This window comes from Gopherus flavomarginatus, chromosome 2 (assembly GCF_025201925.1).
Source record: "Gopherus flavomarginatus isolate rGopFla2 chromosome 2, rGopFla2.mat.asm, whole genome shotgun sequence".
Taxonomy (NCBI): domain Eukaryota; kingdom Metazoa; phylum Chordata; order Testudines; family Testudinidae; genus Gopherus; species Gopherus flavomarginatus.
Window position 1 is genome coordinate 135,211,177 of NC_066618.1, and position 224,053 is coordinate 135,435,229.

At 46.6% G+C, this 224,053-nt stretch overlaps 4 protein-coding genes across 8 annotated transcripts; 1 reads left to right on the forward strand and 3 right to left on the reverse strand.

The window, feature by feature from the left end:
• Positions 1 to 60,091: 60,091 nt before the first annotated feature.
• On the reverse strand, positions 60,092 to 78,027 carry ATPSCKMT (ATP synthase c subunit lysine N-methyltransferase). Of its 4 annotated transcripts, none has more exons than XM_050937558.1 (5): positions 77,793 to 78,027; positions 68,671 to 68,968; positions 66,953 to 67,090; positions 65,118 to 65,168; positions 60,092 to 60,687 (listed from the first exon to the last, which is right to left on the reverse strand). In XM_050937558.1, exons 1-5 carry the CDS (start codon positions 78,002 to 78,004, stop codon positions 60,487 to 60,489), a joined length of 900 nt encoding a protein of 299 aa, XP_050793515.1. In that variant the 5' UTR covers positions 78,005 to 78,027; the 3' UTR covers positions 60,092 to 60,486. The 4 variants fall into 4 exon arrangements, with proteins under 4 accessions (XP_050793515.1, XP_050793519.1, XP_050793518.1 ...); XM_050937562.1 differs by lacking the exon at positions 77,793 to 78,027 and adding an exon at positions 77,656 to 77,786; XM_050937561.1 differs by lacking the exon at positions 77,793 to 78,027 and adding an exon at positions 76,829 to 77,317.
• A 68-nt stretch (positions 78,028 to 78,095) lies between these two features.
• On the forward strand, positions 78,096 to 179,882 carry CCT5 (chaperonin containing TCP1 subunit 5). Of its 2 annotated transcripts, XM_050937481.1 has the most exons (12): positions 78,096 to 78,213; positions 81,189 to 81,249; positions 81,347 to 81,511; positions 82,018 to 82,216; positions 84,379 to 84,571; positions 84,799 to 84,948; positions 85,282 to 85,401; positions 85,878 to 86,063; positions 87,088 to 87,225; positions 88,128 to 88,308; positions 90,574 to 90,697; positions 179,872 to 179,882. In XM_050937481.1, the coding sequence occupies exons 1-12, from the start codon at positions 78,109 to 78,111 to the stop codon at positions 179,873 to 179,875; spliced, it is 1,626 nt and encodes a 541-aa protein (XP_050793438.1). In that variant the 5' UTR covers positions 78,096 to 78,108; the 3' UTR covers positions 179,876 to 179,882. The 2 variants fall into 2 exon arrangements, with proteins under 2 accessions (XP_050793438.1, XP_050793437.1); XM_050937480.1 differs by lacking the exon at positions 179,872 to 179,882 and having other exon boundaries at positions 90,574 to 90,865.
• Positions 131,552 to 144,546, reverse strand: LOC127043577 (serine/threonine-protein kinase SBK2-like). Its single transcript, XM_050937537.1, has 4 exons — positions 144,435 to 144,546; positions 133,827 to 134,001; positions 133,208 to 133,410; positions 131,552 to 132,808 (listed from the first exon to the last, which is right to left on the reverse strand). Exons 1-4 carry the CDS (start codon positions 144,540 to 144,542, stop codon positions 132,239 to 132,241), a joined length of 1,056 nt encoding a protein of 351 aa, XP_050793494.1. The 5' UTR covers positions 144,543 to 144,546; the 3' UTR covers positions 131,552 to 132,238.
• Positions 179,883 to 206,951: 27,069 nt separating the features above from the next.
• Positions 206,952 to 219,291, reverse strand: LOC127043605 (carboxymethylenebutenolidase homolog). The gene is given in 6 exon segments (XM_050937588.1): positions 206,952 to 207,182; positions 209,135 to 209,226; positions 210,358 to 210,500; positions 211,543 to 211,650; positions 214,661 to 214,875; positions 219,153 to 219,291. Coding segments are annotated over 5 exon segments (738 nt in total). The 5' UTR covers positions 219,153 to 219,291; the 3' UTR covers positions 206,952 to 207,002.
• Positions 219,292 to 224,053: the final 4,762 nt, after the last annotated feature.

The window sequence follows — 224,053 nt, forward strand, 5'->3', positions numbered from 1 at the left end:
ACTTGGGGCACCAACAGCTCCCCAGCAACAGCCACAGTAGCCCCAGCAGCTCCTGGTGGTGGTGATCTGGTGTCCAGGCAGGAGGGACCCTGCTCAGATGGTGTCCTCAGCAACAAGAGCTGGGGTCCCTCACTCCCCTCCTCTCCGGAAAGCAGGCCAGCAGCCGCCCTCCCTCAAGGGACTGTAGGTGGAGTAACAGCAGCAACCGAGGGGGGAGGAGGATCTACCACCCAGCCATCAAGCAGACAGCAGAGAAAGGAGGTGGGTGGTGGTGTCTAGCCCAGCCAGGGGAGCAGCTGGAGCAGTAACAGCAGCAGCAGCAGCAGCAGCAGCGAGGTCCCAGCGCCCAGCAGAAACACCAGCAGCAGCCCTCTCCCTCCGTCCTCCACATCAGAGTGGTCCTATTGGTATCCAGGAGGTGGGTGGGTGAAGCCTGCCCACTTCTACAGGACCTCCCCTCAGCCTAAGGGGAAGATCCACAGGTCTGTGACACCAAATAATTCTGTGGGACAACTAATGAAAAAACAGGATCGGGAGTGAGGTCATAGGGCTAAATGAAGGGAACCTAATGGGGACACCAAGCAGAGAACCCCGGACAATGCCCACTTCTCCTCGAAGGCGTCAAGGGAGCCAGTGGACACCACCCAGAGGAACTCTGCCCAGATGCGTGAAAGGCAGAGGAGCAGAAATAGGCCCCACAGTCGCAGGAAATCCCATCGGCCAACCTCCTCTCCCTGGTTTTGTAGATGGCTAGTTTGACCAGGGCCAAGAGGAGGTTGATAAGGAGATCCCGCTACTTTGTGGGGCCACGGATGGGGAGTGCATAGATAAACAGGTGAGGGAAAAGTGCAACCAAAAATGCAATAAGACATTGAAGAGGAGCCGGAACAGGGGCTGCAATCTGGGGCACTCTAAATAAATGTGCACCAGGGTCTCTTTCATGCCACAAAAAAGGCAGGTGTTGGGGACAGGGGTGAACCATGCCAAGTACACACCCGTGCTCACAGCCCCATGAAGGAGCCGCCAACTGACATCCCCAGCAGGCCTCGGGACCAGAGCAGAGTATAAGCTGGCCCATCGGGGCTTCTCACCCTCGAGAGGTGGCAGGAGGTCCCGCCATTTGGTATCGGGGCGAGACGCGAGGGTGAGGTAGTGAAGAGTGTGGAGCACGAGCGTGTACAGATGTTTCCTTGGCGCGGTGTGGAACAGAACCGGCTGCAGATCGTGCAGCCGGCTCGCAGTGAAAGAGTGGGGGGACCAGTTGGGTCCATGGGGCAGGGGCCCGATAAAAATGTCCATGGGGCCTGGGGTGGAGGGTGGGACCCGGTCGAGGTAGGCCTGAGCAGCGAGCTGTAAAGCGGCCTTCACCTCCTGAAGTACGCACTGGGGAGTACGAGGGCTGGAGAGCCCCATGCGCTGAGTGAGCGTCAGGGGATCCAGCCAGTCTCCCCGATCGTAGTCCAGGAGGTCTCCGACCCTGGTGACTCCCACCAAGACCAGCCTCTGGCACACCGCAGGGGACTCCACCACCTGCACACAAAGCTGGGGGTTGTGTAGCAGGGGCTCCGCAAGGAGATCAACCCTCACGGTGGCTGCCACGGACCTGGTCATTGAAAAGAGTTTCCAGGTCTGGAAGAGGTCTTGGTAGAAGACCGGCAGCCCGGAGAGGTCTCGCGGAAGACCTCTCGGATGGAGGTAAAAGAGCTGCCGGTCGTATCGGAGCTCTCGGAAGTGGCGGAGAAAGGTCTGCGCCAATACGCCCCATGCAGGACTACCTGCACCATACAGGAGCCTCTGCAGGGCTTGGAGATGGAAGACATGAACCTGAGTGCGTAGGCACTTCGGGCCCTGACCCCCCTCCTCCAGGGGCAGATGGAGGACCCCGGCAGAGACCCAGTGCATTCCTGGCCAAAAGAACTCCAGAATCGCTGTCCGGAGGTTGGCCAGGAAACCCAAGGCTGGGACCAGAGTGTTGATCCAGTACCAGAGCATGGACAGGACCAGTTGATTAAGCACTAGTGCCCTCCCTCGAAGGGAGAGGCACTGGAGTAGTCCTGTCCATTTCCAGAGCCGCTCCGTCACCCTGGCCTCCAAACCATGCCAGTTCTCCGGCGGAGACGGATGCGTGGCAGAAAGGTAAATGCCGAGATAGAGCAGTGCACCCATGCTCCACCGGATGGCCTACACAGCAGAGTGGTAGAGGGCAAATATACTGGTCATTGGATGAGTAGTTTTCTGTTCCCTGGGGCTGCACTAGAGTAATCAGGAAAGTGCTAGAACCAGTTAAGGCAGACAGGCTGATTAGAACACCTGCAGCCAATCAAGGCAGGTTAATCAGGGCACCTGGGTTTAAAAAGGAGCTCACTCCAGTCAGGCTGGGGGGAGCCAGAGGAGAGGAATTGTGTGTGAGAAGCTGGGAGCAAGAGGCACAAGGAGCTGAGAGTGAGAAGGTGTGCTGCTGGAGGACTAAGGAGTACAAGTGTTATCAGACACCAGGAGGAAGGTCCTGTGCTGAGGATAAAGAAGGTGTTTGGAGGAGGCCATGGGAAAGTAGCCCAGGGAGTTGTAGCTGTCATGCAGCTGGTACAGGAGGCACTATAGACAGCTGCAATCCACAGGGCCCTGGGCTGGAACCTGGAGTAGAGGATGGGCCTGGGTTCCCCCCAAACTTCCCAACTCCTGATCAGACACAGGAGGAGTTGACCCAGACTGTGGGGTAGATCACTGAGGTGAGCAAATCTGCCAATAAGCGCAGGACGCACCAAGGTGGAGGAGGAACTTTGTCACATCTGGTGTCAGGAGTGGGATTTGGTGTGCACAGTGCAGCAGACGAAGGAGGGTGATTTAAAAAAGAAAAAGTAGAGGGTTTTTTTTTCTCCACCACAATGGATGACTTAGTACGGGCATTGATACAAGCTACGGCGGCCCAGCAGGAGGCTACTCATATCCAGGCAGCTGCCCAACAGGAGGCAGTGCGGCTGCAGCAAGAGACTAATTGCCTGCTAATGGACCAGGCTTCTCAAGACCGAGCTATGTTGCGGGAACTGGTAAATCAGGTAAAGACCCTTACAGAGCTGAACTGCGGCCATGATGGGACGCAGATCATACGGGCCAGCTATTGGCTGCAGAAAATGACACGGGAGGATGATGTAGAGGCAATCCTTCTAGCCTTTGAGAGGATAGCCCTACAGGAGGCCTGGCCTCGAGATCAGTGGTCTGGCATCCTTGCCCCATTGCTGTGTGGGGAGGCCCAGAAGGCCTACTGTGATCTGCCTGAAGAGACTCCAGCAGACTACCCCCAGCTGAAAGCAGAGATCCTAGTCAGATCTGGGGTAACGACTGCAGTGCGGGCCCAGCGGGATCACTAGTGGAGGTACTATGAAAACAAAACCCTGCGGTCCCAATTGTATGACCTCATCCATCTCGCCCGAAAGTGATTGTGAACGGAGTCCCGGAGTCCGGAAGAGATACTAGAGGTTCTGGTCATGGACCGATACATGAGGGGACTACCGCCAGACCTTCGTGCCTGGGTAAGCCAGAACGAACCCTCCACCTATGATGAAATTGTTGCACTGGTAGAGAAGTGAAGGACGGTGAGGGAGCTGACCCGACCAGTTAAGGAAGAGGCACCCCGGGTTAAACTAGCAGCACCAAGCCCTAGAACTCAGGTGACTGGGCCACCAGGAGGGCCCAGGTGGAAAAAGAGAGGGGATGAAGGCTCACCAGAAGCCACAAAGAGTCGGAGCACTGAAGGAGAAGAGGATCATGATGTTAGATTGCCCAAACCAAGAGACCGGGGAATGCCTAGGGCTCCATACAGATGTTCTGCCTGCGGGGAGTGGGGACATATAGCTGCACAGTGTCCCAGTGCTGAGTAGCTGATGCAGTGTAACCTGGGGAACTGGGCAGACCCATGCTCCCTAATCCACCTTGTGGGGGTCTCACTAACCCCACATATGTACACCAGACCAGTAAAGCTAAATGGGGTAGAGACCACAGCACTGGTTGATTCGGGGAGTGCTATCATGCTTGTCTCGGGGAAGCTCGTCAAGTGTAGTCAGCTGCTGCGGGCAAAGCGTACAGGGATAACATGCGTCCATGGGACAGTTGGTTATTACCTCACCATCCCAGTAAAACTCGAGATTCAGGGGAACACTACTGAGGTAGCAGCAGGTGTAGTCCCTAAACTCCCATACCTGGTGCTCAGAGGGAGGGACTTCCCAGGGTTTGGAAACTTACTCCCAGTAGGAGGATTGGAGGAAAAGGGGAACCCTCAAGTTAGTGAGGCATCCACAGTAGACTGTGAACCCCCAGTCTTCTCTGAAATATCCCCCGATTTATTTTCCATTCCCAGACAGGGTAGAAAGTCGAAAAGGGAAAGGAGGGCAGCTAAAGCCTTGGGAACTCGAATACTGAGTTAAAGCCAGAGGATCGCTCTCGTAGGTAGGCGGACCTGAGCAGCTGAAAAGGAGGCCACCCAGGAGGGAGAATCACCTGAGTCTGACCCCATCCTAACGCTTCTGAACCAGTAGAGGTGACAGAGACAGGGCCCCTAGATCTTGGGTAGATTAGCCCCAGGAGAGGAAATTTTGGACAGGACCAGGCCGAAGACCCAAGGTACGACAACATTAGGAAGGAGGTGACTGAAATAGATGGGGTCCCCGTGGAACGGAAAACCCAGGGACCAGGACCCTACTTCATAATGAAGAAGAATCTCTTATACCGGGTTGCACCAGTACAGGGGCAGAAGGTACAGCAGATCCTAGTACCTCAACAACACCAGAATGCTGAATTAAGTCTTGCTCATAGTCATCTTTTTGGGGGGCATTTGGGGGTAGAGAAGACCCTGGCACGAGTCCTACAATGGTTCTTCTGGCCCGGAGTACATGAAGAAGTGCGGAGGTACTGTACATCCTGCCCAGAGTGTCAGCTGCACAGTCCCCGTCCCCACCTGAGGGCACCTTTAGTGCCCGTTCCCATCATAGAGGTCCCTTTTGAGTGAATAGCCATGGACCTAGTGGGACCCCTGGAGAAGACGATATATACTTGTTGTTTTGGACTATGCTACTCGCTACCCAGAGGCCATCCCCCTGCAGATCACAGCCTCTAAAACGATAGCCAAAGAGCTGGTGCGGATCTTTGCCCGAGTGGAGCTATCAAAGGAGATATTAACTGACCAAGGAACCCCATTTATGTCAAAGCTAATGAAGGACTTCTGTACGCTGCTCCATATACATACCCTGAGAACTTCAGTCTACCATCCGCAGACTGATGGATTGGTAGAAAGGTTTAACCGAACCCTCAAGGCTATGATACGGAAGGTGGTAAGTCAGGATGGGAAGGATTGGGACACTTTACTACCCTACTTTATGTTCGCTATCTGGGAGGTACCTCAGGCCTCAACTGGGTTTTCCCCCTGCGAGTTATTATACGGGCATCACCCCCGTGGCATGCTAGACATCGCCAAAGAGATATGGGAAGAGGAACCCAATGAGGGGAGAAATATAATAGAATATGTAATACAGATGCGCGACCAGATAGCCCATGTCACCCCTATTGTACGGGAACATTTGGAAAAGGCACAGGAGGCCCAGAGAACCTATTACAATCGCCAGGCAAAAGTCCGACAGTTCCAACCAGGGGATCGAGTGATGGTGTTGGTACTCAAGGCAGAAGGCAAGCTTCTGGCCCAATGGCAGGGGCCCTATGAGGTGGTTGAACCCGTGGGGGAAGTAACCTACAAGATGCGGCAGCCAGGACGCCGAAAACAAGAACAGATTTATCACATCAACCTTCTGAAACCCTGGCATGCACAAGAGGCGTGCATAACTATCCAAAAAGACCTAACCCAGGAAAACAAACCTTCCAAACAGGTGAAAGAGTCTCCCGATTTAACACCAGACTAGAAGAATGAGGTGCCTGAGATGATCTTCCAGAACCAAGATGTGTTCTCGACAAAACCAGGTCGAACAACCGAGACATATCACCACATTGTCACGAACCCTTGGGCCAGAATAACAATGAGGCCCTATCGGGTGCCAGCGGCCAAAAGAGAAAATAAAAGCAGAAGTAAAAAAATTGCTGGAGTTGGGGATCATCAAAGAATCCCACAGTCAGTAGTCCAGCCCAATCGTGCTGGTGCCCAAACCTGATGGCACCACAAGGTTTTGCAATGACTTCCAGCAACTAAACGAAGTATCCCAGTTCGACGCCTACCCCATACCTTGCATCGATGAGCTAGTGGACCGTCTGGGAAATGCCTGGTACTTGACTACTCTAGACTTGATAAAAGGGTACTGGCAGATTCCCCTTGTGGAAGACGCAAAGGAAAAGACTGCATTCTCTACACCAGAGGGTCTTTTTCAATATACTGTCCTCCCTTTTGGACTACATGGGGCCCCGGCTAATTTCCAGTGCCTCATGGACAAGCTATTATGCCCGCATAACAGTTATGCTGCTGCCTACTTGGACGATGTGGTCATTCATACCCCAGACTGGGAAACTCACCTAGAGAAGGTGGAAGCAGTCCTTGATACCTTCAGGCGAGCTGGCCTTACAGCAAACCCTGCCAAGTGTGCTGTAGGGTTTACAGAGGCCAAATATCTTGGCAACATTGTGGGAAAAGGTCTGGTAAAACCCCAAGTGAACAAGTTGGAGGCCATCCAAAATTGTCCCTGACCACGTCGCAAGAAACAAGTCCGGGCATTCCTAGGTATAGTGGGTTATTACTGACGATTTATCCCTCACTTTGCTACAAGGACAAGCCCCCTGACAGACCTAGTAAAAGCCCATGGACCTGATCTGGTGAGATGGTCTGACGCAGCAGAGGAAGCATTCACAGACCTAAGGACTGCCCTCTGCAGTAACCCTGTACTGATAGCCCCTGATTTCACCAAGGAATTTATCCTGCAGACAGATGCATCGGAAGTAAGGTTGGGGGCTGTTCTATCACAGATGGTCGGGGAGGAGGAACACCCAATTCTCTACCTCAGTAGGAAACTCCTTCAGAGGGAACAAAAATATGCAGTGGTGGAGAGAGAGTGCCTTGCCGTAAAATGGGCCGTGGAAGCATTGTGCTACTACTTGCTTGGGCGCAGATTTGTCCTCGTGACCGACCATGCCCCTCTTCAATGGATGCAGCGGAACAAGGAGAAGAACACAAGGGTGACCAGGTGGTTCTTATCCCTCCAACCTTTCCAGTTCCATGTGCAGCACAGAGCAGGGAGCCGTCACGGCAATGCTGATGGCTTGTCACATGTGCACTGTCTGGCATCCCAAGCTGCCCAACCCCTTGGTGTTGAGCAGGCGGCAGGGATATGTGACAGACCCAAACCAGTGGGGTACAGGAGTCTGGTAGAGGGCAAATATACTGGTCACTGGATGAGTGGTTTTCTGTTCCCTGAGTGACCAGAGCAAGGGCTGCACTAGAGTAATCAGGAACCTGCTAGAACCAGTTAAGGCAGACAGGCTGATTAGATCACCTGCAGCCAATCAAGGCAGGTTAATCAGGGCACCTGGGTTTAAAAAGGAGCTCACTCCAGTCAGGCATGGGGGAGCCAGAGGAGAGGATTTGCGTGTGAGCAGCTGGGAGCAAGAGACACAAGGAGCTGAGTGAGAGGGTGTGCTGCTGGAGGACTAAGGAGTACAAGTGTTATCAGACACCAGGAGGAAGGTCCTGTGCTGAGGATAAAGAAGGTGTTTGGAGGAGGCCATGGGAAAGTAGCCCAGGGAGTTGTAGCTGTCATGCAGCTGGTACAGGAGGCACTATAGACAGCTGCAATCCACAGGGCCCTGGGCTGGAACCTGGAGTAGAGGATGGGCCTGGGTTCCCCCCAAACTTCCCAACTCCTGATCAGACACAGGAGGAGTTGACCCAGACTGTGGGGTAGATCGCTGAGGTGAGCAAATCTGCTAGTAAGCGCAGGACCCACCAAGGTAGAGGAGGAACTTTGTCACACCATGAAAAAGGGATGCTCTTAAAGCCATATTTTGTCAAATGTTAGATGACTCTTCTTTTGCACTGGAAACGCCAATCTTCTAGGTATGATCTGTTTTTGAGGAGACACAGTATCTCCAATGATTCCCTGACTAGCTGGTGGCACTGACTCAAAACGCAGCATGAGTAAACCCATCAAATTTGGAAAAGATTGGTTAACCTATAGAAATAAATTATAACCTAAGTAGAGACTGATGTTCAGAACAATCTGAACTAAAAATCGCTGTTTTTGGTATTGGAGCCCTGCCAATTAAAGCTCACTTATTCAACTAATTATTTGTGGATCAAGAAATTAACTTTCTGAGTATTTGTGAAACTTAGCTATACAAGGGTGATTTAACAGTCCTTACAGTCCCTGCTCACCAGCTTCTTTGTTGGTTTTTTAATCCTATTCCTTGGGAAGTGAACATATGGCGTGGGGATTGCATTACTTCTGAAATCAGTTTTTCTACTCTCTCAGAAACATTTATGGGCATTTATACATGATTGTTTTGTGCCTCTCTCTTTCCCAGTTCTGAGTATTTACCACCACCAAGGCTCTCTGCTAGATTTTCATCCAGTGTCTCTGAGCTTTGGATAGATGACGTATTTCCATATTTTCAATGGCTCTAGTGGTAGGATATTTTATAATGCTTGTAGATGATACTTCAGATTACTTTCCTAATTTCAGAGCTGTTTGATTATTTTAATTTAATTCAGAACATATTGAGAGCCACATGCTGGATTTGGAAATTCTCTTTTTCTGCTTTTCAGGGGCTTGTGTATCTTTTTTCGGTGAAGCTGCCCCCTTTTACATTGTTTATTCTGTTTCTATAATGTATCGTCTCAGGCAGCTCTTGGATCCTAGCTGACTGATTTTATTGATTTCTGATGCTGATCTTGCACATCCTATTGCACTGCCAATGCTACACCACACAAGCTTATGCTGAGCAGCTACATGCTAGTATAGATGAGAGAGATCCCTGTTAGGACTGTGATCCAGCATCACCCATGCTGCTCTCCTTAGCACACTTCTGCTTCGAGGGCATTAAAAACAGATGGGAGACACCTTGAAGTAAAACAGCATTCTGCACAACAGAAGACCACTGAGATATAGAAACAGCACATTTTAAAATATCATGATGCTCCTGCTGCAATAAGATGTCTCAATTCTTCAGTCTTATCACTAGAGGAGGAAACTGCCCTGCAACCCTTTTTTAGAACTATAATCTATTAAACTTGGTTTGCAATAATATCTTCAATTATTTCTTCAATACACTTCAGACACGGAGAGCAAACTGTATATTTGAGACAGTTTCCTAATTACTCTCCTCTGTCTTTGAGTTTCTAAACTTGCCATCCAGGGAATCTGAGTCATTTTAATAAGGTTTCTGCATGCGATACTGTAGATGGGATACATGGCTTGAGGGTGACAACGTGCTCTGGTTTCAATTCTTATTTTGCTGCTGAGGGAGCATTTAACTCTCACAACATCAATTATTTAAGGGATAGTGAATCTCTCATTGGATTATGATATTGGCCCATCTAATCTTCTTCAAGATTTAATAACTTCTTTGCTGAAGAAACTTCCTCAACAGCGAAGGATACAGTGGGCCTGATTCGTCCCACCTTGCTCCTTGCATAGCAATTTACACCATTGTAAAATGAGCGCTAAGAGGATGCAACATGTTAGCAGTAAATGGCAACACAAGGGTATGTGGCAATGGAGAATCTGACCCAGGATGTCTAATTTGTGTCTTGTTTCTCATTTGAGTTTTTTATGTGAAGAACTGGGAAAGATAACATTTTTTGCTTCCACAGAAATTTGATTTTTCATGCACGGGTGTAGTAGCGTGATTACCTGCTCTGACCCTGACAAGGTTAACGCCAGCCCTGGGAGCGGGCTGGGGCTGTAAGGAAAAGCCCAGGCTGGTTAGGAAAGCAGGCACAGCTGAGGCCATGCCCCAAACAGAGCACAGCAGGTCCTTATAAAAGGGCTGCTAGCTTGGCGCTAGTAGTCTTTCTCTAGTCTTGGAGGGAGCAGGGCCTGGCTGTCTAGAGAAAGGGTACCTGGGAGTGAAGCAGGGCTGGGGAAAGGCCAGAGGAGCAGGGGAGCACCAGGCTGGCGACTCCCCAGGATGCAGGGCCTGGTCCTAGGCCCATCCCTGAGGTACTGGGTGGTAGAGGAAGACAGCAGGTCCTAACCCCTTGCCTCTGATGACTGGCTCTTATACTGCTGTCTGCCCCAGGGAGTAGGGGCTCATTACTGACTGGCAGTAGCCACCAGCTGAGGCAAGATGGGATTAGTGAGTTGGGGTCCCCAGGAAGGGGAGACCCTGAGAGGGAGGGGTTACTGCCAGGGGGCAGCACCCCAGATAACAGGGCAGTGGGGTCTGGGGGGGGACATGGAGGGAACGAGCAGCAGCAAGATGTCGGCCTGCAGAGGGCGCTCCAAGGCTGGGAAAAGGGCTAATTCCCAGGACACCAGCAGGAGGCGCCACAGGGGAGAGTCTCGCCCCATTACAATGGGCCATACGAGAAAAGAAGTGGGGAGAGAGACATGCTGGGAAAGCGTAATATAAGAGAAAGAAGAAAAGTGGCAAAAATAGACTATTTTGAATTACATAATGTCAGTGTAAAATGTGGTCTCATAACAAAATCATCAACAGTCTACATTTTCATTCTTGTGAAAAGGTCATGCTACTTATATCCCTTTTTGGTCTACACTATAGAGTTAGGTTGACATAAGGAAGCTTATGTTGATCTAACTATGTCAGTGTCTACACTACAGCTTTGCTTCCACTGATTTAAGTGCCTCACTATACTAACATAATAACTCCACCTCCACGAGAAGCACAGGGCTTATGTCAGTGTAGATAAGGCGACGTGGGGCTGTCTTGTCAATTTTACAGCTTCCCAGGGAAGCTGGGATCCCATTGAAGCTGGGATCCCAGGGGGGAGCAAGGCTCCCTAGCCAGGGTGGCTACTGGGTCTCTACTCCAATCCAGGCAGTGACCCAGGTTCCCAGTTAGGACTGCTCCCTGCTCCCCACTGGGACCCTTGCTGCCCCTGGGGTCCCAGCTCCACATTCCCCACTGGGAGCATGACAGCCCACTGGACTCTGGGTACAGATCTCCTTGATGGAGGCAAGAAGCCCCAAGCAGCTTCCCCACTCCCCGCTCCATCCCCAGCAAGTGGGAAGATGAGAAGTCCCAGGCGATGAGACCAAGAGATGGGGGCATCTGGGCTCCAGGTGGGGAGCTGAGAGCTCTGGATCTCAGCTCCCCCTACTGCTCCTCTTCAGTCTGTGAAAGTCTTCCTAGTGAGGATCTAACATAGGTTGATTTAAGATTGTAATGTACAGGACCAGCTCTAGGCCCCAGAAAGCAAGCACATGCTTGGGAGCAGCACATTTCCAGGGTGGCATTCCAGGCCGAAGTCACAAGAGGATTAGCCCAGCCTGACCTTACTATAATGCCCCTGGGCTGAGGGAGACTGGTGGAAGCTGGTGCTGCATCAGCGCCACAGGACTCAGCGAGGAACTGGTCGGTGGGAGAGCGTGGAGGGGGATAATCTCCTTCTGCCAAGCATCCCGGGCCCTGCCCTGCTCCACCCTGCCCCAGCACTAGCATGGCATGCGCCACCTGCAGGGCCAGGCCCCTCCATGGGCAGATACCGCAATCCACTGCCAGGTGGGCTGTGCTGGGCAGTGAAAAAGCGAGGTTGTTGCTCTCTCGCCCGATTGGTCAAAGAACCCTCCAATCAAAGACAGCCTGCTCGCCTCTCCCTGAGCGCCCTGTCCCTGAAAGTTGCAAATTCCCGTCCCGCCATCCCCCACCCCCCCGTCCCCCGCACCTCTGTGCCAGGCAGGAGGATGGGGCACAGCTGTGCCTCTGTGCTCCCATCATGGCAGCAGCTGCTGCTGGGAGAGGCTTTGTCACTGCAGCTTCTCCTCCTGCTGCTCTTGCAACTGGCAGAGGCTCCTCCAGCCCCTGTCAGTGCAGAGAGGAGCCTGGTTTGAGGACCCGATCTGGAAGCAGAGCTCACAATGCCCCTCAGGTATTTCTACATCCAGGCAGTCAGTGCAGCTGGACAGAACTTCACTTGCTCCCCCCTAGGGTGACCAGATAGCAAGTGTGAAAAATCAGGACAGGGGGTGGGGGGTAATTGGTGCCTACATAAGAAAAAGCTCTGAATATCGGGACTATCCCTACAAAATCGGGACATCTGGTCACCCTACTCTCCCCCCCCACACACACACATACACAGAGGTACTGTGCATGCATCTGCACTTTGCCCCTGCCCCTGGTTGTGGCTAGGGTGACCAGAAGTCCCGATTTTATAGGGAGAGTCCCGAGTTTTGGGTCTTTTTCTTATATAGGCTCCTGTTACCCTCCACCCCCATCCCGATTGTTCAGACTTGCTTCTGGTCACCCTGGTTATGACTTTTGTTCTCCAGGCTGTGATCTGAGCTGCAAGCCTGGCTCAGGGGGGTCTGGGGCTGAGAAAACTGTCACTTGAAGGAGTTGACTCAGGATGAGACGCAGATCCAAAGAGCCTTAAGTTTTTCTCCCTGCTCTTTCCCCTTTTCTAGCGCCCAAGGCACTTTGGTGTACTCCAGTAACCCAGGATCAATCACTACTGCTTTTTCATCTCGCAATGTCAGACGCATTTCACAATAATACACGTACTGTGACAAAGTTCCTCCTCTACCTTGGTTGGTCCTGCGCTTATTGGCAGATTTGCTCACCTCAGTCGGGATCAACTCCTCCTGTGTCTGATCAGGACTTGGGAGGTTTGGGGGGAACCCGGGCTCACCCTCTACTCTGGGTTCCAGCCTAGGGCCCTATGGATTTGCAGCTGTCTATAGTGCCTCCTGTAACAGCTGCATGACAGCTACACCTCCCTGAGCTACTTCCCCAAGGCCTCCTCCAAACACCTTCTTTAGCCTCACCACAGGACCTGCCTCCTGGTGTCTGATAACGCTCATACTCCTCAGTCCTCTAGCAGCACACCCTCTCACTCTCAGCTCCTTGTGCCTCTTGCTCCAAGCTCCTCACACACACTTCCTCTCCTCTGGCTCCTCCCCATCTGACTGGAGAGAGCTCCTTTTAAAACCCAGGTGCCCTGATTAGCCTGCCTTGATTGGCTGCAGGTGTTCTTATCAGCCTGTCTGCCTTAATTGGTTCTAGCAAGTTCCTGACTACTCCAGTGCAGCCCCTGCTCTGGTCACTCAGGGAGCAGAAGCCTGCTTCTCCTGTGGCCAGTAGTGGAAGGAGGGAGAGGGCTGCTGCTGCTGTTCCTGCTGGGCCCTAGGCCCTCACTGCTGCTGCTGTTTCTGCTCCTGCTGCTCCCCTGGCTGGGCTAGACACCACCACCCTCCCCTTTCTCTGCTATCTGCCTACTGGCTGGCTGGTAGATTCTCCCCGTCGGTTGCTGCTGTTACTCCACCTACAGCCCTTGCGGGGGGAGGGGGGGCTGCTGGCCTGCTTCCCAGAGTGGGGGGGAGTGAGGGACCCCAGCTCTTGTTGCTGAGGACACCATCTGAGCGGGGTCCCTCCTGCCTGGACACCAGACCATCACCACCTGGAGCTGCTGGGACTACTGTGGCTGTTGCTGGGGAGCTGTGGGTGCCCGGAGGAGGAGGAGGAGGGGTAGGAGAGGACCGCCTGCTGCTGGGAGACCACGTGAAGACCACTGTGGAGGGGGCTTTTCTGGACTGAGTCTTTTTCGAACTGTGCTCTCGTGGTGGGGTTTTGGACTGTGTCTGCTGGGGCGCCGGGGGTGTGGCATGGAGCCTGCCCCTGGTCCATCCATGTCCCCTTTCGCCCCCACCACCATCGTTGCCCCCTCCACCACCCCTGCTTGCTGTTTTCCTTCTGCTTTGGACTCCTGCATCTGGGACTGAGCTGCTCGCCTAGCTCGCCATGCCCGCTTCCATCGTTTGGGCCTGCAGCAGCAGCAGCCTAGCATTGACTTTTGCACAAGTGCCTGTGGGCGCACCACCTCCCCCTCCTCCTGGACTGACCCCCTTCCCTTTGCCACATTTGTCCGCCCTACCTATTTCCCTCTGCGACCCTGATAGTTCTGCCCCAGCCCTGCAGCTGTCCCCGTGGTCCCTCTACCCCATTCCCAGCTCGCCCTTTTCCCCCCACCCTGTGCTCCCCCAGCCCTGATTGGTCCCTCCTCTTGTGCGCCCACGCCCCCTCCCATGCGCTTATGCCCTTCCCCATTTGGTTTCCCCTTGTTCACTGCACCCCCCCTCTGCCGTTGTCCCCCCTGATCCCCTAGTGCAACTAGAGGAACCGGAGCTCCCCTCTGCGTCGGTGCCCTCAAACCCTCCCACTCCTAGGTCCTTGGTTGCTCCCCACGCCCCTTTAGCCTTCACTTTCTGGTGCCCTCCTCCCCTGCCTGCAGCCTAGTGGGGAGGGATGGTTGCCTCCTCTCCTTCCCCTCCCCTCGCTGTTTGTTCCCCTTCCCGCTCTCGTTATGGCTGGAGGCGCGACGGGGGAGACTCCTCATGATGCTCCCACCGCCCCTCCTCCACCTGCTCCCGAGTCCACTGCCCAAGCCTCTACCTCGGCTGCCGCTGCCGATCCACCTACCACCGCCCCTGCTGGGGCACTGGCAGTGGCGAGTACTGCGGAGACCTCCGCTGCTGCCATGTCCCTCGCCCCTTCCGATCTATCTCTGGATGCCGAGGCTGCCGCACGTGCCACAGTGACTGAGCCCGGCATCGTTAGGGGTCCCCTTCCTACTTCCCAGATCCCTGAGCCTGGCCAGGAGGAGCCAGCGGCTCAACTATAGAGGCTCAGGATCCTGCCTCTACCCCCTTCCCAGATTCTCTCCCTGATCCCCGCCCTACTCCTGTTAGCCCTGCCCTTGTCCCCCCCACCTCCTGTGATGCCAGTGCCGCCCCTGGGAATATCCCCCAGGGAGCAGCTTCACTAGTTTTTCCTTGTCCCGACCCACCAGGGTCCCGACCCACCAGGGGGCTGCTGTTCTCCTTCCACCGCCCCTTGTTGAACCGGGGAATGGGGCAGGTCACGTGGCGTCGGCCCATCGGACACCATGTCGGGGGTCTGCCCCCTGCCTGCCAGCCTCGGTGGGCCACGGGGCTGTGACAGGGGCCCCCCTGGGGGACAGTCATCGATCAGTGACCCCGCTACCCCTATGTGCTGAGGGAGGAGCTGCGGGAGTTCCTTGAGGACGTCCGTGGCTCCCGTAACAAAGTCCAGCTTGCGCTCGGCAGTGGGGGGATTTCCATCACGTCCTCCGGGCCGCGAGGGCCCTCACGGGGGAGGGTAAGAGGACCGGGAAGCAGGCTGCTGCGGCCTATCGGCGGGACCGCATCTTCCGTGACTCTTTACTCACCTACGGGATAGGTCACGGATTGCTGCGCAGCCTGCCGGAGGCCGTGGGCAGGTCTGCCGGCGAGGATCCCCCGCAGCCCTCCTCATGGCGCCGATCATCTTTGCCACTTTAAACACCCGGGGCTGTAGGATGGGTCTCCGCAGGAGCCAGGTGCTCTCCTTCCTCCGGGAGGGGGGGTACTCTGTGGTTTTCCTGCAGGAGACCCATACGGATCCGGCCGCTGAAGCTAGCTGGCAGCTGGAGTGGGGAGACGGGACCTACTTTAGCCACTTCTCGTTCTGTGCGGCTGGAGTGGCGACCCTGTTCTCCCCCGACCTACGGCCCGAGGTGCTGGGGGTCGCCGAGGCTGTGCCAGGTTGCCTGCTGCACCTCCGGGTCTGCATGGAGGGGCTTGTGGTTAAACTCATCAATGTTTACGCCCCGACATCGAGCCCCGAGAGGTTGCATTTTTATCAGCAGGCGCCCGCCTTCCTCGGCTCCCTGAATCCTCATGAGTGCCTGGTCCTGGGAGGGGACTTTAACACCACCCTCGAGGAACGGGACCGCTCGGGGATCGAGCAGTGCCCAGCCACCACGGATGTCCTCCGGGAGATCGTCGAACGCCACTCCCTGGTGGACGTCTGGCACGACCACCACCCGGACGACGATTCAACGTTCACCTTCGTCTGGGTGGAAGCCCATCAGTCGCGCCACTCCCGGCTGGACCGTATTTACCTGTCACGTTTCCACCTTTCACGGGCCCACTCCTCCAGCGTTGGCTGGCCCCCTTTTTGGATCACCACCTTGCCACCGTGACGGCCTCTCTCTGCGTGGAGAGGCCGGGGCTGGCCTATTGGCACTTTAATAATAGTTTGCTGGAGGATGCGGGCTTCGTGGCGTCCTTCCGGGAGTTCTGGCTGGCCTGGAGAGGGCAGAGGTGCGCCTTTTCCTTGGCGTGGCAGCAGTGGGATCTGGGGAAGGTGCACGCCCGGTTCTTCTGCCGCACTACACCAAGGGCGCCAGCCGAAGGAGGGATGCGGCGATAGGGCAGTTGAAGCGGGAGGTCTTGGAGCTGGAGAGGCGTCTGGCCGCCAGCCCCGAGGATCCATCCCTCTGCAGAGCGTGCCGGGAGAAGTGGGAGGAGCTCCAGGTCCTCGAAGACCATCAGGCCCGGGGTGCTTTTGTTCGATCCCGCATCCACCTCCTTCAGGAGATGGATCACGGCTCCCGCTTCTTCTACGCCCTGGAGAAAAGGAGGAGGGCCAAGAAGCACGTCACCTGCCTCCTGGTGGAGGACGGCACCCCCCTCACGGATCCGGTGGAGATGTGCCAGAGGGCCAGGGCCTTCTACGCCACTCTTTTCTCCCTGGATCTGACCGATCCTAACGCTTGCAGAGTGCTCTGGGACGGGCTCTCGACGGTCAGCACGGGCGACCAGGACCGGCTAGAGCTGCCTCTCACTCTGGCCGAGTTCTCGGAAGCCCTCCGTCGCTTGCCCACCAATAAATCTCCGGCCATGGACGGGCTGACCGTGGAGTTCTACCGCGTGTTCTGGGACATCCTCGGCCCAGACCTGGTCACTGTCTGGGCCGAGTCTTTGCAGGGTGGGGTCCTCCCTCTCTCGTGCAGGTGAGCTGTGCTGGCCTTATTGCCGAAGACGGAGGACCTCCGTGACTTACGGAATTGGCGTCCCGTCTCGCTCCTCAGCACACACTACAAAATCATTGCGAAGGCCATCTCGATGCAGCTAGGGTCCGTGCTGGCGGACATGGTCCATCCAGACCAGACCTACACCGTCCTGGGCCGCACCTTCTTTGATAACTTGTATCTGGTCCGGGACCTTCGGGAATTCGGGTGTAGGGATGGTCTGTCATTCGCCCTCTTGTCCCTGGATCAGGAGAAGGCGTTCGACAGGGTGGATCACGGGTATCTCCTGGGCACTCTGCGAGCGTTCGGCTTCGGACCCCAGTTTGTGGGTTTTCTCCGGGTGCTGTACGCTTCTGCGGAGTGTCTGGTCAGGCTCAACTGGACCCTGACCGAGCCGGTCAGCTTCGGGCGGGAAGTGCGGCAGGGTGTCCCCTCTCGGGCCAGCTGTACGCTCTGGTGATCGAGCCCTTCCTCTGTCTCCTCCGCAAGACGTTGATGGGGTTGGTGCTTCAGGAGCTGGAGCTGCGGCTGGTCCTGTCGGCGTACGCTGACGATGTACTCCTCGTGGTCCAGGACCCGGGCGACTTGGTGCGGGCGGAGGCTTGCCAGGCTGTGTACTCGGCGGCCTCCTCCGCCCGGGTCAACTGGGTCAAGAGCTCTGGCCTGGTGATCGGGGACGGGTGGCAGGTGGGCTCCCTCCCACCCAAGCTTCAGGCCATCCGGTGGAGCGCGGGTCCGCTGCTCTATCTCGGCGTTTACCTTTCTGCCACGCATCCATCTCCGCCAGAGAACTGGCAAGATTTGCAGGGCAGGGTGACGGAGTGGCTCCGGAAATGGACAGGACTACTCCGGTGCCTCTCTCTTCGGGGGAGGGCACTGGTGCTTAATCAACTGGTCCTGTCCATGCTCTGGTACCGGCTCAACACCCTGGTCCCGGCCCCGTTTTTCCTGGCCAACCTCCGGACGGCGATTCTGGAGTTCTTTTGGCCAGGGACGCACTGGGTCTCTGCAGGGGTCCTCCACCTGCCCCTGGAGGAGGGGGGGCAGGGCCTGAAGTGCTTACGCACTCAGGTCCATGTCTTCCGCCTCCAGGCCCTGCAGAGGCTCCTGTTTGGTGCGGGTAGTCCGGCGTGGAGCGTATTGGCGCAAGCCTTCCTCCGCCGCTTCCGAGGGCTCCGATACGACCGGCAGCTCTTTTACCTCCATCCGAGAGGTCTTCCGCGAGACCTCTCCGGGCTGCCAGTCTTCTACCAAGACCTCCTCTGGACCTGGAAGCTCTTTTCAACGACCAGGTCCGTGGCGGCCACCGTGGGGGTTGACCTCCTCGCGGAGCCCCTGCTACACAATCCCCAGCTTCATGTGCAGGCGGTGGAGTCCCCCACGGTGCACCAGAGGCTGGGTCTCGGCGGGCGTCACCGGGGTCGGAGACCTCCTGGACTATGACCGGGGAGACTGGCTGGATCCTCTGACGCTCGCTCAGTGCCTGGGGCTCTCCAGACCTCGTACTCCCCAGCACGTACTTCAGGAGGTGAAGGCCGCTTTACTGCCTGCTGCTCGGGCTTACCTCGACCGGGTCCTGCAAGAGGGCACGCCCCGCCCACCCTCCACCCCAGGCCCCGTGGACATTATTATCGGGCCCCTACCCCGTGGACCCAATCGGCCCCCTCACCCTTTCACTGCCAGCCGGCTGCATGATCTGCAGCCGGTTCTGTTCCAGGCCGCGCCACGGAAACATCTGTACACGCTCGTGCTCCATACCCTTCACTACCTCACCCTAGCATCCCTCCCCGATACCAAATGGTGGGACCTCCTGCCACCTCTCGAGGGTGAGAAGCCCCGGTGGGCCAGCTTGTACTCTACCCTGGTCCCGAGGCCCGCCGGTGATATCAGTTGGCGGCTCCTTCATGGGGCCGTGAGCACGGGAGTGTACTTGGCGCGGTTCACGTCTGTCCCTAGCACCAGCCCTTTCTGTGGTGAGAAGGAGACCTTGGCGCACATTTATTTGGAGTGTGCCAGGTTGCAGCCCCTGTTCCGGCTCCTCTTGAATATTTTCTTGCGTTTTTGGTTGCACTGTTCCCCTCACCTTTTTATCTACACGCTCCCCATCCGTGGCCTCACAAAGTCACGGGATTTCCTTGTCAACCTCCTTTTGGCTCTGGCCAAACTGGCCATCTACAACACCAGGGAGAGGAGGTTGGCTGCCGGGATTTCCTGTGACTGTAGGGCCTATTTCCTTTCCTCCGTCTGTTCACGCTTCCAGGCAGAGTTACTCTGGGCGGCGTCCACTGTCTCCATTGACGCCTTCGAGGAGCGGTGGGCGTTGTCCGGGGTTCTCTGCTCGGTGTCCCCATCAGGTTCCCTTAGTTTAGCCCTATGACCTCACTCCCGATCCTGTTTTTTCATTAGTTGTCTCCCGTAATTACTTGGTGTCCCAGACCTGTGGGTCCTCCCCTTAGGCTGAGGGGAGGCCCTTTAGAAGTGGGCAGGCTTCACCCACCCACCCCCGCTGGATGCCAATAGGACCCACGCTTCAGGCCATCCGGTGGAGCGCGGGTCCGCTGCTCTATCTCAGTGTTTACTTTTCTGCCATGCATCCGTCTCCGCTGGAGAACTGGCATGGTTTGGAGGGCAGGGTGACGGAGCGGCTCCAGAAATGGACAGGACTACTCCGGTGCCTCTCCCTTCGGGGGAGGGCACTGGTGCTTAATCAGCTGGTCCTGTCCATGCCCTGGTATCGGCTCAACACCCTAGTCCCGGCCCCAGATTTCCTGGCCAACCTCCGGACGGCGATTCTGGAGTTCTTTTGGCCAGGGATGCGCTGGGTCCCTGCAGGGGTCCTCCACCTGCCCCTGGAGGAGGGGGGTCGGGGCCTGAAGTGCCTAAGCACTCAGGTCCATGTCTTCTGCCTCCAGGCCCTGCAGAGGCTCCTATATGGTGCAGGTAGTCTGGCGTGGAGCGTATTGGCACACGCCTTCCTCCGCCTCTTACGAGGGCTCCAATACAACTGGCAACTCTTTAACCTCCATCCGAGAGGTCTTCCGCGAGACCTCTCCGGGCTGCCGGTCTTCTACCAAGACCTCCTCTGGACCTGGAAGCTCTTTTCAACGACCAGGTCCGTGGCGGCCACCATGGCGGCCGACATCCTCGCAGAGCCCCTGCTACACAATCCCCAGCTTCATGTGCAGGTGGCGGAGTCCCCCGCGGTGCACCAGAGGCTGGTCTTGGCGGGAGTCACCAGGCTCGGAGACCTCCTGGACTACAACCGGGGAGACTGGCTGGATCCCCTGACGCTCACTCAGAGCATGGGGCTCTCCAGACCTCGTACTCCCCAGCACGTACTTCAGGAGGTGAAGGCCGCTTTACTGCCTGCTGCTCGGGCTTACCTCGACCGGGTCCTGCAAGAGGACACACCTCGCCCGCCCTCCACCCCAGGCCCCGTGGACATTATTATCGGGCCCCTGCCCCGTGGACCTAATCGGCCCCCTCACCCTTTCACTGCCAGCCAGCTGCACAATCTGCAACCGGTTCTGTTCCAGGCCGCGCCATGGAAACATCTGTACACGCTCGTGCTCCACACCCTTCACTACCTCACCCTTGCATCCCGCCCCGATACCAAATGGCGGGACCTCCTGCCACCTCTCAAGGGTGAGAAGCCCCGGTGGGCCAGCTTGTATTCTGCCCTGGTCCCGAGGCCCGCCGGGGATGTCAGTTGGTGGCTCCTTCACGGGGCCGTGAGCACGGGAGTGTACTTTGCGCGGTTCACCCCTGTCCCTAACACCTGCCAAGGTCTCCTTCTCCCCACAGATTTATTTGGAGTGCTCCAGGTTGCAGCCCCTGTTCCGGCTCCTCTTAAATGTCTTATTGCGTTTTTGGTTGCACTTTTCCTCTCACCTTTTTATCTACACACTCCCCACCCATGGCCCCACGAAGTCGTAGGATCTCCTTATCAACCTCCTCTTGGCCCTGGCCAAACTGGCCATCTACAACACCAGGGAGAGGAGGTTGGCCGACGGGATTTCTTGCAACTGTAGGGCCTATTTCCATTCCTCCGTCTGTTCAAGCATCCGGGCAGAGTTCCTCTGGTTGGCGTCCACTGGCTCCCTTGACGCCTTTGAGGAGAAGTGGGCGTTGTCTGGGGTTCTCTGCTCGGTGTCCCCATCAGGTTCCCTTAGTTTAGCCCTATTACCTCACTCCCGATCCTGTTTTTTCATTAGTTGTCCCACGTAATTACTTGGTGTCCCAGACCTGTGGGTCCTCCCCTTAGGCTAGGGGGAGGTCCTTTAGAAGTGGATGGGCTTCGCCCACCCACGCCCCGGATACCAATAGGACGAGACTCCTGCACCCCACTGGCCTGGGTCTGTCACAGTACATTTAAACAAATAAAGTCTCACTCTGTGATAAGCTCACCGAAAACATTAAAATCCTACATTACTCTTCTACGGGCCAGTGTGTCTTTCCATGCAACCCTGCATCTTATCTCCAGTTTCCTAAATAAGAGGAACAAAACAAAACAAAAAACATTGCAAAGTGCAAACATGTAAAAGCCAAAAAAGGGGGAGGGAGACAGCCAAAAATGTTACTTGGGGCAGCAAAAAACCTAGAGCCAGCCCTGCTGATGTAGACATGGCTAAGTAAACCCAGAGTCCTAAATAGACTTTACTAGCAGTCTCTTATCAACTCTAGAATGTGGTTTTTTTTCCGGAGGAACTTGAAATCCACATGATTAAATACAGATGACAGGAGATTTTTGTCAGGTGTGATGAAATTGCATCTCCTCACCACGGTGTCTGAATTCACACATCCATCAGCATCTGAAGATTCAATGCAAAGAACTCTGAAATTGCTGTTGCATTTTAACTGAGATAAATTAAGACAAAAGAACTGATTGCAGATATGCCTTGCTGCATAGAAATAATTTGTATGTGAATTGCATTTTGCACAGAAAATTTGCTAGCAATTGAGGATTATTTTTCCTTAGATATTTTTTATTACATTTTTTCCATCAAACCAGGATAATCATCCCCTCAATGTTGAGCAAACTTTTCTATTATCACAATCAAATACTTAGGGTGTGAGCTAGCCATTCTGTTTCGACTCAGCAAAGGCCTCCTATTGTATTTTCATAATAAACTTTTTTGTTGAACACATTTCTCTCCTTTCAGCAAGTTATATCTTTATTCAGTATATTAAAAATGTAAGTTTAGTCCAAGTGGATTATACATCAATTTCACAGGCTGAATTTCCTGTGTGGCTTTGGAAGCTCATTTTGCAAATTTACATTTCAGACTATTAAAAATAAGGTGGTATGCTTTTTTTAAAAAAAAAATCTTTTGATTGCAGTATATTATTTCACTTTGTACAAACATCAAGGAAAGTTAATTAACTGGCATGTTGTACTGGAAGATAGTTAAAGGGAAATCAAGAGAGTAAACAAGCATCTGCAAAGAAAAGTAAACTTGGAATAAAGCCTTTTGTATTTTAGATGAGGTATCAATCTTGAATACAATTACAATGTAGTTGTTAGTGTGTCATTCAGCAATATAGTAGATATTTTAATGTTCTACTTTTCAAACTATGATGGGAAACTTTGGTAATAAAGGACAGTTTGAAGAAATGGAAGACCATAAAATGAAAAATGTAATACCTCATATCTGCAGAAGGGAGACAGACAGGCACATGAAGCATTAAATGGGACTGGTGTCATTGTAATATTTTAGAAAAAGGCAAAATATCTGGTTCAAAGTCTCAAGATAATTGGGTAATACAGTGATTTTGGCTATACCAAGAAAAAAAGGACTTCATAGAATCATAGAAATGTAGGGCTGGAAGGGACCTTAAGAAACTGTGAAGTCCAGCCCCTTGCACCAAGGCAAGACCAAGTACAACTTAGCCATCTCTGACAAGTGTTTGTCCATTTTGTTCTTGTAAACATCCAATGATGGGGATTCCACAAACTGTCCTGAAAACCTATTCCAGAGTGTAATTACCCTTACAGTTAGAAATTTTTTTCTTAATATCTAACCTAAATCACCCTTGCCGCAGAGTAAGATGATTATTTCTTGTTCTTGGGGAAAGATATTAAGAAAGGATAAAATGTGTAATACAATACAAAATAGGGTCAGACAATAGGACCATCTCAGCAATTATGCTATGACAAACCCATGTAGCATCAAGATTAAATTATCCAAAAAGCCAATAAAGTTTTCTAGGCATTTTTCTAGAAGTGATATTTTTATATCACTCAGCAACTTCATAGTTGTCAGGTGACACACATATCTCTCTCTGGTGGTAACAGTACACTTTTGTTTATGAAAGATGTTTATTTGATTAACCTAACAAAAAACTGCAATGAACAGTACTGCGCAGCCGCCTACCTAGTAAATAATCCACTAAATTGATGTATATGGAATCTTCTGAGATTATCAGATGTAACTAATTCACCTAGAGAGAAAAGATAATACCACAACCTGACATTTATTTCTCTCAATATGAACATTCCAAAAATTAAACTATGATTTTTCTTATTGAGTGTAGTACGGATCAGGAAGCAATGCTTAACAAAAGGGGGTGAGAGAGAATTTATTAGCTTCAGTGTGGAAGCTAAATCACTTCTCTGCCTGTCACATGACCTTCAGTTATAAGTGTATCCATTCACCAAGGTAATAGCTAGCCACACTCATGCTCTGTGTATCTTCACAATCAGAACTAGAAAACATTGGGCCAGTCTGGTGGCACGATGACCAGTGATGGATTAGCCATTGGGCCAATGGGGTCCATGCCCAGGGGCCGCAGCCAATTGGGGGCCCCCCAGAAAAATAGGCACCTCCATGCCCCGACTTGTTCCTCCCACCCAGCACTTCTAACAGGGAGCGGGGTCAGGGCGCAGGGGCTTCTCCTGCTCCACCAGCCCATCTGGCACTCCTGCTGGGGAGTGGGTCGGGGTGTGGACACTTCCCCTACTCCTCAGGTAGAAGCACCAGTTGGGTGGGCAGAGCTGGGCAAGCCCCCACACTCCATCAGAAGCACTGGGCAGGGGAGCAAGCCACCATGTCCCGACCTCACTCCCCAGCAGAAGTGACAGGCAAGGTGGGGGTGGGGAAAGCCCCCACACCCCGACCCTGCTCCCTGGCAAGAGTAATGGGAGGTTCAAGGGGGCCCCCCCTTGCTCTGGCCCAGGGCCCCACAACACAGTAATTCCCCTCGGAGAATGGCAAAGCAGATTGCTGCCAAATCTGGGTACTGAGTTTCCTGGGTTGACAGAAGCTAGGAGTGTTGCACAGACACCACATCAGCCTCTGGTGGAGGGGGGAAGAAACCCTGCTGAGTACCAGACAAACACACCTTCTGCCTGTGTCACTGGGGGAGAAGATTGCCTGAACATGGTGCATCTGAGGGACACAGGACAATAAAAGAGAGAAAAATAAGGAGACACTAAAAGCTCTTTAGAAGCAGTGAGAGGACACTGTGCCAAAGAGAGAGAAGTGTGGTTTAGTGGCATGAGCCTGTACACTGGGAGCCTGGAACTTCCAAGTTTTTATCCTGGCTTTGCCACTGGTTCCCTTTGGTGGTCTTGGACAAGTGACTTAACCTCTCTGCTCCAGTTTTCCTGTTTGTAAACAGGAAGGTAACACCTATTTACCACACAGGCATGTTTGAAAAGTGCTTCGAAAATGAATAGTGCTATATAAGTGTTAACTATTATCATTATGGAGCTGAAAGCTAACTCGTTAGTAGCTAGCACTCAGGCTGTCTTGTTCTACACCTATATCCATTTAATGGTTCTATTTTCCTTCAATGCATACCTGCAAATTCCTTCAGCATTAAAAGGAATGACGTGTGCTCATCTAGGGGAGAACAGACCTACATAGTTTCTCTCTCATTGCAAACCAGAAATCCTAACTCAGTAACACTGGCTTATTCTCTGCCCAGTGTGCTTGCATTGGATTACTTTTACATTTTCATCCATCATATGAATGTGTTGTAATAATAATCCCTTTCATATGGCAGTATCAAGGCATTGCTACAAGCCGCAGGGAGCAAAGCCTGCTATAAGGAAACAAGAGCAACTGTCTATAGTCTTCTAAATTCCTTTACTTCCCTCCTGTCTCCCCCTTTATCAGACCAATTGTGTGGAGATCAGTAGCATCAAGCATGTTGACTTCAGCAGTCTGATCAGTATAATTTCTAAGCTGTTTTAAAAACTGAACTATTATGAATTACAAGCAATTTATGCTTAGCAGAATAATGCATGGTTTCTAAAAGATGACGTGTGAGAACATTTTACGAAACATGACCAAGCAATGTTTTTAGTGCTCTTATAATTGTTCATGCAATCTATGCCTTGTATAGATGTGTGGAATAATGTCAATGTCAAAAAGCAAATATATTTCTAGCTGTTCCCACATGTTACTGTCCACGTGATTCAAGGGAAGTACTGTAGAATTTATTGATCAGATATTGTTACATTTTATATGGTCTGTGTCACTGAATACTAAAATGGTAAAATATAGTGCAGAGTAAGCTACATGCTTAGAAAAAGTTCCACTTGAAAGATTCTACCAGTGCTAAAGGATTTTCCCATTTTAAAAGTAGGGAATATGGCTCCAGTCCAACATAGAATCGTAGAATCATATGCTGGAAGGGACCTCAAGAGGTCATCTAGTCCAGTCCCTTGCATTCATGGCAGGACTAAGGCCTACTCTACACCAGCAAGTTTCTGTGCAGTAAAGCAACTTTCTGTGTTGTCACTCTCGAGGTGTACACACTGCCAAGCCACATAGTGTGCAGAAACTGCACAGTTGCAGCACTGTAAAAAAAACCCACCCCGAGAGGTGTACAGCTTTCTGCGCTGTGGCTACTGTCATAGTATCTTTCCCCAATCTGAACCTTAGAGTCCAGAAGTTGGGGTACTAGCATGAATTCCCCTAAGCTTAATTACCTGCTTAGATCTGATAAGCTGCCACCAATCAGGAATTCGAGTGCCTGATACACTCTGGTCCCCCCAAAACTTTCCCTGGGGACCCCCAAGACCCAGACCCCCTGGATCTTAACACAAGGAAAGTAAACGCCTTTCCTCACCGTTGCCTTTGTCAGCCTTCCCCTCCCTGGGTTACCCTGGAAGATTACTGTGATTCAAACCCCTTGAATCACAACACAGAGAAATTAGGTCTCCTGGAGAGAGAGACAGATTCACGCTCTGTGAAGCTAAAACAAAAGGATTCCACCCTTCCCCTCCCTTCTCCTTCCCTGTTAAGTACAGACTCAATTCCCTTGAGCCTCAACAAGTGGGGAAAAAATCAGACAGGTCTTAAGCAAAACTTTTAATAAAAAGAAAGAAAAAAGTAAAAGGTCTATCTCTGCAATTTAGATGGTAAAAAGTTACAGAGTCTGTCAGCTTATAGAAACTAGAAAGAAGCCTCCCCCCACAGCAAAATACAATTTAAAATATTTTTAGCCAAATACACATTAGACCCCTACCAGCCAGATACACATTTGCAAATAAAGCAAAAACAATCAAAGAGACTAAACCGCCTTTCTACCTTTTGTACTTACTAAATTTGAATAGAAGATTAGAGAGCCTGTAGGTACGTGTGGTCACTCTCAGAGCCCAGAGAGAACAAAGCAAAACCCAAAAACACAAACAAAGGCTTCCCTCCACCGAGATTTGAAAGTATCTTGTCTCCTGATTGGTCCCCTGGTCATGTGTTTGGTTCCCTGTTTGTTAACCCTTTACAGGTAAAAGAGACATTAACGCTTAACTATCTGTTTATGACAGCTACAGCACTGCAGTGCCAGTGTAGACACCCTGGTTGATTACAGCACTGCAAATGGTCTCTGGGAGGTGTCCCACAATGCCTGTTCTCACCTCAATTTGAACTCTATGCTCCTGCCCTCAGCTGACCAACCACCATCCCCACCCATTAAATTCCTTGGGAATTTTGAAAGTCCCCTTCCTGTTTGCTCAGTGGTGCACGCAGTGGTCTCAGGGAATCTTTCCAGGTGGCCATGCCTGCTCTGTGCACCAGGCAATCCCCCGCTTGGAGCAATGCCGAGCTGCTGGACCTCATCAGCATTTGGGGAGAGGAGGTTGTCCAGTCCCAGTTGCGCTCCAGCTGAAGGAATTATGATACCTACAGACAGATTTCATGATGCATGACAGAAAGGGGTCATCACCGGGACACATTGCAGTGCAGGGTCAAAATGAAGGAGCTGCGGAACGCCTACCACCAGGCATGGGAGGCAAACCGCCGCTCCGGCGCTGTGCCTATGAACTGCCGGTTCTACGAAGAGCTGGACACAATACTCATCGGTGCCAATATCATGAACAGATATCACACAGGAACACACAAGCTCCCACTGAAAACTTGGCATGATGCTTGGCACTTTTTCAATCAGTTTTTCATGTCTGTCTTCCTCATAGTGTTTATAACATTTATTGATGGTTGTTCTCCATTCAGATCTGTCCATGGCTATGTCTTCAAAGTGATCAATACTTATGCTGCATGAGATGAGATTCTGCTTCAGGGTCTCTTTGAAGAGTGTTCATTGACCACCACTCCTGTGCTTTCAGAGTTTCAGAGTGCCACTTTTTGTGGGAATCTATCATTGCCCATTCCAATAACATGACTTGTCTATCTAAGATGAGCTATGATAATCAATGCCTCAATGCTGTTTGGTTTTGTTCTTTTAAAGATGTTCGAGACTTTGTCTGCCAATGGAACTTCAGAATACAATGAAGACAGCACATGTGAAATTTTTCAAGTTGCTTAATGTGTCTGCAATAAACTGTCCATGTTTCACACCCATGTAAAAGGGATACAATCACTGCTGCGTTGTATATCATCAGCTTTGTTGACTGTTTGATGGTTGCATATCCTATGGTGAAGTCTTCAGAAGGCCTGGCTTGCCTTTAATGTTCTATTTGGATATTTCTTGATCCAGGGAACCATCAGTTGAGAGGGTACTGCCAAGGTAAGTAAAGTGATTGATGTTCTTTAGTTCTATACTATCAATGGTGATGTTTGGCAGAGGACTTCAGTTATTTTCCAGGCTGATGGTGAGTTCAAATTGTTTAGTTGCTTCTGAGAACCTGTCATAGATAAGCTGTAGGTCACTCTCATTATGACTAAGTAGTGCACAATCATTAGAAAAAGGGCTTCACATATGAATTCCTCAAGCACTTTTGTCTTTGCAGTAAGACTTTGGAGGCTGAAGCGTTTTCCATCAGTTCTGTACCTAGACTCATAGACTCACAGGTCAGAAGGGACCAATATGATCATCTAGTCTGACCTCCTGCACAAGGCAGGCCACAGAACCCCACCCATCCACTTTTATAACAACCCCTAACCCAGGACCGAGTTATTGAAATCCTCAAAATTGGTTTGAAGACCTCAAGCTGCAGAGAATCCACCAGCAAGTGACCCGTGCCCCACGCTGCAGGGGAAGGCGAAAAACCTCCAGGGCCCCTGCCAATCCGCCCTGGAGGAAAATTCCTTCCCGACCCCAAATATGGCAATCAGCTAAACCCTGAGCATGTGGGCAAGACTCACCAGCCAGCACCCAAGAAGGAATTCTCTGCAGTAACTCAGTTCCCATCCCATCCAACATCTCCCCGCAGACCATTGAGCAGACCTATCTGGTGATAATCCAAGATCAATTGCCCAGATTAACGATCCTATCATAACATCCCCTCCATATACTTATCAAGCTTTGTCTTAAAGCCAGAAAAGTCTTTTGCCCCCACTACTTCCCTCGGAAGGCTGTTCCAGAACTTCACTCCCCTAATGGTTAGAAACCTTCGTCTAATTTCAAGTCTAAACTTCCTAATATCCAGTTTATACCCATTCGTCCTCGTGCCTACATTAGTACTAAACTTAAATAATTCCTCGCCCTCCCTAACGTTAACCCCCCTGATATATTTATATAGAGCAAGCATATCCCCCCGCAGCCTTCTTTTGGCCAGGCTAAACAAGCCAAGCTCTTTGAGTTTCCTTTCATAAGGCAGGTTTCCATTCCTCGGATCATCCTAGTAGCCCGTCTCTGAACCTGTTCCAGTTTGAATTCATCCTTCTTGAACATGGGACACCAGAACTGCACACAGTATTCCAGATGAGGTCTCACCAGCGCCTTATATAACGGTACTAACACCTCCTTATCCTTGCTGGAAATACCTCGCCTGACGCATCCTAAAATCGCATTTGCTTTTTTAACAGCTGTATCACATTGGCGACTCATAGTCATCCTGCTATCAACCAATACCCCAAGGTCCTTCTCCTCCTCTGTCGCTTCCAACTGATGCGTCCCCAACGTATATCTAAAATTCTTATTATTCATCCCTAAGTGCATGACCTTGCACTTTTCACTATTGTATTTCATCCTATTACTATTACTCCAGTTTACAAGGTGGTCCAGATCTTCCTGAATAGTATCCCTGTCCTTCTCCGTGTTAGCAATACCCCCCAGCTTTGTGTCACCCACAAACTTTATTAGCACATTCCCGCTCTTTGTGCCAAGGTCAGTAATAAAAAGGTTAAATAAGATCGGTCCCAAAACCGATCCTTAAGGGACTCCACTAGTGACCTCCTTCCAGCCTGACAGTTCACCCTTCAGTATGACCCGCTGGAGTCTCCCCTTTAACCAGTTCCTTATCCACCTTACAACTTTCATATTCATCCCCATCTTTTCCAATTTAACTAACAGTTCCCCATGCGGAACCATGTCAAACGCCTTACTGAAATCGAGGTAAATTAGATCTACCGCATTTCCTTTATCTAAGTAATCCGTCACCTTCTCAAAGAAGGAGATCAGATTGGTTTGGCACGATCTACCTTTAGTAAATCCATGTTGCAATTCGTCCCAATTACCATTGACCTCTAGGTCCTTAACTACTTTCTCCCTTAAAATTTTTTCCAAGACCTTACATACTACAGACGTCAAGCTAACAGGCCTATAATTACCCAGATCACTTTTATTCCCTTTCTTAAAAGTAGGAACTACATTAGCAATCCTCCAGTCGTATGGCACAACCCCTGAGTTTATCGATTGCTTAAAAATTCTCGCTAACGGGCTCGCAATTTCATGCGCCAGTTCCCTTAATATCCTCGGATGGAGATTGTCCGGGCCCTCCGATTTTGTCCCATTAAGCTGTTCAAGTATGGCCTCTACCTCATTTGCGGTAATATCCACTTCCATATCCACATTCCCGTTTATCATCCCTCCATCATCGCTAAACTCCTCACTAGTCTTATTAAAAACTGAGGCAAAGTACTTATTTAGATATTGGGCCATGCCTAGGTTATCCTTAACCTCCATTCCATCATCAGTGTATAGCGGCCCCACTTCTTCTTTCTTTGTTTTCTTCTTATTTATGTGGCTGTAGAACCTTTTACTATTGGTTTTGATTCCCTTTGCAAGGTCCAGTTCAATGCGGCTTTTAGCCTTCCTCACTTTATCCCTACATGTTCTGACCTCACCAAGGTAGCTTCCCTTACTAATCCTGCCTTTCTTCCACTCCCTGTAAGCTTTCTGCTTTTTTCTAATCCCCTCTCTGAGTTGCTTGCTCATCCAGCTTGGCCTACAACTCCTGCCCATGGTTTTTTTCCCCTTTCTTGGGATGCAGGCTTCCGACAGTTTCCGCAACTGCGACTTAAAGTAATTCCAGGCCTCCTCCGCATTTAAATCCGCAAGTTCCTCCGTCCAATCCACTTCCCTAACTAATTTCCTTAACTCTTTAAAATTAGCCCTCGAGAAGTCGAAAACCCTAATCCCAGATCTACATTTGTTTATCCTTCCATCTAGTTTGAACTGAATCAGCTCATGATCACTCGAACCAAGGTTGTCCCCTACCACCATTTCTTCTACGAGGTCCTCACTGCTCACCAACACCAAATCTAAAATGGCATCCCCTCTCGTAGGTACTTCAACTACTTGATGAAGAAATCCATCCGCTATCACATCCAGAAAAATCTGACCCCTATTATTCTTGCAAGCACTCGTCCTCCAGTCTATATCCGGGAAGTTGAAGTCTCTCATAATCACACATTTCCCCTTTGTGTTTACTTCATTAAAGACATTAAAGAGGTCTCTATCCATATCCAAATCAGATCCCGGCGGTCTATAGCACACCCCAAGCACTATCTCAGGGGAAGCTCTAGTTGCTTTTTTACCCAGTGTGATTTTTGCCCAGACAGACTCTGTCTTATCCATTCCATCGCTTCTTATTTCACTACAGTTAATCTCATCATTGATGTACAAGGCTACTCTACCACCTTTGCCTTTCTTCCTGTCTTTTCTAAACAGCACATAGCCTTCAATACCTGTGCTCCAGTCATGAGTACTATTCCACCAGGTTTCGGTTATCCCTATAATATCTGGTTTCACTTCCTGCACCAGTAGCTCCAGTTCCTCCATCTTGTTACCTAGGCTCCTCGCATTAGTGTACAGACATTTTAATTTTTGGTGTTTGGCGTCAGTGACATTCTTTCCCCCGTCGTGCACAGACCTTCTTCCACCAGCATCACCCGTTACTCTGGTTTCTACTCCACTATTCCTCCTTGGATCAATTCTTTGGTCCGCAAGGATATCCCCTCTCACTTTGTTTACTTCCCTCTCCAGGTTATATTCCGGCATGGAGATCTCCTGAACATCTCCCAACCATCTCTCCCAACTTCCTAGTTAAAAGCTCTCTTGATGAGGTCGGCGAGCCTCCATCCTAGAATTCTATTTCCCTCCTTACTTAGATGAAGTCCATCCTGAGTGAACAGTTGTCTATCCGTAAACGCTTCCCAATGACCGTACATCCCAAAGCCCTCCTTATAACACCAATGCCTGAGCCATCTGTTGATCGCCATAATCTTGTCACTCCTTCGTCGCCCTGCTCTAGGAACTGGCAGAATCCCACTGAAGATCACCTGAGCCTCGATTTCTTTGAGCGTCTTCCCCAGTCTGGCATAGTCCTCTTTGATACAGTCCAGCGAGTAACTAGCCGTATCATTCTTTCCCACATGAAGGATAATCAACGGATTCTTTCCTGCTCCTCCTAGGATCGTATTCAGCCTCAGGTCCACATCCTGTATCTTAGCCCCTGGCAGACAGCACACCCTTCTGTTCTCCCGATCAGGTCTAGTTACAGGCCTGTCTACTCTTCTCAGTAAAGAGTCTCCAATCACGTAGACTTGCCTTTTCCTGGCGACAGTGTGATTCTCTGGTCTATCCCTCACACCAGCTGGCCGCAATTCCTCTCGATTTGTATTCACCCTTACAATCCTCCTAGGGCTCGTACTTGGTGTCGCCTCCATTGACTCCTCCCCTCCTTCTGCAGGACTAGTTGCTCGTCTCTTTTTCCTTGCCCTCTCTCCTTCAGCAGCCTGCTGTGCTCCATCTTCATTTTCCAACTCAGCAAACCTGTTCCTGAGTTCTATTTCTCCATCGCTGGCCCGTCTTTTCCTCTGCCTGGTTCTCCTAGTCACATGCTTCCACCGTCCACTTTCCTCACTCAGCAGCCCCTCCTCAGAGTTCTTTGGTCCTGCTTCTATCCACTCGTCTGAGCTTATCCCCTGTGCCTCATCATGTCTGTGTTCCATCATCTGCTCAAACCCCCTTCTAAACTCAGCCAGAGTTTCCACCTGCATCTCCAGTCCTCTTATCTTTTCCTCCAGCAGCTCTATCAGGCAGCACTTCATGCAGACAAAACTCCTTTCAGGTGCCCCCTCCAGGACCATGTACATGCCACAGCTACCGCATCCGGTCATCCTCAGTGTGTCTGTACCTGCTGCCTCCGCCTCCATCATACCCTTCCAACTCTGTGCCTGGCAATCCACGCCTCACACCGCACCGCAGGCCACCAACATGCGCTGGGCTGCTGGCAGACCCCTGCCTCTTCCCTTGTTTGACTTCCTGGTTTCTCTGCCTTGGTCTCCCCTGTGACCTCCCCCTGGAAACTCCCACATAGATGCCCTTCTGAATGTTCTGTTTTGTATAGAAAGGTTCCAAAGAAGAGACCAAAAAGGGCTAGTGCCAGCGTACAGCCTTGTTTCACCCAATTAAATATGGGAAATGATTTAGAAAGGCCACCATCTGAGAGTACTTGACCAATCAGGTCTTCATGGAATTGACGTGTGATGTTAATGAAACTGGTGGGGCAGCCAGACTCTTCTAGAATTTTTGGGAGGCCTTTTCTGCTCAGTGTCAAACACTTTTTTTTTTTTAGATCAATGAAGACAGCATATAGTTCCATGTTTTGTTCTGAATCTGATTTTTCCTGAATCTGTGGTGCTCTAACCTGATCTGAATCCACATTGGTTCTCCGGCAGAAACTTCTTTATATTGTTCTGACAAGCCAATTGAGCAAAATATGAGTGAGGATTTTATCACCTACATATAGCAAGGAGAAATCCCAGTAGTTCCCACAGTCACATTTTGTCACGTTCATAGTTGTGGCCTTTATTTTTGTGTAGTGTAATTATGATTATAGCTTTGAAGTCCTGAGGAATTTCCTCTGCTTTCAAGATATCTTTAATGATTTCACATAGATAGGTGACAGTTTGGGGTCTGCAAGTTTAAACATTTCAGCTGGCGTGCTGTCTTTGCCAAGTGATTATCTACCCCATTCCAATCTGGCCAGTTTACTGCAGTTGGTATATCATCCACACATGCAGTCATTCTGTAAGAAAAGCAAGAGCTCTCAGTGTGTTGACATGGAACATACATAAGAATGTAAGAATGGCCATACTGGGTCAGACCAATGGGCCACCTAGGCCAGTATCCTGTCTTCTGACCATGACCAGTACCAGATGCTTCAGAGGGAATGAACAAAACAGGGAAATTTTGAGTGATCCATCCCCTGTCATCCAATCTCAGCTACTGACAGTCACAGGTTTCGGGATAACCAGAGCACAGGGTTACATCCCTGCCCATCTTGGCTAATAGTCACTGATGGACTTCCCTCCGTGAACTTTTCTAATTCCCTTTTTTTAACCCAGTTATACTTTTCACCTTTACAACATCCCCTGGCAACAAGTTCCACAGGTTGACTGTGTATTGTGTGAAGTACTTCCTTTGGTTTGTTTTAACCCAGTGCTTATTAATTTCATTGAGTAACCATTGGATTTTGTGTTATGTGAGAAGTGGTAAATAGCACTTCCCTATTCACTTTCTTCACACAATTCATGATTATATAGACCTCTAGCATATCCCCCCTTAGTCATTTCTTTTGTAAACTGAACAGTCCCAGTCTTTTTAATCTCTTCTCATATGGAAGTTGTTCCACCTCCTAATAATTTCTTTGCCCTTCTCTGTACCTTTTCCAATTCTAATATATCTTTTCTGAGATGGGGTGACCAGAACTGCATGCAGTATTCAAAGTATGGGTGTACCAGGGATTTATATAGAGGCATTATGATATTTTCAGTTTTATTATCTATCCTTTTCCTAACAGTTCCTAACATTCTGTTAGCTTTTTTGACTGCTGCTGCACATTAAGTGGAAGTTTTCAGGATCCACAATGTCTCCAAGATCTCTTTCTTGAGTAGTAACAGTTAATTTAGACCCCATCACTTTGCCTATATAGATGGGAATATTTTTTCCAACATGCAATTTTGCACTTATTAACAACAAATGTCATCTGCCATTTTGCCACCCAGCTTAATGAGATTCCTTTGTAACTCCAAAACTGACAGTAAAGAGTTAACTATCTTGAGTAATTTTGTATTGTCTGCAAACTTTGCCATCTCACTGTTCACCCCCATTTCTCGATCATGTATGAACATGTTGAACAGCACTGGTCCCAGTACAGATCCTTGGGGATCCTATTACTTACCTCTCTCCATTCTGAAAACTGACCATTTATTCCTACCTTTTGCTTCCTGTCTTTTAACCAGTTGCTGATCCATAAGAGGACCTTCCCTCTCATCCCATGACTTCTTAGTTTGTTTAAGTGCCTTTAGTGAGAGACCTCATCAAAGGCTTTCTGAAAGTCCAAGCACACTATATTCACTGGATTACCCTTGTCCACATGTTTGTTGACTCCCTCAAATAATTCTACTAGATTCGTGAGGCATGATTTCCCTTTACAAAAGCACCATTATCATTCAGTGGCCTCATGGCTTGTTTCCTGCTTCTGATGTACTTAAAAAAAAGTCAGTTAGTTTTTGTGTCTTTTGCAAGTTGCTCTTCAAATTATTTCTTGGTTGGCCTTATTATATATGCTTGACTTTCTAGAGTTTATGCTCCTTTCTATTTTCTTCATTAGGATTGGACCTCCAATTTGTAAAGGATGACTTTTTGCATCTTACCCACTCTTTTACTCTACTGTTCAGACAAGGTAACATTTTTTCGTGCTCTTACTGGTTTTTAATTTTTTTTAATACATTTAGTTTGAGCCTCTGTTACAGGGTTGGCAAACTTTTCGGTCTGAGGGCCACATTGGGGTATGGAAATTGTATGGCGAGCCATGAATGCTCACAAGATTGGGGTTGGGGTACGGGAGGGGGTAAGGGCTCTGACTGAGGGGGGCTCTGGGGGAGGCCAGAAATGAGTTCAGGGTGTGGAAGGGGGCTCCAGGCTGGGGAAGGGAGGTTAGGGTGTGGGGGGAGGAGGTCGGGGGCTCCAGCTGGGGGTGCGGGCTCTGAGGTGGGGCTGATGAGGAGGGGTTTGGGGTGTAAGAGGATGCTCCAGGCTGGGACCAAGGGGTTCCGAGTGCAGGAGAGGGATTAGGGCTGGGGCAGAGGGTTGAGGCATGTGAGAGTGGCTCAGGGGTGCAGGCTCCAGGCAGCGCTTACCTCAAGTGGCTCCTGGAAGCAGCGTCATGTCTCCCTCTCTGGCTCCTATGTGGAGGCATGGCCAAGTGGCTCTGCTGTGTGCTGCCTGTCTGCAGGCACTGCCCTCGCAGCTCCCATTGGCTGGAACTGCGGGGGTGGCACTTGGGACTGGGACAGCATGCAGAGTGGAGCTCCCCAGCTGCCCCTAGGTGTAGGAGCCAGAGGAGGGACAAGCCACTGCTTCAAGGAGCTGCGCCGAGCAGCTCCTGACCCTGCTCCCTGTCTGGAGCAGGGCAAGTCTCAGGCCCCCTTCCCAGCAGGAGCTCAAGGGCTGGATTAAAATGACTGGCAGGCTGGATGCGGCCCATCGGCCATAGTTTGCCCACCCCTGCTCTATTATGTGTTTTAAATAGTTTCTGTGCATCTTGCAGGCATTTCACTCTTCTGACTGTTCCTTTTCATTTCCATTTAACTAGCCTCCTCTTTTTTGTGTAGTTTCCTTTTCTGAAGTTAAATGCTATTGTGTGGGGTTTCTTTAGTATTTCCCTCCTACACACATGTTAAATTTAATTATATTATGGTTGCTGTTACCATGCGGTTCAGCAATATTCACCTCTTGCACCAGATCCTGAGCTTCACTTAGAACTAAATCAAGAATTGCCTCTCCACTTGTGAGTTCCAGGCCTAGCTGCTCTGAGAAACACTCATTAGTTGTGTCTAGAACTTTTACTTCTGCATCACATCCTGAGGTGACGTGTACCCAATCAATATGGGGATAGTTGAAATACTCCTTTATTATTGGGTTTTCTGTTTTTGTAGTCCCTCTAATCTCACTTAAAATTTCACAATGTCAATCACCATCCTGGTCAGATGATCAATAGTATGACCAATAGTATATTACTACTGCTATGCTCTTTATTATTCAAGCATAGAATTTCTATCTATAGAGATTCTATGATACAGTTTGCTTTATTTAAGATTTTTACTATATTTGACTATGCTTTCTTTCACATATAGTGCCATTCCCCCACCAGCATGACCTACAATGTCATTCATATATATTTTGTACCATGGTATTCTCATGTCCTATTGATTACCATTGTTCCACCAAGTTTCTGTGATAGCTATTGTATGAATATTCTCATTTAATACCAGGCACTCAAATTTCTTCATCTTATATTTAGACTCCTAGCATTTATATACAAGCACTTATAAAATTTGTCTATATTTAGTTGTTTCCCCTCATGTGATGTAATTGAATTGAACCCTTTTTTGTTTGACTGTGTCTCCTTGGTTCCTACCTATATATTATCAACTTCTATCCTCTCCTGTTTATTAGGCTATAGCTCACCTAAAGGTTGTATTTGCCCAAATAGTGTGCTCCTCCACATCTGTTGGGTTTCTCCCAGCCCTTGGTTTGAAAACTCTTCTATGATCTTTTTAATTTTACTTGCTAGCAATCCAGTTCCGTTTTTATTTAGGTAGAGCCCATCCTTCCTGTATAGATTCCTCCTTCCAAAAAGGTTCCTGGTTCCTAATAAATCTAAATCCTTCCTCTCAACACCATCTTCTCATCCACACATTGAGACTCTGCAGTTCTGCCTGTCTAACTGACCCTGTGTGTGGAACCAGAAGCATTTCAGAGAATGCTACCATAGAGGTCCAGGATTTTAGTCTCCTACCTAGGAGCCTAAATTTTGCTTCCAGGACTTTTCTCCTACCTTTCTCTATATCTTTGGTACCTACATATACTATGACCACTGGCTCCTCCCAAAAATGGCACACATATCTATCTAGATGTCTTAAGAGGTCTGAAACTTTTGCACCAGGCAGACAATTAACCATGCAGTTCTCCCAGTCATCACAAACCCAGCTATCTATCAAATTTATTTGGGCATAAACTTTCGTGGGGTAAAACCCTCTTCACCAGATGAAGAGGGTTCTAGCCCACGAAAGCTTATGCCCAAATAAATTTGGTAGTCTCTAAGGTGCCACAAGGACTCCTCATTGTTTTTGCTGATACAGACTAACACAGCTACCACTCTGAAACCAGCTATCTATATTTCTAATAATTGAATCCTACGTTACTACTATCTGTCTCTTCCTAACAACTGGTGTCCCCCCTCCTGGAGGGGTTCCTCAGTGTGAGGGGATACCATGACATCTTCTGGAAGGAGGATTCCAACTAGGGAATCATTTCCCTCCATTCCAGCTTGATGTCCTCCTTCCCCATGACTTTCATCCTCCTCAATAGCACAGAGACTGTCAGACTAGGGATGAAACCCCTCTACTGTGTTCCGTAAAGTCTCCTCTATGTACCTCTCTGTCTCCCTGAGCTCTTTCAGTTCAGCCACTGTAGTCTCAAAAGCCTATATGTGGTCTCTGAGGGCCATGAGCTGCTTGCAACATATGCACACATACTCCATGTGCCCACAAGCCAGGCAATTGTACATGATACATGCAGTGCAACAAACGATAGATCTCACTATGCTGCTGGGCTTCTTACTGCATTATTTTTACTCTTGCAAGACTTTGTTTGCTCTGGGGAGGAGGGGTTATTGGCCTAAGAATAGATTGTGTTTATTAGGTGTATCTGCCTCTCACATTCCCACTCTAAAGTCCCCTGCAAAACTCTCCTGTTTGCTAGCTTCTCTGGTCTCATATAACCTGGCCTTTTAAACCCATGTTCTCCATCCATTATCTCCACCCCTTGTCAAGGGATTCTAAAAAGAGGTTAGGGATTAAAGGATCTAGGGACTCACTAGTAAGCTCTCGACCTAGCATAGCAAGCCTCTTTGCTCAGTACACAGCCCCCAAAAGAGATCACACTATAATCTGCACACAAGCACACAACAAACAAACTAACAGACAAATTTACCCCAGGGATCACGTAGTCTCTCCTCTTTCACCTGAAGAACTCCCTCACAAAACTTTCCTGTTTGCTGCTCCTTAGCTCCTCAAGTCACTTTGAATCCCTGTGCAGACCATAATGGATAGAGATAACATGTCAAAACCCAAAAGGCATACAGCAGTAATGGCAAGGGAACTTGCTAGTTACAGCTACTCTGAGCTAAACCAGCTTTGCAGACAAAGTCTCCATAAAGGAACTAAGAGGTGACTATACCTTCTTTTGGAAAGGGAAACAAGCAGAGGAAGACAAACTTTTTGGTAGTGGTCTTGCCATTAAAAACAACCTCCTGAAATCACTGAAACAATTACCTGTGGACAAAAATGAATGCCTAATGACTCTAAAAGTTCCCATGGGAAATATCAGGCTTTGAGAATCTGATCAGTGCTTATGCTCCAACCATGTCTTAAGAGGTCTGAAACTTTTGCACCAGGCAGACAATTAACCATGCAGTTCTCCCAGTTATCACAAACCCAGAAGAAACAAAAATACAGAAGAAACAAAAGAGCAGTTCTATCATGATTGGGATAACATAATTAAACCTATACTCAGTGAAGACATGCTCATACCTCTCAGAGACTTTAATGCCAGAGTTGGAAAAGAGTGAGGCTTGGAGTGGTGTAATAAAAACCCCTGGCATCTGAGAAACAGCAATGGTTTCCTCCTCTCAGTAAGTGTGCTGAGCATGAGCTTGTTATTTCCAACACAATCTTCAGGCAAGCCAACAAATATAAACCTCTTGCATGCAACCAAGATTAAAGCACTGGTACCTAATTAACTATGTAATTATATGGCAAAGGGACATTGAGATCACCAGAGCAACGCAAGAGGCAAAGTGTTGGACTGACCACAGGATGGTCAGAGCCATTATTAATTTACATGCTGTTGCTCATCAGTGAAAACAATGCTGAACAGATTAAACTGAAACTGAACAGAGCAAAGCTAAAATATCCATTTCTTCAAGAAAAACTGAAGGAAAACTTAGAAGAAGAAATTGATAGCATTACATCATCAGCCAATAACACATTCAAAAGGTGGAATATATTCAAATCAACCATTCTTCAAGCCTGGGAAGAATCTCTAGGCAAAAATCAAAGACGGCATCAACACTGGTTTGATGAAAATGATGATGAAATAGAAAAGATCCTCAAGGAAAATAATGTGTTTATGTCTTTGCAAAATGACAAAGAATCGACATCAAATAAAGATAAATTTAAGCACCTGGAAGCCAAAGTTCAAAGACAGCTTTGTGTCCTAGAGGGAAAAGAAAACAGAAAAAACACAGTGTTATGTTAATACTAGCAACACAAAGATGTTTTATGATTCCCTGAAGACCATTTATGCCCCGTCAAAACTGGGACCAGCTCCATTAAAGAGTTCAGATGGATCTACCTTAATTAAGGACAAGAAAGGCATTCCTAAAAAATGGATGCAGCACTTTACTGAGCTACTCAATCATCCCTCTACTGTCAACTCACAGATGCTGGAGGAACTTGATCTAACATCCCATATATGCAGAAATTGCCCAGCCAAGGATGTTTGGGATATAGGAGAGGAAGTACCTCTGTAAGTCAGAGCAGTCACACTCTCAATTTGGTTTTCTTTCACTGGTCCTCACTTTTCATTCTTTCTTTCACTGGTCCTCACTTCACACACAGCTCTCACTTGTTACACTACTATTGGTACAAGGTTTCCTGTTGAAGAACTGGTCTTCACAACCATGCTGAATTATTTAAGATGTAGCAATATGCAGAATGTGGTTTACTTTAAAAGTTTGATCAGTCCAAACACAATCCACTGGATTGTATTACAGTGACTGGATGGTGTTACACAGGCTGCACAGCACATCACTATGCTAAACCTGAACCATCAACACTGCACTTCAACAGGAAGTCTCTAAATAGACAGCTCCAAATTATATTTAAAAGGAAAATCAGCAAAAATCCACCTGAACAAATAACAAACCCACAAAACTACTAAATGGATAAAAATCCTGGATGAATTTGCCAACTGGTAAATAAAATAACAATAATAATAATAATGTAAATTCATTAAAGTACTTAAATTTCCAAAACACTCAGAATTGCTGTAGTCTGAAACTATTTTTTAGTCTAAATACTATGTGGGTGGATGTGTTTTTCTTTCATTTTCTGGAAACAAAGTGGTGCTGCGTCAGCATATCAAATGCTAAATAAAACAGAGAGGTAAGTTAAATACATGCTAAAATATAAAAAGAAGGGTCATTTCTAAAAATATATTTTATCCTTTAAAAATTGCAAAGAAGTTAGTTGGCAGAAGGAGGCAGTTGCTTTACAGGAAAAAATAAAAGGGAATGAAAATGAGGGAGAGGAGGACCTGAGATGAATCTATGAAGGAAAAGAATCAGTTCACAGACAAAGAAGTCAGTTAGAGAATCCAGACAAGATCCAAGTGAGAAACCAAGTGCTGAAATAGGAGTGAGAGATAATTCAGACAAAAAAGAATGGCATTTAAGAAAAGAAAGGTTGAAGTGGTAACTGTAGTTGTAAAAGAATGGAATGTAATATAGATGAAGAGAATGAAAGAATGGACACAAAACTAATTTCTAGTGAGAAAAAAGCTGTTTAATCTAAATATTAATTCTACAGTTTTCACAACCCAGGAATAAAATCTCTCTAGAAAATTACTCATGTACCAGTATTATTATTCTCCTGCACTTCACTCTAAAACACAAGAATCCTCTGTGCACTAAAATTGACCATTTTACTCAAAAAAAAACATATAATAGATGCAACATTAAACCACAGGCACAAAGCTTTCACAGGGTTGGAAACCTCACACAGGGGAAACCAGGGAGCAGAATTGGTTCACTCAAATGAAAGATGGCAACACTAAATATTTTCAGTGGGAACTCCCAATATAGCAGAATTACTCAGGAAGGAAATTCAGAATCCTGAATTTCCATGTTTGGAGAGAGTAGAGGAAGGGCAGCCTGACTGAAAACATGACGCTATACATCCAACTGATCTACTCAGAATCAGGAACACACTGGAATTTAAGCAGATAGTCTGGAAATAAGAACTATTTTGAGTGGTTGTCCACACAGATTCCACTCTGTGCATGCAAGAGCTGATTTTTTTCAATAGCAGTGTCCGTTGGGGCCCCACCTACAACTCTGGGTGCCTTGTGTTGCTCTGTGTAAGTGACCAAGCCATAGGCAGTCTGGCCTAGCAGCCATAGCAAGCCTGGGGTTCCCACATCAAGGATGGCAATCAGTGAACAAGGGTCGGAGGAATCACTAGAGCCGAGTTCAGTAAGCCGGGGTCAGAGTCAGGCTGGGGTTGGAGATCAGAGGTAGTACCAGGCTGGAGTCAGGAGGCAAGAGTCAGGGTCAGAGACCAGACATCAGGAGACAAAGTGAGGTCTGGAGTCACAACAGGCCAGAAGTCTGTATGGTTTCCCAGACAATTGCCTTGCCCACCCTCTAGGATTAAATAGGGCACTTAGCCAATCAGAGAGCCATAAGGTACTGTCACTCTGGGTTCCTTGGGCGGTACTTCCTGCAGCACCTATTCTTCACAGTGCTCCATGGCTGTGCCTCTACATGGCCGCCTGGGGGCACTGTACCAGGAATGTCAGCTGCCCCAGGCTCTGCAGACCCATGTTCTAATGTCTGCATCCTTACACCCTGTAGCTTAGGGCATAAAGGGTGAAGCAGGCTGAAGCACCCGTCAGTGCCATCTCACCACCAAAGCTGTAAGACACAGAAGCATCTGTATCCCTTGTACTGTGTGAGTAGTTTGTAGTTAGGATAGTTACAATATCAGTGTAGTTAGTTATTAACAAGCTTTCCTTTTTCCTGTTGGCTGACAAAAGATTCAAAGTAGGTAGTTAGGTAAATTTCCTACCTCCCTCCCCAACAAGGATTCTACAAGATGGCAGATACCAAGTCACTGGGATTTACAACATGCCCCTAGTGTGACACAGCTATGCCTATTAATGATGTGCACTCTTGGTGCCCCATTTACCTTGGGGAGGGGCACATCCTGGAACATTGTTCTGTGTGCTGTTCCTTCTTGAATCATACACTGAAGATGAAGGAGATAAGACTCAGGTTTTCCTTGCTGAAGATCTATGCAGACCTCCTCTGAGTCCAGGAGATGTTCAGAGAAGCCTCCTCAGATGGATCAATCTCACAGTGTTGGCGCATCAGTGATCTGCAACACCACTCCAGGCTCTTGGGCTGCTTCTCTCAAACTCCATTCATCTGCCACATCAGCATCAGCATCTGAGAGGGGCAGGAAGAAGCACCACTCCTGGGAAGAGGGTAGGCACAGACCACCTTCTCCAAAGCCCAGCAAGGAGCATAAGACCCACAACACTCTTCACAGCCTCAAGTCTTTCCACCAAAAGACTTAAGTCTGGGACCCATACAGTACCTCCATTCTGAAGGCTAAGTCAGGACCAATGGTTTCTTTAGATAGCAAAGATTATGCTGCCCTTGGTATTAAGTGCCTCATCTACAACACCAACTGCTGTGTTGGTACCAACTGACCTTACAGCACCACATACCTTGGTACTCACAATCTCGGCACCAAAGCAGTTCATGGAACCAAGTGACCTCTCACTGGCCCTGGTTCCAATCTCACTAGCAAGAACAATTAAGGGAGGTTGTAGCTAAACCCCCAGTTGTTCAGTCACCACTGACATTGACATCTGGATATCCTAGACAGAGCACTCCAAATAGGACTGCCTTCCCCTTCAGGAGGTTTACTCCTTTCTCTCCTTCTTTGGAAGAGCTTAGCAAAGCTTCTTCCCTTGCTCATGATCATCCTCCCTTGCATGGCACTGTGACAGTCTGGGGGGGATTCCAGAGATTACTCTGTTAGGGGTGCCAGAAAGATATCAAAATAACGTCGGGAACACCCTTGTTGGTACCCATCCAGTGTATCCTCCTTGTTACTTGTACCACCCATAGTCATACTGATCCCCCTAGGGTATGAAACCCTACACCAGAAAACAATTATCCTCAACCATCTCAACAGGCAAATCTCCTCCCCACAGGAAGAAGATTCAACCTCCCCAACCACCCAGCTGATTTAACCTCAGCTACTGAAGGGCAGTGAGGAGCACAGTGAAGACAACAATCATTCCCCAGAACAGGAGCACCCAGCACCACCTACCGTATCCTCTTCTTCCCCAGACAAGGCTGTCAGCTCTCAATCTACAGCCTCAGATAAGTTCAAGCTCTTTCAGGACCTAATAAAAGATAATAGAAACACTGGACTTTCCTCTAGAGGTCATCCAGGAGAACTAGCATAAGCTCCTGGATTTCTTCCATATGACAACACTAGGAAGGCTGGTGATGTCTGTAAATGAGGGCTTACTCAAATATGCCAGGTAATGTGGCACATGCCCGCATCCATCCCAGCTACCTTCAAGACAGCTGTGAGGTAAGTATCAGGTACTGGTCAAAGGGGTTGGCTACTTTTGCCAGCATCCTGCACTTGTGTCCCTGGTAGTACAAGCAGTCCAGGCAAGATCAAAGTAGCAGGGTTATCCAAAGTCCTTGCAAGAAGGACCCAAAGAAGCTGAAAGATCTATTCATCAATGAGTCTAAGGATGAGAGTGTGACATTTCCCCAAGGTACAATCTGAACTGCTGAACAACTGTCCCTCCTGAATTCTCCAACCTGAGGTGTCTTTTCTATTGCTTTTCTGTAAGAACATCCACTCCTGGCTTGCTTACACACAGTCTCAAGCATGCAAAATCACTCCCAGCTATGTTTCATGAATGCTCTGCCAGCCACTCATGAATTGTATTGCAGACACTAGCAAATTCTAAATCCCAGCCCTGTCCCCCAGAAATGTGCCGAGCACTCTAATGGACAATATAAGCTCATAGAATGTTCATCATTTCATCAAAGGAAAATGAAATGCACCAGACTTTTTATGCCAAATGGAGTTTCCTATACACTTAAATCCAAACAAACGGGTTAAGATAAAACAATAAGATATGTTTATTAACTACAGAAAGAAAAGAAAAATGTTAAATGACTACAGGTAATGAGTCATAAAAAGTCTGGATTGGTTACAAAAGAAATAAAAGATAAAATGCAACTGACATCTAACTTAAACTAAAATGGATTCAGAGCAAATGTCTCTCTCTCAGCCATATGCTATAATAGGCTGGATTTACTTCCAGCCAGGAGGCCCCCAAGAAATTCAGTGTGTTCCTTCTTTGTTTTTCAGATGTTGATGATGTTGTGAGCAGAGATAAAGGGAGGAGTAGGGTAAATGTTTTACCCCTCTTTTATAACTAAGTCCCACAGTCTGGGACTTCAAATAGGCAATACTTTTGATGCCAATGTCAAGAGCCTGATTGGACCACATGTAGTGTTCAGCCTCTCCATTGGCAACCATCTATTTTCTTTTTAAGAAGCCCGAGCTAGGAAAACCTTGGGATAGTAGGTCCTGGAGATTGTAAACAAGGAGTATCCCATCCAGTTTGTCTATTTCAACTCCTATCCCATGCTCTCTATCCTGCTTCAGGGACCTCTCTTACAAATTACTGTTGAAGCAGGTGGTAGAGACTCTCTTTAGCACCTGGGAGCAGTGGAGGAAGTGCCCTTAGAGTCAGGGGCAAGGTCTTTTATTCCCACTATTTGCTAATCCCAAAGGAAAATGGTTGGAGACCCATCCTCAGTCTTCGACAGCTGAACATTTCTATTCATTGTTTCAAATTTGCATGGTTACCCTGACTTCCATAATCTCTGTCTTGGATGCTATGGACTCGTTTGTGGTTCTTGACCTGCAAAATACGTATTTTCACATTGTGATGCATGCAGCACACAGAAATACTTCAGGTTCCTGGTAGGTTCATCACACTACCAAGAGCCTTCACCAAGGTTCTGGCTGTTGGGGAAGCTCAAAGAATACAGGGACTCCAGGTATATCCCTATCTCGGTAACTGGTTAGTTCAAGGAAGATTTCCTTAGGAAGTGATCTACTCACTTTCTGTGATTCTAGATCTCTTTGCCTTGCTAGGACTCAAAGTCAACAGGAAGAAATCCACACTAACTACCACCCAGAGCATAGAGTTCAGTGGGGCACTATTAGACTCCAGGTCAGTGAGGGCATTTATTCCTCAACAGAGATTTCGGAAAAAAGAGACCTCATCAACTAGCTCCAAGCGCAGCTAAGGACACCAGTGGGAACATGCCTCAGACTCATAAGTCAGACATGCACCTATGTTGCAGAGAATGCCAGACTTCACCTTCAGTCCATGCCAGGGTGGATGAGATCACTATATCCACCCAAAGGCACTGCACGGATTTGATGATCGTACTCCTTCAAGAAGTTCTCTCCTGAAACTAGTGAGCAGAACCACTTCAGGTGTGCAATGGAATTCCTTTTTCCATGCCTCCAACTACAAAGACTTTAGAAACAGATGCCTCTACTCAGGTATGGGGTGGAGAGGGGAAGTGCATGTTCAACAACAGAAAATTGGAGTGATACGGTTTCCTCATGAGGCCTACCTGCACATAAACATTCTGGAACTCTGGGCATGCAAGGCTTTCTTACTCCTTCTTCAGGGTTTAGTAATCCATGTGCTGACAGAAAACTCCATAGCAATACACTATATTAACAGACAAATGGGAGCAAGATCCTCTCCACTCTTTCAAGAAACCATGTCTCTTTGGGATTGGTCATATTATCCAGGTATCTTTCCACCTACCTATTCTACAGATTATCCTATCAGCGGGGACTTTTCCAAAAGTCATGAGTGGCCCTGAAGGACTCAATCCTGAAGTTGAATTGTTTGTGACATGCCACAATAACAAGTATCAAATATTTTGCTCTAGAGGGAGTGCAAGCCCAGGCTCCCTGACAGATGCCTTCTTCATTCTGTGGACACCAGGATTAATGTACATCTTCCCACCAATACCCAAGATACCTAGGGTTCTGAGAAAGCTGAGCCAAAATAAAGGTTGCATCATCGTGATAGCTCCAGCATGGGTCAGGCAGTTCTGGTATTCAGTCCTGGTGAATCTATCAGTACAGACCCCAGTTACCCTACCAGTTCTGCCCAATCTCGCTTCCCAGATCAACATTCAGATCTGGCAGCTGAATGCAGCACTGTTACACCGGACAACCTGGAAGCAGGCTGCATGAGGTCCATAGAAAGAATCTGTTTATCTGAGGTTCAAAACATTTTGCCTCAAAGCAGAAAAGCTTTCACCAGACTGACAAACAAGGCTAAATAGAAAAGGTTTGCTATCTAGGCAGCTCAGCACCAGCACAACTGAAAGCTCCAATTCCAGCCATATTATTTGCTAGCCCTCTGGACTATCCATCAGCTCAGTAAGAGTCTATCTAGCTGAGATATTTTCAAATCACCCTCCTGTCCAGGGCCACACTGTATTGTCACACCCTACAGTGACAAAATTCCTTAAAGGACTGATTTGTTTTCCCCTCAGCTAGGGAGCCCCTTCCTTCTAGGGACCTTAATATAGTACTAGCTGGTTTGATGGGGTCCCCCTTTTGAGCCCAGGGAAACTTGCTCCTTTTACTGTCTTTTAATTAAAATGGCTTTTCTGATGGTCATTGCATCAGCTAGGACAGGGAAATCTAGACTTTCCAGGAGGGGAAGGGAAGGGAAGGGTCCCTTGTCTTTCACAAGGACAGAGTCACCCTTAGACCTCACCCGAGTTCCTGTCTAAGGTGGTTTCAGAATTCCACATAAAGATCAATGTTTTCACCTTCAAGCCTCATTCTAACCCAAGAGAAGCAAAATTCCATGCATGAGATGTAGTGGAAGCATAATATTTTTATTTAGATAGGACAAAATCTTTCAGGAACACTCCTTGTAGCATTCACTGATAGGGTCAAAGGCCTACTTAGAGGTTGTCCAAAGTGGGTCTCTGATTGCATAAGGACTTGTTACCAACTAACCAAGAAAGAACCCCTGGCCATAACATTAGAGCTCAGGGGCCCAGACTGACTGCCACCTGTCTGGGTAATATTTTCATACCTGATCTGTGTAGGGCAGCAATACGGAGCTTAATCCACACACAACTAGTCCAGGCTTCCAGACTGGATGCCAGTTTTGGTAGGGCTGTCCTGTAATTGCTGTTCAAGTAGGACACCTCTTACCTATCTCCAAACAACTGGGCAACTGCTTGTTAATCACCAAGAGTGGACTCTGAGTGTGCAATCACTTAAACGAGAAAGAGCAGTTAGAATAGCTGTGGTTCTTGGAAATGTGTTGTCCACAAATATTCCACAACCTACCCTCCTTCCCCATTTATTCAGGGTCCTGCTCCTATGGGATACTGTATTAGTGAAGGAACTGAGTGGTGATTGAGCACACTCTGCCCTTTATACCCTTAGTCATGAGGTCACCAAGATATCCAATGCACAGGGCAGAGTTGTAGGAATCCAGGAGCCAGTATAGAAACACAGGGTCTCCCCAGAGGAAGACGTCTGTGCCTGCAGAGGTTCTCAAGAGACCTGCAGTGTGTAGAGGCTGAGAAACAATGTTCCCTCTAATTTTTCCCCAATGAGCGGAATTAATTTTGTTATGTGCACCAATATCGAGGTATGTGCGGATGTGTGCCACAAGTTGAAACAAAAAACCTAGACATAATATATATATTTTTAAAAGTTACCATAGAGATAATTACCCCAGGTTAGGCATTTTAGAACTCACTAGTCAAAGAATTAAATTTAAGCGTAAGAGAGAAATAAAAATTATGAAATGCATAGACCAGTCAAAAAACTAAAATAACATACTTAGAAAGAATAAAATTACAGAGAATATATGTGCATTGCAGGCAGTACTAAGAAGTAAAACAACAACAACAATACAAGTATATGTTGGGAGGTGAGTGTGAAAGACAGTGTGTGTGTGTGTGACAGAGAGACTGTATATGTATGTGCGCCCTGGCTGTTGGGGAAGTCTACGAGAGACTGTGTGCTGTCTCTTTAAGGTACTCACTCACCACCAGAAGGCTCATTCAGACCTTAGACCGCAGCAGCTCTCCTGCTCCCGAGCTCTGTTCCTCCTCCTCCACTCTGCGAAGATGGGATACTTGGGGGAGGGAGTGGGGAGGGGGACACCCTGACATCAGCACTTCCCTTCTCTCCCCACTCTGCACAGCAAGCAGGAGGCTCCCAGGAGCAGCTGGCCAAGGGTTCCAAGGCATAGGGCAGGAGCAACACAGCTGCAAAGCAGGTGGGGAAGGGACACCTGAACACATGCTGCTGGATGTGTGTGGCTCTGCTAATGAAGTATGCAGCACTTGATTCACTCCTGGGCAGCCGGGCAACCCGCAGATTAGAGCAGGGGTGGGCAAACTACGGCCCAGGGGCTGCATCTGGCCCTCTAGATGTTTTAAGCCAGAACTCAAGCTCCCACCAGGAAGTGGGGTCCGGGGCTTGACCCGCTCCAGCCGGGTAGTGGAGTAGGGCTTGCCCCACTCCACATGGCTCCCAGAAGCAGTGGCATGCCCCCCTTCAGCTCCTACGCGTAGGAGCAGCCAAGGGCCTCTGCATGCTGCCCTTGCAGTGCCCATTGGCTGGGAACCGTGGCCCATGAGATCTGCAATGGCGGCGCCTGAGGACAGAGTGGTGTGCAGAGCCGCCTGGCTGCGCCTCCGTGTAGAGGCCAGAGGGGGAACATGCCACTGCTTCTTGGAGGTGCTTGAGGTAAGCGTTGCCCAGAGCCTGCAGCCCTGAACCGCGCCTGCACCCCAACCCCCTGCCCCAGCTCTGATCTCCCTCCTCCCTCTGAACCCCCCAATCCCAGTCTGGAGTACCCTCCTGCACCCCCAACTCCTCATCCTCAGCCAGAGCCCTCACCCCTTCCCCCTCACCCACCTCCAATTTCGTGAGCACTCATGGCCCACCATAAAATTTCTATACCCAGTTGTGGCCCTCGGGCCAAAAGATTTGCCCACCCCTGGCTTAGAGGGAACACAGCTGAGAATCCCTGGTTCTTCCATGCAACCCCCACATGGATTTTCACATGGAAAAGTACCATTAGAGCCTGTTTAAACAGTAGGGGGATGTCTAGCAACAGCAGAATCAACTTTACCAATGTTATAGGATCAATTAACCTAATTACTGAAGCTATTTACATTCAGATGGCTTTCTTTGCAATCATACTCCTGCCTTGCTCCTTCTGTAGCCAATAGCCCTGTGCAACATGAATGTAAAACACTACCAAATCAGAATGGTAGCATTTTGTACACACTTTGCACGGGAGTAAACAATGCCACAAGGAGCAAGGCAGTGGAGAATCAGACCCATACTTTATTTTTGTTGTAGTTTGGTATTAATCTAGGTTGCGAAGTGCATCTGCTGTTCTTTTTCAGGCAGCAATTTAGTTAATTAAAAAGATGAAACTGATGAAGCACACAGTTAATGAAGACAAGTACACCTGAAATCAAAGGAAAAAACAATATACATAAGTGTAAGAATAAGACATTATAGGAAAGTGGTTTCCTGCATTGTTCAGACTTATAGTCTTAGATCGTGCATACTCATAACCTTATAGGGACCATTAGAAGCAAAGATGGAAAAAAGTATGTGGAGTTCACCCCAAAAGAAAAAACTTCCTACCCAGTTGTCCCATGTCATGGTCTTGGCATCCCAATAACAGATTGGATAGCTACATCTTTTTATACAGCTTTTCCTATTCCACCTATATGTCCAGGATCATATTTGATAAGGTTTCAGCTGCTGCCCAAAGAAGTGTGGTTTTCCCTCCATACCCAAAGGAAAACTCAGTCTATGGGGAAACCTCTATAGTTGGCAGGTCTGTGAACACGGTATTCAGCCCCCTCAAGAACATATAAACTTATGCTGACCATGCAGAGCAACTGAAAATGATATTTGCAAACTCCACCACCTGAAGTTTGGGTCACAGGAGTTCCCAAATTCTGCAGTGCAACTTAATACCTATGCAAATTCCACTGGCCACACTGGCTGGATTGGAGGACTTTTTTTTTTTTAATTACACCATACTTATTTCCTGACTTTCAAACATTTGTTTTCTGTATAACTATAATGTTCTAGTAAAGTTGTTGCAAGTTAATGAGTTTCTATCTACAACCAGCCATCCGTCAGGATGATTTGCTTTTGTCTGTGCTATAGACATAGCAAGGATTTCTCCATCATCCAGATACAGCATGGATTTCACTGCTGTTCCTCTAGAGAAATGCTTTTGTGTACAACAGACACGTGTGTGTTAAACTGTATTGGCATTTGAATCTACAATTGATATAATGTATGAGCTAAGTGTGACTGTCTCTGATGTGAGAGTAACATAAATGACTTGTATTCTTTTTAATTAGTGAAAGCCAAAACATTGTTCATTGCAATAACAGAGCATGTCTCCGTGGATAAACAATTTTTTCCCCAACAATAAAAAGCTGCTATAACTGGCTTTATTATTCTTTAATCCTGATGCAACTAGATATTTCATATTTGAAGACTTTTACTTGGTTTAGTGTGGAAAATACTTTTCCCCTAGTATATCCACCAGTCACAGAAGAACATCATTATCTTTCCAGCCACTCTGCTCAGGAGCTGGGGGAGGGTACCTCAACACCCTCATCAAAGCCTCCAAACATTAGGCCTTGCTATTAAGAAATTTTCTTACATATTTTGAGCATAAGAAGGGGCATATTGGGTCAGATCAATGGTTCAGCTAGCCTAACATCCTGTCTTGTGATAAAAAGAACAAGGAGTACTTGTGGCACCTTAGAGACTAACACATATATTTGAGCATAAGCTTTCGTGGACTAAAGCCCACTTCATCAGATGCATGCAGTGGAAAATACACTAGGAAGATTAGATAGATAGACAGACAAAGAGAGCATGAAAAATGCTGCTATTATCAGCAGGAGAAAAAAAACTTTTGGAGTGATAAAACAAAAGTTTTTTCTCCTGCTGCTAATGGCCCCACCTTAATCAATTAGTCTCATTACAGTTGACATGGAAACACCCATTTTTTATGCTCTCTCTCTCTATATATATATATATCTTCCTACTGTATTTTCCACTGCATGCATCCGATGAAGTGGGTTTTAGCCCACAAAAGCTTATGCTCAGATAAATTGGTTAGTCTCTAAGGTGCCACAAGTACTCCTCGTTCTTTTTGCTGATACAGACTTACACAGCTACCACTCTGAAACATGTCTTATGACAGTGGCCAGTTTCAAATGCTTCAAAAAATGAACAAAACAAGGCAATTTTGAGTTACTCATGCCATTGTCCAGCCCCAGCTTCTGTTAGTTGAAGATTTAGGGACACCTGGAGCATGGGATTGCATCTTAACTAAGGCAGGCCTGGTCCACATTACGCAGTTAAACCGATTTTAACAGTGTTAAATCAATTTAATGCTGTACCCGTCCACACTACAATGCACTTTATATCGATTTAAAGGGCTCTTTAAATCGATTTCTGTACTCCTCCCCGAGAGGAGTAACGCTAAAATCGATACTAACATATCGGTTTAGGGTTAGTGTGGCTGCAAATCGAAGTTATTGGCCTCCGGGTGGTATCCCACAGTGCACCACTGACCGCTCTGGACAGGTATCTGAACTCGGATGCACTGGCCAGGTATACAGGAAAAGCCCTGTGAACTTTTGAATTGCATTTCCTGTTTGGCCAGCGTGGAGCTCTCATCAGCACAGGTGACCATGCAGAGCTCATCAGCACAGGTAACAATGCAGTCTCCTGAGAATAGAAAAAGAGCACCAGCATGGACTGCACGAGAGGTACTGGATCTTATCGCTATATGGGGAGAGGATTCAGTGCTAACAGAACTCCGTTCCAAAAGACAAAATGAAAAAATATTTGAAAAAATTTCCAAGGCTATGATGGGAAAAGGCCACACCAGGGACTCAGTGCACTGCAGAGTGAAAGTTAAGGAGCTCAGACAAGCATACCAGAAAACCAAAGCAGCAAACAGAAGATCCGGGTCAGGGCCGAAAACATGCTGCTTCTACGCTGAGCTGCATGCAATTTTAGGGGGCTGCGCCACCACTACCTCCCTCCCCTTGTCCATGGATTCCGAGGTGGGGGTTACAATCTCAACCATGGCTGAGGATTCAGTGGAGGGGGAAGATGAGGAGGAGGAAGAGGAGGACGACCTTGCAGCGAGCACACAGCACTCTGTTAGCCCCAACAGCCAGGAGCTTTTTGTGACCCAGACGGAATTACCCTCCCAGCCCTCCCAAGCCATTAGCCCAGACAGTGAAGCCATGGAAGCGACCTCTGGTGAGTGTACCTTTGTAAGTATAAAACATGGTTTAAAAGCAAGTGTTTTTTAATGATTGATTTGCCATGAGGGCTTGTGATGAATTCACAGCCAGTAAAGTTACTGCAAAAGTTTGTTAACATGTCTGGGGATGGAGCGGAAATCCTCCAGGGACATCTCCATTAGGCGCTCCTGGAGGTACTCCAAAAGCCTTTGCAGAAGGTTTCTGGGCAAGGCAGCCTTGTTCCGTCCACCATGGTAGGACACTTTACCACGCCATGCATGTAGCAAGTAATCGGGTATCATTGCATGACAAAGCATAGCTGCGTATGGTCCCAGTGATTGCTGGCATTCAAGAAACATCCGTTCTTTATCTCGCTCTGTTATCCTCAGCAGAGTGATATCGTTCATGGTAACCTGGCTGAAATTATGGAATTTAATTAAGGGGACAGAGATGGCCATTTTCCTGCTGGGCTGTTGCTTAAAAGAAATCCTTCCTTGCATGTAGCAAAGTGGGGGCAGGGAAGGAAGGATAGCGCTGAGCTTTTTAGCGTTTGGCCAGCAGGAATCTTCCCAGCTACCAGCCATGCGGTGGGGGGGGTAAAGGGGGGTGATTAGCAGTGATCTTCCATGATACCAGCCATGCAGTGGGGGGAGGGGTAAAGCAATCCTAGAGAATTGGAGTGGGGAGGGGAGGGGTTGGCGTCTGCTGCTGCTTGTTAACAGGAAAGAAGCATCAGATGGCACTGTGTATATGAAGGCTGGAGAAGCTGTGGCTTACCATGACCGCATGCAAGCTGAATTGTGATGCCCGGACCTGCGTCTGTGAGATCTGTAACACCAGAGCCGCAGGCACTCAATATTAAAAGTTTCCAAATGCGACCTTGTAGTGGAGAGGATAGGAGAGACGCTTGAGAGGTGTAGGCAGGAAGATCAGCGGTGGTGGGATGCAACGCTGGAGCTGCTGCGTGATCAAACTGATATCCTCCGACATCTGGTGGATCTTCAGGAAGAGCAGCGGGGTCACAGAGTGCCACTGCAGCCCATGTTTAACCACCCTCAGTACTCACCATGTTCCATATCTTCCTCACCCAGACGTGTAAGAAAGCGTGGGGGAAGGCTTTGTGCACCCGCCCACTCCACCCTAGTGGACAGTCCAACTAAAAGGCTGTCATTACATTGAAATGTGCTTAATGGCCTTTTTCCTTCCCTCCTATCCTCCTCCCAAACCGCACCCGGGCTACCTTGTTAATTCTCTTCCTCTTTTTATAATTACATGCTTTTTAAACGATAGTGACTTTATTTCCTTAAGCAAGCTGTAATCGAAGGGGGAGGGTGGGTTGCTTACAAGGAATGACTTTTAATAAAGAATACATGCTTTTTAAACAATAGTGACTTTATTTCCTTAAGCAAGCTGTAATCGAAGGGGGAGAGTGGGTTGCTTACAGGGAATGACTTTTAATAAAGAATACATGCTTTTTAAACAATAGTGACTTTATTTCCTTAAGCAAGCTGTAATCGAAGGGGAAGGGTGGGTTGCTTACAGGGAAGGAGTCAATAAAGGGGAGGAGGTTCATGAAGGGGAAAAAAACACAGCAGTCACACCGTACCCTGGCCTGTGATGAAACTCATTTTCAAGGCTTCTCTAATGCACACCGCTTCCTGGTGAGCTCTTCTAATCGTCCTGGTGTCTGGCTGCCCGTAATCAGCGGCCAGGTGATTTGCCTCAGCCTCCTACCCCACCATAAAGGTCTCCTCCTTACTTTCACAGAGATTGTGGAGCACACAGCAAGCAGCAATAACAAAGGGGACATTGGTTTGGCTGAGGTCTGAGCGAGTGAGTAATGTGCGCCAGCGAGCCTTTAAACGGCCAAATGCACTTTCTACCACCATTCTGCACTTGCTCAGCCTGTAGTTGAACAGCTCCTGACCACTGTCCAGGCTGCCTGTGTAGGCTGGGTCACTCAGGATAACGACAGGCATTTCAACTTCCCCAACTGTTATTTTCTGGTCCGGGAAGTAAGTCCCTTGCTGCAGCCATTTAAACAGAGTAGTTCTTCTTAAGACGCGAGCGTCATGAACCCTTCCTGGCCATCCCATGTGGATGTTGGTGAAACATCCCTTGTGATCCACCAGTGCTTGCAGCACCACTGAAAAGTACCCCTTGCAGTTTATATACTGGGTGCCCTGGTGCTCCGGTGCCAAGATAGGGATATGGCTTCCATCTATCGCCCCCCCACAGTTAAGAAATCCCATTGCAGCAAAGCCATCCACTATGGCCTGCACGTTTCCCAGAGTCACAACCTTTGGTAGCAGCAGCTTAATGATTGCTTTGGCTACTTGCAGCACAGCAGCCCCCACAGTAGATTTTCCCACTCCAAATTGATTCCCGACTGACCGGTAGCTGTCTGGCGTTGCAAGCTTCCAGAGGGCTATTGCCACTCGCTTCTCCACTGTGAGGGCTGCTCTCATCTTGGTATTATGGCGTTTCAGGGCAGGGGAAAGCAAGTAACAAAGTTCAAAGAAAGTGCTCTTACGCATGCGAAAGTTTCGCAGCCACTGCGAATCGTCCCACACCTGCAAAACTATGCAGTCCCACCAGTCTGTGCTTGTTTCCCGGGCCCAAAATCGGCGTTCAATGGGTAGAACCTTCCCCATTACCAGCAGGAGCTCCAAAGTGCAGGGGCAAGCGGTTAGGGAGAATTCAGAGTCCATGTCCTCATCACTCTCGTCGCTGCGCTGCCGTAGCTGCCTCCTCCTCTCCTGCGTTTGCAGTTCATGGTTCACCATAGACAGCACGAGAATGCGCGAGGTGTTTACGACGTCCACGATTGCGCTATTGATCTGAGCAGGGTCCATGCTTGCTGTGCTATGGCGTTTGCTCAGTTAACCCAGGAAAAAAGGCACGAAATGGTTGTCTGCTGCTTTCAGGAAGGGAGGGGTGAGTGTACCCAGAACCATCCACGACAATGATTTTTGCCCCATCAGGCACTGGGATCTCAACCCAGAATTCCAAGGGGCAGGGGAGACTGCGGGAACTGTGTGATAGCTATGGAATAGCTACCCACAGTGCAACTCTCTGGAAATCGATGCTAGCCTCGGACGATGGACGCACACCGCCGAATTAATGTGCCTAGTGTGGCCACGTGCAATTGACTTTAAAATATCTGTTTTATAAAACCGGTTTATGTTAATTCGAAATTATCCTGTAGTGTAGACATAGCCCCACTGATGGACCTCTCCTCCATGAATTTATCTACTACTTTTTTTGAACCAAGGTATACTTTTGGCCTTCCCAACATCCTCTAGCAACAAGCTTCAGTTTAACTGTGCATTGTGTAAAGGAGTACTTCCTTTTGTTTTAAATCACACTGCCTATTGCTTTCATTGGGTGACCCCTAGTTTTTGTGTTATGTGAAGGAGTAAATATCAACTTCCTTATTCTGCCTCCCCACCATTCATGATTGTACAGACCTCTATCATATCCCCTTTTAGTTGACTCTTTTCTAAGATAAACAGTCCTAGTCTTTTTAATCGCTCTTCATATGGAAACTGTTCCATACCCCTAATCATTTTTGTTGTCCTTCTCTGTACTTTTTCCAAAATATATCTTTTCTGAGGGGTGACCAGAACATCACACAGTATTCAAGATGCAGACATACTATTGATTATTCAGTGACATATTTTCTGTTTTTTTATCTGTCCCTTTCCTGATGGTTCCTAACATTCTGTTTGCTTTTTTGACTGCTGGTGCACATTGAGTGAATGTTTTTAGGGAATTATCCCCGACTCCAAGATCTCTTTCTTGAGTGGTAACAGCTAATTCAGACCCTATTGTTTTGCATGCATAGTTGGGATTATTTTTTCCAATGTGCATTACTTCGCACTTAACACTGAACTTCGTCTTTCATTTTGTCACCCAGTTTAGTGAGATCCCTTTACAACTGTTCACAGGGAGCTTTGGACTTAACTGTCTTGAGTAATTTTGTGTTGTCTGCAAATTTTGCCACCTCCTTGTTCACCCCCTTTTCCCGATAATTTATGATTATGTTGAACATCACAGGTCACACTACAGATCCTTGGGAGACCTCACTATTTACTTCTTCATTGTGAAAACTTACCACTTATTCCTCCCCTTGGTTTCCTAATTAATAATTGATTTCTTTTATAACAGGAAGAATCCCAGAATATTGTGGAGTATCTCACTTTCTCATTACCTTTCACAACAGGAATTTTCTGTCTTGTGTCTGCTATGCCACACTAACTTTTCGCCTTCTCTCTGCCTAGCATGAAAGCCACCTGCTGTCACCAATGCAGCCTTTTCCATGCATTTTCACATACTAGTCATACCGGTCCAGATTCTCAGCTGTGCCCACTGTGACAGACCCAGACCAGTGGGGTACAGGAGTCTGGTAGAGGGCAAATATACTGGTCACTGGATGAGCAGTTTTCTGTTCCCTGAGTGACCAGAGCAGGGGCTGTAGTAGAGTAATCAAGAACCTGCTAGAACCAAATAAGGCAGACAGGCTGATTAGAACACCTGCAGCCAATCAAGGTAGGCTAATCAAGGCGCCTGGGTTTAAAAAGGAGCTCACTCCAGTCAAGGGAGGGAAGCCAGAGGAGAGGAAGTGTGTGTGAGGAGCTGGGAGTGAGAGGGTGTGCTGCTGGAGGACTAAGGAGTACAAGTGTTATCAGACACCAGGAGGAAGGTCCTGTGGTGAGGATAAAGAAGGTGTTTGGAGGAGGCCATGGGAAAGTAGCCCAGGGAGTTGTAGCTGTCATGCAGCTGTTACAGGAGGCACGATAGACAGCTGCAACCCATAGGGCCCTGGGCTGGAACCCAGAGTAGAGGGCAGGCCGGGGTCCCCCCGAACCTCCCAACTCCTGATCAGACACAGGAGGAGTTGACCTAGACTGTGGGGAAGATCACTGAGGTGAGCAAGTCTGCCAATAAGCGCAGGACCCACCAAGGTAGAGGAGGAACTTCATCACACCACCACAACTCTGTCCAGTGGATAGTGGGGACTACAAAGGAGCTGGTTGATCCTGGCAAACTTTAGAGCAGACTTAGGGCTTCTCTGAAGCATGCTGGCTGACTATGACCCCTCAGAAGTTGTTATGCCAGCCCAGAAAAGCTGGAATACTGTACCACTCCACCCCCCTCCTCTACTCCAGGGACTACAAGTGGCTGGTGTGGAAACCAGCTACGGAAACTCTACTCTCGCTGGGGACTCCTCCATGCCAGAATACCCCACTGGGAAAGTTCACTGGCCTTTTCAGAGGCTGCAGTGAAGAAAATAACCTGGTTCAAAAGAGATGCCCTAGTTATGAGCACCAGCCCATAGATTAGCCACCAGACACAATCTAATATTCATTTCTGGACAGCAACTGCACATTTATCTTCCAGCAGCCTGAAAACAGCAGCCCTAAGTCTGCTCCTGTAACTAAATTTCCCACATATTAAGAGTCATGCATTATATTTTATGAAGCTAGCTGACATAGGAACTGCAGCAGCGCACACAAGTAGACTTTGATTCAAACATCAAAAGTAGAGATCAAGGGCTATCACAACTTGATGTGCTGAAAAAAAGCTGAAGTGCTAAGTAAATATTATGATTATTAAGAGATAAAATAATCTGTCCAATCATATCTGATTAGAATATTAAGAATGACTTTTTAAAAATTATATCAGCTTTGTCTCTTTAAAAATAGTCTAACACTTTCATCCAAAATAATTAACATACGAAAGCATGATCCTGAAGGTCAGCAGAAAAAGCAGTCATCTTTGGGTGGGATTTTTATTTTTTTATTTTAAGAGGGAGAGGAGGAACAGGAAAACAGAACTGAAACTCTTTATCCGAAGCCATAAGAGAAAAAGAGATAAAGGCTTTTATTCTATTACAACTAAACCTAAGTCAAATCTATCTGGCTTAGTTGTTGCTCAGTACTGATCTGATAGACACAGGTGGAAATAGTAACATAGATGAGAATCATGTTTAAGGAGCATAGCAACTGATATACAAAGAAAGCATGAATATTTTTGTGGGGGAAGAGTGGGAGGGGCTTCTGCTTGTTTTTTTTGTATTAAAAATACCAGGTCTCATGTTCTCTATTTTGGCTCCAGCCCTTCTCTGACCTTGAAGGACTAGAAAACTAGTTTTTTGGGCCTCAAACATGCAGCAGTGCTGAGTCTCTCAAAAAAAGCTCTTCTCTCAAGTGTTTGCCAAGAAGTTAAATAGGTGTTAATAAAACCAAACTAAATTCAAGTATCAGAGGAGTAGCCATGTTAGTCTGTATCCACAAAAACAATGAGGAGTCCTTGTGGCACCTCTTCAGATGCATGGAGTGAAAATTACAGATAGTAACAAATTACATATATATATTTATGCCTGTATCTAATTTTCACTCTATGCATCTGAAGAAGTAGGCTTTTTACCCATGAAAGCTTATGCCCAAATACATCTGCTAATCTTTAAGGTGCCACCAAACTAAATTCAAAGGGTTTTATATAGTGACAAAAATTCTCTCTCCCAGTTGCAGATTTCAGTCGCCTCTGATCTCTCACTAGTCTCCAGTCTTCCAAAATGCCCTTCTACAAAAAATGGAAGGGAGGGGGATTTTCAGGCCTTTTTGATATGATAAAGCAGCAGAAAGGACACATTTTTTATCCCCAGGTCACCATTAAGTCCTTTGTTTTGTCTCATTTGTCAAAGAGTGATTCTGGTGTAAGGAAAGTCTTGACAATTTGCAAACACCTATACCAGAAGAAGTCTCTCCTAAATCATCATTTCTGCAATTTTGCCTAAAAGGTGTTAATTAAAATAAGTTAACCCAATTTAACAAGGTTATCAAGATGTGAATATGCCCTACTAAGTAGCTGGGTTAGCTTGATATTGTAACCCAGGTCCTTTCTCTTCCCTCTATGACCCTCACTTGTTTGTCAATCTGAATTTAGAATGTAAGCTACTCAGGTCCAGGGCTATGGGCCTGATTCTGGACTGCCTTGCACAACGAAGTCCAGTGAGAGTAAGGTACATGCAGATCAGAGTGCTAACATTTTACACTAATTTTATAGATGTATAAATGACTCCACTGCTTTGCACTTTGGGTTTCAGGCTCCAAGTCATTACTTGTTTCTGACACCCAAAAGTAATAAATAAGCTTATGAGCACCAATGATGAGAGCTCAAAATATGGCCAGAACAAAAACAGTTAAAAATAACTTTAATATTACTAGAGCATTTAGTTTATACATGTGTCCTTAACACTACTGAACCCTTTCTGCATCCTACCACTTTTCATATAAAAGATATTTTTAAAAAAAATTCTAACCATTTCTTCTTGTAATCAATACATACAAGTCGTCTTTGCATTTTTCCATGGTATACTTTGTCTACATTTTACTGGCCTTCGCTTTGCTGTAATATAAAATAAGACTATAGTGCAGTTTTGTTTAACACCACAAGACATTCTGACAATGAAATGGGTTTGAGAAATATTCAGTGTTACTTATTGTTATCCTCCCACCACTTTAAGTATACTAAGAACAGAATCAGATAGTCACCATTTAAAGTTCACTCCAACATTTTTTAACCTGAAATCTTACAAAGGATGCATCTTTTGCACAGTTTCTGAGCATGTCTTTTCATTTCCTTTGAAAGCTTTTGAATCATAGGCCCACACCACGTCTATTCCTTCTCCAGTAGTACGATCTGGCATCCAATGTGGGAAAGGAAAACGGCATGCAACAACTCTGGCATTGTGATCAAGTTCTTCTTCAAGCTTCTTCTCCAACTGTGCCATCTGTGGAGCAACAACAAAAGCCCTTCAGATGGTGTGCAAGATAGAAGCATTCCCACTTGAAACTACTTCAGGCACTCAAAATTAATCCAAGGCTTGAAGATCCCTGTTTTAGTCTTAGAAAGCTTCCATGATGCAGGGTCGTATGCTAACTTTGATGTGCAGGTAAACAGTATATGAAGCCAAAACACAGTCTTAAAACTTTCTTGATCCTACCATTAATCAGAATAAATTAAAGTTTACATAACTTTTTAGAACTTATATCACATTTATTGGGAGCTATATCATCCTCTACAGAGAGAAACTTGTGGAGGGGGACAGGATACGCCACAAGTTTTGACTCAATTTAATCCAGCTCACTGGACTGGGGGTGGGGTTTGACCCTCTATGGAACATCCATGTGGTTTCAGCCCCCTAAAGTTTTATTATGTTCCAGGATCCATACACATCTTGGAGAGTCCTGGACGCTAGTGCCTCTATGCTGCTTCATGCCTCTATGGCAGCTTTTGGAGAAGTCAATGGATCCCTGATGGCTAATGATCAAATTAACAGGAGTGGGGATTGGAAGGAGGAGTTACTAAACAATATTGTAATAGAAGAGGAAACAATATTACAGAAAGGCCAGTCCTCTTGGGTCTACCCTCTCACCTTCTGCAGGTTAATCCCTCCCACAATAGCACAGGGCCAATAAGCACAACTCCTCTTACATGTACAACCTTCTGGTCTGAGAGTCACTCAATTCAGCTTCCCTCTTCTTGCAGAAGGCTGAGTATATAGTCAGGGACAAAGAAAATAGGATTTGCCAGACCAGAACAGACCAATGGTTCGTCTAATTGGTCATTTTACCTCCAACAATAACTTATATCAGATGCTCAGAGGAAAGTGAAAAAGATCCAAAATATACCTAGACCTAAAAGCAATTCCTTCCAAACGCAGATGCTCACCACTTTATGACCTGAAGCAGAAATGCTGACAGACGTTCTAATTTGTATCCTGGCTCAGAAAAGGGCTCATGGTATGCATATACATATCCAAGTTTAATTGTTTAGATTTTTGCCTCAATCTGCTTGTGGCAGTGAGTTATACAGACTAGCTATAGTGCTGTGTGAAAAAGTATTTCCTTTTATTTACTATAAGTTATTTTTTGTATTTTCTAAAAAAAATGACCATGTGTTAAGAAAAGACTAATTTATGCACATAAATAAGTTTAAAAAGCCACAAATCAAAATTCTGTTAAAAGGAACCAAAGGTTCCTTAAAAAGACAAATGTTTTATATGGGATTCTCCATGTCATCTATGGCCTTAGTCAGACAATAAGACCTTCTTTCACTAGTACCAGACGACAAATTTAGAGAAACGTTATCAAAGGTTGTAAATAGCTTCCACTATCAAAAAATTTTCTACAGCTGCAGAATACCTGTTATAATAATTCTATTAATAGCTAAAGTTGCAAGTGGATCATTTCCTCTGAGGCAATGACATTAATAACTTAATGTACCGAAGAGAACTTTAAAATAACGTACTGTCCCACACTCTGATTTTGTCCATACAGAGAATGATTGTGAACATTCATGTTGATATTTCTTACAGTTTCCATTATTTTAAAATGACATTAGAATCTCAGACTGAGCCAAGATAAACCTGAAAACAAAGGAGCCACTTCTGTATAGAAATTAAATCACTAAAGCATGCATAAATATGCAACTAATCCAATTCTTAATATACAGAATACGAAGTGGTTGTGTGTCGTGTCTGCATAATATCAGGCATAATTATGTTTGAGAGTTATATAAATTCATTAATTGTAACCCAGTTATAACTTAACCCTCAACTGACAAAGTAGAGATGTAAAAAAATCTTAAAATAAACTGGAATTTACCCATAAAATTATTAGTAACAATAAATGTCTCAGACATTGACTGTTTAGATAATTGGGTTTTTATAGAAGGATGCTGATTTTTATTTTGTGCCAGCACATGCTCATAGATTTATTTACATCAGCTTAATAAACACTAAAGCAATAGGCACTATACAAATATTATAAAATTTTCACTATTAACATGTTTAAAAAAATTTCCCTAACCCATCTCAAAGTTTTCTTTCAGTTCACCCGATAGCCACAAAACATCTCCATCCACCACAGATAAGATCCTCTCCCTTTAATCCACCCACACGCATATACTGATCAACCCTCTCCTTCAGAGAAAGCTTGTGGGAATAGAGGTCTTGCTGTGTGGCCTGTGGGTCAATAAATCCAGGCCCTGTCTTTGTAAGTTAGTCTTAGATATTAAATAGAAAAAAAGTAATATACTCATGGCTTCAAACTAGGCCAACACTGTAACTGACCTTTCTATAAATAATAAGATATATTCATCCACAGAAAAAATGATAGAGAAACTGTGTTACAAAGCATCCTGAGGTTGGGCTCTCACAACCACGATACTGAAGTCAATGGGGGCATTCCACAACCCTAAGAAGGCCCTCAGCATTTACTTTAGACATCTGGGCCCACTGCATTTATGGCAACATTTGTGATCATATCAAAAAGTATTTTATTACTGGAGGGATTTAAGAAACACAAACAAACAAAAAAAACACGCTACTACAATTCTGGATGAAAGAAGTAAAATACTGTTTTCTTCGCAGATGTTGTGGCTCTTCCTTCTACCTTATTAGGTCAGATAGGTAAATTAGTCATTGTTGCTCTTCTTAAGCTGCCACTAATTCTGAAGTTTGTTCCAAACACGTATGTCTAATCAATTTGTTCACATTTGTTTTTCTGTGCAACTGTTAACTTCCTATTTGCCAAATAGTCTTCCTGCCTCTGCACCTTTGCCCTTAGAGATTCTGCAATGCGGCTACAGAATTTCTAATTGCAAATTCATATCTGTACTGGCAAGTGAATCAGAGTATGATCATAATATCACTCAGTTCAGAAAGGGTGGTCTAATTTCCTCACAAATTAACTGCTTCAAAGAACAATTACTACATGACAGTCTTGTCAAAATCATGCAACTGAACACTTGGTTTGTAATTACAGATATCCCTGTAACAAGGGCATCTACTGCCCTCTCCTGGAACAAAGACTGCTAAGCTGCAGTAAATCAACCAAAATGGCTGAGTTATTATCCAGTCTCTTGGGAATGCATACAATGAAACTGCTGGAACACTTGATAATGCAGACTTTCCTTCAATATGCCAACTACAGAAGTAGAAATAAAACTACATTTTAAAATACACAGTTTTCAAAATGAGAGTGCTGTGGTTAGTGTCTGAATCAGATAATCTTTTAGTCCTACTCCTTACAAGAGAAAAAAAGGACAGAAAACAAAAACAGAATGTAGGTATTATTATGCTTCCTACTGTGACTCCCTGTTTATGTTATAACAATATTTTATCACACACAGTTCCCATTTTACACTATGACCATATAACACACTGCTCTGGCATAAACTCTTCACACATTCCATCCCACACAGTCGCCTGCCCTAAGGAATGAAACTACTTACAAACGTTAATGGGGGAGTGAAAAGGAGATCTCTCAGTGCATTCATAACACATACAAGGCAAGCGCTCTTATAATACTACTGTCATAAAAGTATGTAAATGGAATAAAGGAATACTGAATTTTCTTGACCTTTGAAGGAAAATGTAAACATAACCAAATAGCACTTGAAAAAACACAAAAATGAATTTTAAAGTTTGAATTAGTCCATCTACTGTACCATAAAAGTGGTCTCTCTAGAAATACCATTTTCACAGTAATTTTAAAAAGACATACAATTTCATCTTGAACCTGACACTTTAGGGGGATACACAGCTTTCTCAAAGTGAAAAACAATTTCCCTATATGCTCTGCAAACTAGCAATTATATTAAAAGCACCCAAGGTAATTGAAGACTACTGCAGTACGACGAACTGATAAACCACTGAGGTGCTTTCAGTTTCTGAAAAGTGCATAATCAAAGTTCAATACTCTGTTCTTTAACATATAAGTCCACAGAAGTGAGTTGAAACTAGTCAATACTCATCCTCCCTGAAAACTATTTTACTGAAAATCTGGAGAATGATCAATTTCAATGATCAAATGGAAATTGGAATTTCAAAATGGAATTTGGAACATTCCATTAACTTTTTAAGTAATTATGTTTCTGAACTATATTGGAATTTGGACTTCACGAGGTAGTACACAAATTGGAATTTTACAGACAGACAGACAATTGAGATTCATATCATCTGAACAGGTTTCAAGTTGTAACAACAGGTTGTGTTATTTAAATGTCTATAATCAGTATTTTGTCAAACCAAAGACTTGAATGTCAAATGTCCTGATAAGTGGACTCACTTTACAGATCAATAGCTCTATGCTGAATGCCTTGCTATTATGGTCATAAAACACAATACAGGCAATGAAAGAATGAAAAAAGACTTACCATTTGAGGTACCCCAAAAATAACGACATTTGTATACTGGGAAAAGCTAACCTATTAAAAAAAAATTTATATTACCATCATTGTGGACAATGAATACTTATAGTATCAGTGGATACTGGGGGGAATGTTAGTAATAATAGTCTTCCCTTTATACACACCCTTTTTCACAGCCAGGCCTCCTACACCAGGGACAAGGACAGGAAATGATACAGAAGCCACTATGCCAGCTCAACATAGCCAAGGATTCCCCAACACAGGTAGCTTTGCACCGAGTAGCACAAAACTGCTTCAATGTCACCAAGGCTCTGGCCTTAAGTTCTCTTAATATTCTGGAAGTTGCACAGGTGTACTCATTTTTACTGCTGTTCTTATCCCTAAGGAAAAGATTTATCATTTAAAATCCTAACTTTGCCACATGTCAATTAAGTCTTCAGCAATATATCTAGAGTTAAAACTGACTAACCATTTCTATTCAAGTCTGTGTTTTGAGTCCCTCACAACTTTCTGCAGTTTTTAATTATTGGGAAGGAATTATCTGTGTCAGTTCTCTGCCTTAAGGAGAATTTTTTTAAAAACTCTCATTCAAAAATAGTTGATCTGTTTTTGAAGATGGGGGGGAGGGGAAGATACACTTTTCTCATTATATAAAATTCTTGCCCTTCTTTTTCTTTATCACTCAATGGCTGAAACATTAGGGGGTAGGAAAACTGAAATCTTGCAGAGAATCAATCACTAAAGTGTTCTGATAAAAAATTATTCTGATTCATCTGAATTATGAGGTTTCTGAAAAAATCAAAACCGCATTATGTTTCTTTAAAACAGTTTTGTTCAAAAATTGATTGTTTGTGTGCACGCTCACACATATTATATACACATATAAAATGAAAGAAAGTGCTACATGACATGTATGCACAATAAGGAAGCTGCATATGAACATGCACATCTTATACAGTGCCCAGTGAAGCCTGATCCTGCACTATTACAGAGAATAGCCTTGCCACTGATTTCAATGAGTGCAGGATCAAGATCTGTCTACGGCAGGGCTTTGTAGCACCCAGCATCATTCAGTAAGTACTTAAATGTGAGAAAAATACTCCAAAAGAACCCTTGCAAAGGGAGTATATCTGAGGACCAAAAAACAGCAAAGCATTTAAGCTAGTGAGTAGTCATAGTCATAGTTAGTATGTGCTTGTGTACTTTGCTGTATCAGGGCTTGAAAGAGCACATTATGGGGGACAACATTCCAGTGGTGTCTAATAAAATAATTCCAGATTATAAAATTAATTTTTTCCCTTTTACAAGAAATACCTGAGACTTTCATTATTAAACAAAAAAAAAAATAAAATACAGCAATAAGAGAATGCTGAGGCTGCATAGTAGCATACTCAAGTCAGTAAATGCTAAAGTTGAACTTGCTAGTGCAATCACTTTTCCCTTGTGCACATGAATCAGTTACATAATACTACACTATTCTCAAATAATACAAAATAATCTAATTAAAGTCATAGAAACTACATATTTTTATATAATAGCATATTTAAAGTTGTAGAAAATATTATATGATATAGGGTCTTATTTGAGAAACAGTGTGATTATCTAATTAATATCTGCATCATAATGCATGAGCACATTAGCTTTGCATCTTTACCTTTGGTATTTCCTGACTTTTGAATGCCTAGATGTATAATATTAACATTATTTTAGCATAGTTTTTTTTTTAATAATAATATTATTATCTGCAGCTGTGTGTTTTCAAATTGATCACTTGTAATTCACCAGTGGAAATTATTACTACATACTTGGATTTCTATAGGGTTTTTTCACAAAACACCTACCTTCCACAAATCTGAAATATAAAATTTGGCATTATGATGCATCCCTTCTCTCCAAGCACGATATCTGGAGTACCAGACTAGCCAGGGATTTAATTCATAACCAACAGCTTTGAATCCTTCTTTTGCAGCTGCTATCACCTACAAAAAGACAAAGTACGCTTCATTCAGGGCCAGAATAAACTACACTATGACACTATTTATGATAGAATTGTGCTTGCAGAAAACATAAGAGAATAGTGTAATTTTATTAACAGCAGAACCCCCAAAAAAACAAGTGCAATATGTCTTTATTAGTTGTGTTTATCCACATTTGGTGGTTGAATACTAAAGCCACAATCTGCAAACAAAAACTTACACGTGCTTAACTTGAGTATCATGAGAAGCCCCACTGAAATCAATAGAACTACTCATGGTAGTGAAGTTAAGCACAGGAGTATTTGCTGGATCAGAGCATAAGGCCCCCATAGTGCCATGACATATCCATGTGCTCCATTTCAAGCATGCAAGTAGTTTCAGTGACTTACCTGTAAATTTAATGTAAAATGGCCAGGGGCACAGCAGTAAACAACACTATACACGTACATGCACTCACCTAAGATCAAAAATACGAAGTGACCTACCAACAAGGAGAGTTCCACAGTGAAAGATTATATACTCAAAAAACATTCTTTGATACAGGCAGTTATAACATATTTTCCTAATTCACAGTATAGCACTCTGAAATGCCAGATGGATATGCAATTTAAAAAGTTAATTTTATCATAACTTCAACCACACACTAGCTGATTTTTTTTTTTTAAATAAAGTAGTTTAGACAATACATTTTCACGATTTAAAATGGACTGATAATTTAGCAAATGTCTTTCGATGAGTTAAGTTCTGCTTGGCGTATTGATATGAATAATCCCACTGAACTCAGATGGGCAAACTAATCTAGTAAGGAAATACATTTTGTTCCCAAGTCTGCTGTATTTATTGAACTGTACATGAATCACTCTCACTCTCCATGTAATTTTTTAAATAAAGAAAATATACTGCAAATCCCACATAAAAATAAAGCCGTGTATCCATGCTCTCATTTTTCAGAGGGGGATTAGATAATTAAAAAACAATATAGATTAATCAGGGGAATATGTGGTAACAAAATTAGCAACTTTTAAAATATGCAATATGTAGGATTTAAACTACTTGACAAGCATCTTTAAATAATAAAATGACTCAAATCATGTAAAAATAAAATTAAAAAATTCTGTATTAGAAAAGTAAGGAAAAGTAGAAAAGGGTAAGAAAGTAAATATTTTGTTCCTGAATAAAACTAGTCAAATATTCAAATAGTTTATTCCACACATTTTGAAGTTTTCCATATCAATTAGTTAATGCAATTTTTTTCCATTATGCACCATGAAAAAAATTCACAAACATTCAAATAACCTGACACTTTCATATTATTTGAAGAATACTATTTTCATTATTTGCCCAAAGGTATTCTTGAATAAGTGTCAAACATTCTGAAGCCTGTAATATATACTCTTAAAAACAGTCCAATTGATTGTCTGAATTTTTGTGGGACGGGGAGGAAGACGTAACACAGGATATAAAACCTTCACAAATACCAGGAAAAAAGGAGTGCATAATGGAAAATATCTACTACAGTAGTTCACTTCTTTAACACTGTTTGATGTACATGAATTTAGAGGAGCCAGAGTTTTATAACTCACAATACGTCCATCGCCGCTACCTATGTCAACCAGAGATCCACTTCTGTATTGTAACATTTTCAAAACATTTTCAATCTGAGCTGAAGTTGCAGGTACGAAAGGAAGGCAAATTTTTCTCAGTGCTGGAGTTAGGAATGGAGTGGCAACAGCATACAGAACCACCAATGTCCCACCGACAATGCCAGTGACCAACAAACCCCAATTTCTTTTTCTTGATCTGTCATTATTAAGATTCATATGCAAAACGTCCTGAGTATGGCTTTCTCCTTGAAGTACTTTTGACATCGACAAAGTGTACCTGAAGAAAGGGAAAAACATACGTAACATGACTCCTTTGAAATGCCAAGTACATATCTATTTATTTCTACAGACAACATCTTCCTGGTAAACAGCATACAATAATAGAATCACATACTAAACTCTAAGGCTTTAGCTACGCTTTACATAAAGCTTACCTCCTTTTGAGCTGGGATATATTCATAAATCCTATTAACAAAATATTAAGTGGCCTTCGAGAAAATCATCAGAAAATAATTGAATTTTAAAATCTGTTCTTTCTACCATAATTGACTTTTCTGCTCACCTAGGGCCCTCATAAATGCATTGGAGAGCAAGGAATACATACTAAGGAGCACATCATCTATTTTCATTCAGAAGACAGGGAAATTACATATTTACCTCCCATTAATGCAAATACAAGTTAAGTATATAAATCCCACATACACAGAAATGAAACCACCACCACCTTCACTCAAAAAAACTCTTCTTGTGCATAACGATTGCAAAGTTTTTATTTTAAAGTATCAGTAGCGGTTTTCTCATCAAAATAGAATGATTTTCAGTCATGAAAGGAGCAGGGTCTCTTCCACTTAGAACAGAGAAAAATAGGTAAAAAATCAAGTAGTTAAGAAAGCACAGTGCACAGTCTGCTAATAAACCTATGGTTAAATGTAGTGTACAACACATTCTTCATGTACTGTATTTAATATCCAAAGCTAACCAAGCGTTCTTTGGAGTACTATGTTAGCACCCTGGTCCTTAAGGAACACAGATACATTATTCCTGTACAACTGTTTAAGCCTGATTAATTTTTCTTTCAACTCATTGTAATATCATATTAACACTCCAGAAATAATATGCCTTTAAAAATCTTAAGAGGGAATCTGAATATCATATTTTTATGTGACATGAATATAGTGCTCATGAAAGGTGTTGACCTGATAACAGTATCTTATATTTTGCTACATAATACAGCAAAGTCAGTGAAAGTACAGGCTTCCCCACATTGTCCCACGAGTGTGCTTCCATCTTGACCAATTTCTTTGAGAACATCAAAACAGTTCATACGATGTTGCTAAATTTACATACACATGAGGCATATGTCATAAGGCATTGTCCATACAAGTGTGACATTTACCACTCATGATCCAGTACTACGTGGTGTTGAGAGCAAGCTGCTTTGTGCCAAAAGAGCTATGGCATGATAGACGTTTGAGTCCTTTGCAGAATCAATGGCCAAGACTTTTAAAAATGAGCTCTCAAAGTGCCTAAGCTCTATTTTCAGGTACTTAAGTAACTGTCCTAAATTTTCAAAAGTGACGAGCAACTAATAGCTACTGTTGACTTAAAATAAGAACAGCCACACTGGGTCAGACCAAAGGTCCATCTATCCCAGTAATTGTCACACTTTATTCAGCACTGGTGAGGCCTCATCTGAAGTATTCTATCCAGTTCTGGGCACCATACTTTAGAATACATGTGGATAAATTGGAGAATCTCCAAAGGAGAGAAACAAAAATAATAAAAGGTTCCAAAAACCTGACCTATAAGGAAAGGTAAAAAAAAAAAAAAACCAGGCATGTAAAGTCTTAAGAAAAGACGACAGGGGAGGAGAACCTGGTAACAGTCATCAAATATGTTAAAGGCTATCAGAGAGGATGGTGATCTATTTTTCTTAAAGTACACCAAGGACCAGACAAGAGCAAATGGGCTACATCTGCAAGAAGACAGGTTTAGGTTAGATATTAGGAAAAGCTTTCTAACTATAAGGGTAGTTAAGTTCTGGAATAGGCTTTCAATGAATGTTACAGAATTCCCATAAATGGAGGTTTTTAAGAAGAGGTGAGACAAACACCTACCAGGGATGGTCTAGATCAGTGATTCTCAAACTATTTTTTTTGCAGTCCACTTGAAAATTGGCAAGGATCTTGGCGGACCACTTAATGAGCTTTCCAAATGTTGTTTGTACTGTTAGCTAACTATTGTAAAGCGCTTTGGATAAAAGCCCTATATAAAAAAAACCTTAATAATTAATGTTTTTTGTTCTACAAATAAAAGTACATAACTCATCTTTTAATATCAGTAGTCTTTCCTTTCTAATGCAATGGATATGCCCTCTTTCCCCTGCCGTGGCAGCCACCAAACTGGAGCTGAGAAAGAGGGCCATCTCTCCCTGGCAGCCACATCCCTGGAGTTGGGGAAAGTCATCTCTTTCTCTGGCCGCCACAGCCCGGCACATCCCAAATTCCCCCCATCCCCTTTTCTCACCCTATTGTCCCCTCCCACCTACCCCCATCCCCACCCCCAAGGCCTCCACCTCATCTTACATGTGCATCTTTCTCCAGGGCCCAGACACCTAATTAGTGGAGCCACGCCTATGTGGCTCCACTAATTAGGTGGGTGGCCCTTCATTCTCTTGTGTGCGGCCGCCCAGGTGCGCAACTTAGAGGGAACTGTCCACAGATCACTTGAATCGAGCTCGCGGACTACTGGTGGTCAATGGACCACAGTTTGAGAACCTCTGGTCTAGGTTTACTTGTTCCTGCCCCAGTGTAGGCAGCTGGACTTAATGATCTCTCAAGGTCCCTTCTAGCCCTATATTTCTATGAGTCTATAATTTAAAACTACAATAGAACCTCAGAGTAACCAAGACCAGAGTTACAACTGACCACTCAACCACACACCTCATTTGAAACCGGGAGCACATAGTCAGAGACAAAAAAGAGCTAATACAGTACAGTATTGTATTAAACTAATAAAAAAAATAAAAGGAAAGCAGCATTTTCCTTCTGCATAGAATGAGTACCTCGAGCCTTGGCAAGAGCAGCAGCCCCAAGCCCGGGCAGAAGTCACGGGGAGAGGATGGAAGCCCCAAACCCAGGTGCCCTGAACCCTGATAGGAGCCGTGTATTACCCTCACTTCTGTGTTGCCTGTGGAGGTGGGTCTGATCTCCCCCCATAACAGCCATGCAGGGGAAGCAGATTTTGTGGAGATCAGATTTCACGGAGTAAAACTTTTTTCACAGTCCATAACACGTTTTTCATGGCCATGAAATTGGTAGGGCCATAATTAGGATGCTCAACAGATGGCTCTGGCAACAGTGCTATAAGGAGGGGTTTTTAAATGTCTGGACATTCACTGGCCGATGAGTGTTCTCATGGGATGGACTCCACCTGAGTAGGGAGGAAAACAGACTTCCGAGATAGAGGTTGGCACAACTGATAGAAGAGCTTTGAACTAGGAATTTAGGGGAGACAGTTGGGAGATGCTCATGTAACCTCCACTCCTGATGCTAATATAGCGGCAGGAAAATCAATAAGAGAGGTATCAGAGGGGTAGCCGTGTTAGTCTGGATCTGTAAAAGCAGCAAAGAATCCTGTGGCACCTTATAGACTAACAGACATTTTGGAGCATGAGCTTTCGTGGGTGAATACCCACTTCGTCAGATGCATGCCTAAGAGAGGATACAGCAAAGGAACCAAGTGTAGGAGAATGGATATCAAGATAGTGTCTTGGTATTGTTATTAACACTCAAGTAAACAATAGTGGCTAGTAGAATGACTGTACCAAATTGGACAAGGAATCTGGGTAAAGCCAAGCAGAAGCAACTAAGATATCTATACACCAATGCAAGAAGCCTGGATAACAAAATGGAGGAACTAGAACTACTGGTGCAGGAAGTGAAATCAGACATTATAAGGATAACAGAAACATGGTGGCATAATAGTTATGACTGGAGTACAGGTATGTGCTGTTCACAAAAGATGGAAATATAAGTAGTAAAGTAGTATTGCATATTAATGACAAGGTAAACTGTAAAGAAATGAGAAGTGACAGAATGGATAAAACAGAATCTGTTTAGGTCAAAATCATATTGGTGAAGAAAGCTAATAGAGGTTTGACTGGAATAGTGCTTGGGCTATGCTACAGACCCCAGGATCCAATATGGATAGAGACTGCTTTAATATTTTTAATGAAATAAATGCTAGTGGGGATTGTCTGATTATGGAAGACTAACTTCCCAGATATATGTTGGAGAACAAATGCTACTGACAGTGGTAGGGCCCAGATATTCCTGGATGTGACAGCTGACAGATTTCTTCACCAAATAGTCACTGAACCAGCAAGAGGTAATGCCATTTTAGATTTAGTACTGGTAAGTAGCAAAGACCTCAGAAAAGCTGGTTGAAGAAGACAACCTGATCATTAGCTAATTCAGTTTTAACTAAATGGAAGGATAAACAAAAAATAGATCTGCAGCTAGGGTCCTTGATTTCAAAGGGGTAATCGTTAAAAAAAAGTAAGGGAAGTAGTTAGGGAAGTGGACTGGATGGAAGAACTCAAGGATCTGAATGCGTACAAGGCTTGGAATTACTTTAAGTCAAACATGTTTTTACAAAATGGTAGATTGTGCCAGACCAACCTGATTTCCTTCTTTACAAAGATAACTGATTTTTTTTAAAAAAGGAAATGCAGTATACCTAATCTACCTGGATTTTAGTAAAGCATTTGATATAGTTCCACATGGAAAATTATTAAACTGGAGAACATAGAGATTCATATGAGAATTGAAAGGTGGGTAAGGAACTGGTTAAAAGGAAGACTACAACAGATCATATTAAAAAGGGGAACTGTAAGGCTGGAGAGAGGTTACTAGAGGAGTTCCTCAAGGACTAGTCTTGGGACAAATCTTATTTAACATTTTCATTGATGACCTTGGCACAAAAAGTGAGTGTGCCCTAATAAAATCTGCAGATGACACAAAGTTGGAAGTACTGCCAATAGTCCGTTCTGGCCTTAAAATCTGAGTCTATGCGCACTGGTTATGAAGGAAGTCTCCATTACCACTGCAACATAGAAGGTTGGCTATCAGCCATTATTAACTAGCTACTTACAACTTTCTTTACTTCACCTGAAGTTTTGCAGGCCACTATAATTTTAAAAAGTGACTTTTAGGTTTTCAGACTTTAAACAATCAATTTTAATCTTGTTTTACATTTGTACTTTTATATGTTGCTAAAGAAAGGCTGATTCACACTGAAACAAGGGTACATCTACATTACGAGATTATTCCGATTTTACATAAACAGGTTTTATAAAACAGATTGTATAAAGTCGAGTGCATGCAGCCACGCTAAGCACATTAATTCGGTGGTGTGCGTCCATGGTCCGAGGCTAGTGTCGATTTCCGGAGCATTGCACTGTGGGTAGCTATTCCATACCTATCCCATAGTTCCCGCAGTCTCCCCCGCTCCTTAGAATTCTGGGTTGAGAGCCCAGTGGCTGATGGGGCAAAAATCATTGTCGCGGGTGGTTCTAGGTAAATGTCGTCAGTCTTTCTCCGGGAAAGCAACGGCAGACAATCATTTCGCATCCTTTTTCCCTGGATTGCCCTGGCAGACGCCATAGCATGGCAACCATGGAGCCTGGTCAGGGTTTTTTTTGTTTTTTTACAGTCACCGTATGTGTACTGGATGCCGCGGACAGAGGCGATACTCCAGCACTACACAGCAGCATTCATTTGCTTTTGCATGATAGCAGAGACGGTTATTAGTCGTTCTGTACCGTCTGCTGCCGGTGTAAATTGGCAATGAGATAACGGTTATCTGTCCTTCTGTGCTGTCTGCTGCTATCATGGGTGCTCCTGGCTGAGATCAGCCAGGGGCGCAAAGGCAAAACTGGGAATGACTCCCCGAGTTAATCCATCCTTTATGGTTTCTAAAAATAGAGTCAGTCCTGCCTAGAATATGGGGCAAGTGTACTAGAGAACCAGTGTATCAGAGAGCACAGCTGCTCTGTGTCAGATCCCGCAGAAATGATGAGCTACATGCCATTCACAGGGGGTGCCTCTGCAACAACCCCACCCATTGCTTCCCTCCTCCCCAAACCTTCCTGGGCTACCGTGGCAGTGTCCCCCCCATTTGTGTCATGAAGTTATAAAAAATGTAGGAATAAGAAACAATGACTTGTTAGTGAGATAAAATGAGGGGAAGGCAGCCTCCCGGTTCTATGAAACTCCAGGCAGGACATTAAGCGGTGCGGGGGAGAGGAGCCCAGCATGCCGCTGCTATGATAGTCCAGGCAGAACAGAATCTTTTCTTTACACAGGAAAGGGAGGGGGCTGATGGAGCTCAGCCCCCAGTTGCTATGATGAGGACGGTTACCAGCCGTTCTGTACCATCTACTGAGAATGATCGAGAATCATTCCTATTTTCACCCAGGCGCCCCTGGCCAGCCTCACCTGAAGCCAGTCAGGAGCACTCACAGGTTGATAATAAGGACGGTTACCAGTCCTACTGCACCGTCTGCCACTGGGCAGGGGAGAGGAGTGGATACTGCTCTTCACTGCTGCAGCATCACGTCTACCAGAAGCATTCAGTAGACATAGGGTGACACTGAAAGAAGTCAAGAAACTATTTCTTTCCCTTTTCTTTCACGCGGGGGGGGTGGGTGTGTGTGTGTGTGTGTGTGTGTGTGTGTGTGTGTGTGTGTGTGTGTGTGTGTGTGTGTGTGTGTGTGTGTGTGTGTGTGTGTGTGTGTGTGTGTGTGTGTGTGTGTGTGTGTGTGTGTGTGTGTGTGTGTGTGTGTGTGTGTGTGTGTGTGTTTAAATTGACAATCTATTCCCTGAACCACGCCAGACAATGTGTTTGAACCTACAGGCATTGGGAGCTCAGCCAAGAATGCAAATACTTTTTGGAGACTGCTGGGGACTGTGGGATAACTGGAGTCCTCAGTACCCCCTCCTCCCTCCATGAGCATCCATTTGAGTCTCTGGCTTCCCGTTACGCTTGTCACGCAGCACTGTGTAGCCTGGAGATTTTTTTTTCAAACGCTTTGGCATTTCGTCTTCTGTAACGCAGCTTTGATTGAACAGATTTGTTTCCCCATACAGCGATCAGATCCAGTATCTCCCATACGGTCCATGCTGGAGCTCTTTTTGGATTTGGGATTGCATTGCTACCCGTGCTAATCAGAGCTCCACGCTGGGCAAACAGGAAATGAAATTCAAAATTTTGTGGGGCTTTTCCTGTTTACTGGCCACTGCATCTGAGTTCAGATTGCTGTCCAGAGCAGTCACAGTGGTGCACTGTGGGATACCACCCGGAGGCCAATACCGTCGATTTGCGGCCACACTAACCCCAATCCGATATGGTAATACCGATTTTAGCATTACTCCTCTCGTTCGGGAAGAGGACAGAAATTGGTTTAAAGAGCCCTTTATATCGCTATAAAGGGCCTCGTAGTGTGGACGGGTACAGCGTTAAATCGGTTTAACGCTGCTAAAATCGGTTTAAACGCGTAGTGTAGACAAAGCCATAGATTCATAGAAATGTAGGGCTGAAAGAGATCTTGAGGGATCATTAATCCCAGCCCCCTCCTTTTAGGTAGTAAACCTAGAACATCCTTGAGAGGTGTTTGTCCCACCACTCCTTCAAAACCTCCACTAAGGGGGATTCCACAGCCAAGCTTTGAAACCTATTCCAAAGTGTAACTACCCATATAGTTAGAAAGCTTTTCCTAAATAGCCATCCTGAATCTCTCTTGCTGCATGTTAAGCCCATAACCCTTTTTCCCTACTTTTAGTGGACATGCAGAATTGATCACCATCCTCTTTATACAGGCCTTAAATTAGATGAAGACTGAGGGGGGACCTGATACAACAGTCTTTTCTCAAGAAGAAACCACCCCAATTTTTTAAAATCTTTCCTCAAAGATAAGGTTTTATTATTTTTGTTACTCTCCTCTATACTCTATCCAATTTATCCACATCTGTCTTAAAGAGTGGCACCCAAAACTGGACAAAGTACTACAGCTCAGGATTCACCAATACCAAGCAGAGCAAAATAATTATCTTCTAATGGTTGATATATGACACACCTGTTAATATGCTCCACAATATTAGCCTTTTTGGCAACTGCATTGCACTGACGACTCATTCAATTTGTGATACACTATAACTTGCAGATCCTTTTCAACAGTACTACCACCTAGTTACTTAGTTCTCCATTTTGTAGTTGTTAATTTGACTTTTTCCTCCTAGTGCAGTACTTTGCACTTGTCTTTATTTAAGTTTGTTTTGTTGATTTCAGACCAATTCTCTAATTCAGGGGTGGGCAAACTGCAGCCCGCGAGCCGCACCAGCAGCTCGGCCCCGCTCCAGTGCTCTGGCTGGGGTGCTGGGTCAGCGGCTGTACAAGGACAGGACAAGTAATTGGCTAAAACTGCAGCACAGACAAGCTACACAAGAGAAAAAAAACTTCCTGTCAGGGTGGTTAAGCACTGCAACAAATTGCCTAGGGAGGTTATGGAATCTGTCACTGGAGGGTTTTAAGAGCAGGTTAGACAAGCACGTGTCAGAGTCAATCTCTAGCTAACACCGGATCCTGCCTCAGGGCAAGGGACAGGACTGGGTCATCTACCACGGTCCCTTCCACTCCTGCGTCTCTCTGGCTCTAGGGCAGCAACTTCCACTCCTAGGCCCTCAACGGGCTTCGCTTCAGGAGTCACCGCTGCGGGGACGGGCGCAGCTGAGCGGGGTCCCGGCCGGCAGGCGGGTAACTGGCCCAGGCGCTGCGCACCCGCTGGGGCGACTCCACCGTTACCCAACCCGGACAGGCCCCGCCCCCCGCCCCTAGCAGCAGAGACTCGACCCCGCACGCAGGGACCCTGCCTCGATTATCCAGGCCAGCGCCCTCCCCACTCACCGAGCGGCCGATATCGCGAGACTCGGAGGAGCAGGCGGGAACACGGGCCGACGCAGGCGCAGCGGAGTGGATGATACCACCTGAAAGGCGGGGGGACTCGCCTGTGGCAGGCTGTATAGCACTGTAGAGCAACGTACCCTGCCTCGCAGCGCGGATTTGCGCCGTCTCTTTTTGCTCTCACGGTAGTGTCGTGGCCCCCGCCAATATCACCTGTGTCTGAGTTCCGCTCAGTGGTCTCTCCCACTCCGACTTGCGCTCTTCTTTCCCTCAGACGCTTCCAGAAGGGCTCAGTAGGGGCGCCACGCTGCTCCCAGCTAAGAAATCCTTCCGGGAGTAACCCGCTGCGCATGCGCGGCGCAGAATAACCCGCCCCTCACGCTGCGTTGCAGAGGGCAGCAGCTGCGGCTCGTGCTCTGTCGGTTGGTGTCAGAGCGGCTCCGGCGCGGCGGGACCATGTCGGCGATGGGGACTCTCGCGTTCGATGAGTACGGGCGGCCCTTCCTGATCCTCAAGGACCAGGATCGCAAGAGCCGCCTCATGGGGCTGGAGGCGCTCAAGGTATTTGCGCATGCGCCACCGGGGAACCGCCGGCTCCCGGCGACGGCTCCATGTGTTTCCCCGCCCCCACCCCGGGGTCAGAGCGGCCCCACGCCCCGTGGTTGCTCGCTTGCTAATCCCCGTCCCGCTGTAGGGTCTGGAGCCGCCGGACCCTTGTGTGTCTCCGCCGGGCTTCGGCCCGGGCGAGTGCAGGAAAAGCCGTGACCGGTGCGCGGAGCTCCTAGCCTCGCCCCCATCGGGCCGCAGCGCCGCAGTCCGAGCGACGCCCTTGATGGCGCGCCCCGGGCCGCCCAGAGCTGCCTCGTGCGGACGGAGCGGGGCGGCTTTACCCGCCGGGCGCTTTGTTAAACGCCGCGGCCGGGCCCTGTGGTCCCTTAGTCACTAAACTCACATTAAGCTGCGGCTTCCCCGTAAATCTCTCACACACTGAACCAGGCTCTTCTCCCCCGGTGTTTCCTGTCTTAACCCCCCGCCCTGGTTATTGTCCCATCTCCCTTCCATCTTATAACCGCCTGGAGCACATTGTTCGCAGCCCGTGTCGTCCAGTCCAGGTATCTCTGCCTTGCACTCCACTGAAACCACTCAGAGCCTCTAATGATCTCACAGCTCAAACCAGGATGGTATCCTCATTCTCTTTGACCTGCCAGCCGCTTTTGATACAGTTAACCACACTCCTCCTCTTGAAATTTTGTTCTACCTTGGCTTCCTGGACTCTGTCTTCTCTTGGTTTTTCTTCTACCTCTCTAATTGCTCTTTCAGCATGTCCTTTGGAGGATGCTCTTCACACCCTCTCCCTTTCAGCCTTGGGGTGGGAGGGGTCCACCAGGCACTATACCTTTCTCTTTTCCCTTTACACCTTATCTCTGGGTAGTCTAGTTCATACACAAATACAATGTATGTTGACAACTCATCCCTGCAGCAAACCTGTCTCTTTCTGCTCAAGCTAAAATCTTGGTCCCTCTCTTTGACATTTCATGGCTATCTAGCTGTCAGCTCCAGGTGAATATGGGTATAACAGAGCTCCTAATCTACTCTCCCTGTTACTTCCTTTCTCAGTCACTGTGGATACCACCACCATCCTGCCTGTCATATCCTTAAACAGGGCATTGTCTTTGACTTGGACCTCTGTATTGGTCTTCATATCCAGGCGGTGTGTGAATCTTGCCAATTCTTTCTGACTGACATGGCTAAGATATGGCCTAACTACTCTTTCCACACAACTAAAATTCTTGTCCAGGCCCTTGTCATCTTGCATCTAGGTTACTGCAGCATTCTTTTCTCTGATTTGACAGATGCAGTTGTGCCCTGTTCATATCCATTCAGAATACTGTTGCAAAAAATTTCCTAACCTGTTGCTTTGACCTTATCAGTCCTCTCTTTGCTTCCCTCCAGTGGCTCCCCGTTCTCAGTCACTTCAAACATAATCTACTTGTTTTAATTTTCAAGGTGTTTCATGGTCATGCTACCTATTATCTGTCATAGGCTATTGAGCTGTCCATATTCACCTCCAATCAGCCCATGATGTCAGCCTCCATTGCCTACTTGTTACGTTTTTCAAAGTACTTTTGTCCTTTCTCTCATGCTGCCCCTCGTATTTGGGAAGAACTCCACATAAACATTTTCAAAGCTACCTCATTATCCTGCTGATCCTTCTTCCTAAGGGCTTTTTTCCATCGACCTAGTACTGAGGGTTAGGTCGGCATAATTGCATGTCTCGGGTGAAGTTTTCAGTGTAGACCAGTCCTTAGGTTTTCAGATTGGGCAGGGACTATATTATTTTGTTCCATGTTCAGACAATATATAGCACAATGAGGTCCTGGTCCATTATTAGAGCTCCTAAGCGCCTTGATAACACAAATAATAAATGTGTTGCATTTCAGTCATTCGCCTGTTGCAGCACTGAAGGAGACGAAAAGTATAATTTTAAAAATCCATGATGTTTGGTGTTTTGCACCTGCGGAGGTGGGATGCTCTTGTTGTATCCTAGTGGATAATCTGAGCAGTTTGGCTACACTAGTAATGCAATGGTATGTTGAAAGTCCCAACAGATTTTAAAGAGTGACTGAATGTCAACAATCCTTTATCTGGCAAAAGTCTGTCCCAGATGATCACTTTTGTATGAGAGAGTTAGTGTACGTCTACACTTCCGGGCAAATCGGTGGGTAGCGATCGATCTATCAGGGATCAATTTATCGCATGTAGTGTAGACATGATAAATCGATCTCCGATTGCTCTCCCGTGGACTGCTGAACTCCAGCAGTGTGAAAGGCGGAAGCAGAGTCGATGGCCATTGATCCAGCGCCACAGGGATGCAAAGTAAGTTTAGTTCGATCTAAGGTACGTCAACTTCAGCTATGCTGTTTTCCTAGCTGAAGTTGCGTATCTTAGATTGATTCTTGCCCCCCCACCCCCCCCAGTGTAGACCAGCCCTTAGAGTTCACAGGCAAAGGTCCAGCCCACTAGTCAGATGCCTTTAATGCATCTGCTAGCGGGAGGGCAGAAGGAGAAAAGTGTCAGTATATCAGTTATATATCAACACATGCAATTTGCCTGATCTGGGAATAATTATAATATAAATTTTCACATCTTTCTGCTTGAAATAGAGCAAAATCATCTGTAGCAGTTGTTTTGTGTCTCACCCCTACTTAATGCTGTGTTTTTTATTTTATATATAATATATAAAAAATAAAAAGGTGGGGGGGGGAGAAGCTATTATGCCTTTTTCATTGCCAGTGCAAGTTTTATTCATATTTGCACCAATGGAAAACATTGGAGATGGGAATTGCTACTGGCTAAGCGATGGCCCTGAAAATACTGATGCCTAATTTTCTCTGATACATAAATGTACCTGCAAATAGCTAGAATCAAAGGACTTTCTTTTTCACTATTTGTTTGCATAGTGTTACTAACAAAGCATTGTATTTTTAAGGATGTGTCATAATGACAGAATTTATGTTTGCATTGTTGTTTCATAGTCTCATATAATGGCAGCAAAGGCTGTGTCAAATACACTGAGAACATCACTGGGGCCCAATGGTAAGTATGAGAATGTAAGTTTAAACACTTTTTTTTTTTTTTGGTAAGGTTTCTTTGATTATTTATAACTTGTATACTTTTTGAACACCTATTTTAGGTCTTGATAAAATGATGGTGGACAAGGATGGTGAGGTGACTGTCACGAATGATGGCGCCACCATTCTGAGTATGATGGATGTGGATCATCAAATAGCTAAACTTATGGTAGAGTTGTCTAAATCGCAGGATGATGAGATTGGGGATGGAACTACAGGGGTTGTTGGTAAGAGACATTTCAAATCTGTTACCTTTGAAATCAGGTTATTTAAAGAGTTGGCCCTACATAAACAATTAGCATCTCAAACAAACCTAGTAGAGTAGCTAGCATTTTAATTCTCTTGCAGCTCCTGTATTGCGGGCTCTCTATCAGAATGATAGGGGACGAGGGTTGTTTGTTTTTGTTTTTAAAAGGGTAGGCTAAATTTGCAGGCAGTATTGACACTCCATCCCTGGTATTAAATGCATCCATGTATTTATTTTTTCACATATCTTAAATAGTTTTCTTCCAATTCCATCTTCACTCCTTAAGAAAAAGCAGTAATTGAGTAGTTTCCTCACTAAGATTGGTTAACAGCCGTTGATGAATTTTAGAAACTTGTGTCTGCTATAGTGTAAGCCTGCAAGGGTAAGTCTGTTAAACACACTTTCTGTGCTCTAACAACGTAAAATAACTTAGTAAATTGATGGAGGAAAGTAAATTCCTGCGGGGGGGTTTGTTTTGTTTTGTAGTTCTGGCTGGTGCATTATTGGAACAGGCTGAGCAGTTGTTAGATCGCGGTATTCACCCTATGAGAATAGCAGATGGTTATGAGCAGGCTGCACGCATTGCCATTGAGAATCTAGACAAAATCAGCGACAGTTTTCCAGTTGATCCACAGAACAGTGAACCTCTCATCCAGACTGCAAAGACAACTCTAGGTTCTAAAGTGTAAGTTTATACTGGAAAAACCTAACTAATGAAGTTTCATACTTGAAAGCATTTTTGGGAAGAATCATTGACAGTTGTTTAACTTTTTTAGCTGGAATATAAAATTTGTTACATTCCTCAATGAAATTTTTCCTTAAAGCTAAACATCACTTTTTATTTTTATTTGGGTGTAAGATTTTTACCTATGAAAGCTTATACCCAAATAAATCTGTTAGTCTTTAAGGTGCCACTGGACTCCTTTTGTTTTTGTGGATACAGACTAACATGGCTACCCCCTGATCCTCTTTATTTTTATTACCAGTTAATTTCTCTACTGTAACTCCCTGATGCAGCAAGTTTAGGAGGAGGCATTAGTAAGCCATTCTCTTTACACGTTTGATGACATGTGACAAGCAGCAGCATAGAGGAATTTCTATTGCAATCTGCCTAATTCCTTTTCTTTCTTTTTCCTCTTCCACGCTTCCTAACTTTCCTTTTTATATTTCTGTGTGGTTGTTTCCCCTCACTTTTTTAAAATATGAGAGTTTGCTTAAAGAAAAGATGACACTAGATGGATTTCACATGTGACAAATAGCTAATATTATTATAGCTTTATCTGCTGCCTTTACTTCTATTAAGAGCAGTGACAGAGCAGGTTATTTTTTTGGCTATAGTAAAATGGTATTTAGATAACTAATGAAATATGGCTCTTTAATTTGCCGGGATAGTGATTTAATGGCATAACATGGTTTTCCGCATTTGTCAGCAGATCAGCCCAAAGTGATGCATACATTTTAGGAGAGAGCCTCAGTCTTTTCAGGTTTGCAGTCCCTTCTTTGAAGTCCAAAGGTTTTCAGTACCTCCTTACATTTAATTTATATCAATGATGATAATAAGCCTATATAATTTGTATGTATGTTGAGAGGCTAACAGAAAATATTTAACCTTGAAAGGTAATGGGGGCAGGGAGGAGGGAGAGAGATGTCCTTTACTTTAGACTGTTAATGTTCGCGACCCCTCGATTGCCATTCATGACACACTAGTTAAGAAACACAGTATAGGGTAAGTATTGAACAAATCAATTGACCATTGACTGTTCTCAGTTCCCTTCTCAGGTGTGAGTTATCTTTTTCTGCTGGGCTGCTAGACACTTTAAAACAAAAGTTATTTTTCCTCCCTTGGTATCCTGCTGTTAATTGATTTATCTCGTTAGACTGACCTCACACTTGGTAAAGCAACCCCCATCCTTTCATGTATTTATATCTCCTCCTGTATTTTTCACTTCATGTTTCTGATGAAGTGGGTTCTAGCCCGTGAAAGCTTATGCCCAAATAAAATTGTTAGTCTCTAAGGTGCCATAAGGACTCTTCATTGTTTTATTTTTTTTAAAAACAAAAGTAATCCTGTTGTTCCTTCCTGTTGCTATTGGAACAAAGGAAAAGCTACTAGTGATGCTTGACTTAACTGTAAGTCTGACCAACGCTGTTTTGTTTGTTGTTAATGTAGGGCAGGTAGAACAATGGCACTAAAACAAAGTTTCAAAAAACACTTTTTTGGGTTTTTTTCAGTGAAGTCTGTGACATTTGCTGCTTGTCTTGTGTTAAAGAACATTTCAGGTCTCTCAGTATACTGTTCAAGTTAGTGTCATAGATGGAGACAACTCTCCCCTTCTTTGGGGCATATTAAAGTGGATATAGTCAAACCATTCTCTTTTAATCTTAAAGAATTCAAGCTAGAGTTTAACTGTTTTTGAGCAGCCAAAAATCTACATATAGTCCAACACCAGTTGTCTATACCATGCTCCGATATACCAAATATATGTAATCACATTAAAAGAGGTCCTTTCCCAGACGTACCTTGCATGTTTGGCATGCACACTATAGGTCCCTCATTTCTTATAACTCACTTGTAATCAGTTAAGTGTGAGAGCCCAAATCTGCCTCTTGGTAAGATATCCAAGAAGAGGTGTCCATCTTCACTACACAGGCAGACAAATTCAATTCTTTATCTCCTATTTTGTAGTTTAACTACCTTTTTCTCCTCTTCTCTTCTCCCATTTTCCTACAATGAACAAACATTCAAAGCTTAAATAACTATTGTTCTCTTTGGACAATTGTTATCTTGGGGAGGGGGGACGTTTTGAACAATCTTAACTAACTTCATTACATTTTGCTTAAATTTAGAATTAATCGTTGCAACAGACAGATGGCAGAAATCGCTGTAAATGCTGTACTGACAGTGGCTGATATGGAACGCAAAGATGTTGATTTTGAGCTAATCAAAGTACAAGGCAAAGTGGGAGGGAGACTGGAAGATACCCAGTTGGTCAAAGGAGTGATTGTGGATAAAGATTTCAGCCATCCACAGATGCCTAAAGTGAGTCAGTCTTTTCTAGTAGTGTTTTTTTATTTAAACCATCAAGGAACTTTTCTTTGTCCCTCCAACTGCTGTATCTGAATACCTCTCATGTACTCTAAAATAGAAGTTTCTCTTTCCTAGCTTTTAGAAAAAATAACTTTATTAGTATGGGGTGGCGGAAGGGCGAGAGTGCAGATATTATTGAGGTTAAAATAATTAAGATTAATCTTTATTTTAACATGTAGGAAGTTAAAGATGCTAAAATTGCAATTCTCACTTGTCCATTTGAGCCACCTAAGCCTAAAACCAAGCACAAGCTTGATGTAACATCTGTGGAAGATTACAAGGCACTGCAGAAATATGAAAAGGAGAAATTTGAAGAGATGGTGAAACAGGTTAGAGTTTTTGTAAACATATTTATCCCTGATGACTTTTCCGCAGTGTATACAAAGTGAAATATTTTGCTTTTCATGTATGATTTGACAAGTAGTCTCATTAGAAGCAGACCTGCTTGCATACATATACTTTTAAAAAATTACAACTGAATGACAAACTATTTAAAAAAAAATAGCTGTAATTAATTAACAGAGTGCAGTTTGAAATTCAGTTCCATGGTTAGTGTCTTTACGGGTCATCCTTTGTATCCACTGTATTTTGGTACTTGTGAGTTCAAATTAAACCCATTGTATTGCTTTTAACTTAGCAACATATATTGGAATTGTTTTCAGATTAAAGACACTGGTGCAAACCTAGCTATTTGCCAGTGGGGTTTTGATGATGAGGCAAATCACTTATTGCTTCAGAATGAGCTGCCTGCTGTTCGTTGGGTTGGTGGACCTGAAATAGAAGTAAGTAAACTTCTCTCCAACTTCATTTTGCGTCTGCCTTGACTGGCTGACAAAGGATTTAACGCATGATCGCTTCAGAAGCTCTGGCTTTCAGAAGGAGAGCAGCACAACTAATATACATGAGTCTAAATCACTGACTGTAAAATAGCACTTGTGAGAAGGGCCCACTATGAATGGGGCCATGATTCACAACTGAGTCCTCTGGACACTACCCCAGTACAAATAATAACTGACGGATGGAAGTTAAAATTGAGCTTAAAACATATGATGGGTAATAGGTGACCTAAGACTCCATGTTTAAAATCTCATTCCTTGCTTTGCAGAAGCAACTCATTCCCTGAAATACTTTGAAGGAGGGGAAGAATCCATTTCAGAGTCTAGTCCATAAGCTGGCGTTCTTCCACCTACGTCCCACAATTAAAAAAAAAAAACCCTTGAGAAAATTCTTTTCAAAATGACTGTTTTTTTACTTGTAGTTGATTGCTATTGCAACTGGAGGACGCATCGTTCCTCGTTTCTGCGAACTCACGTCTGAGAAACTAGGCTTCGCTGGCATCGTCAAGGAGATCTCATTTGGAACAACAAAAGATAAAATGCTTGTTATTGAGCAATGTCAGAATTCCAGAGCTGTGACCATCTTCATTAGAGGAGGAAATAAGATGGTGAGGTGCTCAATATGTAAATGATAGTTTGAACATGTCTTCTGCTAATTCCTGTCATTTTGCATAATCAGCAGGTGCATCCAAAAGAAGCCTCAGTTTTTTACTGTCGTATTTGAAGGGTGGCTAGAGGGAGTGAACAAGTTAGTAGTCCACTTGACTGGGACAGTCAACAGTGATTTGCTTGTTAAGAGTTGCGACTCGCTGTGCAAAGTACCGCTAAATTCACGTTGTTTGATGTTGAGTAAAACTGATGATCCTTTGTTATCATGCACTACGAGTAACTTTATTCTTGTGCCTAGTGCCTTTTACTTTTAAGGGACTGCTCGTGTGAATAAAATTATATTGAATAATTTGGAGGATCAGGTACGTAACAGTAGATATCTAATCTTCATCTGTAAGTCTTGGCTTGACCTTTAAATAAGAATGGTGTTTCCTGTACACAGAAATCAAATTTCAGAACTTTGCATTAAATCCATTGGTACCTAGTGTGTTGCTCTTATCCTGCTGGTACTTAAGTTCTATTTGGAGCCAAAAGCATAAGAAAGAGGGGAAAACTGAGAGGATACAAATAAAAGATTACAAAAATCTCTTTTAAAAAAAAAAAAAGAAAGAAAGAAAAGAAACTGCTTTTGAGGTTTAATTAGCTTTTTTTTAAAAAAAAAATCAAGATATTAAATGGACTTTCTGATGTATGAACCATAAATATTTTAGTGTAAAAAGCTTGTTTTTATCTTGGTAATACCCCAGGCTTGAGAAACAATTTGGTCATCCGAGTGAAGGATTGAAAATCTTTTAAAATGTGCATATGTAATTTCTAGGTATTGAAAAGCTGATTATTTCAAAATGTAAAGTTTCATGAAAACAATTAAAAAAATCTAGGTCATTACAACAATAGATTTCTATTCAGATATTTGGCTGCGTGGAGTTTCTGATTCTGTACTAGGAAACCTTGATGAAGTAAGATTTTTGGGATTCTCCTAACTTTGCATACTGTAACATAAGTTGTTATGTTCTAAAATTCAAGATTATTGAAGAAGCAAAACGATCTCTTCATGATGCCTTGTGTGTAATCCGGAACCTGGTTCGTGATAACCGCATTGTGTATGGAGGAGGGGCTGCTGAGATTTCTTGTGCTTTGGCAGTTAGTGAAACAGCAGATAAGGTAAAAACAAAAAAAAGGAAAAAAAATCTTTTTCATCATTCTCCTGCTCAACAAAAACATCAACCTTTTAGTGTCTGTAACTGAAAAACAAGTGTTATGTTAAGGAATTTCATGCTTTCACTTACGTACAGTGTCATGTAGTTTTAGTTTTTCACATAGTAATTGCTGCTGCTTCACCATAAAAAAGCGAAGTAGTAGAACAACAGCTGTTGTGCTTTTAAAAAAAAAAATGTCTGTTATGCTTTAGTAAACTACTTTGTGGTTAGTGATTAAATGATACTGTGACATTTTCTGTTGGGTTGCAAGCTGTCTTTCCAGACTGATGTACTGTTATCAGTGATATTCCTTTTGCAATACTGATTTGTCTTTTTGATAGATGAAGTAGTACAACTTAAATATATCAAAGTCATATCAGAATTCAAGTACAGATCTTAGGGTTTGGTTTTAAAAGGTTGTAACCTTAGCCAGGTCAAAATTTGCAGCTCCTGGAATGGAGACTGTGGTTGTAGATGGGGCATTCAGCGGCATATGACTCCATCCCTTACCCGTAGACCCTCATTTCAGTGATGATAAGATTGCAGTCACTCCCACCATTTCATGCCAGGACTTTTACTGCACTGTAGCAGGATCCATGTGGTGAGTTATTGAGCGGCCAGCTGATGCATTGTAGATTGACACAGTGAAATGGCTTGCCATGTAAACAAGCAGTTTGTCCATATGACTGATGTAGGCTGTATTATGCATCTAAGTATGTTGGCACCACATATAAACATCCTGTTGGGTAGGATGGGTAATGTTTTTAAGGAACACTTGCATCTATAGTATATGGATAAATTCTTTCACTATTTCAGTGTGGTAACCTGGTTTTGCCAACAGTCTAATATAAGCCTGTAATCTCTTAGTGCCCCTCTTTGGAACAATATGCTATGAGGGCTTTTGCTGATGCCCTAGAAGTCATTCCCATGGCACTTTCTGAAAACAGTGGAATGAATCCCATACAGACTATGACTGAAGTGCGAGCTAGACAAGTGAAAGAAAACAATCCTGCTCTTGGGATCGATTGTTTGCGCAAAGGAACAAATGGTAAGAAATCCTTATTATGCTATGACTATTGTGGAAAGGAGCTAAATGGAAGGAATTTCTCAACAAATGTAAAAAGCCATAATAGACTTGGAAAAATTTCCTATGAAGAATTTAACTTTGTTGGGTTACTGTGTATAATGAAGTTCTTACTTGCAGCTACTTATTGGACTAATGTGACTCCTAAAATTTTCTGGTAATTTTTGTAATGAGTTAAAAACACCTGTTGTATCTAATAGAAAACGATGGCTCTAACTTTTTCTTCATTCTTTTCTCTTAAAACACTTGTGTAGAAATTATTGTCCTCACTCTAAGACAATAGTGTTATTTATCCCATCAAATGTCCACTTCAAGTTACTAGAACAAAGTTAAGAATTTTATAATCTGAACAGTGGATCTCAGAATTGTTTTGGTACAGAACATTATAAGAATAGTGATTTTTTTTTTTTCAGAACAGTATTTATAGTTTTAAAAAAAAAAATTTAAGTGGTGGTATGAAAAAAAATCATCAAGGCTAGGTCTAAGCTATGAGCTAGGGACGGGATTCCCCTGCTCGTGTACGCATGCTTGTGGCAGCTTTGATGAGAGCTAGCAGTAGCATAAATAGCAGTGTAGCTTAGGCAGCTGCAATGGAGACAAAATCAAGCTATTGGGAGTACAAACCTGCCTGAAACTGGTACTTATGTACCATCCTGGCTCAGCCACGCCTCTGTTGCCACTACCTATGTGACCGCATCTTCACTACAACATTGTTTCACCCACGCTGTTTTCCTACTTAAGACATCTTTTTCAGAAAAGAAAGTAGTAACTCGAACAAGTGAGTTTAAGGCACAGTGGGAAGTTTGTCATAATATGGTATTGGCATGTTTATCCATACAAAATATACTGTGTAATTTTCTTTATGCCTAGTTGACTTCCTTGTGATGAAAATACTTAAGCTTCTACATGAAGGACTGTTGTCACTGTGCCTTATGGTAGTCTAACACTGGCACATGGAAGCTACATGTATTCTTTTCTATGAAGTTAAAAATCATGCTAGAGGGGAAAGAGATGGGAATATTGAGGGAGTGGAATGTTAGAAAAGAGAATCTGGATCCTTTTATTTAAGATCACTGTGAAAGCTCTAAAAGTTACTCACTTTGTAAATAAATGTATAGCTTGAGGAGATTTTTAAAAACATCAGCAGTCCCCTTTTGACCCTCAAGGTTGAAAGCAGTAATCAAAATACGTTCTAGGGGATCACACAGTAAATTACTTAATTTAATCCAAGAAATGTAAGAGTATTATATGAGATGGAATCAATAAAAAGTAAAAATGTTTGAGCAACATGTTTTGAATCAGATGCCTTCAGGGGCCATAAGTTCTTTATTGCTCTGCTGAGCATTTTCGTTGTTTGTTTTAATTTAACCCCAAATAATTATTTGCAATATTTGCTAAACTCACTTGTATGTGAGGTCACCCATGACGTGAAAAATCAAGGCTGCAACAAACAGGTGAGTGTCAAATGTATGTTTGTCCTCCAAATTTGGGTACTATTAACAGATTTTCTGAATGAGCTCCTATCTGGGATTGATTTTTGGATTTTCTGGGTGGTTGACTTTATTTTGAAGAATGCTTATCTACCAAACATCATCTATTGCAACATGAATTTCTGAATTCAAGCTCTTGAAACATCAATTACTCACTTAGTATTTCTTCATATTTGGAATAAAAACCTTAATTTTATACCACATGAGCAAAACATTTGGGCATAAGTAGGATAAGTTCAGATGAGGATTTGATTTGGAACTGTCTTTACTTTTGTAAGTATCATGTTCCCTTCACTGTTTTACTTCTGTGCCTTATTATCATGATAAATGTAATGCGTTGCCCTAGTGGATATAAAGAAGCTTTTAAAAAAAAAAATACTGTGCTCCAAGTTGGGAACTTTCATCTCAGAACAATTTTGAGACTGAAGTCTCTTTTCAGGAAATGTCTCAGCTGTACTATGAGCACTTGACTGGCCAAACAAAGTGTACAATGTCAGAGAAATAAGTCAGCTGCTTGTACCGGCTTGTTTTTCTTCACTATACCTCACTATGATCTCTAAACAGCTGAAAGGGAATAATATGCGTGTAGAATAAAATTCTGCATTTTGGTAGAAGAGCGTGATTGTAGAGTTTTAAATCTGAAATGTGATTTGCTCTCTGCAGGCTCTTTTAATGTGTCTCTAATTTGGTGGGTTTTGACTTTTGGGGAGATGTCTAATTATTTCCCTTCTTTTGACAGATATGAAGAAACAACATGTCATAGAAACCTTAATTGGTAAAAAGCAACAGATTGCTCTGGCTACTCAGATGGTTAGAATGATTCTAAAGATTGATGATATTCGTAGGCCAGGAGAATCTGAAGAGTGAAGGCTGAAAGACAAGGAATAAAATCTAATGGAGCCACTGCAGTAAGAAAAATCAGTGGGATCTCAACAGTTCATCTTCAGCTATTTATTTCTTGACAACTTTTTTCTTTTTGTTTTAGAAAGTGTAACTGCTAGTTGTTTAAGACAATAAAGTACCATTTAGCAGTTGTGGCTTCAAGAGTTGTTTGAGGCACCATTATATGTTCTTACTTGTTTCCTAGCAAATATTCACATCCTTTTATATTGACGTATGTCAAGAAAGATAGCTCAGATGTTCTATTGTTCAAATTAGCAAAGAATCCTGTGGCACCTTATAGACTAACAGACATTTTGGAGCATGAGCTTTCGTGGGTGAATACATGCATCTGAAGAAGTGGGTATTCACCCACGAAAGCTCATGCTCCAAAACATCTGTTAGTCTATAAGGTGCCACAGGATTCTTTGCTGCTTTTACAGATCCAGACTAACACGGCTACCCCTCTGATATTGTTCAAATTGTTTATGACCCTTCATCCAGTGTCCTGCAGGAGACTCGTTCTGTTGCGTGTAGGCAGAATCTCTTATCATTGCATGTCCAATGGTCTGGATTCTCTAGCTCTTCAGTGCGACAGACTGGAAATTCTGTGTCAATTTACGTAAACTGTTTAAAAATGGAGTCTTGTAGGGTATTAAGTATGCAAATGAACAATCCAGTATTCTTCACGTGATAATTTTGATTTTACACTGTCCCATCCTCCCTAATTTTCAGTTTGTTGCAGAATTTTGTGTTAGTCGTAGCTGCATTTTAGAAATGTAGAAAGTCCAGTCCTTTCATTTTCCTCTAAAATTGGACTACTTAATTTGTTCTTGTCTTTATTTTGGCTCAGTTTCAGCAAATCACTTAAATCTGCGCTTAACTTTAGGAACTCAGACTACTTGTGCTGAAAATTATGTATGTTAAAGTGCTTTGCTGAATAAAACTACTTATATGCTCAGTGCTTTGCTGAATTAGGGGGTCTTTATAGCCAGTCTGTTTTAAAGCTTCCATTTCCCTTATGTGAGCATTTATTTTTTATTGTTGTCTAAACTAGTAGTTTTAGCTGCTTTTATTTAACAGTATTTCATTTTAAAATGAAAACATGTGATCATCTTAATGATTAGTGCTACTCCCTATTGTTGCCACTTGGGGACAGCTACACAGGGATAAAAGACCCACAGCATGGCCATGGTTGGCCCGGGTTAGCTGACTTGGGCTTCGGGGCTAAAAGTTGTGTAAATGGTTGAGCTCAGTCTGGAGTCAGCTCTGGGACCCTCCACCCTCACAGGGTCCCAAAGCTCAAGCTTCAGTGTGGGCCCAAATATCTGCATAGCAGTTTTTCAGCCTGAGTCTGTCAGCTGACCATGGGTTTTTATACCTGTGTAGACAAACCCTTGAATGCTGACACATGATGAAAGATGACCTCACAGAAGAAACTAAAGCCTATCATGGTAAAACTCAATGGAGACCCAAGGGCAGTGTTTTACTGCAATTTAAGAAGGAAAGTTTAAATTCTTTCACTTGGGAAACTTAAACCATAAAAAAAAAGCTACTTTCCTAATAATTAAACATGTCATCCATTTCTAATAAATGAAGTAAAACTGAACTTCAACGTCCATGTGCTGCAACTGCATGGAGGAGCTGTCTACTATAGAAAGTGACATACTGAAGAATAATTTACATTATTTTTCAGTAATGGCTATTTATAGTGTAAACATTGAGAGGTGAGGATTCTGAGCAATTTCAAAAATAAATTATCAATCATGCCAACAGCTCCAGTGTTGTTTTCCAGAAATATTGTAGCTGTCATTTCAAGATACACTTGTTTCAGAAGCGTTCCAGTACTACATAGTATATTGAGAATGGTACAATAAAATTGCTCAGAAGACCTTAAATGAGAAATGGCTGGCAAGTTACTATTCCCCTGTAAGTTATTTGTGTGTGAAATCTCAAAGGATACAAGCTAATAGTTAAAAAGACCTTTTCATCGGTGCAGTCCTGCTAAATAGATCTTTAAATGTGCAATTCTATAGGAAGAATTGAGGAGTTATTGACTCAAGTCCAAACATTAGATTAACATCAAATTATATTTTTTTTTAAAAATCAAATGCCCTAAAGTTTTAGTTGAGACTTTAATACAGAAATTCAATTTATAGTTTCCTAACTCACCCGTTTTAACTGCATGCACCCATTTCAATAGTTACCATATAAATTGTGCTGTGGGGGGCCACCACAATCCGCCTGAGCATTAGGGCTGCCAAAAGTTATAGGATCCTTCATGGGCCTTGCCCTGCTACCATGTTTCCACAGTTGCATACAAAGTGCTAGCTTGGTGCTTCCAAGGAAGCCTCTGCCAGATTCTGGGGCAGCAGATAGATATAGGAGCAGCTGCCTTGTACAGTTTTGAGGCTACAACTTCAAGCTCTCTTTTTTGCTACAGAACTTAGTCCGCTGCCATACATGGGCAACATGTTCAGTTTTTGGGGAATGCTGAGATGATCAGCCATGAAGTAGAGGAGGAAGAAGACAAAAAAAATGAAAGCCCTCAAATCCTCTTTCCTCCCAAAATATTAAATTAGCAGTTGGGAGAAAATAAGAGTGGAGCTAGTTCACATATGTGTCACCCATCTACGCAGCCTTTGGAAGGTAAGGGTGGAGAGGGCTCCAACAAAATGGGTTGTGAATCATAAGATTAAAGTGGAGTTTCTTTTATGTTGTGTTACTGCCAGGAGACTGTCTCCTTGCTTACAGTGTGATTCTGTATTCAAAAGCTATTATAGGCAGGGCTGATACTACTTCCTCTTAAGGCTTCCTGATACTTCCCATTATAAGATCCTGCGTTCAGTTGCTTAAGCTTTGCCAAACTTCAACTCTTCAGAGTGAAATTTTCCAAGCCAGGTGTCAGCCTCGGGCTGAATATCTTTGGAAAGATTCAGACAAAATTGTTCCATTTCCAAGAACAACGTTAGAGAGTAGTACATTTTTGCCCATGTTAAGTTGTGGAAACCTTTTTTTTGAGATGGTCTAGCACCTCCAGGCTATAGAGTAGGGCTTTTGCCATGCCTGTGAAAATTCACTTAAATTGGCTAAGTGCTATGCATTTGAAAAATTGCAGTTCACACATTCTTGTGGTGATGTGGGAGCTTGGCAGCTAAATTCCCTAAAGCTTCCATTTGTGCTAAGCAGGACTTTCCCTGCAGTTGTAGCTGTGGGCTCTTGCTTGTGCTGTCAGTGCCTTCCATGATGACACAATCACTATGCAGGAGGAAGTTAACTGCTCTGAGTGCAAAAGGGGAAAGAGCCACAGGTCTGAGTGGCGATGGGGAAGATTTGGAAAAGGGTTCTTTGTGGAGGGGAGAGTGACTGGCTGGACTACGACGCTGGGACTATGAAAAGAAGTCTGAGGAATGGAAACAAATTGGGTAGGCAAGGAGAAGGGGACTGGTATGAGGAGGCAAGGGGTGTGGAAGTGATAGGACAGGGACAGATTGGAGGGAATAGAGCAGACATGTCTGTTCCCCGCTAAGCTACAGAGCCTGGAATGGAACTGAAGATTCCTGTGTCTCATCATTCCTCTGCTATCAGCAAATATCTGTGAAACCCACAGACAGAGTCTGTGTCTCTCCCTCTTGTAATGCTGGTCTATGTGGAGAATGACAACCTACTGTTGCTATCAATTATTCCTTTAGTTCAAGTGGCAGAGGTCTGTACAGTGAATCTAAAGGTTCCAACTCTCCTGAAAACACACGGGAGCTCAATATGGTTCCACAAGACAGAATTTGATTTTTATTTTGTTTTTTTAATTTAGAAAATTACATAAAAAATATATTTAAAATGTTGCAAAGTCAAGCACTCAAACGTTAGGAAATGCTAGAGTTAAGGTTACCAGTGTGTGTGCAGTATGACAGTATTTAATTACATGATCACATACAATTTTTCCAAAAGACCATTCAGTGCACAGACTGGACTCTGCTCTGGGAATGAATCAGAGTTAAATACTATGTAAAGTACTGGTACAGATGAGTCTGGGCCTACCCAAAACTAAAGGTCCTTCCCTTCAACTAAGGGAGAAAATTAATGCTGTTGAGAACACTGTCTCTGTGTCTGACCATAAGGTAATGCCTCTTTTGACTCTTCCTGTGCTGTAAGCTGTTATATGTTACGAGCTTCTGTCTTGGACACACACTAGCAAGGGCACTTGCTTTGTTCACAGCCACAGGATTGGAGGTTTTGCTATGGAGATCAGGAACTGCCAGTGATCAAGAGATCTTGTGGGTCTCCATGCATTTGTTCTCTCCATGGTTTTAACTGGGTTTGCTCTGAATTTTATTTACACCTGAACATTCTTAATAACAGGCATCCAGCCCAGTCTGAAAGTCATGTGAGAGATGGTTCCTCTTAATCCACCTCCCTCCTCAACCTGTGGTACTAGAGTTTGACCAGTCAGTTAGGTGACTTATTGAGCCCCGAACTTTCTCTGTAGAGCTGATGAAAAATGGATGGTTCTTTTTAGTCTTTATTTTCTTTAGTGTTCTGCAGCCCAGCATCTCCCCCAATTCTGGACATCTCAGTTGCTCTTATCTCTGCAGTGCACAGATGTGGATGAGCATTTTGGCACCACACTCTGGTCACCCCCCACCCCCACCCCCATGTTCCTATTTGCTGGCGGTTCTCTGCCTCTATGGCAGCAGACAGTGGCTGTTCCTTTTGCTCCTGGCCTTGCTCCTGCTATTTTAACTTTTTTGCCTTGTTTGGGCAGTAGGGAGCAGGGTTCTCTATCCCTGAGCCCCCGCTGCAAACCCTGCCTCCTGGCTCCTCAGCTCCTTACAGGCACGGCCAAGCAGCCAAGAGAGCACTGTGTCAAATCCAAGCAGTGCTCAATTTGTGAGACAGTCTTCCCAGGCTCGGCAACGGATGAACTGCACACGGCCTTCAGTCCCTAATTTTGTTAGGTCCTGAGGCTATGAGTTGGAGAGGCAAGTGGGGTCCCTATAAATGTTCCCTCTAATTTTTTCCATCCATGTGCAGAATGAATTTTGTTACGTGCACCAAATGATCAAGGTAATGTGTGGATGTGCTCCACCAGTAAGTAGAAACAAAAGACCTAGATATAATAAATATTTTTTAAAAATTACCATAGGAATAATTACTTCAGCCAGGAAAGGTTAGGGATTTTAGAACTCATTTACTTAAAGAATTAAATGTAAGTGTAAGAGAGAAATAAAAATTATGAAATGCATAGACCAGTCAAAAAACACAAATAACAGCACTTTGAAAAAATAAAATTAGAGAATATATGTGCATTGCAGGAAGTATCAAGAAGTAACAGCAACAACAATACAAGTATGTGTTGGGAGGCGACTGTGTGTGTGAGAGAGACAGACAGACAGAGGCACACAGTGTCTGTGTGTGAGAGAGACATGCATTGCCCCTTTAAGATCATTGCCCTTTTAAGTAGATCAGCACTCAAAGGAGACAGAGCAGCAGCCACCTGCAAGCTCCCTCCGTCCCACTCCTGAACTCTGTCACTCTCCCCACCCTCGCTGATGGAGTAGCGGGGCAGGGGGCGGGACACCCTGACATCAGCACTCCCCCTATTTCCCCCCCCCCCCGCACACACACACACACAGCATAGCAAGCAAGAGGCTCCTGGGAGCAGCTCCAAGGCAGAGGGCAGGAAGGAGCAGTGCTGCAGTGGCGGGAGGGGCACCTGAAGTGTGCATCCCTTGATAGACTGCTGGGTAGCCACACAGCTTAGAGGGAACTTAGATCCCTATCCACTAATGCAGCTGTGACTTCAATGGGGGGAAAATGGACCAGGAACCCCAGTGCAGAATAGGGAGAGGCTCCAGAAGCAAGGAGAACCCTGACCACTTGACTGAGAGGATAAGTCTCAGGGGCCTCTTGCAGAACTAAGAGGGGAGGATTGCAAGGCCACAATTGTCCTCTGCCTCCCTGTAAGTTGTAAAGTAGATCCTGAGCATCCTGGGGAAAGAAGCAGGGCCTCTAATCAGCCCCCTCCCTCTGGAGCTGTCCTGGTGGGCCCTGACTAGTTCCCCCTCCTAGGTTCAAAGCCAGACCTCTCAAGATGGCTCCAGGCCCTAAGGAAGACAAATCATAGGCGGCCTCCCCAAAGCCACAGTAGAGCTTCTATACTCACAAAGTTTAAAAAAAAATTAAAAAATCTGAAAGGGGAAAGAAAACACACACAAAATCCGGAAGTTCTGAGTCCTCAGACTCCTCCCCCTGCAGACGGCAAACTGTCTGGCTCTGACGCCAAACAGGCCAGGGGAAAAGGTTAGCAAAGACTTTTTCCCCTGGAGAAATGTCAAGTTATGTGCAGCAAGATTATCTGCAAGATTCAAACACAACCTCAGTAGGCTCCTGAGAGTGAGCCTCAGAGTCAATTTCTTCCCTCAAAACCCTCCCCAGTGGTGGTGATACTCCTTCATTCCTCCTTTCAGTAGGTGAGTAGGGTGAGTGGAGTAAGCCAAGTAAGGGCCAGCATGTTAACAAGAGTGATGTCAGGCTCCATAACCTTCCAGACCCAAAGGGCTCCATTGCTGAGATACCAAAGGCTGACATTGCCATTACATCCCTCCCCAGGGATACGATTAGCCTCAGAAGAGGAGTTCTACCCTCCGGACTTCACAGATAGGAAGATGCAGGCCATTCTCAAACAAGACTTTGAAGCCTCCTCTGTCAGCTACCAAGTGTCCCTGGGAGCAGCTGCCTGCTTTGCAAGAGCATCTCTCCTGGTTGGGAGATCACCCTGACTTTGGCTCCAGTTTAAATGACTATCTAACAACAGTTTTGCTAATGGGGCTGGTTTTGTCCAGTGTCTAAATTAATGATCTGGAGGATGGTGTGGATTGCCCCCTCAGCAAGTTTTCAGATGACACTAAACTGGGAGGAATGATAGATACATTGGAGGGTAGGGATAGGATACAGGGGACCAAAGAATGGGCCAAAAGAAATCTCATAAGGTTCAACAAGGACAAGTGCAGAGTCCTGCACTTAGGATGGAAGAATCCTATGCACTGCTACAGACTAGGGACCAAGTGGCTAGGCAGCAGTTCTGCAGAAAAGGACCCTAGGGGTTACAGTGGATGAGAAGCTGGATATGAGTCAACAGTGTGCCCTTGTTGCCAAGAAGGCTAACAGCATTTTGGGCTGTATAAGTAGGAGCATTGCCACCAGATTGAGGGACATGATCATTGGGGGAAGGGATAGCTCAGTGGTTTGAGCATTGGTCCCCTAAACCCAGGGTTGTAAGTTCAATCATTGATGGGGCAATTTGGGGCAAAAATCTGTCTGGGGATTGGTCCTGCTTTGAGCAGGGGTTTGGACTAGATGACCTCCTGAGGTCCTTTCCACCCTGATAGTCTATGAAGTCCAGGTGCCAATTGATTACAGAGGACAACAGAGGAGAAAACAGGAACACCAGTTAGGTCAAAGTTTAAAAATCAAGAAACCAGAAGGGGAAACAAACAAGAGAACCCCAGACAGAGCCCACTGTCCCTCAGGCTTTTAGGGAGTCAGTGAGCACTACCCAGAAGAACTCTGCCAGGAGATATCCTAGGGCAAGGGAATGGAAACAGTACCCACCCACTTCCTCCCCCTGGTATGGTAGATGGCCCCATGGCAGGAGGAAGTTGATGAGGAAGTCCCATGACTTTGTGGGGCCACGGATGGGGTCTGTAGGAATCAGACAATGCAGGGAAAAGTGAAGCCAGAACCTCAGCAAGAGATGCTGCAACCTGATACACCATATAGAAATCTCCCTCTTCTTGCAAAAGGGACAGGTGTCCAGTGAGTTCATGAACCACAACAGGTACACACACCTGTGCTCAAGGCTCCACAAAGGCAATGCCAACTAATATTCCTGGAGGGCCCTCCAGGGTTCCTCACCTTCCTTAGGTGACAACAGGTCCTGCCATTTTATGTCAGGGTGGGACACAAGGGCAAGAAAGTGGATGGTGTGAAGCACAAGCTTGTACAGATGTTGGGTGCAGTTCAGAGGTGGACCAGCTGAATGTCATGCAGCCAGCTGAGGTGGCATGTTGGGTGGGGACAGACAGGGAGGGTCATTGGGCAGAGTACCAAGGGGGAATTCTGGAGGGCCAAGGGTGAGGCATGGGTGGGGAGCATCCTCCCACAGGATCCACTTGTGGAAAGAGAGAAACAGGAGACAAGGCTGCCCTCATTTCCTGGAGTACACAATTTGCAGGAGTGTTGAGCATCCACAGTTGTAATTAATGTCAATGGGAGCTGTGCTTTGTACATTTAAAGTTCTGTATAATGCTGAGTGTCCACATGCTCAGTTATGTTGCTGTGGGACCCTTCCATTCTGAAGTCTTTGACTAGTGATTAAATCTCAGCCTTAACCTTGCATATACATAGTGATATGCAAGTACCATTTTTTTCAACGTAAACATGAAAAATAAAATACTAGCGCTACAGTTAGAACTGCAGGGGGCAGTATAACTCCATGACTCCCCTCTGGGTGGAACCATCATACACACTATAAAACAGAAATACATTTACAATAACTTTTGTCTTGTTTCTTACTAAAATCAAACTCTACTTTAAAAAGTTCATTTCACAACTAATCATGCTTTACCAACAAGTATAATCCTAACAGTCAAACCCTGTTAAGGTTATGGAAATGTAAGCTCGATGTGTGCCTATCAGCAATGTTCTGACAAATTTTTCTTGATCATTATGCTCCTGGTTGCCTGACCTTCCTGCCCCTATTGCATGCACTTCCCATTAAGGTAAAGTTTATTACAGAGGACAACACATTAAGAATTTTGTGTGCACAATGACTGCAGGATTAAATCTGGAAGAACACCAGCCTGACAATTAGTTGCAGATCTACCTTTATTTCATCACAACACAACTTAATCATTTTTAAACTAATTGGAAGTCGTGTAATGTTTTTGAATTAGTTTGTAATATTCCAAAACCACCACCTTTAAAAATACAATTAGAATACTGTTTTAAGATTCAGGTCACTATTAAAGTAGTATCTTTTCTATGATGCTGTGCACTTCATCTATCTTGGACAGTGAAAAGAGACAAGGTAGTTTAACATTTGTCTATACTCACTGTGAGTGGGACCCACAAAGGGATTTAGGCATTGCAATGCTGAGCATCATTCACAGTACCTAACTTTCAGGTGCCTAGGAAGTCACAGGGTCAGCACTGAGAGTCGCAAGCCTAGGCTCCCTTTAGAAAGAATGGGATAAGATAGGCACCTTAGGTGAAGTCTACACAAAAAAGTTAAATTAACCCAGCTACATTGTTCAGGGGTGTGAAGAATACACATCTCTGAGTGACAGTTAAGCGGACCTAATCCCCAGTGCAGACCGCACTAGGTCTAAGAAAGAATTTTTCCATTGACCTAGCTACTGCAATGGGAGAACCCCTGCCAACACTTTAGTGAACGGCTACACTGAAACACTACAGCTGCAGCGATGAAATTGTGCCACTGTAGTGGTTTGAGTAGATGTAGCCTTAGATTGGAATCAACAAAGCCAGCATGCTAGGCAATCATCTAAGGCATCCAATGGGAGATAACAACAAAAGAGGTGTGTGCTAAGCCCCACCCCTCTCTGGTAAATAGATGCCTAAGTCTAAGGGTATGTCTACACTACAGGATTATTCTGATTTTACATAAACCAGTTTTGTAAAACAGATTGTATAAAGTTGAGTGCACGTGGCCACACAAAGCACAAAAATTCGGCGGTGTGCTTCCATGTACCGAGGCTAGTGTCGATTTCTGGAGCGTTGCACTTTGGGTAGCTATCTCGTAGCTATCCCATAGTTCCCGCAGTCTCCCCCGCCCATTGGAATTCTGGGTTGAGATCCCAGTGCATGATGGTGCAAAAACAGTGTCGCTGGTGATTCTGGGTAAGTGTCGTCACTCATTCCTTCCTCCCTGACAGCAACGGCAGACAATCATTTTGCGCCCTTTTTCCCTGGATTGCCCTGGCAGACGCCATAGCATGGCAACCATGGAGCCCATTTTGCCTTTTGTCACTGTCACCGTATGTGTACTGGATGCCACTGACATAGGCGGTACTGCAGTGCTACACAGCAGCATTCATTTGCCATTGCATGGTAATAGAGATGGTTACCAGTTGCTCTGTACTATCTGCTGTACTATTGTAAATTGGCAATGAGATGATGGTTATCAGTCTTTGTGTACCATCTGCTGCTGTCATGGATGCTCCTGGCTGGCCTTTGCTGAGGTTGGCCAGGGGTGCAAAGACAAAAATGGGAATGACTCCCTGAGTCAATCTCTCCTTTATGGTTTATCTAAAAATAGAGTCAGTCCTGCCTAGAATATGGGGCAAGTGTACTAGAGAACCAGTGTATCAGAGAGTACAGCTGCTCCGTGTCAGATCCTGCAGAAATGATGAGCTGCATGCCATTCTAGGGGGGTGCCCCTGCAACAACCCCACCCGTTGCTTCCCTCCTCCCCCAACCTTCCTGGGCTACCATGACAGTGTCCCCCCATTTGTGTGATGAAGTAATAAAGAGTGCAGGAATAAGAAACACTGAGTTTTTAGTGAGATAAAATGATGGGGAGGCAGCCTCCAGCTGCTATGATAGTCCAGGCAGGACATTAAACGGTGGGGGGGGGGGGAGAGGAGCCCAGCATCTTGCTGCTATGATAGTCTAGGCAGTACAGAATCTTTTCTTTAGACAGGAAAGGGGGGACTGATCGAACTCAGCCCCCAGTTGCTTTGATGAGGATGGTCACCAGCTGTTTCTGTACCATCTACTGAGAATGACCGGGAGTCATTCCTATTTTTACCCAGGAGCCCCTGGCCAACCTCATCTGAGGCCAGCCAGGAGCACTCACAGGATGATGAGGACAGCTATCAGTCCTTTTGTACAGTACCATCTGCCACTGGGGAGGGGAGAGAAGAAGAGAGGATGCTACTATTCAGTGCCGCAGCACCGCATCTACCAGCAGCATGCAGTAGACATAGGATGACATAAAAAAAAGTCAAGAAATGATTTTTTTCCCTTTTCTGTCACAGGGAGGGAGGGGTGGTAAATTGACGACATATACCCTGAAACACCCTGGACAATGTATTTGACCCTACAGGCATTGGGAGCTCAGCCAAGAATGCAAATGCTTTTCGGAGACTGCGGGGATTCTGGGACAGCTGGAGTCCTCAGTACCCCCTCCCTCCCTCCATGAGCATCCATTTGATTCTTTGGCTTTCTGTTACGCTTGTGTCATAAACAGATAGTTAAGGGTTAATGTCTCTTTTACCTGTAAAGGGTTACAAGCAGAGAACCTGGACCACCTGACCAGAGGACCAATCAGAAGACAAGATACTTTCAAATCTCGGTGGAGGGAAGTCTTTGTTTTGTGTTGTTTGTTTGTCTGTTGTTCTCTCTGGGTTCTGAGAGTGACCAGACATACCTACAGGCTCTCTAATTTTCTGTTCAAATAGTGAGTACAAGTACAAAGGCGGTTTGGTCTTTTTGATTGTTTTCTTTATTTGCAAATGTGTATTTTGCTGGAATGATTTTAATGTGTATTTGTGCTGGGGGAGGGGATTCTCTCTAGTGTCTATAAGCTGAAAGACCTTGTAACATTTACCATCTAAATTACAGAGACAACTTTTACTTTTCTCTTTCTTTTATTAAAAGTTTTTCTTTTTAAGACCTGATTGATTTTTTTCCCCTTGTTGAGGCTCAAGGGAATTGAGTCTGTACTCACCAGGGAATTGGTGGGAGACAGGGAGAGAGAAAAGGGAGGGGGGAAGGTGGAATCCCTCTGTTTTAGATTCACAGAGCTTGAATCTGTATTACCTCTTGGGGAGGGGGAAAGAGGAGGGGGCAAGGTGCACTCCTCTCTGTTTTTAGATTCAAGGAGTTTGAATCACAGTGATCTTCCAGGGTAACCCAGGGAGGGAAAGCCTGGGAGAGGCAATGGTAGGGAAAAGGATTTACTTTCCTTGTGTAAGATCTAGGGGGTCTGGGTCTTGGGGTCCTCTGGGAAGGTTTTGGGGGGACCAGAGTGTACCAGGCACTGCAAGTCCTGGTTGGTGGCAGCACTACAAGATCTAAGCTGGTAATTGAGCTTAGAGGAATTCATGCTGGTACCCCACCTTTTGGACGCTAAGGTTCAGAGTGGGGATTTATACCATGACAGCTTGTCACACAGCACTGTGCTGTGGACTCTGTATCATAGCCTGGAGATTTTTTTCAAATGCTTTCTGATTTTGTCTTCTGTAACGGAGCTGTGATAGAACAGATTTGTCTCCCCATACAGCGATCAGATCCAGAATCTCCCATACAGTCCATGCTGGAGCTCTTTTTGGATTTGGGACTGCATCACCACCCGTGCTGATCAGAGCTCCACGCTGGGCAAACAGGAAATGAAATCCAAAATTTAGCGGGGCTTTTCCTGTCTACCTGGCCAGTGCATCCGAGTTCGGATTGCTGTCCAGAGCAGTCACAATGGTGCACTGTGTGATACCGCCCGGAGGCCAATACCGTCGATTTGCGGCCACACTAACCCTAATCCGATATGGTAATACCGATCTCAGCACTACTCCTCTCGTCGAGGAGGAATACAGAAACCGGTTTAAAGGGGCCTCCTTGTGTGGACAGGTGCAGTGTTAAATCAGTTTAACACTGCTAAAATCGGTTTAAACGCGTAGTGTAGACCAGGCTCATGTCCGGGCTCCAGAGAGGCATCTATCTCTGCTTAACAATCTACAAACAGGAACTCACCACCTGGAGTCAGGTGTTTCTTGCAGGAATGAATTAGATGCCTGACTTACTCCCTGCAAAAAGTCCAGAGAAGCAGGTGCTGATCTTGTAACTTTTAGCCCCATGGTCAGAACATGCTCCTGGGTTGTGGGAGACCCATATTCAATTCCCCCCCTACCCGCTAGATGAGGAGAAAGGATTTGAACAGGAGACTTTAAGCAATGAGTTATAGGGTATGGTGATGTGGGGCTCCCCCAGTCCTGTTGCAGCAGTTCCATTCAGGAATCTTGGGTTCCTTTTAGGGCTCTGGAGGGGTGTGTTCTTTAGTGGTCACAAAGAATATTGAGCCAACAGAAGTTTGAATATTAGCCTTGCATATGTCCTCTCCATTTCCAGCAAAATGACAGTTGTGAATTAGTAGCATTAACAGGACACAATGCTTTGTGAGCACAATTGTTTGTAGAGCTCCCTGGACTTTTATTTTTCCCAACTAGGGCCTCTGTAAATCCTTCCCTCTTCTATAAAGAGCTTCCCCATGGCCTTACGAAGGATGGCTTCTTCCATGCTCTCCAGGGAGGTATCTGCACTTAGTTCTATGGCAAACTTTATTTGGCTTTTGCTTGCACTGAGAGCTGTCTCAGCTAAGGGTGGTGAATCCTCACTCCCCTCCCTTAGAGACTAAATAACTACTTTCTGCTGATAACAGTGAACAAGACTCCTTTCCCTTCTCAACTACCTCTTTCTCCTCAAAGCTTACCTCTGGAAACCTGGGACATATTCCCTCTTGCTACAAGTCACAATAGTAACAGCTTTGTGAAGTAAGATATTACGGAGTAAGATATTCTGCGATGCAATCCCTCTCCCTGTAACTCAGGCACAGTGTGTCCCAGCTGCGTGCTCCCTGTGAGGAGTACACAGGGGCTGAGGGCTCTATCCTTGTAATTCCAGCTTTTTAAACTCATACTGCCTTTTTCTTCTGTTTTTCTTGGGCTGCCTTTTCCCCTCCTCCTCCTTTTTTTCCCACAGGCTTCTGCTACCCACTTTCACTCTTCTGCCTCCAGCTCTTTTCCTGTCCTGGGTTCTTTCCACTATATCCAGTTTTATGACTTGGCCCATTCTCCCTTTCCCAACAAGCTATTAACCCCTTCTCCCTATCTCAGTAAACATCAGGCCCTGTTGCAAACTAACAATCTAGCTCTGACAGTGGTGTTTTGCCAGCTTTTTAATATTGCCCCATAGGAGGAGGTGATTAAATTGTGGGAAAGCAGCGTGTTGATCCTCTGTCCTCTACGTTGTCTCTCTCTGCATAGAAGTGCTTCTGCAATTCCGCTTTTGGAGGGGTTCCCAGAAACTCACCTGCTGCCAAGAGAACATTTCTCACCCTGTTAAAGAGCCAGTTAAATGGACTGACAGTGTTTGGATTATAACTACCTCAACAAATCATCTCTGGTGCAACAGGCAGTGCACTCAGCTTTGAACCCATCCAGGGATGTAGCCACTTCCTCTGTTTGTAACTGATCATCCTGGGATGGCTGCCTTCTCAGGCATGCACTACCTCACACTTGTGTTGTTAGTGTGGGACCTCTGTGTGAGTGCTGTTAGAACTAACATTCACCAGCAACAGTTGGCTGGGAGTTCTTGCTGGAAAATGAACTTGTGACTTAGTGTACTTAAAGAAAAGGTTACATGGTGAAAGAACTAATATGAAGGCAGGTGCACACTCTCTCTCTGACAGTGGCCCTTCAGGGTAGGGAAGGGTAGGTGAGAAATTGTTCCATTATTGAAGAAGACGGGGGCAGAAGTCTTTTCTTTCACTCTGTGCAGTGTGGTGTGACATTACATCCCCTACCTCCAACTCTGTGCAACAGTAACTACTCCAGGTCCTTCAAGCGAAGAGGATAGGTTACATGAGAGTTTAAGTGTGAAGCTGCAGCTTAACCCGTTATCATGCTTTCTGCTCTTCAAGGGCTTCTACTCAGCTGTGTGTACAGGCTTTGGTCACATTAGGGGACATCCTTCTGGCTCTGTGTGAATGCCTCTTTGTCTTCTTTCTATAGCTGGCCTACTCTTTCTCTCTTCTCCGCTTTCTTCTTGCACCAGGAAAACTTGCCTTCAGCTCAGTCAAACACAACCCTAGTTTGGTGGATAAAAGACTCCCCCTATTTTTGCCCATCTGCAGATGGTTACAAGAAATGAACTCATTTATTCACCAAAACCCTGCCAGGGAAAAAAGACAAAGCTCATCATGCTTTTATTTCCCTAGTTTGTGCTTTTTTCCCAGTGAAGCCGCAGAATGCTGAGCTGATCAGTGACTAGAAAAGAGCTCTGTTAAATGACAAGCCACAACTCCACCTTTATGTTTATTGTTCTATAGCCAGGCGTCATGTGCACACTCCCCATATCCCCCAAAGTCAGGGATGGCCTTAGAGCCAGGCAATCAGGAAATCACCCTAGGTGACAACTTCCATGGATGCCAAATCAGCATCTGGCAGGAGTGCCACCCACCCACCCACCCACCCACTCAGCTGTTTGTTTTATTTTTCTCAGGCACTTGGGGCACCAAAAATGTTTTCCTGGACAGCAAAACATGTAGGGCTGGGCCTGCCCACTCTTCCTTTAATAACAACTCTTCCACCAGGTCAGGTGCTAATGGCTCTACTTTCTTCTGATCTAGCTCTGTCCAGTGCATTTTGGACCAGCCTTATATGAGACTAAGTGTGAGGTGTGGGTGCAGAGAGTCTTTAAAAGCCCTGGCTCAACTATCTCTCTAAAGAGCCAGCACAACTTATCTCCCTGGTTCTATTACAAGGAAATGGAACGTACAATTGGAAGAGAGTCTAGTTTCATTCCCTCATAAAAAGCAATGAAAATGTGAGGGTGAGGTTTGGGAACACTGCTGGTTGATCTTCTGTCCTCTAAACTCCCCTCTCCCCTGCCACAGGCAGATAATTCCAATATTCAGATTATACAAGGCTGTCAATAAACTGAGCTGGAGCAATAGTCTCCCATTGCCAGTTCCACCTCTCTAATTCTTGCTCTGGTAAAATATCGGTGGCACACGAGATTGCCTTTAGCTCTCAGCAGGTTGGTGGTTGAGCTCCTCCAAGCAATCTTGCCATGGCCTCTCTCATTGCAAGTTCTTGGTTTGTCCATGGGCATTGCCTCACCACCAGCTTGCTGATCTCAGATGGGAGCCTGGATGCTAACAGCAGCATTAACTGTCAACAATATTCTGAAAATGTATCTTTACCCTAAATGACAACTTGTCTGAATCACTCAAATGAATAAAGAAAATGGACCTGAGGCCAAAGGGCAAGAATCAGAAATGAAAGATTCTGTCTGAGGGCAGTGAGATGCTCCTTGCTACCCCACATCACATGGGAACCCGGAGAAAAGGGAACAGCTAGAAAAGAGACTTGATGCCTGCCATTCCTGAAGGGAGATGCTCCTTGCAAATGCTCGCTCTCTCTCATCAAGCACACATTCCTTATTGCTCTGAGCAAACAGCTCCAATTCCAAGTCTTCCTCTCTGCCTCCTCCCTCCCACCATCCATGGGGGCTGGGGTGATTATGGACAATCGACAATTCACCTGCGTCACCCACAGAGCACTGAGATTGAGCTAGGGGTGAGTACCGTGCAAATTATAAATGAGAGAACAAAAGCCTGATCATTCTAGCCTGCTTGTTCTCTCTCACCTGCTCTTCTCATCCGTACAGCTGCAATTGCTGGACGCTTCTCTAGCCTAGCCCAGGCAGGATCCTGGGAGCAGAGACTGAAGACAAGTTTCAGAATGCCCATGCTCCAAGAAATAAAACCCACAGCAAAGCTATGGGTCTGAATTGGCCCTAGAAAAGCTGGGAACATGAAGCCAACTTGCCCCATGACCCCTGCCTGCCCCAGCACTGGAGCTTCTGAGGAGAGTGGTGAGGTAATTGCTAAAAGTTGGCATCTTATGCTCCAAACAGAATGAGGTCTATTTTAGACAACTGAAAAAAATCAGGCCATAACCAGAGGGAAGGCCAAGACAGGGTGTAACACTGTATGATTAAAACATGACTAGTTATATCATTAATATTGCAACTGTTATCAAATTGCAACAAATCTTGTAAAACATATGTCATGTAAGGTATCTATGGATAAGTTACAATCTATCAAATATGATTATCCTGTTTGTATGCATGTATCCTCTTTGTATCTAAAGTTATGAATATTGACTATGTACCAATATTCCAAATGTGTTCTCTCCTGGGGTAACACCCAGGATGTAATTTACATCCAGTCTGGCCAGCACATTGTGAATGGACTATTCAAGTTGATGGCCTATCAAAGAACACTTAGCTCCCACAATGGATATAGAATAAGCTAATCTCTGCCCGGTTAGCCTTCCTGTACATGTTTTAGCCAGAATATGGATAATGGCTGCTACTATGAGTCATCAAAGCATACAAGGGCATGTGACTTGCTCATGTGACCCTGGACTCCATTTTGTGCCTGTAATTTTCCACTAACAGCTAAGACTGAGAGCATCCCCTCCACATGGGAGAAAGTATAAAAGGCCCTTGGAAGCATCTCCATTTTGCCTCTTTTCTGCTCTGATCTCTGGACTTACACTAAAAGAAGCATTCTGATCAATGGACTGAGAATCTTCCAGTCTTTTGGAAGTTACCAGAAACTTTACAAGCCAGCAGTTTATTCCATCAGTGCTTAAAACTCTGATACAAGAACTCTGCAACAGTTGTATGTATTTGATTCCTTTGACCATTTTAACTCTCTCCTCCTTTTTTTTCTTATAAATAAACCTTTAGATATTAGATACTAAAGGATTGGCACCAGATTGATTATTGGGTAAGATCTGAGTTATATATTGACCTGGCTATGTGGCTGATCTCTTGGGATTAGAAGAACCCTTTGTTTGATTAAATTGGTTTTAAATAACCACTCATAATAAAATCTAGTGTCTGGATGATGAAACAAGGGTTGGGATGCCTAAAGAGACTGCAGTTTGGACTTCTTGTTAACCAGTGCAGTGAGACAGAAGTTTACTTTTGTTACTGGCTTGGTATATTGTATGGAAGAATAACCACCAGATTGGGATGGATCTTCCCCATTTATTGCCAGTTTGTCCTGAATCTGCTGTTCTCGGCTGTGACCCACTGAGGCACAGTGACAAAGAGCTAGCTATCAACACCTTATCTCCTATGGGAATCTAGTTTGACTGGACAGAGAGTAGGGGAACAGAGAACTCCTCTTAAGCAACTTTCTTCATCTGTAAATGTAAATGTGGGATAGGAATGAGCCCCAAACACCTCATTTTTGTCAAGATTTAGTAGGTGTGGGTGGGTGTACAAGTGTATTAGAACTTGTAAATCTCCAGATGACCAGCTTCTTATTCTACAATCTATGGTCAAATAATAAACTTCTTGAGTGAAGTAGCTGAAGGTTTCATTAGTGTCTTGCTGTAGTGATTAACTCTGTGCAATCAAAATCATTTGTCTTTTTCTTGTTTCTTTCATATTGTGTCCTATGTTGTCATACTCCTGGCTGGGCTGTTCCATTGAATTCTAAACTATTCAATGGTGAGGAGGGGCAGTCTTGTCTGTGGTGAAGGAATGCACTCTGATTTGGATGTCCTAATTCCAAATTACTGTGTGAGCAATAAAAATGACCTTACTAGAGGAACCCAGTGTTGACACAGCAGATAATGCTCCATGGCCATAAATACAGAAAGGGCTAGAAGTTAAGACATACTCTAGTGAGTAAATCAGTTATTGAATCACTATAGTATGCTGCTTTCACTCCAAAATCAGCTAGCACCCCTATAGGCCTACACAGCACTGCACTTTAGTGTAGAGGTAATTACAAACTTGTTCAACAGAGGAAATGCAGGGAGGCAGCATGTTGCTAACCAGAACATGCTGGCATAGGCCAGAGGCAGAGCCGGGCTAGTCATTCCATGCAAGGCATATTTCTTGTTATATTAGCCCTTTCTCCTATTGCTGAGTTGCTCAGGATCTACCCCTGGTTTCTGCTAATGTGTTTGTTGTTCACCAGTGGCAGGGTTACAGGAATGCAACTGTGAAAAAACGGGATGGAGGTTGGGGGTAATAGGCACCTATATAAGAAAAAGTCCCAAAAAACGGAACTGTCCCTTTAAAAATGGGACAGCTGGTCACCCTAACCGGTGGGAACAATCCCAGCCCATGGGACATTTGCCCCCAGTCACTTGACTCTTGGCTATGGTCTGTCATCTATGCCCTGTGTTCCTGTTACTAGAAGGAACTATCCCTTTTCAACAGGATGGCAGTGAATAATAAATAGGTTATTTTCTGGGGGGCATTTTTAGATGGGGAATAATCATGATCAAATGCCTGCAGCTTTGGGGATCTGTGCACATTTTTATCAATAAATTGGCTGTCTTCTGAGTGCTCTCACCCATGAAACATAACTGAACAAGACAGAAGTGAAGTGCACATAGCGTTGCACTCTGCTGTCAGACAGCTTGGCTCAGGACACCAGCAGTCACAGCCCAGCCATCACAGAAAGGATCACGGGATCTCTTGTCCAAAGCCACCCAAAATCTTGTGGCAAAGCCAAGATTAGAAGTCTGGCCCTCCTGAGTTCTAGCCCGAGTCTTCACTGTCCAGAGCACAGACTTGACATTTTAGTGAAAGGGGTTCACAGGTTGTTAAAGTTTGAGAACCACTGCCCTAGGGGAAGCACCTTGTGCTTCCACAAGGAAGGGCACGGCTTTTGGCTGAGCCTGAGCACCAGTGTCACTGCAAACCCAAACCCTTAGCTCATCTTGGAAACAGATGGAGCTTCTTGAGTCTTACTCTGAGATGGTGCTTCCAGACCTTGAATTTCACTCATTTGGAAGTGTGGACACCAGAAGTAGAGACAGTAGTCTCATAACTGACTTCCTAATGACATACACAGAGGTAATGCCACCTCCCTATCCCCCACTCAATACTCCCCTGCTTATACATCCAAGGATTTGTGTTTGCCCTCTTAGCTACAGCATCACACTGAGAGCTTGTGTTCAGTTGATATCCACCTCTAAATCCTTTTCAAAATCACTGCTTTCCAGAATACAGCCTCTCGTCTTACAAGTGAGACCTGAGTTCTTTGTCCCTAGATGTAAAACTCTGTATTAAATCAATTTAAATGTTATACCCACTCCTAATCCCTGACTGTCTGCTGTCCCTGGTGTCCCTTGTACAACACAACACCTTTCATGACAAGGGTTTGATCCATCCAAGGAATTGTCCCCCCATGGAAGGGCTAGGAGCCCCTTTGCTCCCTGACAGGGAGTTGGATCCAGCCAGGGAATCATTCCTCCAGCAGAAGGGCTGCAAGCCCTGTTGCTCCCCAATACAGGGATGAATTCCTTGGCTGCAATATCCCTAACATAAGTTCTGAAGAAAGTTGCTGAGATGCTGGTGGATTGAAAGTAGTGGGTAGGGGATGGGAAGGCTGCCTGCAGCTGTGGACATGTGGGTTATAGATGATCACTCAGTGCTTTGCTTGCTGAAGGCAGTTAGAGAAATGCCGGGTCTGAGCTCTGAGCAGAGGGGATACAACAGGGATGTTGGTGCAGGCATAGGGAAAGGCCAGGGCTGGAATCCCCAGAAAGTCAGATAGAACAGGGTGTAGTTTCTAATGGAGGGCTGGGAGTCAGGACTTGTTGGTTCTGTCCCCCAACTCTGCTGCTCACTTGCTGTGTGACCTGGGGTACAGATTAAATCTTTGCTCTGTGCCAGAGTTTCTCGCCCTGGATCCTTGCTGGTTGCGGAACTGAATGGATCCTGCTGGGAATGGGGCACAGGAAGTGCTCCTGAGGCAATGAGTGAGGTCGAACCTGTCCCATCACTGACTCCTGCCCACCCTGTCTCCACAGCCTGATCCTGCCAGCCCCTTTGTGGCTCCGGGGAGGCCACAAGACACCACATGCTGTAAGCTCATCTCCTCTCCCTGGGTGACGAAAGGACAGAGGGCTCCTGTTTCAGCCTGGCTCTGCAAGCCATATCCAATTCCTGACATATGCCTGTTTAGCCAATGGCTTGGCGCTGGGCAGTAGCCTTGGTTGGGGGCTTCAGCTCCTGCCTGGCCTTGGCCAGTCACAGCCCTTGGCAGCCGTGGCTCCCAGTTAATCCCCTTACACCCAGTTTAGAGTGCGCCTGCCCCTGCAAAAGGGACTGTGTGGCTTAGCTGTTTCTTCGGAGCCTCACACAGCAGTCCCCCATTCCCTTTGCTGTGCAGATGTGTAAGCTCAGGCACAGATGGGAAATGACTGCAGTGAAAGCCACGCAGCAGGTCAGTAGGAGTTATAACCCTGAAGTGCTAGCTCTCAACCCCCTCCCCTGGCCATTAGACCCCACTCACCTCCCAGAACTGGTGATAGAACCCAGGAGTCCTGGCTGCCAGCCCACCCCATTCTAACCAGCAAGCTGTTGCTCTCGGGGTGAGTATTTCCATATGCTCCTAGCAGAGGGACACACAATGCAGCTGTGAGATGTTCAGTGTGGGGTAGGGGGCCACACAGTTGTTACAGCCTTCACTGGAGAGAGGGACTTAAGGTGTGAAAGGGGAAAGGTCCTCACTGCATAGTCTCTCGGTGTGTGCTGCTATTGCACCAATAAGGGTGGGCAGTGCCCAGTTACCCCATTGCAGGGTCAGCTGGGCAGCCCCTGGAGACTGAATCCTCAGTGCATGGGGTGGCAGCAGGCAGAGCTCCCTCCTCACTCAAATCCCTCTCAGGGGGATGGGCAAAGGGGCACTCAGTGTCCTGGCTGGGCAGAAGTGACCTGCGGTGCCCCCAGTACTGGTGGGTAGCAGTGTGCACACAGGCCCTGGGCCAGAAGTGCTGGGCAACTGCACTTACTGCTGGTCCCAATCTCAGCCATGGGGGGTGGGGGAGGAATGAACCGATTCCAGTGAGTGGAGTGTAGGTGTGAGAAAGAAAGCAGCGCCTCCCCCTGGCTGGAGGGAAAGCAGCTCAGCTGTGCACCAAGCACCCTCTACTGCTCCCTGCCAGTGCAGAGTCTCCCATAGCTCACAGGCAGGGAGGCTGAAGTTGGACCAGAGGGGTCTGAGCTCCAGAGGAGATGAGGGGAAGGAAGGAGGAAAGAGAGAGCAAGATGGAGACTGGGCTGAGGAGAAGGAGTCAGAGAGTGAGAGCAGTGAAATGGTAATGAGGGAGGGGGTTCCCCACAGGCTCCAGGGCAGTTGAGGAAGGGGAGAGCACCCTGCTGGCTGCATCGCCATAGCGTGAGGGGTATATGATTCTTCTTCTCAAGCCTGTTGGGGCTGTGTGGTATTCCCCATCCTCACGCGGACAGTCACGCTCACTGCCCAGGCAGGTCACATGCCAGCTGGGCCATTTGGATCCCTGCATATGTCTCAATAATGATGAAAGTGCCTCTGTGATAGGCATGGAGGTAAGTCATGTTATGAGTACTGAGCTGTAACCATTTTATGAAAACTGGATCAGTGAGGAGAAGTGATTGTATATTGAGTTATTAGAATTCCCTATGTGACTGTACTGATCTAGCTTATATTGGGGGTAGTGAAATGTTTATTATACACTTCCTATGTCTAGGGAAGGTGACAAAATGGCTTCCCACATAAACACACCAAACCAGACACTTGAAAGACAACAGGACAGGCTGCTGGCTTCAAAAATCCCCTCTCCTGTTGGAAGCCTTGTTTTGCCTGTAGACATGTAGAAAGAGAGATCCTGAGACATGAGGCTTGGTATAAGGGGCCTGGCATGAGGCCTAAAGCTTTGGGCAGTTTGATCAGAGCCTGCTGTACTGGGTACCTGGCTGGAGCCAGTGCAGCACCCAGAGAGTACACACACGCAGACCACAGACTGGGTTCAGTAGCGAAGGCACTCAGACAGATTTATTGTCAATGGAGCATGGTCCTAGTACCCTGGCTCAGTGATTACAGTCCACTAACGCATGTATGCTTGTTACAATGGACCAGCCCAGAGTGACACTCCGCTCCCTCCTTGGCCAGTCAAAGACACCCCCTCTGTGACCCCTCTTTTATACACTGATACAAACAAGTTACCTATTGCCCTTCTGATGTGTTTAGTTACCACCCTTTATCTTATACCTGTTGGTTTGATCAAAACATCTCTAATCCATCACCATTACCCCAACCTTATCTTTAGGAGGGGTCTGTGTGTCCCTCTGGTGCCACAGGGGTCTTGGGGTTCCAGCGAGTCCAGGGGGGCTTCTCTGGCTGTGAGAGGGGAGGTTGCAGGGTCTCGGGGTTCTGACCAGCCTAAGGGGGCTTCTCCGGCCATGGGGAGGCCAGGCGGGGTTGAGGTTCTGGCCATGGGGGGGGGCAGGGCCCCATGCTGAAAGGGGAGGGCTGAGGGCTAGCCTCCCTGAAGGAGGGGTTTACCCGCCCATGCTCATCACCATACAATTGGGGCATCTTCCAGTAGTGCATTAAGCAGCATGACTAACATCTGCCTCAAGTTGTTTGTTCTCTCATCCTCTCCCGGGGAAGAAACATGTGCAGTGGAATGTCTTGCTTTGGCAGGGATTTTTTAAAATATACTTGTTGCTATGAGTTTACAAGAGAAGGTAAGGCCAAAGAAATTGCACTTAGAGTGGAAGGTGGTGAAGTTTGTGACGGTCCTTTGTTCCTGGGGGAGTTCATTCCTCAGTCCTGGATCACCACCAGAGAAAGTTTTGTCTCCTGCGCAGATGAGCTTTACTCTTATTGTTGAGAGCTCCATTGTGAGAGAGGAGCAGATTTGTTGACCATGGTCTTCATCCCAGGGCTTTAGATAGTCTTTTAGGTATCGTGAGCTCAGGCCATGGAGCAGTTTGAAGATAAGGACTGAGACCTTGAATTTGATTCGAAATTCCATGGAAAGCCAATATAGAGAGTGGAGCACAGGTTTCATGTGCTCCCAGTAGTCTGTGTTGCTGAGGAGACATACTGCAGTGTTTTGTACTAGTTGGAAATTCCTAAATGCTAGATTCCTTCCTGCCCAGGTATATTGCATTGCTGTAATCTAGTTGAGAGGTGACAAAGAGGCATGAATAACTGAGGCCAGGTCTTCATTTGCCAGGATGGGACAGAGTCTCCTAGCCAACTGGACATAATGGAAAGCATTACTCACAGATGCCGCTAATGGAGCTCAGTGTTAGCAAGGAATCCAAGAGCACTCTTAGACTACAGACTGAATTAACCAATTGTGGGTGTGCGCCTTCAACCAAAGGAGATTGAACAATGGCTTCAAACTCTTTACCCCCAGCAACAACAGACCCAAAGGGCACCATGAACAATTAATCAGTGTTTTGAATCATGCAAAGGGGAGTGAGTTGCCAGGGAGTGTCAGGAAAGTCTGAGTGGGAGTAAAGTTGACACTGAGCGTAGAGGAGTCCATAGGGAATTAGTCTATCCAGGGTTGCCCATGGTTAGACCCTTTGTAAGCAGGCACGCACAGAGGCTGTTTTATTGTTTTTAAGACACATTTTATCTGAAGTGCTTTTGTTCTAAATTAACAATCCTTTGCGTTGCTGTCATTGCACTAGAGGGAACAGAACTGCAGGGTCTTAGTCTTAAGTCTGACCTCCTGAACTAGTCACAATGGATACACAGCAGACTGCAACCCAGCACCGAGTCCAAGAGTGGGAAAATTATCTGATTCCGCCCCAAGAGACTACTAGGGACCTGAGACCTAGCTAGGGTGCCCCTGGAAACACCTGTAGGGTCAGTGGTGCAGTTAGAGCCATGTGACAATTATGAGAACCTCCTGTCGCCATCTTGGGACTAGCCAAACCCCCCTTCCCTCTCTCCCACACACAACCAAGCCAGTATATGAGTCTTGTAAATATGCCCAGCTGTCAGTCAGCCCAGGGGAAGGAAACAAATGCCCCCCATAGCAACAGGCAGCCCTGAATGCCTACAGCTCCCCACTGGGACAGCCACAGGGCCAGAGCACAGGCCTCGCCAGGTCAGGCCTTGTGTGGAAGACAATCCAGGAAACCCAAAGTGCTACAGAGAGCAAAGTGGGAGCTTGAAAAGGGGCACCCTCCTCACAGCCATTGCACACCCCAATGCTCCAGCACAGCATTAGGAGCAGAAGGCCTGGAATCGAATCCCTGCATCTCTCTAGGTCAGCATGGGATTATGTTACACAGTCCACCACACTGCTCCCCAGCTCGAGAGGCTCAGGCACTCTCCAAGCTGCTCCACCGGGCATGGAAGACATCAGGCTAGTCACTTTGGTTCCCTCAATACAAGGCATTTCCCTCTGGCTCACATTGTCCCTGACCTCTGGGCTGCATAAGCCAGTAACGGAGGGGCCTGGGCTGCAGCACCACAAGGTATTGCATTCCTGTCTACATGTTTTCCTGCCAAGAACATGTCTCTCCTATACAGCTTCTCCAGCCCATCTGGCTCTGAGCCTAGAGGTCTCAGTCCCTCTGGGCTGCAATAAGATAATCTGATGTTGTCATGACTCCTCAGCCAGGACCATTTCAGAGCTGTTGTCTCAGTGCCGTCTCAAGCAGGAGGCACTGTGTCAGTTATTCTGGTTGTGATCATGACACTCACTGTGGCTGATGGGAATGGAGGGTGCTAAACAGCTTGCAAGCTCCCACTCAAAATATTCCCCGACTGCTGCTTTTTCCCTCCCTGTCATGTTTTGCAGTAAGTGTAAGGGCTCCAGGCTGGCTTTCCTTTGAAATGCAAGCTGAGATTCTGGTGAAGAAGGGAGCCTGGGAGGGGGGCAGCATTGCAGCCCTGTGCAGTCCCATTCCAGCCTGTCAGCACATGCAGGCATACCAGTCCTCCCCCATCCCTACCCCCCAAAGCCTTCAGTTGCTGGCCCTACTCCTGCAATAGTATCTGCCATTCTGTCACTTAAACCTGTAGTGAGTAGGGATCTGCATGGCCGCAAGATCCATCAAGGCCTGACATGGTGGCATATGGGAATATTTAGGGCCATGCCCTTTCTAAGCACAGTGCCTCTGCTCTGGGAAACTCCCAGCCTCAGTGATGATATGCGGGTTCCCAGGCAGCAGGGGGAGATCAGGGCTGGTCAGGAGTCCAAGGGCAAGATGGAGGCAACAGTGATGCTGGAACAATTTGTATGGAGGGTGCTGAGAGCCACTGAACCAAACTGTAAACCCTGTATAGGATGGAAACCACTTCAAGCCAGGGAGTGCAGCAACACCCTCACACCCCTAGTTCCAGTAGCTATGGGAGGCAGTCTGGCATTGAGGACTGTGAGGCAGTTGCAGCTTGGGACAGAGCTGGCTAGTGCCATGGAAGTGCTGTTCAAGGGCTTTGCCAGATGCAAGAGGTTAGATGAGACCAGGAAGGTGACAGAAGTTACCCCACTGTTGTTGCTGGATGCTTTAGATTAGCTCCGTGCACCACAAGCCTCTGGAAAGAGCTCCAGGGCCTGGCCCAAGTGGGGTCACAAGCAGCCTCCATGCTGTGCAATGTCAGTGGCTGAGCCCCCTGTTTGACAGCATGTCCTACCCCAGTCCTGCATCCTCCTGGAGCTGCAGGGGAGATGGACCAAAGTTAGTGCCTAGCCTGTCCCTGTACTGTGGGGCCTGCATCCAGCCAGTGCAAAGAGCCTGGTTGTGGGATAGCCCAGCATACTGGGGTGCTGGAGTCCTCGGTAAGAACCCTAGTGCGCTGCCTAAGCCCTCTCTCCAGGAATCTCCCCTTTAATTCCTGGAGGTGGCTGGTTCGCTGCCCAACCATTATCACCTCCCCAGCTAATCTCCTTCTCAGCTGCCCACAATTATCACGCTGTACTAGTTCTGTGCCTATAGCCCTCTCATGGTTTCCCCATCCATGCTGGCTTCTTTGCCCCCTCAACTCCCACTCCACTTGCTCCCAGGCTGGTCTGGCCAGGTGGGCTCCCCAGCCATTGCCATGCTGCTTCCATCCCCAAAATGCCACCATTCATCTGCTTTCTAACTATTGTGGCATGAAGAACTGCACTGAGCTGCCTGCAGGGCATGGGCTGAAGAGCTCCCAGCTCCAAGCATCATCTGGCCCTGAAAACACAGCCCAGCCCTGCCCTGCCCTTCCCCACCCTGCTGCTGCCCTATCCTCATCTGCCTAGCCCTGTCTGCATCACAGCCCACAAGCTGTTGCAGAAATACATACATGGGGAATGCATATTTCATAACTGGCTCTTCAAGTCTAGTACAGAAAGGTAGAACATGATGCAAGGCTGGAAGCTGAAGCTAGACAAATTAAGACTGGAAATAGGGTGTAAATTTTAAGCAGTAAGAGTATTAACCACTGGAACAACTTACCAAGGGTTGTGCTTAGAATCATAGAATATCAGGGTTGGAAGGGACCTCAGGAGATCATCTAGTCCAACCCCCTGCTCAAAGCAGGACCAATCTCCAGACAGATTTTTGCCCAAGATCCCTAAAATGGCCCCCTCAAGGACTGAACTCACAACCCTGGGTTTAGCAGGCCAATGCTCAAACCACTGAGCTATCCCTCCCCCCACTTACCAGTTTTGGTAGGATGTATTTCTGTTTCATCACATAACATAATCTTTAATTAAGATTAATCTTCAATTCCTGGAGACTCCAGGACAATCTTGGAGGGTTGACAATCTTTCTTGTGGTGGATACTCCATCACTGACTATTGTTAATTCAAGGTTGGTTGTTTTTGTAAAAGTTGTGTTCTAGCCATTAGTTTGGGGAAGTTCTATGGCCTGTGCTATACAGGAGGTCTGTCTGGATGATCACAATGGTCCTTTCTGGCCTTGGAATCTATGAATCTGTTAAAAAGCAACTGCCTACACAGCCGAGCAGAGCACTCAGTACACAACTAAAAACTGAATAGCCCTGTCCTGGGTGCAGAAGGGTCCAGACACCATGATGCCAATGCTGGAATCCTAACTCCCAAGCCTGAGCCTCTCGATATTGACATCCCTGGCCTGTGGGCTCTGGGCACCAGGGCATTAGTGCCAGGATTCACACAGTGCAGTGGGCTCTGTACTTACCCCTGTTTCTCTCTTCATTCCATTTCAGGGAGAAGATAAGTGCTGGGTTCTTTCCTCCCCTTTTCAGCCACTCGATACCTCCTCAGGGATGTCACCAGATCCGCCTCATGCCTGCATTAGCTGAAGTGTTGCCCTTTAGTGTGCCCGGCATCTGGCCAGCCCCTCACCCCCCTCCACCTAGCCGTGGGTGGCTGAGCATGCAAAGGTCTGGCATGTTTGCACACAGAGCTGTTCTGTTTGGCTTCTTTCAGCAGCTGCTGCAGGGATGACAAGGGTGAGAAGATCCTTTTCCAGCCCCCCCCCCCCGACCCCCGCAGAGAGAGACTTCAACATGCCTGCTTATTAGTTGATTTAAGAAACCTGACTGTGAGCATGAGGACCCAGGGAAAGGGAGCCCAGCCCAGGGGCAGATGCGGAGCATCCGTCCCAGCCTGCCCAGGGACCTGTGCCTCTGAGCCCTACCTGTGGGGAAGCCAGGAGCACTGTCTTTATGCTGGTTTCACCTACATCAAAGGTGTGGTGCAGTCAGAGTGCTGACTCTGAGCTGTGCACCAGACAGAGCTCCCTGGAGGCAGAGATCCTGCCTATCCAAAGGGTCAGGACTCTGAGTTAGAGGAGACATGCAGGACAGTGACAAACAATCCTGGGCACCGCCATAGCTGTGCACTTCACCTTGCAGCCCCTCTGGGGTGGCTCAGAATCACTGCACCCCACTGGCAGAGGTGGACATTGCACCACAGAAAAGGTAAGCCCGGACCAGGGGTGGGTGGAGAGCAGTGATTCCATTTTGTGAAGAAACTTGCTTGGAACATGGAAGAAGGAGCACAGGTTGCAGGAGGGAAGAGTTTAGCTAAGGCACCAGGAAGTCAATCTATGTGCACATGGTTAGAATGGTGGGTGCTGATGCAGCACCTCTCGAAACAGTCCTCTCAATAAGCACCAGTTTAGTTTAGAGCCAGTAACATGGTCCTGTCATGTTGTTACCCAGTACTCAGTACATGAAACATAGTGGCTGTTGACCAGTCAGTCTAGTGAGACTCACAGCAAGGAACAGAGTGTTATTAACAGGCAAACAAAGCTGAGCACCTAGAAACAGAGCAGAGGCAGCATGGAGGGACTCAGACCACTGGGAATACTGGATTTCAGCAAAAAAAAAAGTCTCACACAAACATGCAAGCAAGAACTGAATCTGTACACAGAGCTGATCATGGGGTAAACATGAGAAAATGAAGGTAAAGCTTTTTAGTATCTCATTGGGGAAAAAAAGACGAAGTGAGTGAGACACTATTGCCAGGAATAATGCCCAAAATACTGGAACTGCTGATAAAAATGTTAGATGACTACTTTGATCCCAGATGGAATGAGGCTGTAGACAGAAGTTGTTGTTTACCCAAAGCCAGGAAGCAGAAGAGGGAATAGATATTAGGTTACAGAACTGAGAACTCTGGCATCCGCATATAACTTTGGAGACATTAAAGATTTCCTATTAGAGACAGCATCATTTGTTGGACACATGATTCCACCTTACAGGAGAGATTGTTGAGAGATACAGATCTAACCCTAGAGAAATGCCTCCAAATAGCAAGGGCAGCTGAACTCCTGAGAGAAAGATCAAAACAGTGACAGACACCAGTGCAGAACACGTAAACAGGATCAAGCTAAAGAAACCCCAGAGACAGGCTGACCAAGAATGAAGGCATCATGGTCCTGTATATATATTAAGGAAAGCAATCTGAAAGGCAGAAAGAAAAAAGCTCAGCAACAATAGAAGGTGTGGATGAGAAATAGAATGACTCCTGTGTCCCAATGCTGCAGGTACTCTAGAAAATAAAAAACAGCAGTACATGCTGTGATTCAGGACCTAGACTTCCAGCAAAGAGGAGAGTATTTGCAGTATGACTTGAGCACACGGGTCAGCAACCTTTGGCATGTGACCCATCAGGGTAATCTGTTGGCGGGCCGCAAGACATTTTGTTTACATTGACTGTCCGCAGGAATGGCCCCGTGCAGCTCCCAGGTCACCATGGTTCACCACTGGGAGCTGTGGGGGACTGTGCCTGCGTACATCAATGTAAACAAAATATCTCACAGCCCGCCAGCAGATTACACTGATGGCCCACATACCGAAGGTTGCCGACCCCTGCGTTAGCAGATCCAAAGACTCTCAGTGTACATGTACTGCAGAAGAAGGCTGCCAGTCATTCAGCTGCCATTTTGTAACTATGCTATTAGATCAACAAGCAATTTGATTCCAGATGGATTCTGGAGCCAGCTGCAATGTAATCCCAGCAACACTGGTAAGCAGCAACATTAGATGAGACAAAGAAATGTGGAGAAATGTGGCCAAGTGCTTGTGATGGGCTGTCAATAAGAAACTCACAGAACAAGAAACGTTATCGCTTGGAGTTTAGCACAGTTGACACAACAGTACCACCCACTGCTAGAGTCCCTATCAGAAACCTGTGAGCCCTCCAGCCCCAGCAGTTGACACACAATGATGCAGCATAGGAAAGGTCAGAGACCCAAGAACAAGCATTTGAAAGAGTAAAGAAAACCATCAGCAATGCACCAGTTCTAAAGTGCTACAACCCTACAGAGCAGCTACAATGTAATGCTCAAAAGGAAGCCTAGAAGCAGCACTGATGCAAAGCCTCCAGCCTATTGCATTTGCTAGCAGAGCTCTGACAGACACAGAAAGGGACTATATTCAGATGGAAAAGGAGCTACAAGCTGTGGTCTTTGGAATGGTACAATTCCAGTTCTCTGTTGAGCACAACTTGAATGTGCAGTGTGATTACATGCCATTAGAAAGCATCATGAAAAATCCACTGCTGAGTACACCCAAGTGGCTACAACACGTGATACTGAGAATCCAGCGCTATGATGTCAGGGTAAGTTCCTGCCTAGAAGAGTCACTACTGGTGGCAGATACAGTGAGCAGGGCGTAGCTTCCAGACTAGAACACAGATGGCTCTGTGGAACAGGAGACAGAATCTACCAACATGCTACAATCCCTTCATATCTCTGATGAGAGGCTCCAGACAATCTAACAAAACACCAGGCAGTAGAATGACTCTGGGTTTGGCTAGATCTCAAGGAGCAAGTGCCACAAGGGGCTACCTCTACTACCGGGTGAGGTATGAGCTGTGTGTGCAAGGTGGGATTTTGTTTAAAGCAAAGTGAGCAGTAACTCTGGCAGATTTAGGAGCTGACATCATGAGATGCATACACGGCTCACACGTGGGTATAAAGCCATGCCCCAAAACAGCCACGGAACCTACTGGCCAGGCATGAATGCCCATTTGTGAGCATACGTGGAATAGTGTAAGGTGTACAAATAGTATAGTGATCAACATAGGTGGTGTGTGAGTCTTTTGTTTGGAGATGCTACTTCCAGGAGTGCCAGAAGCTCCCTAGAAGTGTGGAGGGAGGGCACTGTGGCCCCGCCCCCACACTCCCTGAGGCCCTGCCCACACTTGGCCTCTTCCCCCAAGGCCCTGCCCTTGCTCCACCTCTTCTCGCCCCACTCCACTTCTTCCCCCAAGGCCCCACCCACTGCTTGCTCCTCTCTGCCCCCTCCAACCCATCACTTGCCCTTAAGGGGAGGGGAGGAGCGGAGCGGGGCCATGGTCTGGGTGCCAGTGGCCACCCCTCTTCTAGGGAGCTTCCAGCACTCCTGCTCCCAAGGGCACAAAGGCGGAAGGCCAGCGCACCTCCAAAGGGAGGTGACCTGCATCTGACATTTGCCCCCTGCATAGCCAACCTTTTTTATTTTGAGGAAGTTTAGCCTCCTCAAGCTTTTTAGATGGTCCTATCATAGAATCATAGACTTTAAGTTCAGAAAGGACCATTATGATCATCTAGTCTGACCTCCTGCACAATGCAGGCCACAGAATCTCACCCAGAATCTCACAGAATCTCACCACTCACTCCTGTGTCAAACCTATGTCTGAGCCATTGAAGTCCACAAATCATGGTTTAAAGACTTCAAGGTGCAAAGAAACTTCCAGCAAGTGTCCCATGCCCCACGCTGCAGAGGAAGGCGAAAACCCAGGGCTTCTGCCAATCTGCCCTGGAGGAAAATTCCGTCCTGACCCCAAATATGGCGATCAGCTAAACCCTGAGCATGTGGGCAAAACTCACCAGCCAGACACACAGGAAAGAATTCTCTGTAGTAACTCAGATCCCACCCCATCTAACACCCCATCACAAGCCATTGGGCATATTTACCACTAGTAATCAAAGATGAATTAATTGCCAAAATTATACCATCATACCATCCTCTCCATAAACTTGTCAAGCTTAGTCTTGAAGCTAGATATGTCTTTTGCACCCAATTCCCTTGGAAGGCTGTTCCAGAACTTCACTCCTCTGATAGTTAGAAACCTTTGTCTAATTTCAAGTCTAAACTTCCTGATAGCCAGTTTATATCCATTTGTTCTTGTGTCCACATTGGTACTGAGCTTAAATAATTCCTCTCCCTCCCCTCGACCTTCAGCCTTCTTTTGGTTAGGCTAAACAAGCCAATCTCTAAAGTCTCCTTTCATAAGACAGGTTTTCCATTCTTTGGATCATCCTAGGAGCCCTTCTCTGAACCTGTTCCAGTTTGAATTCATCCTTCTTAAACATGGGAGACCAGAACTGCACACAATATTCCAAATGAGGTCTCACCAGTGCCTTGTATAACGGTACTAACACCTCCTTATCTCTACTGGACATACCTCGCCTGATGCATCCCAGGATCGCATTAGCTTTTTTCACAGCCACATCACATTGGTGGCTCATAGTCATCCTGTGATCAACCAATACTCCAAGGTCCTTCTCTTCCTCTGTTACTTCCAACTGATGCGTCCCCAATTTATAACTAAAATTCTTGTTATTACTCCCTAAATGCATGAGCTTGCACTTTTCACTATTAAAGTTCATCCTATTACTATTACTCCAGTTTACAAGGTCATCCAGATCTTCCTGTATGGTATCCCAGTCCTTCTCTGTGTCAGCAATACATCCCAGCTTTGCGTCATCCGCAAACTTTATTAGCACATTCCTACTTTTTGTGCCAAGGTCAGTAATAGAAAGATTAAATAAGAGTGGTGCCAAAACCGATTCCTGACAAACTCCACTAATAATCTCCTTCCAGCCTGGCAAGTCACCTTTCAGTATGACCCGTTGTAGTCTCCCCTTTAACCAGTTCCTTATCCACCTTTCAATTTTCATATTGATCCCCATCTTTTCCAATTTAGCTAATAATTCCCCATGTGGAACCCTATCAAATGCTATGCCTCCTCCCATGGTGATCAACAACAGAGGGAGACTATGCAGCCTCACGAAATCCCTGCCCCACCCTGGGAAAAGGTCAAAACAGACCTGTTCACTTTTAATGAAAGGAACTACATGGTCACAGTAGGTCACTGCTCCAACTTCTAGGAGGTGGATTATCTGGACGACATTCAGGCAAGAACTGTGATCTGTTCATATGAGGTAGTTACAGACTCAGGAGAGAAGTGGTGATGAAACCGAAGAGAGCTGTGGAGTAGCGGCAGACATTTGGCACATGCAGACAGACAGGCCCAAGGCCAGGACCAGGAGAACATAGAAAGAGCCTCTGCCATCAGCTGATCTGATTTACGACAGTCAGAAACTAGTTATATGAGCAACACGGGACCAACAGGACAGCACCCAACAGGAGGAGCAGACTAGCAACAGTGTGGAAGTAAGTGTCCTACAAACAGCAATAACACAAATGAGAAGTAGGAGGCTGGTTTGAAGACCAGCACACTTGAAGGATTATGAGGCTTAGCAGGCTACAATAGAATGGTGAAGGCTACATACCTAGAGTGTGCTATGTACTGGTAACCGCTGGTCCTAGCAAGTCAGCAAATTCTTGCACATTGCACAAAGATAAAACAATAGCAACAATTATTAAAAGGAAAGATATAGCAACCTGTAACAAAGTTGGAGATCGGTTGCAGGAGGGAAGAGTTTGGACGAGGCTGCAGAAAGTCATTCTCTGCACATGGCTATAAAGCTCTCTCTTTGCAGCATCTCTGTAAACAGTTCTCTTTAAAAAAAAAAGCCAGTTTAGTTTTGCAATCATGAAGTCCTTTCATGTTGTTACTCAGCCCACAGTACATAATACAGAAGAAACTAAGAGATGGAGAATTCACTGCATTCTTAATAATGTGATCCAATGGTTAATTACCCTCACTGGTAAAACACAAAATGTGCTTCATTGCCGGTTTGAATTTGTCTGGCTTCAACTTCCAGACATTTGTTCTTATTTTACCTTTCTCTGTTAGATTAAAGAGCCCATTAGTACCTTGTTTTTTCTCCCTGTGGCAGGATGTACCAACCCACCACCACTGGGCCACAGGGACTGGGCCAGTCATTGTGGACCCAGGAGACCATACCCCCTGACTCCAGCTGCACATGCTCCAGGTGGAAGGGACGGATAAAAGGAGACAACTCAGCTCAGTCTGAGGAGGAGGAAGGACATGTGCTGTGGGCTCCTATAGAGGTGCCTGCAACTCTCCAAGCAGTGGGTCACTGAGCTGCTGCCAGCCGAGGAGATGTCCGAGATGCACCTTGTGGTAGGAAGTGATCGTTGGAATGTTGTAGAAGCTGACACTTAAACCCTTAACAGGGAATTTCCCTGTTTTGTAGGGCCCTGGGTCAGAACCTGGTGGAGAAGGATGGGCCTGCGTTCCCCTACCCCCCACCACTTTACCACTAGGTGTGGCCACTGTTTGTTTGCTCTGTCCCACCCAGGGGATACAGACAGACTGATTGTTCTGCCCTGTGGGGGCTGAGGACTGATAGTTTGCTTGACTGGGCTGGGGTCCTGAGCCCTACTTGTTACAATTACCTGATCCCACAGGGACGCCGAATGACTGTGTGATGGGGTGTACCAACCCTACACTGGGCCAATGGGGGCAGCTCCACTTCACACGCAGGTTTCCCCATGACACTCCCCATAGAGGTAGTTACATACTACAATCAAATCATCTCTTGATATTCTTTTTGATAAACGAAGCAGATTGGGCTTAGATTTAAGTCTTCCACACTAAGACATTTTCTCCAGTCCTTGAATAATTTCTGTGGCTCTCTTCTGCACCTTCTCCAATTTTTCAGCATGCTTTTAAAAAATATAAACAGCAGGACTGTATGCTTTATTTCAGTATTGGTCTCACCAATAATGCCATGTACAGAGGTAAAAATCATCTCCCTACCTTTCCTTCTTCCCCTATGAGACACCCTAAACCAGAGGCCTCTTTTCAAAATGTGGTTCCTGTACACTAAGCCTTGGGTTTTCAGAGTAGTCTCAGTGCCTAGATTGCATAGCTTTAGTGGGAGCTGGGTGCTGAGTGCACTTGGGCCCCCTCTGAAAATACCACCTTCCACTTGGAGCTCTGACTTAACCAATTTAACTCTGCCCCAGCATCCAACACTGCCGTGTTGCCAACTCTCAGCATGTCTGGTGTTTCCTATAAATCCCCAGCTCCTGGAGTCATGGGATTATAGGACACTCTCAACTTCCAAAACAAACTATGTTTCTCACTCTCGGGGTGGGGAGAAAAGCTAGCAAACAAGGCCCTCTAAAGGCTCCAACCCCAAAAGGCCCCACATGGATTATTGTGTAAAATCTCATGATTTTGAAGCCAGTCTCTGTATGTTGGGGCCTGCTCCTGGTGTGGGGCTGGTGACATAACATTGAGCTCTCTCCACACTGACTGGTCTACACTACGCGTTTAAACCAATTTTAGCAGCGTTAAACCGATATAACACTGTACCCGTCCACACTACAAGGCCCTTTATATCAATATAAAGGGCTCTTTAAATCGGTTTCTGTACTCCTCCCTGTCGAGAGGAGTAGCGCTAAAATCGGTATTACCATATCGGATTAGGGTTAGTGTGGCCGCAAATCGACGGTATTGGCCTCCGGGCGGTATCCCACAGTGCACCACTGTGACCGCTCTGGACAGCAATCTCAGCTCGGATGCAGTGGCCAGGTAAACAGGAAAAGCCCCGCAAAATTTTGATTTTCATTTCCTGTTTGCCCAGCGTGGAGCTCTGATCAGCACGGGTGGCAATGCAGTCCCAAATCCAAAAAGAGCTCCAGCATGGACCATACGGGAGATACTGAATCTGATTGCTGTATGGGGAGACAAATCTGTTCTATCCAAGCTCCATTACAGAAGACGAAATGCCAAAGCTTTTGAAAAAAAAATCTCTAGGCTACACAGTGCTGCGTGACAAGCGTAACGGGAAGCCAGAGACTCAAATGGACGCTCATGGAGGGAGGGAGGGAGGGGGTACTGAGGACTCCAGCTATCCCACAATCCCCAGCAGTCTCCGAAAAGTATTTGCGTTCCTGGCTGAGCTCCCAATGCCTGTAGGTTCAAACACATTGTCCGGCGTGGTTCAGGGAATAGCTCGTCAATTTACTCCCCCTCACCCCCGTGAAAGAAATCATTTCTTGACTTCTTTCAATATCACCCTATGTCTACTGAATGCTGCTGATAGACGCGATGCTGCAGCAGTGAAGAGCAGTATCTGCTCCTCTCCCCTCCCTGGTGGCAGACAGTACAATATGACTGATATCCGTTGTCACCATCAGCCCGTGAGTGCTCCTGGCTTGCCTCAGGTGAGGTCGGCTGGGGGCACCTGGGTAAAAATAGGAATGATTCCTGGTCATTCCCAGTAGATGGGACAGAACGGCTGGTAACCGTCCTCATCATAGTAACTGGGGACTGAGCTCCATCAGCTCCCTTCCTTTCCTGTGTAAAGAAAAGATTCTGTACTGCCTGGACTATCACAGCAGTGGGATGCTGGGCTCCTCTCCTCCGCACCGCTTAATGTCCTGCCTGGATTGTCATAGCACCGGGAGGTTGCCTCCTCCTCATTTTATCTCACTAACAAGTCACTGTTTCTTATTCCTGCATTCTTTATAACTTCATGACACAAATGTGGGGGACACTGCCACGGTAGCCCAGGAAGGTTGGGGGAGGAGGGAAGCAATGGGTGGGGTTGTTGCAGGGGCACCCCCCCGTGAATGGCATGTAGCTCATCATTTCTGAAGGATCTGACATGGAGCAGCTATGCTCTGTGATACACTGCTTCTCTAGTACACTTGCCCCATATTCTAGGCAGGACTGACTCTATTTTTAGAAACCATAAAGGAGGAATTGACTCAGGGAGTCATTCCCAGTTTTGCTTTTGCACCCCTGGCTGATCTCATGATAGCAGCAGACAGTACAGAAAGACAGATAACCATCATCTCATTGCCAATTTACACTGGCAGCAGACAGCACAGAACAACTGGTAACTATCTCTGCTATCATGCAAAAGCAAATGAATGCTGCTGTGTAGCGCTGGAGTATCGCCTCTGTCCGCGGCATCCAGTACACATACGGTGACTGTAAAAGAAAGAAGCTGAACAGGCTCCGTGGTTGCCGTGCTATGGGCTCTGCCAGGGCAATCCAGGGAAAAAGGGCGCGAAATGATTGTCTGCCATTGCTTTCCCGGAGGAAGGAATGACTGACGACATTTACCCAGAACCACCCGCGACAATGATTTTTGCCCCATCAGCCACTGGGCTCTCAACCCAGAATTCTAAGGGGCGGGGGAGACTGCGGGAACTATGGGATCGCTATGGAATAGCTACCCACAGTGCAACACTCCGGAAATCGACACTAGCCTCGGACCATGGACACACACCGCCGAATTAATGTGCTTAGTGTGGCCGCGTGCACTCGACTTTATACAATCTGTTTTATAAAATCAGTTTATGTAAAATCGGAATAATCCCGTAGTGTAGACGTACCCTATGAGTTGAGATGCCCTTCCTGTGGGATGGGAAAGGCCTGATGTAGCTCGTAGAGATACTGAGCTACTCATACTGCAGGGTTCGACCCCTACTCTGGTTCGCAAAGCCGATCCCTGCCAACATTATATCGCAGTGACACCAATGCTAATGGCATGCCCCAGACTGCCAAGTTCCCTGCATCTCACTTGGTGCTCTGTCCCCATCTTGTCATGCCTGCTTCATTCTCACCCGCCCACTGTGAGCAAGCACCCCCCTGCACCAACTGTCCCAGCCAGTGCTAAAGGGCTACAATAGTAATGAAAGCCTTAATGATCATTGTTCCAACGTCGGGCAGGTAACGGTGGTTGAGGGTTTGTGCAAAGCCAACCCTGGAGAGTCCCACTGTAACAACCACCCTATCACCCATTATCAAACACACAGCTGTCTGTTACAGCTGTCCCCCTGCTGTATTCCTTTTTCCCCTCTCCTTTTGTTTGTCCTGTGTGGCCACCCCTCCCGGCCATTGTGCTAACTAAAGTCACAGCCCTATTCATAGGAATGGCTTGTACAGACTAACTGGAGCCATTGCTCTGCCTAGGGAGGGGGCTTCTTGCTTCTTTGTTTGGCTCCTTTGTTGAGACCCGGGCTCGGTGTGGGGGGGCGCTGCCCAGAAATGCAAGACCTGAAGTGGCCAACTAATTAAGCATATGAGTCATACCTGTGGCTCAGAACATGCCCAGGCATGCCTATGCTTACCTGCAGCCTTTCCCTGCCTTCTCTCCTCCCCTGTATCAAGAGGAGCTAATCAAAAGTACTGGTGGGAAACTGTCTGAGTTTGCCTTTAAAGCCAGACATTTTCTGATCAGACCTCGGAGAAGGTCCTTGCTTTGCCACCTGCTCTGATCAGCTAGGGGTCTTTGGGGGGCCCTCTCCCCACTCTCGTTTGTTTTTGAGCGTACTCCCGCTTTTTAAACTCCCCTCCCATGAACAACGAATTTGTGCCTGGAGATCTCCTGATTATTGTAAGCGAATCAAGTCCTCTCTCCATCCTCCGATGCTACTGCTATTCCTGCCTCTGTGCTTGCTGCTGTCCTGGGCATTGGTAAGAACTCCCTCTTGCAGACTCCCCCTGTCCTAGCTGCTGACCTTGTTTCCCCAGCAGACAGACCCAAGCTAACTCCTTGGTCTGTATCTGTAATCTGTTTCTCGCTTCGCAACGCCTTTGCTGCTAAAAATAAGCCTGTGCCGCTGCTAAGCTGTGCCTTCCTGGACTGTATCCTGGGCCGCCAGCTTGCAGCCGCCCCACTGCTGCAGCCACCCCCCCCCGGGGGGCTGTACCCTGGGCACACACCACTCTGCCCTCTGGAACTGCTCCCCCTCCCGATCAAAGAATCGGCATAGTGTAAGGTGCACCTATTAGAATCAGGTTCTTAGTCTAGATAACTTGCAATTTAACCTAGCTGTGGTTAAGTTAAGTTTAAAGAATTGTTTGTATTGTGCTCTGTAAGTTAGGTTTAAAAAAGAATTGTTGCATTGTGTTCTGTTACTTGCTAATTTGTGTAGTCTTGGTTAAGTTAGATCATAAATAAGATTTTGCTGTGTTCTGTATAATTGTGGTTAAATTTGTCTTCCCGCTACCCTAACCCCCCTCCGCCAAGCTTGCCCGTGTCTCCCCCTGAGCTCCCCAGTCACTCGTTGCAGTCTCTCTTCTGTTTAAACTTGCAACCTATCTGCTCTCTGTGTCTCCCTGAGTTTAAATCTCCCTCCACAGCACCTCTGCCTTTGGTCTCTGCTCCACCACAGTGCTCCTCTTCCCCCATCCCCCAACCTCATTCCTGTACCACTGCCTTTCTCTCTCTCTCTCTTTTAATCCCTTCCCCCACATGTTCACCCTGCTCCTACTGCTGCCAAACCTCAATTGTATTACTGAAGTCTAGCATAAAACCCCATTGGTTACCCTTTTTCTCTCTGACACACCTCACATTTTACATTTACACCACTGTGACACATTTTTACCTAGCGTTGTTGGTTATTGAACACATTTTACCCATAACTGTTAGTAGGTTATATGCTGCTGTGACACACCCTTTACATAGAAATTGTTAGCTACCTGTTACATTTATACTTCAGTGTTAATTGGTTACCAAACTGTATTGTACCCCACTGTATTGTACCCCACTGTTGAAACCCCCTATACTATTTACTAAAAGAAACCCCTCCCCAATTGTCTACCTTAACGAACCCCATACCCCTCACTATTGAATTTTCCCTGTTTTTGCATTTTCTTAATAAAGTTTATTTTGCACCCCACCAGTGCAGTAGTTGTCCCACAAGATCCTCTATCTGCTGGCAGGGTCAACAGCAAAGGGGAAGAAACAGTGATAGCACTGGGAGGGAATGCACTCCCTGTGGCTCCCATTGGAACAGTCCCCTTAGCCCTTTCCCAATGGCTGGAGAGGCTTTTCTAGGGGAAGCACCTGCCAGGCAATCTGTTTGGCTGATATTAACTGTCCATTTGGGAAGAGGAGCAGAGATGGGCTGGAGCGGCTGTGGTGGTTGTTGCTGGAGTCTGACCTTGGTACATTTAAGACAAAATGAAACAAACTGGCCCAGGATGGGTGAGAGAATTTTGTGTGTGTGACTGACTCTCGCTGGTAGGTCACTGCTGGAAATCCCAGACCCAGCTCATGCTCTGAGCAGCCACAGCCAGGCCTGGCAGACGTGTGCCAGCATGGGGCTATTTAAGGCCCTGCTTTAGCTGTCTCACTGCTCACAGTTTCCCAGCCCTGCTGCAAGGGCTCTTGGCAGCTGAGCTGGACACTTATTAGATAGAGACAGAGAGCGAGAGACAGGACACTACAGAACTACATCCCCAGCAGCCTCCCAAAACCAAGTCCCCAGCTACCCACTTCCAGTAAGACCTGGCACCCATTCCATGACAACCACATTCTAGCCCCTCAGCCAGGGCCGGCTCTAGCCATTTCGCCGCCCCAAGCATGGCGGCATGCCGCGGGGGGAGCTCTGCCTGCGGAGGCTCCACCAGAACCACGGGACCGGCGGACTCACCTCAAGGACGCCTGCGGGAGGTCCACCAGAGCTGCCTGCTGCCCTCCCGGCAACTGGCAGAGCGCCCCCCGTGGCATGCCGCCCTAAGCATGCGCTTGGCGCGCTGGGGCCTGGAGCTGGCCCTGCCCTCAGCCCCCCCAGTCCCTCCCCCCGCACACCTCCTTCCCACCCCCAATGCCCATCTACCACCTTCCTGCCAACCTGGAACCTATCCTCTAGCTACCTCCTTCCAACTTCTTGGCTCCCCGGCACCTGTCCCCCAGCTATTCCCTGGCACGCTGCAGTGGACCCTTGGCAGAGCCCCCAGCCAGGAAGGGAGCCCGTTGTAACCCGCTCTCACACACTATATGGGCCCCTGCTTGGAGATTTTATTACAAGTGAAAAAGAGCCACAGGTGGGAATTTATTGATGAATAAATCTCTATTTCTGTAATAATGCAGTGGCTGCGGAGCACAGAAACTGCTCCAGATGGATGTGCTCCCCACAGCAATGAGACTTGCCTTTATCAGGGTCGGGGTGTGGTAGCTGGGGGGTGGGGATTGGCTTCCATTGCTGAATCAGTGCCTCGGGGAGAACTGGTGCCTGGAGGGGATCAACACGTGGGCGGGGGGAAGTGGCACCAATTGGGGAATCAGCAGCCAGGGTGGATCTGTACCCAGCGGGATTGGTGTCTGCTGGGAAATCAGTGCCCAGGGATAACTGGCACCTGTGTGGGATTTGGCAGGAACTGGAGCTCAGTGCTTTGGAACATATCTTGCCATGGCTGTTATTTTGACAGCCCCTTTCAATGTATTCCTGTCCTGCTGGAGGCATGCTGTAGGGCCTTGGATACTGATCATCCTATAGACAGGCCCCACAGGGGGATGGCCTCCACTCCCCCAAAGGAGGTTGTCTAGGACCCCACAGCCTGCTCCTCACCATGCCAGTTCTCCACTCTCCAGGGGCAGTCGACGTAGTGCAGGGCCCCACTGACAGGGCTACGCTGGGCAGGATCCAGGACCAACAGGCTCCGCAGCATGCGAGTGGCCTCAGCCGTCAGGCGCCTCCAATGGCGTGGTAGGTCCTCATCCAGGCCTGACTCCTGCCACAGCATGAAGTCCTCAAAGAAGGGGTCAGCTGGCAGGCTTTGCTCCCAGGGGAAGTAGCCGGTCAGCAGGCAGAAGAGCATCACACCAAAGGCCCAGGCATCCAGGCTGGCATCAATGGGCAGGCCCTGGGCACTGGTGGCGTTGCTTAGCTCTGGAGCGGTGTAGGGGATCACCCCAGCCACCAGCTTGAGCCGGGTGCCCTTGGGCCGAGTGAGCCCAAAGTCGGTCAGCTTGATGCGCCGGCACTCAGGGTCGAAGAGCAGCACATTCTCGGGCTTGACGTCTCGATACACCAGCCCTCGGCTGTGGATGAACTCCAGGGCACTCACCAGCTGCTTGGCGCACTGCTTGGCAGCTGGCTCCGGGATCCCATCCTGGGCAATGACAGAGAGGAGATGTTGCAACCCACAGCACCAGGGCAGCCCCACCAGCCAAACGTGCACTAGCCAGCTTTGCATTCAGGAGAGACTCTAGCACTTCGAATGTTGGAGATGGAGGTTCTCTGAGTACAGTCATTCCCCACAACCTGGGGCTGGAGAGGAGATGGTGCACCTAATGGGGCAATGCCCATTCCCTGCCCCGGGCCCATTCCCTGCCCCCCTCAGCCAGCCAGTCCCACAAGCTGGGGCTGGATCAGAGCTGGAGCCCCCTAATGGGGAAAGCATCATCCTGACACCCCCTAAGCCAGCTAGTCTCCCACAGATTGGCCAGATGGGTGCTAGTGCCTCCTACAGGAGAAGGCCCCATATCTCATTCCCTTTCCTGGCACATACCCGTGGTTTGATGATGGAGATGAGGTCTCTGTGCAGCGCTGGCTCGTAGAGAAAGCCGTAGTGCTGGCTGGACTCAATGGCAATGCCAAACATACCGATAATGGCAGGGTGGGTGGCGAGGGATAGCGCCACGCAGTACTCATACAGGAAGGTGTGCAGCTTGGTGTGAGCTTTGGGCAGCAGCTTGAGAGCCATGGGGGTCCCTGAGGATGCGGGAGAGAGGTTAGACTCCCCTTGAAAAGCTGCTCACACCATGGCCAGACAGGCAGGGCATTGGGCAACTATGGGGCATGGAACCGTGGAACTCACTGCCACAGGGGATCTCCAGCCAGATCCTGCGGGCAGGTGTTCAGTGTAGGAGCTAGTTAAGAGGAATGGCCATTCTGAGAATGAGCCCAGCCAGCTGCACCCTGGGTGGGTAGAGTCTGACCTGGGGCAGCAGGGGGTGGGTGATACCAGACTAGATGGACCCATTTGGTCTGATCTGGAGCAGTGAGAGGGAGAGATTCCAGGTTAGATGGGACCATTGGCCTGACCCAGGGCAGTAGGAGAGGAGCTGAGGGTCGGAGAGAGCAGAGGTGGGGTGGGGTGTAGGTCCAAGGTGAGGGCAGCTCCTTACCTCTCTGCCTGTGTGTCACCAGCACCACATGGCCATACTTGCCCCTGCCCAGCTCCCGGATGACCTGGTAGTGCTCAGCCACCTCGGTGCGCACCAGGCTCTGGGCCGTGATTTCCAGCATTTCGTCCGACACCGCCAATGCTGCTGCTCCTGGGCACTGGGCCATTACTGAGTCCTGCAGAGACACCACAGGCTGAGCCGCGGCAGCTCTCACTGGACAGAGAGAGCCAGACCTGGCACCTTATACACCACTCCATCCCTAGATGCTCTACTTGAGCCTGGGGCCTGCAGGGAGTGGTGCCTAGCCCGGCACCCAGGTGATGGTGCCCTGGCTTCTCAGCAGTCTTCTGCACTGCAGGCACAAAGTGACAGGCGAGGGGAGAACTGGCTTGGTGACCTGATCCCCCTTTGTTTGTCCTGGGCGAGGGGCTGGTTAGCACTGGGTGGAATGGGCACTGTCCAGAGGGAACCCAGCTGAGACTCCTGTTCATCTCATACAGGCCAAGGAGATGTTGCTTCCGGTGGGAGGAGGGACTGCTGCCAGGAACAACCCTCCCAAGTCTCCCCAACCCAGCTCTGTGAGAGGAGGGCAGGATCAGTCAAGGTACCATCACCACTGCACATGGCAAGAGGCTTAAATGTGCCAGCCTCATTCTCCATCCCAGGTGTGGGGTCCCTCTGGCTCAGAATAAGGCTTGGAGCTGAGTTAGAGCCCTTCCAGCAGCCCTTCTAGCTGCTTCTGGAGAGACCAGACCCCACCTAATGGGGGAGCGGACAGATTACCCATGGACAGGTCGCTCACTGTGTTCTGTGTTCGGAAGCCACCAAACCCCCCCAGAGCCGCAGTGTGTAGATGTGGCTAGGCCTTGCATGCTGTGTATAGTATTTGGGGAAAATCTCCCAAACCTTGCCCATGTGGATCCTTCCTATTGCAGATGCTGTGTAAGAGCCAAAGGCACAGCAGCCCTATGCAGTGCCTCTCATGTGCGGCCAGCCCGTGCACTGCAGGGATCCTGCCAGAGGCTGAGTGGGTAAAGGGATGAGGCCTGACCCCTCAGCACACCTGAGAGATCTGTAAAGCCTGGCACTGCACAGCCTCCGGCTGTGAGGAATGGTCACCTGCCCTGACATGGCTCCTGAGGCGTCCGCACTTGGATCCAGGGACTGCTCTCTTTCTGCTCAGGACACACTTAGGGGTGCCTGGGACTAGTGCTGGGGGAAAAAGTGATTTTTTTTGGGTTCATTGACAATTTCAAGCTCAAAAATCTAAACATTTACATTTGTGCAGTTTTTTTTTCCAAAACAAAACTCTGAAACTGACGAATTCTCAAAATCTTTCAATGTTGCTGAAAAAATTTTTGGTACAAAAATGTCCCCCAGCTCTCCTGGGGATTCTGGCTGGGAGTGGCAGCACCAAACATTCCTTGGCAGCCAGCCCCATTTGCGCACTGAACAGAGCACCCTCCTGCCCAGCTGAGAAGGTTGTGGCACCACCCTGACCTGCAGCTCCACACTCGTCCCTCCCTGTCAGCTGTGCCATTCAGGGTCCCTGGTGCCTCCAGACTTGGAGTGGGCACAGCCCTCTCAGAAGCACTGCACTTTCCTTCTGACTCTGACCCCTGGAGCCTGGGCATCTCAGACCCATTTTACAGGGAGTGGCGGGGAGCAATAACCAACTCATGAGACCCTCCCACGCCCAGAGACCAGGAATTGATCCCTTCTGATTGGGGGTGCCCTCACCTGGTACTGCTTAGCCCCGGCCAGGTCCTACTGGGGGGCCCTGGTGGTAACACTGAGCAGCGCAGGTTCCAGAGAGCTATAGAGTCTGTCCATGTCCAGCAGCCTCTTTTTAGTTATGGCAGCTAAGCTCTGGTTCTGCTCTACCCTAGGACCCTACAGCATCTATCTGTCCCATGCTGTCACCCTGAGCTTCACTGGTTTCTGCCAGCCTGATGCCAGCAGCCAGGGCAAACCACACTGGGTGGATGGAGTCATTCTGGATTTACAGTGGTGGGAATCAGGGCAGAGCCCAGCCCCTCGAGTCCATTGTACCCAAACTCTCAACTGATTATTTCTGACTCGTGTGATCTGAAGTTTGGATGTCATTGTATAGTGATTAGATGCCCTTCACCAATCTATCATCTAATCTATCCTGTTTCAAATGACATCAGAGGGTTAGCTGACGCAACTCACTCTCACGCCAAGTTTTTCAGAGAGCTGGACACACAGTTGGTTCTGGGCACATTGGGTATAGAGCTCTGTGCGACTCTACCCCCTTTCTTCCTCTCCTGCTCCAAGTCCTCTCTCAGGAACTGGTGCAGTGCCATGGGGCCCGAGTCTGCCGTATGCTGTTTGTGGCAATTGTCTCAAGGCTCTGCTTTCCTGCCAGGCCCCTGGCTCTGCTCCTGCTCTGCCCTGGGATTTCAGTGCTTCTAAGCTGCTCATTCACGGTGCTCTGGGGGCAGGATCCAATTCCTCTGCCCCCCCACAACCTGGCCCAGTGCAGCCTCTGGTCTCTATAATGACCCCCCCCCCCAGTCACAGCACCTCAGTGGGCAAAGATCCTGAGCCAGCACCACAGACCATCTTCTATAGCTCAAGCTAACAAGGTCCCAGCCTTAGGTAGCAGCACTAGTCCCCTGGCTGGACTGTGGTACACACTGGACTGGTAGATCAGAGCACCTTGCCCCAAGTGTCTAAGCCAGACACAAGAGATCAGAGCCCCACGGCCTGAAAAACTCTGACTCTATTGAGTGAGGGGCAGCATGCTGCTATACAGGCAGGTGCAGCATTGGGAGAATGAGCAAGAATAACAGGTCTGTAGCCTTTTCCCTTGGGTTTACAGTGCTTCATCTAAATCAGAAGCCAAAGCTTGTGCCTCCTCCATGCTCCCCACACCCTCTGCTGTTGCTAAATTACACCAGAGCTCTGGAATCTAGTGATTTAGCCATGAAATTGCTAGAGCTGGGGAAAGCTCTAAGGGCCAGATTTGCGCAAGAGCTCAGGGCCAGATGTGATGGGGCTCAGCATACCCAGCTGGGGCTAGCTTCTCAGTGAGCACAGCTAAGAGCATCTCTGGAAACCTGCCCCCAGTCAGGGGTGCAAAAAAATTACACCCTTCCTACCCCCCCGATTTACCCAGAATTGAGAGAAGCAGCCAGGACCCCCAGAACCCACCAAATCCTGTCGTATGGGCTGAGGCTCAGCATTGCTTGCTCTCAGGATCAGCTGCAGCCCCTGCCCAGGTGAGGAGTCCTCACTGATAGGTATGAGCCCATTGGTGAGGATGGGCACAGGGGCTGGGTTCAGAGTGTAGGAATTAAAATGATTATGATCATCTCAGGAAAAGGGATCCACCAGGGAACATGGCACTGTCACTGGGGAGACTCAAGCCTGTGTGCACGGGAATGTCTTTACTGAAGGAAGTTCAGGTTACACACACACCTTAAGGGTTTGTGGGATTGGGCCCTTACTGCCTCAGGAACAGGGCCTGCAGCATCAGGCCTGTAGCTTGCCCAGCCTCTACCAGAGCAGTTCTCCTCCTGAGTTGCTGGGCCTGCCTCTGGCGGTTCTCCTGTCATCCGCTCTAGAGGGGCAGCACCACTCTTGCCTGGGGTCACAGGGTTAGGGTTTAGCCTAGTGCTCTTTGTCTTGGTGAGGGGTGAGTAGAACCAGAGCCGGGTTGCAGCTGGCGGCCTCCCAACGTGGCTCTGTGCACTCTGATGTGGGTCTGTACCAGGCGCTGAGCAGGTAACACTGTTACCCTCTGTGGCACCTGCCACGCCAGCAAGCACAAGCTGCAATTTGTAGAGCACATGGTGCAATGACTAGAGCTGAGGATGAAGATCCCAGAGCCCTAGCCAGGGCTTATCTCCCTTCAGCTGAGCTGGAATTGGGGAAAGGCTGGATCCTTTATGAATCCATCCCTTCTCCCCATTCCCCCTCTGGGCTGTATCCCAACCCCCCTGGAGACACTGCTGCCCGTTGTCAGCACAGGAGACCCTCCTCCCCCTGAATATTCTCCAATTTACAGCAGCACATGCTGCATGGAGCCCTGAGCTGCTGGGATTGACAATGAGGACCTGACCCTACAGCAGGACCCTACCGATTTGCCTGCTGATCCTTACATGCAGGCCTTTTGGTGGGGGCAGGTGAAAGCTGATTGCTTGGGCAGCACAGCCTGAGCCCGCATCACTGCAGCCACCCCTCAGAGTCCAGCTAAGTTTACCCACCCACTGTGCTGTGGGGAGGAATTCTTCCCCAAACACCATCCTGGAGAAGCACTATGTCACCCATATCCCTGGTGCACCCACCTCCCACACAAAAGATGGCACTGTCCCTCTGCTTCTCCCTGCCCTGTGCATGCCTCTGTCTGCTTTCCCCATAGCCTGGCAGGTCACTTGCCCTTTCCTGCTCATACACTGCATCGCTCTCTTTTCAGCTGATCACTAGCGATGCTATTATTATCGATAATACAGCTAATGCTTACATGGAAGGCTGTGTGATTAGAGCACAAGGGCTGGGAGTTAGGGCTCCTATCCCCAGCTTTGGGAGAGGAGTGTGATCTAGTGGGTTAGAACAGGGTCATAGGGAGCCACACTCCTGAGATCTAGCCCACCTCTCTTCCTTGGGCAGGTTAGGGGTTGAGGTAGTACATGAGGATGGGAGACGGTCTGGCTGTGTTGTCCTTGGAACTGTATTAAATGCAATAACTGCATATGCTGATGCACCTGATAGACAGCTGCAACTCAGCTCCTTCCTGAACAAAAAATAGGCGCTATACCTATTGGGTTTCGGACGAACGATTATTATTGGTTACCGTTAGTTACTGTAGGTCCTGAGTACATCTCACACTCCATGCACCTACAGATCTGTCCAACTCTAACTTGTTTGGAGAGCAGTACCAGGTTTACAGTGACACCAATAGCACCGTTGTGCTAGGCCCACACACTGAAGGGGCCATTATGGTTGCCAAGCAGGAGCACCAAAAGCTCCCTAGAAGTGGGGGGACCACCCATGCCCAGACTGTGGCCCCATCCCCCTGCTCCACCCCCACTTTGCCCTGAGGCCCTGCCCCTGCTTGGCCCCTTCCCCCCAACGCCCTGGCCATTGCTCTCTCCGCCCCCCCCCCCCCCCCGGTTGCTCACCCTTACTGCAGGAAAAAAGTGGGAGGGCTAAAAATGAGGGGACATGGCCCCCTGCCCCACCTCCATTCTAGTGCCCCTCTTGCCAAGTGTCTGGTTTTCGCCAGGAAAGTCCAGTTAAAAAGCAGACCTGGCAATGTCTGGTCAGTACTGCTGACCAGACACTAAAAATCTGACTACAGGAGTAACTGCAATCAGCCTCCCCGCCAGGAGGGCATGAAAAGCAGTTGCTGTTGCCTGAAGTAGCTGCAGCTCAGCTGGAGAAAGAGAGAACTGGCTCCTGAAGACCCAGCTCCAGTAGAGAGAGGTAGGTACAGGTTCCACACAACCCAGGAGTGGATCTTGTCCACTCCCCTCCTGTTCCATTGTGCTTGTCCCCAGCCCCTGTCTTGCTCCGGGGACCGACCTCCCCTCCTGTCTTTTACAATCATTCACCAGGGGGGCCCACACATTTGGCGCCGGGCCCATCTGGAGAGCACTAGCTGGTGCAGCAGTGGTTGGGAAGAAGCCAAGGTCACTCCAGGAAAATCCCCTATTCTTAGAAAATGCTCCTGAGAATCTGTGCATAGGAGAGAGGCCATGGAGATACAAAGTCTCAGCCAGTACCGTCATCCCACAGTTATCGCCAGAAGAATCTACTCCTGGGTAGTGTGATGGGGCAAGGCCAGATGGCTACAGTAAAGTACTGAGAAACAGGTATGTTAGCCCCAGGCTAAACAAATCCCTAGTACCCTGGTAATTCGAGGAGCAGTGGGCGTTGTCCGGGGTTCTCTGCTCGGTGTCCCCATCGGGTTCCCTTCCTTTAGCCCTATGACTTCACTCCCGATCCTGTTTTTTTCATTAGTTGTCCCCCGTAATTATTTGGTGTCCCAGACCTGTGGGTCCTCCCCTTAGGCTGGGGGGAGGCCCTTTAGAAGTGGGCGGGCTTCGCCCGCCCACCCCCGCTGGATGCCAATAGGACCCTGGTAACCAAATGGCAGTTGCTCCAGGTTAATCAAGGCACCTGGGGCCAATTAAGATCTTTCTAGAAAGCAGTAGAGCTAGCTACTTTAATTAGAACACCTGCAGCCAATCAAGGCAGGCTAATCAAGGTACCTGGGTTTAAAAAGAGGGTGGGCCTGGGTTTGGGTTCCTCCCAACTCCTGATCAGACACAGGAGGAGCTGACCCAGACTGTGGGTTCCACAAGAGGGGAAGATCACTGAGGTGAACAAATCTGCCAATAAGTGCAGGACCCACTAAGGTAGAGGAGGAACTTTGTCACGGTAGGCAACATTGTCATTGTGCTTTTACTAGGCTGATTGGCACATGAGTGTCAAAAAGGGGGCACTCCATGCATTCCAGAAGCCAAAGTTAGAGCCATGTAATGATCTCACTGAGACAGAATTATGTAACCATACATTCACAGAGCCATAGATTTTTAAAGCCAGAAGGATCCATGTAGTCTAACCTCCTATGTATCATAGGCCATAGAATTTCACACTTTCATACAGTTACCTGTGTATCAAGCTCTATAACTTGTCTCCCTAAAACATATCTTCCAGGGAGAGAAGGTGAGTGAGGTAATATCTTCTATTGGACCAACTTCTGAGACACAAGTTTTCGAGGCACAAAAAAATCTTCTTCAGGTCTGGGAAAGGTACTCTGTCTAGCTCTACACTTAAAATGCTACAGCTGCAGCACTGCAGCCACACCACTGTAGTGTTTCAGTATAGATACTACCTATGCCAATGGGAGGGGTTCTCCCATCAACATAAGTAGTCCACCTCCCCAAGAGGTGGTAGCTAGGTCAAAGGATGAATTTTTCTGTCAGCCTAGTGTGGTCTCCAACGAAAGTTAGGTTGGTTTAACTACACTGCCATGGGGTGTGGCTTTTCACCACTGTGCAACATAGTTAAGACAACCTAATGTTATGGTGTAGACCAGGCCTCAAAGTGTTACAGCTATATACAAAGTGGAACAAATTGTTTAGCATAAGTAGTTAACACATATTCTAAGGGCCCATTCAAGATGAAGGGGCCCAATAAACACTCCTGCAGTCATATGACAAAAAAGGGGAGGGGCATAAATCCAGTGTTGTAATGAGCCATAAATCCAGTGTCTTTATTAAAACCATGATTTTTAGTGTCTAACAAAGTCATGAATTTAAGTTCCCAGGCTCATCTTGTGAAGGTGTTGTGCAGGTTTCCTTTAAGGATGACGACCAAGAGATCAGATATGGAGTGATCCTTTTGTGAAAAGTGTTCACCCACAGGTGATATGGTGTGTTTGCCTTTTATCATCCAGAAATGTGTACAGTCTTAATCTAAAGACTTCAAGAGATGGACGATTCACCACTTCCCTTTTTATATTCAGTTCAACAGTGAATCACCCTTACTGTTAAAAATCTGTCTTATTTCCAGTTTGAATTTGTCTGGCTTCAGCTTCCAGGAGCTGGTTCTTGTGATGTCTTTCTATGCTAGATTAACAAGTCCTTTAGTATCCTATATTTTTTCTCCATGGAGGTGTTTGTACACTGTAATCAACTCACTTCTTGGTCTTCCTTTTGATAAATTAAACAGATTGGGCTCTTTAAGTCTTTCATTCGAAGGGCTTGTCTACACTTAAAACAGTACAGCAGCACAGCTGTGCCACTGCAGCTGCACAGCTGTAGACACTACCAAAGCTGACAGGATGGGTTCCTCCATTAGCATATATAATCCACCTCCCTGAGAAGTAACAGCTACGTTGAGAGAAGATTTCTTCCACTGACCTAGCACTGTCTATATAGGGACTTAAGTCAGCTTAACAATGCCACTCAGCGATGTGGATTTTTTCAGACCAATGTAGTTAAACCAATCTAATTTTCTAGTGTAGAGGAGGCCGAAGGCATCTCCTCCAATCCACAGATAATTTTTTGTGGCTTTTTTACCCTCTCCAGTTTTTCAACATCCTAATTAAAGTGTTGAAACCAGAACTGGTTGCAGTATTCCTGTATTGGTCTCATCAATGCCAGATACAGATCACCTGCCTATTCCTACACCCTACTGCCTTATATATACATCCAAGGATTTCATTAGCCCTTTCTCCCACAACATTGCATTGGGAGCTCATGCTAGATTACTTGTCCATTATGATCCCCTAAGTCATTTTAAGAGTCACTTAAGTATGCTTTTCAGGATACACTCCCCAATTCTGTAGACATGGCCTGCATTCCTTGTTCCTAGGGATATAACTTTGCATTTGGCTGTATTAAAATGCAGCTGAGTGAATAATTGATGTTGGGGTTCAGGAGCCAAACTATAACAATCTAAAAAATAATTATCTGTTCAGTTTGAAACAAAACTGAGGGGGTTTTGGTTTTTCCCATCAAAACAAAAAAAAAAAGGGAGGGGGTCAGTTTTGTTTGAACCAAACAGTTCTTTTGACTCCAAATTTTTTTTCCATTTTTTCATTTTGTTATGGATCATTTTTAGATGTTTCACCCTTTTTGGTGTTTTGTTTTTTAAATAGCTAAAGTTAAAACAAAACACTGTTTCAAAATGAAACATTTTCTTTTCTGGCCAAAACTACTCACCAACTTCAACCTAAATTCACAACTAGTTTTGATGCCCCCAAAATGCATTTTTTGTGGTGACTGTACCACTCACCAAAATTGTTTTGTCCAACTCTATATTTAAAAACATTTTGTTTGAATTGGCCCAATTTATCAAGTGATCCAGACTGCGCTGTATCGCTGCCCTACACTTGTCTTTATCACTCTGTCAATGCTTGTATCACTCACGAATTTTATTAGCAGTGATTTTATATTTACCTCCAGATCATTGATAAAAATATTAAATAGTGTCGGGCCTAGTACCAATTTCTGTGGGACCCTACTAAAACACCCCCATTACATGATGGTTCCCCACTGATAACTATTCATACAAATTCAACATGACATTGATACAAATTCAATATGGCACACATTAAATGGATTAAAAACTGGCTAACTGATATGTCTCAAAAAGTAATACTAAAGGAGGAGTCATTATTGAGAGGGTCATTTGCAGTGAGATCCTGTAAGGATCAGTTCTTGACTCTACGCTATTAATATTTTTATCAGTGACCTGCAAGCAAACTTCAAAGTATTACTGATAAAGATTGCAGATGACACAAAGATTGGGGGAGTGGTAAATGAAAAGACAGGTCACTGATACAGAGCTATCTGAATTGCTTGGTAAGCTGGGTACAAGCAAACAGTAAGTGTTTCGATATGGCCAGATGTAAAGTCATACATCTAGGAATGAAGAATGTAGGCTATACTTACAGGATGGGCAACTCCATCCTGGGAAACAGTGACTCTGAAAACAACTTAGGGATCATGTGGATAAACAACTAAACATGAGTTTCCAGTGCAACACTGTGCCCTAAGGGCTAATTAAGTCCTTGGCTGTGTAAACAAGGGAATCTAGAGCAGACTAGAGAGGTTATATTACTTCTGTGTTTGGCACAGGTCTGACCGCTACTGGGCTACCATTTCCAGTTCTGGTGTCCACAGTTCAAGAAGTATGTTGATATACTGGAGAGGGCTCAGAAAAGTTCGACGATAATAAAAGGATTAGAATACCTGCCTTACAGTGATATACTTAAAGAACTCAGTCTATTCAGTTTATCAAAGAGAAAGTTAGCAGTGACTTGATTATAGGCTGTAAGTACCCATATGGGGAACTATTTGATAATGAGTTCTTCCCTTTAGCTGACAAAGGCATAAAACGATCCAATGACTGGAAGCTGAAGCTAGACAAATTCAGACTCAAAAGAAGGTGTACTTCTTTTAACAGTGAGGGTAGTTAACCACTGTAACAATTTAACAAGGGTCATGGTGGATTCTCCAACACTAGCAATTTTAAAATCAAGATTGAAAGATTTTTTCAAAGATATGCTCTAGTTCAAACAGGAACTAATTCAGGGAAGTTCTAGAGGGAATCAGACTAGATGATCACAGTGGTCTCTTCTGGCCTAATAATCTATCTTCGGCTTTTTGAAATCAGTCAGCAAACCATTCTTACTCTCCCTGGGCAGAACCATGTAATAATCTCACTGGGACAAAGCTGTGTAACATTTTCACCCAGACCGAGCCGTATAACAATCTCACCAGACAAAACTACGTAACAATCTTACCGGATAAAACCATCTAACGATCTCTCCAGGATAGAACTGTTTAACAATTTCACCAGGACAGAGCTGTTAAATTATCTCACCAGACAGAACTGCATAATGATCTCACCGGATAAAGCCATGTAACAATCTCACCATTGATCAGATGGCACTGATTGCCAGATGTCTGGAACTTCTGGGCTCCATGTTGTGCAGTGCATTATCCCTGCTTTCTGGCTCTGGTTTTGGGGATACCTAGTCATGCCTCTTTGTGTGCCTATCCTTTGTCTTTGACAGTGACTGGACTGCATGACCCCCCACTCCCCTGCCTGCCCCAAGCCTCTCACCTTCTCCAGCAGCACAGTATTGACTGCTGCAGGCTGTCCTGCTTCTCCTGTTTCTGCTGCAGGGCTCAGTTCAGTCTGTGCTGCGCAGCTGGAGGGGCTGTCAGACATTACAGGGCTAAGCGTGACGCTCCGCCCTCTCCCCATATTTCTGGCCCTGGAGGACTTGCTACTTCTGCTCTGAAGGTGACAGCAGAGGGGAGGTGTCTCATGTATTATCTCTCTGATAAGGCACATGGAAAGGAGGGTGATACAGGGTCCTCTGCCCTCACAGCGCTTGGAATGGGGCTACTGCTGCCCACGGAGTCTTAATCCCATGAACCTCAGGGATGCTCTGGGTTGAGAGGGCATCTGCAGTTTGGGGCTCGATCAGTGGAATTGGGGACTGTGCCTTTAAGGGTAGAGCTTTCCTGGCAAGGCGCTGTGAAGCGCTTGTTGTGCACAGCTAATTGCAAACTGGAACCTGACACAGAACAAAGCAGAGCTTTTACAGGCGCTGTTCTAGCGCTGTAGTGTGAACATTTATTATAGAGACAGGAGGGATTCTTCCCTTGCTGTAGTAAATCCGCCTCTCCGAGAGGCAGTAGCTAAGTCAATGGAAGAATTCTTTCTGTCACTAAAGTGGTGTCTACACCAGGGCTCAGGTTGGCTTAACTACTTCACTCAAGGCATGAAATTTTTCAGGGGCCTGAGTGATGTAGTTAAACTGACCTAATTGTGTAGTTAGACCAGGCCTGAGTAATCACTGGACACCACATCAACTCCCTTCCATATCCCTCCTCGAACCCCCACCCGACCCTGCCCCCTGCCCTCAGTTATGCTGCAGAGACAGTGATTTTGTGCATGGTCATTGCTGTGGGACACTGCCCAAGGAAAGGACCTTCTGGAGCCACACTCCCTGTGGAAGAGCACAGCACCACTCTCCAGAAGGGCACCATGGCTGCTGAGCAGCAAAAGACCCTTTGGTCACAGTTATCTGCTTTGGGGAGCCCCAGGAGCTGAAAGTGGCAGGGGCCTACATCACCACAGTGGGGCCAGTGGGCCCAGCCAATTGCATCTGCTGGTGCCACAGGGAAGATGGAAACCCCCAATGGCAGCTGCACTGACCTGCCCAGGGGTATGCCCTATAGCTGCAGCCAGCTGGCCCCTGTGCAGAGGTTGTCTCCTTGGCCAGGGCTCAGCTGTTTTCTCCTCATCGTGGACTTGTAGGAAGAGAGAGAATCTGCTCCCAGTGATGACACTGACCTGACCCAAATCACAGCACTTAACTCTGGGGCAGGGGTCTGTGTTTTGGAGCAGATGGTCAGTGCTGCTTGTGTGCTGTTTAGCTGGTGATTGTGAGGTTAGTGTATGTGCAGCTGCATCTCTGGCATGGGGCGAGTGCTGTGGCTCTTGCATGGCATTTGAGTGCTCTGCTCCCTGTTCTGCATGACCAGAGCAGCACAGGTGACCTGCCCATGCTCAGCTCTCAGTGCCACTGCTCTGGGATCCCTGTGAAGGCAGCGCTGTCTGGGGCAGAGTCTGTCCCTCACCATGGATAGCCGGGAGGCCTCTGCAAGCACAAGTGCCCAGGGCTCTGGGGCTGCTCTGCTCCAGCACAGGGACTGAGCCCTCTGTGTGCTGCCCACAAGGAGGGATATTTCACCAAGGGCCTAGCCCTGGGTGCCCTGCCTGATGGGAAGGCAGTGAAGAGAGACCCACGTGGCCTGTTATGGACCCACAATCCCTTGGGTAACCAGTCTCATCCCCTGTGCCTCACAGTCAGATCAAGAAAGCAGAGGGCAAGAGGAGCACAGTCCATCAGGATCAGGGCTTTGCCCCTGCACCTAGGCAAGAGAAGGACTCTGAGTGTTGTGGTTGAGTGACTGATGCAGCAAAGATCCTGTGGCAGCTGGGGCTGATGAGGACAGCTCCCTCTCCACATCCCATGCCTGAAGGCTGCCTGTGCTTACCCATGTGATGAGGAAAGGCCTTCAACATGGAAATTGGGGAGCGCCTGTGCTGGTGGGACCTGAGCAACCACAGCAAAAGGATGGGAGTCCTGGGGCTGGGTGTCTGAGAGCCACATGCTGGGGTAGCTGGTAGGGAGGTGCTCTGATGGGTTGCCTGATTTCATTGTACACAGGCCCTGCCAGCTCCCTAACAACCCAGTCATAATATACACATGGGGAAACTGAGGCACAGAGAAGGTAAGAACAATATGGCTTCTGACTGTGGATACCTCCATTTTTAAGATGCAAATCAGAGGCCACTGTTGAACACTGGCCTTGGGGCATGTTCAAATCACACAGTGATTAAGGGACAAAGCCAGCAATAGAACCCAAGACTCCTGACCCCTCCTCTTCTTCCCCTCCCCCCTTGGTGCTCTGATCACCAAACAACACTCCCTTCCCAGTGCTGGGGATAGAGCCAGGAGTCCTGCCTCCCAGGCCTCCTGCTCTAACCACTAGAGACCACTTCCCTCCCAAAGCTGGAGATAGAATCCAGGCATCCTGACTCCCTCCCCTCCCCTCCTCCCGCACCCCCTAAACCACACACCTCTTACAGAGCTGCAGATAGAACCCAGGCATCCTGACTCTCGTTTCATAACTGACTTTTTAACAACCCGCTTTCCCATGTCCTGCTCCCTTCCCGGCACAAATGTGACTCTCGCCTTGTGTTTGGCTCAGGGACAAGGCAGCTGCCATAGCCTAGGCTGGGTCTGTGTCCCATCAACAAGCAGCTTCCTCTGGCTTCAGTCACCATGGCTGAAGGATCCCCTCCACTCACAGGGACCCAGCCCACTGCTAATTCCTTCCTGGCAGCTGGCAATGGCTGTTGAGGGAAAGCAGCCTCTCTCAGCCCACTCAGCCCAGGGTGAGGAGTGTCACTGTACTGCAGGGTAGAGCTGGATGCAGGGCATTCTGCACTGCAAAGCCCACTGCAGCCATGACTTTGGGCTGTGTGCAAGCATGACGCACTGGGGCTGATGGCCAGAGGGCTCCCACCGGCAGAGGAACTCTCATGGCGAAGGCACTGCTCCAGCCCAATGCTAGTGCCACTCAGAGCAGGGGAGACCCCAGCTCAGCAGCTCCTGGAGAATGTGTTCCAGGGCAGGGTGCACACAACCCTTTGCACACAACTCCCCGCACCTGGAGGTACCTGCTCTAGAGTCACTCTTCACTTTCTATGGCTGTTTGGTCCTTGGCCTGTCTGCAAGGGATCCCATTACTGGCTCAGCTACCATAGTGATGCACAAAGAGATGATAGATGGAGAAGTAGATTTGTATGGGACTCCAGGTTGCAGGGAAACAGCAAGGACTCTGGGACAGGAGCAGCCGGGATCCAGGCTGAGTGGGCTGGGCTGGTGGGGCAGCAATGGTGTCAGTGAAGAGCAGGGAGGGCATTTTCACTTGGTGCTTCAAGCCATGCCAGAGGGCACTCCACTCCAGTGTCCATCAGGAGCTCCGTGAGGCCTCTGCACCCTCCCCCAGTGTCATTCACCCCTATTTCCCACATCTTCCTCTTTCCATGGAGCTGCCATTGCACTGTCAGTCAAACTGAGGGCCAGGGCAGTGGGCCAGTGTGTGGCAGCCAGGGCAAAGCTTCTGAATGATATGCATCTCGTATGACATCCATACATGCAGCGGGTTTGTCACGCATTCCCGGAGCTCAGAGGAAACATCATGTGCTGTATTTGGGGGCTGAGGCACTGAGATGCAGGCTGGGAGTTCTTGCCCCTGTTCTTCTATTGACTGCAATCAGCCTCTGTGCGCTCCCACAACCTTTATCACCAGCTAAGGCCTTGCAGGTCTACCTGTCCTGTCATGCACCAATTTCATCACTCAGGTAACTGGGAGATTGGACACAGTCAGTACAGGCAGAGCTGGAGATAAAGCCCAGGTTTCTGATATTACAAAGTCAAGTCTCAGCCACTGTGTCATGCTGCCTTTCAGAAGGAGTGGTCCAAGCTATGTACTTAACTATGCTGTCTCTAACCACTAGACCACACTTTGCACCCAGAGCCATGAGCATAGCTCAGGAATCCTAACAGCCAACATTCTTCTGGTGTCTCACAGAGTTGTGTATCCTACTGGCAAAGTGTGTGCTGTGTCTTCCTCTATGGCTAGATAACATCAATTCACCAGCCATTACTCCTATACCTAAACTGGAGGTGGTCTATGTGGCAGATCTACAGATCCTGCACTCCAACCCTGCTGATAACTCATGGGCAGGGCACAAATTATAGTATAGGGGGTTTGTTAGTGTCCTTCTATTTAGGTTGCCTAAAAGATTCCTTTCTCTGAGAAGCTCTCATAGACTCTGTAGCAGGTTGGTTACCTCTTCCTGCCCTGAGGGGTTTAAAAAGCGGCCTGGCAGGGCTTGAAAGTTGCAGCTCTAAAAACTGAGCTGATTGGGGAAATGGCTGCAGCTGGGCCACACCCTAATCAGGCCACAACTGGCCTGTATAAAAAGGCCAGGGAAGCCAGGTGCAAGCAGTCTCCCTCTGCCTGTAGGGTATGAGACATAAAGTACCAGAGTGAAGCAGGACTGGGGAAAGACAGAGGAACTGGGGAGCTCCAGCCCTGGAAAGCCCCAGGCTGTAACCTAGCATTAGGCCAAGAGGTACGGGGGGTTGCAGGGGGCAGCCTAAGGCAGCAGGTCCAAATCCCTTTGCTGATGAAGAGTGGCTGATACTGCAGTCTGCCCCAGTGAACAGGGGCTAGATGGAGACTGGGTAGTAGCCAATACTGAGGCAAAGTGGGGATAGTGAGATGAGGTCTCTCCTGAGATGGGGAGACCCAGTTAAAGAGGCACTGGTGTCCTGGGAGGGACATGGGGGCCAGTAGCTGGAAGGTGGATCATTGTCCTGCAGAGGGTGCTCTGGGCTGGATTGAGCTAATTCCCAGGATAACCAGCAGGAGGTGCCACAGGGGTGAGTCAGGCCTGTCTACAATCTCATAGACTTTAAGGTCAAAAGGGACCATTATGATCATCTAGTCTGACCTCCTGCACAATGCAGGCCACAGAATCTCACCCACCCACTCCTGTGACAAACCCCTAACCTATGTCTGAGTTATTGAAGTCCTCAAATTGTGGTTTGAAGACCTCAAGCTGCAGAGAATCCTCCAGCAAGTGACCCATGCCCCATGTTCGTTCCCCACTGCTACTGGTGCCTTTTGGTGCTGCTGAGCTTTGATATTCTGCAGCAGAAAAGTCCTTGGGCCACAACATTGCCTCTTCTTTGTTCTGTGAAATTCTGTTCTGTTTGGCTAAGATATAACATGTTAACTATCACCATTTTCCATCTCTTGCTCAGGAAACATAGGCAGCAGCCAAAATCATCATCTTTCTTATAGCATTTGAAAAGCATTCTAATACTTCTGGGGTTGCTAGGTGGATCCCCTTATGCCACCACTCTAAGTATGAATGGCGCAGTTGTCTATAATGTGTTGCATAGTTTGTACTTCATCACAATCACAATTTAGTGATTCTTTAATTTTCCATTTGTGGAGGAGACATCGACACCTTCCATGGATTGGGGAGGAGATAACAACCTTCACGTGGTCTCCTGTTACGTTTGAAGAAACAACAAATGTCATCAAATTGGTGACCAAATGTCCTTTAAGGACCTCCCTGGTCAGAAAAACAACAGCAAACAAAATAATAACCGAATGTGAACATTCTCAAGAGACAGACATGCAGCTACACTGCAAAAACAGCAGCAGCAACAACAGGTACTGCATCAGGAACAACCGGGAACTGCCACTATATGAGGGCAGATAGCTGAGCTGGAGGTACCCCCAAACAACCTCCCAGATCCAGCACCTGGTTTCTACTGCCCAGGATAACAGCCTTATTCAGCTACCAGCAAATGTACTTAGTTCAGTAGCCTAAGTGTGGCAGTCAATATGAAGGTTCAGTGATCAAATCCTGCTCATAATTCATAATAAAGAAGTCTTTATAGTTACATTTAATAGAATTTGGTTTACCTTTATATGAAAAAGGAACCTAGGAAGTTGCACACAAATAAACAATATTACAAGAACATTAAGGTTGCAAAGTCAAATACCCAAAGGCTAGGAAAAGATTTTCAGTTAGCTGGAGAACCTTAACGCTGCCCCTTAAAACAGAAAACTGCTTCTCTCTGGCAGGTGTGACATTAGCAACAGCTAGGACTTACCCAGCACATCTCCAATGGACTACAGAGCCTTTCATCTGTTATTCCCCAGTGTGAATCTAGCCCTGTACAACAGCACTAACAGCTGTTCCCAGCTAAAGGCCAATTAGTAGCCCCAGTGTGAAATTAGTTTGGTGGATCTCATCTCCAGCTCCCTTTTCACAATTTCACCCCCATTCTCACTCTACACAAACAAGTAAACTCAGCAGAGATATCAGGAACTGTCTGGGCTATTGAGAACAAGCTACTCAGGTGATCCCCACTGACAGCACCTCCACACCATACCAATGCTGAGGGCAGCTGGCAGAGCTGTACGTGCGGAAAGCTGTCCTGCATACAAACGGGGCTCTGTTTACCATGACTCTCATGCTGATGCCTTTCACCAGCACTAAAACTATTTTTAAAATGAAGTTTATGGTAATATTTAAGCTATTTACATATATGCAAATAGGCTATTAGAATTTGCATAGAATGACACCACTGGCAGTTCTGTACAGACGCTATGGTCCCATGATGCTCAGCTCTGCTGGGTGTAGGCTGCATTTGCTCTCCTCTTCCAGAAAGCACCAGCCTGCTTTGAGCCTGAAGCTAGGGTGGGGGAGATTTCCCTGGCTTCCCCCCATCTCTCTCCCTTCTCCTACTATTAATATACCTCTGATCTGCCAGCACCCCTGCCCAGTGCCAGCAGGAGGCCAAGCTGTGCCAGACAGTGGTGCAGGATGGGGGTGACCACTCTATTCCCATGAAACTAGGGCTGGGGTTGTGTGCTCACCCAGCTCCCAAGCATAGGTAGGGCTCTCAGTTGCTGCTGCCAGCTGCACAGGCCATTTGTGCTGTGAGGTCATTTTTCTCTATTCCATCGCTTTGGAATCTGCTGGCCCCCTTCCTGAAAGTGCGAGGCAGGGTCCCACCCCCACCACCAGACAGAGTGCAGTGCGAGCCAGCATCCTGCTCCCCAAGAACTCATCCCACCCATCTCCTATGGCCTAGACAGCACCTTAATATCCAGGACTCTGACCACAAGAACATGGGCTGGGGAGCTCAAATCGGGGGGCTCCAGCAGCAGGGAGATGAGGCACAGGAACTGAGCAGTTAGGTTTCATGGAGCTGCCACAGCCCTGGAATTAGGGGATTTGGACATTGGGAGGCAGATCTAGTTTAGAGATCAAGGAGGATCTCACTGCCAGGATCCTTCCCCAAGTCCCACCTGCCAGCCTGAACTTTTTGCACTACCCACGTCACCCACTGCCATGAACCATCCCTGATCCCACCCTGATTTGTTCTCACCACCCACACACTTACACACCTACATGTGTATAAACACACACACAAAGGGAGCAAAATAGGACTCAGTGGAGAGCACTCTCCCTTGATGGTCAGCACTGACCCCAGTGCCCCAGTGCCGCACTAGGGACCTGTGCTGCAGGGAGTGGGCTGGAGGCTCAGTACAGGAAGCATTTTACTCTCTCTATCCCAATGGGCTCTCCTTGTGACCCCCTCCCTGGGCTCAGGCATGGGCTGCACGTGCAGAGCACTCAGTCCATGGTGTCCCTGGGGCTAAATGGCCCATTGACAGTACTAGGTATGGATGGAGAGTTGCAGAAGAGTAGCATCCCCCTGCATTGCCCCAGCCCTGGGCTATGTTTCAGGCTGCATGGGATGGGGGCCAGCAAGGGCCATAGGGCAGCTGCACTCTTCCAGAGTGGGGTGATGGTCTCAGCACAGATCCCCTCCCCACCCTCTAGGTGCAGAGACTCCCTGTGGGCACCTTGCAGGGCAATCAACTGCACTGTGTCTAGTTGGGAATGGAACCCACCAGCCAAGCCTGACTGCAAAATGGGTTTGTGAATGACATGGGCTCCCAGCTACATCAGGCCCCCAACAGGAGTGGGGTTTAGGGGTGACAGCAAGGGTGGTGGAGCTGGGAACCTGGACTCTTGACTTCTCTCCCTGGCTCTGTGCCTGAGCAGCAGAGTGACAATGTGCATCCCTTCCCGTGTCAGTGACTCAATTTCCCCATGAGCGTCCTAGGCAATGACAAGCAAATGCTTCATATTGATGAGATGAGCAGTTCACACGGGCTTAGGGGATATCTCTCTCTCACACACATACACACACACACAAATGCACACACCATGCAGAAAGAGCCCAGCCCTACTAGAGGGGGGGCATACTTAGGTTGACCCCCCAACTCCCCTCTGCCACTATTCCCAGCACAGCAGGCTGGGCTGGCCAGGCCCCCAGGTGCATGAGAGGTTGACTTTGTGTGAGTGAGGCAGGGCGTGGCTATCTGAGGGCTGTCCCGGGTGAAGGAGGCTGTCCCAGTATTGCCCAGGCTTCACAGCTCAAAACCCATGATGTCAGACCCCAACAAATCATGAGAATTTATCTGAATTATATTGTGTTTTTTGGTCTTTTGATTTCCAAACTACCCCACTCACTGTGTGTGTGTGAAATAATAAGTGTGGCCAATGCTCCCAAATGTATTGGGTCCGGTGGTTCTGTCCCCACTGCTGCAACTCACACCCTACATCTGCTTAGCCCTTGCCCAGCAAGTAATTCTGCCTCCAACCTCCAAATCAATCCTGTCCCCCATCGTCACTTCAGGTCAGGCCTCCTGCCCCCCTCTGCCCCTCCCCTGCTGGCTCTGCAGGAGGGGAGGGGAGTAGACGGATCAACTTGTCCCCATTACTCACAGGAGGGGAGAGGGGAGAAGGAGTGGAGCCATCCTGGGCTGCTGGGCTCTTTAGCCTCCTCCTCCCCTCACCCCTCAGCAACCCAAACCCATGTTTTTGGGAGGGGTGGAGGAAGCTAAAGAGCCCAGCAGCCTGAGGCAGCTCTGCTCCTCCTGCCCCCAGTCCCATGAAAGTCTCTTTGCACTGCTGAGGAGAGGGAGAGGGAGAGGGAGGGAGGAAGGAAGGGAGAGAGCTCTTCCTGAAGCAGCTCTGATTGGTTGCTGTGCCCCAGGAGGTGGGAAAGTAGGGCAGGCAGCCAATCAGAGGAGGGTTTCCAATTATACAGGTCTCAAGTTCACTAGGGCTAGAAAAAGGCCACTCAGCCCAGCCCAGTGCTGTGGTTGCCAACTTTCTAATCGCACAAAACTGAACACCCTAGCCCCGCCTCTTCCCAAGGCCCCACCCCCTGCTCACTACATTCCCCCGTCCTCCGTGGCTCACTCTTCCCCACCCTCACTCACTTTCACTCAACTGGGGCAGGGGCTTTGGGCACAGGAGGGGATGAGGGCTCTAACTAGGGGTGCAGGCTCTAGGGTGAGGCCAGAAATGAGGGGTACAGGGTCTGGGAGGGGGCTCCTGGCTGGGGGGTAGGTCCAAAGGATTCGGAGTGCAGGAGGGGTCTGTGGGTTGAGGCAGGAGGTTGGGGTGCAGGAGGGTGTACGGGCTCTGGGCTGGGGGTGCAGGCTCTGTGATGGGCCTGGGTATGAGGAGTTCAGGGTGTGGGAGGGGGCTCTGAGCTGGGATGCAGGGGGGTGAGGGCTCCAGATGGGGGTGCAGATTCTGGGATGGGGCCAGGGATGAGGGGTTAGAGGTGCAGGAGAGAGTTCCAGGGGAGCTCAGGGCTGGGGCAGGGGGTTGGGGCACAGGCTTACCTTGGGCAGCTCCTGATCTTTGGCACAGCAAGGCTAAGGCAGGCTCCCTGCCTGTCCTGGCGTCTTGCTGCGCCCCAGAAGCAGCTACAGCAGGTCCAGCTCCTAGTCAGAAGGGCCAGGAGGCTCTGCGCACTGCTCTCACCCACAGGCACTGCACCCCCTGTAGCTCCCATTGACTAAGGTTCCTGGCCAGTGCTTGGGGCAGAGGCAGAGGCAGTACGTGGAGCCCCATGGCCCCCCTGCCTAGGAGCCGGACTTGCTGGCTGCTTCCAGGGCACAGCATAGTGCCAGGACAGGTAGGGACTACGCTGTCTTAGACCTGCAGCACTGCCGACTGGACTTTTAACAGCTTCATCAGCGGTGCTGACTGGAGCCACCAGGGTCCCTTTTCAACCAGATGTTCCCATTGGAAAACTGATGCTTGGCAACCCTATATAACAGTGCAGCCTCGTTCCCGGGCAAGGCAAGTGGCTGGCCAGGCAGCAGGCCCTAGGCGTGGCAGTGAGCTCTTGAGCTGGCACTGTGATGGTGCAGGATTTGAGCCTCACTCTGCTACGCCTGGGGAGTTGATACTTCCTGTGCACTGACATTTCTGCAAAGTAGCTTCCTTACACCCTGAGCAGTGGCTTGGAGACAGCAGGACAGCGCTGTGCCCGGAGTGGCCTGAGGGCCTGATATCTCTAGGGCTTTTTAGGCAAAAGGCTGATATTTGAAAACATGCCCTCTGGCTTGTGTTCAGTGTCTTTCACACAGCAGCAGAGACATGTCCCATGTCGTTAGTCCCACTAAAGAGAGCCAGGCCCACTGCTGCCTTGGGTTTCACACCCAGTGGTGCTCTTGAGGGCACTGTGGACAGTCCTAAATTCCTTGTGCTCTTGCTCTGCTCCCCTTGCCAGGACCACAGGCAGGCTTTCGGGATATGGAGCAGGCTTGAATTTCGGTATCTCCCTTTGGTTGATTCATTCGGGAATGCTGGGGCAGAGAAGATCATGGGATTGACTAGCTCCAGGCATGGGAACTTTCTGGGAACTTGCCAGTATAAGCAGAGTCAGGATGAGCTCTACCCTGACATCTGGTGGTGAGTTGTGGCAAGTGTGGAAAAGACCTTCAGGGGCAGATCGGGTTTGCATAGGCACACCCACCCTGCCTAGCATGAGCCCACAGCAGCCCAAAATGGTCACTTTGACTGCTGTGGGAGCCACAGTTTCTCTGTTATTGGGGCAGGAGGAATAACGTGTTGGTACCTTGATTATGTGAATGAAGGACAGTGAAATGGTTTTATGACAAGTATCAGAAGGGTAGCCGTGTTAGTCTGGATCTGTAAAAGCAGCAAAGAATCCTATGGCACCTTATAGACTGACAGACATTTTGGAGCATGAGCTTTCGTGGGTGAATACCCACTTCGTCCATGCATCCAACGAAGTGGGTATTCACCCACGAAAGCTCATGCTTCAAAACGTCTGTTAGTCTATAAGGTGCCACAGAATTCTTTGCTGTTTTATGACAGAGGGTATCATCATCAACTAAGTAGCACTCACTAGACAAGGGACATGGGTTCCAAAACCCAGTGATGAGAGAAAGATGCAGGTAGAGGGCCTGAAACACCAATTGCACTTTCTTCCTTCCCCCACTGTTGAACAACAGAGCTAATTTTGATTCTGTTAAGAGGCTAGTTACAGGCTGCTGTGCTAGATTTGTTTTGGGCCAATAGTGCACCTGCACTGGGGCACCTCTGCTATAACTAGAAATCATTAAAGAGCTAAGATCATTGAGTGCTGTGTTGACTAATAGGGGAGCCTGAAGAGCTATTGCTAAGCAGCTGGCAGAGCTGATCAGTTTGCGGGCTGGTTGCAGTGGCCTGTGGGATGGTGAGCAGACTGAAGCAGTTTTTGGGATGGCAGGAGCGGCTCACAGGATGGCTGGTGGAGTGGCGTGGCTTGCGGTGAAGGCTGTAGCAGAACCCCACAGAGAGGTGAGGCAGTCAGCCTTCGACCATGTAAAGTGCCCCCTTACACTCTGTGTGCCCCTTTCTCCCCTCCATCCAGCTGGTGGGGGGGTGGGGTGTAGAACTCTGCAGATAAACTTTTGAACTCTGGGGCTGCACTGACCTGGGACAGAGACTTTTGGGTTGTTGGACTTGTGTGTGGGGGGGGGTGATTTTTGGGTGCTTGGACTTAAGACCCTGAGGGGAAAAGGACACTGCCAAACTAACTTGGAGGTGGGTCTTCTGCTCATGGTTTGTGTTACAAATCCTGTTTGTGATGTTTCCCCAACATAATGCCGTATTTTTTCCCTCCTTTATTAAAAGGATTTTGCAACACTCAGACTCTGTGCTTGCAAGAGGGGAAGTATTGCCTCCTAGAGGCACCCAGGGGGTGGTATGTAATTGTCCCAGGTCACTGGGTGGGGGCTCGAGCTTGCTTTGCATTGCGTTATTGAAACAGAACCCCTGGATACTGAACCCGGCCCTTGTTGCTGTCAACTCAGACAGGCAGGAGGGTTACACCTGTAAAAATGTCTGTATTATAACTCCTGAGGCACACAGTGTTGTTGTGAGTGTGTAGCCACTTCTCCCTGCCCAGGACAGCCAGAGCTGCAGGGTGAGACCCCACTTTACAGCCCCATCTCACCTTCGCAGCACAGTCCGTTGGTGCCTGCAGAGCCTCAGCTTCAGCCCCGGTCAATGGGGATTTTTGTGTGTGGAGGTTTCCCAGAGAACCTGACCCACCATCTAAATTGTCAGTGACTGAGCAGCCTAGTGGTTCCCTTTCCCTGACTAGCTTGTCCCTGCTTGTGTCCTAGGCCTGTGTGGGGAACAGCCTTCAAACTAGCCTTGCCTTTAGGGGCCGATCCCACCCATGTGGATGAGAAGGGCCCTCAGAGCACAAGAGCCTTTTACAGCTCGGTTCCCAGATAATCAGTAGGAAGCTAAGGGATATTTCTGGGAACATTTCTCACCCTGTGAAAGGGTTTTATAAACTCCTGGGAGAGCAAATCTGGTCCCAGCTCTGCCCTCCCTGGCCAGTGAGGGGAGAAAACAAGACCTTGAGTTGTGCTGTGAAGCACAGAGTCCTGAAAGTAATCCCCAAAGCACTCCACTGTTGGGAGGGAGCAGCATGGTGGAGTCTGCAAACAGGTCCCTGCCTCAGAGCCCCACCCACCCATGCTGACATAAAGTGATACATGAAATCCCTCCTGAGCTGATGAAAAGTCTCTCACCTCCCCAAGTTCCAGCTACTGCCCCTGTCCAGGGCTTAGCTCTCTCCCAGCTCCCAACATGCCCAGAGATGCCCAAACTGCTACCAACCCCTGTGACAAGCCTCTGATGTACCTCAGCAGCCAAGGAACACACTGCCACTACTTCATATAGAGCACCATCCAACCAGCCTGCCTTTGGATCACTCTCCCTGGCCACACTGCTCAATATTAGCTGCAATGACAACACAGTCTGGAGACCCTTGACCTAATGGCCATTCATGTGTTTCACTGCAGTTCTGGGAGAAATTACCACCAGAACAAAATGCTGCTCACATGAAAACTTCGCTGTGGGAGGGACTGATGAATACTGGGTGCAGCTGTATCAGTTCCATTAACATATTGCCCCTGAGGAGTCCGTAGGACTCCGTTGATTTGGAGGTTGGAGGCAGAATTACTTGCTGGGCAGGGGCTAAGCAGATGTAGGGTGTGAGTTGCAGCAGTGGGGACAGAACCACCGGACCCAATACATTTGGGAGCACTGGTGGGGCTGGGCTCCTTGTGTTTGGCTCCCCATCAGTGGTGGTGGGAAGCCCTGTTGTGCTCTGTAAATCTGGCTTCCCCCTTACTGGATCTCAGCTGCCTCTGGTGTTCTAGCTGGGAACGGGGCATGTCAGCTTCAACAGTCAATGTAGCTCTCCAGCCATCTGGGTATGTCAACACTGCAATTCAAAACCTGTGGCTGGCCTGTGCCAGCTGACTCAGACTAAGGGGCTCGGGCTAAGGGGCTATTGATTTGTGGTGCGGGCATTCGGGCTTGGGCTGAAGCCGAGGCTCTAGGACCCTGAGAGTTGGGGGTTCCCAGAGCTCCCAATTGTTCGTGCAGGTTAATGGTGATCTAGCCACATATTGCTGAGGTGACTGACAGCTCTAATGGCACCCAGCTACCTGGGGAAGGACCCATGCGCTCCATGGTTTGTGTTTTATCCAACAAAGGAAAGTTTAAGGTCATAGTGCCGGGAGGGTAGATTTGCAGCTGACACACAACAAATGTTCCCAGTAGAATGAGCTGGAATGGCAAATATAGCAGCACATCATTCAGTCTAATTCAAGTCTTTGGTAATTATTTTTACATTAAAATATCTCCAAGTTGTTATGTAACAAATTGCCTATTGCTGTATGATTATCCAGCTTATCTGGGCACCAGCTGTAACTGCAGCCTTTTCTGCATCCTGGCACAGATTTGATCCTGGTCCCATATTTCTGCAGCTACATTGTTGCATATGAAAAAGACGGTTACTCACCTTTGTAACTGTTGTTCTTTGAGATGTGTTGCTCATATCCATTCCAGTCAGGTGTGCGCGCGCCGCGTGCATGTTCGTCGGAGATTTTTACCCTAGCAACACTCGGAAGGCCGGCAGGCGCCCCCTGGAGTGGTGCCGCCATGGCACTCGATATATACCCCTGCTGGCCCATCCGCTCCTCAGTTCCTTCTTGCCGGCTACTCCGACAGTGGGGAAGGAGGGCAGGTGTGGAATGGATATGAGCACCACATCTCGAAGAACAATAGTTACAAAGCTGAGTAACCGTCTTTTCTTCTTCGAGTGCTTGCTCATATCCATTCCAGTTAGGTGATTCCCAAGCCTTACCTAGGCGGGGGGGTCGGAGCGAGACGTTGCAGAATGTAAAACCGCTGAGCCGAAGGCGGCATCGTCTCTAGACTGTTGGACCAATGCATAGTGCGATGCAAAGGTGTGGACGGAAGACCAGGTGGCCGCGCGGCAGATTTCCTGGATGGGAACATGGGCCATAAATGCAGCAGATGAGGCTTGAGCCCAAGTAGAATGAGCGGTAAGATGGCCAGTCGGAACATGAGCCAAGTTGTAGCATGTCCGAATACAGGATGTCACCCAAGAAGCAATCCGCTGGGAAGAGATTGCCATGCCCTTCATATGTTCTGCCACTGCTACAAATAGCTGAGGTGAACGTCGGAAGGGTCTGGTCCTCTCGATGTAAAATGCAAGAGCCCTGCGGACATCTAAAGTATGCAGCTGTTGTTCCCGTCGTGATGAGTGCAGTTTTGGAAAAAAGACTGGCAGGAAGATGTCCTGATTGAAGTGAAAGGAGGAGACGACCTTAGGGAGGAACGCTGGGTGTGGTCGCAGCTGTACCTTGTCCTTATGGAACACCGTATACGGAGGATCCACAGTCAAAGCTCTAAGTTCCAAGACTCGTCTAGCCGAGGTGACAGCGACTAGGAATGCTGTCTTCAGGACAGGTACAGCACTGAGCATGTGGCTAAAGGCCCAAAGGGGGGCCTCATGAGCCTGGTCAAGATGAGGTTCAGGTCTCAGGTAGGGGCTGGTTGTCTGACCTGGGGACAGAGTCGTTCCAAGCCCTTGAGGAATCTGGAAACTATAGGATGGGAAAAGACAGAACTGCCAGCCTCCCCAGGATGGAAGGTGGAAATAGGTCCTGCTGAGCGCACCAGTGACAGAAGCGCTTCCATTTTGCAATGTATGTTGATCGCGTGGAGGGCTTTCTGCTTCCCAGCAGCACTTGTTGCACTGCAGCGGAACAACGCAGCTCCGATTGGCTTAACCAGCCAGCAGCCATGCAGTCAGATGAAGGGACTACAGGTCCGGGTGGTGTAGCCTGCCGAAGTCCTGCGTGATCAGATCCAGGCAGAGTGGCAGGAGAATCGGGTCTGACAGAGACAGGTCGAGCAGCATGGTGTACCAATGCTGCCTCGGCCAAGCTGGAGCGATCAGGATAAGGCAGGCTTTGTCCCTGCGCATCTTGAGCAGAACTCGGTGGACGAGAGGAAAAGGCGGGAAGGCATAACAGAAGTGACCTGTCCATGGAAGGAGGAACGTGTCCAACAGGGAGCCCGGGGAGTGACCTTGCAGGGAGCAGAACACCTGGCATTTCCTGTTCTCCCTGGAGGCAAAGAGGTCTATTTGGGGAAAGCCCCACCTCCAGAAAACTGAGTGGAGAATGTCCGGACGGATGGACCACTCGTGCATCAGGAAGGACCTGCTCAGATGATCTGCGAGTGTGTTCTGGACTCCTGGGAGGAAAGAGACCACAAGGTCTATGGAGTGGGCTATGCAGAAGTCCCACAGTTGGATCGCTTCCTGACACAAGGAGGAGGATCGCGTCCCCCCGTTTGTTTATATAATACATGGCCATTGTGTTGTCCGTGAAGACAGCAACACAACAGCCCTGTAGATGGCGCTGAAACACTTGGCACACCAGCCGGACCGCTCTCAGCTCCCGGACGTTGATGTGTAGTGTCAACTCCTGGGACGACCAAAGGCCTTGGGTGCACAGGCTCCCTAGGTGAGCGCCCCAGCCCAGGGAGGACGCGTCCGTTGTTAGGGACAGGGAGGGCTGGGGAGGATGGAACGGTTGTCCTGCACACACCCGGGAGGATGTTCGCCAGTCAAGGGAGCCGAGAACGCTCGGCGGAATTGTCAGAATGAGGTCTATGGCATCTCTGTGCGGCCGATAGACAGAGGCGAGCCAAATTTGGAGAGGACGCATTCGCAGTCTGGTGTGTTTTGAGACGAATGTGCATGCAGCCATGTGACTGAGGAGACCAAGGCAAGTGCGGGCAGAGGTTGTTGGAAAATGCTGAAGACCTTGGACAAGTGAGACTATGTCCTGAAACCGATGGAGGGGTAAACTGGCCGTTGCAAGTTTAGAGTCCAGCATTGCCCAGATAAATTCTATCCTCTGCGTAGGCACCAGAGTGGACTTGTCTAAGTTGATGATCAGGCCTAGACGCAGAAAGAGGTCCTTGATAATGGCCACATGGCTGATGACTTGAGCCTCGGAGGCCCCTCAGATAAGCCAGTCGTCGAGGTAAGGGAAGACATGTATCCGACGACGGCATAGAGAAGCAGCGACAACTACCATACACTTCGTAAAGACGCGAGGGGCCGAGGAGAGGCCAAAGGGGAGGACAGTTAACTGGTAGTGTTGATGGTTTACCACAAAGCGCAGATACTTCCTGTGAGGGGGATAAATTGCTATGTGGAAATATGCATCCTGCATATCAAAAGCGGCGTACCAGTCTCTGGGATCCAGGGAAGGAATAATGGTTCCCAGGGATACCATGCGGAACTTGAACTTTTTGATGAATCACAGGTCTAGGATAGGCCAGAGGCCCCCTTTCGCCTTGGGAATGAGGAAATAACGGGAATAAAACCCCTTGCCCCTTAACTCCGCCGGAACCTCCTCTATAGCTCCGATTGAGAGAAGCTTGTGGACCTCCTGGATGAGGAGTTGCTTGTGAGAGGGGTCCCTGAAGAGGGATGAGGAGGGGGGGATGGAAGGGAGGGGGTGAAACAAACTGAAGACGGTATCCAAGCTCCACCGTGCGCAGGACCCAACGATCTGACGTCAACTGGGACCATGCCGGAAGGAACGGGGAAAGGCGGTTGTAGAACTGAAAGGGATGTGGGGAGGCAATTTGTACACTGCTCTCGGGCGCACCCTCAAAAGTTTGGTTTGGGTCCCAGCGTTAGTTTGGCGAGACCGGAATTGTTGCCCCCTTGAGGTCCAGACTGACGTCTGCGATTAGTGCGACCTCGTCTTCTGGCAAAGTCTTGCCGTGGCCGAGGTGGGGGGTAAGGGAGCTGCGGTTGGGAGCGGAAGAACCGTCTTTGAGTCTGGGGGGTATGCATTCCCAACAAACACATAATCACTCTATTGTCCTTGAGGATCGGCAATCTGGGGTCCGTCTTTTGTGAAAACAACCCTTGACCATCAAAAGGCAAGTCTTGCACCGTATGTTGCAATTCAGGTGGCAGGCCGGACACTTGCAACCATGATATATGGCGCATGGCTATGCCAGAAGCGACCGTTCTGGCTGCCGAATCGGCAGCATCTAATGAGGCTTGTAAGGAGGTCCTCGCAACCCTCTTTCCCTCCTCCAGGAGTGCTACAAATTCCTGGCGGGAATCCTGTGGAACCAACTCGGCAAACTTCCCGACAGCCTCCCAGGTATTGTAACTGTATCTGCCAAGGAGGGCCTGTTGGTTCGCTATGCGGAGCTGGAGACCTCCCGCAGAATAGATCTTTCACCCCAACAAATCCATGCATCAGGCCTCCCTAGATTTAGGTGCGGGGACTTGTTGGCCGTGACGCTCCCGTTCATTGACAGACTGTACCACCAAGGAACAGGGAGCGTGGTGCACGTAGAGGTACTCATACCCCTTGGAAGGCACCATGTGCTTCCGTTCGACCCCCTTGGCTGTGGGTGGGATGGAAGCTGGGACTGCCAGATGGTGTCTGCTCTAGCCTGGATTGAACGGATGAATGGGAGAGCCACTCTGGTAGGTGTCTCTGCGGACAAGATGCTAATCACCGGGTCCTTCACCTCTGGAACCTCCTCCACCGGCAGGTTGATATTCTGGGCGACACGCCACAGAAGGTCCTGGTGTGACCAGAGGTCAATCGGAGGTGGTCCCGATGATGACATACCTGCTACTGCCTCATCCGGGGAAGAGGAGGATGACAGCCCGGGATGAGTGGGTCCTGCACTGACGCCTGGTCCGGGGGGACCTCCGTCTCCGGAAGGTCATGCGGTTCCAGTGCGTGCGCACTGGTTTCCTCTGTGTCAGTGGGGAGAGGCCAGCTGATGGTGGCCTCAGGCATGCGGTGCTCTGAGTGACCGGAGCGTGATGGGCCAGCCGGTTCGCCTTGGGCTTGATGATACGCCCAAGGTGTCCAAAAGGACCACTGATGAGGTCCGTGGTCCTGGCCATGGGCATGCGCATCCGAGTCCCCATGCGAGGCACTGTCCGCATGGAAGGAGACAGATGGGTGATGCGAAGGCCACGGAGGAGCCAAAGACCCTTGGACCAGGTCTCTGCGTCCAATGGACTCCTGGCTGCGCGGTACCGGCGAACGGTACCGAGAGTCATAGCGGTGCCGGGAGCGGGACCGGGACCTGCGACCAGCGCGGTGCCGGGAGGTCGACCGGTGCCTCGCATCGCCGTGCCGAGATCGGCTGCAAGAGGTACGGCGGTGCCGGGATCTGGACCAGTGCCGAGAGTACCGTGATGGAGACCGGGATCTCGAGCGGTGCCACGAGTACGACCGGTACTGGGATGGAGAGCGGTACCGGGACTGCAAGCGGCGTCGAGAGCGAGAGCGATGGCGGGACCGAGAGCATCCGCAGGACCTGGATCGGGACCGGCAGCATTGCACGGTGTCCGGCGAAGATGGCCTCATCATGGTGGGCTTGCCCAGTGACTGAACAACCCGCACCGGTGGTGCTGGGGGTTGGGGCAGCTCTGGCTTCATCAGAGCAATTAGCTCCCAAGCCGTGGAGAAAGTCTCCGGCGTCAAAGGCACAAGCTCGACCACAGCGTGCGCTGCGGAGCTGGTAGGCACCAGATTCGACGGTTCCTGAGAGACCGGAATCAACGGTGCAGAGGCAAGTGGTGCCGCAGCAGTTGATGGTGCCGGGTGGTCCGCTTTAGATGTACGCTCCGACTGCGGCGTAGATACAGGTGCCGCAGGAGCCTTGTACCTCTTGCTCCTCGGGGAGAGGGATCGGTGTCTGCCAAAGGGTTGAGCCGGTGAAGGCTGGTGCCGAGGAGTCTTCACTGGAACCGTGTGTTCCTGTGCGGCGGAAGCACTCGTCCCTGGTGCCGGAGTCTGTGCCGAGGATGGAGGAGTTAGAGCTGCCTCCATCAAGAGTTGCTTGAGGCAAATGTCCCGCTCTTTCTTCGTTCGGGGCTTGAACGCCTTGCAGATTCGGCACTTGTCCGCAAGGTGGGACTCTCCCAGGCACTTTAAACAGGAGTCGTGTGGCTCTCCTGTGGGCGTTGGCCGATGACAGGCCGTGCAAGGTTTGAAGCCCGGTGAACCGGGCATGGGCCCCGGTACCGGGGGAGGAGAAGGGGCTAGCCCTCGACCCTCTAACTATTTACACAACTACTATTTAAACGAGCGAAGAGCTAGGGAGGTGGAGATCAGCTAAGCCGCGCTCCACTGTTCCAACGACTGACACGGGCGGTAAGAAGGAACTGAGGAGCAGATGGGCCAGCAGGGGTATATATCGAGCGCCATGGCAGCGCCACTCCAGGGGGCGCCTGCCGGACCTCCAAGTGTTGCTAGGGTAAAAATCTCCGACGAACGTGCACACAGCGCTCGCACACCTAACTGGAATGGATATGAGCAAGCACTCAAAGAAGAACAGACATCTATTATTATACAAAGCAATGAGAGAAATAGTTCTGTTTGCATGAAGCACACATGGAATGTGGGCCAGTTAAAAGCACATGCTAGGTTGAACCTCCCTGAGCTCCTCTGCCATTGTGTGTGTAGTAAATGCTGAAATACATCAGCTCATCAGTTAACTTCCAGAACTTCCTGTTCTTCTCTTTCTTACAACAGCTGAGATTGCTGCTGTTCATTCTTGACTCAGGGCTGTCTCTCCTGCTTTGGAAGAGGATCATGACCCTTGAAGTAGAACCTTTTGCCTATTGTCTAAAGGGATGGACACCTGAGACTGTGAGGTGTACTGCCTTCTTTCCTGAAGCTGCTACTTTAGTGAGATGTCCAGGATAAACATGATCCTTATATCATGGTCTGTGGTAGCTGTGTTCTCTTCCTTCCATGGTTCCATTATGTTTTGCTGCAGTGGAAAATGGTGAGAGTGTTAATCTGCAAGGCTTTTTTTTACTACAGAGCTCAGACATTTTTGGCCCCTAATTTTAGTCCCCAACATTAGATACCACATGCCTGAGCTGCAAAGGTCCTGAGCATTCACAATACCTACTGGAGACAAGGGGAACTGCCTCTGAAAATCAGACTCTAGGTGCCTCCAGATGAGCACCCCAAAACAGGCATCCAAATACTGGCAAAGCAAAAGAACCAAAAGCTTCAGGATGCTCCTACACCCTGTCTCCCCTTATTAGGAGCAAGTAATGGGTCTGTTTCCTATGGTGAAAGAGCTGTCCCAGTGTCAATCCCTTTGGGTCGTGCTGATCATCATTTTGCTCACTGTTCCACAAAAACCAGGACATCTGCAGCTCAGCTTCCTCAGGGGAAGAAGGAAGCAAGGGTGGAGGTGGGGTGGGGACTGATTCCAGTGTTACTGAAATGCAAGGATCCTTTGTACTGTTCTCCTCTCCTGAAAGCTTACAAACAAGTCCTTACATGTTTAGCCAGACCTTTCCTGTCCACCTGTGGAATCGTATCTTTGCGTTGAGAGCAAGGGAGGCTCATTTCAGCCCAAAGGGAACTTTTCAGGGAAAGTTTCTATAGAGGGAAAATAAGTGTTAGGACTGAGCCTGTCTTTCAGGCAGAACTCTGGAGCTGCTGTCAGGGCTCTGTAATAACCCTCTTGTTTGAGGCCAAGATTTTCAAAGGGGCCCGAGGGAATTAGGTGACCAACTCCCACTGGAAGTCTAACTCCCTTGGGCCACACTGGAAGTCAGTGGGAGTTGGGCAACTGTCATAGTATAATTCCCAAATTTGAACCTTAGCATCCAAAATATGGGTACTAGCATGAATTTTCCTAAGCTTAATTACCAGCTTAGATCTGATAGGCTGCCACCAATCAGGACTTAGATAGAGCGCCTGATAGACTCTGGTCTCCCCAAACCCTTCCCTGGGGACCCCCAAGACCCAGATTCCCTGAGTCTCACAACAAAGGGGAATAAACCATTTCCCTTCCCCCCTCCTTTCTTTCTCCAGCTCTTTCCCGCCCTGGGTACACTAGGAGACCACCGTGATTCAATTCCTTGAATCACCCCATCCCCCTCCCTTCTTCCCCGGAGAGAGATACAGAGATAAACGCAGAGAGCAGGTTTTTCTTCCCTCCTCCCTTTCCTTTCTTCCACCAATTCCCTGGTGAGTGCAGACTCTCTTCCCTGGAGTTTTACAAAAGATAACCAAAAAATCAATTAGATTCTAAAAAAGAGGAAAACTTTAATAAAAGAAGAAAAAACATAAAACTTGTCTCTGTAATCAAGATGGTAAATATACAGGGTTTTTATAGCTTATAGACAATAGAAAAAAGCTTTCTCCAGCAGAAACACAATTTAAGCTACTTCCAGCAAGTACACATCTGCAAATAAGAAAAACAAATTAAAAGACTATAACTGCCTTTTTTTTTTTACTCACTATTCTGAATAGATAAGAGACTGCAGCAGGGAGATTGGCAGAAACCTGGTTGCACCTCTAGTCCCATCCAGGACCCAGAGAGAACAACCCACAAACCCAAATCCCACAAACAAAGGCTTCCCTCCACCTAGATTTGAAAGTATCTTGTTTCCTGATTGCTCCTCTGGTCAGGTGTTTGGGTCCCTGTTTGTTAACCCTTTACAGGTAAAAGAGACATTAACCCTTAACTATCTGTTTATGACAGCAACTAGCTCCGTTAGTCCCTTAGAAAAGCCCAGCCTTGAGCAACACAGTCCCTGTTTAGCCACTCAGACCAGGGAACAGCAATGACTTTAAATGGGACTGTGATTCCCCCTGTGTTTTCAGAAATGGCTGGGCTAACGGGAGCATTTACAAGAACAAGAGCAAGAACAAAAAGGTGCCAGTGGAGGAGAGTTTGGGGGAAATCTCTGAATAGACAGGAGCAGCAGCAGAGCCTGAGCATGGCAAGGTATGAGAGACTCTCATATGGGTAAATTTACTAATTTGCTAATTGGAGTGAGGTTCTCATTTCTGGGAAGAACTGCCTGGTTCCAGATTGCCTGGTTACACACAGAAACTCAGCACCATGGGTTGTGGCTATGCATTCCAGAAAGAAACAAAACTGGGCAGCTTTGTATATAGACTGGTGTGATGGGATCCCCGGGGTGCTGCCTGGGACTATGGGAATGCTATGCCCCTTTAACTTTCCGGCCTGGGCTGTGTCTCACAATGCTTTGCTAGTGACAAGCAGCAAACCCGTCTGGGCGCTGTTGTCACTCAGCACAACTGCAATGTGGAGCCCCACACCCAGCTAAATAGCATGAATGCTCCCAGAGCCACTCATGAATCACACAGAGAAAGGCACCAGCAAAATTCCTCCAGCTCCCAGCCTTGTAGCTCAGGAATACCGTCTTGCACTGCTCAAGACAAGCAGTGTAAATTTATTAACTGGTTCACCACTTCATCAACGGAAAGTGGATATACACCAGCCTTTGTAAACCTGAGCAGGTTTACCAAACCCTTCAGGTAAACTCACTGGTAAAGATAAACAACTGAAAAAATTATAGACTACAGAAGATAGATTATAAGTGATAGGGAGAGAGTCAGAGTGGTTACAAAATAAAAAGAAATCTAAGCACGCAGTCTAAATTCTCCACTCTAGTAGACTGAGCAACAATTAGGTTAAGCAATATTTCTCAACCTCCATAATATACATGTTTGTACCTTAAACCTGTAGCATTCTTTTCTGCTGGAGTCTTCAGTCTTCTGAGTATCCTTGTTGCTTTCAGCATAGATGAGGGCAGGAGAAAGGCCCAGCCTGGGGCTCCTGTGTTCTGATTTATACCCTTAGTCCATGTGCTTGGAGAGCACAAGTCCAGGCATGTCTGGTGGGCATTGCTGAGTCACCAGGCAAGGTTGGGCAATTCCCTTGGCATGGCCTTATGCAGGCGAGTCATTGAATTGTAGCTTCCTTGCTGGGCAATGGCTGATGATGGTTTGTTTGACACCCACCTGGGCACTGGTTACTTTCCGTGCTGTTGTCCCTGGGGAGCTAACATCTGGCCGATTTCCCAGTTTACAGCCTGTTTTATTGACAACCCTACAATATAATCTCATAACTTCATGTAACCTTTCTGCCCCTCTGAGTTGGCAGCAACAAGGGCTGGGTTCAGTATCCAGGGGTTCCGTTTCAATAGCGCAATGCAAAACCGGCTCAAGCCCCCACCCAGTGACCTGGAACAATTACATACCACCCCCCGGGTGCCTCTAGGAGGCAATACTTTCCCTCTCACAAGCACAGAGTCTGAGTGTTGCAAAATTCTTCTAATGAAGGAGGGAAACACTGCGGCATTACATTGGGGAAACACTGCAGACAGGATTCATAACACAAACCATGAGCAAAAGACCCACCTCCAAGTAAGTTTGGCGATGTCCTTTTCCCCTCAGGGTCTTAAGTCCAAATCACCCCAAAGTTCAACAAACCAAAAGTCTCTGTCCCTGGTCAGTGCTGCCCTAGAGTTCAAAAGTTTATCTGCAGAGTTTTACCCCCCACCCAAGCCTGGGTGGAATGGGGGGGCACATGGGGTGTTAAAGGGCACCTTATGTTGGCCAGGGCCCACTGCCCCGCCGTTCCGTGGAGTTCTGCTGCAGCCTTCACCACGAACGGCTCTGCTCCACCAGTTGCTGCTCTCCTCCAGTCGTACAGTGAGCTGCTCCAGCCATTACCGCAAAATGCTCTGCTCCGCTCCAACTGTCCTGCAAACTGCTCCACTCTGCCAGTCCCTGAGCAATATATCTTCAGGCTCCCCCACTAGTTAACACAGCACTCAGTGATCTCAGTTCAGTAATTTATTGGTTTCAGCTTGTAGTAGGGGAGCCCCAAGTGCTGGTGCATCGCTGGCCCAAAGTGAATTCAGCTCAGCAGCCTCTAGCTAGACTCTTAGTAGAATCAAAACTAGCTCTGCTATTCAACAGTGAGGGGAGGGGGAATTGGTATGCCAGGCCCTGAAAAGGGGGGGGGGGGGGGGGGGGGGGGGGGGGGGGGGGGGCACATCCCCTCAGGCACATATACTTGTCCCCTACCTCTCTTGATTCACTGGGTTTTGGAACCCATGTCCCTTGTTTAGTGAGTGCTACTTGGTTGACGTTGAGACTCTCTGTCATAAAACAGTCTCATAGTCCTTCATTGACATAATCAGGGTAACAACATTTTATTCCTTCTCCCCAATAACCGAGAAACTGGGGATCACACAGCTGTCAAAGTGACCATTTTGGGCTGCCATGTGCTCATGCTAGGTGGAGTGGGTGTGCCTATGCAAACAAGATCAGCCTCTTCAGTTCTTTTCCACACTCACCATAATTCACCACCAGATGTCAGTGTAGGGCTCATCCTGATTCTGCTTACATTCATATGGCATGATTATATACATATTTAGATAGAATAGTGACTTTCACCAGATCATAACCTTTCCCCTGATACCTTACATGGCCTGCTTTATATGCAAGATCACAATTATATATAAATGAGGAATATGGGGGTTGCAAGGTGCTCCCACAAGATATAGAATGTCACAGCCAGTACAGTGGTCCCTCCATTTCAGGCTCGGAGGGAAGCCACTCTGACTTGCTGTGTCAGGCAACACAAGCTAATTAACAGTCCCTACAGGCTAGGGCAGACTCTAATCACAGTCTGGGCTCTGACCCTCTGGTCAGGCAGAGCAATAAACAGTCTTTAGCCTGAGCCTTCTGGCTAAGGCAGGCAGTAACTACAGCCTGGGCTCTAGCTTTCTAAGCGAGGCAGTGCAGTAAGCAATTAAGCAGTCTTTAGCTTAGCCTCCTAGCTAAGGCAGGCAGCAAACACAGCCTAGAGGCTAGCAGCTTTTTGGCTGGGCAAGCCACAGTTCAGGTGCCATCCTTCCAGCCTAGGTTGAGTAGGGTCCCACCCCGGGGGTGGGATTGGTGACAGGGGGGAAGAGTGACCCGGGCCCACCCTACTCCACTGGGTCCCTACCCACAGCCCTAAGAGTGGTGGGGGATCCCACCACTGGATCAGCAGGAATCTTGCTACAACACTCTGACTCATATTGCAACTGCACAATCTGACTAATGTCTGGTTCCCCTGGGCTACTTCCTACCACAGTCTATTGGTGTGGCTCCGTAGTTTGTGGGTTCTGTGTCCTCGGGGTAAGTGGCAGACAGCAATCCCAGCAGCTCTTCCCCACTCTTGGTCTCCTTCTGGAGGCAGGGCACCACATAGCTCAGGGTCTGGTCCAGAGTCCTGCTGTGGGCTAGAGAGGTCTTCCTCTGGGCCATGCCTGCAGACTGAGTCTCTGGCTGCCGCTGCTCAGGCCTCCCACAGCTCGGCAGGTTTGCTGCCTCCAGTCAGGACACCACCACTTCCCACCCTAGGTTCAGGGTTGAGGGCAGCCAGCAGCAAATTGGCGACTTCTTCCTCTGAATGTCACTGTAGTTTTCAGTGACACCCGCTAGATTTGTCACTGGTTGCTTTGACACTAATTTCCTCACTAGGGAAACCAAAAGTCACTAAATCTAGCAACAAAATTGCTAAGTTGGCAATACTTCAGACAGCTTTGAGCAGAGTTTATCTCTACTCTTCGGGCCATGGCTAAAGGTATCTGCCCCAACAGGTGCTAGGTGGGAGGGTAAGTTATGGAGCGTCGAAGGGGGTGTAGAAGCTGCGTGAGCAGAGCACCTAAAACCCCAGACTCTAAAATTCTAAGTGGTGACCTTTTTCAGCATGTTAGTGACAGCAAAATTTCATCGTATCAGGACATTAGATTCCTCAGAGCTACCCCAGTACAGAGAACTCTCCCAAGGGACTGAAATCTTGTACTAAATATTCCTTAATCCTTTGTTATGTGTCATTGTATTTTTATCTCTCTAAAATATTTTTTATCTTTCTGGTTACAATCACTTTGGCAAGAAGATTTTGGAGACTGGGACGTTACTGGTAGAACAGAGGTATTGCACCTTTCATCAAAGAATAGTTGTGCTAACAGTGAATGCAGTGCTTATCTCTAAAATATTCTCTGTTTCACAGGCCATAACTCTTTTCCCACATACAAAACACACTCTGAAATACTCTAGACACAAGAAGAGCTCTAAAAATCTACATTTAACAAACTAAGCCATTCAGAAGGTCTCTAGCTGTACTTGTTCTGTTCCATGCCCCCATCATCCAAAGAATGGTGGGTTGGGAGGGGAAGCAGAAAATAAAGCTAGCTAAGGCTTCAGTTAATAGATGGCTAAAATGGCATATTTCCAAAATTTACTTCATTTCTCCTTGCACGGTCACTTACGTTCATTCCAAGCCATGACAATATCTTAGTCCAAAGAATAATGTGTGATATGCAAAGAGATATGTAGGGCAGCTACCTGACCAGCTGCCCACACTTTGACTCAGTTTTACAAATTGAATGTGTAGGCTTCTAAGAAGTTTCTGTATTCTGTTCCCCCTAGCAACCATTTTAAAATAGAAAACCTGTCTCCTCTACATTGTGTGTAGTTATTAATCTTTTGATTCCCTTCCCTGGTTACACACTCCTATTAGAAATCCTGTTGTCATAGAGCTGCAGACTTTCCCAGCAAAGAAGAAAGTTTATCTTAACAACCTGAAAATTGCCTTGCCTGCTGGAGAAAAGTCCATAGCTCTATCCCACCAAGCATACGTATTTCAGTTCTGAGGAAAGACATGCTATCCCAGCTTTGTCTCTTTGGTGCACATTTGTCTGTCTGCCAGTAACTGGTGTGGAATTTTAAAGTTGCTTTGCAATAGAAAAACATTGTGTGAAGCAGCTTTGGAAACATATTGAACTGGCAGTGTCTTCAGGGGTGTGGCCATTCCCAGCTTGCCTACTCTATCAGGTCTGGTTCTGCCTCCAAGCAGCTGCAAGATACAATGGATATGACCATTGTCATGGATCTGCAGATTTTCCAGCTAGAAGAAAGGAAATTTTGGGGTAAATTAAGTTCTCTTATTCACCTCTCAAAAGACACAACTCCTTTTAGTGAGCATTATGCATGTGTATCAAGGGGTGGGTCAGAGAACCAGTGTTACAAATTAACAAGTGTATTAACTCATATAACTCTTAATATAAAGCCGCAAGGGCAGATTTGAGACAATGCCAAGTGAACAACCTTTATTTACAATAAACATGAGCTAAACAATCTGTATTTTAAAGCACAAAAGTTCTGTACCAATGATAGCAAATAGATTATTGCTGAATTTGAAAATAAATTACTGACCTTTATGGGGTGCAGTAATCAAAAGTATTTTCCAGATGTGACTAACAGAACAAACTCTTCTTTGCTAACACAGAAAACAACGGCTTTCCCTGCTGTCCAACAGCTTCTAGCCCACAGCCACATATTGTCACTGGCCAAGTAGGTGCCCTGTTTGTTAATGATAAATCCAGGGCACAGTCAACTGCAACTGCTAGTCGATATTTTCCTCTGTTGGAAAAAGCAATGGAATAAAATTGTGGATCAAAGTCTCTTCCATCTTGGACATTTATGCTTCAAACAAATCCTCTTCAAGTGTCTCTGTGCTGTACTTTACTGTTGCTCTATGGGATTAAAAGCCAAGTGCATTTTGAGTGATTTGGCTGGAGAATGTATTTGGTGCTTGTGTAGAACATTTCTCGATGGTTTTCAGTGGCAGTTTGGGATGGTGGAATCTTTCTGACCAATGCATTATTGTGATTATCTCATAATTTCTTCAGTCTCAATCTCTCTCATGGCTAGCAAAGTCCTCATTCACAAAAGACAGGGTAGAATGGTCATTAGAGACTAAATCCCTCATCTGATGGGTGCGTTGAGCATTGTGGCATTAATACATTAGACAGATGCTATCAGAGGTACCATGGGAACATCAGTCACTAGCACTTCACAGTGTTCAGACTGGAATAATACAAGAATTGGCATGGTCCCCCTCAGAGCTCCTTGTCAAGTTATTCCCCTTCCCTCTTTGAGGGTACTTGCTGATTCCTGGACACCAGTTGGAAGGGAGGTGGAAACTTCAGTCCCTTACTCAGGAATTGAGCAGGCACCAGGATCTTCACAATCTCTTATTTTTAATAGGATAGCTCAATTTTTTCCTAAGATGTACTAGTGTTTCAGAAACTTCTTTCAGGAGCCATGAGGTGTCCTGGTTTTTCATTTCATCAGTCAAAATGTTGGGTTGTTCTTCAAGTATTGTCTGTGTGGCTCTCTAGATCCGGTGTGTACACCCCGCCATGTATGCAAGTTTGGAAGTTGCTGTTCAGCATCATCCATTGGGACTGCACATCTACCCTGCCTCTCACCCAACAACATACAATAGAATGCAGCCCCACCACCTCTTTGCTTCTTGTTACCCATCAGACTGCAAGTCAGAACTCTGCAGGTTCTGCCCCACTCAGCTAAGCAGTTTGTTCTGACAAAAAAGTGAATTTTAAAAAATTCCTTTAAATCATGGTAGTCTAAAAAAGCTTATCAGATGAATGAAATTCAGGATAATAACTTTAGCTTCCATCATTCCTTTATAGATCCTCAGGAATGGTTCACCACTCTTGACCTTCAAGACACCTACTTTCATGTTGCCATAAACCCAGCTCACAGCAAATGCTTATGTGTCCTTCCTTCCCTTCAGCCTATCCTTAATGCCTATCCTAGGTGGCAGCCCGCCAGAGATGTCTAGGGATCCACATCTACTCCGACCTGGTCACCGAGTTGGTTCATCTGAGAAAAATCCCCTCAAACCATTTCTTCACCACAGTCATCAATCTGTTTCAGACCCTAGGATTTACAATAACTATACAAATTCAGCACTGGTCCTGATGAAATATCTGGCATTGGTAAGTGCATCCCAGAATTCCAAACAGGCAAAACTTATCTGCCTCAGAACAGGCTTCAATCCATCCTGCATCTCATCTTCTTTTCTCTGACCTACAGTGAATACACAAACCACAGCCAGATTATGTCTCAGACTTCCAAGTCACATGGTATCCAGCACCTACATAATGCCTTTACCAGACTTTCCCCATACCCTCTCCAAGGCTGGCTTCAGACAATTTATCAGCCCAGAAAACACCATATGAATCTTCTTCTCAGTGTCCCCTCAATCACATTGTCAAACCCAGAGATAACTTGCAAAGGAGTCTCATTCCACCCACTATGTCCTTCAACAACTCTGGTAACAGATGTTTTCTCTCTGGATCACCTACAGACAAGGTCTGTGAACCTCACAAGACTCCACACACTACGCATAAATATCTTAGAAGTCTAGGCAATTTGCCTGGCCTGAGAATTGTTTCTTCCCCAGATTACATCACAGCCATGTATTATATCAATCTACATATTGGATTTCAGTTGCATCTTTTGTATCAGGAAACCATCAAGGTATGGAACTGGTGCATTTAATATCTATAGAACCTCCATCTTCCTTAAAGTAAATAATGACCTGGCCTGCTATCTGAGTAGGCAGTATTCAGATCACCATCAGTAGTTCCTGGAACATTCCATTCTCCAGCCTTTCTGTACTAGATGCGGCTCTCCCCAAGTAGCTCCGATTAGTTGCAAAATAGATCAAGCTGATTGTTCTATTCCAGATGATGCAGGAGTCCAGTTTCTCCCATAGATACCTTCCTCATGAGTTGATTTAAAGGACTCCTGCATGCCTTCCCTCCTCCTACTCCTTTCATTCCCAAGGTCATCCAGAAAATCAGGAAAGACAAAACTACAGTAATCCTTATTGCTCCCTCCTAGGCAAGACTGTTTTTTGGTTTGCAGACCTGCTATATCTGTCTATACATCCACCAGTTCCACTTCCAAATATACAGGACCTTCTGTCTCAGATCCAGGGCCAGATCCTCCACCTCAATCCTAGCATTGTTGGATGTAGGGATTTCGCAAAGTGTCACAAACAGGAACTGCTATACAGAAGTCTGGAAACATCTTGGTCCAGAGCAAGAAGCCTGCTAATAAGTCTGTCTAAGCCACAAAATGGAAGAGATTCTCCATATGAGCCAATGATAAAGGACATGACCACCTTCTCTCACCAATACCCATAATACTAGGTCATTTCCTTCAACTCAGGCAATCCAGCCTCATTATCACCTTGGTGAGAGTTCATCTGCCAGCAATAGCTGTCTGTCAATGCTCATATCGAAGTTACCACAATTTTCTCTCCTACCCACCTTTCCAGGAATTGACCTCATGCTAGGACTTCAGTGTAGAGCTCACGAAGTTAATGGGACACTGTTTGAATCCAAGAAAGACTGCTCCTTATTCCTTCTGTCCATTAAAGCTGCCTTCTTTGTGGCTATTGCAAGAGCCCAAAGAGTGAATTAAATATAATCACTTCCAGGTGACTCACAATACACAGTATTCCTTGAGACTAGTGTGGTGTTACTGTAACCCTTCTGCCCCTCTAGTTGGCAGCAACAAGGGCCGGGTTCAGTATCCAGGTGTTCCGTTTCAGTAACACAATGCATAACCGGCTCGAGCCCCCACCCAGTGACCTGGGACACTCACATACCACACCCCCCTGGGCGCCTCTAGGAGGCAATACTTCCCCTCTCGCAAGCACGGAGTCTGAGTGTAGCAAAATCTTTTTTAATAAAGGAAGGAATCAATGCGGCATCCCATTGGAGAAACACCACAAACAGGGTTATAACACAAACCATAAACAAAAACCCACCTCCAAGTACGTTTGGCACTGTCCTTTTTCCGCTTAGGGTTTTAAGTCCAATCACCCCAAAGTCCAACAACCCAAAAGTCTCTGGTCAATGCCACCCCAGAGTTCGAGAGTCTATCTGTAGAGGTCCCTCCCCCCAGCCTGGGTAGAAAGGGGCACCTTACGTGGTCCAGGGCCAACTGCCCTGCCTCTCCGTTGGTTCTGCTTCCGCCTTCTCCACGAACTGCTCCGCTTCACCAGCCGCTCCACTCTGCTCCTCCAGCCATCCTCAGGAACTGCTCCGCTCCACCAGCTGCTCTGCTCCATGAGCTGCTCTGCAAAACTGCTCGGCTCCGCTCACTCTGTGGGCCGCTCCACCTGTCCCGCAGCTACTCCGCTCTGCCAGCTGCTCTGCTGCCACCAGCTGTCCTGTGATCCGCTCCAGCCGTCCCCGCAACTGCTCCACTCCGCCAGCTGCTCTGTTCCACAGTATATCTTCAGGCTCCCCCACTAGCTAGCACAATGCTCAGTGCTCTCAGCTCAGTCATTTCAGCTTTTTTGTGATTTCAACTCTTAGTGATTCCAGCTCATAGTAGGGGAGCCCCAGTGCTAGTGCACCATTAGCCTAAAGTGAGTTCAGCTCAGCAACCTGTATTTAGATTCTTGAGGGAATAAAAAAATCAACTCTGACATTCCACAGTGGAGAGAGGAGGGGGTGCAACTGTTGCTTCTGGCTCCACAAGGAGACTGCACCACCAGACACAGATACCTGTCCCCAGCCTCTCTACTTCACTGGGTTTTGGAACCCATGACCCTTGTCTAGCAAGTACCACCCAACTGAGGGTGAGTCATTTGTCACCAAGCAGTCCCACCGCTCAGCAATCTGGGATAGGGTAGGCGTGTCTATGCAAATAAACTCTCTGACATTCTTTCCACCAGATGTCAGGGTAGAGCTTATCCTGACTCTGCTTACATCCTTCCCCCAGCCAAGAATTTGTCGTCCCGACAAATCACATTCCCTACTATACCAACTTATTGGTCCCCTCCAAAAGGCATTAGATAGCCCACTTTAGCTTTCACAAACCTGTGTGCTAAATGTATAGGCTCCTCACTAATCACCCCAGGTGCATCGTAAGTTAACCGTTTCACTGGTCTTATTACCCTGTCTCGCCTATTAAGAATCTCTGTTGCTATGGTAGGGGGGACATCCTCTTGAGTGCCGGATGGGGAGGTTTCCTGTGAGTTCCCCTCAGATACTGGCATAGGCTCCTGCATTTCTAGTTCTAACAGTGGAGGGTCGCAGGTGCTCTGGACATCCTCCATCTGTATGTCACCATTGTCCAATAGCCTGTGTAAGTCATTACACGGGGGTCCCACCAGTGGCTCAGGGATGTCAGGAATGGGCCTAAATACTTCTGCCATAGGGTTTAGGGTGGAAGAGGATGTGCTCTCTTCTGATTCAGCGGATCGAGACTGAAATCTTGTCTTCATCCCAGGATACACCATGGTTGTGTCTTCCTCCTCAGACTCACTGTCAGATGTGCCGAGTAGGGGTAGGTTAGCTGCAGGAGGCCGGCTGTCCACATTGGAAGGCGGCTTTGGTACAGCACCTTTGTTCTGCCCAGTTGCCCTGTTGTGGCCCACCTCATAAGGGCTGCTTACCAGTTCTCCCACAGGGAGCAAAAGGTTTCTATGCACGGTTTTGGTCTGCCCTGGACCCTCTTCAGGTTTTATCTTGTAGACCGGCAGGTCTCCTAGCTTTTCCATCACTAAGTAAGGTATTGCCTTCCATCTGTCAGCTATCTTGTGTTTGCCAGCAATACCCAAATTTCTCAGCAGGACTCTGTCCCCTGGCTGGAGCTCTTGCAGACGTACCCTAGCATCATATCGATGTTTGTTGCGGCCTGCATTCTTCTGAGCTGCAGATGTAGCTAAGTGATAAGCATCCCGCAGCTTTTCTCGTAGACGGGATAGATATTGCTGGTGAGTTTCATAGCTATCTCCATCCTCTGATACACCAAAGCACAGGTCTATGGGTAATCTTGGTTCTCGCCCAAACATTAAGAGATATGGGGTGACTCCCGTAGCATCGTTCTTTGTGGCGTTGTAGGCGTGCACTAGAAATGTGACATGTTGGCTCCAGGTTGCCTTCTGCTCTGGCCGCAAAGTCCCTAACATATCTAACAGGGTTCGGTTGAACCTCTCTGGCTGAGGGTCACCCTGTGGGTGATAAGGCGTTGTCCTTGACTTTTTAATTCCTGCTATCCTCAGCACCTCCTTCAGAAGGTGACTCTCAAAGTCTCGTCCCTGATCCGAGTGTATCCGGGCTGGGAATCCATAAACTGAGAAATATTTTTCCCACAGTACTCGAGCGACGGTAGTGGCCTTCTGATCACGTGTGGGATATGCCTGCGCATATCGCGTGTAATGGTCGGTCACTACTAGGATGTTCCCAATATTCCTCTTGTCCACTTCTAAAGACAAGAAATCAATGCAAACCAGCTCCAGAGGTTTGTTGCTGGTGATGTTCTTCAGATATGCAGCCCTCGTGGGCAGAGTTTTCCTTTGCACACATCGCGCGCAGGTCTCACATTTCCGGCGAACATCTTCAGCCATCCGTGGCCAATAGAATCTACTGCGGATAAGTTCCAGGGTCCTCTCCATCCCTAAATGTCCAAAGTCATCATGCAGGGCCCTCATGGCCAGGGCTCTGTAATCTTTTGGCAGCACTAGTTGATTCCGTTGCTTTTGTAGAGGGTCTGTGGTCGTGCGGTGTAGCACTCCCTGAATCAGTTTTAGTTTGGTCCATTCTCTCAATAGTAGTTTGCCCTCTGGGGTAGGTGGGACAACCTCAGCTGGGCCTCGCCCCCCTCTTTTGGCAAGTAGTGTATCACGAATGTCAGCATCTTGTAGTTGGGCCTCTTGCCAGTCAGCCGTATTGAGCATGGGCAAGGGAGATTGGTCCAAAGCAATGTAGTTCACTGAAGCAGAAGGCACTCCTTCAGGGGGTAGACCCAAAGCTTCAGCAACACATCCATGAAGGCTCTCATGGGCCTCCGGCTCTCGGCGACTCACACTGCAAATAGCTCTCACGCCATCCGTGGGTATCACAGCAACATCAGGTGCCTGCGGACGTCTGGACAAGGCATCTGCATCTACATTGCTCCTCCCTGATCGGTATTGAATGCTGAACTCATAGCTAGCCAAGGCAGCCACCCATCTCTGGCCTGTAGCATCCAATTTAGCACTTGTTAACACATAGGTCAGTGGGTTGTTGTCTGTCCACACCTGGAACTGAGCACCGTACAAGTAGTCTCGGAATTTCTCAGTGATGGCCCATTTCAAGGCCAAGAACTCCAGCTTGTGGATGGGGTAGCGAGTTTCACTGTCAGACAGTCCTCGGCTGGCAAAGGCTACCGGTTTGCGTTTGCCTTCCACTTCCTGATACAGTACTGCTCCCAGACCCTCCAAACTGGCATCAGTATGCAGGATAAACGGTTTGCTTGGGTCAGCAAAGACTAGGACGGGAGCATGAGTTAAGCGAGTAATGATTTCCCGAAAAGCTCTCTCACATCTTTCATCCCACCGCGGCCCAAATGGTTCGAAGGGGCCATAGTGTGTCTGCAAAGGCGGCTTTGGAGGCCTCCGCTTATTCTGGGTCTTAGATTTGTTCTTGTTGGACTGGTATCCCCTGGTAAGATCATTCAGAGGTTTTACAATCGTAGCATAGTTCTTCACAAATCTGCAGTAGTAACCACTAAATCCAAAAAACGTCTTGAGTTCTCTGTAGTTAATGGGACGTGGCCAGGTAGTGAGTGCTTCTATTTTATCGGGGTCAGTACTCACACCCTCTTGGGACACGATGTGACCTACATACTTCACTGAGGTTTGGCAGAACTGGCATTTATCAATTGAAAGCTTCAAACCGTATGCCTCCAACCTGTCGAGCACTTTAAGAAGTCTTTCTTCATGTTCCTCCAGGGTTCTTCCAAACACAATCAGGTCATCCAAGTAAACTAACACCTGCAGTAAATTCATGTCTCCCACGACTTTTTCCATAAGACGTTGAAATGTGGCAGGTGCTCCAGAAATCCCTTGGGGCATGCGTTCGAACTGATAAAACCCTAATGGGCAGATGAAGGCTGTCTTCTCCTTATCTTCTTCACCCAGAGGGATCTGGTAGTATCCACTCCGAAGATTCAACACAGAGAACCACTGACTACCCAGCAAACAGTCCAAGGCATCTTGTACTCGAGGCATGGTGTACTGATCAACCGTAGTGCACCTGTTTAGGGTGCGGTAGTCAATACACATCCGGATTTTTCCACTCTTCTTACGAACGACCACAATGGGTGAGGCATAGGGGCTTCGTGACTCTGTGATGATACCATTTGCGATCAGCTCTTGAAGATGATGGCGCACGTCTTCCATCTCAGAGAGGGCAATCCTCCTAGACCTCTCCCTGAAGGGTCGGGGATCTTGTAGCCTGATATGGTGTTCCACTCCCTTTGCACATCCCACGTCCCACTCATGTAGTGAGAACACCTTGGATCTCTCGCAAAGCTTCTTCCTCAGGCAATCCTTCCACTCCTCAGACAGCGGTGAGTCCCCGAAGTCAAACTTCGCAGGATCTATCATTGGAACTTCAGCTTCACACTGGGGTCTCACAACGCTTTCAGGCTCAAAGATGTCTGCAATCTTCTGCCCTGGTTTTACAAACACATCACGGCGTGTTTCATTAGCAACCAGTATCGTCACCTCCTCCTGGGCTTCAGCAGGTAGGGTTATGACTCCGCTGAGAACCAGCACTCCTTCTGGGAGCCCTCCCTTGGTTGGCTGCTCTACCACAGCTAATGTTTCCTTACTGCCTTTTAGGCAGGTACTCCTGACAATCACCTCCTTTTCTGACATGGCAGGCACCACTAAAGGGACCGGGCCCGCATACCTCAGTGCTCCGACTGGCAAATCAGGCATCACTTTTCTCGTGTCCTCAATTTTTCTGTAAGCCTCGGCACAGTGTGTGTGTATCACCAAGGTATTCAGATATTGGTCTCCTGCTTGCTGTCTGCAGTAATCGGCCAGTATCCTAAAGAGGCTGGAGTTGGTCCCTATTAGCACAGACACATCAGAGGCTCCTTTGGGGTCAGGGCATATTAAAGCAGCAGTGTCCACCTCCTGTCTTACCCCAGCAATCTCTTCTGGGAATTCCAGGTGTACTATGACATAGCCCTGATAAGGGTATTCATCCATGCTGAGGCCACACAGACCAATGCCAGTCAGTGGCTGTATGGGCAGGTGCCTAAGCATCTGTTGGTAGAATGACTGAAATATAATAGTCACTTGAGATCCAGTGTCAAGCACAGCTTTACACTCCGCCCCTTCAATCCTCACCATGACCTCTGCTCGAGGCCCTATCAGTCCTGCAGGGATCCCAGCTGGTTGGTCTCTTCTGGGGGAATCTTCAAATCCTCTAGGCCTAGATGGTCTCTGTCCCCGGACCTTCTGGCAGCTACTGGATCTCTCCCAACTGATCCTCAGCTTTTCATACACTAAGGAGGGGTTCTCTTCCTTATGGCAGTTAGCAGCACTGTGCCCATCCTGACCACACCGGTAGCAAAAGAAGTGTCCTTTCCCCATTCGGCGAGGTGGGACGGTGACTCTAGATACTGACTTCTCTATCATCACAGTCTGAGGCTCCTTATTCCGGGAAGTCTTAGCTTGGTCAATGATGCTTTGCAGCTCAGCTATCCGTTCCGTCAGGACCTGCATTTGTTGGGCAAGTTCCTCTGTGGTGCTCACCATCAGTACACTGGCCATTGGCGGTGGTGTCGTACTGGCTCGTTCCAATGTTTGGGCTTCCCAACACTCGCTGGCTGCCTGCCTTTCTTCTTCTTCCCTGACCTCCTTTATCAGCTGGGAGTAACTTGGGGGATGTTCCTGCCGTTCTCTTAGTCGGAGATGAAGTAGGATTGGGTTCCGATACTGAGTCCCTCTTACAACTTGAGCCAGTCTGGTCTGATCCATCTGCTCAGCAGTCACTGCTCCCCTCATAACAGCTCTCTGAAGTAGTCTCTCCAGCCTCTGTATGTAGGCTGAAATTTTCTCACCCCTTTGCTGTCGGGAATTAATGAATTTACAGTAACTGTCCTCAGGGCCCTCTACGCTCCCAAAGGTATTATCAAGGGCCTCTAGGCAGTCCTTCACACTGACCTCAGGGTCAGTGAGCTTCAGGGTGCGAATTACATCTAATGCTGGGCCACTAAGGCTCTCTATTAGACATCGTCGCTTTTCTACATCGGGAACGGCCCACTCCCGCAGCATTTCAGTAGTATGCTCCGACCAAAGTTCAAACTCCTCTTCCCCATCAAATAACCTTAACTTACGACAAGAGTTTGACGTAGCATAGGCCAACACAATCTTTTCCAATATATGCCCCAGTGCTTTTGCCCAATCATAGGCTGAGTCTGCCGCCCCTGAGCTAGAGGCTGCAGGACTGGGGCCCAACAAACCCGACATATTAGCCATTATACAAACAGTAGTTTCCTCAAAATATAAACATAATTATTTCCCAATACAGTGGAACACTCAACAAGTGCTTGCGAGGGGTACTGACCCAGGGATCCCGGACGAGCCCCCAAAAATGTAACCCTTCTGCCCCTCTAGTTGGCAGCAACAAGGGCCGGGTTCAGTATCCAGGGGTTCCGTTTCAGTAACACAATGCATAACCGGCTCGAGCCCCCACCCAGTGACCTGGGACACTCACCTACCACACCCCCCTGGGCGCCTCTAGGAGGCAATACTTCCCCTCTCGCAAGCACGGAGTCTGAGTGTAGCAAAATCTTTTTTAATAAAGGAAGGAATCAATGCGGCATCCCATTGGAGAAACACCACAAACAGGGTTATAACACAAACCATAAACAAAAAGTACGTTTGGCACTGTCCTTTTTCCGCTTAGGGTTTTAAGTCCAATCACCCCAAAGTCCAACAACCCAAAAGTCTCTGGTCATGCCACCCCAGAGTTCGAGAGTCTATCTGTAGAGGTCCCTCCCCCCAGCCTGGGTAGAAAGGGGCACCTTACGTGGTCCAGGGCCAACTGCCCTGCCTCTCCGTGGGTTCTGCTTCCGCCTTCTCCACGAACTGCTCCGCTTCACCAGCCGCTCCACTCTGCTCCTCCAGCCATCCTCAGGAACTGCTCCGCTCCACCAGCTGCTCTGCAAAACTGCTCGGCTCCGCTCACTCTGTGGGCCGCTCCACCCGTCCCGCAGCTACTCCGCTCTGCCAGCCGCTCTGCTGCCACCAGCTGTCCTGTGATCCGCTCCAGCCGTCCCCGCAACTGCTCCACTCCGCCAGCTGCTCTGTTCCACAGTATATCTTCAGGCTCCCCCACTAGCTAGCACAATGCTCAGTGCTCTCAGCTCAGTCATTTCAGCTTTTTTGTGATTTCAACTCTTAGTGATTCCAGCTCATAGTAGGGGAGCCCCAGTGCTAGTGCACCATTAGCCTAAAGTGAGTTCAGCTCAGCAACCTGTATTTAGATTCTTGAGGGAATAAAAAAATCAACTCTGACATTCCACAGTGGAGAGAGGAGGGGGTGCAACTGGTGCTTCTGGCTCCACAAGGAGACTGCACCACCAGGCACAGATACCTGTCCCCAGCCTCTCTACTTCACTGGGTTTTGGAACCCATGACCCTTGTCTAGCAAGTACCACCCAACTGAGGGTGAGTCATTTGTCACCAAGCAGTCCCACTGCTCAGCAATCTGGGATAGGGTAGGCGTGTCTATGCAAATAAACTCTCTGACATTCTTTCCACCAGATGTCAGGGTAGAGCTTATCCTGACTCTGCTTACATTACAAACCCGTCATGAATTTTTAAGATTGTTTCAGACGTCCACCTGAACCAGTTAGTCAGCCTACCAAAACCCCATTCTCAACCTGGAGAGGCTAAGGTTTGTATACTGACCTATTACAGGTCTTTCATTACTACCTGGGTAGAACTAATCCAGGGGTTGGCAACCTCTGGCACGCGGCTCACCAGGGTAAGCACCCTGGCAGGCCGGGCCAGTTTATTTACCTGCCACATCCCAGGCCAATGGGGGCAGGGGGAAGCCGCAACCAGCACATCCCTTGCCAGCACCGCTTACCCTGGTGAGCCATGTGCCAGAGGTTGCCGACCCCTGAACTAACCCTTCTGAAAGTCACTTCAGTTTTGTGTTGCCTCTGAGGATATATCTGGGGATCAGCCTGCCTCCATCCAGAGACCATCTACATCAGGGGTTGGCAAAGTTTTTGGCCCAAGGACCACACCTTGGAATAGAAATTGTATGGCGGGCCATGAATGCTCACAAAATTGGGGGTTGGGGTGAGGGAGGCAGTGTGGGCTCTGCGGTGGGGCTGGAGATGAGTGGTTTGGGGTGCAGAAGAGTGCTCCAGGCTGGGATCGAGGGTTTTGGAGGGCAGGAGGGGAATCAGGGCTGGGGCAGGGGGTTGGGGCATGGGGAGAGGCTCAGGGTGCAGGCTCTGAATGGCACTTACTTCAAGTGGCTCTCAAAAGCAACAGCATGTCCCTTCTCTGGTTCCTACGTGGAGGCACGGCCAGGCAGTTCTGCTGCACGCTGCCCTGTCCGCAGGCACCACCCCTGCAGCTCCCATTGGAGTGCTGGAGGAGGCCATTGGAGCAGGGCCATTGTGTTACCCGGGGTTCTTTCAACCCAAAGCTCTTGGTAACTTTACTCTGTGCAAGGATGTGTCAGGAAATAAATCAGGGGAGACACAGCCCTCCGACCGATAGATGGCTGGCACAAACAGGACAACACAAGAGTGCTTTCACTTAAAGCTAAACTTTACTTAGTCTCAAGCACTTACACATGCCCACAACAAGTTAGTAAAACACCTCCAACCCTTGATAATTACCAAAGCTGAGTGTGGCTTTCGAGTGATCCAGCGGCAGCCCGTCTGCTGCTGGGTAACAGAAGATGCATCCAGAGGGAGAGGCCAGTTCTGAAATGAGTCCTACCTGTCTCAAGCTTTTCCCCCTTATTTATATATTAGTAATTAAAGAAACCTTGTTAAGTAAGCAGTTTCAAGCAAGAGGTTCCTTCTGATTATTGATTAACCAGGTGTGGGTTTTTCCAGAACTTGCAGCCTTGAGACCTCAATAAACATTCCTGGAGCATATCCTATCTTTGAAAATGCATGTATCAGCAATTTCAACCCAATTCTTATCAGGAAGGATGCGGGATCAAGCTGCCCTTTCAGTGGCACCCAAACCCCCCCTCCCCTCCTTGCCTTGGTCAAGCTGAGACTTGCTTTTAACAGCTTACTGACAAGGCTGTCTTTAACAATAAGCCATAGTGGTTTCAGGCACTTTACTGGTTTACCAAAGTCTCCCCGTACAATTGGAGCATGTAGGAGCTGGAGGGAGGCCATGCTGCTGCATCCACTAGCTGCGTGGAGTGGCCCCCGACCCTGCTCCTGGGCTGGAGTGCCAGAGGCGGCCATGCCACGGCTTCCAGGAGCCACGTGGTGCAGCCCCCGACCCTGCTTCCTAGCTGGAGCATCAGAGTGGCGCAAGCCCCAGAACCTGCTCCCCAGTGGGAGCTCAAGGGCTGGCTTAAAATGGCTTGTGTTGGCCACCCCTGTTATAGTCGCTCTTTGGCTAGGACTCCTCAGACCTTCCCATTTCCTAGTCTGGGGACTACTGACATTAGTGAAGGAACTGACTGACAGCTGGGGCTGCATTCCCTTATATTCTTCTTGGTTGGTAGGGGTGAGGACAGCCTGTGCACGTGCAGCCCCGATGGATACTGCTGATCAGAATCTTCTGAACTTATGCACTTGGTGCATGCACACATCAGCAGTGGGGAGCCACTCAGAGAATTACAGTTAACCTCCTTATTTGTTAATGTCTGTTGTGTTTTTTAGTGTCCAGTATCAAGTAAAATTTGCTCTGTATTTACCAGGAACAAATAGTCCAGTGGACCAAGAGTTCAGTGATAAGCAATGTTCAGAGTGAAGAGGAAGGTTAACTGAGTGTTTGCACTATCAAATGGTTCTTTTGCTCAAAAAGAAAGTTGACGACACTGGTTCAGTGTTTCATGTTACACACATTAAGAGACTAACTTGCTGGAAGAAATCCCCCACTCTAAGAACCATGCCTTATTGTCACTGATGGGTCGGAAGCTAGAAGTAACGACATTGGATATCACAAGTTTAAAAAACAGTGCACTTTTGTCTTTTTTATGACTGTTTTGCAACCTTAACAAATACTGCCAGAAGCATGTACGAGTTTTTAGTGGGAATGACAGGAGAATGTATGTGAAAGATGCTGGTAGTGGGGATAATACAGAGAGACTTGGATTTTGAAGCTGTTAACACATTAGCTAACAAATATTAACAGCCTCGTTTAGGCGATGCAATGTGCCTTTAACACATTAGTCTATACCTTCACTACCAAAAAAGAAGGATTTATTTTATCATGGGATAACTAATACGTCAGCTATCCTGCTGTCAAGTTTTAGTGGTGACAGGGCTCTGTAGTTTTTGCCAAGAGATAACTAGGCAAGGTCAATCATGGAAGGGGATATAGTGTGGACCTCATCTAGCTACCTCATGATAAAAACAACTGTCTCCACTAGGATATGACAGTGGGATAGCTAATGTATATTAGTTACTCCACTGTAAAAAACCCTCCTTTTTTGACAGTGAAGCTAAAGCCTTAATTGGTTGAATTAAAAGCCAGGAGAGGGGACCCTAGGCTTTAACTTGGGCAGTTTAGCACATGCCAGAGTACAGTTGTTTTAGGTATGTTACACTACAGAGACTATGCCAGCATAACCTCAGCACCATAGCTCTGTCAGCATAACCACAGCACTGTAGCTATGCTGGCATAACTCCATAGTGGAGACACAGCCTACAGCAACAGAAGTACAGAAACACCACCTCTCTACATGCTGGTAGCTAGGTCAAGAGAAGCATCCTGGCAGCAACGTGGCTGCATCTACACTGTGGGTTAGATCAACACAGCTACAGTGAGGTTGGTGGGTTTTTCACACCATTGACTAATGGAGCCATATCAACTTAACTTTCAAGAGTAAATCAAATTTTTGTCTTGACTAGAGGTTTAGAAAGGTGTTATTTAGATCAGGCTAGATAACTTGCTCTAACATCACACTCTTAAATCCTAGTTTAGACAGGGCAATAGAGGGAGAGGAGAGAGAGACAGAGCGAGACTCTGAAAAATTGGGGAAGGAAGAAGAGAACATAACGTAGGGAAAAGACAGAAGGGAGGACAAGAAGAAAAACCACTATTACATGATATTGAAAAATCATGCAGATGGGAAAACAGACTGACAAGAACAGAGGAAAACATAATAAGACACGTAGATAAAGAAAGGAAAAAATAAAATCTAGGGTAAAGAACAAATTCGAAGGTGACAAAATTAAGTTTTAATAGCTTTTACTTAATGAAAGTGACTATACAAACTGATGCAATAAATAACCCCATGTGAATCAGGGGTTTGTTTTTGTTTTTTTAGAAAGAGCTGAGATACAATCTGCTGTGGGATTCTAACCCAAATCAGCAGTTCCCCAAGGAACAGCCCTTCTGGCTATTTCTAGTTTTGGCCTATTTATGTGTGTTTAAGAAAATCCTCCCTCTTGGTTCCCCATCTTTATTTTCTGTGGATGGAGCAGCTCCCAGTGGCTGTACCTGCAGATGCTCAGGTAAACAAAGGCCTTGGCTACACTCACACTTTACAGCGCTGCAACTGGGGTGCGAAAAAACACCCCCCTGAGCTCTGCAAGATACAGCGCTATAAAGCGTCAGTGTAATCAGGGCAGCAGCGCCGGGAGCGCGGCTCCCAGCGCTGCACGCTACACCCTTAAGAGATGTGGTTTACATGCAGCGCTGGGAGAGCTCTCTCCCAGCGCTGCCACTCTGACTACACTCACACTTCAAAGCGCTGCCGCGGCAGTGCTCCCGCAGCACTGCTGGGGCAGCGCTTTGAAATTCCAAATGTAGCCATACCCTTTTTCTTGTGGTCCGCCAGGGGCTTACCGTGAACAAGCTGCTAATCAAGTTTGGGAACCCCTGAACTAGAGGAATCCTTGGCTGGCTGCTACGATGGACCTTACCTTCTTGGCTGACTCCTAAGCCCTGCCTCCCTGCCTGTTCCTGGCTCCTGGCCTACTTATCTCAATCCCCATCTGTTCCTGGTTCCTGCTTTCCTGTCTTGCTCCAGGTCCCTGCTCCTACACCCTGCCCCTGGTGCTGTCTCTGGCTTCAACCTCTTGGCTTGACTCCTGACTCTGGTTCTCGTTCTGAACCTTGGCATGGCACTTGACTCTGATGCCGGCTCCTGACTCTAACCATTAGGCATGACTGCCCATGTCTCTGACCCTACACTGATACTACAGTAAATGAAACAATGAACTCACACTACTGTGGCTCTTTGGGGTAATGTTTGATCCCGAACCACTGATCTAATATGACCTCCTGCATAACACAGGCTATAGAACTTCACCTGTAATTCCTGCATCAAGCCCAATAATTTGTGGCTGTTCATAAACTTGTCACACACAAAAAATTAGGGCTTCATTACAAATCCATGGAGATTTTGCATCAGGAATGAGTAAAATCTTCAAAATTTCTTCCATTCAGAACAGAATCAGTATATGAAGAGGAGGTGGCAGCTCAGTGATAGCTGGCCAAGCAATATAGACGTCACTACATTTAAAGTATCTCCTTATTCCTGTTAAGGCACTGGGCTGGAGTACTGGATAAAAATTTCATTTCCATGCCACTGCTTTCTGTTATGATCTTCAGCGGGTCACTTAATCTGTGTCTCTCTTCCTGCCTGTAAAATGGGGATAGCATTTCCTTCCTCAGAGAAGTGTTGAGAGAGAGAAATGTCCCACAGTCTTTGAGGAGCACAAACACTACAGTGAGAAATGTCACTGAAATTCCTAACCCAAGAGCTGTGCAGGTTAGCTTTCTCTCCAGGCCAGTGCCCTAATACCAAGGGAAACCCAAGCAGTGGGGCTACTGAGAAATCAGCAGATGTTGCTAGTGAACAACATAAATCTAGCCTAAGCCCAGAAATGGTGGGGGAGTCTGTGTCCAAAGCCATAGCACATATGCCTGGCTATATTGAACAGAACTCACAATACAATACATGATCTTGTTGCATGGAGACAAACACTCACCAAAGGTCAGTTCTTACTGAAAGTTGCCTTGACCTTTTATTTCAAGGGCATATTGGAATAGCTGGGGATAAATACTTCTGCCTTCACTGGCTGACTGTCCCACAAAGGGGACCCAGTCTGACCAGGAGTCTGAAAAACATTGGACCATTGGAATTAACAGTCTGGTTGCAGATGCCACACCAAGGAAAAATATTAAAGACCAAAGCTTAATGCTACAAACACTTAAGTCTACGTGTAGCTTGGAAGTCCATGGAACAATTCACGAAAGTAAATTGCACCATCCAGACCTTCCCATCCAGATTCTGGAAAAAAACAGACCATGATGGAAATAGATTTACTCACTCTACAAGCTGAAGTCACAGGTGCACGCAGCTGCTTCTATTACCTTAGTTGGGGCCATGTTAACATCCCAGGACAGGAAGGCCTCTTTAATGGGGCTTTTACAAATGTATCACACAGCACATGAACATGCCAACAGAGGCTGCAGAGATACAGGTGTCCTGCTCGCGCATCTGAGACAGGTCAATGCAGCTGCCAAATGAACATGAATGGACTTTGCTTGGCTACCCTTCTTTATCTGTGTGAGTGCCTTAAAGGCAGTCTTGGAGCAAAGTTGTGATAAATGAAAGAGAGGAGGGTAACTCCCTTTAATGGACACCCAGCCAGCCAGTTAACTAGAAAATCCCCGTTAGTGGCTGTTCTCTACTTGCTTTACCTGTAAAGGGTTAAAAAAGCCCAAAAGTAAAAGGAAAGATGTGGGCACCTGAAAAAAAGAGCCAATGGGAAGACTAGAACTTTTTAAAATTGGGAAAAAAAACTTTCCCTTTGTCTGTCTGTTGTTCTCTGGAGAGAGCGGATGGAGCAGAGATCAGGCTGGAGCTATGTTGTAAAAAGCTGTGAACCAGGTATGAAAATCACCAGATCATATGTAGCAACTACTCTATTTGAAACCCTAGATATGTAAGTGGATCAGGAAATGTCTAGAAATATTTCTCTCTTTTATTACTGTAAGGCTTGTGGACTTCTCTGTGCTAACCCCCAAATGCTTTTGTTTTGCTTGTAATGATTAAGCTGGACCTCAAGAAAACCATTCTTGATGCTTAATTATTATATTTGCACTTTTTAAATCTAGCAATAGCCTAAGTTCCAGGTATATTTTTCTTTCTTTCTTTCCTTTTTTTTTCTTTCATAAAATTTACCTTTTTTAAGAACAGGATTGGGTTTTTGTGTCCTAAGAGGTTTGTGCACGTGTTGTTTCATTAGCTGGTGGCAACAGCTGATTTCCTTATTTTCTTTCTCAGCTCTTCCCCAGAGCAGGTGTGAAAGGGTTTGAGGGCACCACACAGGGAGGAATTCCCAAGTGCGCCTTCCTGGGTTCAAAGAGTGGCGTTTTGGGTGGTGGCAGCATTTTTATCCAGTACTCCAGCCCAGTGCCTTAACAGGAATAAGGAGATACTTTAAATCTCTTTAAATCTTTAAATTAACAAGATACTTTAAATCAGAGAAAAGCTGTAACCTTGGGAGTTTAATACCAGCCTGGAGTGGCCAGTATTAATGTTTAGAATTCTTGTGGGCTGCCACCTTCTGCATTCAAAGTGCCAGAGTGGAAAATCAGCCTTTACAGAGGTATTTAAAGGGATCTGCATGGCTACTTGCACCACAACCCAAACCTCTTCCATTGCAAAGAGAAACTCCTCTAGTAGGTGCCTCCCAAGCAGCCAGGAGAGGCCTCAAAGACCTGTCCAGAAAACCAAACCGACAGCAGGGAGCATGTAGTATCTTTCTGGTGAGCAGACTGGTGTCAAGGTAAACCCTTTATTGAGAAGAGACACTATGTACAGAAATAATGTGACAAAACTTCCTGAAGTTCTCTAGCTGCAGTCTGTGATTGCCATGAGCTGGACTCCTTTATTTCTGCTTCTCAGCAGGAAGTGTGTCACAAGAAACCAAAGACTGCATGCAGAATATACAGGAAGTGTGGCATCTCTAGCACAGAGAGTGCTCCGGAGCTAGGATGTGCAGGGGGTGCCCTATAAGAAAACATTCATGTATTCTGGTGGGAAGCACATGCTCTCCTGGCCCAATTTGGAAGCTTACAAATCATGAATAAATCTGTAAAAAATCACAACCTGTTCGCTGATAACTGACAGATAAAAGCAGGGCTACTTTAGTGGATATATTATTTACAATAACTAATCTGATCATTCTTCTGGTTACCCTACCTCACTGAGCATGGGCAAGGGGAAACATAATGAAGTGAAAAGGCAACACTTTTAAAGCCGATATCTGGAACGGATTTTGAAATAATTTCCTGAAAGATGGTTATGGCACTATAGTAAGATGCATGAGATCTGGGTTCAGTTTCTAGTTGTGCCTTAGTTTTCCTTAACAGGGGTGTTAATTAACATATGTGAAGCTCTATGATTGATGTGGATGTTTCCCCTTAATGAGTACCTAGACAGATTGGGTATCAGGAACTTGATCTACAAATAGATTCTCTGATTTAAAATTGACAATGCAAACCTATTCCATCACATATATGTGATGGTAGCAGGTATAATATGAGTACCGGGGAGGCAGAAAGATTCTATGTGTGAGACTACAGGCATTCAATAATGTTGCTTTAACAGAATATAAACAAAAAAAACCTACACAAAAAGAAAGTTAAACCTACAAAGTAAAACACTCAACAATTAGGAAATGGCAGTTTAATTTGCATATGAAAGATTAATTGGCCTCCTTTGTGCATATGAACTATGATACAACATAATGATCATGTTATTTTTTCTAGGGGTTTCCTGCCTTCTTGACTTTTGACTTCTACCCAATCTATTGTCAAAGTTAGACTCAGGACTCACAGTTTGTCAGACCACTCTGTTTTATTAGCACAGCGCTCTGCTAATAACACCCAGATAATGTGAGCACCATGCAAGACACAAACTGTCTTATTTATACAGATAAAAGGGCGAGCACTTAACAAGATAACAAAGGAAGCAGAATCTGATACGTTTACCTGGGCTAGGCATGCATATCTTATTTCCTTACTAACTAGTTTTTGCCAAGAGATAACTAGGCAAGGTCAATCATGGAAGGGGATATAGTGTGGACCTCATCTAGCTACCTCATGATAAAAACAACTGTCTCCACTAGGATATGACAGTGGGATAGCTAATGTATATTAGTTACTCCACTGTAAAAAACCCTCCTTTTTTGACAGTGAAGCTAAAGCCTTAATTGGTTGAATTAAAAGCCAGGAGAGGGGACCCTAGGCTTTAACTTGGGCAGTTTAGCACATGCCAGAGTACAGTTGTTTTAGGTATGTTACACTACAGAGACTATGCCAGCATAACCTCAGCACCATAGCTCTGTCAGCATAACCACAGCACTGTAGCTATGCTGGCATAACTCCATAGTGGAGACACAGCCTACAGCAACAGAAGTACAGAAACACCACCTCTCTACATGCTGGTAGCTAGGTCAAGAGAAGCATCCTGGCAGCAACGTGGCTGCATCTACACTGTGGGTTAGATCAACACAGCTACAGTGAGGTTGGTGGGTTTTTCACACCATTGACTAATGGAGCCATATCAACTTAACTTTCAAGAGTAAATCAAATTTTTGTCTTGACTAGAGGTTTAGAAAGGTGTTATTTAGATCAGGCTAGATAACTTGCTCTAACATCACACTCTTAAATCCTAGTTTAGACAGGGCAATAGAGGGAGAGGAGAGAGAGACAGAGCGAGACTCTGAAAAATTGGGGAAGGAAGAAGAGAACATAACGTAGGGAAAAGACAGAAGGGAGGACAAGAAGAAAAACCACTATTACATGATATTGAAAAATCATGCAGATGGGAAAACAGACTGACAAGAACAGAGGAAAACATAATAAGACACGTAGATAAAGAAAGGAAAAAATAAAATCTAGGGTAAAGAACAAATTCGAAGGTGACAAAATTAAGTTTTAATAGCTTTTACTTAATGAAAGTGACTATACAAACTGATGCAATAAATAACCCCATGTGAATCAGGGGTTTGTTTTTGTTTTTTTAGAAAGAGCTGAGATACAATCTGCTGTGGGATTCTAACCCAAATCAGCAGTTCCCCAAGGAACAGCCCTTCTGGCTATTTCTAGTTTTGGCCTATTTATGTGTGTTTAAGAAAATCCTCCCTCTTGGTTCCCCATCTTTATTTTCTGTGGATGGAGCAGCTCCCAGTGGCTGTACCTGCAGATGCTCAGGTAAACAAAGGCCTTGGCTACACTCACACTTTACAGCGCTGCAACTGGGGTGCGAAAAAACACCCCCCTGAGCTCTGCAAGATACAGCGCTATAAAGCGTCAGTGTAATCAGGGCAGCAGCGCCGGGAGCGCGGCTCCCAGCGCTGCACGCTACACCCTTAAGAGATGTGGTTTACATGCAGCGCTGGGAGAGCTCTCTCCCAGCGCTGCCACTCTGACTACACTCACACTTCAAAGCGCTGCCGCGGCAGTGCTCCCGCAGCACTGCTGGGGCAGCGCTTTGAAATTCCAAATGTAGCCATACCCTTTTTCTTGTGGTCCGCCAGGGGCTTACCGTGAACAAGCTGCTAATCAAGTTTGGGAACCCCTGAACTAGAGGAATCCTTGGCTGGCTGCTACGATGGACCTTACCTTCTTGGCTGACTCCTAAGCCCTGCCTCCCTGCCTGTTCCTGGCTCCTGGCCTACTTATCTCAATCCCCATCTGTTCCTGGTTCCTGCTTTCCTGTCTTGCTCCAGGTCCCTGCTCCTACACCCTGCCCCTGGTGCTGTCTCTGGCTTCAACCTCTTGGCTTGACTCCTGACTCTGGTTCTCGTTCTGAACCTTGGCATGGCACTTGACTCTGATGCCGGCTCCTGACTCTAACCATTAGGCATGACTGCCCATGTCTCTGACCCTACACTGATACTACAGTAAATGAAACAATGAACTCACACTACTGTGGCTCTTTGGGGTAATGTTTGATCCCGAACCACTGATCTAATATGACCTCCTGCATAACACAGGCTATAGAACTTCACCTGTAATTCCTGCATCAAGCCCAATAATTTGTGGCTGTTCATAAACTTGTCACACACAAAAAATTAGGGCTTCATTACAAATCCATGGAGATTTTGCATCAGGAATGAGTAAAATCTTCAAAATTTCTTCCATTCAGAACAGAATCAGTATATGAAGAGGAGGTGGCAGCTCAGTGATAGCTGGCCAAGCAATATAGACGTCACTACATTTAAAGTATCTCCTTATTCCTGTTAAGGCACTGGGCTGGAGTACTGGATAAAAATTTCATTTCCATGCCACTGCTTTCTGTTATGATCTTCAGCGGGTCACTTAATCTGTGTCTCTCTTCCTGCCTGTAAAATGGGGATAGCATTTCCTTCCTCAGAGAAGTGTTGAGAGAGAGAAATGTCCCACAGTCTTTGAGGAGCACAAACACTACAGTGAGAAATGTCACTGAAATTCCTAACCCAAGAGCTGTGCAGGTTAGCTTTCTCTCCAGGCCAGTGCCCTAATACCAAGGGAAACCCAAGCAGTGGGGCTACTGAGAAATCAGCAGATGTTGCTAGTGAACAACATAAATCTAGCCTAAGCCCAGAAATGGTGGGGGAGTCTGTGTCCAAAGCCATAGCACATATGCCTGGCTATATTGAACAGAACTCACAATACAATACATGATCTTGTTGCATGGAGACAAACACTCACCAAAGGTCAGTTCTTACTGAAAGTTGCCTTGACCTTTTATTTCAAGGGCATATTGGAATAGCTGGGGATAAATACTTCTGCCTTCACTGGCTGACTGTCCCACAAAGGGGACCCAGTCTGACCAGGAGTCTGAAAAACATTGGACCATTGGAATTAACAGTCTGGTTGCAGATGCCACACCAAGGAAAAATATTAAAGACCAAAGCTTAATGCTACAAACACTTAAGTCTACGTGTAGCTTGGAAGTCCATGGAACAATTCACGGAAGTAAATTGCACCATCCAGACCTTCCCATCCAGATTCTGGAAAAAAACAGACCATGATGGAAATAGATTTACTCACTCTACAAGCTGAAGTCACAGGTGCACGCAGCTGCTTCTATTACCTTAGTTGGGGCCATGTTAACATCCCAGGACAGGAAGGCCTCTTTAATGGGGCTTTTACAAATGTATCACACAGCACATGAACATGCCAACAGAGGCTGCAGAGATACAGGTGTCCTGCTCGCGCATCTGAGACAGGTCAATGCAGCTGCCAAATGAACATGAATGGACTTTGCTTGGCTACCCTTCTTTATCTGTGTGAGTGCCTTAAAGGCAGTCTTGGAGCAAAGTTGTGATAAATGAAAGAGAGAAGGGTAACTCCCTTTAATGGACACCCAGCCAGCCAGTTAGCTAGAAAATCCCCGTTAGTGGCTGTTCTCTACTTGCTTTACCTGTAAAGGGTTAAAAAAGCCCAAAAGTAAAAGGAAAGATGTGGGCACCTGAAAAAAAGAGCCAATGGGAAGACTAGAACTTTTTAAAATTGGGAAAAAAAACTTTCCCTTTGTCTGTCTGTTGTTCTCTGGAGAGAGCGGATGGAGCAGAGATCAGGCTGGAGCTATGTTGTAAAAAGCTGTGAACCAGGTATGAAAATCACCAGATCATATGTAGCAACTACTCTATTTGAAACCCTAGATATGTAAGTGGATCAGGAAATGTCTAGAAATATTTCTCTCTTTTATTACTGTAAGGCTTGTGGACTTCTCTGTGCTAACCCCCAAATGCTTTTGTTTTGCTTGTAATGATTAAGCTGGACCTCAAGAAAACCATTCTTGATGCTTAATTATTATATTTGCACTTTTTAAATCTAGCAATAGCCTAAGTTCCAGGTATATTTTTCTTTCTTTCTTTCCTTTTTTTTTTCTTTCTTTCCTTTTTATTTTTTTAAGAAAATTTACCTTTTTTAAGAACAGGATTGGGTTTTTGTGTCCTAAGAGGTTTGTGCACGTGTTGTTTCATTAGCTGGTGGCAACAGCTGATTTCCTTATTTTCTTTCTCAGCTCTTCCCCAGAGCAGGTGTGAAAGGGTTTGAGGGCACCACACAGGGAGGAATTCCCAAGTGCGCCTTCCTGGGTTCAAAGGGTGGGGTTTTGGGTGGTGGCAGCATCTACCTATCCAAGGTCAGAGAAAAGCTGTAACCTTGGGAGTTTAATACCAGCCTGGAGTGGCCAGTATTAATGTTTAGAATTCTTGTGGGCTGCCACCTTCTGCATTCAAAGTGCCAGAGTGGAAAATCAGCCTTTACAGAGGTATTTAAAGGGATCTGCATGGCTACTTGCACCACAACCCAAACCTCTTCCATTGCAAAGAGAAACTCCTCTAGTAGGTGCCTCCCAAGCAGCCAGGAGAGGCCTCAAAGACCTGTCCAGAAAACCAAACCGACAGCAGGGAGCATGTAGTATCTTTCTGGTGAGCAGACTGGTGTCAAGGTAAACCCTTTATTGAGAAGAGACACTATGTACAGAAATAATGTGACAAAACTTCCTGAAGTTCTCTAGCTGCAGTCTGTGATTGCCATGAGCTGGACTCCTTTATTTCTGCTTCTCAGCAGGAAGTGTGTCACAAGAAACCAAAGACTGCATGCAGAATATACAGGAAGTGTGGCATCTCTAGCACAGAGAGTGCTCCGGAGCTAGGATGTGCAGGGGGTGCCCTATAAGAAAACATTCATGTATTCTGGTGGGAAGCACATGCTCTCCTGGCCCAATTTGGAAGCTTACAAATCATGAATAAATCTGTAAAAAATCACAACCTGTTCGCTGATAACTGACAGATAAAAGCAGGGCTACTTTAGTGGATATATTATTTACAATAACTAATCTGATCATTCTTCTGGTTACCCTACCTCACTGAGCATGGGCAAGGGGAAACATAATGAAGTGAAAAGGCAACACTTTTAAAGCCGATATCTGGAACGGATTTTGAAATAATTTCCTGAAAGATGGTTATGGCACTATAGTAAGATGCATGAGATCTGGGTTCAGTTTCTAGTTGTGCCTTAGTTTTCCTTAACAGGGGTGTTAATTAACATATGTGAAGCTCTATGATTGATGTGGATGTTTCCCCTTAATGAGTACCTAGACAGATTGGGTATCAGGAACTTGATCTACAAATAGATTCTCTGATTTAAAATTGACAATGCAAACCTATTCCATCACATATATGTGATGGTAGCAGGTATAATATGAGTACCGGGGAGGCAGAAAGATTCTATGTGTGAGACTACAGGCATTCAATAATGTTGCTTTAACAGAATATAAACAAAAAAAACCTACACAAAAAGAAAGTTAAACCTACAAAGTAAAACACTCAACAATTAGGAAATGGCAGTTTAATTTGCATATGAAAGATTAATTGGCCTCCTTTGTGCATATGAACTATGATACAACATAATGATCATGTTATTTTTTCTAGGGGTTTCCTGCCTTCTTGACTTTTGACTTCTACCCAATCTATTGTCAAAGTTAGACTCAGGACTCACAGTTTGTCAGACCACTCTGTTTTATTAGCACAGCGCTCTGCTAATAACACCCAGATAATGTGAGCACCATGCAAGACACAAACTGTCTTATTTATACAGATAAAAGGGCGAGCACTTAACAAGATAACAAAGGAAGCAGAATCTGATACGTTTACCTGGGTTAGGCATGCATATCTTATTTCCTTACTAACTATTACCCATCTTCTGTTAATGTTTCGCCATTAGTACCCTTGTTTATGCCTAATGTTTCTTTTCCTAGCACCTGTATTTCAACATTTCTTATTTCTGCTTAAAGGCACATACAACATTTCTTTAATCCATTCTTATTTTTACAATAGAATTCATTCTACTTTCACAATCCCTCCTTTTGGTCAAGCTCACGCCATGACCAACAATTACTGGGTTCCACAAATCAATCGTTCTTTATTTCTTCATCAGTGATATTTAAAATCATATTAGCACTCTGGTTTGGGGCAGCTATCTGTGTGGCATGTCTTACACCATTTTGGATGCAACAGGAGATTAACTGAAGACATACAAAAATCATTAGGATTCCAAACAGGATAGTAAGGGCTCCCTGAAACAACTAGTTTTCTATGCCAGAGAAATTGAACAGGTTACTTAGCCACTTCCATAAAGAACTCGGCTCTACATGAGGAAGATATGCGATTTGTTCTAAGTGGCTAGCGCGATCTATTACCTCATTGGTGTTGTTTTCCAGTGAGAGCACTGTACCCTCCTTTGGCCACTAGCACTATATTCAATGCCTGACGGTTTTGGAGGGCCATCTGTCAGATCACCCCTGTTTCTTTGGCCAGGGCTCTTAAACTTTCTCCAGTTTTATTTGCCATTATTTTAACTATTGCTTGTAACCTCAGGAGCTTTTTGCATGGTGTATTACTCCCCCAAGTGGGATAAAGGAGCTGCCAAGAGCCTCTTCTCAGGTGTCATTACTGTTCCATATTGTATTAAACGGACAAGGTCGTCTGCATTACAAATTGGGCCCTCTCTTAACTCTTTGTTTTAAGATATAGTCAGTAAGAGACAGGATTCTCTATTGTGTCTATGTTAAGTAAATTAGAGAAACATTGAAGGCCTGGGTCTCAATGTAAATTGTCTTGGTTATTGATTGTAAAACTTAACAAGGTTTAATTTGCAATGCCATTTTGCTCAATATAAAATACTGCTGTTTGTATTCTCAATCTGTTTGTGTAAATGAGAAATGTATGCATCAGAAAAGATAAAGTGTGAAGGCCAGTGTTATAGCCAGAGTCAAGGAAAAAGTAGTAAAGAGACTTAAAGAACATCAAAGAATCATCAGGCACTGCTTACTACCTCGACGGCTGTTAAACTGTCTGGCATCACAGAGTGGATACATGCTTCGCAGTGTCAGAATGCACCACCCTCAGCGAACCAATCATCACCTCAGGACAATGCAGAGTCAATTTTGATTCCAGAAGAAGATGTAGAGGAACAGCCTGCAATACCTTACAATCTACGCTCTCGTAAGGGTTGCCAGAAGCAGATAACTACATAAAGCAAGGCCCAAGAAGAAACAGTAGTGAGCCTAGCGCCTGCTGCCTAGTGGACATAAAACTGTGACTTCAGTTCCCTCAGTTGAGGTTGTCAGAACCAGAAGGGCCCTGCCTCCAACATGCACCTCTGTTGGTGTCTTAAGATCTGGGGAGTCCACAATGACAATTCTTTTCTCCTGTAGCAAGTGTGGATAGCTCAGACCCTTAATATTTCTAAATGCTAGGTCTGCAGCCACATCCCAGCCCACTCTCAAACTGGTGCTCCTGTCCTGGCTACCCATTCAATTCCCCAGACCTCACTGGAGGACCTTGTCCCTTTTAATACAATATGGAACAGTAATGACACCTGGGAAGAGGCTATTGGCAGTTCCTTTATCCCACTTGGGGGAGTAATACACCATGCAAAAAGCTCCTGAGGTTACAAGCAATAGTTAAAATAATGGCAAATAAAACTGGAGAAGGTTTAAGAGCCCTGGCCAAAGAAACAGGGGTGATCTGACAGATGGCCCTCCAAAACCGTCAGGCATTGAATATAGTGCTAGTGGCCAAAGGAGGGTACTGTGCTCTCACTGGAAAACAACACCAATGAGGTAATAGATCGCGCTAGCCACTTAGAACAAATCGCATATCTTCCTCATGTAGAGCCGAGTTCTTTATGGAAGTGGCTAAGTAACCTGTTCAATTTCTCTGGCATAGAAAGCTGGTTGTTTCAGGGAGCCCTGACTATCCTGTTTGGAATCCTAATGATTTTTGTATGTCTTTGTAGGGAGGCACCCTGGCTCCCCGCCGCGCCTGAGAGGGATGAGCCAGAGCAGATGCCTCAGTGGGCAGAGTCACCGCCGCCTGTCACCGCCCCCCGGAAGTCAAGGGGCGGGACAGGAAGTATAAAAGCCCGGCCTCAGCGCTCAGTTGGCTGCAGGCTGTTGGAGAGGACAGACATTGGTGCCTGAGCTCCCGCCGGGCCCAGCCTGCCCCGTGCTCACTATCTGGAGGAGCGCTGGCCTGACCTGCCTCGGGCCCAGTATCCGGAGGAGCGCTGGCCTGACCTGTCCCGTGCTCACTATCTGGAGGAGCGCTGGCCTGACCTGCCTCGGGCCCAGTATCCAGAGGAGCGCTGGCCTGACCTGTCTCGGGCCCAGTATCCGGAGGAGCGCTGGCCTGACCTGCCCCGTGCTCACTACCCGGAGGAGCGTTGGCCTGACCTGCCTCGTGCTCAGTATCCGGAGGAGCTGCCGGAGCTTCCTGCCGCCCAGTATCCAGAGGAACCCATGGTCTGGGACCCACCGGACAACGCCAGCGGAGGACAGGTACCTAAAGAGGGGGAGACTGGAAGTGGCCCAGGGGTAGGTGACCCCAGTCTGGCTCCAGGGGACCCTGAACCAATGTCAGTGACCCACTGACTGCAGCGAACCCTTGCCGCTGCTAGGGCCCCGGGCTGGGACGCAGTGGAGTGGGAGGGCCTGCGTCCCCCCTGCCACCCTTCCAAGGGTGGCAGACTTCCCCCTCTGCCTGGCCTGAGGAGGCCTTCTATATAGACTTACAGTTTAAACTGCTGCTCAGCCCCTGCCTAAGAGTCTGAGCCCGAACTGCTTACTGCCCCGCACTGCCCCAGGGCCGGGATTATAGACTTTGTGTTTGCTCAGCCTGCTGACAGGCCTGAGCCTGAACTGCTTACTGCCCCGCACTGCCCCAGGGCCGGGCTTATTGACTTTTTGTATACCCGACCCTGCTGAAGGGCTGGGATTCTGCCTTGTTTACAGACCTTCTATTCCCTCAGCCCCGGCTGAGGGGTTCGGCCTACAAGGACTGCTGCCTTTAGGGAGGCGCCCTGGCTCCCCACCGTGCCTGAGAGGGACGAGCCCTAGCACCGGACCCTTACAGTCTTCAGTTAATCTCCTGTTGCATCCAAAATGGTGTAAGACATGCCACACAGATAGCTGCCCCAAACCAGAGTGCTAATATGATTTTAAATATCACTGATGAAGAAATAAAGAACGATTGATTTGTGGAACCCAGTAATTGTTGGTCATGGCGTGAGCTTGACCAAAAGGAGGGATTGTGAAAGTAGAATGAATTCTATTGTAAAAATAAGAATGGATTAAAGAAATGTTGTATGTGCCTTTAAGCAGAAATAAGAAATGTTGAAATACAGGTGCCAGGAAAAGAAGCATTAGGCATAAACAAGGGTACTAATGGCAAAACATTAACAGAAGATGGGTAATAGTTAGTAAGGAAATAAGATATGCATGCCTAGCCCAGGTAAACGTATCAGATTCTGCTTCCTTTGTTATCTTGTTAAGTGCTCGCCCTTTTATCTGTATAAATAAGATAGTTTGTGTCTTGCAAAAAGATCTGTCAGTTTTGCAACTTTGAATTAAAGAGTCAAATGAATTTTTAGGGCATTAAAAACAAAAACAAAACCAATTTGTCTTACACCTACAAAACAGGAGTTTTACAAACCAGATGTGCTGGTTTAAATTCTTAGACCTTTACATATTTTCACAGAAAAATAGATACATACACATTTACTTTTCCTTAACATTCCTTTACACTGCTTTGTTTTTACATAGTTGTGTATATATATTTGGATTATTTACAGGCATTCTTCTGGAAAAGGGCCCATATTCCCTTCAGAATGACTGACAGAATGACTAAGAAACCAAGAATTCTCTCTCTTTAACATGGTCCTTTTTAACATTTTCACAAAGTTTAATTGCTTAATTCTCTCCAGCCTCTGTAGAGTTAACTTTTCATTCTTTTTCCTTAAATCACTTTTTTATCTCCCAAAATGACACCTTTATCACCTCAGATTTCACCATTTTAAGTATTGTTCCAGGGGTTCATGCCTGCACTTAGTGCTTTTCTTACTCCTGACACTATGCCCTTAGGGCTTCCAACCTGTTTTTCAATTTCTTTATCTGTTGCTTGCCTGCTTGTCTGGTCCTGATCCTGCTTTTTTCCAATGAACCATTTGTGAGTGCTATTGTGGTCACTTCACAATTTTGAAAGAAATGTTCAAGGAAAGGGACCAGGAAAGGTGGGGCCTAGCTGAGGAGCCCATCCTCCTTGCTGAAGTGGTAGTGGAACACTAAAGAATCAGTTTCTGAGGCAGACAATGAAGGGGAACAGAACAAGGGACTTTTTGTCCTTTTTACAATGAGATTGGGAGTATGAAGGGAGTTGGATCGATCTGGGGTTTGGAGAATGGGGTAAAGGGGAGCGCTCGATCTGGTGGTGGGAGAGAAGGCTTTTAATAAAGCTTTTAACTTATTATTTGAATATTTGAGAGAGGCGAGTTTTGATTCTGTCCACCTACGATTTGCCTTTTCCCACCACTGCATGAAACAATTAACTTCTCCTTTAGTCAATTTAGTTTTAGGTTGGCCGAGTTTGTCCTTTAAGATGTCCACTCAGTCTTTGTTCCAAGATTTTAACAGTGGCCACTGAGTTTTGGGATCCCCCTGAGTTAGCCTAGACCATTTTTCCAGAAATTTACGGGAGTCCGGACCCATCCTAAATACATAAAATGAGCTGGCGTTCATTTAGGGAACTGTCCCGACTTAGACGTCTGGTTACCAATACAGGAGGACTTCACACACCAATCACACAAGAAGGAAATTCGGATTCGTCAGAGCGATGCCTGGTGCAACACACAAAAGGAGCCCACAGGCTACTGCCTCAATCGCCCTTGCTTTCACACCAGGGGTTTTACCCAAAGTGCAGTGCGGCTGCAATTGTGCAGATTCCACTCACTCAGACCGTGGGGACAGGAACCCCTTGGTCAGCCGATCCCCAGATGGAGACAGCACCCAGACTCAAACACCCCACAGAAGGATGGATAGACACAGAGACAGGACAGTCCTCAGTCCGAACAAAACACAGAAATAATTACCTGACCAGATTCCTGATGTCAGATTCCAGGATCCCTACCAGAACAGAGTGGGAACCAACAGGTTCGATGGCGTAGACTTCACTGTGGTTGTGCGCCTTTTCATTCTAGTGGAGGATCACTCGGGCCAAATGCCCAGGTGCCGGCTGCCACGGTCATCCTACAGAAACGGTCAGGAATCACACGGCCCCAGTGAAGACGGTTGCCATCTCGGTGAGACCTCCAAATTGTCAAAGTTAGACTCAGGACTCACAGTTTGTCAGACCACTCTGTTTTATTAGCACAGCGCTCTGCTAATAACATCCAGATAATGTGAGCACCATGCAAGACACAAACTATTTTATTTATACAGATAAAAGGGCGAGCACTTAACAAGATAACAAAGGAAGCAGAATCTGATACGTTTACCATGCATATCTTATTTCCTTACTAACTATTACCCATCTTCTATTAATGTTTCGCCATTAGCACCCTTGTTTATGCCTAATGTTTCTTTTCCTGGCACCTGTATTTCAACATTTCTTATTTCTGCTTAAAGGTACATACGACATTTCTTTAATCCATTCTTATTTTTACAATGTAATTCATTCTACTTTAACATTATCTACATGGCATATAGGAATTGTTCCATCCCTACCACTAAGGAGGAACAAGACAGCCATTTAACACAACTAGTAATACAATACAACAGGATATTCTCCTTTAAAAGATAAACAAAGTAAGTAAAATATAACTTCCCCTACTGAAATTATAGGGGGAATTTGTGTAGGCAAAATAGAATGCTCCATGCTGGAACTGGACATAATACTTACGCCTTGTCTTCACTGGAAAATATTCTTTTCCTACCACATGGTAACTAACACATGGCAAAATTTGTGTGGATAAGGCAGTTGTAGTTTTCAGATATGTTAGCAAACTATGGTAAATACATGGTTAAATCAACTGTGACACACCTGTACCTCAAAATGGCACTCTGTAACTCCCATATTCATCAACTCCCATATGTGGCTGTAATATTTCAAACAAAGCATGCCATGTAAGATATCATATGAAAGGTCATGATCAGCTGAAACCCAGTGTTCTGTCCAAATAAGTATATCATTAGTGTATATAAAGTTATGAGATTTTGCTGTATGGTTGTTACTGAAATATGCTGTATGTTTGCTAGTGACATACAAAGGACCCCGCCCAGGAGGGTGCTCCACAAACATTAATCAGCATAAGAGTTGTAATCAAGGGATTTACAATTCAATGACAGTTGCCCAAGTCCACACAGTGGGCGTTTACTCAATCACTGTGACTCAGCAAAGCTCACTAGGACATGTTGCAGCATGTTTTTGCTTTTCTCCTCCCCGCATCTACGCTGGAAACAACTGGGATGCCAAGAAGACAAAGATCATCTGAGGAGACTGGTCCAGGCTTAAGGGGAATCCTGTGTATTAAGAACTGTAACATCCAGTTGGACGAGAAAAATGCTGATCTAAATACTGCCGAATGAAATAAGGCTTAAGATTTAGATTGTTCATTTTTCTTTTATTTTCTTTGGTAACTATCTCTGATCTTCCAGCCTACCATTTATAACCACTTAAAAACTATCTTTCTGTAGTTAATAGATCTGTTTTATACTTTACCTAAACCAGTGTGTTTTGGATGAAGCGCTTGCGAAATCTCAACTCAGTTACAAAGGCTTATGCAGACCGTGTCCATACTGGGGGCAGGGGCGGCCTGGGTAATAAACTTACATTGGTCAGGCTTCTGACTAGGGCAAGACGGTACAGCTCTGGGGTCCTACACTGGAGAGCTGGGGGGAACTATTGTTAGTTCATGAGTGGCTGGAAGAAGCATTCATGTAATTCAGTTGGGTGTGTCCCTGCCTGTGAGTGCAGTACCTAACAGAGGTTTGCAGCTTGTCACAGCATCACAGTGTGAGAGGGAACCCAGGTTGGTGGGACAGAGGACTCAGCAGTACCCCAATTCCAGGCTGCACCCTGGGGACACCATCACATCAACACCTTTTCTCATAGTTTCTCTAGATCTTGCAACAAGTTCATGGGACAAATGACTTGATTAAACATCTTATCAGAAAGACAATAGCCTCAGCAGCACAGTGGCCCTAACACCATGCTGGCATTGGAGAATTAGTAAATGTTTGCTTCACCAGGAGTGGTACTAACTCCTAAGTCACTGGTGCCACTTTCCTGGGAACTCTCCTATCTAAATAATGTCCAAGTATAACCCCGGCTAGCGTAGAGCTGACAACACCACAGCTCAAGGTACTGTAGGATGGCGGTAGGGGAAATATTTTCTTAGTGCATTTACATAATTATCATTAGCTTTTATTACAATTACTCATAAATATTAAGGGATATATGAACCCCTTAGATAGGGGTATATCTCAAAGCACATTGTAACAATCATTATGTAAGCAGGGGAATGGTCCCGCTATTGTGGGGAACTTTCCTGGCTTCTGCACTACCCCGGTGAAGTGGGCTAGCGAAAGGATCTGAGTCCTCGTTCCCACTTCCTTTACCCAGAGGCCTCCCTGCCCTTAAGGACTCCCCTTCCACTCTCCTGTCTGGCAGAGTCCTCGTAACCCTAACAAGGCTGGGCCCAGGATTCCTGGGGGGCTCCACCTCCAACCCTGCTATGGTCACCCAGGACAGGGGTTAGGGTGTCCCCACTCCAGGGTACTCTCTTTGCACTGCGCACCTCCCTGACCCACTGATCACATCATACAATTTAAAGCAAATACAAGTTATTTAATTAACAATTAATTTTAAAAAAAGAATAAGGAAAAATGGAAAAGGTTAAAGGAAAACACATCACGTTGCTCTGTGGCAGGGAACATCACAAACAGTGTCTCTGGGATGTCAGGGCAGTTCACAGTCTGTTCCTTGTAGGTCCCAGGCCTCCTTCTCAGCCTGGCTGTGCTGCAGGGACGCTGCGGGTTGGACACTTGCTCTGGCGGTGGCCACACACTCTCAGGCTCTGGGTGGCAGGACCGTTCTCCCCAGTGTCACTTCCGCCCTGTCAGGGTTATGATCCCTCTCCAAGTCTGGCCTGCAGGGCCTCTTGGCTGAGGCGTCTCCCTGTGCTGGGCCTGCTGTCCAGGGTCCCCCTAGCTCTCCCCAGCTGCTCACTGCACCCAGCTCCGGACTGCTCCAGCCCCAGCTCCAGCTCCACACTGCCTTAGCGCCCTGGGCTGCTCTGCCTTCAGCGCCCCAGGCTGCTTTTCTGGCCTCTTTGGCTCCAGTTGTTACAGCTCCACTCCCAGGGCAGGTCTGCTCTGCAGGCTGCTTCTGTGACTCTGTTCTCAGCTCTCACCTGCTCCCTGGGCTGCTTCTCTGGCCTCTCTGGCTCCAGTTGTTACAGCTCTGCTCCCAGGGCAGGTCTGCACTGCAGGCTGCTTCTGTGACTCTGTTCTCAGCTCTCACCTGCTTCCTGGGCTGCTTGTCTGGCCCCTCTGGCTCTGGTTGCTGCAGCTCTCCTCCCAGGGCAGGTCTGCTCTCTCTGAGCTGTGCTCTGGCTTTTTGGGCTGCAGTTCTGCTCCTAGCAGCTTAGCTTGGGTCCCTGCTCTCTCCTTAGCTCGGCCCCACTCCATCTGACTCAGACAATTCCAGCTCACACGGAGGACGGGACCCCCCCTGGCCTCCTGACTCCTTGATTAGCCTGCTGGCCCTGTCAATCATGCTGATCTGCAGCATTGGTCTCCCCACATTGTTCCTGGAGACTGTCAGTCTCAGGCTCCTGATTTCCCATCGACCCCTCCCTTTTTAGTGCTGGGAGCTAGCGCCCAAACACCCCCACTGAATGTTAGTAAGGGGGCAACAGTCCCCTTACATTAAGATATGTAGGTCAGATTTCAAAACTTTTTTCTAGATTTAAGGTGTTATACACTTGAAAATATTTTGGCATCAACTTATTAAAGGACATTCAAAAATACAAATAAAAATTGTTAGAAAGTGTTACTGCTGAAAAGTAAATAATCAACTATTTATCTTTTTTAAATCTTCTAATTAAATTTAAAATTTTTATTTTTTCCAAAAATAGAATTATAATGTGCTTTAATTAACAAATTATTGGACTGTGTTTTACAGATCTAGCAGTATACTTTTGTTAAAGATATTTATTTAGCCAGTTGAGCATGTCCTTTCTTGCTTCTTCAATGTAAGGTTTATCTTGAGGGTTCATATCTTCTCTCTTGCGATGTACAAAACCGTGAGTTTGTCCAGGGTAAATTTTAACTCTGTAATCAACTTTACAGTGTTGTTTTAGTTTCTGCTCCAGTAAGGTGATCTGTAACAGAACATCCTTCCATTAGTGACACTGATTTAACCTATTATTTTTACCAGTTCTCAGCTTGCCCATAATTTAGTTTCCTGAAAGATGTGATGTATCCTCATCTCAATGCCTTCTTTAGTAATATCACACTTGGGCCAGACTAGATTTGTTACCCCAATTGTATTTTTATGGGCTCTTTTCTTCTAGTAAGAGGAGAAACCATAGCTGAACTATGACTGTACAAAATTACACAAAATGTATAGGTAAGTGGAATAGCATCTTCAAAGGTCTCTGCAAAGATAAAAACACTTGTTTCGTGATGTGGGGCTTACTACCATGGAGTAGCCAAGTTGGTAGCAAGCACTACAGCAAGTAGTGGAGACTGGACCGAGAAATGGGACAAAACTGGAATCGCTCTGAATTTGTGTTTGAGCAGATGGAAGTTGCACAGATTCAAAGCTTGTGAGTCTAACCTGCTCCTATGATTTTTAATGGAAAAAATAATTAACAGTGGATGCAAGCCTGCAGCATGTCTTCCTTTTGGCTCCTACAGAGGCTACTCAGCACCCTCCTGCTATGAATCTATACACTTTAAAAGAAAAAATCTATATTTTGATCTGGAAAATATTGAGCAATGCGCCTATATAAGTGTTCTGGTTCAAATGGATCTGAAATGTTACAAAAAAAGCTTGCAGAATTTTAGTGTTGTTGAACCAAAGCCTGAGCCAAGCTTAAGCCTTGAACTTTAGCCTACATGGAATCCAGATCTGTGTCTAATTTAGAGTAACCAGATGTCCTGATTTTATAAGGACAGTCCCGATTTTGGGGTCTTTTTCTTATATAGGCTCCTATTAACCCTCACCCCCATCCCTATTTTTCACACTTGCTGTCTGGCCATCCTAGTCTAGTTACTAACAATGCCTTTAGATGAAAAACACAGATAGAACAGGGCGGGGCTGGCAGCAGTGGGTAGGAGGACCTGGGCCCACCCTACTCTACTGAGTCCCAGCCCAGAGCCCTAAAAGTGGTGGAGGGTTCTGCCACTTGGTCAGTGGGATCCAACTGAAACATGCTTACTCATGCTCCAGTGACAAAAATGGACTAAAAAGTCTAGTTTCTCTGGGCTACTTCCTACCCCAGGTGCAGGGCTCTGTAGTCCAAGGGTATTCCATCATCTTGGGATACAGGGCTGACAGCAGTCCTGGCAATGAGTTGCCAACTCTATCATGAGTTGGTCTCCTCTGAGGGTAGGGCGCAGCACAGTGTTGATTCAGCTCTGGAGTTCTGCAGCTGGTTGGAAACGTCTGCCTCCTTCCATGGCTCCAGCCGAACTGAGCTGCTGGGCCCTCCTTCTACACTTCCTTCCACTCCCCTCTGCTTCAGGTACCAAGGGGCTGGCCCAGCTTTGTCTGCCAAGGGGAGTGTAGTGGTCCCTGGATCTTAGGCTTAGAGAGAGGCCACTCTGCCTCACTACAGGGTTTATAATCAGCCCCTCTGTTTTCTTTTCGCACATCTTTCAGCTTTGTCAATGAAACTACACTAGTTAGTTTTCCCTTCCAGGGAAGAAGAGGGAAAACCTAGGAATGAGCTGTCCCTCTGCAACTGTTGACCCCTGTTGCACCACTTCAGGGTGTTGACCTAATGTTGACTGTTTGCAATGTCATTTTGATTAAGGAGGGTTTCATCTCCTGAGCCTGCTGAATGCCTTCCTTTTGATTCCGTCTACAGCTACTCGCCTCTCTCCTACCATGACCCCCTTATTTTATAAAATCTATAGTTAGAGATGGGAAACATTGACAGTATGCCTTTAAATAATTTGTGAGAACAATAACAGGCATTTTTATATCCTTTTTAAGAGGCAAGAAAGATACTAATTAATTTTCTAATTTCTCTTAACAAAATGTGATCATATGAAATAAATGTTTAAAAAGCAATGAGGATATAAATGTGTTTGATGGTAAACTTACTTGTTCAAGAGGGATGTAATCATCATTTTCACCAAAAATGAAGAATGTGGGGTGGAGCAAACTGTATCTATCCTCAAAGTACTTAATTATTCCTAGAAAAATTAAATACATTTCAAATGTTTATAGTGAGCAATTTAAAATGGTTAACACTAAATCAAAACATGAAAGTTACAGATGGAGACATAGGATCTGAACTTCCTGTCTTCCAGCTCTGGGGAAGGGAGGCTCCAGATCCAGTGTCTTGGCCCAGCTCTATAACTGGTCTACTTGGACCTGCACTGGCAAAAAAAAAACAACACGTTTTTCCCCATCAGTGCAGTTCCACTAGTAGCAACAATGGACAAGTCTGTGTTGTAGACAAGCATTTTTACCACCGTGTTGTCTAACCTTGGTTTGGATGGCTATCCTGCAACTTCCATCATTAATACCCCTGCTGGAGCTATACTGGTGGGGAATTACTCACCTGGCTTTTGCCAGGGTAGACATACACTGCAACACTGAACCCAAAGATCTGTGGGAACATCTGATTCAGGTCCTGTTCAAAATCCATACTTAACAGCTTGGGTCAATCTTTTGTGAAAATTGTATGTATTACATTGAGACTTGAGTGTGTGCCTGGCATTTTGCCCCACTGAAAAAGCCTTCAGATCTAGTTTTGACACAGACCAAATGGTTGAGACACAATTGTGCTGAAAGTGATGTGCCTTTATCATCAGTTAGAAATGGTATAAGAATCAGCATGTTGTCGCAGACTATACAAAGTTGATTTCACATTTTTTTCTGTTATGAAAGCTTCATAGATCTAGGGCTACAAAGATACATATAAGCATTCATAATTATATATACATGTATGATTTCAATTTAAATATATTCAGAAATATTAATGCAAATCACTAGGCAATCTATAATGTATTTGTATTTTACTATTTATTTACATTTAAAGAACAATAAAAAACACAGAAAAAGCTCTACGTGCTCTGACAATTAATTTGATATACATTCACAAGTGATGACCACAGAGCAACAAAAATAATCGTATGGAATTAATTAATTAACTTGGCTGACCAGGAAATCAAAGCAGCAAAATGACCTTTTAAGGCCTCCAGGAACTTTCCCCATAATCCACAGCACATAAATTAAATTGCCATGGATTATATACAGTAATAGTTAAACTAGATGCTATATTGTGAGTCAGCTCAAGTTTACATGCATTTTAAACTTACCATATATGGCCACCCCAGTTTTTAATTCAGGATTTTTCAGCATCAAGTGATGTACAGCCATTCCACCCCAGCAAAATCCAATGACACTGATTTTCTTTGCATTACATTGCTTCTTTAGATACTTCAAGACAACATCAGCTTCCCTAACACATGTAAAGAATGGTGAATTAAGGGATCTAATAGCACTCCCTGGAAAACTGAAAAGAAAATACAATTGGTTTATAAAATAGTCATTTCTAATTTTGTTTAGGTTTTTAGTATGTTCTTGGAACACAACAATTCCAGAATGTAAACTGCAGTTTTGAAACATGAGTTGGCAACGATATGAAATACATGAATATTTAATGGAATTAGTTCATCCTAGAGAATAAAACAGCATAATGCACGAATAACATATGGAATATGTAATTAGGTGCAATCAGAACAATCTTTTACTTTACATATATTAGTGGTTAGAATTTTAATTGATTCTATACATACAAATACAGTTGGACAAAGGACCAGATTTCTTACCTTATCAATTAACATTAATAAAATTTTAGTGAAGCCCATTTAAGAAAATACCATTTATGACCAAATTATTAAAAATGATAGCTTGAACTGTTTCAAGGGAAGTAAACATTGCATGAAGTCAATAAATTTTTAAAATGTTTAATGAAATTCAGCAGTTAATTAATTGGTGTAAATGGTGAAGTGCAGTTAGGTGTAAATGGTAAAAAAACAAGTTTAAGTGACTAGTAGAGTGGGAGAGTATTGTAACTTACACTGATCTGGGACTTCATGGGTGTGAAGTACAAATGTAAGTTACACCAACTTGGTAGTCTTTCATGACCCTAGGAAGCATGAGGGTAGTGTGACCTAAGTTAAAGTAGTAGAAGCCTGCTTTATCTTGCCTCCTTTTGATAGGGTTCTCCGCCTCCTTTCCTTCGATGGCTTCATCTCCACTTCTGACGTATAAATTATAGTTGTTTTGCACACCTGCTAAATGTCACTACTTTGCCATTGACTCCACTATTTACATAGTTACTCATCTGACCCACAGATTTCCATGGGATTTGTGTTTTCTTACTCCAAGCTGCATCTGGTCCATCATGTTTTAGGACTTGATCCTGGAGCCCTTACTAGGGCAAATCTCCTATCAATGAAAGCCATGTATACATGCAGTCGACTAAATATGCATCTTACCTGTCTACCTTGCTGGCATCTCAAGTTTTCATCCAGTCATTAAAGGTAGACCAGTCATCAGAAGGTTCCCAAGGTTTTTGTCCCACAAAGAAGTCTGGGCAGATGGCTCTATATGAAAAAGTAGAACAATTTTAGGTCCATGGAATAGCAATAAGGAATAATTATGGAACAGTCTGTGTATTTTAATGAAAAAAGAACAGGAAAACTTGTGACACCTTAGAGACTAACAAATTTATTTCAGCATAAGCTTTCGTGGGCTGCAGCTCACTTCTTCAGATGCATAGAATGGAACACACAGACAGGAGCTATTTATACATACAGAGAACATGAAAAGGTGGAAGTATGCATGTATGTATAAATATCTCCTGTCTGTGTTCCATTCTATGCATTCGAAGAAGTGAGCAGTAGCCCATGAAAGCTTATGCTGAAATAAATTTGTTAGTCTCTAAGGTTTACTTTGACCTATTAGACTTTTTTAATTAAGGAATCTGATGAGCTATCAACTGTTATTAAAATACCCTAAGAACTGATGATCAGTTTTGCAGATATTCTACAATTCACAAGAATATAAATTTGAGCTTTAAGTATTGTTAACCTAATATTGTGGGAATGACTGTATGTTTTTACTATATTTCTGAATACAGTACTCTTATAGGGCTTTGAGTCAGCACTTCATACTTAGGCAAAATTCCATTTTTCTTCACTAGGACTTTTGCCATTATAAATAATGCTAATTAGGACCAACAAGTACAAAGCTGTTTAAAAGAAACTACAGATATTTTAAATAATATCTCAGAAACTTGAAAAATCAGATGTTTGTTTTTGCTTTCCTTCTTTCTGCATCTACACACTGGCTAATTATTGTAAGTAGGGCTGCCAGGCAATTAAAAAAATTAATTGTGTCAATTATCAGAGGGGTAGCCATGTTAGTCTGGATCTGTAAAAGCAGCAAAGAGTCCTGTGGCACCTTATAGACTAACAGACGTATTGGAGCATGAGCTTTCATGGGTGAATACCCACTTCGTTGGATGCATGCTTTTAAAAAATTAATTGCGATTAATCGCACTGTTAATAATATAATACCATTTATTTAAAAAGTTTTGGATATTTTCTACATTTTCATATATTGATTTTAATTACAACACAGAATACAAAGTGTATAGTGCTCACTTTATATTTATTATAAATATTTGCACTGTAAAAAACAAAAGAAATAGTATTTTTCAATTCACCTAATACAGGAACTATCATGAAAGTTGAACTTACAAGTGTAGAATTATGTACAAAAAATAACTGCATTCATAAATAAAACAATGTAAAACTTCAGAGCCTACAAGTTTACTCAGTCCTACTTCTTATTTAGCCAATCGCTCAGACAAACAAGTTTGTTTACATTTGCAGGCAAAAATACTGCCTGCTTCTTGTTCACAATGTCACCTGAAAGTGAGAACACATATTAACATGGCACTGTTGTAGCCAGTGTTACAAGATACTTATGTGCCAGATGCACTAAAGAGTCATATATCTCTTCATGCTTCAACCACTGTTCCAGAGGACATGCATCCATGCTGATAACGGGTTCTGCTCGATAACCATCCAAAGCAGTGTGGACTGACGCCTGTTCATTTTCATCATCTGAGTCAGATGCCATCAGCAGAAAAGTTGATTGTCTTTTTTGGTGGTCGGGTTCTGTAGTTTCCATATCCAAGTGGTGCTCTTTTAAAACTTCTGAAAGTATGCTCTACACCTTATCCCTCTCAGATTTTGGAAGAACTTCAGACTCCAAAACCTTTGGTCGAGTGATGTAGCTATCTTTAGAAATCTCACATTGGTATCTTTTTTGTGTTTTGTCAAATCTGCAATGAAAGTATTCTTAAAACAAACAACATGTGCTGGGTCATCATCTGAGACTGCTATAACATGAAATATATTGCAGAATGCAGGTAAAACCAAATAGAAGACATACAATTCTCCCCCCAAGGAGTTTAGTCACAAATGTATTTAATGCATTATTTTTTTAATGGGTGTCATCAGCATGAAAGTATGTCCTCTGGAACAGTGGCCAAAGCATAAAGGGGCATATGAATGTTTAGCATATCTGGCATGTAAATACCTTGCAATGTCGGCTTCAAAAGTGCCATGTGAATGCCTGTTCTCACTGTCCGGTGACATTGTAAATAAGAAGCTGGCAGCTTGTAGGATCTAAAGTTTTACCTTGTTTTTGAATGCAGTTATTTAACAAAAAAAAATCTAATTTGTAAGTTGCATTTATATGATAAAGAGCAGTGGTGGGCAACCTGCAGCCCACGGGCCACATGCAGCCTGTCAGGGTAATTCGCTGGCAGGCCGCCAGACAGTTTGTTTACATTTGCATGGCCACCCACAGCTCCCAGTGGCTGTGGTTCACCCTTCCCAGCCAATGGGAGCTGCGGGAAGCGGCAGCCAGCATGTCCCTGCAGCCTGCATCGCTTCCTGTAGCTCCCATTGGCCAGGAATGGCGAACCACGGCCAGTGGGAGCTATGGGTGGCTGTGCAAATGTAAACTAACTGTCTGGCGGCCCACCAGGGGATTACCCGAGCAGGCCACAGGTTGCCAGCCACTGATAAAGAGATTGCACTACAGTACTTGTATGAGGTAAACTGAAAAATACTATTTCTTTTGTTTGCGATTTTTACAGTGCAAATATTTGTAGTAAAAGTAATAATATAAAGTGAGTACTACCAACTTTGTATACTGTGTTGTAATTGAAATCAATACATTTAAAAATGTAGAAAAACATCAAATGTAATACATTTCAATTGGTATTCTACTGTTTTAACAGTGCAATTAAAACTATGATTAATCGTGATTAATTTATTTAATTGTGATTAATTTTTTTTGAGTTAATCGCATGAGTTAACTGCAATTAATTGACAGCCCTAATTGTAAGGTTACTCACTACTGATCAGCTACTTGCGCTGTTTTAAAATTATGACATATGTCTTTAGAAAAAACACATGCTAGCAAAGTCTTTGAAATTCTTCATACATGTGTGGCCTTAAAAAAACAGCTGAGAAGATTTTTGGCCTAGCAACTTTGACAATGTCTCTTTAGGAAAAAAACATTAGTATTGCTTACATGTATCCATTAGCTGCAAGCATATCAGCCATGTATCTGGTATTTGGGAGTTGCCATCCAAATATATCTTGAATCACAATCACAGCTTTTCCCGTGCTGGTGGATGGTTTGCAAACATACGCCTTGATGTGCTCAACTTGCACTTCATGCCCAAGGCCCCCATACTCAAACCTGTCTCCAATGTCACATGGGCAAGGTCTCGCTTCATTGGCCATCTGGGATACAAACATGGAAAGGACTAAAGATATTAACCTATTAATATTTAAGTACACACGCAGAAAATGTCTGAATACACTGTGGTGATGGCATTGTAAAACATGGAATCTATTAATAATGTTAAGCATATCATTGATTTTAGGCATGAACTTCTAATACCTGTCAAACAGCAGAGTTTTTGCTGTATTTCACAGAAAGCTTTAATTTGGTTACTTAGCATATATGCCTGTGGGTGCAGGGAACCAGCTTTTTTATTTGTGTTTGCACAGCACCTAGGTTAATAGAGTCCTGGTCCATGACTATGGTTCCTAGGTGCTTGTTAATACAAATAATAAAACAATAAAAAAAATTAAGAGTAATATCACCCTAGATAAGATCATCACAAACTGCTGTTGTAATAAAGTTTTTTTTCCTTCTTTTCTGTGATGTACTCAGGAACTCATAGTATAGATTAATCTAGTAGTTTTAACGTTTGATATGTGACATAGTGCTTTGGAAGTGAATAATCTTTTATGAGCAAGTAAAGATACATACATAGTTTGGATTAAACTTAAGACATTTTTATGGCAAGAGTTAAAGCTTTCTAAAACATTCTGTAATGGGCCCTTTCAGTTTAAAGAAGTTGCACTGCTAAAGCAACTTCAATCCCAGGTGCTACAGGTACTTTGAAGAAAGGTGTTTATTTTATATATGGAATGTGATCAATAAGAACATACCTAACAAATATTTCACAAACTTTTTACGAGGTATTTGTTACATATTATAGAAGTGATACATTCTACCAATATGGTAAAAAGCTTGTGTGACTTGAAAATCTTCAAGGTGAACAAAAATTTTATAAGAATGAAGTGACCACACGGCCTGGTTAACTGCTAATTAGCCATTATACAAAGAGAGGTCAGCGTATACAAGTGACTCAAACAGATTAAAGAGAACAGAGCCGATACAGAGGTTTAGACAGCTGTTTTGTCTTACTATGTCATTAAGCTAATGGCTACATTCTACTATTGTCTGACCAACCAAATGAATCAAATGACTTTATATTGCTGCAGAATATTTCAAGTGATCCATATAAATCACTGCATTGTGGACTGAATAGTTTACAAACTATTAAACAATGGGGAGACATTTTATATAAAATTCTGTAGGAACTTTAAAATGGACATGTTGCAAAGTCATAATAGCACTGATAAAGAACATGCTGCCTAGTACATAAAAGTAGATGTGTAAAGTTGACTACACTATGCTCACGGAAACCATCCTGTGGAGGCAGGCTGCTGACCAGGCCCTGGTATAGGGTGGTCTAAATACTTGTCTGTCCAAATGCAAAACTAAGGACAAAAAAGTCTGTATACCCATATGACCAGATGATTTACACAAATTGGTATGGCCCAAGAGGTTTTGTACCTATGGACTTCAAATTCCAGTAACAGAAATCACAAGCAGTGAACAATTCCAAGAGCAAAAACCACAGCATTTGTTCTGTCTTTGGATGGTGAGAAGGCACAAAACTTGTATTCTGATAGACCACTTCAAAACTTAGTAAGAAGTATCAGTTGTATGTTCAATTCACATCAGCTTTTCAAATGGAGAAATTCATTGGATTAACTCAACTCTTCATCAGAAACATGCCCTTCTGCTCACAGCAAGGGGGTGTATGGGTAGGGGAAGTGCGAGGGCCTCACCTTTGCTCTGCCCTGCCCCAATTCCACCACCTGCACTAAGGCTCCCCCCCCTGCCTCTTCTCTGCCTCCTCCCCTGAGCACTCTGTGACCCCACTCCTCCCCCTCTCTCCCGGAGCACTGGCAAACAGCTGTTCAGCAGCAGGGGAAGCACTGGGAGGGAGTGGGAGGAGTGGGAATGCAGCATGCTGGAGGAGGAGATAGAGAACAGCTGGAAGAGGGGGGAGCTTGGCTGCCACTGAGTGCAGGACAGAGGTGGGGGGCGAAGAAGAGCTGGTGGGGCCTTGGACTGCAGCCAAAGAAGAGCGGGCTGGGCCAGGGCCCCTTTGGAGCCTAGGACTGGCGCCATGGCACCAGTGATGGCATTGTAAACGCGGTACTGCCTGTCAGAGTTGGCAGCAACAAGGGCCAGGTTCAGTATCTAGGGGTTCCTTTTCAATAACACAATGCAAAACTGGCTCGAGCCCCCACCCAGTGACCTGGGGCAATTATATACCAACCCCCGTGTGCCTCTAAGAGGCAATACTTCCCCTCTCGCAAACACAGAGTCTGAGTGTCGCAAAAGCCTTTTAATAAAGGAGGGAAACAAAGTGGCATTATGTTGGAGAAACACCACAAACAGGATTCATAACACAAGCCATGAGCAAAAGACCCACCTCAAGTAAGTTTGGCAGTGTCCTTTTCCCCTCAGGGTCTTAAGTCCAGCAACCCAAAAGTCATCCAACTCACAGATGCTGTCCTTGGTCAGTGCAGCCCCAGAAATCAGAAGTTCATCTGCAGAGTTCACCTTCCAGCATGGGTGGAAGGTGGGGAGGTATGGAGGCACCTTACACTTTCTGCTACCCAGGCCCTCAACAGCTGATTGCCATGCCTCTCTGTGGGGATCTGCTCCAGTCCTCTCTGCTAGCCATGCCTCTCCGCTAGCCATACCTCTCTACCAGCCAGCCACATTTCTCCTTTAGCCACTCACCAATATGTCTTCAGCCCCCCCAACCAACCCATCCAGCTTTCAGTAATTTCATCTCTTAGTAGGGAAGCCTCACAGCTCATAGACTCATAGACTCTAGGACTGGAAGGGACCTTGAGAGGTCATCGAGTCCAGTCCCCTGCCCTCATGGCAGGACCAAATACTGTCTAGACCATCCTTAATAGACATTTATCTAATCTACTCTTAAATATCTCCAGAGATGGAGATTCCACAACTTCCCTAGGCAATCTATTCCAGTGTTTAACTACCCTGACAGTTAGGAACTTTTTCCTAATGTCCAACCTAAATCTCCCTTGCTACAGTTTAAGCCCATTGCTTCTTGTTCTATCATTGGAGGCTAAGGTGAACAAGTTTTCTCCCTCCTCCTGATGACACCCTTTTAGATACCTGAAAACTGCTATCATGTCCCCTCTCAGTCTTCTCTTTTCCAAACTAAACAAACCCAATTCCTTCAGCCTTCCTTCATAGGTCATGTTCTCAAGACCTTTAATCATTCTTGTTGCTCTTCTCTGGACCCTCTCCAATTTCTCCACAAGTTCCTCCCTATTTGTTAAAATCAAGTCTAGAACAGCTTCCCCCCTAGTAGCTTTTTCAACTTTCTGAAATAAAAAGTTGTCTGCAATGCAGTCCATGCACCTTGATAGCCTTCTTACATCAGAACCACTAGCTCAGAGTAGGTCTAATGTGTAAACCTAGGTATCAGTGATTTCAGTTCTGCAGCATCTAACAAAACACTTAATTGAATCTAAATTAGCTCTATTATTACACAGTGGAGAGAGGAAGGGTCAACACAGCATTTAAGCCCCTCAGGCAAGGACCAATGCTGAACACAACCCCACTACTAGTCCTCAACTCACTGGGCTGCGGAACCCATGTCCACTGCTTAGCAAGTGTTGCTTAGTTGAGGGTGAGTCCCTCAGTCATAAAATGCCAAGTACAGTTCTTCTGTCCTTGATTCACATAACCAGGATAACAACCCTTTTTTACTCCTGCCTCAATAACAAAGAGACTGGGGATCCCACAGCAGCCAAAGTGACCATTTGGGCAAGCAATCCCATATGCTAGGCAGGAAGGGTATTCTCAAACAAAAGAGCTCAGCCCCTGAAGTTCTTTTCCACAGCTTACCACCAGGGTCTTAACAAATGTCTTAGTGACATGTCAAAAACACCTTTTAGCCTAGGGAAGGCATATACTAAGTGTGACAGGAGACTAATATGCTAAATCACACACCTCTACCATGCCTACATCTATCTACATGAGGGGGGGAAGAGTTACAGAATGAGGTTGTGAGGACTGAAATCAGTTCAGGATTTCTTTGGTTTGTTTGGCCTGAGTCACTGAAAATGTTGCCCATGTTCCGCAGCGTTTTCTGAAAAACAACTTACCCCACATACAATGTATTAGATGTATATAAAGCAACTCAAAGTGAAAAGAAATTAGAGCAAAGCCTACACAAAACCTTTTTTCATCTGAAATATCTCAATCTCCATTTCATTTCCCTGTGTCATGGTGCTGCAGCTCTCTGAGTTTGTCTTTATACAGTAAATCATATGTACTTTGGAACTTTTCCCTCCACCTAAAATTGTAGATTAGATTAAATACTAACCTTTGGTGTCTTGTACTTGGCTGAGCAGTTGATTCACTTCTGTTGCTGTTTAAAAATACAGCAATTCTTTTCTTTCAGGGTAATTTATTAAAAACTGTCTAAGTTCAAGAAGTCGGAACAAGGCTGTTCAGGAAGACTGAAAAAGTCCCGACAATTAAGTTGTTTGGCATTCGTCCTGACCCTGGTCTTGTATTGCCAGATCTTAGTTAATGAATCACAATATTATTTGCGGGACTTAACCGAGTGTATACTCAGTTATCTTACTTTTTCATTTTAAACAAAGGCTGTGCTGGTTCTAGGTTTAATTTTTGGCTTAGTCACAAGATTGACATGTTCTGTAATACAGTGTACAATCCATACACCATTCTCTAAATATATGGCCTGATTTTTCTTTTATTTACTTGATGTAACTGTTGAATTGAGGAGAGATGCTTCCTGATTTACACTAGAGTAACTGAAGGCAAAATAAGACTAATAGAGATATATCTATTTCCCTCCTGGATAAAAATGTGTGGGAGTGGTGTCCATAAGTCCTCACTGTACCACATACAGATGCACTATGACACTATACATAGATTGTATCATTTCCCATGTATGAAAAGGCAGTGAAAATTATCTGAAGACTTGGGAAGAGGGCCACAATCCTCACAGTGGGAAGAGGCCCCTGACACACACCAGCAGTAAGTAGAAAATGCCTCTGAGCAAACAGGGGAGGGGCAACTGAGCAGGTAGCGTCTCTTACCAGCTTCACTGGCTTTTCTCAACGGTGGTAGCACATCAAACTCCTCCTTGCTTCCAAGGCCCCTACCTCATGCAATCTCTGACTTGGTCTCTTCAAGTCCCTCCCTCCCGCCTTTCCAATTAGGATGAAAGAAAATAGGGCTTGAAAGAAAGATACTGTGACACACTACACCCTGGGGGAGCAACCTGTAACCCACATATTCATCATTTGTATATAATTGTGATGTTGCATATAAAGCATGCCATGTGAGGTATCATGGGAAAGGTTATGAACTGCAGAAACCCACTGTTCCACTAAATATGTATATCATTAATGCATATGAAGTTATGATAATTGTGTTGTATGGTTGCCACTAAAATATGCTGTGGATTTGAGAAGTGCCCAGATACTAGCTCCCCAAAGATAATAACTGGAGGGTAACCAATGCCCGAGTGGGTGTTGAACAACCATCAACAGCTATTGTCCAGCAAGGGAGTTACAAGTCAATAATTCACTTGCACAAGGCCTCACCAGGGGAGTTGCTCAGCCTTGCCTGGTGACTCAGCAATACTCACCAGACATTCCTTGACTTATGTTCTCCAAGCACGTGGACTAAGCATATAAAACAGAACACAGAGGGCACAGACTTGGTACTTTCTCGTCTCCCCCACTTATGCTGAAAGCAACAAGAATGCTGGAGCTGAAGAGACTGGACCCCTCTCTAAGAAAGAAAAGCTGCATATGAAAGACTGTAACCAAATGGCAGTGTCAGGTTGGGTCAGAAAAACTGCTTAATCCAGATGTTACCCCATCTAATAGGGCTGAGAGTTTAGACTCCATGCTTATATTTTATTTTGGTAACCACTCTGACTTTTTTGCCTATCACTTACAATTTATCTTTTGTAATCAATAAACTTATTTTAATAAGCAGTGTTTGCCTGAAGTGCTTGGTAAATCTGCTCTGGTTTACAAAGGCTGGTGTATATCCACTTTCCACTGATGAAGTAGTGAACCAATTAATAAACTTGCATTGCTCAAGAAAGGGTCTTGAGCAGTGCAAGATGGTGTGTTCCTGAGGTACAAGGCTGGGAGCTGGGAGGATTTGGCTGGTGCCTTCCTCTGTGTGATTCATGACTGGCTCTGGGAGCATTCATGCAATTTAGCTGGCTTAGGGCTCCATATGCAGGTATACTGAGCTAAGTTCCCTATGATCTGTGCAGCCATGCAGCAGCCTATTAAGGACCACAGAGGACCGGCAGGAATCTGCCCGGAAGGCACCTGCCCCTCCCCTGGACCCAACCCCAGCCCTGGACCTACCACAGCCAATGGCCCCAGGTGCTGCTGTGAGGAGAGAGAGGTGGGGGGGAGTCCTCTCTCCCTGCCATAGCCCTGGAGAAGCCTACTCCCCAAACCTCTCATCCCCAGCTGGAGCCCTCATACCCCTGCACCCCAATCCTTGGCCCCAGCCCTGAGCCTCCTCCCACATTTCAAACCCCTCCGCCCCACTCCCACCACATGATTTTTTTTATGTGCACCAATATGGAGGTGATGTATCACACATCACCTCCATATTGGTGCACATAACAAAATTAATTCCACACATGGGTGGGAAAAATTAGAGGGAACTGGGGGCACATTTACAGTATGAAATTAATTTGAAGTTATTTTATTCAAATTTCCAGAATCGAGTTCATACATTCTATGTAATGTGTCCCCACTAAAGAGTGAATTTGGCAGAGTGCGTCCACAGTACCGAGGCTAGTATCAAATGGCAGAGTGCTGCACTGTGGTAGCTATCCCACAGTTCCTGCAGTTTCTGCCGCCCATTGGAATTGTGGGTTAACTCCCAGTGCATGGTGGGGCAAAAACATTCTTGCGGGTTTTTCTGGGTGTGTGCCATCACTCGCTCCTCCCTCCATGAAAGCTACAGCAGATGCCATGCTGCCAGCAGACCTTGCAGCATGGTGCACCACCTGTCTCCTGGTATGTTGAATCCACTTTGAATGTCCTCTCCTCTTTCTATCTACTCTTTCATCTAACCATTTCCTGGTGTTTCTCAGCCATCGTGAACAGAGCCACACAGCTTCCACTGCTTTCTCCAGATTGTCTGTCCTGGGCTCCCATGGAAGCTGCAGAAGGCAACAATTCCCTGCTGTTTCTTGGCCATTGCCACCGGAGAAAGCGGCAGACAACCATTTACCGCCTTTTATCAGCCAACTTGAACCGAACAGCTCATTTTGCGCCGTTTTTCAAGGATTACCTGTGCAGGCGCCGTTGCGTGGCAAACATGGAGCCCACTCAGATCTCTGCTGCAGTGTTGGCCATTGTAAATACCTCAAGCATTATCCAGCAGTATGTTCAGTACCTGCAAAACCGTGCGAGGAAGCGACGACAGTGCGATTACTATCTAATGAGAACATGGACACAGACATTCCTAGATGCACGGCATGTGTCAATTGGGAGATCATAGTGGCATTGGGCCAGGTTAATGCTGTGGAAAGCCAATTCTAGGCCCGGGAAACAAGCACTGACTGGTGGGGTTGCATAGTGTTGCAGGTCTGGGATGATTCCCAGTGGCTGCAAAACTTTCATATGTGTAGGGCCACTTTCATGGAACTTTGTGACTTGCTGTCCCCTGCCCTGAAGCGCAAAGACACCAAAATGAGAGCAGCCCTCACAACTGAGAAGCGAGTGGCCATAGCACTTTGAAAGCTTGCAACGCCCGACAGCTACCAGTCAGTCAGGAATCAGTTTGGAGTGGGTAAATCTACTGTAGGGGCTGCTGTGTACCCAACGCAATCATTGACCAGCTGCTATCAAGGGTAGTGACTTTGGGAAATGTGCAGACCACTGTGGATGGCTTTAATGCACTGGGGTTTCCTAACTGCAATGGGGTGATAGACAGAATGCATATCCCCATATTGGCCCCGGCACACTGTGGCGGCCAGTACATAAACCACAATGGGTACTTTTCCATGGTGCTGCAAGCACTGGTGGATCACAAGGGATGTTTCACCAACATCAACGTGGGATGGCTGGGAAAGGTGCATGACGCTCGCATCTTCAGGAACTCTGGTCTGTTTGAACAGCTGCAGGAAGGGACTTACTTCCCAGACCAGAAAATTACCGTTGGGGATGTTGAGATGCCTATAGTTATCCTCAGGGACCCAGCCTACCCTTTAATGCCATGGCTTATGAAGCCATACACAGGCACCCTGGACAGTAGTAAGGAGCAGTTCAACTATAGGCTGAGCAAGTGCAGAATGGTGGTGGAGTGTGCTTTTGGACATTTGAAAGCGCGCTGGCACAGTTTGCTGACTCGGTTAGATCTCAGCACAGCCAATATTCCAATTGTAATTGCTGCTTGTTGTGTGCTTCACAATATCTGGGAGAGTAAGGGGGAGACTTTTATGGCGAGGTGGGAGGTTGAGGCAACTCGCCTGGCTGCCAATTTTGCACAGCCAGACAACAGGGCTATTAGAAGAGCACAGCAGAGCGCGCTGTGCATCAGAGAAGCTTTGAAAGCCAGTTTCATGACTGGCCAGAGTACGGTGTGACAGTTGTGTTTGTTTCTCTTGAATTTACCCACACCCTATATATATGAAAAGAAATTAAGTCAAAATTGTTTAAAAACTCTTCATTATTATTTGAGGCACAATGCATTGAGAGAAATTAGAAGGTAGACTGCAGGGGAGACGGGGTTTACGGGGGTGGAGGAGGAGGGAAGGACAAGTCCAGAAACCAAATCAAAAGTTCACATATGCCAGCTTTCTGGTGCTTGGGTGATCCTCGGGGGTTGAGTGTGTGGGTCCCTGTAGCCTCCCCTCTCGTGTTCTTGGGCATCTGGGTGAGGAGGCTATGGAACTTGGGGAGGAGGGAGTTTGATTATACAGGGGCTGCAGTGGAAGTCTGTGGTCTTGCTGCCTTTCCCACATGAGATCCACCACACAATGGAGCATGTCAGTTTACTCCCCCATGAGCTTGACCGTAGCATCTTGCCTGTTTTCATCGAGCGCCTCTCTCCTCTCTTCATGTTCCTGTAATGCTTTATGGGACTCTGCAATTGTTTGCCTCCATGCATTCAGCTGGGCCCTATCAGTGCGGGAGGACTGCATGAGCTCAGCGAACATGTCCTCCTGAGTTAGTTTTTTCTGCCTTCTAATCTGGACCAGCCTCTGGA

Excerpts from the sequence above, each read along its gene's own strand:
- ATPSCKMT (XM_050937558.1), bottom strand. The coding sequence starts at position 78,004 with ATGCGCAGCGGGTTACTCCCGGAAGGATTTCTTAGCTGGGAGCAGCGT. Across the intron at positions 68,969-77,792 it reads AATCCGCGCTGCGAGGCAGG|GTACACTTTGTCGATGTCAA; the intron begins GTACGTTGCTCT and ends CCCTTTCTTCAG. Across the intron at positions 67,091-68,670 it reads GTAGCGGCGATGGACGTATT|GTGATAGCAGCTGCAAAAGA; the intron begins GTGAGTTATAAA and ends GTCTTTTTGTAG.
- CCT5 (XM_050937481.1), top strand. The coding sequence starts at position 78,109 with ATGTCGGCGATGGGGACTCTCGCGTTCGATGAGTACGGGCGGCCCTTC. Across the intron at positions 81,250-81,346 it reads AACATCACTGGGGCCCAATG|GTCTTGATAAAATGATGGTG; the intron begins GTAAGTATGAGA and ends CACCTATTTTAG. Across the intron at positions 85,402-85,877 it reads TTGGTGGACCTGAAATAGAA|TTGATTGCTATTGCAACTGG; the intron begins GTAAGTAAACTT and ends TTTTACTTGTAG.
- LOC127043577 (XM_050937537.1), bottom strand. The coding sequence starts at position 144,542 with ATGTCTGACAGCCCCTCCAGCTGCGCAGCACAGACTGAACTGAGCCCT. Across the intron at positions 133,411-133,826 it reads GGTGACACACAGGCAGAGAG|GGACCCCCATGGCTCTCAAG; the intron begins GTAAGGAGCTGC and ends CCGCATCCTCAG. Across the intron at positions 132,809-133,207 it reads TCTCCATCATCAAACCACGG|GATGGGATCCCGGAGCCAGC; the intron begins GTATGTGCCAGG and ends GTCATTGCCCAG.